This window comes from Melospiza melodia, chromosome 12 (assembly GCF_035770615.1).
Source record: "Melospiza melodia melodia isolate bMelMel2 chromosome 12, bMelMel2.pri, whole genome shotgun sequence".
NCBI lineage: Eukaryota > Metazoa > Chordata > Aves > Passeriformes > Passerellidae > Melospiza > Melospiza melodia.
The window spans coordinates 12,121,877-12,410,234 of NC_086205.1; the positions used below are offsets into that span (position 1 = coordinate 12,121,877).

General features: G+C 39.9%; 1 protein-coding gene across 4 annotated transcripts; it reads left to right on the plus strand.

Moving 5' to 3' along the window:
• The first annotated feature begins 92,903 nt into the window (after window positions 1-92,903).
• On the plus strand, window positions 92,904-227,709 carry NYAP2 (neuronal tyrosine-phosphorylated phosphoinositide-3-kinase adaptor 2). Of its 4 annotated transcripts, none has more exons than XM_063166823.1 (8): window positions 92,904-92,971; window positions 93,722-94,218; window positions 100,733-100,975; window positions 154,714-155,012; window positions 174,907-176,004; window positions 193,307-193,516; window positions 201,369-201,472; window positions 224,760-227,709. In XM_063166823.1, the coding sequence occupies exons 3-8, from the start codon at window positions 100,770-100,772 to the stop codon at window positions 224,985-224,987; spliced, it is 2,145 nt and encodes a 714-aa protein (XP_063022893.1). In that variant the 5' UTR covers window positions 92,904-92,971; window positions 93,722-94,218; window positions 100,733-100,769; the 3' UTR covers window positions 224,988-227,709. The 4 variants fall into 4 exon arrangements, with proteins under 4 accessions (XP_063022893.1, XP_063022891.1, XP_063022890.1 ...); XM_063166821.1 differs by lacking the exon at window positions 92,904-92,971 and adding an exon at window positions 93,386-93,480; XM_063166820.1 differs by lacking the exon at window positions 92,904-92,971 and adding an exon at window positions 93,390-93,622.
• Window positions 227,710-288,358: the final 60,649 nt, after the last annotated feature.

Below are 288,358 nucleotides of genomic sequence, written 5' to 3' on the forward strand. Positions count from 1 at the left end.
AGACTAGATGCTAGAGTTTATAGTCAGATTGTGGAAGAGGTTATTCAGGAAATGTATCCACCAGCTTGCACATCCCTAAATACAGCCAGGAACATCAGTGAGTGGCCTTTGCCCTTATCATTGACTTCCTCCCACCACCCTGCCTGCACAGGGGGAGGAATTGTCCTCAAATGTCACAGGAAAATCAGAGCCTTTCCTCTGCTCCCTTTCCTCTGCTCCCTCTCAGACTCTTGTTCCATTGCTGTGCTGGAAAAGGAGCCACAGCAGCAGCTCTGTGCAATCTTGTCCCTACCACAAACTCTCACACGCTAGCTACTCAAGCCTGCTCCTTGAAGTGGAAACGTGGTCACATCATGTGGCTTTAGGGTGAGCTTTGTTCTCTATTTCCACACTTGCCTCTCACACAAGGTGGTTGAAATCATTTTTGGTTTCACTTCATGAACACACACTCACAGTGAGACCTGATCTTCTCACTCTCTTCGCCACCAGAATGCAGAAAGATTTAAGATGTCTCGCACAGCCCCTCTGAAATCTTGTCTGGACACTGCAAGAACAGTATTGCCAGAGCTGATTTAGTTGTGGAAAACACTCAGATTGATGTAATCTGGCTCTTTATAAAACATCCAGAGACTTGAATTTTCCAAGTTAGAAGACTCTTGGGCCCAATCCCGCTTCTGAGTCAGAAGGGTTGAACAAAGTGCTACACCATAAACATGTGTCAGAAAAAAAATGTAAACAGGCATTCTGACATTCACTCTGCAGAGGTTAGTTTTGCTAAAATTTGCTGCTTTCTTCTTCACTTACAAGGAAACTTGTGAAATAAGAAAAAGAAGATAGTCAAGTTGTCTTATCTCTGTCCTATTCAGTGATAAACAGGTAAAATATTAAAAACCCTCAACAATGCACACGGATGCATTGGAAGGAGAAAGAGGGGAAAATGTCATCCCTGAAGTATAAACTCTCCTTAGCAGCTGATTGTAACCAATTTATGTGAGTGAAAGTCCAGAGTTTAATCTAGTTTCTGTGACTATAAGAGCTGCCACTGGGGCCAATTTGCTTGCACCACATAAAGTTTGTATGCCCTTGAGCAGTCACTTGATATTTACAAACAGCAATACTAGAATAGCAATAGGTTTACTTTTAACTTAAATTTAGATACTTAATAAATTAAAAATAATTGTATTTTAAACAAAAATCCTTTTCCCCTATCCAGAAACAAGGCCAATTTGAGGTCAAGATCAGATTGTAACTTGTATGATGTAAATGAAAGCAGCAGGTTTTATAGTATATTCCACACTGGGGAATCAAATGAGTTGTTTCTGATGGACTTCTTGAATCTTTGGAGTGTATCATAAAATCTATAAATAGAAGTTCTATTACAGAAGAGAGTACAAAAATACTAATAAACTATTAGAAAGTGATTTGTTCTTAAATGAGAGCACAGATGGGCACCATAGCTACATAACATCCAATGGAGAGAGCTACCCATGGAGACCAACTGAAAATCTGCCAGCATCGGTCAATGTAAAATAATTCTGCCCCTCTGTCTGTAACAATGACAGGTGCTAAGACATCTCTCTTTCTGTACTCATAAATAAACACATTCAACAAGATGGAATAATAAGTTACTCTGCTTAGAGTAACTCTATATACTTAATGTAACTAGAGAAGAGTGTTAAAAACTGGCCTGCAACTGTACTCTGAAGCTGTTATCAGATTCTGGCTTTTACTTGATAGTAACCATACATCATGTTATTGAGACTGACCAAATGTCATTAAAGTTCATGGGACTAAACCCACTAATTTTACTGGACTCTGACATTCTCTCCTTCATAAGCAAGAGGGACCCACAAGTAACTTACTACTGAAGTACATCTTTAACATGAGGGAAAAACTTTCTCCTGAAGTGTAAACACATATGCTCATTCAGCTTCCATAGATTAATTAATGTAGCAGAGGGGAAAGATGCATATATTGCATGTAAGGGAAGATTTTTACAGCAATTACCGCCTTCTTTTTTTCAATATGATACCTTTTATGTTACCATCTGTGCAGTGGAACACAGAGCTGCTCATTTCCCCAGGTGCAGAAAATGAAGTTTAAATAAAGCCTTCCCTCCCTGTTACTCCTACAGTGGAAACAGCCATGTAGAATATTCTTGGCCCACCTTTGCCTTCAACATGCCATGATAGTAAACCACCTGTTTTTTTTAATCTTACTCACTGCAACTGTTATGTGACAGGTCCCTGTAGCCTCCAGACCCAAATGAGGTTTCACTACAGACCCACTGTCTCTCATTAGTTTGTAAGGCAATAAAATACTGGGAATGACTCAGGGTCAGAGACAAGCAAGCAGAAATTCTTCTACCGACATTTGGAGAGTTGGTGGGACAGGAAAAATGGAAGTGCTTTGGCACTACAAGCAGCAGGTAGAGCTCAAAGCAGGTGCTATTTTCATAAGCAATGGTTCTTAAAAGAAAACTACCTTCAGAAAGCTGAATAAAGATGCAACTTGAAACGTGTCACACATAAAAGATAACTGAAAACAACAGAAAATACAAGTATTACAGGCTGCATTAGTGCACTGCCTGGGACTTGATATTGCAGATTCACAAAGGCATTTACTGTGTGCTTATCTCTCCTAGAGCAGTGGGCTCAGTAGGCAGATGTCAAGACCTGAAAATCAGTCTCTAGCCTCAGCATCTGCCTGCATGATAAACTATCCAGGTGACTTTGGCTGCAGCTCTGAGTCCACCACAATTAGACTACTGCTCTGCTTTCTGAGCTGCTTCATCTTCCTTAAAGCCATCTCTTCAACTTTGGAATAAGACATTTCTTCCCTGCTCAGCCAGGAGAGCTGTAATACTTAATAGCTCCTTTGAGGAATAATAACAAAAACATCAGGGGCTAATGTCAAGACTGCTTTTATGACTATTTAATATTTATTTATGTCTAGTGGCACATTAATAGTTATAGTTCCCTGAATTCCCAGTTTAACATGCAGGGAGTCCCTAACTGCATCCTTAAATGTTGTTTTATGTGGACCCTAACAATTTAAAATTTCTGGGCCCATCTTCTCAGTGCCTTACATTTACCCAGAAGTGCAATGATGCATGCAAATCAGACATAACACATGCCATAAACAAAAATGGGGATATTACAGTCATTTCCTCCCCATAGATGCACAGTGTAAATTCCCTTTTAAAGCTCTATCCCTACTCAGATTTCACCTAGGGGGTGACACTTGAGTTTCTGCCAGCTGATTAGTCACAGGTGGAAGATAAGCTCTGTCCTTCTAAATGGTTTCCCACCTATAGTGAAAGTTACAATTAGATGATTAAACAAGAATATTATTAATCCATTAATCCTAAAAGCCCAATTCACTTGTCATTATTTATTCCATTTTACATTCTCTCAATTTACCTCAGATTAGGTAAGGAAGCCTTTATGTAGAAAAGACATGTAAGGGCATAGGGGTCATAAGAGTTTACATCTTTTTTTGGAGGCAGGGCCAAAGATATCCTCAAGGCTTGGTGTCAGGTCTCTTTCCTCCACACACCCTTTGCCTTCTTTTCTTCCTGGACTAAACCCTCTCATTTTTCTCATCATTGAGAGATCTGCCCTCGCAGTAACATCACCATCTTGCTACTCTCATTGAGGTGTCAGACACTCCTGCATTTTGCTTCCTGTTTCATATTTGAGTACCCAATTTCTCTGAAATGCAATGTTTTGGACCTGGACTGAATGTCAAGTGGTGAATTTCAGACCATTTATTAAATGCCTGAATATTCTGGCTATCTACATCAAAGGACTGCAGCCCTTCCCTGCACAGCTTAATCTACAAATGTTAATAGACCATCTCTGTTCTACTCTTATGTCAGTAGCCAAGAGATATATTACAATTAAGCTGAGGACAGCTTCCTTTTGAAATTTCCTTCTGTTTTAGCAAACCAATTGACACCTGAACTTTGGACAGTTTTCAGCTGGTCGTGTACTCAGCTAATGATGATTTCATCTAGATTCTGTAGCCTTAGTCTGTTTATGAGAATGTCACGTGAGAATGTGTTCTCAGTGTGCCACGTATCTGATATAGCACAACCCTGCTCTGGAAGGTCAGCTGGTCTGTCAAAGAAGAAAATTTTACTGCCTGAATGCAAATGCTTTGACATATCTATTGCTAAGGCAGTTTGGGCTACAGAGTGCACAGAGAATAAACAAGATGCAAATGTCCCCACAGATATACATGCCTCTCCTCTTCTGGGTAACTGCCAGTGCCTCAAGTTTTTCATGCCTTCTCTTTCTCAATCCTTATTTGATTGCTGCCTGCACCTAAAAGGCAACAGTATTCCAGCTTTTTATTGCAGCAGGGAAATAGAGAGATGTGAGGCCATTCATTTCCAGCTTTCCCATGTGCTCTGAGCAGCCTGCAGCCATGTCCAAGCATAACTCCAGCACACTGCTGCTTTTAAGAGAAAGACACATGGTCACACAGTGATAAGGGACTGAAAAATCCTCAGGAAAACTGGAAAGGTGCTGTAGAGTGTCTGTGATGTCCTTCTACACTGCAGACACTCTGGGCTGAAGGCTGAATACCTCGACCCTACAGATGTTTATTAGGGCTTTATCCTGGGAGAGGGATTCAGATTAACTCACCTAAATAGAAAGCTGATCTGGGATTTCCAGCATTTCAGATTTGTGCCCTAGCCATGGAGCTGCTGGATAAGGCCTGCATGCTATTTCTTTTCACTGCAGTGGGATGTTCTCCACAAGATCCCTGCCCCAATGTGTCAGGCAGACCTGGAATGTGTCAGCCTGTGCCCTGCAGATGAGTAAGTCAGAAAGATTCAGACTGTGAATCCTAAAAGGGGTTAAGCATTACTTTTGTGCACTGGTACTTAATACTTACCAAAGTGAGATACTGGTGGGGGGATTTCAAGAAGCCAGAATATGATGACTTGGGACACTGGTACAAGTTTAGACAGAAGCAGGAAACTAGCAAAGTCTTCCAAATTTTGAATTTTTAATGAAGTAGCAGTCAAGTATGTCAACTTTGCATGGTATTAAATCTGACTATGGAGTCAGTCAGTGACATTTTTTATGCTATGCTCTAAAACAATCATCTAGAATGTTTCAGTGCAACATTTATCTATTCCTGTACTTGACTCCTGGAGATCAGGGATTTTAAGTCTGTGTAAAAATATAACCCCCTCCCACACACATTGTCTTTGTGTGTATATAGGACAGCAACACTCAAGAGCTGTCCTGCAGGCAACAAGAATATTGGAGATTAAAGTAGTACACAAATAAAATAAGTTTGGTATATAAATACATAAAAGTTTAAGAGCATTTCCCAGTGAAAGCTTTTCAAATAGAAGTACCATACATTTAAAATTTTGCAACTCTTCTGTTTAAAATCAGAAGGAAAAACTCAGACTGGTTAGAATTTGAAGTGTTCTGCAATTCTTTATTTCTCATTCCACTCAGCATATCATTGGGCAAATTAGTCCTGTTGATATCATCTTCACATGTCTGTGACATGCCTAGTTTTATATGAAGTACCAGCTATTAGTACAGTAGCCAACTTCCTCCCAGTCTTTTCTTGTTTACAATTAGAACTGACTTACATTTAGTCTATATTTAAGCCTCTTATTATTTATTATCATATTTAAACTTGTTACCCAACCTATGGATATAACAAATGACCTTCTCAGCTGTTCATTTGATGTTTTCAAAATTTCTCTGAAGTAATGAAGCTACATAGACATAAACACAAAAGTCACATGCACAGTCATGCAGGAGAAACACCAGTATTTAAGTGAGAAAATAACATTAAAAAGGTAAAATACAAAGGCCTCTCCTCTTAACACAAATTTACATGAAAAGGGGAGCAAGAAATGGCTTGCCAAAATGGTCAATATAGAATGCAGTATTTTCAGGCATCAAGGGAAGACTTGAAGGCAGGAAACTTTGTTTGGAATTTCAGCCCTGGCATGGATTTTTATTGCAAAAACAATGGTGAATTACTTTGGACTAGATCAGGAATCCAGTTTAAAAAGTAGCTGTACTATTTGACATACACAACTTCAGCATTCTTACATAATGCCAAAATGCAAGGACATGTTCATTCTTTTTGATGCCTCTTGTCTTTGTGTATTTCCAGAGAGCTGAACTGGTTTTGTACAACGGTATTACTTCAGCCAGGCACAGAGCAGTTTCTGCTGCTGACACCATGGCCAAAGGAATGGGAAACGTGGCTTTGAAATCTCTCAAAAAAGGGAAAAACTTTTCCAATCCACTGTTTTCTACACAACCAATCCCAATTCAAATGGTTTAAAGAGGACAATTTAGAGCAAGGAATTCCTGAACACCTTTTGCTTAGGAAATGTGTATTGAAACAAGCAGCCACAGCTGAGCCTCTTCCTATGCACCCATGTGCTCTGAGCAACTTATTTCCAGACCCATTACCAAACTGTGTTGCTCAGGTGATGTGGCAGCAGTTTGGTGGGGTTTGCAGGAGCACAACTTTGCATCCAAATCCCCCAAATTCCACCTGGCTTCATGCTGGGTAGCAAATCTAGTTTTAAATTCCTGCAGTGTTCAGCTGATGGTTAGGAGACTCCAGGAAAGCCACCAGCTCAGAGCAGCCCCCAAACACACAGAGATTTTAAACTGCTTGAGCTGCTGTTTTCAAGAGATAAAATGGGAAAGAAATAGTGGTCTGCAGTATCACAACTGCTTTTTCAGAAAGGAAAACATTAGAACACCCATCTAGAGTCCTGGCCTAGAAAAATGCCTGCATGATCTTCTGTGCCATATTTTCTGCATGTTCTTCATGGAGGTGTAAGCCATTACCAACAGTCTACCCACAAGGTCTGCATTTTGAGGACATTTTGCCTCACATGAACCATTTCTAGGCATTCTTTTCTATCAGACTTAAAGTTCTACTTACTTCCAAACTTAAATTCTATCCCTCTCTCAGCTCAAGTAGAAGTCAAAGCATAATTGTGCTAGCAAAACATGCAAATCACACTGACTAGGAAAGTGGAGCTGGGGGCAGGGTGGCACAGCGATGGAAAGAGAAGTCCCAGTGCTTCAGAAATGGGGAGGGAGAGACGCTGCAACTGTGGGCTGGCACTGCTCTGTGCCTGGCTGGGACCTGTTACGTGTTCCCATGAGAGCAGGCATTTTATAAGGAAGTGAAGAAAGGAAGAACAAAAGCATAAAAAAACCAATCTTTAAGGTTTTTCTTTAGCTTCAAAACCCCTGTGTTTCACAGAGTACATGTCTTTCTTCAGTTTTGATCCAGCCATTTTCCCCCTTCAGAGTCTTAAATGCTTTCCATATGTTTAACATTCTTCTAATGTATTTTCCATCTATATAATGTATTGTCTATTCTATTTCTATTCAGCCACTTTGTCTAATCAGCAGGACACTCTCTCTGATCCAATAACTAATTTGCCAGCATAAGGCTAGAACTCCTCTGTTATCTAGGAGTACTCCTATTACTAAGAGTAATTTGCTAATATACCATAGGTAGCACTTCAGATGCTGGTGTCCTTGCTTTTGCAATATTAATTACTAAGAATCATATTCCACAATGCTCTAGGTTACAGCTGCCCCAAAACATATGCTTATAATTTCCTCCTGGGTTGAAACTTCCCCAGCATAAATTATTTTCTTGTGATCCCAATCTGTGTAAGTGTTCTGGTGCCCAGGACAGTCTGAAGTATATTGGATTGCATTTGTTTCAATTTAGCAGTCCTTGTTGATTAATAGCTTTTAACTCATCTCCTCACACAATTTCCTCCAAGTATTCAGATAATCCATCTTCTTCTGCCAGTGTTAAATTAAAGCATCATCTGTCCTTTAGAGAATATCATGGAGAGGTTCCCCCTCCCCAGAACTAATACAGCATTTCATAACTCTCTCCTAGGTGTCCTTACCCAAACCATTCTCAGCCTAATGAACTTCTGCTCCCAGACTGTTTTCCTTCAGCAGCTTTCATCCCCCAGACCATTCTGTGCAGAATAGACACCTGGAGGTCCAAATAGGGAAATAAATTGTTTGCTCTTGTTTGGTTATTGGGACCAAAACTAGCAGAGGACAGCTCAGGCTCAGACAGAAGCAGATGGCAGGGCATGAAGGAAATGTGGGAAGAACAGGACAATTCAAGCAAGTCCTGCCACCCCTTGGCTGCCTTCCAGACCCATAGCAATTCTGCAGCTTTTGTTACATGGGCGCTCCCCTTGGAGCACATGGTCCTTGAACCACTTCCTCCATGTTTCTGTACAATTTATCTGCCTTCTACACTTCACACAATGCCAGACAGGCTTCTTAATACAAGCCTTCAGACAGCTACAGGCTGCTGGCTTTGGCTCCTTGAAGACAGTTCAGAAATGGAATAAGGTTGTGTGATGCATCTTGAGAGGCGTCAGCATGTGGGCTGAGCCAAACACCCATTGCAGCAAATCTGTCACATCAGGGGCTCTCTGGGGGGTCACTGCTGGGCTGGCAGCAAGGCCTGGGCCATGCCAGGTGACAGGGAAGTCACAGGGTGCCAGCAGCAGCTCTTGAGCTGCTGAGGTGGGACTGCATGAAATGCTGACACCCTCATCTCTGACAGAAGAGATAGAAGTAAGGATAGAGTAGGTAGAGCAGGCAAGGATCACAGGAAGGAAGTGCTCATGTCCTCTGCTGAACTGTCCTTTCAGACTAAACTGCAAAATGCTTCTCCCTTGTTTCTTTTCTGATGTCTAAGAACTACAGAAATATGCCCTCATTCTCTGACTTATTCTGTGTAGGAACATAAAACAGCTCCAGATCAGGCTCTGCTGTTCCAAAGCTCTTCACACAATGGCAGGGATTACTCAATAGCACTGTAGTGGATTTAACATGTGAAAATTAGACATGGGGAAAAGAGCTACAATTAAGATTAGTGATGTGTGGCCCTAAAGTGAGAAGTATTTTTAGGTCAAATCTGAAGAACTAAGTAAGCCAGCAGAGTACTTATGAGCTCCCTCTTGAGGTGTGGGGCTTAAACCTGAAGGTGGCTCAGTCGGCTGATGAAATCAGAACATGAGAGCAACACTTTTCTTTCCAGGTTTTTTTATGCAAGTTATTTTTCCCCTCAGCTCCTCTTCAAGTACACTGGAATAGAAAGCATGAAATGCTCTGAAATAATTTTGATGGTGTGTAATTTGGGAACTGTTTTAAATGCTAAAAATCTTAAAGAAGTACACTAGGACAGCTTCTGGGAGACTGTGAGCCATGTTCTTTGACAGTTTGCAAAGAAAGACGCAGGGCACTGCTGCTCTGGTCATTCCAAAGCACACCGTAAAGTACAGCTACTGTGGTGTCCACAGTTACCTTTTCCACTTATTTAGTCATCCTTCTTTCTGTTCATTTTTCTTAGAATCATAGGCTCTATCTCCCATCACCACCTATCAGATGGTAGAATTTGAAAGTAGAATTTGGGTATTTCCTCACCCATCTATCATCTTTGTAGAGGTATCTGTGGTAGATCTTGGCCAGAAATCTGGCTCGTTAGTCTTTTCCTAACACCAGCATGTACTTAAGCAACCAACACTTCAGCTGTGCAACCAGAGGAATGATCTTCTTGTCTCTCATGTCACCTCTGGGCTCCCCATTTCTACTAAAATTATCAGGACTTAGCAGATACTTTGTGCCTTTGAGAATTCCAGATTATCTCTGCACAGCTTATGAAGACAAAACAATAATAGGGCACATAGTAATTGTCATGCTAGAACAAGGAAAAATCCCAGCATCTAGATTTGAGGCACTTTAGAGAAAAAAACTCTGCTATATTCTCTACATATTATCATTCTCAGTAGCTTAATAGAACAAGTTGCTCCTGCAGAGCGAGTGCCTACTAACTGTTACCAAAGCTGACTTCATTAATCGTTCTGCATAAATTCAGACAAATTACTGAAGTTCTAGAAAGAATTTAGCAGTGAGAAGGAAACAATTCCTCATGTTAGTGACTCTACAATCTGTTCATCCTGCTGTGCTCATCAAACTTGACAGCCATTTTCAGAACCAGCAACTCATTTTAAGTTTGCATTTCAGGAAACTTTCCAATATAGAAACGCCAAAATAGAAGAGCATTCCCCTCCAAACAATGATGCCACGAGTGCTGAAAATGGACTGCTTAAATTATTTAAAACCCTCAGCTGGGTGGGGCTGAGGAGGGATTGCCCGATCTGTAGTTCCTCGGAGCATCAGTAGGTTGCAGCAGAGTGTTAAGTACAGCCTGGGACGAGGGTGTTCAAAGGGCAGGAGCATCACAGGACGCTGCTGTCACAAAATGTGACTGAAGCCAACACAGCGATGTCTTGGGAGATATGTGGGAGAATTTTGCTGAACAGAGTTGAACCTTAAGAAGGTGGGCTTTAAATTACCATGCAGCCAGAACTTGTGTTTTCTTAGGATGCCAGTGTTAGTCTTGGAGCCTCATCATCTGCCAGTGACATGATGGATTGACATCACTGATTTGGGAGAGGGAAGTTTCATTTCTGTGGTACCAGCTCTGCAGTTTGGTTTGGATTCAGGAAGGGAAATGCTGCCATTAGATGTTTTTCTCCATAGAACACTACAGTGAAACCCAGCAATTTATGGGAGAAAGAAAATAGGAAAAATCAAAGCAACAGATTAATATGATACAGTAGTTGTACAAAAAGTAAATTTTGGCAAAGTAAAAACAACACAGTCTAGTACTGCAATAATAAAACCACCATACAGAATTGTTTGTCTCTTGATGATGCATTTGGATATAAGAAAAAAGAGTACTTCAATCAAGGCTCCCAGCAGTTATTAGTGGGGTCTCTGTTCCCTTCAATTGTTCTTTTTCTCTAATTTGATTGTAAATAATAACTCCACAGCTGTGTCTTCTGTAACCAGTTCCATCTCTCTAGGTTCCTATATTTAGCCTACGTACAAGCATGCGCAAAATGTAACAAAGACACGAAGAATGCTGCTTAGCCTTTAGCAAAATCATACAAAAGAGCTAATGAAGCTCACTCTAATAAGCTTTACTGAATGACCAGCTGTAAACCTTCATTTGTATTCCACAACAGAAATATTCATAGAATGTTACCCTTTCTCTAAAGGTGTAGCGTTACTCCCTTTCCACAGTATCACACTTCAATGAGTAACAGAGATTGCTTGCAAACTGAAACCAATGCCATTGCCAGAAATGGCCCTGTGCAACTGGTCAAAGGATGCTTCTCCATACAAAGAAGTTTCAGGTAATAAAACTTCCACTTCTCTTTCTCTTTTTAGCTAATCAGCATGCTACCTGAAAAAATAAACATCACATAACTGTACTGGTACTGAAAATGACATCTTCTTTTTCACAATTTCTCCTTTGTCTGCATCATATCCTACACTAAACACACCATTTCTGTGCTGTTGTACTACCAATGAAGCCAGTAGCCAGTTATTCCAGTTACAGGGGAATATGACTTGGTGACTCATGTTTCTGTACTGCCAAACTATGAACACTCTGGCTAACATAATTTATAGTAACCTTGGTGCATCCCCTGCCCTAATGAACAAGTGGTATCCAGAGAAGCCACATATTGTGCTGTCACAGCACACATTGCAGTTGAGACGGCCATGATACACAGAGTAACACCATATTCAGAAAGCTTTAAGCATTTGCACATACAGAGTAACACCTTACCACAGCAGAAGGCCTCAAGCTTCTGCCCCTACAAGGAACATCACAACACTTCTGAAGGCTGCAAGCATCTGCCCTTCTTGTTCTTTAGCCCAGCCTTTTATCCCCTCCTGTTGATGCCCTGCCCCTGTGTGCCCTCTGTTCCCTTTGGTGGTTGGTCAGTGCCCCTGGGCACTCCATGGCTCAGTGCTGTCAGTGCTGCTCACCTGCTGCTCACAGCTGTGCCCACTGGGGATGAGGCTGGGCCAGCCCCATCCCAATCACTACAAACTGAGTGCCTACACTGTTATTCAAGAGTTTACAAGCACTGACACTTGCCTGAAAGCAGGGCAAGTACAGAAAGATTGAAGTTCCTCTAAGGAGCACATGAACTACAGCTGTCTACTGCCAGTATTGTCTCTGGGACCAGAGCACGCCAAAGGAGTGAAGGTAGAGCTGGTGGCTGCCCTTCTTCCAACCACCCCAGGAAGCAGCTGTCAGATCCAGGCCTCAGCTGCCAATGCCCAAATGAAAATATTAATGCACATTTGTGCTTTAGCATGGAGGGCACACACACCACAGGGAGCTACACTTGGTACCTGCAGCTGGCTGCCTGTTTGGGGTGCCAGCACAGCAAACTGAAGACAGTGATGAGATGAACTCTGTGGAGGGCCACCAAAATGCTCAGGGGGCTGGTGCATTCCCCTCCTGCATATTCTGGGACTGAATAGGGGCAGCTCTGTGGAGAAACAGGAGGCCAATAACTGCAGCGTGTTTGCACAGACCAACCTCAGTTGCTCAAGCTGGATCCTTGGTAAGGAAGTGGAGAATCTGAAGTTAATACCTTCTGTTTTCTAGTTATGGACTTGGCAGAGGACAGCACTGGCCAGGGGACACTCTGTGCTTATTAAATACTGAGGCAGTATGGGGAACATGAGGAACAAACCCTCTAAATAAGGCAGCTACATTTAGACAGTAGGAGATGTATTATTGTCCTCTACTTGGAGTTATTTCAATTGTGTATAACAAGAGTTGGAAAAGAGCCTGGACATCCAGAGCAGAGAATATAAAATCCCTCCAAAGTAACATATCTGGAAGCTTCATTAGCTTCTATAGAAAAAGGTATATGCTCTTGTCCAAAGAGGTTTAGAATAGTGGTTGCCTGGAAAGCACCAGTAAGGAAAAGTTTCCACCCACAAAAGTAACCTAGCCAGTAAATATATCTCGAGGGGAATATTGAACCACTCTCTTTTAAACCCAGAAAACACTTGCATTAGGCCTTCTGTGCTAACTGCTACGAGAAGTAAGTTTCTGTTTCTGACTGGACATTTTTCCTCTAGAAAATACAAGCTCTCCAGAGCTAGAATTTTCACCTTGAAATACTATCCTAGTGGGGAGGAACATAGGAAAGGAAGGTTCATATCCCTTTCTATTTGTGTCAGTGTGCTGACTGCGAATTTACACAGTTTCCCTTAGCATATAGAGGCTCTTGTGTCCATGGTGCAGTACTTGGCAGCAGAACACAATTAAGTTCAAGGTCAGATTAAATGGTTCATTTCCATACAGGAACAGGGCAAAAACTACTCTCCTCTGAGAAAGGTTTTTAGTGGTGAAAGCTTGCAGAGACAGAAAACGCATTCAAGAAGGAAATATCAGACCTTTGTGAGTCATGGTAAAGCACATCTGGTTACCAGAATTTTAAGTTCATTTTATTTTTTGTAAAAGGAAGCTATAATATTAACAGTAGACTTTATAGAGTCTGCCTCTTTCCTGCTGGAACTGTTTCATTTTGGGTAGATAATTAAATATTCACTGAGCCAAAGAGGACTACAAAGAAAGACAGAGTTGTGAGCAGGAAAACCAAGGCAGAAAACTTCATTTCAAAAGAACATGTTAAAGGAGTCAGTTTCACTTCCTCAAAAAACTTTTACATTATTTAATATTTTTTTTTTTACCAAAGAGTTAGCTTGGCTAGGAAGTTCTCATCTGAAAGATTTACATTCTTGAAACTCAATAACCACAAACAAGGTAAAGAAACTAGAGGAGCAGTATGAATTTAGTCTTGGTACAATACTCAGTTCTGGTTACCATAGCAGTATCTGCATTATTTTTCTGGACTTAAGGTAGATAGAGAAGGATCAGCTAGCTTCTCTTTTATTTTATATAAGTCTTTAACAAAGCTATACTTGTTAACATGATTTCATTGTGAATGCTCCATACACAACATTTCAAACTAAGAATAAAATTGTCCCCAGTCCACAGGGTAATTTGAATACAATGTAAAGCTAAAAAACCCACTGTCTTTAATTAAGAAGGGCAAAAAATAAAAATATTTTAAAAATTACTATAAGAGATTAAAAAAAATGATTCCATCTCTTTCAAAAATAAATGCTTTGTTCAATATTTTGCATATTTTCAAATTACATTGTTTCCCTTGATGAATATTCCAGTATGGGTCTCAAAGTCCTGGTGTAGTGAATATGACAAGATGTTCACACACTTTTTGTGGTAAGGAAGAATGCCAAGAATACAGCTGAAGAGGCCAGATTTGTAACATGGCAGAAACAGTCTGGGAATTCCTGATTTCTGTCTTATTTATTGGCAGCCAATACCAGATTTCCAGCAGAAAAGACCTCTCATCCAGAATTAAAAAAGCCCTCCCATAGCATCGTGCTGAGAACAATTTTGTGGCCAGTAGAGGCCATGGTAATTCCTCAAAGGCTCCTCAGTACCTACATAGATCCTTGGGAGACTTACATTCATTGATGTTTATAAATACATGAAATTAATGTTAGAAGGAAGAGAGCTTTGTCAGGGGGCCTGTCCTGGCCACAGACCTCTCAGAGAGACACAGGGCAGTAACTCCAGAGGAAATCCTGCATGTTGGCAGGCAGAAAAGGGAAGAAGAGAGTCAGATTCACAACAGTGTAGGTCAGAAGGAGAGTTCCAGAAACACAAGCCAGGTATTTGCCATTAAAATACCAGGTAGGAAGAAGGGAGTGAAAAGCAGTGAACCACATCTCGCTGTTAGCTCCCAGAATCATTTGGAGTTCCAGCAGTTCACTCTTTTTGCTCTGAAGTTTGCTCCCAGTGATAGCAATACCTGCCTTAGGATGCCCACAGTTGGAATGTGCCAGGTGCTCTGCAGAGCACAGCAATATCTCTGTAGCTGCTTTCAGAGCTGGTAAAGTACAGCCTGAGATACAGAAGAGTCTTGCCTTACACATGGGACAAGTTCCTGCAGCTGGAGCTCAAGTTTGCTGAGCCAAACCAAGGGCTCTCTCCCCTTTGCCTGCATTCCTGTGAATTGCTTTGTGTGTAGAGAAAAAAGGAAACCATTGCATACACTCCTGCCATGTATATGCAGCTTTGTGTGCACTTACAGGATGAAGTAGCACTTACTGCAGCAGGCTCTCTCCAGGTTCAAAAAGATCAACAGATGCTCCTTTGTCTGGCACCAAATCCCTTCTCTGTCCCAGGCAGGATCAGTGTAATCTAAATCACTGCACTGAGCTCCTCTGGAGTGAGGGGTTCTCCCTCAGCAACCAGACAGTTCAGAGATCCCAAAGCCCCAATCCTTGGATGGCCAAGGGACACCTTGGATTCCCTATTGTTGTTTTCCTCTTGCAAGCCTCAGGCCTCCCCACAAATCCATGTTTCAAATCAAGCTTGAGGAGAAGTAGAACAGCGATTTAAATATTACATTACAGTGTTTGGACTCTGGAACACTGAAATAAATCAGAAATGCCTTTAAGCAAAACAAAGCAAAAGAAGATGCTGAAGACTTTCAATCACAGAGAGCTTCTTACCCAGGTACTGGCACATTTTTTATTTCTCATCCTGCCTTGCCAACAGCAGCAGGTCTATGGTTTTTACATCCCCCTGCTTTCTGAGAGAAAATTATCTTTTGCCTTGACAGCTGAAAGGAAAAAACCTCTGAAAGAAATTTGATTTAATATTAAACATTTTAGATGTCAATATTATTTTGCAGTCCAATAAAAGGAAGTTAAAATAGTTAATTTAACTCAAAATTAGATGTCTTACTTATAAATTTAGAGCCTCATTTACCTACTGATATTACTTAAATCACACATTTAAATGACATTTCAAATATTAAAATAAAATCTTTTGTCAACTCCAGAATGAAATATTAAGGCTAATGTCTTAGCATTCCCATTTCCTTTTCTTAGAGAAAATATTTACCAAAATGTAGGTTTGATTTCCCAGAAATTTTCAGACCTCTAACTACTTATTTAAAAGTTAGACCTGGTATGACAAAATGAACACATTTTCATCATCTCAAAAATGTGAATAGCTACAATCAGGCCAAACAAAAGAAAACATGGTGGGAAAAAAGAATTTAATTTTACTGCTGATTTATCTCAATCCTTGAATTTCCGTCCTTCTTACAAATCAATCAAACAGCAAAATATAAAAAGCAGCAGTAATGCACCTGAAGAGAGTGAAGAGGGTGTAGAGTTTGCAGACATGTTTCATGTCTGTAGATCTCATCAACCACCTTGAAAACCTGACCTGAATTTTAAAGTGATAAGGAAATAGGGGTGATGATCTCAAAACAGTTGTGATCTGTAAACCAGTGAAGATTTTTCCAGAGTTGTCCTTGGTTTGAGAAACAACATAAATTTCAGGTGATTTTTAAGCTGACAGGAAGATGTTTTTCTCCCAGCTCTAAGCCTTTAGTTCATGACAATTCAGATACTGTCTCTAGAAAATTAAGTTTATTTAATAATTTTAATAACATAATATTGCCCAAAACAGAACAAAACTTAACATAAGAATATCTAGCGAGGGCCCATCTGTTCAAGAAAAGAATGCTAATGAAGACTGAAAAAGGCAATTGCACTTTTATTTTGTTTTTAGTTGCTCTTTTCATCTATTCATAAATTGCAAATGAGAGAACTGAAACTGTCAGTATATTACACTCATGTCCAAGATCTCCACAGTGAAGCATCCCACTTCTCCCTATGGGTCTTGACAGCTTTTAGGAAAACCCTCTTAGTATAATTCCCACACTAGCCCACTAATACTTTGCAATTTGGCTCTTGGCTCCCATCCCTGTCTCTCAGATGTCTTTGTCTGCTTGCCCACCTCAAAGACAGCACATTTTGTTACACTAATTAGGACTGGACTGTTGCAATACAAAAATTGCATCTCCTCTAGGAGCTTTTCTATACCCTAATAACCATTTGTTTAGCAGATTTTGAGTGCCCAGCAGGAACACGTGGCCTTGGTTGGGGCTGGGGCTCTGAACTGAGACACTGTGAGGCATCAGTCTCTGTACAATAGTCCTGAAAAGCCCTACTGGAGACAATTTTGTCTCTCTAGAGTGTCTTTCACTAAAAGATCTTCTTCTTTTCTCTTCTGCTCATTTAATAGAAATAAGGTTTCTACTCATTAGAAACAACATTTGCATCCAATTCATCCCCATGTTTTTTTATGTGTTGTTGCACCAAAACCAAGGGAAATACCAGAAGAATCCAGTGAGTATTTCAGTGGCATAAGAACACAGAATTAAGGGAAGATGACAAAGCAACAATTTTGTATTAACAGAGGTTCACTCTCAAGTTTTTAACATTAGTAATAATGCCAAATATCTGAGTTTAACAAAATACAGGCAGAGGAGCAACAAACAGCTGTAAAACTGTTGATTTGCAATTAAGAGGGAGAGTTCCCAACTCCAGTGGAATTGGTGGAGGCCACATGAGCTCCTGCATAATACCTGATCATCTGAAGCCATGCTGTGACCAGGTTTGGGAGCTGCCTGTTCTCCTTTATACACTTCATTTCTATTGTCCACTTAAACTACAAGCTGTGCCTGCCAGGAGCTCTCTGCCAGGAAGCTCTAAGGCCCAGCACATTGGATTCCAGTCCTGGTGAAATTTGATAGAGCTTGCTCTAACTCAGACTACAGTAATAATACACTAAGTTCACAAGGTTTTATGTTAATGAAATGGAAAAAAATTATTTGCCTGTCTTGATTTCAGCCCATGGCTTTGCCTCAAGCTAAAATACACGCTAAGTGAGCTTGAACTAATAATGTCATCTCTGTGATTGCTAATGATTTAATTAAATGACTATAGTTACATTCAAATAAATATCTGAATCTCATTTTCTGAAGTGCAAAAAACTATTTTAATTAAACCTGATTACAGAAGTCATCGAAGGAAGTATTCTCTTAGTACTTCTACAGTGAAATGGAATCCATTAATCACTTTGATCTTCACATTTGAAATACTACAAAAATAAGTGCCTGTAAAAGGAACTGTTGTCATGTTCTATAGAAATACATTGGTACAAAATCCTGTCTTAATGGGAAATTACAGATGGGAACTGAAAGGCTACTGAAGCTCAAAATTCAATAGTGCTGTTTCTTCAAAAATATATCACTCACTATGCAAGTGAAATTATTCAGATTTTTTTCCCAGACAATGGTAGATTTTCAGTTTTAGAAGAAAATTAAGAATATTGTTGTGTTCTATGGTGGGGCTACATTTGCTGTGGGAACTACCACACTAAATTTCCATACAGCTGTGTTTGTCCTCAGCCAAAAAGTGGAATTAAAATAGTTTTCAGCATTCATATTTTTGATTTTTTAATAAGTAAAAAAAATTTCCATTTCAGTAGAATCTCAGATTCAAATAAACACACACCTCAATTTCAACAATTCAAATTTTTTTCATATGTAACAGGTTTTCAAAATAAATAAATGCAACTGAAAATAAATTAATTTCTTTGACACATTGACCCAAATAGGCTTATTTCAGAAAGCAGAGGTTTCTACCTGGACTGACATGCCTCAGTGTATTAAAGTTACTAGAAAAACATAAGGCATGTGTTCAGGAACATTCAATTCTGCTGCAGCTGCTGGACTTCTTTTACTGCCATTAGAGGGTCTATGGAAAATAAGGCTTGTAAGAATTTAGTACTAAACCCTTCCAAAGTTGGCCAGTATAAATCTTTAGCTTTTATATAGTCTCCTTCCTCCAGGACAATTCCTGGAGAGGAAGGCCTAGAGAGCTGTGTAGAATTGCTATTAGTTGGGAATTTTTTTTTTATTCAGTTATATATGATGGGTAATTTCTGAACATCTTGCTCAAAGATATTTAAGTCTGGACTGCTGCAACCATGACCTGGCTGTGTCCTGAGCGTTATCATCACATCCTCCTGTGGTTTCTATTCCCCTGTCATAACCTGCTTGCCTGAATTTTGAGTGCTCTTCCTGTGCTGTACATGTTATGGTTTCCCGTCTGGAAGATTCATATTCTCCCCATGTAACTAAAGTAAAGATGCTTCTGTTTCTTGAATTTTGCTAAAATTTTCTACAAAAATGTATTTCCAGAGCTGCAGACCATGGCTAGGTGCTAGATAGTCACACTGCATCTTAAATGTCTACCTCTAGATGTACAGTCACTGTAAGCTCTTCACATTTTTAACAAGCTGTTGACAACCTTGGACAAGCTTAATTTTCTGCAGATCCAGCCAGTAGAGTAGAATATTCTTTGAGAAATAACAATAAAAATTAAGGCTTTCTTACATGCTACAAAATTGAATCTGAGTTTTCAAACTTGTGGGGCAAGATCTCAGTTGATATAAATCCCTTCTGTTCACCCCAGTCTAGACAATTCAATTTAGGCTGCCTAAGAATCCAGAGCAGTGCTTCCTTCTCTGATTAACAGCTATCAGATGATGTCCTGCAGAAGGACTGATATGTTCCTACTATCGTTCCCTTGCTTTTTGTATCTCCCATTTGCAATCTACATTGCCATATTCCTTCCAACAATAAGATTCTACTTTAATTTCCTGTACATTGCCTGCTACACCTGGATTACACATTGCAGCTATGAAAGCTAGAAAATATCTAATTAAAGAGATTGGTAAAGGAGACTTGTGATTACATCTTGAATACTGGTTTTGTGCCTTTCTAGTCTAACTGGGTGTGGTGGTGCATTCCCCCCATCCTTCTCTCTCGGGCTGCTCTATGATCTCAGAAATCCTCCTTAGGCCTGTCCTTGGCTAAGGGCACCATGGCAGTGAAACTCCCCTGGAGCTTATCAGGAGCAGTGCCTGCAGCAGGAACTTCTGTTGCCTAACCAAGGGACAAGAGATAAGCAGTCATCCCTGGGCAGCCTTGGAACATGACTTGCCTGAATCACAGCCCAAGGAGAACAATACTATTGTTACTGGACTTTTGAAAAATTCCAATAATCACTGTATTGGATTACAGCCAGGATGGACATCGATAGCTAATGCAAATCACCCTGCACCCTCACAAGCAGTGGTGCTAAGTGAGGCCTTTGGGGCTCCCTGGGGTATAGGGGGCTATGGCAGCATGTCCCCAAGTGGGACAGCTCAGCTCACCAGCACCTTTGCAATACTCAAGGGCCACCCAAAAATCTGCCAAAGGGCCTGAGCTGTGACCCCCACGGTGGAGGCTCACCCCTTGTCTGCTGAGAAAGGCAAAGACACTCCAAGCATTGCACTGAATGTGAGTGGAATTTCAGCAGGTACCTCTGCACATACACACCCTGTGCTGGTGTGTGTGCAGGTGAGAATTGACTGAAATACTCCATTGCAAGCAGGGTAGGAATGCTGCCATCTCAGATCAAGAGTTACTGCTGTGCTTATAGCAAATCCTATTGGGTCAGCCATTGATTCTGGGCTTAAATGCTTTTGATGTAAGCTGATGACCAAGTTGGAGGCTGAGTTTGGGCTCAGCCTTGCTTGGGCTCCATCAGGAGCATAGAAAGCAAGGGGGACTATTCTCAGCCTTATGACCCAGTGTGAGGGTCTCCCTCATCTGATTGCATCCTCATCCTTTGTGTCCCTACCCCTCTGCATCCTTACCCTGTTGTGCTCCCTGTCTCTGAAAATCATTCTAAACACATTCTCATCTGAATTTCCTTTGCATGCTTCATCCATGCAGTAATAGAGTGAACTGTGCTGTCAAACTTCATTATGTTATATTTCCACAAATTTCTATTAAACCCGCTTTTGCTAATAGCTTTGATGATGATGCTTTAAGCAACCTAAACCACTCATTTGTGACACTAGACCCCATTGATAACACTCTGGCAAATATTTAAACCTTTCCAAGTACCTAGTTAATATTTATATCAGACAACACATTGTAATCAGACAATTAAAATCCAAAAAGAGAAAAGACTCTGACAAACACAATCAAACCTCTCTAGACATAGATCTCCTTCTATGTCTCCTCTACTGACATCACCAAGTGAAGCTGACAGATATAATACCACACTAAAATCACATAATTTTTAATCTTATTTTAGGAATTTTATGTAATATTCTGGCTGCTGTGCATTGAAATAAGAAATGATAAGAAACAGCACAAACCAAGGCACCCTCTTACAGACAGCATCTTACTGACAAGCTATTTTAACCTTTTCCTGCACTTCTCCACTATTCTGTTGCCAGCTGTCAGAAGACATGGCAGAAAATGCATCTAAACATTCCAGGGCTCTCTGCTGACATTTCCTCTTGAATTCTCTGCTGAATCTCCTCTTGACAAAAGCTGATGAGCCACTTCACCTCCATCCAACCCAAATGTTAACTTCTGACACTGCTGGAATTCTGAAATTTTTTTCTTTTGTCCATACTGTGCCTTAACATGGAATCTTCCATTAATTAAATAATCTTAATAGAAAAAAAAATGTTTTAAAAATTGCAGGTTTGGCCCTTCCCACCACAGACTGAAAAGCCATATGATGTTTATTAGCATGCAGCACATGTTACTTTGAGTTGGCTGGGAGGTTGATGGGGTTGACTTGAATGCCATACTGGTACTCAACACTGGCAGAGCTCCAGCTCCTCTTTGCCACCTGCAAACCACATCTTCCCTCAAAGAGATTGCTCATTTCACCATTGCCTGTGGCAACACCAGCTTCTGAACAAACTCCTGTTTTCCCTTATTTTTCAGGTATGGGAAGTGCTCAAGCACAAAAGGCCTTTGTAGAGCTTTCCAGATAAATGACTGTGAGCTGTTGAAAAGTTTACCCTTCCTTTGATTCAGTGCAGCCTCTGTCTTTTTTGAACAAGTCAGTTTTGAATTTACTTTTAACTATATTTCAGTACAAGTATGGCTATGGATCTTCAGTCAGCCTACACAGGAGAGTCAGTGCTTGACCCACCTTGAATTGTGGGTTAAAGAAGATTTTTAAGAAAATGATGAATGATACAGATTCAGGTCAGCCAAAGTGATTGGAAAATTGAATTTGTTGAACTGTTTTGAAATTAATGGGGAGAAGAAATACGAAAAACATTTAGGAAATAAAATTAATGACTATATGGCAGCATAGTCTGAAAAGCTTTCACAGAGATAATAGACAATATTCCAAACCAATTCTAAGATTGATATTTTAAGGGTTTTCTGTTGTTTATCATATGATTTCAGTTCTAAAAGACATTTGTTGCAGATTACTAAAATGGCAGTTCAGCTAGAGATGTTGCTGCATTACTGCTTTGCAAGATTTTTTGTGACTGATAAATTCTTCCTCTTAGAGGACAGTGGAATAACCTCTATAACTCAATTAGCCTTTACAAAATAGGTGCCTGGAATTAGAAAGAGCTACCTGAATCTCAAGTTTAAGCAACTCTTTATAGGCTAACACTGCACTATTAGGTTAGTTTAACAAGCAATTATAATTATTGGGAGACCAGTGTCTCTATTAAAAGATCAGGGAAGAACCACTACAGCTCCAGCTATGAATAGAATTGGACATTTAATGAAATGTGTCTACCCAGTGTTCTTTTCCCCTTTTAACATAATCATTTTAGAATTAGAATGCAGGACAGCAGTGCACTCAGAGATGTTTCAGGGAGAAAGATGATTGGTTTTTGCTAAGCTTATATCTTTTTGAAATCTGAGAGTACAATTACCAACCCCTAGGAGTAAAAGTACAAAAAATTTAAAAATTATTATTACAACTATTTATGTACAGCAAAACTTGAATTTTCAAAAAATTGTGACTAAGTTGATTATTCATTCTGTATTTGAACACTCAGATAATTTGAAAAGGTGGAAAGCTCCCAGGAGTAGTAATTTACATATCTCCCTGAAATCTACTGTTTCTAATTTTAGACCCACAAATGCAGAAGTGCTATACCTTTCCAGAAATTAGGTGTGCTGCAGAAGCCTCAGCCATTTCAAATCTTTAGAGGAAGAATTCTAACACTGAGATTCCTGTCTGCAGCAAAGCAGAGTTCTGGCAAGACCCTGTAGCTGAATAACCATGATTCTTAATTAGTATTTACACAAAGGTTCTTAGAATTTCTTCTCAGATCTGAGTCTTTAATCAAATATAAAGGAAACAAGCATAAATTCTCTGAGGAAAATGAATGATTTACTGTATCTTAAATTATGTGAGAGGAAAGCTAATTCATCCCTGGAATACAGTGATATATCTTTGGTGGAATTCACCACTTCCAAATGAGCAGGCAGAAACAGAAAGGATTGAAGAATATGAGAGACAGAGGTCTGGAACCATTTGTTATCCTAAGTCAATAAAAAATAAAATTTATCTGTGGTCCATACCTAAGGCTAGGCTTAACTCCCTCGAAATGGAGAGGAAGGGATTACACATTTGGGTGCAGATTTCTGTATCCCAGATTAAAGGCAAGTTACTTTTCAATAAAGCATATTCCTATTTTCACTGTGATCCTATTGCTAATATGCATGTTAGTAAGGATGAAGAATTTTATTGGTTTCTCACTTGATGGAAAGAATTCTTTTCTTATTTGAAATAAGTAAAATATTTATGGCTTGTTTGATTGTAGTTTTCTTGGTGAAGCAGCTATAGCAGATAGTCTGCTACTACCACTTTTACACACAGATATTTTTGAAATCAGCTCTGGCTTCAGCAGGAGCTGCAGGACACGACATCTGCATGCCCATGGTGACAGCCACCAGGGGAGAGGACCCCAGGCGCCATCAGCAGACAGAGAAGGGAGCAGGGATCAGGCAGAACAGCCACAGCCTCGGCCGTGGGCTGGGAAACTGAGCTCTCTGGGGCACCAGCAGCCACCCCCAGGCTGCTGCCCTGGCGTGAGGGTCAGCTCTGACTCCAGCCCCGCTGGGAAATGACAGCCCTGCTGCAGACCTGCAGTTTGCCATGGGCATGCACATATACACAGAAGAGAAGGGAAGTTCCAGCTATAGAAATGGTAAAAAAAGAAATGGCTTTTATGTACAAGTTTGAAATGACATCTGCAAATGTTTTTAATCAGGCTAACTGAATGAACTTGCTATATATTCTCTTGGAAGGATGCTTTTAAAGTAATCTAATAGTGTAAAATAATGTTCAGCTTTCCTGAACAAAACTAATCTAAAATCTGCCAAATATGTCACTCAATAAGCACTTTGTGGAGCCTATAAATGGGCTTATTAAAAATAAAAAAATCTCTTATTTTGAGCCAGTAGTATAAACTCCAGGCTGAATTCAAGAACAAATATAAGAAACACATCAAATTTTTCTTTTAGATATCTTCATATACTTAGTGATGACAGAATAAATTGTCATTCAATCTAAATTCAGCAATTATGTAATGTGAGACAAAAAAAGCCCTCAGCAAAACCTAAAACCTGCAGTAGATCTGTGCAGACCTTGAATTAAGCCTCTGCACTTCATTCTGGAACAGATTAATAAATGTTCCCATGTTCTCATCTGCTGGTAGAACTATGGACTAAATGTTCTAGACATTAGTCCATAGACAAAAAAAAAGTTAGACAAAAAAAAAAGTTGAAATTCTCTGAATGTTTACTAAGGTAATGGATATTTATAGTTTAATGCTGCCATTAATTAATTTAAGCCCAGCCAAAGTGAAATACAAATTTTATTGAAGTGTATACTGACTTGAAGCATCAACTTGTGACAAATGCCACCTGATACTTAAAACAATGCTAGACAGAAAAGTCTCAGTATAACCCTTCCAAAGTTACACCACTGTTAAGAATTGCAGCTGATCCTAACATAAGCTTTTACACCTGTGGGCAGAATTTTTGCCACTATCAAGTCAATTTCCTAAAGAAACATTACTTTGGGGAAGACAAGCATTAAAGACTAAATCAGTCTGTGAACAATCACACTGAGCTGGACACATGGGAATGAAGTACCTGCTCACACCAGACAGGAATTACTGCGGCTGAATGGAAAAGGAGGTGGCAGAAGCAGAGGACTCCCAAGGAGTATGGCATAAATGAAAATAGAATGGCAAAGATGAAAATAGAGCACCCTGGTGTGTCCTCAGGGATGGGGCTGGGGAGAAAGGTGGAGGGCAATTCAGTTGAGCAATGTTTTTGTCTTCTGATCAAAATATGAAAAAGAACGAACCACAAAGTTTAACAGATCCCTTTTTTCCATGACTGAGTTGCAACATGCTCCTTTCTGCCTTGTCTGTCACTTCTCCCCAGTGCTTTAAATGACCTACTAACTCAGGTTTAGATCTACTGGGAAGGCTGGATAAAATAATAACTCTGCACAACAAGTTTTTTCCTCTTCTCTTGTTACAAAATGAGAAATGATAAAACCTATCTTCATATTTGAAACCATATTATAACGAAAATGCTACATAAATTAACAAGGGGGTCCTTTCATTTGTAAATAAAATCAATTAAAAATTACTGAACAACAGAATACAACTGCAAGATGCTTTTCTTGCTTGAAGTGATTGACTTGTTTGATGGATTTTTTTCTGCCTTAACTAAGGCAAAATTATGTTTGTGATGCATTGCAATATTTTGCATATTGCTTTGAAAAAAAAGAAAGCCTTAAGGAATTGCATGACATAGTGTTATCTGAGGATTTTCTTTTTGTTTCTTGTATAGGAAAAGAACAAGGCTGCCATCCAGTTATCTATCAACAGGATTCCTTGCAGATTTAACATCTGGTGTATAGAAGAATCACAATTCTGTGCATATTATGTTAAGAGCTTTTGTTTAGGATCATCTTATATTTGCAGACATAGAACTGTTCCACATGTACACCAAGAAACACACCTTACCTAACCTGTGCTTTAAAATTACTATTGTTAAATTCTATGAAAAAATATTGTCCTTTACCACCCAAAGGAATACAAGCACAGTGAACAAATTTGCATCTGCTGTTGCTCTGTGTTAGCAGAGCCAAACAAAAGAAGAAAGCATTAATATTCATTTGTTTTTATTTAGCTCAGAAAAGAGTCTGACATTGTTAAAGAAAGAGACGCTGGGCTAATGAAATCCATAAATAGATTTGATGACATGTGGAAGGAAATCAGCTGGAGCAGTAAGTGAGGAAAAAAGAATGTGGTTCTTGAATTTTTCACAGATGAGAAAATCCCATCTGATATTATGAAACAAGTCTGTGTACTTGATTTTTTCATTCAATTATTTTTTTAAAGAAAAATCTAGCATATGTTTATAATGACAAGAGATAAACTTAATTTGCTTCTGTAAAAATGGTAACAGTGTCCTGTATCTCTGCACATTAAAACTTGCAGTACCAGCATAATTAATTTGTTTTCCTCATAATTACTGCCATGATATAAAAGTCACTCTGGAAACTCACAGTAGGTTCTCTTTGTTTTTGCATGTCCAAGCATGGTCCTTTAAATGACATTGGGTGATTTAAGTTTTTTCTTTCACTTTTCTGGCTCCTACTCCAGAGCCATTCACATCCAAGATTTCATACAGGCAGAAAATGTTACAATATCCAGATTTTCTTCTTGGTCTAGACCCCATACAAATTTTCTCAATACTTTATGATTATATGCATGACATCTGGCCTTTAATGCCTTTTATTTCTAGGATTTAGTTGTCAGGCAGTTTGAATGATTATTTCCTGGTCTCTTGCAGCACTCAATTAAGTTTCATCCTTGACAACCTGTGAAGTTTCTGTTCAGGCAGAGCAGAGCAACTTTTCAAAATCTCAGGCTCCATTAGAATTCTCTTGCTGAGAGACTCAGTGGTGTCCTACACAGTTTTCACTTCAGCTTAATACAGCTGGAAAGCAGCCAATTAACTTGAAAACCACATTTCACTATTTCCGCTTCTCTACAGTCCCTGGCTTCAGGATTAGCCTCCAGCACCAAAGCAAAAGACTGCAGTGCTTTATTTCTAGCAAGACAGTAATGGTGATACTAAATTAACTTAATAATGAAAAATAACTTTAAGGTTAAAAAAATACCATGTAAGTTTTCAAATTTATGATGGGTTTTAATCTGGTTAGACACCAATTCAGTCACATCCAAGTTTTCCTTTTCTCACATTTTCCCTTCAGGTACCAGTATATATCACCAATCCTTTTAAAGTTAGAAAAAATAGGTAAAATAAGTAATAATAATGTTAAAATTGAAAGATTCACTATCATTTTTCTAGTCATTTAGAAGCATTCAGCCAACCTCCTCTCAGAATTGTTTTGGTACCAAAACCTTTCCCAAATAATACACATAGACTTTTAGAGACAATCCAGAACTTCCTCTGCTTATGCCAACCTTGCTGGATGAGAGGCAGATATCAAGTGTTAGGATTTCTGCCTCAAAATTCATGTCTCTACCACTTCAGTGCACAAATCCAGTAAGTTTGGCACTGGAAATTTTTCCAGAAGGGTCTGAGGCTTCAACCTGTGCGGTCTGAGAGTTTTGTGACCTTTGACAGATGGACAATACACTGTTTATGCTAATGAGAGCAGTTTCAAATAAAACACCAACATTTATAGAAGTCATTTACAGGACATTTGGGAGAAATTCTTTTATAAAGTTTGCCTCTACAAATTAAATTATTAAAGACTGTTTTAAAAATGGATCTGGAGGAGATTCAAAGTTTGCCAAAGTTAAACCAAAACTGCTTTTTCTGTCAGTTCTGACTCAAGTCAGTCACTGCCCAAGCAGGGGGCTGCATGTTTTGACTGCAGGGGAACAGAGCTTGCATGAGACCAGTCAGGATTAACATCAATGTGTCCCTCACAAATGGATCAGGAAGCTAAGGGGAAGAAACACTAGGAGTGACTTGGATCTGCAGACACATCAGTGAATATCATTCAGCCTTTACTAAAGGCACAGAGTACAAGATCCTGTTGCCACCAGAGTTGCAGGTAACAAATATCTTCTATTTATAATTCAGATATTTTGACTATCGCTGATATCATTTTCATTTGCCTTTGCACACATAGAAGAAAAAAACACTTGCTAGAGCAATGCTCTAAGGTTTCAATAGAGAGCTACAGGGATGCAATAAAGGAGAAAAAATTTAAGCCTTTGGAAAATTATTTTCCACAAAGGTACCTTAAAGTCCTTGGCTGAGCTAGCATACATTTTTTTTTTTCTGGAAAGTGCACATACACTATTGTAGCTGATTACTTTTCCAGATTTATTGGCTTTGCTCTACTTACAAAATTATCATTAGATCTCTAATGCCAAAAACAGGAAGAGAGTTTCTAGATTTTTCATGTCAGGGATAAGGCCTTGACTTTCGTCTAAAGCATTCCAAGTGTTTTTCCAGTATTTAGGTTTTTGTGACTGGTTCGTTCCATCAGTCTCAGAGGGAATAGTAGTGGAGTAGTGACAGTAGTAAAGAGACTTCTGAAAAAAAATCACCAGCCCCATTACTGAATTCCTGGCATACTAGTCAGCAATCCTCCCTGGGCAGAAAAGACAGCTGTATCTCCCTGTAAAACCAGGGAGCCCAAACATAAATGATCTGAATGGAAGGAATGTAAGAAACAGGCAAGGATTTCTCAGAGAAGCACTGAGTCACTGGGCTAGCACCAGAGAACAGAGGCAGGAGTACCCAAGCATTCAGGACATTCAGAATTTGGCTCAAACTTCCATTTCCTGTAGAGTTGGATCTTTTACAGGATTGCTCTGAAGGAATGAGTTTTACCATCAGTATCTTCTAGCAAGAAAAAGAGAGGTCAAGACATTTGGAATACCTCTTAGGAAATCTTATTTATAACAGCTCCACATGAAAGTTTACCAGAGAGAAGTCCAGAAGCATGAACTATCTCTTCTCATCACAGGTTGTTCCCAGAACTGGAGAACAAATGCTTGCAAGCCCACCTATCCCTTTAACAGTATTACTGAACGACCAACATACTGAGCAGGACCTGAGACAGTAAAAGAAGAAATCAGCTGAAGTTATAGGAACACAGACTTGTAACCCTGCCCAGAGGAGGGGCCTCAATTAAATATACAACCTGCATTTAACACAAGGTAGTCTGATACTTGTCAGTAGCACAAAATATCTCCTCTACTATCATAAATTCTAATTAGCTGAATTTTGCCAGTTGTCCCTAATTTATGACCTCATTTGTTCTTACACATAAATTTGTAATATACCAATTTAGATTCTCCTAGTTCTAACCCTACAGATAACATTATGCTTAATGTGCAGTAGCCACAATTCACATCTCAATCTTGAAATAGCAACATGGTAAGAAATTTCTTTTTCCTTTGATTTTAAAGCAAAATAGCCTGATTTGTCTTCTCTTGCTGTAACATTCACCCTCCCAAACTTGTGTTTTATATAATACCACAGTAACCACCACCTACTGTATGTGATATAGCAGTGCTAAACCTCCTTTCCCCCAACCCCTTGCTGCTCACAGCTAATGGAAGACGTAGCCAAGAAATAATTTTAAGGCATGTCTGCACTAAGGAAATAAGATGTACTTTAGGAAACCCAGAGGCAAGTCCTGAGACCAGAGTCAGTATGTCTATGTAGTTTAGTGATAAATGAATTTATTTACATGTGTCCAGGATGTTTTGGAATGCCTCACTAGGTCCATGCAAACATGATAAATGGCATGCAAACCCAACCTGACTTGTATCTGGTCCCTTCATAGATCTTTGCCTTATGTTTCCTTTAATTTCTGCTTTTGAGGTCAATATGAGCACATGGTCTCTTACCAACATAACCATACAAATCAGCTGTGACTGGAAAATATAATGTATTCTGCAGCTCCATTTACTTGTTCTGTTGCTGAGTGTGTGCCTTATACCTTTTTACTTGTCTCTTTATCCTGACATGCCCTTTATTTTGATTTAAGCATGTGTTTATACTTGGAAGCTATTAAGATACTAATGATAGAGTTAATCACTATTATAACAAACACAGTCTATCTCCTCACCTTTAAGTATCTCCTGTTTTATAGTATGTGAATCAATCTGAGAAGACACTTTTGATAGCTATGAAACCAAAGAAATTTGTCAAAAAAAAAACAATAATTGTGACACTTCAAACAGAATCCCTATTACTGTACTTAATAAAATTGTTTCAAAGGCTCAGGGTGTGCAATATGTTCTACACTCACTATTACTATTATTTATTATTTTGTATTTTTAAATTGTAGTTCACATGGCTTCCTCCCACTTTTTTATTTTGTATTTTAAAGTAGCAGTCCATGTGACTTCCTCATTTTTTCCCTCAATATGTCAAAATTTTTAATCGCCTTCATCCTGAAAGATTACTCAGAGTGCATGAAAATGCATAATGCCTACAGCCATACTGTCTCCAGCTGTGATCTTGTCAGAACTTATAAGAGAAGTGGGTCTGTGCTTGAGTGGCAGGGCTCTAAGAGCAGCACAAGGTAAAGTTACACTGCTAAAGCAAGGGGTGGCTCTTCCCAGGGTGCTGCACCAGGCTCTGCTGCCTTGTGTGGGTTGGGTTTGATCATACAGGTTAGCAGACAGAGCACATCCTCAAAAGAACACCAGTCCCACAAAGCTGAGCAAAGTCTGACTGAGGGGCTGGCCAAGTTCCCACCTGAGTACTGTGTGTCACTGTAGTGAGGTAGTTGTGCTTCCATGGGACTGGAAACCAACATTGCTGCACAGCTTGTAGCCACTAAAACCTCAGAAGATGCTTATCATTGTTAACTAGCTACAAAGAGTTGGTAGCCCAGAGATGCTGAATTCTTACCCAGGCAACTCTCCTTGCTAAAGCCCATTACTTTCAGATGACCTTGTTACTGTGCTTGAATACATTAATTACTAAACTTAATTTACCTCTTTGTTTTGCCCATGTTTTGTTACAGAGTGACTTCTGCATATTGCAGAGTTTGTATAAATCAAGGTTAAAACTCCAATGAATTTTGGAATACCTGTTGATAAACAATGCTGAAGAACACAAGATATTTATCATTGTTAGTATTCACTGGCTGGGCTAATCCATATTCATAAATAATTCCTTGAATATGTGAAGCACTAACATTTATAGTTTAGATTTGTAATTATCTCTAGGGTTACAGACAAAAACAACATCTCCTTTGCTCTAATACTGCTCTAACCCAAGGACAAAAGAGAGAAGGAGACAGGCAGCTGTCCCTGTGCTGTGCTTTGTTTGTAAACAGCTCAAGTGCAGCTCATCACAGATGCCACAGGAACTGTGCACACACTGCTGAACAGACCCTGTCAGCCCCTGAGCTGAGGGTCCTGGCTGGGGCTGTCCATGACAACCACATTTTGTTGATACAATGCCTAGAATAAAGTATGTGATAAGAAAGGACAATTTCATCAGGAGTAAAGTTTTTTTTTTTTTTTAAACTCAAACATCTATGATCCAGTGTTTTGTATTTGTAAAAAATATTCCATACACTAGATATTGTTTCCAATCTTATTCTGTTGCAAAACATGAGGTGAAATATGGAAAAGAAAGAAAAGGTAAATTATTAACAATTTTGATTGTTTTCTGCACACTGACAAATTATTAATTGCTGGTGAAATTATTAATTTCAGCAGTGGTGCAACTAGATGGAGAGGCTGAAACTGGCTTGTGGCTGCAAATGTTTACAGAAATGCAATTTTAGCAATACAAGTCCTGATCCCAGCCACAGTGTTAAAATTAAGTTGGTGTGCAAGTGTCCCTGCTGTCCCTGCCAGCTGAAGGCTCTTGAGCAGCTAGAATCAGCTTCCTGTGCTCATCAACTTCACAACAGCTTTTTGTCACAAAAACCATGCACACTTAACTTTAACATCACACAAAAGCAGGCCCAGAATATTTTGGTCCCATATTTTGTGACAGTAATGCATGTAATATGTCTTGAAAATGTAGTAACACTTCATGCAGCAAACCTGCTGGCAGGGGAAATGCCTTTGACACTTTAAATTCTCAGTATCATTGATTCATATTAGGGAAAAAACCCTCAAACCCCCTCTTTAAATTATATAGCAATTCTGAAATTAAAAAACCCCAAAAAACAAAAATAATATAAACAATCAACCCTCTACCCAGACCACAGATTAATTGAATAAATGCAATCTGTAGCTATGTTCTTATGCCAAGCTTCAGTCTGGAACACTTTAGAGCCAAATGACAAGCTCATGAAAACAGGAATTTTAAACAAGAGCTGCCATGACTGTTAAGGTAAGAATATGAATGGTTGCTTTGTAACACCTATTGAACCCTTTTCTGAGCCAACAGTAATGTATCATAACCAGTCTATAATAAACATTTTAGATAAGGTCTATTAGATAAACATTTAGATTTAATATTTTAAAGATTCAAAATCATTGGATCAAATTCATTCCTGGCAAAACACAAATATCCCAAATCACTCATGATAAAGCTATTCCGCACAAAGTTCTGTTTGTGAGGGTCTCATTAAAATATTTCCTTACTTTAGTCATGCTGTAAAACTTGCTGTGGCCATGATGACAAAGATTGATATGGAGAACATTGCAGCCTTTCTTTAAATTTTGCTTTTTACACTGCTGAGGGTCTTCTCTCCTTATTTCTAAAAAGGTAATGGAAAAACAGGCTCAAAAAAGCTGTTGCAGGTTCTAGAACAGTTCTGAAAGTCATAGCAAACCACTGAACTGTGCAGGCACTCCATTTGCCACGAGAAGAGTTTGGTAACTAATTAAAATACCCCAGGTATCACTCACTATAGACAGAAAAGAAAATAAAGCCTGGTCTAAATGGAAAAGAATATAGGAATCAAAACAGATTGGCTAAAGTGAAGGGTACAGAAATGATAAGGAGTTCTATGGAAATAAACCTCAAGTGAATATATAGCATTGAGAAAATGAAACATTCAGAATTATTTCCATCTCCAAATTCTGAGTGGATTGGACAACAAATGACAGACTATATCAGATTAGCTTGGATTCATCTAGATTTCTTTGATAACTGGTTTTCTAAACCAAAAGGATCTAGACTAGCTGGAGTCCAGGAGAGCAGCACATAGGAGTCCATCAGCTGAGATGAAGAAGGTGAGGACTGAAAAACTAATTGTAAGAGAGCAAGGGAGATGGATTAGTAGAAAATACTGTATCAGCAACAGAAGATTGGAAGGCCAGACAGAAACAGAGTAATTGAAACAGAATGAATTTGGTATCATAAAACATCAAGTCTTAACAGCCTAATTAAGAAACCAAACAAACCCACAACTCATGTTATAAAATACGAGTTCTTCAGTGTAAAAGTGACTGGGAAATAAAGGGACATGCAATCTGAATGTAAGATGACAACAAGCTGCCACAGTGACACCTGAAAGTAACAGAGACATCAAACACTTTATTAAAAGCAGGGAATGCTTGAGGGGAGAATACACAACATTAAACAGCTTTCACTCCAGTATTGGCTATAATTTTGCTCAAATGAAGGGGACTGGTGAAGCCTGACTTACTTCTGCTAACAAATGAAAGCAGAGAATGGATAGAAGCCCATTAGTGTCTATAAATACATCACAGGGATAAATGCCAGGAAGGGGAAAGATCTCTTTGTGTGAAAATAGAAGATACTGGCACGAGAATAAAGCAGCATGAGCTTTCCCTGAATAAACTAAAAGTTGGATGTCAACAGAAGGTTTTTAACCAAAGGAATGACTTTTTGAGTCATAACCTCCCTAGAGGCACAGCAGACCCAGTCCCTTGCTGAGCTCCCAGGAAGAAGTGAGAGGAGCCTGCTCTGACTGGGAATGTAACTTCCTCCCCTCCAGGATCCTTTCCAGTTTTCTTATTACTTCAGTGCAGGCCTGGTGAAAGCCTTGGAGTTGACATAATAAGGCAAGACATAATAAGAACCTGCAGACAGAAGCTGAATGTGTGGTCTCAGAGATTTACTCTTCTCACTGCAAAAGTATTAGCATTAATCTGCCTGGCACATGAGAAGAGTTTTGTAAGACTAATAGGAGATGTATTTGCAAGATCTGACTCCCTCAGACTACTGAAATACAGTATCACAGACACAGCATTGCTACTCAAATTCTTCCTAATACTTCTATCTCAAGTCTAATAGGCTCTGAAGCTGGGGCACATCAGGGGAACTCATTGACATTGACACAAGGCAGAAAGTTGAGAAATACTTTACAGATCTAAAAATAAAACCAAGCAGACATAAGCCAGTGAACTTTTTCCACAGACCTCTTTGTTTTGCTTTCACTGTTTTTTAATTTTTTTTTTTTTTTTTTTCTGGGGGAGGGGCAGGGGGAGCAACCTGAAACTCACATGTAAGGAAATGGGAATTTGATAAAAGGAAGGAGGAATATTTTAAGAGCCACTAAAGGACACACAGCAGTCAGACACTCTCATACCCCTTGCATTTCTACTTTTGGCTAAGTTGCTATCCAGATACTCAGTTTCATCTTTTTATTAAAAAAGAAGTCAAGTGGATCTTGATTTTTCAGACAAAAAAACACTACAGTGTTTGAACACTACAGTGCTGGATGAACAGTACAGAGCAGCTCGTTCAGTCTGGGGAGCAGCTCCTTCCAGCCTGCCTTCCCAGCCAAAGGAGGGACTTGTTTAACCCTGCAAGGGGCTTCCATCCCCATGGCAACTGCCCTACTGCCTACCCACCCACCTCTGTCCCCTCCCACCTGACTCAATCCCCCTTGGGTTTGACCCATATCCCAAAACATACCATCAGCACTGGAAATTGCACTCTCATCTTCATGAAACAAAAGGGACCCTAGTGGCTGCAATTTGAACTTTAAGAAACTGTGATTTAAAAACAAAGCACAAAGCCCAGCAGTTTCTGTTAGTAATTTGCATAATAATTAAAATTATATGATGCTCTTTACAGAAAAAGCTTCAATACAAACAATAATTAGAGGACTAAAGCATTAATTTGATATGTGATGAGGAATTAGGTGTGTCATATGTTTTCAGTTGATATACGAAAATGATTGTTTTTTGTTATGCAAATATGCAGAATTCCATTTCAGCTAGACTACCCTTCTGAGGTTTTTGCAACATGCAATCTTAACAAATAAGATATAAAGAGAATATTCAAATATATTATATTTTTATTATAAAAGAACCCTGTGTCTGTGTTACAAAGACAACACACGACAAAACTCACTTTATTTTTTCCCAGATAAGATGCAGTTGCCCTTGGGAGAGGCACACGCTTGCCTGGCACCTCCCACTGCTGCCAGGTGAGCCCCTGTCCCTCTTGGAGCCATTCCCCCAGCACCACTGAATTTACAAGTCCCTCCAATCAGCCACCTCACTGCCCTAAAGTCACTGCATGGCACCCTCTGTGGCTGCTAATCCATTCTCAGGGCTGTCCTTTAAGAACTCTCTCAAGGCAAACAGACTGCAGGCAGCATATCCTGGGCTTAATCCTCTGAACTAGTGGGAAAAACAACCACCATGCTCACCCACTCTGCATTTTGCCTGTTGTTCTTCAGGGCACAATGACAGGCAATAACACGGGGGAAAAAATGATTTTTTTGTGCACTTCTCCTTTCCATTTCTAGATGACCTTTATTTGTGGAGTGGAGCAAACTGCAGTGCAGACTGTCAGAAGAAAACCCCACCAGGGCCTTCTTTCAAGGGGACTTTTTTATTTGGTTTGTTTTTCACTTAATCAAAGAAACCTAATTCGCATAGAAAGTGTCTGTTTGCTCTTTGTGTCTGGAAAAACATGAGAATTACAATGTTAACATTTCCAAATGGCAAAAAATGAATTTCAAATAGCTGGCAATGACAATGCTTGATAAACACATGCTGGCTGAAATTCATTTCTCTTTCACACCCACTATGCCTGAACCCCATATTAACCATATGCTTTTGCAGATTAAGTCTAGTTCTGTGCCTAGTTTATAAGCTCCTTTGTTACAATGCAGATATAACAACCTAAAGTTCCTCAAAATTTAAGCTAAAGGGAAAAATAAGGCTAGCTGTGAGACTTGCAAAATCATGCAAGAGACAGAGCATTTGTCCTGTATAATAAAACCCTGCCAAAACTTCAAGTAAGCATTTAGTAGTGACAGTATTTTGCTATGAATCATACTGTCTGTTGCTGGCTTCAATTCCATTGATTATTTTGTACTTATTGTACAAATTCTGTGGTTAATATTATAGAAAGTTTAATCACACAGAAATGGAAGTATGATAACATTTCACATTCAATTTCAGCTTCAGCACATGCCAAGAATTCTGAATATGTACCTTGTTTAGAGAATCACCTTGTGAGGCTGCTGGTTCTTTTTGACTCAGGTGACACTGGCTGCTCTCACCAAGCAGATGATGGCCATATGACTCTCCTATTTGTAGCAACTTGTCAACACCAGCTTGCTGAATTTTAGTTAGAGTCCATAGCATTACACTGCATGGGTTATAATTGTAACTTGCAAACCACTGGGCCTCTAAATCACTCAATTAAAGAAAAAAACTTACACACAGTTTTAAAAAATCCTTATATCCAAATGTATTGCACAAATTTGCATGCAGCAACTAAATCTACTACCACAAGCAGGATTGTCACTGGTATTTTTCATCCTAAGCCCACTTCCACTAGGATTCCTACAAGCTCTTGGAGGGGTTCAGCTGGGTGCAGGCAGAGCTTTCCCTGAGACCTTTCCATCTCAACCTAGAAATAGGCAGCAAAACGGAAGAGACAAATCACATCTGAGAGCTCACCCCACCAAAAACCTCCATCACTCCCTTTTAAACTAATTTTCTTGATCCAATTCCCCATTACTCAATTCTTGCTTATATAATGAGAACATGTTTCTGGTCTGTTGCTTTGGAAGGCAGGAGAAAAAGAATAAACCTCTTTTCCCTTCTCCCCTTCCCCAAAGCATCCCTGTGAGTTTTCTAATAGAACAGTCTTCCTTTGAAAAATGGAGGTTTGTGAAAACTGAAAAGTTTTGAAGAGCAGTGTAATTTTGTTGACTCTTCAAACCTCAATTTCTTGCTAGTTCAGCTTCTCACAGGCTGAGAAGTGCCAGGGCCTCAGAAGCTGTGGCGGAATCTGTCTCATCAAAATCCCTTGAACTCTGAGCTGATGGTGGGCTCACCAGTCAAACAGCCAAACTGGGAGGTGCAAAATGAAGCTGCACATTGTTTTTAGACACTTCTGTTCTACTACCCCTGGATGACAATGTCTGTTTCTAGGAAATTAAGTATCACTTTGATGCAGAAGTATTTTTGTTTTTCCTCTGTACATGGGAATTTCAACTCTTCAAAGTCTTTCATCCATATAAGCAAGCATGGAAAGTCATGAAAAGGTGATCTTCTGGCTATCTACTCTGCAAGGACAAGGCAACAGGAGACCATTTTTTTGAGAAGTCTTTAAGTAGAGTCCAAGGTCTTCAAACACCCTTCCCTTCTGCCAGGACAGAAAATCTCAAAGCATCTATGAGGTCTGGGGGTGTCTATTTGCTCTGCCTTTCAACAGAGACAACTGCTGGCATATTAGCCTTCCAATAGAATACTTTTCCATTCAAGCTTTTTTTCCTCAAACATGCAGCATTCTCTGTTCTATATATAATTCACCTAGGATAACATTCAATACCCCAGCATTATTGACATCATTAGGAAAGACTTGTAAAGCCATTACTGTCACAACATAAGCTGCAGTTAAGACAGACACGATACAGAGTATCGTCATACGATTTCAGAAAGCTTCTGCCCCCACAGAGTAACACCTTACCACTTCAGAAGGCTTCAAGACTCCTCTCTTCTTGTTCTTTAGCCTAAGCTTTTATACCCTCATGTTCATGCATTACACCTGTGTGCCCTCTGTTCCCTTTGGTGGTTGGTCACTGGGCACTCCATGGTTCATTGCTGTCAGTGCTGCTCACCTGCTGCTCACAGCTGTAACTACTGGGGATGAGACTGAGTGAGCCCCACTCCCAATCACCACAAACTGTGTGCCTACAATTACAGCTCAACTTTGTTCTAAATTTGCTTTCAAATGTGACCACACACATAGCAGCCTTAGTCAGTGTTCATGAAGGCCACAGGAAACATCCCATCACACACTAACATTCATAGGCAAAACCTGGCTAAATCAGTTCTATTCCCTGTGTACCAGAAGCTGGACAAGCTAATTTGCTCAGCTAGCTTACCTGCACATTTAAAAAGGGACCTGGGCTGAGGGAAGATTCCCTGCCAAGCTCTGATTGGCCTCCCTACCAGCACAGCCATTATTTCTCACATTATTTCTGTTACAATAACATCCAAGAGCTCCAGCCCTCGATGGGAACCCCACTGTTACCCCGTACACAAACACACAGCAAAGACCAGTGCCCTTGTTGCAATGGAGCCTGGCTACTGAGCTTGAAGCAAACAGATAGAGAAATGCAGCTTTTCCCTCTTATATTGATGGTAGCTCCCTGCTGACAAACACAGAATCCTGGGAAATTGAGGTCAGGTCCTCTAGCTGTTTTTACTAAGAAAAGGAGCAAATCAATGCTGTAGTAAGGTTAAAGAGAGAATGCAAGCAAGGAAAAAGAAGTAATCTGGCTTTCCTTCTTCTGAACTTGAAGGGATTTCTGAGCACCTCCTCAAGTGTCAGGCTGGTGCTTGCAGGAAACAAATAATGTGACCTGGCGGCTTTGCTCACGAATCGCTGTGCACTGCAGCCAGTCAGCTCTGCCAAATGCAGTGCCATGCACATCCTAGTGGGAGCTTCATGCCCACCTCTCGAGTCCCAAGCTTACTGTTGGCAATAGCACAAAGCAAGACACCTAGGCAACCTTTTGATGTGATTGGAAAGGAGATGCAGGTAGAGCTGAGCATGAAAGAACGGCCAATCTCTGCACTATTTATTTAGTATTGTTACTTTGAAAAATTCTTTGGACATGTTGTCAAAGACGATCCAGGAAAATACTGTCTTGAGCACTCCTGAAACTGGCTAAGTGACCAGATCAACTGACAGCAAGGAAAAAGCTTTCAAATGACTGCAGGTATTTAGAAATAGAATAAATGAACTGTTTTCAGGACTGTTTTAAACAGTAATACTTGTATCTAGATTGGTATAAATACCCCTGTGATACAGAGTCCTTCACTGAGAGATATTTTTTTGCTTAAATAGGATTGTTAAGTTTATTTCATGTTCCATGGCTGCTTGTTACCCAAGGCTTTTGCTGCAACCACAGAGACAGTCAATATTTCTACCTGATTACAGCATTTAAGACTTGTCTAAAAGAAACCCTTCTCTGGCAACAAACTCTGTGAACATGAAGTGTTGAATCTGCATCAAACATCTGAGTTTAGTAAGAAAACCTGAACCATAGGGTCACATAAATATAGGGAAATATTGGCTACACTGTGTCTACAACAGTACAGAACCTGTTTATACTTTTAAGGCGAACCAGCATCTTCCTAAATTAGAGGAACAAGTGTCATCAGGATGGAGCAGAACATTGAAATGGGAATGACTGGGAATTGGAAGCAAAGTTGGTACTCTATTTCTGAGCTTGCAATTCAGTGGACAATACCTCCCAACATCACAGCCCATAGCATTTTGTCTTTATTTTCTCAGTTTGGATCTATCTCAGATCAGAAGTTGCCAGGAACAGTTACTTCTTTAACATGAGTCTGGATTTGCCTCTCTACTCAGCACCAGAACCACTGATCCTGTGAGCACCCCTAACTGCTGAAGAGTTTTCTAAGTAAATAGTCTTAGCAAAAATAGCCCACAAACCAAAAGTGTTTCTATTTTCCTCCTTAGAAAATACAGTTTTGTTGTAAGTTCCATAGCTTTATATCCTGACATTATTAATTTGAAATAGTTGACCTTACAGAGATGCATTTCAAACTATTAAGAAATATTATATAGATCCAAAATAATGCTTTTTATGAAATAAATATTATTCTTTCTATGGAGAAAAAAAAGCCTATGTTGAAATAAAAAACACGTGCAAATTTTAAACTTTCAGGGTATCCCATAGATATTCTGTCAGTGGCAAAAACACACAAAGAAATTTCAGCCCATCTCAGGAAGGGCAGGTTGTCTGTAACGTGACATCATTGCCAGCTGCACTTAATGTCTTGGATGCCAGTCAGGTCTGAATAAGTATGAACTGAAAATTGTACAGTCTTTCATATTCCTTCATCTCCTTACAGGTCAGAACTGAGACCTGCACTGTCACTTCACAGGCAGTTATCTGCTTTGTGACTGAAAAGGGGATTTTATTCTCTAAGATTATCAGTTGGGCACCTTCACAGGCAACAAAGAAAAAACAAAACCCAATCATACAGTCTAACCTTCTTATCAAGGGCATTCATAAAGTGGAACAAAAGCCTGACAGCTCTGCAATGGTTAGTTTTGAAGCAGGCTGGGGTAACTTAGACTTATGGGAATTTGATGCAAATTCTGAACATTTTTTTACAGTCCAGCACTACCTGAAGCAGTGGGGCTGGGGAGAGGCAGCTGAAGCTGCTCTGCTCCAGCCCTTCCCTCAGACCATGCAGTGCTGTTTCACAACCCCACAGCACCTGAATTCCCAGCCCGGACCCAGGCAAGCAGACTTGATGTGGATTTGGTGTGGCAATGGAGAGAGCTGATTGGCAGTCACAGTGACACTCGCTTCTTGTGCTGGCTGAACCACACCAGGTTCATTGGGCTGACCAGCACAGCCAACGTGGCCATTCCACACTTAAGCTACATTCCTCACCAACAGCACCCTCAGGAAGTATTAATTTCTTTTCCTTTTAGTACTGAAGACTGAAAACAATGCTAGAGGATGTCCTCTGTTCTGAAAGAACAACAAAATCTCATTCATAAATTTAAGATCCAATCATCATTTTCTCAAATAGATACAGAAGTTATTACAGCAATTTTGACACTTTCAAGTTATAGTCTAAAACTTCCTTTCTAAGGGTGGTAATTTTTTTCTTAATGTTACTACATATTTTCTTTGAAAAATATTCTGTCTTTGTTGCTGAGAGAGGAATACTAGCTGATAGTAAGCAAAATTGTTGCCTCCAGACAAATTGGCATTCACCACTCAAGCAGAAAAATAAATTAAGTGCAACATTTAGGCACTCTGCATTAGGTTGTTAAAAAAAAAATCAACAAAGGGGAAACAAATGCTATGTCAACTATTGACTGTAAAAACAAAATAAATAAGAATTTCTCCAGTACTTGTACAGCCATGTAATTCACTACATCCTTAAAAGTATGAAGCTTTTAATAGTTTTGTGGAACTGGCAGTCAACTTTACATTTTTTGGACAGAAATATGTGGCCTTGGTAAATCCTAAAAACTACACCTGTTCTTTCAATATTTCAACATGGTATTTAAAATAACTATATTATAATTATGATAGTATTGCTATTGAGAATATTAAACAAAATTATGATGTTTTGCCACAATCTGAAGGACTATATCACTTGTTTACCTTGTCTTTGTGGAAGGTCTTTCTTCCTGAAGAATTCAAGAGTGCTTACACATTTTAAGATGCAGAAAGCATCTAAGATCATTTCACGCACCAGGTGAGGCCATCTCTGAAGGAGAATGTCAATTTTACTTTCCTCCAATACTGTAGGACAGGAAAGAGAATTGAAAAATTTGAACATAATGAAGTTCACTACTGGGACAGCTGTCAGTTGGCAAAAGTCATAACAGCATTTACTATGGAGCACATGTTCCTTATCACTTGTACTCCGTGAACAACATGTATTGCTATTGTCAGACATTTTGCAGCATAAAAAGAGGTTTTGGTAAGCTTCCATCATGAAAACACTGTGAAATTTGTCAATAATTAATGTAGTTTTGTGTCTATCAGTGCTGATTTTCAATCATTATCACCCTGGTAGAGCCATTAGCAGTCTTTAAGGTTCCCTCAATCCCTTCATTTGATTAACTTTGCATCACTAGGAATTTTTTTTCACCCTTCTGCTCATCCACTTTCCCCTATTAGCAATAAAAACCTTGTCATTCCCCACACAAAATTATAGCTCATCCCACAGCTAATTTCTACCCTTCAAACTGACCATCCATCCCTTGTCAGAGCCAAGGACTTCTTTCATTACTTGACTCCTGCCCAGAGCTCTGGTCTGCAGGTGAGCAGTCACCAAGTTGAGGGTCCAACACAGCAGGGCTGGTACCACTCTGACATGGACTAAAGGTCATAACCATAATTCTCCTCCACATTCTTCCTAAATTCTGTCCTTCACAGTCCTTCCCCTGATATGTATGACCATGTATTCTCAACACACCCCTGAAATCTTGTATGTACTCCATATGGTCATATCAGTGCCTCCCCCAGAGCACATTAATTCACCACAACAGTCTGGGTGAAGCAATAGCCACATATTCCAAGGTAGTTTGCCAAGCCCTAAAAGGGCAAAACACCTGTGTGATACACTGGTAATACACAGTTCCACTGACAAACATGAGTTAGTGTCTGCAACTCTTCATGCATTTAGCAGGGCACACAGTCCCTCTTACAGAGTATAGGATAAATCAGAAAAAGAGTAGGGGCTTTAAATAAATTTCTTCTTAATAACTGCATCAGCAATTCAATCTTTGAAAGCTCAGGTTAATATTTTCTGCCTAGGATTTAGGGTGGGATGCACCCTTCTTTCCCATCAGGAAATAATTTTAAGAACAGAGAAGTGAGTACTTATATTTAAGTAGCTCCATGCACTCTTTCTACCTGCCATCAGCTCATGCACCTAGATGAAGTTTAACAAAGATGGTGATGAGGTGAGCTACAGGAGAGGGGAACAAAGAAGCAAAGGGGGTAGTAGCTGAGCCTTGTGTCTCCAGGAAAGAAAGGGCCCAGTATTAATGACTAAGGAGAGAAAATAAAATTCCAAATTTCAAGACTACTTCTCTTTTCCAATTCATTGTGGGGTCCTGAATTAATAATGATTAAAAAAAAATCTTACAAATACGATAAAAACACCTCAAACTCTGCAAGAGTAGGGATTTGATTTGTTCTCTCAACCTGCTTCCCAAGATCTGTTACAGTGTGGCTATATTTGCAAAGTCCAGTCATATTTTACCAGGTCAGAAGTACTCATTAAGCATTCAAGGTTTTTGAAAGGGAGACAACAGGTGGGAAAGCTGCACCTAGCAGAATGCAACATTAGTATGCAAGGAATTTGGATGGATGCCACTTTTTGGCTTGAAATGACAGGAAGAGACTTGCTGAACTAGTGAACCATGCTGATGCAAGGTCACTGCTGTGTTAAAAGGTTGCCCTGCCACTTTCACCAGTTTTCTTTTTTAATCTTATGTCACCATTCTTCTAGCACTCCCTTTTGCTGGAAGCCTGAGCGATTTCTCCATCACTTGGCTGATACCTGGAATACCACAGACTTCCTCTCTGTGCATAGGTATACAGTCATACTCTGCAGAAAGATTCAGGAGTCAAATGAACCCAGTTCATGTTAACTCTTTCCTCTTTTGGTCTCAGGTAATTTAACACACTCCACGCAAAACCTCCCTGTATCAGGGGAGAGAATATTTTGAACCAGAGCAGGTAGAACAAGAGTTAAGCTCACACTGCAGCTGTACTGGAAATTTGCTATGCTTTTTTAAAGAGAAGGGTCCAATAATTTCTCTGCTTCAAGGTGATTAGCCTGAAGTAATGCATGGTGAATGACAAATGTTTGGTTGATGAATAATTTGACTATTTTGCTTTGCATGTAAATCTGACCTTTATAGTGAACATTACTGCATTAAAAAGGTTCTGCATAATCAAAACACTGTACAGCCAACATCTGTTATTCAGGAGACCCGAGGGGTAGAAAAAAAATCACAGCAAATAATTTGACCTAAATATGTTTTGCTCTGTGATATAAAGTGCACTTTTAGTGTCTGACTTGCTAAATTCTTCATGCCTTAGTGTGACACTGTTTGTTAACAGAAGTAAGCAATTTGTGTAACCTTTATGTTTAATGTTGTAGCTAATTGTTATTCTTTAATAGTGTATACGTCACTTGTCACACAGTGAACTGTAGATGCTGAGGACAGATGGACCACCAGATGGACCCTGGGAAGGATTGGTTAAAATGTCAGTGATAAGCTAACAAAATGAAACACAGTAGACTGAAGAGACTATTCAGCTGAAAAGCCTGTCTACAGAAATAAGTTTTGTATTATTCACATTCATTAAAGCGCACTTCAGCCACGCTGTTTTGACATTTTTTGCTTTGTGACTTTTCAAAGTAGCCAAAGCTTTTTTTCCTTCCTGAAATACTTGTTTGATAATACAAACACGGCAGAACTGATCCTAGCTTTTAGAGATGATCTCTTTTGCCATCAAGGAACTTAACCACGGTTATGTTCAGACCCACAAGTGCCCCAGTTCAGAGCTTGAGCAAACAATACAACTGCAGGAGTTGTATTGACCAGAAAGGAATGATTGCTTGCTCCTGGTCACTTTACCATGACTTGGATTCCCTGATTCTGGCCATGCATATACTTTGCACTAATAATCACAACAGACTTCTTTGGGCCTACCCATGAAAATTGCATTAAATAAATGGAAAAATCTTCAGTGGGATCAGGATATTCAACACAATGCACAAACCTAGCAAATCAAAGAAGGGAACCAGCAAAGATTGCTTAGGAATTACTCTAGACAGAACCAATGATACAAAACAGAAACACAAAATACAGAGAATTAGGTATTTCCTCATTTCATATGGTTCCACATCCCTTGTTTGAGGAAAGCAACTTTTTCTGTGGAACAAACAAACAAACAAAAAAAAAAAACCCAAAAAGCAAGCAAACAAAAATCTCTGGCAACCCTGGCTGTGATTTTTTACCAATGCCATATGTCTGATCCATCTATGCCCTCATAAAAGATATTTTTATGGTCCTAAGCACAAATCAGTTGTCACCAGTGACACATGAAAATCTCATTTTCACTGAATTACTGGATATCTAACAGCTACTGTGAATATTGCCATATAAGTGAAACAAGAAATGAAAACAAATTATGGGAAATTTGGAAATTGTAGTAATTCTCCATTGGGTTAAACAAACATCCATTGAAGAAGAGGTTTCAACTTTTAATTTTTCTTACTTTCCATTTGGAAAATTTTGAAATTCAAACTGTTTTTACTGAAAATGTTTTAAAACCAAAAAACCCAGCAAAATTCTGCTATGTTTGTCATTTGATCTAACAAAGGTAAAGCCAATAAAATGAAAAGCCATTTCAAAGACAGTGAGATAGGCTAAACTTATGGAGTTCTTACCCAAGGAGGCACTGTTGCTTCCCATCTCTCGAGATCTTTAAGTATTTCTAAAAGGCATTCTCTGCCTATTCAAAAAAAAAAAAAAAGAGAGTTGGATAACGGGGCAAAATATGTTATGAAGTCATTTAAAGATAGTCAGAATAGCTGAAATATTCCTTTTTGTTAAAAAGCACCATTAATCAATCTGACATTTTCTACCAGCAAACAATACAGCACAGAATGAAGTCACAAGCACACATGTTCATCATCCAAATGATGGAGTGGTGCAAAAATGCTTATAGAAGACTGAGCATACTCCAGCAACATTCAATTCTCTATGTTCAAATATATTGAAGCCCAAGAGGATGAAGGGCATTTCCTTTCACTTTAACCTAATTATGACTCTAAAAATACTAGCATTTTCATGTTCTGTGTGTTGCATTTACACACCGCTCCTTTGGCTTTTTTTCTTTCAGCTGTCGCCATATGTTGACATATCTAGCTTAAGTAACGTTACAGTTACCTTATATGGCAAGAATTTTTATTACCATCCAGTAAATTAATCAACTGAGGTTAAATCCACTGACATCAGTAACGCAGCTGCATTTTGCTCAGAAATACAGAAACAGATCCAGAGGCAAAGGCTCCAATATTTGTCAAATCAGACTCAAAACACAACAAAACTATTTGGCATTACTTTGAAGGTACCATGAGCATTAACAGCACCAGCCTCGGCTCACTTGGTGACCATCACAATGATATGGGGATGTGGTCCCAATTTGTCAATATCCAGCTGAAAAGCCACCTCGGGCATTTCTCTGCTTCCATCTGCTCATTCCCACTCTCAAACCTGCAGCAAACAAGCTACACAAGCATTTTTGAAAATGCTGCTACTTCTGCTTTGTTTTGATTGTGTGGCCCAACTGAAAATCCTGACCTCTAATAGGACAGGTGAAATGTCAGTGAACTGGGACATGGGGTGAGAGCTTTTATAGCTTTACAGCATTACCACTCTAGATGATATCTCAGAATACAGAAGTTTTGTTATGGTGACACAAGAGCTGGACATTATGGTCTTCCACATGGAAAAAGGGAGGATTAAGATATTTGAGGAGGTATTCTGTAATCACGTCTCAATTTTACGCATTCATTCTTACCAAAGTGGCTTCAACCAAATCCTTATAACTGCAAAAGAACTTCTACAAGACTTACTAATTGCTACTATTCAAAGTTATCAAAGTAGACCCCCTCCCCAATTTCATTTTCCAAAGCTGGGATTAATTCAGATCTATGGGATTATGAAACAGGGTAGAGTACATTTTTCACTGAATGTACCCTGAAGTTATTGGCTTTTCCACAACAAAACTTTCTGGCATCTCATATAACTAAACAGAAAATGTGAGAAACTTCAAATCAGTAAATCAGTTATATTAGGGGAACTAACAGGATTTGAACATGACTCATGCATTACAGTTTGAAGTTCTTGATTGTTGTCTTAAGTATCAGATGTTTTTGAGGCAGAAAAGAAATTAACACCATAAAATTCTTCTAATAACAGCTTTTTCTGAAGAAATACCCTGGGAAAGTTTAGTATGGTGTGAGGATTACATTATTATATCTTAAAACACACAATGGAAGCACTCGGGAAAAAATCACAAGAAGATTGATAACAAAAACATAGTTAATGTTACTTGATAGCAATAAACAGTAATAGTACAGATTGATTCTGCAGATTCATAGCAACAATAACCTCCCTTGTTTGTCATGTGTTAAAAAACACTTGATGGTGACGAACACCGTGGTTTCTCTCTGCGTATACATCCATGGGCATGTGAAAAGCAGCTGAATAAATGTGGGTGTGCACATTTGTGCACTAATAAAAAAAATCATCCACCATGGACCCAATTCACTGTGCTGGCAATGACAGTGGGCAGCAGCTATGCATAGTCACTGACAGCATGGCACAACATAATACCTTACATCACAGAAGTTATTTCCTAGCCTTTGGAAGCCAGGAAAAGTTTGAGAGGTGCATAAACCATGTATACCCTGGTGCTATATGCCACAGCTCCTCAAAGGAGATTCTACATGAGGTAAAAATTTTGAAAATATAAACTCTTCAAAGTTTTGTCATATTTCATTAGCAAAGATGATTATAGATTCAACTTTCAGACAAGAAAAGTTACTATATTAGAAGATACTGAGATAAAAAATATTAAAATAAGCAACAATAAACAATAGTCCTCATTGTTTTCAGTGACAGCTGAAAAGGAACAACTACACTCTTTTTTTTTTTTCAAATCCTTAATAGTCTATCATATCTATAAACATAAAAGGCACAAAATCAAGTCTATGCTGGAGAAAGGCAATGCTCATTTACTCACCCATTTCTGTCAGCAAAGGTACTCTGTAAGCCACAACTGCCTTGGATCATGGTTTGCATAGCATTGATAAGAACATGGTTTTGGTGCTTTAAAGCACAGGCACAATTTGAACCCTACCTTCATTCAAACAAGAGGAGAGTTAAAAAGTCATGCTGGTTGCAGGCTGAACCCCTCAGATCATTTAAGAATGCAGTAAAGACATTCCTCTTAAAAAAACCACCACAGTAGTTTTCCTTTCTAATCCCTAGAAAATGCTGCAATGTCTGCTACTCCTAGGAAACAGCTGAAAATAAAAATTTGTAGCGTCATATTAAAACATCAAGGCTGTGCAGATCAAGGGCTTTCATTTCCATATTCAGTTTTGCACCCGGGTTCAGTTTAAACAACAAATCCCCCAAACCTTCAAGGTTTAGGATTTTTAAAGCCAGAACTACTTCTGGCTCTTAAAAGACTGACAAAGAACAGAAATTAGTTACAAAAGAACCTCCATCACTGCAATGTGGTTGTTTCCCTAATCTGAGCCACTACTGGAATCTAAAAGTCACTCACAGTCACTTGTAGGGAGGTCCATTGTTGTGCTCCCCAAAACCAGCAAGAAAAAATAAAATGTGACATTACTGTGTTCTGCTACAGACCAGGGACATGTGTAACCCTAAACTGTGGCATGAAATCAGGGCCAGGAAAGATGGGGATCCTCTACCTGATCACAAGGTTAGTAATAACAGCGAGTAGTGGGCTCTGCTTTGGGCTCCAGGTCATTACGTAAACATCTCAGTGAAGTATTGTCCATTAGTAAAATAGGTAAAATTATTAATTCCCCATTGTTTGTGAAGTAGAAAAGATGCTACAGAGAGACTGAAATCCCTGAAACAATCCTCAAAACCAGGAAGAGCCAGGGTGATACAGGAAAAACATTAAATGGCTGCTGAAGCCAGATACTTTGAGCAGTTGTCAGACTGAGTCCTAGAAATATGCTGGGAAATGAACATACCCACTAGTGTTACTTGTAGAATTCCACTGCTGTTTGATAACATCTCTAAAAATTTATAGAACTTCAGGCCATGTGCCTAAAAATAGCATCTACAGCATTGCTATCTTTTGCATTAGCTTAGATTAAATGTATTACAATTCCACAGAGAGCTCTACATTTGCAATTAGTCTAATTCTTGGAAAGGAAATTTAGTAAAGCTTTCACAAAGCCCAATAGAAAGAACATGATGAAGTTAGTGTATTGTAGTACAGCTGCTGACTGGGCTGGGAATAAAAAACTGGATAATAAGATGAGACATTGCATTTCCTTTAGAAATATCAATTATTCTCAATTTTTATTATTTATTGCACATAAATAGTAGTGCATGTAGGATTCAGCCATGAGTTACTGCACAAAAATGTAGAGGAAAAAGTGACCCTGTCCTAAAGAGTCTCCCCTGTAAGTGTACACCAAGTGGTGTTTCTCAGATGGAAGTTATTGAACATAGGTCACTCAGCACACGGCCATTGTACCATGTCCAAGCTAGTGAACTGTGTTAAAAGTTAAAAAGAAAAGAGCTGCCTTAATGCAAGCTTGTGTCTTCTAGACAGGGAATTGACAAATCTTGCCTACCCTGAATCGCCAGAGCAGGAAAAGCAAGGAAAAAAATGGGCAGTGCCAAGCTGAGTTACTCAAATTCATTCAGCAAGGGAGCAGCAGTCACAAACAGAGCCAGTCTTTGTCCTCCCCCTGTGCCAAGCTGCCACTGCTGTATAGCAAGATTAAAACAACATTAAGGAGAAGCACTTCAGAGTTTTAAAGTCCTGGCTCCTGGACATGTGGCCAGGCTGTCTCACCCCACTGAGAGGGCATTCTTGTCCTCTGAATATTTGGAAACTATCAGAGCACCACCACCAACTCTGCCTATGCACATGGGATTTCTGTGGCAGAAAAAACAAGTGTACAGAAGAACCACCACTTGCTCTGCTCCCATCACAAAGCTGAGACACAGCCCAGGTGCCCTCAGGGACTGCATGAGGTGCAAGCTCTGAAATACCTTGTTCCTTTCCTATAGGCTCTGCACCTGTTCATAGCAATGTTCTATCTTCACATGCATTGCACAGACAAACACAGGATCATCCTTAAACATAGACTGAAAAAAATTCTCTCATATCCAGGTCCCTGGGATACTTTAAGCAAGTGCTTATGGATTGTTAGACTAAAGCTTCTTCAAATTCAACATCCTACCTCCAAGAGCTGCTGGGTGTAGACTACAAATAGAGCATAAGAACCCAGTACAATCCAAGTGTGCTCTTTTCCTCCTTCAGGAGTTTTTGCCTCCACTGGAAAGGAGATTTCTGTTCTTCACCATCATGACTGAAGGCTACCGACTGCTAATTTTTTGTTCTTTTAAACTCGTTATATCTTGTCTCTACTAGCAAGCTCCAAGATTTAATTACCTGGTGTACATGAGAAGCACTTTCCTTGAGCAGTTAAATCTGATACTGAGTCTCATCATTGTTCATTACTTTGTCTTCAATTTTGTGAGAAATAGTAAATAATCATCCTCTCCTATTCACCTCTTATTCTCCTATTCACTTTCTCTGAATGCAATACCAGATCATTCACCCAGATATCCATTACTTTAAAGTTCAACAGTCATTATAACTCAGGGACAAAGCAGGGTTTTTAAAAAGTTTTCTTATGCCAGAAACATTCACAAGGATTTTTAATATCCTTTGTGAGATTGTCTCTGCATATATTTGTAATTCACACGTTTTGACTTTTAATAAAAATGGCTAAAACATCCCATCTGCATAACACAGATACAACCTAGTTTCAGCTCTCATTCATTATTAACAGATATAACTCAGTTATTTATGAGAAGTTGCTTATTCACTCTGTGCATGCTTCTTCAGCTTTTTTATGAAAAAACCCACCAACACAAAACCCCTCATTTCAGGAAAAACTATTTTAGATTTCTGTTCAAGACCTTTAATACTCTTTGGAAAAGCTTCTTTTGATAACTGTAAATACATAAAGATGTTTGTGGGTTTGTGGTTGGTTTTGTTCTTCTTTTGCATGAATCCATACTCCAAGATTAGTAAAAGATCCCATAAATTTAGGCTTCTGTTAGCACCATACCCCACTCAATACCAACAATTGTAATTTCAACAATATAAAATGTTTCATCTGCCTTGCACACTGTGTAATTCATTAGAGGACAGCATAAGCTGCTATCTGACAGAGTAATTTTTTCCCCACTTTTTTTTTAAGGGAACACCACATTGCAGCTCTCATAAATCACTAGAAACCTCTAGATATCACTAAAGCTGTGCCCTTTTATAACCCGGGACATGTTGGTTTTACAGGGTCTTTTAAGATGTTCAGTAGGTGATACTGTAATAAAGACAGCTGATTTTAGATCTTCTCCTGCATGTGCTCTGAGGAACTGTAAAAAATACATAGCTTGGTAATTCTGCTCATGCTAAAGGACAGTCGGCTGTAGTTAGGTCTCCAAAAGCATTGAGAGTTTGTTTTTTAGCTTCTCAATCCATGTCCATCCCACAGCTGAGTTCCTGGATCTTGCTCCTGAGAATTGGCTGACATGGTTATCCCCAAAATATCAGAATGTAAAACTGCCTCAGTTTCTCTGGGTAAAAGTCCTGGCTTCAGAAATAGCCAAAAGTGAACACAACATAAATAGCAAATATATATATATATATATGGAATTTTTACCAGAAACGTTCTCCCAACTTTCAATTCATTTGGAGATGCAGCAGACACTAGGATACAGCCTTTAACTGTGTGGTCAAGGCAGCTATTCAGCCTGCACACATTTATAGCAGCATAACAAAGGGGTTTTACTGATACAGATAAGAGAAGAGAATGGCATACACACCCCATTGTGAATGTCACTTTAAATGGTCATGAGAGAAGCCATTAAAACACCTAGGGCTTTTATTTGGATAAGGAGAAAGAAATCATGAGTTGCACAAAATGAAAAGAAAGCACTGATTTATTACAGTGCCCTGACCATTTCAATATCAGAACCATCACTACAAGAAAAAAAAAAAAAATCTGCCGGTCCTGTGAAAACCTAAGCAACCCAGCCATCACCTTCATTAAGCTCCAAACCCTGAACAAGCCTTACAAATTCAGCTTGATGAGCAGAACTAATGGTCAATGGTCTGACAAAGCACTTTTTCCCATGAAAAAAAGCTGATGAGTTGAAATGAAAGCATTTCATGAAGGTATTGATTTTAATAAAATTTTTAGGGGAAATCGCTCCTAAGCCCTCATAGGATATTAAATCCAGGAGCACCAATACATCTAAGCACTCAAGCATCATACAGTTTCTAATTAACCCACATTGCTCTCGCTGAGTCTGACTGGAAAACTAGACCAAAACTAGACTGTTTTGCATATCACAGTAATTATCCACTCGTCCTATTAACTACTCTTGTATGCTTTATTCTGTCTTCTGGCAGGACTCTACTACTTTACACAAATAAATACCAGCCCAGAGAAAGAGCAGCTCCAGATGCTGCTCGAGATGGGACACTGAGATTTAGCTCCATACTCAGCAAAGGCTCATTTTTATCCACTAGGAAACTCAACAAAACATCCACTGGATAGCTGGAACAGCCTTGGGATCTCAGCCCTTCATCTGGGATGCTGGCAAACAGGTTAAAGCATCAGTGTAACCAGGCCAAACAAGGGTTTGCAGTGAAGTCTCTGTAGCCCAGGGGACTGAGCTGTCCCTCAGGGCTCTCTCCATAGAAACTGAGGCAGGACGAGGATAAAAAGGGAACTGGTATCAGGGAACGTTTAGTGAGAGAGGAAGTTTGTGAAGAAAGGAAGAAAGAACAGTCTCCTGGGGGGAGTGCTGTGTTCCTCAGTGGCCCTAGAATTTGAAATCAAACATTCACTGATTGATTTGATTTCTGCTTTCTGTCCAGGCACTTATTTCATAGCATCTGTAATAAACTGGCCCCTGCAGGGCTCACACAGGTCATGTCCTGACTGCTTTCTTCTGTGGCCTACTCTGAACGTTTTCAGGTTCTGGTTCAGTGAGATCCCAAGGCAGTTCCTTGAGAATCCCCAAGCTCTTTGAACACACACTTCAACAAAAGCCAAGGCACTCAGTATCTCTCAGAAACAGGCTCTTAAACATTAAGGGCTGCAATCATTTCAAAGCATCAGGGAGTTATGCACTTAGTTCACCTGCATACTGATGCAGAACATAGACATTAAGTATAAGGCAGCTAAAGGCAATTATTCTGATCATTAAAAAAATCTAATCAGAATAACTTTGAATTTTGTAGAGACACAATCAGAGAACTAGTCACCTTCCCCTTTTTCAAGGAGACTTGTGTATTTTGAAGTATTAAACATTATTAGCTACTTTGTTCAATGCTTAAAGCACCCAGGTTTCGCTTAGAAAAAAAGCTACAATTACACATACCAGCACAAAACATTGCAAAATGTTAAAAAATATTGCGATGATATTTCTTTCTCTATTGGGCTAAAAAAAGCAAATTCCTAGAAGAAAACAACCACTTTTTGGGGTTTTTTTCAGCATAAATAATTTTAGAGAGGAAGAAAAACTTGACTTTAAAACTGATTTACCCAACTACATCCTTCCTTTGGTACTGGGATCAACCCTTTGGGCTGATTTAGAGCAAGAACCTGCAGTAGCTGCACACTGGGGAACAAAGCTGCAGTGCAGAAGGTGATCTCAGAAATCTCTAGTGAGTGACAAACCAAAGGTTAAAAACCTGTTCTACTATCAGTGAACATTAGCCAGGACAACGCTGCCCACTCAGTGATGTTATGATGACCTCCCTGAGGTTAAGTAATCTGTACTAGATGAGGATCTAAGTAGTTATTGACTTCAGACAGGGCTCATAGTACACAATTCATATCACCTTCCTGTGGCAAACTTGAGTGAGAGTGACATGCCCCAAACCTTATTTTCCTCTCTTTCACATATTAGCTTGGAGGGCAGTGGAATGAAAGGCGCAGACAAAGCATTGCTCTTGACCACTGAAACTCAGCTGAAAGCCTGGCTATCTCATGTGATGGTTATCTAAGTGATTCAAATGTCACCTTCTTATACAGAGCCTTGTAGCTTTCCCAGACAGGCTGTTGCAGTCCCCTCTCTCATTTATAATTTTCAGAGGCTTTTCTTTTAGTCTATGAAAGGAATAAAATATTATACAAATTATCTCACTAAATTATTCTCTTTAAATGTCTGCCTTCCTTTTCATGTTTGTCTCTGACCTACTGTCGATCCCATTTACATGAAAAAATTACTGGAGCACTTCTCCTATATCAGCATTCATTAGCAGCTCCAAGTGCCTGGCACACAACAGGGGTTTTGCCTACTATGCAGTTTGAGGATGCTCTTGTCACAAATAGGAGCAGATAATGAGGGAAGAACACAAATCTATACAGTTTCTGTCACCACTGCTCTGTTTACTTCAGCAAGCAGTAATGGGGAAATGTTTTCATATGCCAGCTTTTCTCCTGCAGTTTGTGTAGTCAAAGCAGTTTTAGGTCTGTTTTCTTCCTTTTTTTGCTGTTGTTTATTGCCCTTCTCCCATCCTGTACTGCACAAATCAATAAACACACATGGCTGTATACTTCTGCTTCAGGAAAACTGGGGGTGTGTGTTAGGAGTCATTGTGAAATGACTGCTCCAAGGACCCGCTTGAAAGTGTTATCCACTGGAAATGAAAGGCAATTGTACTCAGGATTCCTGGAAATCTCTACAAAAGTCAGGTTGTCTGGCTGGAAGAATGATTAAATAAATTTCTCTACCAACAGTGAGTGTCTTTCTAGCAACTGCCCTATGACCCTGCTGCAGGAACATAAACAGACAAATCTCCCCTAATTGAAACATTTGAACTTTGAAAAATTTCCAAATGAAAATCTTCTGCATTGAATATTCTATTTTCTTATTGCAGTTCCTGAGCTTGCCTCCCTTTTATGTCAGCTTTCAATGAAGGCTCACTCCACTGTGATTTTATCCTCAGTACCTAGCAAACCCTCTAGTATAATTTTTTTCTTAGCTGTCAGTATGATTTGACTATATTTTACATATCATATAGCTATAGGTTTTAAAAACCTTATCCAAAAATAGAAGAGGTATTTCTGATGAAAAAACTAGCATGGGAAATTAAAACAACACAAAAAACCCCCACCCTCATGTGGGGAAATAGAGAAGGCTGAATAAAATACATAGCTGTACTTCTGGGAAGGCTTGAAAGCAGATACACAGCCTGTTCAGCTGTCTCTGCTAGAGAGGAGACAAGGAGAAAACCAGTATCTAGGGAAGGAATTGTTCCACTTGTCTTTTAAATTTGCTTTTTATTCTCCCCAGCACATTGGGAACAAACTAAGATTCTTTCAGGCGAAAGGGCAAAGGGATTCTGTATAACTGGGTCCTGGTTTCCACCCTTCTGACGGACTTGTGTTGATACCTTTCACTGCGAAGAAACAAATCCTGACACACAAAGCTGTGTCAGGACTACCCCTGTGGCTTTTCACAGCAAGGTCAGAGCAGCAATTTAACTTACTGTTTAACAGTCAGTTCTTAATTGGAAAACTATCCACTGTGACACTGTGGAGTAAGTGAGCTAATCAGCAGGCTGGTGCAGCACAGCACACAGCAGGTCCTGCCAAGAGCCGCCAGCCTCAAACTCAGAGCAAGGGAGGGGATGGAAGGCACATCCAGGCACGGGGAGGGGATTCCTGCACCACTGCAGCCACACAGGGGATTCCTGCACCACTGCAGCAGTGCAGGCTGTGACTGCAGGTGTGGGGGACTCGCTGCAGCCATGGGAGCTGTGCATTTGTAAGGATTACACAGCAGCAGGCCTCTAAAATTTGCAGATTTCCTACAGCAGAGCCTTGGACCCTTTAGGGCTTTCATGTCAAAACAGCAGCCAGTGTTTGACCCCATTTGCCCACCCTGAGCACAATCCATACTGGTGGGTTAGCACTTCCTGACACCTTCAAGCCTTCTATTTTACAAGATGTTACATTCCTTGTGGAGCTGGCCCTCCCCTCCTTTCCTCTATTCCTCTCTTCTATTTTAGCTTTTTTTCCCCTAGAACCCAAAAAGAAAAATTAACCTTATTTACTGTGTTTTTTGCATTGCTGAAGAAAGCTGACAGGTGCATCAGCAACAAACATCCAAGGGTTTGCATGATTAAACACTCAACTTCACATCTGAGGAGATAAAAGGATTTAAAGACCTAATTTATTTTTTTTTTTTACTCCTAATGAACTAACTTTAAATATTTAATGATTCTTAGAAAGCTTTTGAGTATGTAATTTTTTTTAAATGGTACTTTCAGGGAAAAAATTCCCAAAGTAATCCACTTCTATTCCTTTTACTACCTGACTTCTTTGCTTTAGCTGAAGTGACGACTTACCAACTCAAGGAAAAGTATGGTTAAAAATTATTTCGTTTCTAAAAATAATGTGAGGTAAAATAAAACTAAAATCACAATTTCTATGTTTCCTTTTAAAAGTCCTTAATAATAAAAATAATGTAACTGCATATTGTTTATTTCTTATGAAGACAAACAAGAAATTTAAAAAAACAAAACAAAAAAGTTATTAGAAAGGATATTTTCTCATGTATATACTTGACTTCCCTAGTTACACCACATTATATAACAGACAAAATATATAATGTAGCTGTGTAGCACAAGTCATCATGCACAGCAAGCTTAGACATTTTCCTTCATCCATTCTCAATTCTAAGGCACAAAGCAATGGACTGGAAAGTGATTTCTCTTTCCCCTGTGTTAAGGTATTGCACCTGAAACCAAGATAGGATCTCATCTGAATCCTCTTAAAAACCAGTGAGATGATTCACCAATTTCAATGACAGAGCCTTCCAGTGCAGTATCACATCCCTGTTAGAATGAGAACGCTTTTTAAGACAGGTAAAAATCCTGACTCTGGTACCTTGGTGCCAGTATCAAATATGAATAATCCCTTGCTGAACAGTATTCCTACTCACCTTAAGATGATGTTTTCCTACATGGTCTTAATGCTACTGAAAAATGCCGCAGGGAACCCTATATATGCCACATCCATTTTTATGCCAAAAAGTCTCATTTAAAAACAAAAGTACATAATAAACTTGTATACATAAAAGTATATAATAAACTTGTATACTGAAACTCATGTCCAGATTTCTCTCAAACTGAAGGTCCTACACCAGGATACCCCACTACCCACATCTTTCTGCTGGGAAATGCCTCACTGAAACCAGTGGTCCCATTCTACCAATCTGAGAAGGAATTTGAGCAGTGAAAGCCAAGATTTGATAATATTGTACATCAAGATGGAATAAAAAGTAATAAATGCTGTTGCAATTGTCAACAAGCACTCCTCAGAACTGATGTGGGCACACATTAGGTTAGGAGAAGCCTGCTTTCCTTCAGGCATTCCTTCTACAAATCAAACAAGACAGGAGCCATGCACAGAACCCGCCTGGCACTGCTGGAGCTTGCACCTGGTACAGAGAGCCTGAGATAGCAAGTGCCAGGTGTCAGCTAATGGAGAAAGCAGAAGGTAGAATGAAGAATCAATGTTTGGCCCTTAGCAAATCTCCTGTGAGGACAGGGGCTGACCCACCTCCCCTCACACGGAGCACAGGCAGCAGCACATGGCACAAGATCGATGATCCCCTCCCTGCCCTGCAGCTGGCTCTCTGCAGGCTGGACAGGAGAGAGCCTTTCACATGGCGCAAGGTGGCCTGTGCCAAATGGGCTGTGCCACTAGAAAAACACAGCAGATGGGCCAGAGCATCTGCTTTGCAGCACAGCTTCATCGAGAGCACGTGAGATCTTTAGGCTTCCTTTTTGGGACTGCAGGAAGATTTGAGCCCTGCTGGTTATTGTGCACCTTGAGAACCCAGCCCCAGAGTCCGCTCAGATCTTTCCCTTTTCAGTCTTGACTCAAGTCCAGCTCAGACAGAAAGAAGAATTAGAGAAAAAAATACAGTAGGAAGAGCACCAAGGCTTTGAAAGAAGCAGCACCACTCACAAGGCACATAATTACATTACTCACATAATTACTTTTCTTTCATAGTTTTTCTTCTTTTCAATAAAAGAAAGGGTATGCATTCAGCCAGAGTAATTAGATTTCATTTAATAAAATATTAGTGTTTAATTTTGAAGGGAAAAGAATAGAAATGTGGGAAGAAAGAAACACCAGCTGTTTTTGCAAAGGTAAAATGAAACAGACAATAGCAGCTCAACATTTTTCAAAGCCCTAGCCACAAATGGCTGCAGACCCTCAGGACTCATGCCCACCATCTCCCACATACATGCAGGAGTTTTCACTGACAGCACTTATGTTTCCATCTGTTGACAGACCTGGAATGAAGTTTTGCATCCCAAAAGCAAGCTACAAATGCAAAACTAAAACTGTATGTCACAGATCATCAGCCAATCTAATTATTTGGCTTCAAGGATGCAGCATTCCAACAGGAAAACAACATTTAAGTAGGCTGGCATAAACATGGTAAGCAGAAATAAAATGGAATTCAAACAAATACCATGGGTGGGCATAATCTTTACATAACAAACAGCAATTTAAATAGTACAGGTAACTTGTCAAAATGCTATCACCTACATCAAAAATAAAGCAAGAAAAAGTAAAGTTATACTTCAGAAATGCACTCTTTCCAGGGCCCAAGCCTGGAGAAGTCTCCACAAACTGTGGATGAGTGGTCATATAATTCCAGCAGTTCTTGGAGTAAAGGAATAAGAAAGGGTCTAGAAAGACTCAAAAAAGAAGGCAGCAGGAATCATGTCCTGGAACAAATTCATGTTCACATCTAAAAACCTGTGGGAAAAAGGGTGGCAAGTGTTCCACAAGATTAACCGGGCTGGTGGCCAACTTTGGCCACAGGCTGTAGGTTAGGCAGTCTCACTCTAAACTGCAGGGAAATACAATGTGAATATTCACTTGACTTTGCTATTTTCCGACTCAAAGACTGGATTTTAACCATAACTTCAATATCTTGTGAGCTACAAAGCATTCTCCTGAGAAACCAAACCTTTCTTCAGCTTTCCTTGGGACCCCAGCCTCAAATCTCTTGCTGTAGTGATTAGGTTGAAGAGTTTGCTCTGATTCCTATCATCTAAAGCTCTTTGAGTCCTTATCCTGCTGCCCCTCCTCTCTCTCTTTTCTCAAGGTCAGAGTTGTCTCCGTAAGCAGTACACGAACAAGTTATAAACTTGAGAACAAATGAAAAACCAGGACCAAATTCAAAACTGCAAAGTAGCTTGCTCTGAGATAAAGTCAGGCTGTGAGACTACAGACAGAAATAGGTTACAGCAGACGGATAAGCTCCAAAAGGAGAGAGAGGACCTGTGAATGCAGCAGGGCATCTTTGTCTTGATTGTCTTAGCAGGTAACACCCCCATCTTCAGAGGAGTTACCCTGAATCTACACTTCTACAAAAAATAGTTGAATCCTTTAGGGACTGCCAACTTACAACAAGCAAAGATAGCTGAGCTGCTCAGGTACAACTGCATTTTCTATGTATATGGTCCAAGCAACCCAAAACAACTGTGCTGCTTTTAGTACACAAAGATTGCAAAGGCAGCTTTTCTCTCCTCCTATTCTTCTCTGTCAGAGGCACTGGACTGCCACTTGAAGCCTGAGCACACCTCAGAGGAAATGATGTAGCCAATCTGATAAAAGAACACAAGATTCAGTACCCAGTAAGAGAACTTAATTGTGAGGAGCCCAAAGAAACCCCAGAATTCACCTGATAAACAGATGGCCAGCTGCAAAAGTAAACATCCACAAAAATACAAAGGGAAGCAATCCAAACTCATTACTTGCCTACAGAACATAAGGATGTGTTTTATTGCCCATTTTTCAGCAGTACCAAGAAGGTGTTTTCTAGAAGCCAAGCACACTGAAGAGAGGAATCCACCAACTGAGAACTTGGAGATTACCCAGTCTGAAACCTCCAGGTCTGACTCCTCCCTTCCCACTATTGTGGCTACCGTTGCAGGCAGAGGACAGGCATTCCTGGGCTCAAGCTCCCTTTTCAGACTCATCTGTTCTTTTGAGTTCATAAATTTCTGTATGGATTATGGATATTTGATACAAAGCATGGGTATTTATAACAAGTACAAAAATGAGGGCTGGTTGAATTCAAGATACAAAATAACTTCTCTCAGGTACTGACTTTGTAAAAATGCCTTTAAATTCCTCATGTTAAATCAAACTTGTGCAGCCAAGTGCTTATCTAGCTTTACCACATCTTAAATACACAGTACTTTACTATTGCAGGAGTGTTTTGTCATTTCCCTTAAATCATCCTTGGCTTTTAGTGTCAATTCTCATTTTGAGCAGCTGCAAATGACTCTGGTGTCATGGAAGATGGATATAGTCATCATTTCATTTACCTATGAATTATTTCTATAAAGTACATAAAAATGATTTTGAGCGTGTATGTTTAGTATTCAAGCAGCACAGCTATGAAAATAAAGGCAAATGTCGTAATTTCTCCGAGTAATGAAAAAGAGAATTTCATTTTGTAAGAACTATTGATAAACTGTGCCCAGGCTTCCTCATATTTTTAAGGGAATCAAGTAATCTGATCATTGAAGGAGGTGGAGACAAAGTCAGGTTGGACTTGCTACCCGTTATGTCTGATGCTCCATGCAAAGCAATCAATCCTTCATCATTAATACAGAAATTTCCTATCTTCCAAAAAAGCCAAACACATCTTCAAGGCCTGCTGTATGTCTCAATGCACCAAGTCAGCTGGAAAAAATTGTGTTCTACCTTTGAAATAACAGAACTGGATCAGACTTTGGACCATTTAAAATGATGTAAACACTTTAACATCTCAGCTAGATTTTAGTACCTCATAATTGACCTATTTCCTCCTGCAATCCTCTAGTTTCCAAAGCATCAGCTTTTCAGGGTTTATCAGCAGCCACTGAACCTAAACATAGCTTGAAGACAATGCAAAATGCTATCATGTTCTGGCCTGAAAGAACTTTCACAGATATGTCAGTTTTGCTAATCCAGGAAATTTAGTTCCTGGTTTCGGATCTTTCAGGATGTCTTTTGTACCACAGACTCTGATGTCCCAACAATTACACTGAAGTGCACCTTCTTCAAATCTCCAAAACCATATTTTTTCTTCAGCGGTACACTGAAGAAAATAAGTAATTATTCATTATCTACCCTGCCAAAAGCTCATGGTGAAGGCCTGGAAAACTTCCCAGCCATGAAAACAAAAGCATTTCCCTTATAATAGGGTGCAACATTTGTCACCAAGGCTCCTCATTTCCTCTAACCAGGTTTCAGGTTGAAAGGTGTCAGTTTGACACCATATGCAGAGCTGCTAGGCACCTAGATTGGAAGTTAGCACTTCTATTCCCTACAGACACAAGAAGTACACATAAAGGTTAGAACAGATGGTAGGGAAGTCAGGAAACATATGTTTTTATCTGGACACCTCCACACTAAGAAATAAAAGAAACCACCTCTATCCTTTTTTAAAGCTGCTCTTTGCTTTTCTTGAGTTCCAATTTGACAGAGGAGAGCTCATTGTGTTCCCATCCCTGCTTTTCACCAAGTACACACTGATTCCACCTCTCGGAACAAGCAGTGTGCCCTATCCCTCCCTTGCTGATTTCCATCACCCTGGGGAAAATGTAACAAGCAATCAGGGAGGGAGCTCTGCAGTTATATGCAGTGCTGCATGAAACTCTCTGGCTGCCTTGCAAAATTGTAAACAGGAAAAAACTAAAGCAGATGAATCAGATTTTGCCAGTTGCTGCTTTGAGTTTTAACTGCTCACACACCAATTTGCAGAGAGGCCCAAAAGACACATAAGCCTTCTACTGGGATAGTAGTAATGCAGATAATGAAGGGATATTTCCATTTTTGTCAATAATAAATATTTTGCCTTGAATGAGAGGAAAAATTCAAACCCTCAAATGTTTAATTTACAAACAATTGTTCCAGAGGGACCAATTTTCATCTGCTCTTCCTGTTAAGTTTCAAGATTTTGTTGAACTATCAGTCACTGTATGACTTTGACTCAGATATCACAAAACTTCACAGAACTCACAGCAGAATTGCTCCATTTCTCTGTGCATGGGCATCTCTGCACAGATCTGGTTTTTTTTTTTAATATACCGAAGCCCATGATATTCCTCTCACTTATGGAAAATTATGGTAGTGTGATAAACATCATCATAATACATGGCTGCTAAATTTGCTCTGTCACTTTTTCCACCTCAAAAGGCAGAAAGACAAAGTGTTATATCCTAGATACACAAAGATTAAACTGCTTATTTTAGATGAAAATGAGGAAGGATAAAAGCTTCCCTAAAAAACTACAGCATTTCTTCTGACACACTAAGAATATACACCAAGAGAAAAATATTTGTCCCTGCATAAAGATTCATAGAAGGCCGATTCCATTTCCACAGACTTCTTCCCAACACACAGTAAAATGTCTTTATTTTAAAAAACTAATTCTCTTTCATGCTCCCCTGAACTTGCAAATACCTTTAATCAACAGTCAGACACTTTCCTTTGTCACTGTTTAGTTATTTTATAAGCACTTAATCTTTCTGTCCAATTTGATCCTAACACATCATTAATCATTGTCCCCAAAATTCTTCATCACAGGGATGGATCACGAATGCTTGACAAGCACACACTGCTGTGCTTCAGAAACACCATAATGACAATACTCTGTTTAACGATTAAATCCCAACCTTCTTAATGGCCATAATGGGATTTCAAAGGAAAAACTTGCTGGAAACACATCTTAACTCATCTTAATTCCCCAGGCTGACAATTGAGAGGGATGCAGGCAGTTTTCTGCTGCCTGAAGACTCTACAAAGAATTATAGGCAGCTAACTCCTGCTTCCTGGAGATGAGTGAGCCATCAAACCCTTGACATTTTCCAAACTGGAGGTTTGGTGGTGAATTCCATAATTTCAGGAATGTTCAAATGTACAAATTATGCAAAACTTGTCTCTAAGGGCAGTTTTGCATTGTAACTAGCTATGCAAAATTTGGAACCTTCCAATGGATCAGTTTCAGCTGGATGGGAGCCTCCATTCACCAGAAACATACCTGAAAATGCTCTAAAGCCTGAATACAGCAGAGTACAGTGACATTCAAGGAAAAGTACATCCCAAATCCTTGCAGCATGAACATTTGCTGGGCATTGCTGTGATATACTAAAACTGGGGAAGGCTGTCTTGGCTTTTCTTGCCGTGGATTCTAAAAAACTCATGCTTGTCAGAGACAAGCACTTCTCCAGCAGTAATCATGACACACATGTACACTACACTCATGGGACAAAGATTTAAATAGTTTCAAAGTCCCAGGATCTTTTCATTAAAACATATCTGTCCTGAAATTTAATATCTCTAAAAATCACTTAATGATTCAACAATCGCTGTTAATTTGGTTTTTCACTCTCTGAAAGAAAGAGTTAAAAAACTTAAATTACAATTGTGGATTACTCAACACTAGCTGCAGGAAAAAGATTATTGATCACATTTTGCTGTTACATGAGTAGATGTGACATTTCATTCACAGTTGTCTCTAAACACACTTAGTGATCACTTGGACTTCTACAAGCTGGTTAAGAACCTTAAAAAATGCAAGAAAAAAAGGGAATACACATTCCTTAACCAGAAATAAGTTGAAGGGTGTTCTGCCTTCATTCAAGAATATTTTGACTAACTGAACCCTTCACCATATTTTGTCAGGATTTATTCCCCAGAAAAAGTAATGGTATTCAATTTTTTATTGCTGCCTTTTGACAAACTGAAGATAAATTAAAAGTATTCCCTCTGATGCATTAAGGTAGAGTATGATTCTTTATGCTCCAGTTACTGAAAAGACCAGAGCAGTGAAAATAAATGAACTAAAAAACTCTATGAAATATACAGTTCCTTTAGCTCTGCAACCTGGGCAGCTTTTGCAAAATCACTAGCTTCAAAAGATTCTAAATATCCTAAGAATAGAAGATGATACTCAGAGAGGACAATGCAGCAGAGCTATTGTGCCCAAGTCTTTTCGCAAGCTTAGCTGTTCACTTGACAGGTAAATTGTTAATGCCTGCATTAAAAAAATCCTATTGCACAAACCCAAAATAGACACCAAACCCAAAAGTCAAAGAAATATATAGAAGATAAGATTTAAAAAAAAAAATTGTTGGTATTCCCTATGGAAGAGATGCAATCTTTGACAAACACTGGTCATGTGAACAGGTATATTATAGCAAAAAGTGGGTGGTGGGGCACTTCCTCCTCCCCCACTTATTTCTGCCTTTCATGTCAGTGCCTGTCTCTATGGTCCATTCCCACACTTATTCCTTTGTCTTGAATCCACTGCTTAGAGAATATCTACAAGGCAAAACACATATGTAAATAAGTCATTGTTCTTTCTTCAGCCTCTGAGACACTTCTAAAAATTTTCTAGAATTTGTACTTGGAGACCACACAAGAGCTGAAAATCATTCAGCAGTAAGGGGAGTAGGGGAGAAAAGGGAAGGCAGAATTTACATGGGGCACAAGCATAAACGTTATGTTTGGCAAAAAAAAAAATAAATTGTTTGGAATCCCTGGGACAAAATAATGTTATTCCACTTGAAAACTTTCCTGTCAGGATAAGAGTGGGACAAGGATTCAGGGTATTTACTGATAATAAGAATGAACAAGGGCTGAGTGCAGACACAGGCTATAAGGTAATCAAGAGCATGCAGAAACCCTCACACAAGCAAAGGCAGACAAGATTTTGGGCTGCACAGGAAAAACCCACTAACAACCACCAGGCAAACACAGGAACCCTGCTCCACATGACCCAGATCTGACACAACTGACAATGTCACATCATCACAGCCCCTGCTTCCCCAACACAGCAGTCAGACAGAGAAAGATTTCCTAGAATTAACCACAGAAATGAGTGAAGGGTTAATTTCCCTTTGAGTGGAACACAACCACAACAAGAACTAGAACTTGACAAATAAAATAAATTTATTAAGCAGCTAGAAAATGATCTCTACAGACATAATGCTGCTCAGCTCTGCTGAACTTAGAGTCTCAGTCTCTCTAAGAACTCATCAAGCTTATGCTGTGCTAGGGGAATGCTGACAGGCATCTGAAAGACATGGTTATTTCCCTGTGTAGGAAAGCACACTTCAATTTCAATGAAGAAAGATAAAGTGCAATAAATATAACAAATATATGCAGCTCGATCGAGAGAAGGCTAAAGAGTAAAAGACTGCCTTAATGAATTAAAGTAAGCATCACAAAAAAAAGAAAAGAACATAAATAGCACTAATTGAATGAGAACAAACATATTTGGAACAGCAGGTAAAATTTAGAAACTACTAAAAATATGGTTTCTGGGGAAGCAGCTAAAATACAGTCATTTCAGTCTCACTGAACTAGGCTGAGAAGAGCTCTCATATCACACACTAGCAAAGTGATGTTCTTACTAGGCATTCAGGAGAGCTTTCCTGCCTTTACCACCTCAAGTCCGCTGCTCCTTGCATTCATGATACAAAATTACAAAAGCCCCCAACCTCAAAGTCCAGAACTCATGCATGAAGTACAAAGAAGAGCCACTTTTAAAATGGACTTCAATTCCTGTTATGGGGAAAAAAATCTAATAGTTTCTTACGCTCCCAATCATGAAAAGAGCATTTTTAATGCATTTTCAGGTCACAACAGCAAACAGCTGCAGCTACTAATACTCCCTACATGATGAAAAAGAATAAAGTGTCTCCATTTCTTTTAAGATATATAAATTACAATTACAGATATTGAGGATTGTTGTAATACCGTACTTTTTCTCAGGAAGTCAAATCAACACCTCGTTTACCCATACAAATAACTAATGACCTGCACTACACAAAGCAGATTGGTGGGATCACAATGATGACTTTTTAGAAATCAAAAGGCATTTAGTACTACTGGCTTCTCACAAGTAGATTGCACAGGTTCTTCAATGCAATAGCATTTTCACCCTTTTGCAGAACAGGAAACAGAGCTAGAGACAAATGATTTCCTGAAACTCTTGGACCAGGCCTGTAGTAAAACAAAGATGCATTGTGCATAAGCAGTGCTCCTGCTGCAAGCCACAACAAAAAGGCCAAAGACGGGAAAAGAATGAAAATTATCATTGTCAATTGTAAGAAAAGCACAGAGAGGGAAAGTATGATTAAGCTGTTACAGACTAGAGCAGGTCAGAACATACTGCTCTTTTCAAGCCATGCTGTTCAGAATGCTGTCGTGAAAGAGAAAGATTTTCACATATGTCAGCCTTTTGGAGATTTGTTCTAGATCTTTAAGACCCTTAACAGCCTGACTCATTAAGAATCACACAGAGCTCAATCATCTATGCACCTAAAATTCAGAAGAGGTCTTGGCTAAGCAGACTTTTTGAAACCACAACATTGAAAACAGTGTTTATGAGTTTCTGGTTTTGTTTAATACAAAAATAAATGGATATTAAAAATAAAGAAAGCAATTTTTACTCTCAGTCCCCTATAAGACTAAAAAAAAAAAAAACCAGACCTGCTTCATGCATTTCTGGGATCCATATTTCCCTCAGCGACTTGAAAATCCCACTGTTTGTAGCTATAAACTTGCCACATTTAAAGTATTACATTCATTTTAGAAAGAAAAAATCACCAAGAATCTTCTCACAAGACAGGCAACAATATATCCCCACAAGTCATAAAACCTGATCAGCCAATTTTTAAACAGCATGGACAGACATGAGCCAAAATGTCTCATTAAAGTGTTCTACTAGTTTCACACTTCTCTGGGATAAATTACTCAACCTCAAGACCCTTTCACAAAAGATATTTTCTCCAAGAACCTGCCTTACAGAAAAGCATTGAACAGGATGCAGAGGAAGGGATTTTGCAGACTGAGATGTCCATGATCGTTTTGTATTTTAACAAAGGCAAAGTTACAGTTTAAGGGAATGAATTACAAGTCTAATAAAATAATTCATCCTGTCTGTATGGAACATGAGGGTATTCTTTTTCCTCATGTGTTTTCTAAGAGGTCTTCCTATATAAATAACAACTCAAGGCATTCCATGTAAGTGCTCTGCATTTATATACTTGCAAAAGAAACTTACTGACTACATGAATATGCAAACTCTTCAGGTAACTTACTACATAGCAAATGCTTTGACAAGCCTATTGCTGTGGTCATTTGAGGAATAGTAAATTTATACTCTTCATAACTCCAGTCAAAGAAACTCATACTTCAACAACAGAAAGTAAGTCAACTTAACCAAACTTGTCTTTGACTCTAAGAGAGAGTCTCAAATGTTGCATTTTAGGCTGCTCAAACCCCTTTGGATCAGCAGTAATTCCTGTTGTCCATAATAGCAGTGGGGGTGCGGGGTTGTTTGTTTTATTTTTGTTACCATTGTTATTTTTCTTATCTCATTGAAAACACTGTTCTTGGGCTTGCTGTTACACTGCATTTGTTATTTATACTTAATTGGTTTTGCTACAATTTCTTATTGATACATGCTTCAGACCCATAAACCCCCCTACATTTTGGACTTACACTCGTGCTCCACGTTTTCAGTTTCCCTGAGGAAGCACAGCTCAGTAAAAACATTGTTCCCTTTCATTTATGGCTACCAAACCTTTCAGCTGCATTTATTGAAGTTTCTGCATTTTTAAACACATTGAAATACTGACTCTGCAGTCCAGCCCACAGCTGCTTACAGGAAAACAGCGTTACCTCTGAAGCAGAAAACAAGGCTAATCTTCTCCATTTTGAACTCTGTGGAGAAGCCAGAGGCAAGCAGGGTTCTCAAAAGAAGGAGGTCAGAATCATCTATTATGCCACCAAAAAAGTATAAAAATACATAAAAGACCAGTTATTGTAATAGCAGGCAGAGGGAACCATGAAAACAATTGCACAGCCCTAACCACATTCTTTTGTCAATGATTATCCTCAAATGGTCCCAAGAAATGAAGCAGAAAAAAAACCCTAAGTGGAATAACACTCATTAAGCAACTCAATTTTCAGCAGCGAGAGACGGGCTGTCACAAGCGAATTGTTCTTTGAATTCCCTCTTGGGACATTCGCCACCTGTTCATTCCCCCTCCCTGGAGCCAGAGGAGGGCTTGGAGCCCTCTCCCAGCAGCAGCTGCCTGGTGTTACAGCCCGCAGCCATGCGGCTCGAGCTGCGGTGCCACGAGCGCGGGGTGAGGCCTGGCAGCGTCAGGCAGGCCTGGACACGGCATGGCAGGCTGAGCTACGCTACGGCAGGCCAATCGCATTATGGCAGGCCAGGCCGCGCTATGGCGGGCTGGACCAGGGAACCCTCCATCACAGCACATGGGGCAGCACAAGAGTCACACCACACCAGGCCTTGGGGCTGGGCACCCCACAGCAGCCCCAAGAGCAGGACACGGCCAGCCAGCGCCTCACTGCCACCATGGTGATGTGGTGCAGCCGACCAAGGCCGATGGGCCCACACAAAGGCTCGCCTCACAAATTGCCCACAGCAATCCCAGTTTTCAGGTATCTTCTATCAATTGCTTTCCTTGTTTCCCAGGTTTTCTTTCTCCTTATCTCTGATTCTGATGGGCAGACTACTGACTACAAAGAGAATTTCTTTTATCATGTGAATCAAGCTAGATAATCAAGTTTTAATGTGAGCTTGGATTAGAAACTTAGAGGTTATCAAACTTAGAGGTTTGGACTAGAAACTTAGGGAATATCAAACTTGGGGGCTTGACATTCTTAGAAATATCATAATCAAAGACCACAATGTCTACATCTCCTGATTTGGAATCAATTTCCTTACACAAAGGTCTCTGTAAGGGAACATGCATACCCAACCTCTTACGAGCACAAACTCTTGCACTGCAACAGCATACCTGATGGTGACTGGCCTGGGAAGGATCCAAGATAGCTGTTCCTATGCTCTAATTCAGCTAAGCACTTAAACTACTTCCAGTCCTGATACTCACTGAGGCCTTCATGGAGATGCTTAATGAAAAGATTGCTTCTTTTTCAGTAGTTGTGAACATCACGCTGTGAGTCCCTTACCTCAGGTCTGTGAATTACCATTGTAAACACCATTTTTACTGTCAGTTTTTTCTCCTTCTGATGCCCTACACTACTTTCCAGTGTTTCTCAAAGACTGTGCTGCTATGTGTTATTGCATTTTATAAAAAAAACCCCAAAGCACAGTAGAGGTTGCTGGCTGCAATACCATGTAAACCTTGATAGAAAGGGAGCAGAAATCCAGACTGCAGTAAGACACCCCACTGTAGGCTATGCAGGTTCAATGAGGAAGTTTTCTTTCCAATAGAAAAAGTTAAAGCAGACTCGTGCCATCTGGAGAGTGCCGTGCTGGCGAGCGTGCATTAGTGCATTGCATTTCAGTGGGAGCAGGAGGGAAATGCCTGGATGAGCTATTTGGGGAGCAGCAGGGGGCCCAGCAGCCCCATCTCTCTAGATGCAGAGCTCCCTCTGGAAGCTGACGCAGGAGCATCTTAGAGAACAGATCCTAAACTGTGTGAATTCCTTTTTCTTGCCTTTTCTCTGACTTCACCATTAGGAAATTTCTGTTGCTGCTTTTCATGCTGTGTCAGAGACTTAATACTTCACATTGAGGCCAAAGTCTCAGGGTTGGGAGGCTACATCAAAAATGAGTGTGAAAAGAAGGTGAAAAGCTGCAGAGGGTGAGAACAGCAGAGGTTTCTTCTGTGGCTGGTTTAGCAGTGTCACCTTTGTAATTATGACCACATCCTTAGGTTTCTTTGTATCTTAGCAGGAGGCAGGCAGGCTTTGTGCAGAAGTAAGACTGCAGTTTTGCAGTTAAAAAAGAGGAAGCCTGACTCCCCAGAGGAGGCTGCTTCCAAGCAACAGCTGTGTAAGCTTGATATCTATGATATACTTTCTGGAGGTAAGCACCAGGAACCTTGTCGATTCTTGTTGCTCTTGAAATCAATTCTAATTACACCTAAAAAACTCCAAAAACATAAAGCAAGAATAAACTGGATGGTGTCATTACATTGCAAGAGTTCTACTGTCATTACAGAGCAAGGGTTCTACATTATTAGAGTTTTGTACCTCCTTGATACTTTCTTGTAGGCAGCTCCTCCAGGCACTGACTCTTCCTTGTCCTCACAGCAGCCAACAGACTCCAGTCCCCTCAACCAACCAATCCACTCTTTTATAACACTCTTCTGATTGGCTACAGCTGTGGCCTGTTAACATCAGGCCTGCTCCTAATCCTTAGTAATTGGCTCAGCTGCAACTCTTTAGGGGGTAAGATTGCATTCTACACCACCTTCATTTACCCATACTGTATCCCCCTACAACTAGACACTGTTAGTTATTGGAAAAACATCAGGAGTAAAAAAGAGTAAGATAGTGGTTGATAGGATTGTTCCATGGCTTCCCAGAATATTGCATGTCATTACAGAGGATCTATAGATTAATGCTCTAAAGGTGTAGCTTGTGACATGGAATGAAAAATCACCATATTAGTTTAAGGTGGGTTTTAAACCTTTTTTTTTTTTTTTTTTTGTGTGTGTGTCTGCTGTTTGTGCATGGTGGCATTAGTGTTGGCACAATTCCCTTGTTCAGCAGTTCAGCAGTTCATGTTGAGATGCATTATGGATAAATGTAGATGAAGATCTGGAGCTCAGAATTGAAAACATCTTTGATTCCTCAGAGACCACGATTTAATTGTTGATGAGGTTGGAGCCAAAGGCAAGACATAGGTAGGAGCTGAGAAGCCAATACAGCTGTCAGCTGATGCAGGAACAGGAAGAGAATTATTTTTACTAGGTGAAATTGGCAATTGTTGTCTCTAGTAAATTGCATGTCACTGAAATATTTTGGTAGTGCAGCCAAATTTAATTTCAGGATAACTTGCATATTTCTTCTGCAGGTTTTATTTTCCTTTCATGTTTGTATTGAGTTTCAAATGAGAAAAGTAGAGTTCATTCTGAAGGAATAAAAATATTTAACATGTCATCTAATTAATAAATGACAAACTATACTCTATTAACCTTAAAATATACTTTATGTGGTTGACGTTCTAATGCAATGTACTGTAATTGTTAATATATGGATTCATCAGACTGTACTGACCCTAACAAGATATCTACCCATTTCTTTCAGTAGAAAATTAAAACTAAATCATCAAGAGGAACTCCTTTTCAGAGTTCAAGTATAGAGCATGCTGTAGAATTATACAGTTGCACCAGGGATGGTTTAGAATTGATACTAGGAAAAATTTTTCGTGGGAAGGGTAGTCAAGTATTGGAAAAACCATCCTGGAAATATTTAAAACATGTAGGTGTGGCACCTGGGGACATGTTTAGTTGTGGGCTTGGTAGTGCCAGGTTAATGGTTGTATTTGATGATCTTATTGGGCTTTCTCAACTTGAATGATTCTATGATTGTATATATCTTTTTAAAAAGCCTTGCAACGCTAAATTGTTTTCCTCCTTATAGAATGTGTCCTCCCAAAAAATGTACCTGTTTTATGTTGGAATCTCTTGTAGCTGTCTGATTGTTTGAAACACTTGATTCTTGTCAAGTACTGATAAATGGTGAAATGAAACTCAACAATCTTTTGGACTCTGGAGTTTCATTCTGGCTTTTTAAAGTCTGGAGGGTTGGAATGGATCTATCTGCCCTGTGCTACTTTGAATCTTTTTCTCTGCCTGTGGGTTGGCATCCTAAAGTTTGATTGCTTCTCATTTGAAGAGAATCTTATTTTCCCTGCATCCATTGTGAGTGATCCTCCCTAAATTTCAGTGTCTGGAAGGTTGGAATTTGTTTGTGGACACTTAACAGCTCATAGTAAACAGTGTAGCATTCTAGATCTGCATTTTTAACCTTTTCCTTGTTAGACAGATGTCATGGACTGTTATATTTAGTTTCAAAATAGTCAAATCCTCATTTCCCACTTCACTCACTCTGATCCTTTACTGGATCCTTTTCAAGGTTATTCAGCCTTCCCTGGGGTTTTGCTGCCCAGTTAACCTCTCTGTTTCCAGCTGCAGTTTCCAAACTCTGCTGTGGGACTTTTTATGAAAACTACAAGATGTTCTATCCTTGAAGGCTGTGTGAACTAGGATTAACAGGGTGGTGTTAAGAGTTCTACAAGCACTGTTTTTCCTCCAGAGATGTAAATGATTCCTGTGCAATAGCTGATCTCTACCAGTGCAGGAAATAACATCATGTACTGTCTTCTTGCATTTCCAAGAAATAGTAAGAGTTTGAGACAGTTTTTGTTTGACAGGTGCAATTTTCTTAAATCTGGCACTGGAAATACAATTTCTTACAATGGGAGAGATATAGCAAGAATATCAAGCCAGGATATTTCCATGTATCTGTGCACATTATTTAAAATTACATCTTGTTGTAAAGCCTTGTTTAAGGACATATCAAAGTGTAATTTTTTAAGGTGTTCACTGTTCTATATTACACAGCTGGTAAATTTAGGGGAGAAGCATTCTTGTCCTCATCAGAGACATCAGGTTGGTTTGGGAAGACAGGAGTCATATTCTGAGCAAATGTGCAGTGCTTTTGAAATCATGTATGCAGGCATTCTGCTTGCAACGTGGAGGGAATGTGTTCATCTCTAATGAATATGGCTCTAAGGCTGCAATTAAAACTGTGACTTGTGCTCATTTCTATTAACTGCTTCAGCTGTGCTGTTGTTGCTCCTAATAGGCAATAATACTTAAACTGACATTAGGAGAACCAAAGCGTGCTGAATTTGCAATTGTTTGCTTTAAAGTAAATTTTACTTCATTGCAACTGTCCAGCATGATTATTTGGGAATCACTGCTGATAACTGAATGCTTAGAGCCATTATGAAGTAGAAGTTAATCAGCTTTCAGGAACTGACTCATTGTGAGATAGTAAAATGTTTTCCCATTCTGGCCAACTAAAGAAGTTTCACTTAGCAATAATGATTAAAAAAAAAAGGTATTTTTAAAAGATTTTAAAACCACATGAAATTGGAAAACAGCTGCTGAGAAGAATTTCCAGTAAACTCTTTCATCTGTATGGTTCAGAGCAACCTCTAGGTCAATTACTTTGCAGTAATATGTGGAAATATAAATGCCTTAATTAAGCAAGTTTTAAATAGCAAAAGGGGAGCTAGAAATTGTTGGCTTTAATGTATTTATACATCTGTGCTTTTCAGCAGTTGGGGGAGAAGTGTGCTAATCTCAAGTCAAAATGAAATATCTATTATATGCTCAAAATTTCTGTAGAACTTCATCTGCTTGGTAAGTACTGCCACATGGTGTTAACTAACTAACCTGATGGAAGAAGATACTCTTATCTGAGGCAGTTTAATCAATCCTTATGATGGTTATCAAATATAATGTCTTCAAGGGGCCCTGTGTTAGATTGTATACTGATGGGCAGGCAATTGCCTAATGGAGTACATTCCATGCATTTAGTGAGTGAAAGCAATGATCTTGGCTAGAAACAAGATGTAACTCTTAGATGTTTCAGATGACTGCTTTGTCTGCTAAAAGAAGAAGAAATAGTATTTCAAATAATACAACTCGTTACTATTTACAAATTCTTTTTTACTTTAAAAGAGAGATATTTAAAAGTACTGTTCTGTGCTGATTTCTTTTATTGTTAGAGAATTTGAAAAGCCCCCCTTCTTGGTCCTACACCATAAGTGAATAAAGTTCCTGGGATAACTGTGGAGGATGTTTGAGTCTAAACCATGATTGTAAATCTAGTTATAAAAGTTCACAGAGCAGCAAGATAACCAAAAACCTGACTATTGCTATGTTGGTGTTTGTGAGAATAGAAATGAACTTGAGTATTTTGGGTCAGCATATTCTTGTAAAACAAACAATTAAATACACAATTAAGAAGCAGTATTTAACTGCAGGTTAAACTGCAGTAATTGGGACAGCTGTGAGCAGCAGGTGAGCAGCACTGACAGCACTGAGCCATGGAGTGCCCAGGGGCACTGACCAACCACCAAAGGGAACAGAGGGCACACAGGGGCAGGGCATCAACAGGAGGGGATAAAAGGCTGGGCTAAAGAACAAGAAGGGCAGATGCTTGCAGCCTTCTGAAGTGATGTGATGTCTGTGTATGGCCTGTAACTAGGAGAAGTGAGTGAAGCATCATTTTCAGTAACTTTCGAGTTTCTGTCTTGAAAGGCCTTCCTTGGGTTGAAAGGAGAAGGATTTTAGTGTGAGGTTTCAGCTCTCATCTCTGGGCTGTTACTTTCATCCCCTTGCAGTTTGTGGTCTTCAGGACGCCACTGCAGCAGTATCAAGGCAGTGTGAATGAGGCAAGTTTTTTCTCATGTATTATGCTTCTGGGTCTTGCCCAGTGGATAAATAAAAGTCCTTAATATGTTTGAGGCATCTGCATGGATGCCAGTTTGTTGACTTAGCTAGTCTTGTTGTATATACAAATGCAATTGATTGACTCCAAAGGTCTTTCATCTCAATTGGAACAGTGAATACGCAGGGCTACTTCCTTCTGATGAGCAGAAATGATAAAAAAAATGAATGTACTATTTCCTTTTTAGTGATTATCCCAGGATATGGTTTGTAGTTTTAGAACTGCCAGCTTTGGCCTTATCACTGTAATGTGTCCTCACCATCTGTTCAGGGTTTTGTTGGTGAAGAACTGAGGCATAATTGGTGCTTAATATTAATCAAACAGTGATAACAAAGGAAAAGTCATTACTAAGACTAAAGTGAATTAGTAGTAAAGATACTGTGGCAACAGCTATCATTGCTCTTGTTGTCTGGAGCACTGGCTTCTGACAGAAGTTAGGCTATTTGTATAAAAGACCTATTTACAAGAATGGCAATTTCCCACACAATACTTAAAGGGAACCAGTGAGTAATGATGACACATCCTCCAGATTCACCCAAGTTCACCCAGGTGATGCTGTGTAAGAAGGAAATGGCAGATTAATCATCAAATATAAAATGAGGAAAAAGTGGGTAGGCAGCAGTACCACTGAAAATACTTGCTAGAAGACCACAAACTGAGCATAAAGCTTCTGCTGCTGCTTGAAAAAAGCAATGAACTTGCTCTTGGGTGAATGAATAGACTCATACCATGTAAGACATTATTACAGCTCTGGAGGTTCTCTTTTAGGGGCCATGTTTTGAGAATGATATAGACAAAACGTGCAGCTCTGAGGAGAATTTCAGATGATTAATTTAGAGCATGTGGAAGTTTGTTGTGAACAGAAAGGTGAGCTGATGTTCTCTGTCTCCCACTGAGGGCAGAGTAAGGGGTTGTTAGCTGCATTTTCAGGCTGGAAAAGGTTTCACAAGAAGATGGTCTGTTTTCCATCACTGGAAGCCTTTATTGACAGGTTAATTGCACCTGTGTGGGTTGGATTATGTATCTCTCTTGACTTGGAGCAGGGCAGTGGATGACACAGCTTTTCTAGGTTTATTTTCAGTGAATCATGTAGCATATGGAATATTTTAAAGTGATGATATCAATGTCTAGTTGAATTGTTTATGCAGGCTTTCAAAGTTATAGGTATAACTATAAAGTTATAGGTATAACTTTATTAAAGAAGACTGGAAAATCAAGAAACACTCCGGGTTTTGTCCCAAAGTTTGGATCCTTGATTTCAACTTTGATTTCTGGCTTTTTTGGGTGAGCAGATGGGATCAGTCCCATCCCAGTGTGCTGCAAGGAGAGTAATGATGATTGCAACTCCTGTTGAGGTACTTGGAATATTTATAATCCAGAGATTAAATTAGTTTCAAATTGTTTGTAAAATTAGTGCATGCTGTTGATCCTACATATTTGTTGTTATCTTTATGGCAGGTTTTTTTTTCAACTTAGCAAATATGAGCATAAACCCTGTCTTGCTATAATCTGGAAAGCAAGGACACTGACTTGGGACATTCCAGAATTTCAAAGTCCCTTCCCCTACATAAATGCTGAAATCTTGAAAGCTAAATTTAGCCCAAGGCATTTTTTTATTTTTTTCAAGCTGAAAAGAGATCTATGAACTCCTAAAATAGCAAATTTTTCTGGCATTGATGACACAGTAGTTGCACTAATATTGTTGCTGTGTAGTCTAAGGGGGTTTTTTAGGATAAAATTTACAGAAAATAAAAATATGCAAATTCCAGAAAATGTTTAAATAGAAATAAAGGGAGTTTGTTGCTTTCAGCATAATAACTGAAATATAGAAGGTCTGTTCCCTTTTAAAACACAACTCTGCCATAACATTCAGAAATACTTCCTATTAATAATTTTTTTCAGGCTTTGCCAGCTTATAAATAGTGCCACACTATTTACACTGGAAAAAGTTAGTCCCCAAAATAAAATGGAAATCAGAAACACCACAATAGCTATATATGATGTGTTGAGCATTCATAATGCTGAGCTATTGTTAAAGGTCTAAAAAGCAGATTGGCCAGCAAATGAGGTGGTGTGCCAGGCTGCTGCTAAGAGCCCTGACAGAAGTAGCTTGCTGCTTGATTAAACTGGTGCAGCACAAAAATGGGTGGAGAGGAGAGAGCAAGGTTTTGTGGCTGCCTGCAGAGCCCAGATGCTCTGTGCCTTTGTCACAGAGTGCTGCCAGCACATTTTTGTACAGGCTGGAGATGGGGCAGGGCCACAGCACAGGAGTGCTGCAGCTTCTGCTGCTCTGTGGAGTAGGAGGAGGTGTGATGACCAAGCCCCTTCAAAAGCATGCCTTGATTTGGATGGATTTTCCCCTTGGGTATACTGAACACTGCACAACCAGCAGAACACCTTCTGGGTCAATGATTTGGTTTTAAGGATCAGGGATCTAGCAGAGCAAAATACTTGAGTTCTTCCCTTGTATCCCAATTTTTTCTAAGTCATCAAAGCCTTAGATATTTGTAGAGAGTCATTTTAAATCTGAACAAAAAGAAATCCTGTTTGAGTGTTCATCTAGTTTTTCATGCAATGAGTTTTGTCTTGCTGTGTTGCAGATTATTTCAGTCCTTTCTAAACACTCAAGGTCCACTGTGACTTTGGGTTTCTGCAGCACCAAGCACCATGCAGACACTTTATATAATACCTCACCAGTGTTTTTAATTTTTTACCAGTACATATTAAAACTTATACTTGCTTTAATGTCTTAGACGTAACCTCATTGCGAAGTCCTGTATGGAATTATCTACTGAAAGACTATTTCTATTCTTTGTCCTACATGGTACCTTTTTGAGAAGAAGTGCAGTCCTGGTGCTTAAATTACTGTGAAAGATCAGGTGCCTTGTAAGACTTCTCTGCTATTACAATGCTGCTGTTTGAAAGAGTTAATTAAATCTTTAAGTATCTAAATTTTCACTTGGTGTTTCTTAGTAACTTTCTAAGATGTTGGTTAGTAAAATAGGACAATCTGCAGAGCTAAAAAAATCTGAACAACACTAATTTTAAAAAATGACAAAAACTGAAAAAGAAAAATCCCAAACCATCTCATATCTGTTTTTCTAGAAAATGCAAAAAACTGCTCAGGACTTCTTTTGCACTTGACCAGAACTGAAAGGGAAGTAACAGCTTGGTTTGGAAACTATTTATATCTGATTACTTGTCCCTTGAGTTGTGTGGTTCTGCCATGAGGGTTTCACAGAAGCAAACCTTCCAAAGCAAATAAATAAATAAAATCCCAGCTGACAAGCTAATATAAATGGTATGAAACAGAAGGGTAAATGGGGAGGGGGGTGGGGGGAACTGATTTGACATAAACAAATTAGAGCTGTTGACAGTGTGGGTGATTTTGAGAAATGCAGTTCCATTAAATTCACAGATATGAATCCTGACAAATAACAAGCCATGGCAATTTATATAAACAAGGAAAGGAAATAATTAGTGGATGTGGAAGTCTAACAAGAATTTGGTTGTTAGTACAGCACAAAACATTGTGGCAGTATGGACAGAAAAAATTGAGAGCCCCTGCCATGATGAGGCAGCACTAACATGCACTGTCCCACTGGAAACAACCACAATACTGTGCCAGGATGAGAAGTTTGGAGGAATTCATGTAATTCTTTGCCTTTCACACTTCTTATAGAAAAACCAGAAAGCACGTGATTAGATTGTAAAGTCAGAAAAAAACTGAGGTCTCTCAGTGCTGTGCTGTATAGGAAAGTTCTGGTGCAAGGCTAATCCAAGCTATCAGACCCTTTGCACTGTACAAGCTGTGTGTTTGTGGCTTTTTGGCCCCCAGACCTCCTTTTAATTAATCTGGTGTTTTATCTGCTTCACACTGAAGTTTCTGTGCAGGCATGTGGTGGTTGTTTAGTGGAAATGGTCAATACCACACTTGATGTGCTGCTTCCTGCCTGCAGGAACCTCATGGGGGTTTATATCCTTCTCTTCGTTTTTGTGAGAAGAGCCTTTTCCACCTTTTGTTGAGGGTTCTTAATGAACAAATCTTTTAAATATTCAAAGCACTGTATTTATTTAGATAAAAGCTGTTAATTATAAATGACTGGCCATATGGCCATTAAGACTAACATGTAGTTGGATATAGAGGGAATGAATATTTTAGATAATAAAGGACTGTTTTAGAAAATAGCAACTTCCTTGATATTATTTTTCATGTAGGTTTAACAATGTAGTGGTGATTGGTAGCCTGCAGTGGTTTTCACTAAAGAACTTGATTTTCTTTTCTTTTATGTTTTTAATCCTCACTATTGAAAATTGGCCATTAAAAAAAAAAAAAAAAAAAAAGCCACAAATGAAAAGCCTCAAGGAAAGCCAGATGGCTGAATATTGGCATTTGAAATAAAAATAAAATATTCAGCTATACATATGTCTCTTAAATACACTTAGCTGTAATCCTTTGTTTGTTAGCCAGACTGTCTTCTCTATTGCTTTTGCAGTGGTAAATTTGAACTTGCTTTGCATATTTTTCAGTAGATCAAAGTTGAGCAAAAATGTGGTTAAGGAAATTTTAGTGCTTATTGGTCCTAGCCCCAAATCAGATACAAGGTCAGGTTTTTGCCAGATGTCCTAACCTGAAGTCTGGCAGGTTTGTTTGGTTTCTTTGAAGCTCTGCCCATGGACTGGGATATTATTAGCAACCTTTTGAACACGTCTCAGCTTTTCCTGATAACGCTGCTGTTGTATGAAATTGTGCTGATACTGAAAATCTTTAAACTTTGTCTGTAGTGATGATGTCCTTGTTGCCTGGAATCCTGTTGTGAAAAATGAGCAACAGTTTAGGAAAACTTGTGTGTAGATAAGCAGATATCACCAAAAACTGACAAGTATGGTGGAGGCATATGAAAGCCCTACAGAAGCCCAGCCAGTTCCTGGAGCAATCTAAGAAATTCCCTGCAGTTATTCAGTGTTTTTCATCTGATACATAAAAGAGCAACCATTGTATTGTTACTGCATTGACACCCTCCTGCTCTGGTGGAAAAATTTCCTTTTAATATTTCCTGTGCTTTCTAGTTTTAATAGTCAGGACACACATTTGAAGACAGTGATTGATGCTACCCTAGTCTTCAGTTGGTGCCACTGATAATGCAACTTTGGAAAATGTGTCTGTCAGGTATCCAGTGATGTGGATAGTGCCTAAATGGAACCTGCTGTTTTCTTTCTACCATCTTGGTTCAAAAGACCCTTGATGGAAATGGGCATGTTTGAGTTTCTCTCAGCTATGTGAGAAAGCTGAAGCGGTTACAGTTCACTCCAGTCAGGCCTGTTTCCCTTTTCCTATCTCTGTCTCAGTTTGGAGATGAAGTTGAGCTGGGTTTTGTGTGTTCCTAGCCTGGACTTGCTTTCAGGGTGACTTTGCTACTGACAGAAACTTGTCACTCCTTCCTGTCTTGAGACTAATAATGCAATCTGAAGGACCAAACTGCTGGCGTTTGAAATTCAAAATGTGGTAAGAAAACTCCATGATGTAAATTAAAATTGCCATGGATTATTGATTGGTGTACCCCTGTGAAGTCTTTCAGGTTTTTTTACAACCTTCATCTTTTGCCCTATTTGCCTAGGAGTGCTATGAACTTTTGTGACATGTGAGACTAAATACCATTTTGGCAAGTCCCTGTGTATCTAGGGAAGGCTGTGGGTGGCTGTAGCTCTACCTACCTTACTCTCATTGCTGTAGGGAGCAAAGGAGGCATGAGCAGAAATGAGACGTGGTGGGGGCTGGACTGGTGGCGTTCCATCAGGTCTTCACTGTCAAAGTTGCTGCCTACAGCACTACATTTTTAGAGCAGTTATATATTACAGTAATGCCAGATGCTCTGAAGGAAGATTTGGAGAGTGAAAAACGGATTAAGGTTTATTGTAAAATTTCTAAATCTGTGTGAAGACATGCAAGATCTGATTCCTGTTCTTCAGTACAGGGATGATTCACCACCCTGAGAAATATTAGGAAAGAAATAGGCCTAACTGCTATAGATTTCTGCTTCAAGTAGATAAAAGGTTATTTAAAATAGTTCAATTTTGAAATAACTTTTAAGTAAGCACAGAGTTTTCACTTTTTCTTAGTTCTTAACTTATCCCAGTTGTCTCACACAGCAGCAATAGCCAGCAGAGATTTCCAGCACTTTTCTGTACTCACAGATGCTACTTGCCCAATAAATGAATAAAAAGTTCAGTCTAAGTTTGTGTCTGACACCTGACTGGCAGAAACACTTAGTACAAAGTCAGATATCTGACCTTCAGAAAACCCAAGTAATGTTTGAAATATTAATGAATAGCAGAATTATAGATGAGTAGACACAAAATATTTTGACTGTTCAAATATTGGTAGTGTTTAATATTTGTAAATTAATTCAGCCACCAGACATTTTGATCTATTCTGGTTACTCAAAAACTGCAGCTGCAGAAGCCATGTACAATTCCTGAATATATAAAAATGAAATGGAAAATACTGGGTTCTGCTGCTGAGACAACAGAAGATGACTTAAACAAAAGCTGCCATTGCAGATGTTATCACAGGTTAGGGACTCTGTGCTGCATATACTTGAAGTTCCACGGATAATTAGACTAGATGCCCTCTGAACAACCCTATTCCAAATAATGAAATCCTGTTCGTCCAAGGAATCTAAAACCCCTTGGGTGCAGACAGGGATTTGGGATAATTTTGTCCCACAGCTAAGGTCTTGTTTCTGCAATGGCAAGTTGTCATTCTGAAGGGCCTTTCTTGAATCCACTAAAGCAGCTGTCTGGTGTGACAAACTCAGAGCAGATGAAGTTCTACAGGAATTGTTGTAGTCCTAGTGTTAACAGTGACCATTCTACCCTTCACTGCGAGTGTTTGTACTCTGCACAAGGTGTAGCACTGTGTTCAACAGCCTCATCTTTTTTGATGTCAGTTTCCTTGATTGTGTTCTTCCTACACAGTCTTTCACGAGAAACGTGACCAAAACCTGAGTCCAGCAGACATGCTCCCCTCTTCACTTTCCTTTACTTCTAAGACTGTGTGATCTCTTCCACAGCAAGGATGAGAAATCTCCAGGAAGTTTGTCATTGCTAGGAATGTCTCACTGTTCCTGAGATTTTGGTTTACTGTGTATATAAAGGAGAAACTCAAGAGGTTTCCTGGAAGATCAGCAGTGGAGGGTCACATACAGACTTATATTCCATTATACACAGTGCTGCTCCTTATGGAACATGTAGTTGCTACTCCTTATGGAATAGGCAGTTAAGGCAGGGATTGAGCCTTTCTGAGTGCTGGACAAGGTGGTCAGGCTGATCAGAAACAAAAATCTCTTGAGGCGTGGTTCCCAGGAATTTGCACATAATAAAAGTCTTTGCTGTGTGCTTGAGTGTGAGGTGGTACATCACATCCCTGTCAGGATCCTGCAGGATGATTTTATAAGCCTGTATGTCTGTAAGGGAGTTCAATAGGTTAAAATGAATGTCCAAATTGTACATTATTGTTCAGAGAGGTGCAAGCTTTGTGGGAAATCCATATCAGGGAAGGAGTTTCTGTGCTCTTCAGTGAGCCAGTGGTATCATCATCTATATGAGCTGATTTGGGCCAGTCCTGCTAGACTGCAGACTGCTTCCTGTGCTTATAGGGCAGAGAGTGGCAGTAACTTCAGCTCAAACACCACTGTCTGGGTCTCATCCAATGCACTGCTTTTTAAGAGGCCAAGAGTAGTATTTGAGTGCATCATACTGACCAGTGGTACAAAAGAAGGGACTTTCTTGAGTTGACTGCTAGAATTTCTGTATGAACTTCTGTATGAATTTCTGTATGGAACTTCCCGATAATTCCCACTGCTCAAGTTCAATCTAGATATTTTACTGTGTTCCTCCCTTCATTTGTTGAGACCATTGTTGAGGAACCCTCTTACATTCTCATTTGTGTTTATAAAACCCTTCCACTTTACCAGATGGAAATGTATTCACTGGCTCTATCTTATTTAATGTGAAAGTCAGTCTGTCTGTTCCATGTATATCCCTACAGTCAGGTCTGTTTTCAATCCTTTGTGTCACCCTCCCAGTTAATTTGTCTAAATTGTACAGTGACAACATTTACTCTTTAAGCCAAAATCCCTTAGCTCATGTCTGTCTTTATTGCCTTTCTTCCTCCTTGAAGCTATTTGCAATTAAACCTCAGTGAAATGTGAAGCACCAGAAATGTTAGACTATCTTGGCAATGAAGAGGCATGAAACAGATGAATAATGAGAAGCACAAGATAAGAAGCAGTAATGCCACTTCATTCTGGAGTGCCTATTCTGGCAAGGAGTTCACAGCACCTTTTACAGTTTTGTATCCTATTTATGAGTCATAGCAATGATTAAGGGGGGAAAAAATCCTGCCAGAGAAGAGTCCTCAGATTTGTTTAAATTATGGAAATGAAAAACTTCAAGGCCTTTTTTGCTGAAGATTAAGAATTAGCTATCTGAGATTGCTAATGCACTTCAGCTTAGAGAAGTGTGTGGATGAAGGAAAGAGGAGACATGCTTGTGCTTTTTTTCTTGGATTTGCCCATTTTGAGCAGTGTGTGAACAGAGCTGACACAACATTATAAGCTGTCTTCCTTTTTTTTTCTTGCCAGATATTAGCCTGGGACAATTCTGTGTTCATGGATAATGCACTTTTGTAAAAAAGATAAAAAATAAAGTTTAGTGAACAATGAGCATGAGATTGCAGAGATCTGAAGACTTTCCTTGAAGCTTTCTTAGCTTGTGTATTTTTCCACCTGCAAAGAACATCTCAGAGCTGTGGAATTCGGTGGATCTCTTTCTCTGCTTTTGTATGGATCTCTCTCCATTTTGTCACTGAAAATTGTCAATACTGTGAATATGCAACATGAATATGCAATACTGTGAATAGTACATTAATTTTGTGCTATTTACTTAGCATTGCTTTTAACAATCTGGAGAGCAGGAATAAAAATTCTATTGAATATTTGTGTAGTGTGCTGAAGGGGCAAGTTTGTGTAAGTCACAGTGGACAGGGATGCAGTGAGAGAAATACAGAGGTATTAGTCTGCTCAACACTAAGGGCAGCTTGGGTAGGGCACAGAAACTCAGACAAAGGCAAATTTAGTGCCTGCTGCCACTTTTTGAGTAACTGGAATATAGGACACCTATGTAATGGAATGTTTTTGGAGATATGCCATTGTTGCTGTTCTTGGGTTAGAGTAGAAGCAAATTTTCTGCTTTCCCCTCTTCCCTCCTCCTTTTTTTCTTTGTTACTGGCAGAAAAAGCTTTTACTCAAGCTTTTGCCACTAGTAAGTCTTGAAATATCAGTGATATGGAATTCTCCTGATAATGAAGGAAAAAGAAGTATCATTACATTTCTTTAACTTCTGCCCACTGGTCCCCAGTAATTGGCTTTATTGATAGAGAAGGATGTTCCTTGGACAAGACCAAGACATCTCGTGCTCAAGAGATATTCCTGACCTCCTATGCCTCATTTAAGTTGGATCTGGTTGTCATTTTAATTGAATGCTTTTTCAATCAGAAAATGTTGATCCATGGAAGCCAAAACATCTTGGGGAAATGAGCTGATTTGTAATTTCTTTCATTGTGGTGGCTGTCTGGCTTTCAAAAAAGATTCTATTTTATATCTCAGAAATTTGAAATAAGTTCAGGCAAACCACAAGTTTACTCCAAATGTTTCCTTTTGATCCTCTTTCCCAGGGATTAATTCAGAAAGGATTAATTATTTCAAGTTAATATGTGTTCTTTAAAATGTTGCCAGGTGACAAGATCTCTTTTGCAATGGGGTCTGTTCTTTCTCAAGTCAACAAATACTCCCAATTGTCCTTTCTCAGCCCTCTCCTCTCCCCTTTAGCGAAGAAGCTTAATTTTCTCTTTCCTGTTTTAATTTTAATATCAAGAAAGAATGGGAAACTGAGTCAAGCCTGCATTTCATTTTCTGTCTGCTAACACACTCTTTCTGGAAATGTTGATGTCTGTCTTTTTTTTTTTTTAAATTTAGAAATAAAGGGTTGAGACCGTTTCCCACTGAAGAACTTTCTCACATGGAATTTCTCACTGGTTCTGATTGGTGCACCCTTAACAATCACCTACCCTTGGCATTGTTCTCAGCAGGAAGGTGGAGCTGCAGTTTCTTCATACCAGTGTAGGTAACAGCACTTGCATCAAAGTTTTATTCTTAATACCACCTGTGGTTTATTCATCCACTCTCACAGAAAATAAAATTACACTGATAGCAGGAGAAAAAGTCTCAATCACCTTCAGAGTTTATTGCTGGCTATGTGCATGATTGTGCCAAGACAAATATTTTTCTGTTTTAGTTCTTCTGCCCATCCTTCCATCTTCCCCAGCCTGTGTTTTAGTTGCTTGGTAGGTTTTTACTTCTAGATATTTACAATGACAGAGTAACTGGCCCTTAAACATATAAACTTAAGGCAGTCAAGGCGATTCCTGTTTATTTCTTTCATTTACCCTGCACCAATCAGAACACATCACTCTTGATATTATGTGTAATGCTGAGTATTTATGGAAAAAAAAGCATTTATTTTTCTCATCCATATGACCAGGCAAAAAAGTTGGTTTCAGGGCTGTTCTACAGACAGGTAATTTTGTCACAGAAAGATGTAATTCTGTGCTTGGCCTTCAGCAGTGCCAGGCCCATTTTCCAGGAATGAGGGCATTGTTTTACAGTAGTTTTACACTGAAGATGTGAACTGCAACGTTGATTGCACGTTTGCTTATTGTTTTCTGGATGAGATTAGTTTAGCAAATACTTGGTCCAGTTTAGAGGATAAAAAATTTAATGTTCCATATATGTTGCAAGAAATTGATTTTTTTTTAAAATATAGATTAAACAAAATTGGTATTACATTTGTACAAATGGTCTGATCTTAAGTAGCCTCATGAATCCAGGGTATTGTAAATTCAAATAGTCTCTAAAATAAAGGATCTCTTTCCCTGGCTGCCAGGGATCAGTATTTCTGGCACTTGTGTGTGGTGGCATTGGTTTGCATGCTTATACACACAGTTTTTTCAACCAGTATTTTATCAGCTGTAATATATAAAATATGAGTCATTTTCATTTAGTCTAATTAGAGTTTGCAAACAGTAATTCCAAACAAAACCAGTCACACTGTATTAAACACTTAACTGTGGTGAGCAAGAGTGCAGGTTTTGTTTCTGAAGGGTAGTCTGTATACAAGAGGTATTTAATTAGTTTTCATCAGAGCTATGGATCCTCTATTTGGGGATTAAAAACAAGCCAGGAAAATCTGGCAGAGCTGAATTGCTGTGTGCAAGCTCATGACTAAAAATAGTGCCAAGATGCATATAGACACCAAACAATACCTTCATAAATGTACTGAGAAATCTCATGTGAAAACAAGGGTTAAACTCTAGCTTTGGATTCACACTGTATACCTCTCCCTTCTTCCATCTGCCTATCAGGCACAGAGTTCTTATTCTCTCCAGTATGCCAGCTCTTGAACTGAGTATGGTTGATCATGAGCACACTATAAAATGCTTCAGTGTATTGTGAGAGTTGAAAGGACTAACAAATGCAATATATATGAACGTGATACTTTTGTAATTAATTTGACACACACACAGAGAAATACATTACAGAAGTGTGGAGAATGTGGTTTGACCATAAGGATGCCAGGGGATCTTAAGCTATTAAGGCTGGAGCTTTGTCCTTAATTCACCCTGTCATTTCTAGGTATTACAGTGTGTGGCACCAAATGTAACACACTGTCTCACATCTAGTGCAAAAAAAACCATGCTATAATGTGAAGTATACTGGGCAAAACTAGTCTGCTGTGAACTGAGCTTCAGTCCACAATTTTCATGGTGTATATTTAGTACAGGTCTGTGCAATTACTTTGAGCTTTTGGCACATAAAGTGTTTGTAACACTGGAAAAAAAAAATCCTGCAAAATTATTCAGTGTATTTGGAGTACAGAGTATTAAGCATGATACATTAGAAAACAGGTACTTGGGAGAATCTAATGGCTCAAGATAACAGTGAAATCTATATTTTGCCTCGTTGCAGCCATGTCTATGTATTGTGTAAATCCATAGAGGTATAGTCAAGGTGATTAGCCAGGATTTAGTTCTGTGTGGGAGCAGGGGGAAAAGGTCTAATGGAAATGTCGACAGACCATTAACTAGAGTATCACTAATGGGTGATATAATAGAGAGAGATATTTTTAATTGTAAAGGGGTTAATTGGTATTCCTCATTTACATTCCTATCTTCCTGAGTGGTGGCAATTTGAGCTCATCCAGTGATAGGAATGGTTTTCATACTGAGAGAATATGAAGGATCATAATATTTTCTCTAAGAAAATATGCAGGAGGGAAAACAAGAAATATATTAGCTGACATATGATGATTATCCAGCCATAGCTGAGGAAAAAACTGATTTTCCTAAGAATTTATTAAGGGAGTCCCAACATTACTCTTTCATTAGTAGTTAGAAGAATTTGATTTTTTAAAATTTTGTTTTATATCTGGGCATGAAAAAATAGCTCATATTGGTCAAAGTGTTTACTGTGACTTACCTGTTGCAAACCTCAGCCTTTTTCTCTGGAGATAGGACTTTCTGAATGTAAGAGAATAGTTACTGTTAACATAGCCCTTGTCTAGTCCCTCAGACACCTAAAGTGAGGCTTATCTCCCTGAGCTGATGGGAACAAAATTGGGCTTTTGCTCCCTGTTGACCTCAAAGGATCTTGGTTGGTCAATGACCAGGGGAACTGGTCAGCTGATGGCAACAGGCTACCCCATTACCTCTCACCTTGTCACCAGCCTGTTCTGGCAATAAGATCTTCCCCTGGTGCTGGTTAAGCTTGGATCATTGTGCAGGGTTTAGGTCAGGAACAACTGAGGAGGGCTGGGGGAGCCTGGCCATGAGCCACCAGGGCAAACTGCCAGCAGTGCCTTCTGCCTGCACGACGGCCCATCTCCATCACCCGCCTGCAGCTCTCCATGCTTGGGTTGGGCTCCAGGGCCTGAGCACCTCCCCACCCTGCTGCCCACAGACCCTCAGGAAGCTCTGAGCCTGTGCAGCTCCTTACACTGCTGCTGCCTCTCCGAGTGGGACTCGCTGGTTTGGGCAATGTGAGCAGGGTGAGGTACCCAGCCCTCCTCACCACTTACAGCCCCTCTATGAAGCCTTCCTGCCTGAAAACCTCTTTGAGGCCATTTTCTTCATCTCAGGAGTTACTGAGACCATCTTTGTCTCATTAGGAAAAGCAAACAAAGAAACATGCACATGCCCTCTGTCTCTTCTGCTGTGGCCATTTCTTCTTTGGCTCAAAGTCATCGTCTTCCCAATGTTCTCTAATTTCTCTCTCTCTTTTTTTTTTTTTTTTTTTTTTAATCATATCTCCTCAGTTCTGATTTCCCTACTGCTCACCGAGCTGTGCATGTTTTCTCTAGAGGTCTAACAGCTTTTTCATTCATATTTCACTTGCCCTCCTGTCTTGCTCTGAAGTATATAGCAAGAAACCTTTCATGTGGATTTTTATTAAGTACTGAAGGAAAACACATTTAAAAATACATTATATAGTTGCGTGTCTTATAGGTACAAAGTATATTTCATTGAACAAATAGCATCTTTCAGTTTCTTTGCAGTTAGCGCCTTAAAGAATTTAACCAACAGCAGCAATTTACTCATAAATACCATCTTAATGTACATAGCAAATCTATGTTCTAATAGATGACTTTGCCACTTTGTCAGTCCTAAAGTATAAACTGCAATTTCTTCTTTGAGTCTTTCCAGTCTTCAGATCTTTACTGGGATTTTATTTAGTGCTCCAGATGCCTTTTTTGTGAACGTGAATAAAGCTGACTTTCCCCATCTTTGCCCATTTCTTAATGGATTTATGGGACTGCTTTTTCTGTAGTACTGGGAAAAAACCCTGCAGATTATATCAATAAGTGCAGATAGGAGACTTCAAGTTTCTGGAGAATTTCTCATCTCTGATTCCAAGACCTCTTGCTCTAGATTTCATCATCAGTTTTTTCAGAGTTCAGGACGTTTTGTAGCTCACTAGAGCTCCTTGCTCACAGCTGAGTGTCTTCCCAGCTTGGATGAAAGCAAGAAGTTGGATGTTCCTGAATGAGACCCAACTGGTCTGCCTTCCATCTGCTGGTAAGTACTGAGTCTCTGTTGCCCACTGATTGCATAGGCAGGGTGGTCCTCTCACAAATAACAACATCCATGCAGTGCCAAAATCCCAGGCTAGTTCTCAGCTTGATCAGCTTCCCAATCTGCTTCACCACACGGCCAAGTGACATTTGTGCCAGAATAAGGCCAAAGGAAGAGCTGAGGGTGGCAGGGAAGCAGAGCTCCATTCTTGGTTCTGTTTTTTAGGCTGCAGTGCTGGTTTATACAGATTTGGAATTCCCAGAAATTGTCAAGTGTCTGGTACGGCACTGTGAAACTTACATGCAGGATCACATTTGTGTGCTGTGTACATACCCTTTTCTGCCTTAAGGCAGCTGGGTGGTTGCATAAACTCACCAGAGTTGTGGTTTCTGGGACAGGGAGCATTACCTGGCTGCCTGCAGGATTATCTTCAGCAGGCTGAGTCCCAGTGCACCAGTGCCTGGCCACTGGACTCATTCCCAGCAAAGCAGTGTTTGTAGCATGGGGAATTTTCACTCCAGTAAAAGTCACGAATCACCTTGGCAGGGGTACCATTCTCACGCTGCGAAGTGCCCTCTGCATTGTGGAGTGCAAGGAAGTGATTTGGTTGAAAGGAACACCATCCTTTTGTTTTTTTCAGATTCTCCCTCGTTCTCACCCAAAATTAGGTCTGTTCTGGATCATTTCCATGACCCAGTTCCCTGCAAGCCCTCACAAGTGGGAATGAACAGCAGGGTGGGGAGGTGACAAACAAGCTTAAACTGCCTGGCCTTTGTACTCCATAGGAAAAAGAATGCTTCTTTGGGGCTAGAAAACTGAGGCTACCAGAGCAGAAATAGAGCATCATGTGAGTACAGCTCTACTGGCACAGCTGGGATTATCCTGGAGTAATAAACCTACCTACTGCCCCCTGTATGAGCTGAACAGTGAAAGCACAGTTTTGCCAGTGCAACTGCATCTCTGTTGGGGGATTTTAGCAGCAACCACTGTGCTATAAATACAGATGTCTGTATTTGGGACCTGACCATAGAATGTATCTTTACCAGCTTTAATTGATTTTAGCTAGGAGCTAACTGGCTCCAGAAGAACTACTTATAGCTTAACATTTCTGTGGAAAATGTACCATTTAGTAATTAAGGGGTTTGGAAAGCAGCCAGAATCTTTCCATCTAATCCAGTTTAAGAAAAAAGAATCAATTGACTCTTTTTTGAATGGTAAATATCATGAAATATTTTACAAAAAATCATGGTTAAAAATAGCCTAGTTGTGCTAGCTGTCATGTAGGATAAATCACTTGCATCAGGATGTGATCTTTGTGATTTGTGGTCTATGCAAATAAGCACAAGGTTTTGCTCCATATTTTGTATTCAGGCAAAGTTCCCTGTGGACTTCAATGGGAATTTTGCCTAAGCAATAACAGCAAAATTGGTCCCATGTGAAAAAACCTGATCACTGGGGAAAATTAAGAGATTTTTCTTAAAGGCACAGATGGCAGTTAAGCATTTAACTTTAATTGGCTTTTTACATGAGTAGGGACCCCTCTACTGTTTTACCTTTAGAAGAATCCTCTAAGAACTCTGAGGAGAGAAATGTGCATGGTGGTGGTGGATAGTCTGGTGCTGGGAGGGATAGAGCTAGTGTGCTCCAGGGAAGTGAAAGAATGCTACAGAGGGATGGGAAATAGCTGAAACAAATGCTGCAATGGAGCACTGAGAGCTTCCATTTCTCTCATTGTGTGAGTAGTTTTACTTGCCATGGCAGCAGTGTGTGTGTGAGGAGTGAGAGAAGGGCAAAAGGGTGGGAGAGGGAGCAACTGCAGAACTTCAATGGTTTATGAGAATGCTTGAGGGGGAAAAGCATGAATGTTAAAGCTTATCTGGGGCATAGAATGAAACAATTTGGGAAAAGCAGCCTTGAAGGCTCCATTTAGTATTTCAGCGTGTCAGGTTGAAAACTAATTGCAAATAGATCTTTAAGTTTTCCCTTTGCTTAGCATGATGGTAGGTGGGTACTGAGAGCATGAACAAACAAAAGAGATGGTTGCTTAAGGTCCAAGTTATGGTAAGCTCTGGGCTTACCAAATTAACCCATTTCCATTCAAAAATATTTATTAACTCTGTTTTAATCCAAATAAAAATCTAAGCACCTTTTGACCCTCCTAAATGTAAATAATTACATAACAGTCTGTGTATCAACTCAGGTGTTATCAGGTTTAGGCTTGGAAACAGCCCTGGGATTTGCTTTTTTTGGAGAACCTTTCTCCTCCATTCACCAGTCAAGCAGAGACTGAATCAGTGGCACTGATGCTAATCCATTTGTCCTCAAGCTTCTCTTACTTCAGGGACAGGCAGACTGTCTCTCTCAGTCACTAAGTGGTAGTTAGGATCTTAAATGAGTATACTCCTCCTCCTGAAAGCCCTTTGTCTCTGTGCTGCCTGCAATCTTCAGGCCTTGCAAATCCTCAACCTGTCACTGAGGCTGAAAGGACTTGTCATGCCCTGGACAAAGGAGCCTCCTGCAGAGGTTTCTGTCTCCTCATTACATATTCTGTGCTCCAGCCCACTGTCAGCATGGCCAGGCAGAGACTGGGGTGTCCCACAACAATTTTGAGTAGTTGCCAATGAGCAGTTCCACAGCACGTTTTGCATGTTCTCTTTTCCTGGTTTGCAAATGTCAACCACAGGTCAAGCCACATCTCTCTCTATGTGTATTTGTTATATATGTGTGAGAATGTGCATACACATACAGAAATAAAATGGGTCAATCTTTCAGGTATGTAATGAAGCCTTGCACATGTTCTTCAGAAATTTAAAGAAAATGCAAGTGGAATCTGCTGGAATTGAGTGGTTGTAAACTCTGGGAAGGATGTGGAGCAAAGGAGATAGGAAGAGAGGATTGGCAGTTACTGTGGGGAATGCATGGTTCTCCACTGCTGGCTTTTGGAGCTCAGGAAGGCAGGTGTTGGCCTCTGCAGCATGAGAACACAGGCAGTAATTTGTGGAGGTGCATATATTTGTGCTGACTAGACTTCTTTTATAACCAAGGAGTAAAAGTCATTTGTGGGTTCATTAGGATTGTTGTTAAAGATGTTTAAAGGTGAGTAGCACTGTTCTGCAGAAACCTGTGGAAAAATCAATGATCAACACAAAACATGTTACCTGAACTTTGATCCAGCCCCTCTGTCATTGATGCAGGAAATGCCATGTTCAAGTCTGTAGGTGCTTTTTTTCATGGATTGTGCACTAAATCATAAACTTTTATGTGCAATACCAGGAATGGAACTGCCAGCCTTGCAGATGTTGTAACGCCAGTGCCCTTCCCACAATTCTACTGGAAAGAAAAAAGGATGTTTCTTTCCACAGCAGATGGACGCATGATTCCTAGGAACCCATGATTCCTAGATGCAAGAATGAGAAGATATGGAAATTGCCAAAAGATGCAATAACATAGGTAGTCAGGATTGTATCTGAGGGAATCCAGTTACTGGGATGAACCATGCAGTGAAGACATAGGCAAGTGTTTCACACTTTAAGAGTAGTAGTGCTTCAAGTTGCTTATGAAATTGTAATGACTTTAGTGATAGCCTTTTTAAAGTAACTTGGAAAGAAGTTTGACTGTGCAATTTCTCTGTTTTCAGTGCATGACTTAGGGCAGAGATAGAGAAGGTCTTTAATTCTGGAAAAGTATTGGGAATAAGAGGCTATTATGTGACAGGAATCTCCAGCTGATGAAAATTAAAAAGTTTCCCAATTACCATATGGCCACAGCTGCTCTTAAGGTATCCTTGAAGGAAGTAAAAAATCAGAAGCAGAGCTGGGGGCTAGCCTCTGGGCTAGGGAAGGAGCTCTCTTATGAGGACTGCCTCCAGTTCTACACTGTAGGTACTTCCCTTCCAGATCTTTTTCCTTAACAGAAAGAAATGCGCTCCATATTTTCAAACCCTGCTCTTCTGGCTTTCTAACCCTTTCTTTTGAAATGGTCTCTTGGGATGTCATGAGGAAAATTCACTTCCCTGTTTCATGGGGTTGCAAGAGGTGTACTGGGACATGCACTATTATTGCAGTGAAACATATGGAATGAAACAGCAGTGAATATGAGAGACAGTTTTAGCATCAGGCTTTCTTCAGGCTGTGATTCCAATGCATGGTGCTCACTGTGTTTTTCAATGTGTCTAGTCGGCTATCTTGAATGCTGTTGAATGTGGGGTAATGTTGATATTCCAGTTTTGGGGTAGTAAATCTGCAGAGTTCTCCTGTGCTCTGAAGGTGAGGTCTTATTTATGTACCAGCAGAGTTTTTCATGTGAACATGCATTACTTTGAAAGGATTTCATTCCATGACCATAATTTCTATTATTAGTTTTAGGAATAAATTCAACTGTTACTGTAACATCAGAATCAAGATTTATGCTAGAGAAAAATATGCCTGTAACTCAAAGAAGAAAGAATGAAATGTCATTTGACAATGGGATAATGCAGTCTCTGCACATTCAGCCATCGCTCCTTTCCCTGGCTTTGGCGCAGGGAGTGAACGCTTTTGCTTTGTGTCCAGGCTGCAGGTTTGGGGGAGAGAAAGCAAAACTGCACATACTCTGCAAGGAGGAGCTATAACACAGATTGATCCGTTTCAGAAGAAAGGAAATGTTTTCTTCCAAACCATTACACAAATTCTGGATGAGCATAAAACTGTGTAGTTTCACCCTGAATGCTTTTCAAACAGAATCCTTCTTTCCAGAGTGTGCATGTCGATATAAGGCAAATGGCATAAATGTCACGCTCAGTCTGTCCGAGCTGCGTAGTTTTGTTCTCGTGCAATGGGAGCAGGTGGTGGGAGGTTGTTTTGATGGGCTGAGAAGCTCCTCCCCTCCTTCCCCAAGCAGCATTCTCATCTGCGTCAGCAGTAATTGTGTGCCTTGCACTGCTTTTCAGTGAGGGTGAGTGCAAAAGATACATCAATGTGAGGTATCAAACCGAGGCTTAGGTGTTGCTTTTAAGTGGCTACTCGTTTCCTTGAGCCATAATATGGGCTAAAGGTTAACTAATACATTCTCCGTGGAAGAACAATTTCTCTTTTTTTGGGGGGGAAGGGAGAAGGAGGGGGAAAGGGCGTTGTTTCATATTCTTTCCTACCTATAGACTCCATGTGATGTACGGTGCTGCTCATGCAGATTCCTCCCCTCTCCCCCCCACCGGATTATTTGCTAATCAGACTTCAGTGCAGTGGCGATAAGGGCGAGACTGTTGCCTAGCTAGGAGGCTGTGCCGGCGCCCGAGCCTCGGCTGCGGGAGCGACGCGGCTGCCGCGCCGGCTCCGGCGCGCCCCAGCTCCGGCGTGCCGCGTGTCCATGGGCCCGGCGCGGCGGAGCTGTCCGAGGTGCTAGGATGCTGGTTGCAGCCGGATTGCAGCGGGAGAGGAGCCCCACAGTCCTGCTGGCACCCGAAGGTAGGCTTGCTCTTTGTTTGAGAATCCCTGATTAATCAGCAGCAGCATCCACGGACCCGGGCAGCTGGAGAGAGCAAGCCTGCCTGTAGTCACGGGGGAGAGACAGAGACGATGCCACGAGCCAGACTGTTTCAGACCTTCTGTAAGTGGCAATGAGCGAGCAAGCATCTTTCCTGCTGCAAGAAGCCATTTGGATAGGATATTTGCTGTTCCTTATATTCCTTTCTTTTTGTCTCCACAGAACATATTCAAATGAGGCACCTTAGAAATCTCTGTGTTAGTGCATATGATGGTGCTGTAATCGTCTGTGTTGTAAAGTGGGTAAAAATCATCCAGTTTCTTCTCTGCTGGACCTCAACGCAGGGTGTTGTTTATACCCTCCCATTATTCGTACCCTCTCCTCTCTGAATGTGGATTTAAAGAAGCAAGCACCTGTCTTTTCTTTCCACTTCATTTTTAAAGCCAAACTTTCCATGCCATTTTAATCGTATGTTAAGAAGATCTGTAACATAATACATTGACTTATAGTAATGTCGAGTTCTACAATCTGGGCAATTCTGCCAACAAGATTTAATGCACTTTAACTGAAGAAAAAAACTGAGCCTAACTGAAAATCTGTTTCTTATGGTGCTGAAATATCCCTTCCGACTGCACTGAGATAACCACAGGAAAGGGCTTTTACAGGCAAAAGTCACCTTTGATTATTGCACTTAGCGGTCCCCGTGGACTTGAATTTTGGTACGTACTTGTTTTAATACATCATATGAGCATGCTAATAAAATATGGTGCTAATTAGAATGAAAAAAATAACATTACAAAATGAAATAATGAGTTGTCAGAATGCATAGTGATGAGGTTGCATGTATTTTTAGAAGGTATTAATGAAGCCATTGCTAAACTAAAAGCTGAAGTCTATTTGACTGGTTTTGTGTACTTCACGTGTTGATTGTGCTTGCAATAAAGACATTGTGCAGCTGATTTTTTTTTTTTTTTTTGTAAAAAGCACTGTTAAACAATTAAAACCATTCTTTTTGTATTTTCTGATGAATTAATTGAAATAATTTCTAACATCTATGATAGTCACTTATCAGAGCCACTGCAACATTAATATTTTACAGCATCTTAACATGATGCTGCTGGTAGTGAAATCTCCATTTCATTTTCTTAAAGAGGAGGAAAAAAAATAAGTCCATCAGCAACAAGCTCATGATTTCTTCTGAGTCCAAATGCACTCCTATTTGCATAGACAATGTGTGTATATGTCTGCTTATTGTGTGGTTTTATTTCTTGTTGTCATTTATAAGTAGTCTGCATAATAATGGGATGATAAAAAGTCATAATTGCACTTTAGTGCTGGCCGTTCTGAATCTAGGTTTGCAATTGTCCAGCATCCACACGTTTAGGAGGAAGCCTTATTTTCCTCTGGGAATAAAAGTGATAGAAGTGCTTTATTGCAAAGTAAACAACAGCTTTTACATCCTGGAGTCATAGAGGAGTCATTGTTAACAAAGACCTTTTTCCTTTTCAGAAGGCACCCTGAAAGAGGGCCAAAGTTCAAGGCCCAGGCTAATTTTTTTAGTTCTTAAAACTATGGGGAACACAGCTTCCCCTATGAAGGGTAGGACATCTGCAGAAATTGACTATTCCTTTAAACCCATGCAGTAGCAATTTCAGTCTACTGAAGGAGACACTTTTAACCTCTTTAAGTGAAGGGCTCAGCACCACTTAGCTGTAATGATTTCACCCAGGTGCTAGAGCTCATGCTGTGCAATACAATGAGCACCAGGTATATAATCTACAATCCTAGCCAGAATATGAAGTGTATTTTTTACTTTCAAATGACAGTAGTGATTCCTTGATTGTTTTTCTTTAAATAGCTGCATATGTAGTTATCAAATGATATGAAGTAGGAAAGTTGCAACCTATTTCAGAAGGTCTTCCTCTTTGACATTATAGTTTCTGGCATCACTGTATCTGAAAACAAAAATGTCATTTTATTGTTAAGAATGAGCAGGGAATACATCTCTAAAAAGCATTTCTTAGCAACTTGTCTCATCACATTCACTTGTTTGGGTATTTAAAATATCACTTGATATAAAGCACAGTTATAATAGGAGACAGAGTTCTGCAAAGTACTCTCTTGTATATTTTTCTCTCATTAATTTTTTCTTGATTCACTGAAAGTATTTTTTTTTTACACCCAATACCATTAGGTCCTTATTGGTGCTGCTGTGGTCAGCAGTTTGTAAAAACTGGATACTGCTGGCCTGTCTGCTTTTATTCTTGCAAGAAGCTAGACTACAACAGCTCAGACTCGAGGGTTGAAAGGCTGGTTATCCCTGTTTGTGCAGAATCCTTCTGATGTAATGAATTTAGTGGAGGGAGTTAAAAGGTAATGAGAAAGCAGATGTTCTTTCAAAGAGAGGAGGCAGTGTTTGGGAGGGAATCAGGCAGTACTGGAGAGGTGTGTAGTAGGCCTTTATACATTTGAGATTGGACTCAGGACTTTGGGCAAGCCCACGCTTGTTTTTCCATGGTCTCTTCTTCTATGCTAAATTTTTTTTTTAAAAATCTCTCTGGTTTGGAAGAAGGCAATCAGTGCCTTTGTCATTACTTTAAAAAGCTCCTTCAGTTAAATGTCAGCATTGCCAATTTTCAATGCAGCACAGCTGCAGCTTATGGCTGTCAAGCAAGCTGAAAAGCAACGATATTTTGGGGATCCTGATGTGAATAAGAGAGAATGGCATGTCAGAATCTTCACATGTAGCACTGCTTGGATACTGTGATATTCAGCTGATTACTCATATTCTGAAATCAATATTTTTGCACACTGATCATGTGAAAAGGAGGTGGTTTGATCCAAAATGCTGTGTGTGAGGCATCAGAGCAAAGGGTTAGATTAGAAGTAAGGTATGCAAATGTCCTGTGAAACACAATGCACTCTGCTCTCACAGAAATTGTACCTGAATCAATACAATGATCTTGAATTTAGTTATGCAAATATTTTTAGGCAAACCAGGAAGGGGACTGCTTGCCCTTGCCAGTAAACCAGATGCATTGGCAGGGAAGGAAAAGAAAATAAATCTTTCTTGCTTTACTCCTCCCATGCTGACAGCTGAATGTACGAGCTGTGCCAGTGCGAGCTCTGGTCCGGGCGTACCGAAGGGGCAGGTGTCAGTGAGCAAGATGGGTGTGATTGTGGCTTTTTCTCAGTGAGGTTTCACAGAGTGCTAGTCTTTAAGAAGCAAAGTGTACCTGATGGAAAACTCCTTCTTTGTGTCCTTGTGCTCAGATGGATTTTCAAAGATGCTCAGTGAACAGTCAGAATCAAGTTCCTCCAAACAATTTTTGTTGACCTCTCAGTATGTTAGCTTCAATAGCTGAACTCCAAGGCTTTTCCTCTGCCCTGTTGTCTCCTTTTGTTCCTTCACAATGAGATGGGGAAAAGAAAGGAGTGTCTAAAGAATTTCTCAAGTGCCACAACTGTCAGTTAGAATTTTCCAAGACTGCTTGATTTCAGAAAATAAAATGCATTGAAATCAGCTTTGATTACAAATACATAGGTGACTGCATATAGTCCTTGTTACTGGCTAACAATGTCCCTGATTACAGTGTGCATGTTAGGGATACCAGGACTATGGGGCCTCAGCTTACATGACTTATTTAGCCATTTTCGTTTGCACAGTTTTAATAAAATATGAATGTACTCAAATAGAACCCTTGCTTGTGCCTGTATCTGCCCTGGCAAATGGTTAGGAATTGCTCACTGCCTGAGTTTACTGTTTATCAGAACCTTTGCTCAAAAGCTGATCAGTGCTGTCCAGCCATTTTCCAAGGAGGGGACAGGCAGACGCTGCATGGGACTCCAGGGGCCATATGTGTTGATTGCAGCCTGTTGTAGCTACTGAACACTTTTATCAAGGTAACATATTTTCTGAAGTGGCATTAATACCTGTAAGTAAAATTGGTCCTGGCGTGCTGCCCAAGGAATACTAAGACTATAAAAATGTTTACAGTAATTAGTTAAGCTTTTTGCTCCTGCTGTTTGCATTTTTAATCCCTGCTTAAGTGTAGCATGCACAACTGCTCACTATTAGTAAACATAGTGAGACTAAAATACCACATATACAGGAGGTACGAGGTGTTTGAATCAGAAGATGCTTGCTGCTTGCACAGAAGCTTTTTAGAGTTAGTGCCATAAGAGCAGGTTCAAGGTTCTGAAATATCAGTGTGTCCCCTGCTATCCCCAGGAGTACCCCAAACTGAATTTGCTGTCACAAGCACACGAGGATCAACAGTCACAGGAGGAGTTCAGTTGCTCAGTACTGCTGTGAGATTGGGCCCCTGCTAAGACAAAGAAGAGATCTTGATCTGTTTAGTAAATAGTAAATTTTTGCATGTTTAGTAATAAAAAAGATCTGTAGCAAACCAGAATATAAAGTCTCTCCTCAGTTCATGAAGCAGAAAAACGGGTTTTTATTTAATTCTTTTGCAACTGGACTGACCTCATCCTCCTGTTTAAAAAATAAACATCATAACACAAGGAGAATCAGCACATCCTTAATTCTCAGCTAATTTCTGACCTCTAAAAATAAAGGAAAAAATGAGGGGAAGAAATGCAGTATAGTCACAAAAGGCAATGTAAAGCATATCATGTGTCTTGGGGAAAAATGGATGAGAACTGCATTTATTGAGACCCTATTAAAGTTATCTTCAGTATAAAATTTCCTGTTATATTTCAGAAATAAACCATGGTCACTGCAGAAATTAATGACAATACTGGCATTCAGGTCACTAGGGTGAGATTTCTCTGTTGTGCAGGTTTATTTGAATTTAATTCAACATATACTGAAAAAAGGTTTTACCAGAAGTCAAAAATGAAATACACAATAAAATAACTATCTACTGGGGAAACAACCCATATTTTAACCATCAAAAAGCAGATCTAATTTGAGGAGTTTAGAGAAAGGAGAGTTAGAGCTGTCTGTGCTGTTAGCATTGCTTTTAATCTTGTGGCCTTCATGCTGTAGAGAGAGACTCAGGAAGGGGCTTTGATATCTGGCCTTACTTTTCTTGATCACCAGGGTTAGGAATTCGTCTGAAATTATGTCTGCTGAAGAATCATAACATTCATGGAGTCTATTCAGCTCACTGCCAGCCTTCTAACATCCTCCTGTGCAGACAGTGTGCTACTTATGGTGAACATATAGAATGGCTGAATGCATATTCCAGCCCAGCAGAATTCCAGCCAGCTCCGGTGTCAGAGCTGTGTGAAATGGCATGCAGGCACATTGGGCTGCACTAAGACCTCCTTCACTGCATTTACCCTGCAGGGATTTGTAGGAGATGCTTATATCCATGCTTGAAAATGCTTAAAGATCACTTCAGTGACCCTCAACATCAGCCTTATTTTCATGTTCAGGCTTAGTTGATAGAAAAGGTTGTTCTTGGAAGGCAGGAGAGGTAATAGGAGAAGACCCTTTGCATCCTCTGAGTCTTTATGATTTTAAAAGTTGTGTTACCATTGTACAGAAATAACTTTGATATGCAGGCACGATAGAAAAAAGGGAAATTATCAGTGTGCTTTTAAAGTATTTAGTGCCTGAAACTAGCTGCTTGTTCTTGCCATTGTCACTTCAAAAGTTCCCCCCGATCAAAACAGGGGGAAAACATTCAAGGGCAGAAATATATTTCTCTACTCTTTTCATCCCTTGTATTTTCAGAGTCAGAGCCCAGATCTGAAGGCCCCGAGTGGATTTATAGAATCCTTAACATTGTTTAATATTTTTTTTTAACCAGTGCCAGCCTAGATCAGAATTTTACTTCTCCAGTTATGTAATGATTATTAGAAATATAACCTTGTACTAAGAAATAAGGGAAAGATTTTTGTCACTGATTCCACAGGAACCCTGCCCCTAAAATCTGTGTGCAGACAGGATTCTTATTGCCTATTCAATAAGATCCTTTCTAGCTGTAGTGTTGGCATGTTCTGAGGCTGATTCTGAGAAGCCACGCCATCCTTCTTCAGGGAAGGGAGGGATGCTGTAGCAGTGAATAAGCAAAGGTGCCTTAGAGAGCTGAGCTCAGCTGCCAGCTCTGCCAGCAAGGCTCTCAGAGACTCCTGCACCAACTCCCTGCCTGGGGGATGAGGGCTTCTCAAGGGGCTGTGTGCAGGTAATGCCACTCAAGCTTGTAATGCTTCTGGACCTTACAATAATCAGTATTTAAAATAAGATGGAACAGCCCTATTTTTTTAACTTCTATTTTACTTGTTTAATAAGTTTTATCCAGTCCTATCCAGCACAGACTTTAGAGATAGTCTGTCTCTTGAAATTCTACCTTGCCTTTAGTCTCCTGTAGTATTTACTGATGTGTCTATACATTAGAGCTCTTGCAACTCCCAGGAGTTCTGTTGATGAATGGAAAACCTTTGGGGCCTTTCTGAAGAGTTTTTAGGCTGCCTGCCACAGACCCAGGAATGACCCAAGGGTCTAAAGTATTTCTGCTCCAAGGTGTTTAGCCGGGGATGCTACACCCCAGTGTCTCTCATACCTCTGGAATACAGATTCTGGGTCTGTTCTGAAGGTCCCAGCTCAGCTGGGCATTCATGTCCATTCTTAGAGCTTCAAGATGTTGGGCAACAAATGACCACGGCTCATGGGTTCATGTTACATTAATAAGAAATACAGGAAAATATTTCACAATATTTCTTTCTGAATTTTGAGCCTGAAGAATGCTTTTAACTTTTTTGTTTCAAAAAATGGAAGAATGCTTTTCACCTGAACTTTAGAATATCCTGCAGATATTAGGAACTTTTTCTGGTAGTCAGAATAGGATTTTATTTTCCGGTAATCTGCTCTGTTGCAGCCTTATCTAAACTGTAAAAGAGGACCTCTTGTCCTGTGATGGAACCTTCTCAGTTCAATTCAAACGGAGATTCAGGATGGCAGTGTTTATGCAACTGTTGGGTACTAGGAAATGGGAAGGGGTGGAAGGAAATGTTTTTGGGATTTAAACAGTGTAATTTTTTGGATCTTCATTGCCTGAAAGAAGAGATTCTTGGTTTTGTCTCCTCTTGTCTCAAGTAATGTTGTTCTGTCCTCTGAATTGCTTTGTTTATTACCCTTTAAATGGGAAAGTCTGAAAAATTGTCTCTTATGGAGATGTTAATTACAACTGACATGATCTTGCTGTCATAAACCATAAGCTATTTTCCTACTGATTAAGGTATTATGTGTTTTTCAACCTGCAGGAAACATTGCTTTCCTTTGTTCATTATCTCCTGCAAGATGATGAGTTCTAATCAGGAGGAGGTCACTTTGGGCGCTTTTCTCCAGTATATTGAAGATATGGGGATGAAGGCCTATGATGGCTTGGTTATACAGAATGCATCAGACATTGCTCGAGAGAATGATCGCATGAGGAATGAAACAAACCTGGCTTACTTGAAAGAAAAGAGTGAAAAACGCCGAAAACAAGAAGAAGCAATAAAACGGTAAATATTTTGATAAAAAGATGAGTAGTCTGGCAGAGTAATGAAAAACAAGAGATTCAGATATGGTAAATAAGTGTAGAGCAGTTGATTTCAAAGAAGCTTGCTGGCAAAAGCAGTACAGAGCATTGGCCTCTGTCAGGCCTCTAACACATGTGATTTACATTGTGTAGACATAGCTTGAGCAGCATGTGCGGCGTCTTGAGCAGGTGTGATTTGTAACAAAAATTTTGGGAGCTTGGAATAGATGTAGATCAAGTGACAAATGGGTTGTCATCCTCTTAGTGTTTTAAGATGAACAGTTTATAATTTGTGCAAAAATATATTTGTGTGTGAGCAAGACCGGGGCAGTCTCACAGGTCAAAATAGACTCTTCTTGAGCTGATGTTTTAAATCTGGTAAATTTTCAAAGCCTTCTAACTGGTGTCTGAGGTTTGTTTCAAAAAACTGTCTATTATTTACATTTCCCTTTCAATTCTGTGATCTCTGAAGTCAGTAACAATATTGCAATCACTTACAGGAAAATGGATCAAGCCCCTGATGGGCAGAACCCTATAACAGCTCTTCTTGAACAATTCCATTGATTTTAATTGACAGTTAATGAGAGGAGCACTTGCATGACCTGGCCGCTTGTGCCAACGGATATCAATGAAATCTCTGTAGCCTCTTGGAGAGGAAATTAGGTTGAATGGAATAGATATAAATATTTATTGCATACACATTTGCCAGTACAAAAAATTGTTTTAATAGAGGTGAAGGTAAAATTCTGTAATAGCAGTAAATCCTCCATCCAAATCCTTAACATTTATATGTGAATGGATGGCTTGAGCATAAACTCATAGGAGGTCCTTTGAATTTTTTCCCCCAGCATGAATCTTCTGTATTTCAGTTTAAGTGATTAAATTTTATGCTATGTCTTGGGTACTGTACACCCAGGTATAACAGACATGCTGTGCTGTGAATGCTTGAGCAACGCCTCGGTAGTCTGATAATTTTGATGGAACATTAAAAGGAAAAGAGCAGCACACACAGTTTGAGAGAGAAGGGAGATGAAGGAATTTAAAGCAAAAATATGGCTACTTTATGTTCCAGGAAGTGGAACTATTTGGATTGTCAGTAATTTCATTGGAGTTATAAGAATAATGTGAAATTAAGTTGAATACAGCCAATTAGGCTGTACTCTGGCTAATCTGCTTCCATGTACTTTTATATGTGTGACCATAAAGGTTACTAAGTACCAGAACAGATTTTGTTATGAATAGGTTTCTTGGGACATGAGAGAGTAACTTGTGGACCAACCTGTTTCTTTATAGTCCTCTAGCTGAGCTTCTCTGCATCATTTGAATAGTAGTGACAGTATTTCCTACAATGTGGCTGGTTTGTGTGGTTTTTTTCATTGACCCTGGCAAAGCGATTTGATGAAGAGCTCTGGAGAAGTACAGATGATTTAGGGCTGAACCAAACCATCAAATTCTTGCCCACACTCAACTGAGATCAATGAGAACAGAATATTTATCCTCAGTCACAGAGCCAGAAGACAGGAGGTAGAGGACCTACCAACAGAGTGGGCTTATTAGAGGAACAGCATGCATTTGTATGTGGTTTGGAGATAACATTTCCTCAGTACAGTGCTCTTCTGTGGGAAACTGTTTGCAGTGATCCCCTCTGATCCCTCCCTGTAGGCACACAGTTTGTGGTGATTGGGATGGGACTGGGCTGAGCCTCATCCCCAGTGGGTGCAGCTGTGAGCAGCAGGTGAGCAGCACTGACAGCACTGAGCCATGGAGTGCCCAGGGGCACTGAGCAACCACCAAAGGGAGCAGAGGGCACACGGGGGCAGTGCATGAACCATGAGGGACACACAGGTGCAGTGCATTAACAGTGAGGGGCACACAGGTGCAGGGCATGAACCATGAGGGGCACACAGGTGCAGTGCATTAACAGTGAGGAGCACACAGGTGCAGGGCATGAACCATGAGGGGCACACAGGGGCAGTGCATTAACAGTGAGGGGCACACAGGTGCGGTGCATCAACAGGAGGGGATAAAAGGCTGGGCTAAAGAATGAGAAGGGCAGTTGCTTGCAGCCTTCTGAAGTGGCCTGATGTTGCTCTGTGTGGGCAGAAGCCTGAAGCCTTCTGATGAGGTATGGTGTTACTGTGTATGGGAGAATGCTTAAAGCTTTCTTAAATTGTGTGATGATGCTCTGTGTCATGGCCATCTCCACGGGGGCATTATCTCAATAATGCTGAAGGGGGGAATAAGGTCTGCTTGAGGAAACAATGTAGGAAAACACCTCAGGAAATCTAGAAAAGCACTTTCTTTAAGTCTTTTTTCTTTCTTCCTTGTAAACTTGGAGAGGTAAAAAATGATACTTGAGATCAACCTTTGGTTGGAAAAACGAAAAGCAGTGGCAAACCATGGTTCCTTTAGTCAAATCAGGTATTGTCCCTTCAGGTCTGAAGTCACTTAGGCTGATTGCAATTGAGTTGGCTCCCTCTAGTAACCTTCAGGGATTCATCCAAGACCATGTTGTCTATTGAAATGCAGCAGTTAGGAAAGGGAAAGTAGGATCACTGATTTCTTCTTTGTTCTGTACTATATTCTTTATGTCTTTATCTTGTCTTGGTGGGTATTTATATTATCCCTAATTCGTGAGAGCGTGGCCTAGATAGCAAGTGGTGCACATGTGCAGTGGTAACTGCTACCAGTCTGGAGACTCCCAGTAGCTGAAAACAATCTCCTTAGCAACAAGGGAGCCATCCCCTGTGATTAACTGCAGGTAGATTTTTGGGAAGGAGAGGGGCTTCCCACAAATACTCTTCTTTTACATGTGAGAATCAAAATAAAGAAGCCAGAAGCCTTTGGCACCTGCCGAGAATTACCTACTTGTCCAATTATTGAATTATTTAGAAGCTATTCAATTTTAGTGTTCAGATGGCCTCTATTAGAAGAAGGCTGTTTGTGTATATTAACAAGATAATAATGAGTAATACTTTGTCTAATAAAGTGGTGGTATTCACACACAACACTATTTAGAAGCAGCTGTTATTTACCTAAATCATCTCATAACTATGCTGAATGACTAAAGTTCATTGAAGTGCATTAGTCTGAGCAGTTTGAAACAAGAACTGAAAAATGACCTTAAAAAATTGCTTGATTGTACACTTTGCTTCCCAAAGGATGCATTGGGCTGTATTTCTTCAGTAGCACTGATATACCTTCAGTGTGTTTGCTGTCTCATGGTGTCTGGCTCTAATAGGTTAATTGTGGGGAAAAATGTATGGATCCATTGTACATTGCGGGATAAACACAGCGTATTGGATTGGGAAAAATAACAGCAACTAGTCTTTGTCTAATCTTGCTGGGCTGAGTCAGCTGATCTGATCTGAATTTCTGACCTAATTTTAGTATGGTTCTTAGCGCTCATGCGGAGAAAACAAGGTTAATGTGCTGATTAGTAGCTGAGAGTAAGGCACAATAAATATGTAGGTATATAGGACCTAACGTATAGATGATTTTTCTTCCATCTTTTATTCATCTGGTCTAATTACATGATCATTGTCTATTCAGGGAGCTGTGTCCAGATTAAGAGAAGGTACTGGCATATTGCCCACAGAGCCTATAAATTGCAAATAAAGTTATGGAGCAGTATCATTTTCACTGGCACGGGACATACATTTGACATGATACAGTATCAGCTGTAGGCAGCATTTCTGGCAACAGAAGGTAGATTTGCCTCAGCTATCATGGATGCCAGAAAAAAGGTGAGTATTTGGAGTTTATACAGGGCATCTGTTGGAATTAGCAGTTGCTTTCTGACTCATCCATAACTGACATGCACATATTTAGATACGTTATTAATGTTTTGTGTGGATACTTCATCAATGTTTTCCCTTTTTACTTGCACAAATACAAAAGCTTGGTAAGAAACAAATAATGAACCCTCCTTCTCTGAAGGCTTGGACATGTTGAATAAATCAGAGTGCATGCTTTCAAAGGTCTGGCTTCTATTTTTTGTGCATCATTCAAGTTATTGTCAGGGAAGTAATTCTCACTTGTAACACTGTGAAGATGTGACTTCTCTACTATAAAGCTGGTGGTAACAGTGGGCATGAATTTCTGCCTGCCAAATCCTGGACTTAGTCATCAAAATATTTACTTCTAATGGTTTCCCTTACTTGTAGCTTGTTCCCAGGACCTAAATGGCTCTATGGAAAGCCTTGCTTGTGCTTGTATCCAGACAGATGCTGTCAAGAGGAGGAGCTTTTAGGGGCACTGTTGTGTGCTAAAGCTAGCAGAAATGGGCCAGCCAGCCAGTGGCAGAGTTAAGCTCTTGTAGTAAAGAAGGAATTGTAATGAACAGCTGTCAACATAACCTCTCCTTTCTTTGGGAAACCGAGTACTGAAGACTGACCCATGAGCAAAAGTAAGATCATATTTTTCTCTTGCTTTTTTTCTGCTTTGAAATGATCATGGAAGTAATTGAATTCAGGTATTATCTTTCTGTAGTTTTCTGTCATTCCTATCCTTAGTTTCCCTTGTGAACAAGATGTAAATTATGTGTCCTTTAGCTAAAAGTTGTGTTATCAAGTGTGGGTGACAGCAAGAAAATATAAAAAGATGCATGGGATTATTCACTGCCAAAAGCTCTGTTCAGCTGAGAAAATGTGTGTAATCTTAGACTATATGGACATGCTGAAGAGCTTTTACCAAAGTATTTTTACCAGAATAAAAAATAACCTAAAATAATTTCATTATGGAATTAATTTTTATTATTTTGTTTTGAAATCAGAACAATACTTTAGTTTAAAGTATTTTCTTTTTTTCTGAACATCTGTCTGTAGTTGAAATTCTGGGTAGTAAACTGCGCCTTTCTAAATTTGCAGGAATAATTATGCTTGCTATATTACAGTATGCTTATAGCCTGACCTCAAAAAAAATGATGAAGGAAGTGCATTAAATATTATGGGTCATGGTGAGAGCCTCAGCTGAAATACCTGTAAACAAATTGTTGAGATATTATACATTACAAACTTGTTAACCCATTGTTTTTGTCTCAGTGTGTTGATGTAAATTGTGGAGGGGTTTTTTTTTGAGTTTTTTGTTTGTTTGGGTTTGTTTGTTTTGAGGCTTTTCTATTTGTTTTTGTTTTAAATTCAAATCTGAGTTCACTTGGTGAATGTCATTTCTGGAGATGAGGTCAGTGGTACGTGCTCCTTTGATCAAAAGGTTTGTGCTATGAGGAAGCTTAACTGGGGCACTGTTGTTTTCTTTATCTTCCTCCTGGACATGTTGCATGCTCATTTCATCCTAGATTAAGTTATTGCTCTGATATCACTTTTATGGTGGAAATGGCTGATGAGGTGTGATAGAGACTAATTTTTCTATGATTTTAAAACCTTTTTCTTGTGAAAATATCCTGGGGTATCTTTTGTAATTGGTTCAATGTAGAAAGGGTAACATTAATAGTTTTTTTTTCATGAAGAGTAAGAAAAATGGTTGTGAAATGAGTGACCTCCAAATGTATTTTTGTTGCTTTTATAAGTAAACAGATGTGATGATCTAGCCAACAAATCCTCCCTTCCAAATGCTCATATCCATATGGCTGCCTGTGTTATTGCCACACAAAATAAACAACAGACACAATGCAAACTATTTTATATTGCTGTTATTCTGAGAAGTTTTATTTTAGAACAGTCATGTGATTAATGTCATTTAAAATTTACCACAGAGGCTGATATCCAGCCTCACAATCCAAAAGACCAAGGAAATAAAGCAGAAATCATTATCAGTTTCCTAAATCTTGATGTTATTTTCACAAACTCTTCCCTTTTAGGGCTTCTTCCTACAACTTTTACTTCTCAGGAAGTTTACATGGTCTCCTTCCCTTCACTGTTCCACTAATTGCTCAAACTGATCCACTATGGTGGGTGCATTTTTTTTCTCTCAGGATTCATCTGCTCTGTTTAAAAAGCACGTTAGGAGTGTGGGGTCATGGACAGCCTGGAAGGCTTCTAAAGGGATTCCAGTCCCCTATTCTTGTTAAAACCCAGTGGAAGTGTCTGGAAGCTGTGGGTACTCACAGGGCTGCCTGAGCACCTGTGTCAGTGGGTGAGCTGGCCTGGCTCTGAGCCCACCTGGGTGTGTGCTCCCATCAGGCTGAGTCACCCGGGAGGTGTGCTGTACTGCTGGACACAGCCCTTGGCTCACTGCTGCTGAGAGAGCCTGGGACTCTGTGGATATTAATGGACAGCTTGTAGCCATTTGTTCCCACTTCTATTTCCAGTCTCTTCTCTCAATATCTTTTGATTACTCATCAACTACAGGATGTAGTTAAAATTATCCTGCATTTCCGCTAACCCGAAAGCCCTCTCAGCAGGAGAGATGCATGTAGAGCTGTAGAAATAGACATATTTTGCATGATCCTGTAGAGTTCTGGGGGTGCCATTATATGGAATCAAAGGTTTGCATTTGTTTGGAAAATATCTTCAAGTATGTTACAAAATTGCAGAGTGAAGCAGAATTTAATTAAAACTGTTGTTATGAAGACTGGATAAAAAATAGGGAAGACTGTTTTCAAGCATGCCCGGATGAATTTTTTCTAACTGTTTCAGGACGGACTTCATTAATAGAGGAATACATTCAGTAATACAGCACAATTCATATGCAAATTAAAAGCATAGATCTGTCTCAAGTTTTCCAGTTACAAAAAGTGCTCCATGTTGAAGTTCATTAACCCCTGACAAAGTTTGTAATTGCCTGTGACCCAAATTTGGAGCACATGTTGCAACCTGGAGGACAGATACTTGAACAAAAAACATGTAAAAAGAAATCTTACAGCCCATTGTAGCGAAATTGGAGCTAGCTATGGTCCTAGACACGGGGAACACACACCCCCAGTCTGAGAACCCAGCAGAGCTGATGCCTTGTGCCAGCATTAGAAGAGTAAGAGTGAATCTTTCTGCATCTTCAGGAAAATCCATCATTAAACAATAACTGTTCATAAAGTTGAAGAAAAACAAATGTTTCCTTTGAGCAAAATAGCTCAGTTCATTGCTCTTTTCAGGGCTGTGAATCACAGCTGTATTTGGCTGGATTTAATATTAATAAAGATTGCTTTAAGCCCCATCCAGCTGGCAGGCATCTGTGCCCTTTGCATGTTCTCCTCAGCACCCTCCTGACAGGCTAGGCAGACTTTTATTTATTTATTTATTTCTATGCTTTCAGAGGGAAATATGCCTGATACTTGATTATTTAATTGGGATGTTTATTTCCTTAGCCAGAAGTAGAGTCTGTTCTTGGGTGTGTCCCTGGAAAAAGAGAATGTAACAGAAGCATCAGATGAAGGGCATCTTGTTGTCAAGTTATGCTGTATCAGTGGCTAAAATTTATATGAAAGGAGGAATATGTATGTGCCCTATTAGAGTTTTGTGTGATTGGATTAAAATAGGAGCAAGAAGAGATTAGAGAAGAAATGGATTGCAGAGACATCATTAGCTGTGAGTTTTATAGTTAATTTGAGAATGCTTTTATTTTTCCTTCTGGCTTTCTACCCTAATTTAAGTTGCAATCATAAGTAAAGTCAGTTAAAAAAATATATAAAAGCAAATAAATGCACAAAGCCCTCAATACAAAAAGTCCCCCATGACACCAACCAATTAAAAAAGGCTTTTGTGTGGTGTGTCCTGAGCTCAGGGCTCCCTTCAGGAAGAGTAGAGCCCTGCTGGGCTGGGGCAGGTGCTGCAGCCCCCTGTGAGCTGCCAGGAGCCTGGGAATGAGCAGAGAGAGCTGCTGTGGTCCCACAGAAGCTGAGTGTCAGTGGAATTTGTTTTCATTTCCCTTTTTATTGCACAGTACCCAAGGACCCCACATGGAAATTGCTCTGAAACACTACCCAGTGCATGCAGAGCAAAGACAGCTCACAGCATGAGCTGAAATTGCACCCAACAGGTGACTAAAGGGGAACCTGAGGAGTTAGGGGACTGCTCATTTCCTTCCTTATATTAGTGGAGCGCAGAATAAACTGCAGTGTGTCCCCAGTGGTTGTGATGAATTACATCCAGCACTTCTCTCTGAAAGCTGCAGAGGGGCAAATGCTTCCAATGGACTCCAGCAGATGTTTCTGGAATGTGTCAGGATTGAGAAGGCCAAAGCCAGCTAAAACCCACAGAAATATTCCTGCCAACAAGTGTGTTTCTTGACAAAATAGTAACATTTTAAAAGATCAAAAATGAGAGTAACTGCATGGTTTTCCATAAATTAATAAGATTTACCTGGGTTTAATCCATTTCTCTTTTTGGTGGATTATACAGGGTGCATCTCACCAGTAGATCCTCTGTGAGCTGAGGGCACTTTAGTTATTAAGTTGAGATCACATGTTGGAGCCATTAAGTGAATTGCTTTGAACAGCCTTCCCCTGAATGCCAGGGCAAATGCCGTATTTCATACCCTTAGCTAATTTCATGCTGTAATTTAATTTTGGAAACATACTTTTAATTGAATCTTTAAAGACAAAAGGCAACTGCTGAGGCCTTTACTACTGCAGAAAGGGATTGTTTAAAAATGTAGCCCATCTAGAGAATAATCTTCTATAATTAAACACAAAGTTTGTTTTGCTTCTCTGTGTGCAGCTATAGGGTAGCAAATTCCTGCTGTTTGCAGAATGCTCAGGGCTGAAGGAGAGGTATTGAGGAGTGTGAGAAGTTATTTATCTTATGCTCAGTTTTGTGACTCTGATGTGAGACAATCCTGCAGGCATCCACAATAAGTAAACCAAGAGAGGCTAATTAAGAACAGTCTGCTAACACCAAAAGCACATTAGTAGGAGTCTGACTGGTGATCTCATTTTTCTAATTTTTGGTGATGAGATGAATTTGAGTGAGATATTAACAATTTTGTCATTAAGAAAACTCAGTAGCACAACAAAATCAATTATTTTCATCCTGAGACTACATCCAGTATTTTAGTAGTTAGATTTTTATATTCATCTGCTGTAGGCAGAGAGAATCAAGGTAGATTCAGTAAAAAATCATGTCATCTGTTATGTAATTTTGTTGTGGGAGAAGCATCTTGATTGGATCAGTAGTGATGTAGATCTTCAGTTTTTCGGACATCCGATTAAAAATAATAGCAATTGATGCTAAATGCTCTTCACTCTAATGGAGAGGAAATCCTGGAGCATCACTTTGTGCTTTAGTAGTCTGATTCCTTTAAATCAGCAAGTGATTTGCAATGGATTTTATTGCTATTGGAAAAAAACCCTATAGTATCTGCTGGAAGCGAGATGTGTAAGGGTGCAGTAAAAAGCATAAGGTTAAAAAAGAGAAGAATCTGAAATTAACCCATGAAGCCCCAACAGAATATCTTCTAATGAGGGGAAAGAACAAAGACAACACCATGATCTTCCTGTGCTGAAAGAGCTCTGCATTTCCATGTGCCCTGAGCTGGTAGCAATGGTGAATGGTGCTGAATGGTGCTGTAAGGCTTAAGAGCAGCCCCTTATAAGTGATGGGCAGAGTTAGGGGTATGGTGAGTCTATCTGGCTTTAAATAAAATGGAATTTTTATTTGGTCTTCTTGTGGGAAGGAAATACTGAGATAATGAATTCTTTTTCAATACAAGTTATCCCTTTTCAGGCACTTCTACAAACATGGAGACAAAGGGCTGACTTTCATTAAAAATTTCAATTACTTTGAGGTTGTCTGCTTTTACAGAATTTCTCAGTGGCTTGGGCACTCACTTTTTATGGTTAGGCTCCTTATAAATTATTGTGTAGAGTCTCTATCTCAGATTATTTCAAGACTTGAATATCTTTTCTCTGAAACCAGTAGCACACAGGAATATCCCCTGTATGCGTATTAAACACTCACGGCCATGGTATGCCAGAGGTCTCTGAACACTTTATGTTAGATCCTTGTGTTATAGTGAGGTTCCTGAAAGGGCCTTGCTGGAATTCACCTCAAGCTGGCAGTCCTATGGCTGCCCCCACAGAAACAGAATGCCTCAATAAACTTGCCTTTGGGTTGCAAGTAGCTCCAGCTGCATTCCATCACCAAGTCAGCAATGGCAGCCCATATGATGCAGGTCTTCATTAGCCTGCTGTATTAGCAAGCTGCTTAATTTTGGTAGCAGATGTTAGGACTGATGATAAAACGCTACCTCAGTGTCAGGAACATCTTTCACAGAAATTTCCTGTGTTGAATGTCAGCCTGCGTGTGGATTACCACATTAAGAAATGCAAAGTGAATTTCAGAGTTGATTTGCCATGATTTTTATTTCACTGGAACAGCCATCTCCACTTCTTTTCTGAAGAAATTCAACATTCTTGGTATTTAAATGGAAAAATATTCTGAAATTCATGTACTGCAGTTTATGCCAAAATGCAGCTGCTATCGAAGATTGAACTGCTAGTGTTTGTTACATAGCTATTGTTCTGAAATTAAAAGGTTTTTCAGCAGTTTATCATAAATACAATTTCAGAGATAATTTTAATTGTTTCAGCTTTATATCCAAACTGTTAGGCAAAGCAAAGTGCAGGTTTTTTTCCCCTAGGAAATCACATTTGTGCATTGCTGATCTGAATTGCGCTGCCTCGGCGCTGTAGCGGATGGGAGCCGCATTCGAGCTCGTCATGGCAACCCCTGGCTCACATGACACACTTGGCTGGTGCAGCCAAGAGCTGCATGGCTTACTGAGCACAGAGCCACACACACCAGTGCCCATGTGACTGCTCCAGCCCAGGCAGCTCCTTAAAGGGACCCTGGCTCTGAGCATCGCTGCTTTCACCTGCATCATCTTGCCTGTGTTGCTTCTCCTCTTAGATGCTGTTTTGAGCTTTTAAAAAAATGGATGAAGGTTGAAAAGGCTTAGCTCATAGCTTTTTCTTTTTCCTTCCTTCTGTCTTTCAATGGGGAAAAAAAAAAAAATCTATGTGGGAAGATAAAGCAGTGGGGTTTTTAAGTATGACTTTTTAAATTAGATATTAAGGAGCCCATTGCAGTTGAGTGAACTACACTGAATATATTTTTTTCCTGCAAACCTTTGTTGCTGTCACCTCCTAGATTCTGTTAGATTTCAGAAGAGTAAATGAGGACAGAGCAAAAAAAATCAAAATCAACACAGGTCCATTCCATTATCAACAAAGCATTCCAAAACCACCTTTCTTTAGACTTCCTCTAAGACCTGGTGATGATGACAATGGCATTGATCTGACTCCTTCCCCAGCAAAACATAGACTGATACAAGTTTTCCCTGACTTAGCTTGTTTAAAAGGAGTTATGTGTGGCATTTGATCAGGAAATCTGGAGGGTTGCAGTCTCCCAGGAGTGGGTGGTGGTGGGCAAGGCAGAGCTGCCCTGGTTCCTTTGCTGTAGGGCAGGTGCAGCATATGCTGCTGTCAGTGTCTGCCCACTGGCACAGCTTGTACTTGGAAAGGAGCTCCTGAAAAACTGATCTTTACTAAAAAAATGGAAAGGAATCACTTTCCTCTTCTCTTTGCCTCTCCTCTGTCAGATGCCTGACTAAAGTGATGCGGTTTTTGTTTCTCATCTAGTTGGAAGCTGAGATTTTTGTGTCAAGAACTTTGTGGTGAGCCCAGCTACACCACCAGGTGCCTGAATGAAATGGAGAACACTGCACAGCAACAAAACACTGTGAAATACTTCATTTGTCTTAGTTATTGCCAAAACCCCCAAAAGTTATTTAGGCTCCTGTCTGCTATGCAGATGTAATTTATCAAGCATTATAGAGAGACCAGCTCCTAAGTCCCTGTGCTGAAGTTAATTTTTGTGATTTATGGTGTTGCTCTTGCACTTGAGGAAAATCTATTTTCAGTGTCCAGTTCCAGACTGTCAGATTTTCATCTTCATTTCCTAAGTAATCAGTTAGGGTGCAAATACTGATAATTAACACTATTCAGTGAGAGACTGCTTTTTCTTCCTGCTTCAGATGAGTTTATTATTTGGTTACCATTTTGGGGAAGATCTTTGGTAAGGGAACAATAACATGCTTTGGGAATTAATTTAGAGAGATACTTGTACCTAAATCAGCCACTAAACAGAGAGGCAATATTATCTTTGTTACTAGGGACACAGTGACAAATTGTGTATCCATGCATCTCTGCCAGTGCTTGTACATAGATTCTAATACAAAATCAACCTTTAAATAAGGAGACATGTAAGGGAATGTGTAGTAAAACTCTTTTGGCAGAATAAGGTATTCTAGGTTACTGTTTTTATTGTATTTATATGACAGTACTGATTTTACAGCATCTTATTTTTTGTTATTGATATGTGTTCTGATGTATTATTAGGAGGGAAAGGAAACTTAGAGATTGTCTTTCCAGGGAAGGCACTGAACAAAGGCCCTCTCCACTCCACTAAAATGTAGTAAAGATTTTGACAACCGCTCCCAGCAGTCTGCTGCTGCTCTGTTGTGCTGTGTCTGCAGAAGGGGAGGAGTGGCAGCAATATTTCCCCTTTCATGAACTGGCTTTTTAGAATTCCTTCATACCTACAAGTATGATTGCATTTTCAGAAAAGATTACCACATTCAATTCTTTTCCTGAGAAACTGGCCCAAACCTCTCTTCTATTGTAAAATTTCAAATTTCATTAATTCAGTAAATTAATGAACTTTGCTGTCTAAAGGTTTGAGTTTAAACCACAGGTTTCTGTATTGTTTGTTTGCAGTTATGGCAGTGGAGAAGGCTATTTAGGCTCATGACAAAATATTTTGACTAGCCTCTTCCTACTTAGTCATTTGTTTGTTCTCAGTATGTATTTATTGTGAATTGTCTTCCCAAGAGATTACAAACAAGATGGTAGCTTTCACTAGCTGATCTTTGCTACCATTAAACTGAACGCTGATATAGGAGGTTCTGTATGAAGTGGGTTTGTTGGAATGGGTCTAAAATTTGTGGAAATAATGTCATTACAACCACACATCAGAAAAAAAGCCCAACAACTTCATTGCAAGACATTTAGGGTTGCTAAGAGACGGAATGTAATTATCTGCCAATTTGTTTACCATTTCCAAACACTTGGAAGGGGGAGAGCTGTGGGCTGCCCTGAATTCTAAGCTATGCACAAAATAAGCTGAATGCATTTTCTTGTCAAATGCAGTTTTAAGGGCATTTGGAAGTGACAGGAGAGCTTTGACCTCTGGTTTCTTCCTAAATGTCTAATATCCGTTATTGTCATTTCCCTCTCACTCTCCAAATATTCATTTTAACTGATATTACAAAAAAAAAACCTGAAAAAAGAAATGTATAGAAATATGTGGTTTTTCTAGTAAGGGAATTAACAACTGTGCTTGCTTGAAAATGATCCATTCTTTAAAAGTAGCAGCATTCAGTGTTCCTGTGTTATGATGCCATTATTAATGTATGCTGATGTTAATGTAAGGTTGACCAGCATGTGTTGTTTACTCTTCTTAGGTCTTTTTCTCTAAAATGTTTTGTGTTGGTTTGCACTTTGAGATAAATACTGCAATTAACATTGGGTGAAAACGTAGTTTGTGCCACAATTAAGTTTTTATTTCTTGGTGTCACAATGGCTATATAAGATTTATGCCATCCTAAGCTATTAAATTTCTTGTTTTTTAAGGCATGCATCTGGTAAATTAAATATGGCAGTAAACAGAGAGAAGCAGAGGTTTCTCCCCTGTATTCAGAATAGTAACTTCTTCCATTGCTCTTTCTTTAATGGAAAAAAATATTTTTAGCCAATGTGAAACCCTAACTGTAAAATTGAGGAATAAGCAGTTCTCATCAGCCCAATAGTGAGCTCAAATCAGGATCTCTGAGAGTGTAGTGCTGAAGTCCATACAGGTGCATTAATGTTTTTGTGGGATGTTACTCTGGAAAGGTTGAGACAGGCTGTCCTGGATTGTGGTCTTTGGCCTCTGCACCTCACCCCAGCAAGAGCTGGGAATCTTCCTGTTTGCTGAAATTCATTGGGATGTATGAATGTAGATGGTTTTACCAAGCTTAGCAAAGCCAAACTGCAGGTCGCTGCCCCAGTAAAATTGTCCCAGAGCAACTTTATCTGGCCCTTCCTTGTGGAGGCTGATGGCCTCTACCTTCTGAGCCAGCTCTTTTGGGAAGCACAGGAGTTTTAGGGAGACAGCTTTGGCCCCTCAGTGTCACTTTGGCTCATTCTCTGATCCTTGTGGCTGCAGTAGTAGTTTTGGTTTAGTTCTGATGAAATCCATGTTTTAAAGTCTGCATCAGAAGCAAGAAGACTGCAGGCACACTGGCCTGGGTTATAGGCTATTTTAATTTCCAGAGGTGGAAATTCAGCAGCAGAAGACTTTATTGAGTAGCTAAAGGATGAAGTCCCAGTTTTCCTTCTGCCACCTTCTGACTGCTCTGGAAGGCTGTCTCAGGCCATGGGAGCTCAGCAAGGGCTTTCTGGAGGTTGCTTCTTCTCTTCACGGGGTCCCAGGGATCTGCAATTGGCTCCCACGTGTGACACCAAGGTACTGCCTAAAGAGAGGGGGTGAAGTCTGTGATCCCCTGTGATCTCTTGTGACCACACTGACACCTCAAGGGATCTGTCTTGCTGCAGAAGTCCTTAATGTAAGGAAATGCCATGCCATGAAGGGGTTTGCTGCAAACTTTCTGGTTTGTTTTCATTTGACAACTTTTGCTCTACTTCAAAATAAATGAATAGTCAGGAAAAATAGGGTAAGAAAAACTATATTCCTTTATACATTTTAATTTCTGGGTGCCCAACGGTTGAGATGGAAAATAATTGAATCAGTAAATTTCTCCCTCCTCTTTGTACAGAATCTCATAACTTTTTTCTATATTGTTTTTCCTTTAATTTTTCAGAATTACTTTGGGGTGTTCTTTGAGAGCAAGTGAAATGCTTGAGCATATGGGAGCAAGTGAAATTCAGTGACAGCAAAATAGAAAGGGAGGTTGGTTATTTCTAACCTTTTTTTGTCCATTTCATGTAAATAATGGGATGGAAAAAGCTATTTTCAGTCTTTAATGGCAAGGCCATCAGAACTGCATATTTATTGTAGACCTTCTATCATCAAGTGCCTTGTGAATGACTGGAATGCACACTCTAGTGCTGTTATTGACACAAGGTGATGCTGTTTACTGGTTTTAATTGATACTACTTGCAAAAGAGACCTTACAATTTGTTTTAATGAAATATATGGCTGTTTGTGTTTTTTTATTAATTAAAGAAATTGTTCAGAGCCTGTGTGTAACAGCTAGTTTACACACGCACACACACGCACATTAACCACAGTAGTCCAGTTCCTGAGGTAGTGCATAGCAAGCATTGTTTTTTCTAGCACATCTCCTGCTGTACAGTCTCACTAAACCTCCAACTGCAAGGTCAATTCCGTGATTAAATGGCTTATAGTTCAGCCTCTGTGTGAAAATAAACAACACTTTGCCATTATTTTTTGAATAATTTTTAGGAAGTATTTTATCATTCCATATGTTGGCTTATAAAATTATGTCTTGCATTAAGACAGAATAAAATTCTTCTGCTTTTGGTGGAAAAATCTGTCAGTATGCCTGCTGGCCTTTAGTATGCTTGACACATTTGTTGTGTTTTTTTGGTACTTGAGTGTGTCTGTTTGATTTCACAGAGCTGTAGTAAACCTGCCTGGAGGGTTTCTATGGTGCGAGGTCAAATTCCACATGACCAGCAGAGATGTTCACCTGAGCTCCAGCCTCAGTGCTCTGTCCCTGTCAGTCATTGTCCTGGATGTGTTTTATGGGGCAGAATAACCAGCAGTTGCTCAGAACTGGGGTTTACTGCCATGCAGGGGCTGGTGTGCATGTAAATAGGGCTGTGGTGCTTTCTGCTCCCTGAGCCACACAGCGAGACTGCAGAGGCTGGGGGACAGTGACCCAGAGGTGGCCTGGGTGGAAAGCTCCAGAGCTGGGGTCCTCTGGCAGCTGCAGGTCCCATCACAGCACGAGCCTGGGGCACAAGGCAGAGTGGCTTTTCTCAGTGTCAGAGCCGAGCTTTGCCCCGTGCTCCAGGAGAGAGCTGCTGCCACCTGGCATGGGCCTGCAGCTCTTGAGGAAAGGCATTTGTACAAATAAAAATACAACTACAGGAGCATTCTTTCAATCCTTATTCACTCTGTATAGAACAAGCATTGCAGATGAGCTCAGGTGTCTGTTGGAGGCTACTAGGTTCTGTTTAAACTAAGGGAATATACTTGGTACAAGAATCAGAAGGCTTTTGGGTGATTGGAGCACAGCTTTGACTACTTACAGTAGTGTTTGTGCAATGATCTTTACTATATAAAATATGATAGCTCTCAGCATATTAGCCTTCAAAACTTTGGAGCTGCCATGTAAAAGGAAAGGAGATTCATATTTGCCTTTTTAGTAAAGAGCTGGTACACCCATATTAGCATCTGGAGATTATTTTATTTCCTCCTATTGATAGAGGATGAAATATCAGGGAAAAATTTAAGGCTGGAATAATTTTTCTCTTTCCATCTTAGTTTCTTGTTTGTTCAAACAATTACCTTCCCTAGAAATTTCTGTCAGTCTATCTCCTGCTTTCTTATAACACCTAAAGAGCATATTAGGCCTGTGTGTACTCTAGCAGAAATATTGCATAATGTTGCTTTTTCCATTTCTAATCTGAGCAGCAGGCAAGAACATGCTGAGAGTGAGAAGCTGCCTGCTTTGAAATCTGTGGGTAGAGATCCCCACAATTTTCCCTGTTTACTGAACTCAAGAATGGTGGTCAGAAGATGAGATTAAAGCAAGGCACAGAAGATAAATCATGCAAAAGTAAAAATATTCCAAGTGTTTAGAATTCTCCTGATTTAATACCTCCAAATGCATCAAATAATAACGCAGCACCTATTGCCTTTGTGCCTTTTTGCTCTACAGATCATTAAGTAATAACTATGTATGCCATGAGAAATTTTTTTCTCTGCTTCCCACTTATGTTTTCCTCCTACAAAATAATTTTGAGGAACTGAAAAAGCATTATGTAGACTTTTAAAATTCTGTTTTGTTGGAAATTCTGCATTTTTTTGAATTTTACTTTCCAACTAAAACCAGAATCACAGTTGGTTGGTTGTTTTGTTTTTTTTTCCTGTGAAATGAATTTAAAAGGCCAAGTCCAAATTTTTTCTTTTGATATATATTTTTAAAATACTGAAATTAAAGGTCACTTCATGTTGAAACATGTACATATTAAAAACTTCAAATGTGACCGCTGAATATGGATTCAATGGATATTCTCACTTCTAAGTTGTTTCTTGACCTAAAACACTACCAAAAGTGGCACAGGCTGCAGATGGCCTGGCTTTCAGCAACATCTTTCATCTTCTTCTCACATAAGGTGAGATTCCAGATTAAATATGGTAAAATGTAGGAGTGGGATGGAAAAAAAAAACCAAAACCCAACCAAACCAACCAACCTACTGGAAACATTAGGCCTGCTTCCTTAAAATACTCACCCATGTCTGGTGTCTCTGCAAGGCTGTGACCTCCAGATCCTTTGTGTGTGTTCTGTCCTGTGGCTTTGCTGTGCTTTCTGTGCTGATGACAGCAGGAAAATGTGCCAGTGTTGGCTTTCCGTGAAGTGCATGAGGAGCAGTCTCAGGGCAGTAAAAGGGGGCCTGAGTGAAGAGACACCTCACAGACTGAGATCATCTGAAGGCCAAAGTGGTTGATCCATGTTTATTTCAATGTGCTTTGTGAACCATCAGTGATTTAAGGTGCCGTTTGTTCCACAGTGCTTGTCAACCTGCTAGAAGAATCTCTCCATGACCAGAGGCAGTGAAGCAGAAATAGGAGAACAGAGAGAGGCAGCAGAGGAATTGGAATTCTCAGTTGTTTTCTGCCAAAACAAAAGGAACAAGGTGATTAGTTGTAAGTGTGTGTTGTTAGCAAGTTGCAGTCCCAAAATTCAGCCTTTCCACTTCTTGGTTTGGGAACTGGAAATCATTTCTCCTGTGTACTCTGTAGCATACGAGAACCTTCTGTCAATTATCAGGAAAACAAAAAAAAAAATAGAAGCGTAAGATCTCTAAGAAGATCTAAGATTACTCTTTCTTTAGCAAGTTATAGTGCTGAGCTGTGCATTGAGGAAGGCCTTTTAATTTCATTGAAAGAGAAAATTGAACTTGGTTTTATTAAAACATTTAATTTTTGGTTCTTTGCCTTGATTTCTGACCTAAGTCCAGGACTGTTAACATAACTGTTTGCATACCTGAATTTATATTTTTCTCATTTTTTAATCATGTAGATCAACACAGGAGAGCAGATGTACGCATGAAAAAAAATTGAGATGCTTGTTTGCTAAAGTAGCCTTTCCAAGAAAGACTGGTTTTGTACAATCCCAGTGCTTCAGGAGACTTGCAGGCTGCAATGTTTAGATGAATTGGTTGTTGTGTTGGCAGTTTTGTGTGTGTATTGAGCACTGCAGTTCTGGTGAGGACAAGGTTTCACAGCACACAACAGTCACCTTTGGGTTCATTGAGTTGGGGATCTTTTAGCTTTGCAAACTACAGCTGTGTCCATGAGCAGATGGGGCTCAGATTCAGCCATTTTCAGATCAAATTTTGCACTATGCCCCAATGTGGATGTCTCTACCAATATGACCCAGGTGTTAAAGTTGTAGCAGAAGGTGCCTGGATGAGCAGGATTGCCTGAATATTTACTGTATGGCTGTAAGTAACTTAGAATTTACAAGGGGGTGCAGTGCCCATATGGTGCAGACCTGCCAAAGCTGTTGGTTTAAAAGTCTGCAATAGCCCTAAGGTAGCTGAGGTGAGTGGAACTGGTTTAGAAGGGTGAACATGAAATGGCAGCTTGACAAAGAAATGCATTGCCTGCTATTTTTCTCCTCTTCTCTGTGAAGTCAAAGCATTGATCAATTTTTAGTTTGAACTAAAATAAATTTCAGGTTGTTTAATCAAAATTGATTCTTAGCCTTCTCAGTGGCATCTTCAATTTGCAAGAATTTCCACTTTCTTCATTGTGTTTGTGAGACCACATGATAAAAAGATATATAATCTTGCTGGTTTACTACTGTGCTTTTTAAAGCTTGGGATATTTAAACCAGTCAAAGAGCAGCAGATGTAATTTGATGAATAATTTGTTTGACAAGCAGTGGCAAAGTTCCTCAGATGATTCATACTCTGATTGTCTCACCTAAAGCTTTGTAGTTGCTTTGCTTTCACTGCTGTGTCCTCGTTTGTCTCTTTGCAATATTTTCTGCTGAAAGAGATGCAAATCTCTTTTCCCAGTCCTTTTCATCTTTTTCTCTGTGTGGATAGGAAACAGTGGAACACCCTAATCCAAGCATTTTGAGCCTGTGGTGGGTAAGGCTTTTACAGGATGCACTCAGAGCCCACTCACCTGAGCACAGAAGGGGAACAGGAGATGCAGTGGTGCATTTTTTAGAACAAATGTCTCTCATAATCTGGTGAAGCATCCAGGAGCAAATTTATCCTAATCCTAAAATTAGCCAGTTTTCTCCCACTGCAGTTTTAGAATCTTATTGCATACATGATTAAATATTTAATTTTCAGCCTAAAGGAAGTAATTTTGGAAGTAGACTTCTCAGTTCTCAGCCTCTGAATTTTTATTAAAATTTTATTTTCTTTTTATTTATGAAGTGTCACAAAGCATCAGAAGGAGAGAGGTCTTCTCAACAAGGGACAGGTAGTGACTGTTTTTCATAAAATGGGATTTCCACTTGTATCATCTGTGTTGCTATTGTTTTAGGGCCTTTATGCCTATTCATGGAGGAAACTGTTAAGACAGTTTAGTCTTTATCCTCTTTCTTGGAGACTGATGCTTTTGATTTGTTTTTTGTTGATTTTTAATGGGAATGTGTGGTGACTCTGTGGTCAGGTCACACTATATCCACACAGGAAAAAAGCCTGTGTGGTCATAAACCCTCCCAGTTTTGTAATTGTAATGAAGGCTTGTATGTCAGTTCTAATTGCCTCAAGTGAACCATTTCCTGGCCATGCTGATAACACATCCTATGGCAATAACCACATCTCAGCTATGGTAGAATACTTGTTGAATTGTCATAGTGGCTATAAAGAAAAAGAGAATGAAGCACCCACAACTGCAGAAAATGGTACATTTTCTTCATTCTTTTATTTCATTGTATTTGTCCAGATGAGAAACTAGAAATAGATTCCAATTGGGTCTATTAATAAATAGATCTTTAATTAGCATGTTTTCCCACTTTTCCCAAGTTCACAATTTGTCCTGAGGCAGTGAAAGCTGACATAAATCTAGCTCAACTTCCTTTATTTACCAGAATAACATTTGGGATGAACTCATTCCTGAACTGGATTTGCAATAAACCACTGGGGAAATGCTATTTTTTTCATCTCTGCATGTTTTTTTTTGTGAGTAGCCTGTTGCATTTTGACATTTTTAGGGTAAGAATGGGGTCCTGGTTCATCTCCTGTTCATTATTCATTTGTACCCCGAACAAATACTTGAGTAGCTGCTGCTTGCCATGAGCCATCGCGCTGCTGAAGCTGCCAGAGACCGCAGCAAGCACAACAAAAGGTCACGAGCACCCCAGGATTTTTGGCACTGCTGCAGCAATCCTTCCTTACAATTGCTTAAGCCAGCAACAATTACGGCGCAATCAGCGCCTTCCCCAGCCCGGTACCGCCATCATTAGCGACTTTCTGCTGTGTGGGGCTGCTCCAGCCCAGGGGGGATGGAATCCCGTCTGAGCTGCTCCTTCGGCTGATGCAGGCGGCAGCTGCACTCTGTGGCTGTCCTGGAAGGTGTGACAGGCCGGGGACGGGCAGCCCCGGCTGTCCTGGAAGGTGTGACAGGCCGGGGACGGGCAGCCCCGGCTGTCCTGGAAGGTGTGACAGGCCGGGGACGGGCAGCCCCGGCTGTCCTGGAAGGTGTGACAGGCCGGGGACGGGCAGCCCCGGCTGTCCTGGAAGGTGTGACAGGCCGGGGACGGGCAGCCCCGGCCGGCGCTGCTGCCATCGCGTGCGACGGTGGAGCGGCGCCTGCACGGCGAGGAGCGCTCGGCACGGCAGGGCTGTGTCACACGCTGGCCTTGCAGAGGTCACCTGTAACAGCACCGAGCTGTTCGAGAGGATGGTCCCTCCTTCACGCTCGGTCAAGTTTCATCTGGCGCTGGGATGCTCGGGAAATGAGGGCACGGAGAGGAGCTTCCTTGTGCCTCGTGAGTGCTGCGGGAGGAACAGGGATGCGCGGTGCCTGCATCTGGAGGGATGCAGTGATAACGCCTCCCTGTGCCTCTGGCACCAAGCAGGAATTGGGTCAAGAGCAGCAGCTTGCTCTTGTGATGTTTGTCAGCGTGATGGAGAGCTGGCTGCTTGCTGCAGGTTTCTTGCAAGATTCTGTAAAGTTTGGGTGCCATCAAAGAGACTTCAGGTCCAACCCAGTAGGACGATTTCCAGGTACCAATAGTACCTCCCATGTGGAAGATTTTTACACATACTGATAAATTACTTTCAGAGTCCTTGGTTAAATAGGCTATAGAGCAACACCTTCACGAAAAGAGGCTATGTTATAAAATGTCAAGTTTGAATTAATTTCCCAAGCATTTTAAAACATTTCAAAATTAAATATTTTAAATTTCTGGTCATGTTCATTCACTTACTGGGGTGTTTTAGTTATTTTCTCTCCCAGACAACTCAAAAATAATGACTCCTTTTAAAGGCACTGTGATTGGCAGGACTATTCCTAAAGTATTATGTGGTAGGTAATTTCCACCCATATTCTCTTTTCAGACTTGGGATTGATAGGATAGGTGCCAAGCTGTCACATTATAGCCTTTGGTAATTAAAATATAGGATGGCATTAATATTGGTTCTGGATAATTACTTGTTTTTTGAGCAAAGCTTTGACAGACAATATTATGGAAGGTCTCCAGAAATTTGATTTTAAAAGCTCCTCTCCTGCCACAGAAAACAAAGATTATATTTTGCAGGTAGGGCTATTTGGAGACCAGTTGGTACCATTTAATGTAGGAGATGGTTGAATGATTTGTGGAAAATAAGGTTATCTGACAAATTCAGCCCATATTTCAGTTAATAAATAATTCATAAGCTAGTCGTGGCTTCCACAATGCATTCATTATTCATAAGGGCTCACTGAATAATTTGTGCAAACAAATTTCAGCCTATAGAGTACCCGTGAGTTGTTTTGTGCTTGTTATTCTTTGTGTGTGAGCGTGGTGTTTGGTTTTATTTTCATACTATACAAAACTTTTAAGTTGGATGGTAGTAGATAACATTGAGTTGTTCCCAAAGCAAATGGAATCCTTTCCTGTGTGAGACAAAAAATATTTGATATGCTTTGCCAGTGCTGATTTTTACACAAAAGCATTGTTGGGGCTGGAGCTGTTTACATCTTCAAGCAGAAGGCCACAGAGAGATGGTTCAGTTGGGCTTAAAACTGAAAGTCCAAACACCAAGTGTTGTCTGGTTCTGCACGGGTTTTCTTGGAAAATGTTTTTCTTCCTAACTCTGTCTTTTCTTCCTCCTGTTTGTGATTTTTGTTTGCTTGCTTTTTTATTTTCTCCCTGCAACAGAATTTTTGCATGTGCTTCTTTGCTGCTTTCCTTTTTGTGAAAATTGCAAATCTGATTTGCAGGAGAGGTGGATATTGAGGAAGGGAGAAAGGGTGAGGAGTAGGAGATGCAAGCAGTAAAAAAGATCTGAAAATTATATATATGTTTCAAAAGTCTCCAGCAAGAGGACTTGAACTGATGTAAATAAATTCTCAGCTCCTCATAAGTCAGACAAGAGCTTAAAGGGGGATATCCTGTTGTCCAGAGGAAGAAGGCTGGAGAGACTCATTTGAACTTTGGAGGACAAAAAGTTACCAAAGTCGGGCTTTGGAGAGAACAATTTTCTTTTCTCTCTGCTGTTAGAAAATGAAACCTGAACCAAGTCACTAAGCCTGTTTTCCTTTGCTTCCCCCCTTGCTTTGCCTGCTTCTTATCTCCAGACTATGAGCTCCTAGCAGGAGTGACCGTGTCTCATTGTGGTTGTGCCATGATGGGGCCATGGAGGTGGGTGAGGGATGCTGGGGCAGCAGCACTGGAGTGTCCTGCCTGCAGACCTTCCCTCAGCCTCCTTGGGAGCAGTGGGGTGTATCCTCTGCACCTCCTGATGAGGCTGCTTGCTTCTATTCTTCATCACCTTAAGCTGAAAGCTGCTGGGTCAGAGGTTGCTGATCCTTTTAGGAGTCTCAGACTGATTTTCAATTTTTAATAATGGAAAAATCTCTATGTATAAAATGAAGGTAGCATTCCTTAATTGCAGATTCTCAGACAGGCTAAAGTTCAGAAGCCATATAATTTTATTACCTGTAGGGAAACAACAGGAACCAAGTTTTCAGTTTTCATTAGAGACAGAGAGATGAGCTATGAAAAGAGTTAATAAGGTACTCCTTAAGCAGCTGTGGAGATGTAAATTTTGATGCAAAAGGCCTTTTTGTCAGTGGCTTGGGTTGACAGCTTGTTAATTCTAGTGTGATTCAAAGTGGTTTGTTTGGAGGGGCAGTAGAATATGGTTTAAAACTGCTACTTACATCTGCATGTTTAATGTCCCAGGTCTTTGGTTGTTGTTGGGATCAGATGTCTTTTGCACCAGACATCTGGAGTGATAAGCCAACTCCACTTTTTGTGTATGCACAAAGGTAAATGTGGTGGAGTCCCAGAATTACTAATGTGCATCTTGATGAGAAAAACACACACATCCTAATTATTCCTGTTTGGAAAACAATAAATAATAATGTTGTCTGATATTTGTACAACTGCACCATCCAGAAGCTCTGAGGAAGATTAAACCAACCTTGTGCTTCACACTTGAATGCCATTTCTGAAGGCCTGGGTATTGAGTGCAGCTGCAGAGAAAATATGAGGAACAGACTGTTTGAGCTTTTGTTTGGTTGCTAGAATTAAGCTGAAGATCACACATGAGATATGTGATGTTCAAGCTGCAATCCCCAGGCAGGGTCTGTTTCTGGGTGGATTTTTGGTGTTGGGAGGAGAGTCTGGATGATTTGGTCAGCGGGTCTGGATGCCTCTGACCTGCTAGGATGAGAGCTGGAGACTCAGCTATCAAGTAAAGCTGTAATTTTGGGATGAAAATCCCTACTTGTTATCAGACACAAGCTGGTGACCTCTTACCATCATTGCATCAGACAGCAATTGTTGTAGTACAAACAGTTCCCTCATTTACACCCACTGGTTCTTCCCTGGGAAGGAGAGTAGAACTGAGTGTCCTCGCTGCCATCATTGGATGTTGGCCCAGTTTCTAAATTAAAAGCATATTCCATATGTGAGTTTAGGCACTGAACCTTGATGTTTGGCCTACAGTCATAACTCTCTGGATCCAGACAGCTCTCAAGAATTTGGAAAAATTGAACTGAAGCTCTAATTCTGGATTCAATTTTCACTGCCTGTTACATGCTTTGCCTGTCTCTCAGCCACAGAAATAAAGCTGTGTTTTCCAAATAGAAGGTAACCAGTTGTTCTGCTGGAATGGAATGAGATAGTTCCAAAAGCAAACCTTCCAAGGTAGGAACAGAGCACACTTGTCTGTGTATGTTTACAGAGAAGAAATTTCTGTTGTACCTCCAAATAAAAGAGTTGTTTTTAACCCAAACTGTAACATGAGCCCAACTGAAAGGCTTTTTGTCTGAAAGGAAAAGCAAATGTCTGTATTGAACAGCTGATCTTTGACAAGCCCTCAGTTCACCTTTAATACTTTAATATGTACCAGTAATAATGATTACAGTTGAAGAGATGCCATTAAGCCATATGTCCTTTTATTGGTCTCTAGGGAGTATTTGCAAGTACACAGAGAGAGAAGTGGAAGTTATTGCTATGATAATCAAACCATGTGTGTCATATGCCATATGGAAATTATATATTATTTAATAAAAAAGCTTATTTTAGATTAAGCAACAGTTAATTTTAAAATATGTATGGGCTTACCTGTATATCATACATCTGGTATGTAAGATTAAATAAATATATGTGTCATGGAGAGGGCCAAAATTCTCTAAGAAATAGCAGGAGATTATGTGATCAGATCTGGAGCCCTCAAAAAGGGAACCAGTTTATATGTCTTCTCACACACTATGCTTAAATTACCATACTTCCCCTCTCCCTCTGCTTTAATGGGTACTAATCAACTGTGTAATTTAACTGGCAACACTTTCATTGCCTAGGTTATCAGTCTGTCTTTTTTTATTAAAGTCTGCTGTCCTTATGTCTAAAAAATTATGAGTTTTTGAACAGAGAAATTCACAGCTGGACACTTCTGATCCCTCAGTAAATAACAGAGAATGGAAATAATTTTATTTTGTCTTTGTTTTCTTGGTATAGATTTTCTCTTTGCTAAAGTTTTATTTTAGATTTTATAGTCTACCTACTAAGAGTACCCATTTATAAAGGATGGTGGTGGAAGGAGAAACTTTCATTGTAGTGTGCCTTCCCTGTTCAATAATCTAAAATCTAAAATTATTAATCTAAAATCTATCCCTTTTTATTTTGCCAGATTTGATCAGTTCAAGGCACTTACAGAATTTTCCCTCTTGATTACTCCTACTCTTTTGGTAGCTGAAAATAGAATATTTCTGCAGGTAGCGCAAAGGTATCCTTGCCTATTCCTGACCAGAATATCCTCCTTGAAACAAGAAATCCCTCAAAAAAGGACTTCAGACCTAATCCTGGATAGAGATGAATCGCTCTGTGGCTTAAATCCAGATTTTAATTGTGTATAAGCTGAATAAAGTAGGAATTGGTTAATTGATACCGACCTAAAGAACTGCAGAAAACAACCCATGGCTCACTCCTGCTGCATCCAGTTGATGGAAAGATTCTCACCCACACAAATAGAAACAGAATCGAGCTCCAAATAGCTCCACTATTTTAGCACCTGTTTGGGTTTTGTGATCTTCCTTCTCTTTCTTTTCTCTCCTCCTGACAACCTACCTGTCAGGAAACTAACCTGCTATTTAATCTAATGATGTGTTTACATTTATTAATCAATTTGAATATATATTTTCCTTAGTGTGACTTTCTTCCTCCTTGTCTCCTCCCCCACATCCAAGCTGGCATCATTCAAAGTGATAAGTATCTTCCTTCCTTTTGCACTTGAGAAAGTGGCACAGAAGTTAAAGCACTTCAAAGAGATTGTTATCTCTCCATAGCTATTGTATAATTAAACACCAGGCTCCCCATACCGATGTACATTCTCCTTGATCTCTAAGTAGGAAAACAAAAGGAAGAGGCATCTCCTGCGTTTGTCTCCTCCAACAGATGAGCATTAGCTTTTCACATTTCTGCTGTAAACTGACTTGCTTTGTTGGAAAGAAGCTGAACTAAGGCAAAAAGCTTTTCATGCTGCTACAGAAAGCTAACAGTATAATCTATCTACCAATTGATTAAATTGTGAGGATGTATGATTAATTATAGCTTGGTCAAATGTGACCTTTTAAATATAGGACAGGATGTGTGCAGTGACTTGCAAGATTTAAAGTGGAGTTTTGAGCTGTGACAAGGGGATGCTTTGCTTGTCTGTTTTGCTCAGCATGTCTCAAATAGGTTTTAGCTGTAGCAAATTAGGTAGAGCTAGATGAAATGAAAGCCACCTCTGGCTGAATTATCCAACTTAAAACAGCTTTAGTATACTATTTTTAGATTTAAATATTCTGGTTTCATGGTGGGAGATGCCAAAGTTAATCTACTTATGAAAATTCAGATTTCTGAAGTTTCCACATGGGGTCTGTTCAAGAAAATAAATTTTCTGCTTTTATGTTTTAAACAAATTTGATTTTGGATTTTTAATTTAGCTAGAGGAAGCAAATTGCTATCCAGGACCACATTTTGCTATGGTAGGTGAATCCTTACTGAGTTAAATTTTTGAGCGTGTAAACTCAGATTGTGCCACCAGCTTTGATGAAGTGACAGGATTTCTGCCATCAGCCAAGGAATTTCTTCTCTGGAATCAGTCAGTGCAAGTGGTAGGTGAGGGGAAAGGATGACATGGCACCTAGACACTCCTTATTTTCAGCTATTTCTGCAAAAAGTAAAAAAAAAAAGCCTGATCAAAGGTGTTCAAAAATATCTCTCCTATTATTGAAATGACAGCAGACTGTACAGAACTGCAGCAGGCAGCTCAGCATTTTGCTTGGGTTCAGACTCACTGCAGCAGGGTCTAATGAATGCATCTGCTAAAAGCTCGTTAATGTTTGAGCTCTAATTCATTGTTATATATAACATAGCCATAACTATTAGTGCTGCTGATCTACAGCAGGGGGCTGAACGTGCAAAGAGCTTTTCCTCCAGTCTGGAACTAAATGTTGCTGGCCTGGCTGCAATCCCAGCTGGCTGGTTAAAGAAACCTGTCAAGGGATCACAGGAATATAGACATCAGTGATGCATTTGGAATTAAAGCTTGCTCTGAGCTCTTGATTCTTTTATTCTCCTTAAAGATTTCCAGCACAGTGCAGTGTGGATAACTCTTTGTAGCACAAAGAACCTGTCCAAGCAAGTGTCTGAAGTATGGTTTCAGATGGGTTTTCTCTAAGGAAAATATTTGTCTTTAAATCTTTTTAGCTCTAATTAAGCCTGCATACCTACATTTCATGTCTGTGTGAGCTGTAATTGCTAACATTTGCACAGAGGAGCACATGAGGAGCTGCCATGGCTGCTTTGTAAAATGCAAGCAAGCAGAATCCAGCAGCCAGGACCAGTCAGTTTTAACAACTGACTGGATCTTGCAAAAAAAGGATGGAGCTCTGCAGTGTTTGGAGCCTGCTCAAAATAAATGTGCCTTTGCTTCAGAGCTGGGGATTGGAAGCTCTTCTTCCCTTCAGGGATTAAGCTGCTTTGTGCAGCACTGCCAGGGGAAGCTTGGGGAAGGGCTCTGCTTGGGGGAGAAATGCATCTCACAAGGCTGAGATGCCTTCACTTCCCTCCTAATCCATGATGGAGTTACCAAAACACAAGCCTGGGCTAGCAGCTTAGATAACAGCTACAGAAATAAGTCAGGGGAAGGAGAAGTAGTTTAGCTGGGGGATAGAGCAGAACCAATTCATGTCTTGGCTCCAGTCCTGCTGTGCCCTGGTCCTGCCTGTCCTGCTGGTGCAGCAGGTAGGTGAGGGTGTGGTGGAGCTGTCTTAGCCCCACTTTCCCTATTCCCCTGAGGCAGTAGGAGCTTCTTGCTGATAGGTCCATGGCAGAGGGGATGCACCTTAGCTCAGCTATGCTGTGGATCCAAGCCTGAAGCAGAATGCTTAATTTCTTCGATTTGTGGGTTTGCTTGTTCTGGGTGAATGGATGAAAGGAATCTCTCTGTGGAGCACAGATATGTGGGAGGTATGTGCCTTTCTCTCTCCAGGCAATAGCAACCTTGCTTCTGGAATTGTCTTTTTGGCCTGATTTTTCACCTTGGCTGGCTATCTGTGTAAGTGAAGGCATAGTTTGTGATTGAATTATACTACTGAAATGTTACTGATGTGTTAAACTGGTGTGAAATCAGACTCTGGCTACTCATGTCAGCTCTCTGGGAATAAGGAAGGAACTGAATTGCTTTAATCCAACAGAATCAGCCACTGCATGTAAATCTGGTACCCTTTCTGACACTTCAGCAGGGAGTTTACTGTCCTCAGGTGAGATACCAGGTGAGGTATCTCTACTAGTGAACCAAAACCACAAGTTTATTGCATCAGCTTTTATCTAACAGGGTTAAAATGGAATTTATTCTCTGGGGTTATTACTGTCACTCATTATTAAAGGTCCAATTAATGCTGTTGATTCTTTATTATTTGTTTAGAATCTATTTTTTATTTCCCACTTCATGAATGATAGCAATGTAAAAACACAGGCTTTAATTAATTGAATGACTTTATTTTTCCAGTATATATCAGACCTTCTTTTTCCACATGTGTATCCAAAGGGCCAGAATAAAAGTGACATATGGTAAAAGGAAGCAGAATGTGTAAGCTCAGGTCATTAAAGTGGTAATAATAAAGGCTTCACTAAATGGAAAATACCACCAAGTCTACTCCAAACTGTCTTGATCCATACTCAATTCATTTTTATTGTTTATAGTGTTAATTATTTTGGGGGGGGGGAAGTTTATATCCATTAAATTCATAGCATGGTTGTTAAATTGTAAATAACTAAAACTGCTGAAGCTTTTCCTCTAATAAAATTGTAATTGGCCTTTTAAAGTAACTGCACTAATAAATTTTCCTTTTCCTCCTCCTCATACTTAACAGAGCAGTAATCCTTAGCTGCCATAAGTCAGCATCATTCTTTTAGTCCTGTGAAGTTCTCTAGCCTACATCTGCTGGGAATCTGGCACAAAGCAGGGCTGGGAGCAGGGAAAAGAAACCTCCAAGGTATTCACATGTTGGATTGTTACTCTAGCTGAAGTCAGTGCACTGCAACTTACAGAGGAGCAAAACAAGACATTACAATTGTGTGTACTCATTGAGATGGTTTATACACAGTGATAGAAAGTTGGAGTAAAAAATATGGTTCCATTTTGCAGCAGCTGCTGGTTACCTGTTACACTGGTTTTGTTAGCAAACAGGACCAATGGAAACCACAGTGCCCCTCTCTCCTGAGGATGTATAAGTACCAGAATGCTGCTGCTTGGAGCAACTTCTGATCCACAGTGCCCCTGATGCCAACACTGTAGCTGCAAAAGGGGGCAGCCCCTCCATGACCCATCGCATTTTAGTCCCATGGCTTGAATGTCCAGAACTACACATTTGAATGGCCTGGGCACCTGCTGTGGAAGGACAGGAGCCAAAGGATGAATGCTTTTGTAAAGATGATATGAAGGATTAAGTCAATCTTAGGCAGTGTGTGTGGTGAAGCAAAGAGATGAAGGATGGTCTTCCATATTTTGAATAGCCTGTCCCCTCCTTCATAGCAATCTTACACTATTCTGATGTTTTATTTTTTTTCTCTGTTCCATTTCTGATACCAGCCATGCCTAGAGATCGTTTCTTTCTTAAAATGACCTTAGATGTAGTAACTCTTTTGTGCACGAGTGTGATTTAGGATTCCCTGCCTCCTACTGTCAATATATTTCTGAGGTTTAGCTGTGAAGTGTCTCTCTCTGTGGTTAATGTACTTCCAGGCTGCTTCACCTACAGATTCTGCATTGAATATTAAGGCTTGTACGTGTAACCTTTACAGTTTTGCATGTGTACAGAAGATTTTGGACGTGAAAATATCCATTTCCAAACACAGTGATCCTATTTTGTTGTGTTTCTACCTGAAAATTCCATGTATCTTTGCAGTCTTACAGCAGGTGTGGGGTATTCTGGCAGCAAAATTCCCTGCATGGTAGCATGGCAGAATCCCCAGGGTGGAGCACAGCCCTGGCACTTGACTCTGGTTTTGGGTGCTGGATTGTGCAAGTGCATCACCCTGTTCTCCCACAGGATATGGGGCAGGGCTCTCCCCCATACTGCCAGCAGAACCTCCTCTCCCTGTAAGAGAGTTTTGGGCTAGGCTGCCACCCAAATATGTCACATTATGCCACAGTTGTAGCTGCAGTCTCCCAGCTGTACACAGAGTGCTTGCAGGCGTGGGAGTGTGTGGACACAGTAGAAATTGGCCTTTACATGTCAGGTTGCAAGGAACCTGCTCTGGTGTCTAATTATTCCCAGTCTGCAGGGCAGCTGATTCCCTGTAAATAGCACTTAGTCTAGTCTCAACCTGTTCAAACTGGATGACAATTAACATGTATTTTTTTTTTCCCAAGTATTTCATTTTGACAGCACTATAAACAAAAGCACTTCTATGCATCTTTCTTTGCTGAATTATTTATTTGAATGTAGGTATGAATCATCGTTATTGCAGAACACAGTGCAGTCAGGTCCTAGTACTAAAACATCAGTGCTAATTAGCTGGAAATAAAATTGTCAAAAAAACTTGATTCTAATTAGGGTCTTTTTAATGTTTATACACTGTGGACTTGATCTTCCTCTCAATGGCTGTGTAAATCTGGAATGCTTTCATTTCCTCTGGTATGGTATTCATGCACATAAGATGATAACTTTATGGCACGTTCTAATGGTTATTATATGCTGTTAGCTAAATGAGAAAGCAGTTCAAACTTTAAATTGTTTGATTAAGTAAAATCAGTCCACATGTTTTCTGCTGCATATCTAAAGCATAGAAATATTATCAGCTATTCAATTCCAGAACCATAGATCTGACCATATTCTGAAAAATAACTACATATTCTTACCTTTTTTACATACAAATATGCATGTATAATAAACTGATTCATTTTTATAGCTGGAATTGTTCAGTTTGTAAGGCAAAAGTAGTAGAGCTGATCTGTCCAATAGGAATACCATGTCACAAGTGTTGAAAGTTATCAAGCTTCTCTCAGGTTTGCCCACATAGCTCATTTTGCTGTTATTTTTCTCTTTGAAATCAGCTGTTTTTTCTTAAGTGAAGCTCGGCTACTTCTTGATGTAATTCCTCATTGCTTCCTATCTATTTTCACAATTTTTCTGTTTATCAGAGCACCCAGTCCTGCATTATTGCCTCTGCTTTGTACTTCTGTCCCAAGAGGTTTCTTTTGATGGGCGGGCCCAAAACTTACATTTAACCAGATGTGAAATGAGTTTGGGTTTAGTATTTTATTCTGTTTTCACAATTGAGACAAAGTTTGGATTTGTATCTGAACCTTGCTGAACTTTGAAATAGGTCACATCCAATGAACATCTCATCCTTGATAGGCAGTAGTTTTTGAATCCTGAGCTGACTCTCACTGATTCCCAGTGATCAGCCTGGGACTACTGGGCCATTTCTGCAAATTCCTCAGTCCAGATCTGCATGCTGTAGGCTGTTCTTTGTAAGGTCCATGCCCTCTACTTTATAAATGTAAAGACAGGAAAAAAAGTATATTCTTTTGTTTTTCTGAAATGAAAGTGAATCTAAATCATGAATTCTTTTTGTTAAGAGTTATATTTAAATGCTGTTGTGCCAAACTAACATGGTTGGAGGCTGTTAAGCTACTTATTTTTGCAGCTACTTAAGTAGAAGCTAAAGTAGAAAACAGTTTTTGCAGCAAATAATTGACATGTTGTTTTTCTGCTTTATAAATTGCTTAAGGGGGGCTTATGATTTTATTCATAGATTTATAAATTTGTTATAACTGTTTGGATAATTCTGTGGCTAATCTTTGAGCTGCTAAATAGTTCATAAGCTATTTACTTTTAATTTTGAGATTTTTGATTTAGAATTCAGAGGCTCTCAGTAGGCGGTTTGCTGTGTTCTTGACTAGTTCTGGGTTCTTGCTTTTTCATGGCCTGTAGGATGGGTGTCAGAACCTTTAAGAGTAATTGCAGCAGTATAGAAATAAAAGTGACTTTAGCTTGCTTGATTTAGCAACACAATGTATTGGATGTCTGGTATGACCATCCCAGCTGGAATCTTGCTGTCTGGGAGTATTTTCTAATGTTTAGCCCTGAACCAGGTCTGAACCAATACCAGACCGGGGTGAGTTACCGCTGATATTGATTCAGGGATTTGCTCACTCCAGGATCTCTGAGATCAGAAAAGAATAGAAACTGCTCTCCTGTTTAGCTGAGAATTAAATTAGAGAGGTCTTCTGAAGTGGATCATTTATCTTTCTGCATAGACCCTGAATTAAATGCCAGATTAAACTGTTTCCCTGTGTCAGCATGCCTTGCTGTCCCAAGTTGTGCTTAACAGAGAGGCTTGAGCAGGTTCTGTTGTGCTGCAGCCCCATTAGCACAGTCTGGAGAGGCCATGCAGGGCACTCACAGATGTACAGTGACACACACATTTGTGTTTGATGAAATATGACCCAATAAATGGAGAGATTGCATTTATCACCTGTCTGAGGAGGCTGAGTAGGAAATGGGAGATGCTTAGGAAAGGGCTGTTCAGCATGCTTTAGGTTGTATCTCATTTCATTCCAGGAACTCCAAGTCAGTCAGTTCTGCTGCATTTAAGATGACTGTAATGAGGGATGTAATGTCTCTATGAATTACCTGAAAATCTTTAAAAAGCTCTGTCACTATTCTTTTCCTTGAGATTAAAGATAAATCTTGGGCATTTGTCATCTAGGAATCTACCTAATAACCCGAGGTTATACATCGGTCAGTCAGAGATATTTTATGAAGGACAAGGGAGTTAAAGTGTTTAAAAAATCAGAAATTAGGCACATAATTTCACTGCAGGTTGGTTTGGGGAGACAAAACTAGGAAATTCCTGACAGGAAGCTCCTATTTCATGAGAAGATCCAACTCCTCAAGTAGGTCATCACCTCACCTGTGGGGCTTGATTGCCCAAGGACCTCAGACTGGGCAGGAGGCAAGGCTCAGAGCTGCATTGCTGCACCCCAGAAAGCTGGTGGCAGTTGGCAGTTCACAGATACAGAGGGATTTCCTTCCATCATAAAGCAAAATTCCCATTCTAGGGGGACATTTCTACACCTGAGTAAAAAGGGTAAGGATGCTATCAGCCTTTCCCTTCCCAGCGACAGCCTCATGCACTACTGCACCAGTTTTGCAGGCCCTTTAGTTTCATCACTTTCCCTGCCTTTCCCAGGCTGCACTGAACTCCACTCCCTGACCAGCTCCCCTTCCTTCAGGCCACTTAAACTAGCAAAATAGAGTTGCTCATATGGAACAAGTGCTTTTGTTATTCTGTGAAGATCTGTGCTCTATTTGGCTTGTCTCACTGACATTTCCCCCTGGCCATTTATTTCTTCTGGGGTTTGTATGGTGCAGACTGGCAGGAAAGGGTCTCGATTGTCCAAAAACAAGGTGAGAGCTTGTGGGTTATGTTTGGAGGCTTGAGTGAGTTATTTCACCCATCCTCCTCACCTTCCTGTTGGAGATGGCTAAATGAGATGTATCCCCTTGCTAAATGCTGCAGTGTGCAATCAGGCCTCGTTGATATGCTAGGCTTTACAACAGTTTGCTATAATTTTACAAAGGCAATGGAATGGCTTATTGTGCTGTAATCTATCCTAAAATAACATATCTGGAAATTATTTTCAAATACTTTCAAAAAATATTATGACACTTTGTTGACAAGGTAACTCCATCTAGGAGCAACACAAGAAAAAACTGAAAAGACAGGGATTACTTGACTTTGAAAAAAGAGTAAACATGTTTTATCATGATTCCATGACACTTTTTTGAGCTGAAATTAATGGATAAAAAGTTATTAAGGCCATGGATTTTGATGCTTATTACACTATCCTAAGACCATAAGTTCCAATAATGATGTTAATGCTAAATATGCCATTTTATGTATTGTGCACAAAAGTGCTTTATATAACATCGGGGAAATAGACAGTTGTTTGATGGTTTCTGCTAAGTAATACTTTACATCATGCTTTCACAAGTAGTTTTCTCCTTAGAAAACAAGTAATTTTCTCCTTTTGGTAAGACACAGTTTATCAAGCCTTGATTTTATTTTTAAATTATGCAAATCTATTTTTAAAGCATAGTTATTATCCAAAACCTTACCATCTTGGCCTGGGGAGTATGTGTAGCAAAAGTGATTTGATTTTCAGACTGAGTTGCCTGAACTGTATTTCATACATTATAAGATGCATTAACACATACTAGTAGAAAAAACTTGACCTTGAAAATGCTCTGCTTAAACATATAGAAATCCACAGGCTGAGGTTTTTCACTTAGCATATATGATGGCCAACACAGAATTGGAGAAATTTCTTTGCAACAATTAATTAAATTACCTGAGAGATAACACAGGCATTATTTTAACCTTTCATTTAATACTTCCTTGGGCTTTTTACAGCAGGGTAAACCTGAACTGTGATTTGTGTTTGGATCAATGAAGCACGTCCATAAATAATAAACCTGCTTATTTTCAGTGGTAGTATCTCACTCCTTTCCCATGGTATTACAGTGAAATAGAACCTTCAAGATAATGATAATGCTTTTATTGCTACCACAGAAAATGATGACTTATTTGGCTCTGGCCACCTTGTAAATATCCTAGTGCATAGGAATTGAGCAGAGAAATTTGTAAGACATCTTTATTGTTTATACATATAGTGATATTTCCTATATGTGGTTGCCCAATCTAGCAAGACACAATTTGATCTAAGCACGGATATAAGTTCTCAGGCTCAGCCTAAGAATAAACAAAATGGTAAAACAGAGACTCAAGGGAATGATCACAGACTGAATATTCTGAAGTAGTTCAAACTGGTTTTACTTGCTGTCTGGCTTAAATTTTCAGATCATCTTTCTCTATCAGAATGGCAATTTTAGTTTTGGAGAACTGCTTGTTGCAGATAAGTTTTGTGAGGGAATGGCCGTCGCTACAAAAAAAGTCAGCAGTTTCATGATGTGGTATCTAGAATGCTGGAATTATTTCCAAACAAAGAAATTTTGAATACCATTGTTGTGCCAGCATTGAGACCTGTCACAGACATCTTTTATGAAAAATCCTTTCCTTAGGATTTTTCCTCCTGAGAAACTGACAGGCCTCAGGAGCAACATTTTAACCATGGTTATCTGCTGCTGTAGAGTGCAACAGGTGGATCTTTGATTGGCCCATGTTGGATGTTTCTAATTTAGGGCCAATCACAGTGAGCTGGCTTGGACAAAGAGTCTGAGCCACAAGCCTTTGTTATCATTCTTTCTTTTTCTATTCTTAGCTAGCCTTCTGATTAAATCTCTTCTTCTATTCTTTTAGTATAGTTTTAATGTAATATATAACATAAAATAATAACTCAAGCCTTCTGACACATGGAGTCAGATCCTCATCTCTTCCCTCATCCTAAGACCCCTGTGAACACGGTCACAGAGACCCATGTCAGCAGATCTAAATACAAACTTTGGATTTGTTTGTGAACTTAAGGTTCTGATCAAGTCATGTACTAAGGTGGGCCTGTATCAGAACACAGTGAGTGAGGATATTTGATCCTAGTGTGGGTCAAACATGTTGCACGCTCCTGTACCATTGCTGGGCTTTGTGAAACACAATGCAAAGTCATATCTGAGCGTTACACCTCCCCAAATAGTGTCATTGCCTTGTCACTGCACTTGTGGTCACTCTGAGACACACAGAAGGCAAAAAAGGCTTTATGCCTTTCCTCAGAAGTGGAGTTGGGAGTAGAATAGAAGAAAGTTTGCTCTCTAGAACAGAAAAATTTTATATCCAGTCCAGAGAGAGAACAAATGTCTTCCTATATGGAATACTGCCAGTTTGAATCCTGATGAAAGGATTAGTATCTTTGGACCTGAGCCCTGCAAATGCCTGATTTAATACTATGTCTTTTACAGTTTATCCTGCCAGCTGATGTTTTACCACTGGCACCATGTGTTTACATACAGGGTTATCCAAAGGGACACCCACAACTTGTGTAGGTCATGTTGTAGTGATGTATTCCCAGTGCCAAACTGGACAGCCACTTCCCCTAGAACCTGTGTCTGTCATCGGCTTGTATCAGAGTTCCTCCAGTGTGTTTGGACTGTGCTTTAGCCTACATATCTTTTAAGTAGCTGTTAGTTATTCCAAGACAGACCTACAATCTCCAACCAGGCTTTGATTCCAAGGCCTCTGTGCTGTCTGGAAGCCATATCCAGCATGGACAGTGACTTCTGGAGGGAATGTGCTGCCTTTTAAAAGGCCACATGGTTAATCTCTGACAAGTGCTATTTGAGAAAGAGAGGACTCTGACTGTCACATCTCAGGGTATGACTTTTGATTGCTCTGCTCTTCATTTCCAGCCAAGGAGTTTCTGTTGTTTAGCCCTTTCTCAAAGATATTCAAGTGGACTGGAAACAGGCTGAGGATGGGCACTGAGAGTCTCTTCTTGTATAGCCTCTCCTCACCTGTCATGATGAGGTGAAAGGTGCTGCTGCTACCAGCTCACCTCTGTGTTTTTAGTTCCCCACAAATGACACCTGTAACATGTAAGGGCTGCTGGGAAAATATTACAAAGTTCAGTCCCAAGAGCTGCTTCTTAGTTTAAGCTATGCTAAATTTGGTTTTGGGGAGGTTTTTGGGGTTTTGTTCATTTTTGTTTGCTTTTTGTGTACCTCCTCACTGGCAGAGCATGAGATAAGAAAAAAGTCCTTGAATTAGGTTAAACACAACTTAGCAAATAACCAAAACATCACTGTATTATTAACACCATTATAATTCCAAATCCAAAACACAGCTTTGCAGTAGCTACTGAGAAGAAATTAGCTCCATCCCACCTGGAACCGGGGCAGTGTTACAGCAAAACAGATTTTGCATTGCTTTATTAGAAAGCATTGGACTATTCCCACTGAATGCACTCTACTAGAGATTTTACTGTTAACTGTGCATTGACACAGTATCTTGTGTGAGTGATCCAAATTTTAATGATTTTATTCTCTCCATCAACGTGATGTATAATAATTGCTTTTTTGGATGAGTTACAAGCTGAGTGTAAATATTTAGTATTAATGAATTCAGGTTTATTATGTGGAAGTGTACCTGCAGTGCAGCAAATATGCAGCCATCCATGAAGAATCTGCTATGATCAGGGCAGGACTTCTCCCTTTCTTCCTCATCTTCCTCTTCCTGTTTCTCTGGCTTGTGGAAAACAAAATAACTTGTTTTTCTCCATTTGTTACTGATCCCCTTAGCCTTGGCACTTCACCATGTTTACTGGACACACTCCTGCATTCCTGTCTGTCATGTCTTTTGTTATGAACAGATTGTCCAATTACTCAAATCTGTTCACAGGTTGCTGGCCAAGGGCTAAATCGCATTGACAACATGAGGTATTTTATCATTTTTTGTATTTATATTCTATTTTACAGACTTGCTTCTCCTGCTAGTGTGCTGGGGAACTTTGGACAGCAAGGTGGGAAATAATGAGATAGCAGCTGTAGATAAGCCAAGAACATATTCTGCTTTGCTTTCCAGGTCTGTGGCCTCACTGCAAACCCCTTTTGTGCTCTCTGGCCAAAGACTTGGTCGTCTTCTGAGAAACCACCATTTTCACTTGTGTAAATAAGAGTGTATTGGAGGGGTCATCATAGCCTCAACATTTCCTTCCTGAGTTGATGTGTGGTACCTTGTGGTTCCCCTCTCTCTGAGGGCTCTGAAGCTCTGTTCAGACCAGTGTTTCTGTGTATTTCAGAGGTGAAACTCAAAGCACACAGAGAAATGCAGAAGCGTGCAAAGGGTGGTTCTGGGTTTGAGGTTGCCCCTTGGGAACCATGGCATGTGAATTCAGGTGTTGGCTCAGCTGATTGTTCTGCATCATCTATCAAATTTTGAAATGGAGCAACAGCAGCTATCCAAGAGGAAATGATCAGGAAAGGCCAAAGTAGAGCAAGTCCCTGAGACTATATCACTGTACAGGATTGCCCATAGCTGGATCCTGTGTACTCAGTGGGGTTTCTGAAGTCCTTGCCCTCCTGCTGACCTGCAGCTCCACTTGTGGGCCCAGTTCTGCTTTGTCACAACAAGCTTTGTAGGGTGGCTTCTGCTTTCCCCTGTGCACCTCATGCCATCCTTTGCCTTCGTCCCTAGATTAAGAGCAAGTGGTGTAAAATGTCAGAGCCTGCACACAGTGGTGCTGGTGCTGAACATTTGCACAGAAGCTCTCTCAGTGTCTAACATGGAGCACCCAGGGTGACTAGTGGCCCTGCTGGAGCAGGGGGCATGCAGAAAGGAGGACAAAGAACTGTGAAAAGATGAGGCTAAAATCAAAGGCTGAGAGAAATGACAAAGAGAGCAGTGGATGTTTCTCTCCAAGAACTCCTCATGAATCCTTAGGTTTCCTGCTGCCTTCCCACATTTTATAAATGGACTGAACAGATGACAGTTTATATATATAAACCTAACGAGATGCTGCTAGTCTTCTGTGAAATTGGTTGGATACCTAGTGATAAGCTAATATCTAGTAGCAGTTTTCCCTCTCGTGACAGTATGAGTCCTCAATATCCAGTTTTATTTGGTGTCTTTTGTAATAGGGGAGATGATATTCTCATTAAGGCATGACTGGGCTAGAGCCAGGCTCCCTCTGCTCAGGCTGGCTGGTCTGACAAATGCTCCTGGGCTGTTACAGCTCTTGTGGAGAGCAGAGCCTCCTGGGGGTGGCTGTGATGCCTGCTGGGTGTGTGCACACTGGGCTTGCCTCAGGAAATGAGAAAAAAATCAGTGCAGGGGAACAGGAAAGAGGCTGTTAACACCACCTTGTTCTGGCAGCAGTGGCTGGCCAGTGGCTTAGTGTGCGTCTCTCAATCAGGAGCCTCTGCTGGCCTGTGGCTTTAAAGTTTTCCAGGGCTCTGCACCAGTCTGTAATTGCTCTGTGTCTGAGCTGACCTGGCCTGTGGTTAATCATTTACACATATTCCACAGACTTGCTCAGAAAGTGGTAGGCATTTTCAGAGAGTAGGATAACTACTTCTCTAATGCCAGCAATAAAATTGCCATTTATATGAAAAGGCCCAGAGTGCTTAAAATTGAGTTGGAAGTAGTAGATGAGGTATTGCTTAATTTTCTCTTGCCCTTTCAATACCACAGTCAATTTTTGCTGCTTTTTTTAAATAATAAATTGAAGAAAATGTGCATGCTGTAAGCCTTTTAGCTATGATTAAACTCTTAGAATTTATTTTTCCTTTTCCTTTAAATTAAGTCTTAGTATATAAATGATTTTAAAATAAGTTGGAGACAAGTAATGAGGCCTGTACTGAATAGTTTGGAGGCCCAGATGTTACCTGGTGGAAGGCCTTTCTCATATAATATATTGTAATTTACTTAACACTGCTAATATTTTATAGCCATTACTGCAGTGCAGTAAGAGCTCTGTGGTCATTCTGTAGGGAGCTCAGCCCTAAAATTGCACATAAAAATTTTGTGCTGCTGGACCTTGTTGTAAGTTCAACTCACTGATCCACTCAGTGGTTTTATTAGCAATTTAAACTAAAAACACCTGTTTGGAAATTTCCAAGCTATTTTGGAGAATTCCAAAGTAGGTTTGCATGGTGAAAGTGTCATCAGAACACGCTTGTATCGCTAATTGCCATATATCCTTCTCACACAGCTGACAAAGAAATGCCTTGAATTGTTTTGCCCATTGATCTCCTAGTCACTTTTAAGCCCCAGTGGATGCAGGCTTCTTTGAGGATCTAGATTTGCTTATTTTTTCGTTTAGCTTTATAAGTATAAAGTTAAAACTCTATAGATGAATTTCCCTTTGCCCAAACACAACAAAACACAGTCTATCAAATACATCACTGCAAACTCACCTTAATAATTTGAGTTTTCAGACTCACTCAGCTTGAAAATAAATTGGAATGCACTAGAATTAGGTTCCTGCAGGAACATTTTCTACCACAGGAGTTCTAATGAGCAGGTAACAGACTGGGCAAGGACCTGCATAATAATATAACACATTAGGGATGGAAGCTAGCAAAATGACAAAAAGTGCAGCAAAACAAAAAGGAACAAGAACAGTCATTCTCAAAGAATACCAATGGAACTATTAAACCACATATTGGAACATTGTCATTAGGAGCAGCACTAGCTGAGATTGAAGCTTTCTGCATGAGATTGTGTGAGTGGTACATGTGTGTATAACTGTCTCTAAAGGAAGTTTTGGGGAGCTTTAATCTCAAGAACTTTGGTTTATGGGTGATTTAGGCTCTGTTTTGACTCTCAATTGCCTTGCACTTTGCAGTTAAAAAGCAGGACAGAGACATGTCTGGCTCACATTCTTCCTGGCCACAGGAAGCACAGGGCACAGAGAGCTCCTCTGCAGGGACACTCTGAGACACTCGTCCAGCCATCCACATTCACTGTGGTTACTGAGTGACTTCACTTGGGAGGAAAAAGCTGACCTTGTTATATTTGCATAGGAAACAGAGCAGTTTGTTTATAATCTCTCTGGCTCTGTAGTCCTGACAGAGCACAGAGGGACAGATCTGAGCCTGGCTTTGACAAAGGATGTGAGGAGACTGTCCATGGAAATGGGACAGAAGGGACTGGGGGTCCTGCTCAGGTTTCTCAATTTTGTAGTGCCTTCTTTCAAACCATCATATATTATGGTTTGAGTCTCTGGTTTCAAAAACAAAATGCAACCCATTTGCTAAGCTTAGCTGTCTTCTTTCTACTAGTCTGCATTTTAACAGTTATGGCTTTGCAATCAGACTCTTCTAAGCTGAAATAGCTTCAGTTCATATTCTAACGAGCAATGTAAACCTTTTTTACATTGGAAGTGATATTGATGCCTTTTTAAAAGGGATCTTTAGCTGCTCTAATTGTACATCAGTATTAATACAGGAATACAGCCTTTAATTTCCTGCCTGTATTCCTGTTTCATTTAATAATTTAAAAAATAGCAATCCATAGACTTTTTTTTCTTTCCAGTTCATTAGCTGAATTTAATGTTTATCTCATGAGACTGAAAAATGTAGTGAAATAGTTAATTTCTAGTTATGTGCTTCTGGTGGAAATATATAACAGACTTAGGAATGCATCTGGCTTTTCTTTTTCTGCTATGCACTACTCAGTTTTGCTGAAAGTGAGGAATAAAATCTGTGCTGTTCATTTTCCTATAATTTGAAGCAATCCATTTTCTCCTAGCCTGAAATTCAGAATATTTCCCAATCTCACTGTGTTCAGAACATGAAGGAAACACTCATCTGTTCAGTCCTAAAAAAGAAAATTTAAATGTGGCTTTAACATGTCTCTTTGCTGATGTGGGCTTCCTCTGACATACACTGACTGCCTGTCATACTCTTTAAATCAAAGCTATAGATCTGCATGCTCCATACTACCCCTTCTGCAAAGGCATCTAATTGTTTCTGTATGCAGCTTGAAGGGCAGTAAACACAGATTGGTAAGTATATGCATAAATAACTCCAGTGTATTGTGAAAGTTTATACTTTGTATGTGTTTTTATCTGCATTTTAAGAATTATAGATGCTAACATCTAGGAGATGACCCAGTTTTGTCACTGTCACAGAATGGAATCTCTCCTTAGGAGATATTTCTTTCCTTGATACTATCATTTTGTGAGCCCTTTTGATGCTGTTCTGGGTCTTGAATCAAAGCTATCCTAATTTTACTGGATACACCTATGAAATATCCCTTTTCTAATATCTGAGTGTGGATTAAAAGTGTCAGCTTGGATCACTCACAAACATCTGTGAAACTCCATAGTTTTGACTTCCCAAGCTTTATGTCTACAACCTTAGATTGCATTTAGTTTTCCATTCCAGAATCCAACAGCAGGACTATGAAACAGCCTTGGCTCTCATTTTAAATATGTTGTGGATATAAGGCAAAACTTGAAAATATGACAAGTCATATTTAGCTCTTTAACTCAAAGCCCACCATGGGAAATATGTTGATTTTACCCTTTCCCTCCACAAAGTTTCTAGAAGGCACTTTCAAGCTGCAATAATGTAGTTGTGCTGCATCTCTTTTCTTACCTGTAATCATCTACTTTTGTTGTAAAGCAATGTATCCACTGGTTAAATAACTAGGTGCTGCTAGCTCTTATTTAACAATTGTTATATTTCACTTTCTACTGAGGTAAAAATAAAATGGAGATTCTAGAAACCAGGATAATGAGCTGCTCACCACCAGGAACATTAACATTTCTGTATGCAATTCTAGGTAGGGTACAAAATCATTTCACATGCCAATTCACAGAAGTGTGTGTGCAAAGCCCAGTAAGGTTCATCCTTCTAGCACTGAGGACATGGTTTAGTGGTGAACATGGTGGTGGTGCTGGATTGATGGTTGTATTTGATGATCTTTAAAATATTTTCCAACTTCCATGATTCAGAGATGCTATTTCTTAAAGCTCAGTAGGGCATCACCATTTAATAAGTGGGTGAAAGTGCCTATTAAAAGATACGTTGTCACGACTTCTCTATAGGATTTGAAAGTCTACTGTTCCAGTCTTACATATAATGACCCAAAATGTTTGAGTTGAGGCTGCTCTGGTTTCAGATTTTTATCATGAGACCACCTTGAAGGAATTTTTTTGTCTTAGCATGTGAGAATTGCAAACTCTGGGCTGGCTGGTGCAGTAACGACAGGACAACAGGCTGCTGTGTCCTGTGTGGGCACTGTGACACAGGGCAGGGAAAGGGGTATCACATATTCTGGAGCAGAGAACACTATTTTCTTGGGTTTAAAAATACATAAACAATTAAAAAGCCTAGCTGAATTGCTCTTCTGAGTGACAGAAACAGCCCCTGTGTGAAGCCTGGTGTGCAGATAACTGATTTGGACTTTAGTGCTGGGACCTCACACAAATATTGTCTCTGAGCTTCTTCCCCTTTCAGTTGTTTTAAAGTGGGCTGCTGCCTGCAATGTACCTTTGGGAGAGGCAAATCCACTTCATATGATGTCAGGGTTATTGTTCCTAGATAGAAGATTTTCAAAGGGGTTTAAGCAACCTGGAAATGTATATTCCCTACAACTTATTACCAGCAGCTTTGCAGATTTTAACTATAATTCTTAGAGCAAAGGAAAGCGACAGCACACTATTTGTGGTTTGTCATCTTTACATAAAATCAGGTCCAGACTTAGTGTGACCCTGGCTGCCACAGCTCACAACCTCAGTGCGCACACAGCATTATTTCTTCAAGCTGAGACACTTGAAACATAACATTCAGTAAATGACAGCTCTGAAGAGTTGCCTGAGGAATAAAGGGAATTTACATGCTTTCAGTGTGAACAGCACAGAGCTGATCACCTCTTATGCAGGGAACTAAACTAGTACATCCCCCACTTAATTTACCATTACACCATTAAATGCAGGTTACAAGGGTGTTGCTCTTTGTTTTAATGTTTTAGCTCCCTAACAAATCCTCACACAGACTTTCACAGCTTGGAAAACAAGCTGTTGCTTCAGCAAAATTGCATTTCACTGCAGCTTCATAGGTTGTAGTGATGACCCTTTGGGCAATGTAAGTACATGTCCCTAAAGGAGCATTTAAGCACTATCTTCCTTTGCTGTCAGAGCCTGTTGGACATAGATTTTTGCTCAAAAATTTGGCAAAAAGCTACTCTTGAAGGGAAAAAAAAACACAACACAGCAGTTCCCAAAATTATCTGATCATCCCATTTGCAAAAGTAATTCTGTGAGTGATGAAAATCAGCATGTGCCAATTTCTGGCAGCTTTGGAGGTTTATTGGCAGCTTTTATTGTAGCCAGTTGTCTCTGGTGTTAAATTCCTGTGTACATAAAGACCTTTTAATAGTCTGCTGGAGTTCCTGGGTCTGGCCCATTAGATCTGTTCATGGATACAGAGGAGAAAAGAGTTTCTGTGCTTGGCATTTGGACAATTCACCTTGATTTCTAAAGGGAATGGAGATGCAATGAATGTTTTGGAAAACCTCAGTGTGGAAAGGGTTCAGGGTTGTGCTGAGTATGTGCATGAGTGGGACAGACATGTGTTTGCTGGCTGGCCTCTGTCAGTGTCCTGACTCAAATCACTGGGTCCTGACCACCTCTGTGCCCGCTACACTTGCTTGTCACATGCTCTGATGTGCAATATTAAATTAACTGTGTTTCTGAAAATAAAATGTCCTTTTAAATTTATTTCTATGAACAAATAAGTAGCTTCTGACAAGCCTGGCTAAGAAACTGACATCCATCAAGACAAGGAAAGAGTTTTTTATAGTATTATTTCTAAATTTAGATGTGAAGCACATTAATATTCTGTTGTGGCAATAATGATCACTTTGTTACACATAGAGAAGTGACATAAGCAGGGAGATCTTCATGAGAATTTTGTATCTTAGTGAAAAAACCTCTCCAGGCTCTGAGGGGAACAGTTGATACTGATGTACAGGATTTAATGTAGTTTTATTTAGCAGATTGAGACTGTCCTGGGAGGAAGGAGGGAGGGACACCAATGTACACATCTGTGGAATGATTCCCTTTCCTGTTTCCTGGGTTTATTACACTTATCAAAAACATTTCACTTAGTTTTTTGAGTCTGTTTCATTTTGCAAAGCAGAGATTGTCACTGCTGTCCACTTAAAATACAGAGTAGTGATTGACAAAAGAGCTGAAACCTTTCCTTCAGACATCAGAAGGAAAAGAGATAGTGATACCTAATAGCACAAGGATAGTTAATTCTAGCTGTGAAGTCAAGGTGATGGGCCCAGGCAGGGCTCTTCCAGGTAAAAAAGGATTTTCTGATGAAGACTTCTATGGGTTCCACAACCTATGATAGCAGAGTGAAGTATCCAGCAGCACATTTATGTAGCTAGGCTGGGTAAACTGCAGTAAAATGTTTTTTTGGGGTTTTTTTGGTTTTTTTTGTTTTGTTTTCTGTACAAAGACCAGTCCAGCACGCAGAGTCCTTGTAAGTGTGCATTCCCCTAAAATGAAAATTTTAACATACAATCTGTAGGTTAAATTTAATTTATATTGCTAATGTCTAGATGCTTTTTTATTAACTACCAACAGACCCTGAATGTCAATAAAAACAGTGCCTGAAATTGTAATCAGATAAATGCCTGATCAAGAGAATGTAAACTTCCAAATTTTGTCGTGTGCTGAGATGTCTGGAGGCAAAATTGCCCCATATGAATATGACAGATCTGGAGTGGTGGCTGTTGCATAAAACTGTCCTTTCAGTGTGACCTGGATCCCTGTCACATCCCTGCTGTACCTGTGCTACTGAGACCTTCTCCCAGTGTGCCAGGAAGTGCCTCTCCCCTTCCTACCTACTCACAGGGCATTTAGAAAAGGAAATGAAGAGCCAGATAAGCTCAGGAAATGCATTTTGAACTGCAAATTGTGAATGACTATACTACCAGAAGAATGTTGGAATAACTAGACCATCAGGTGACCAGGTGTGTAAAAAATAATCTGTATGTTTTGCTATAGATTATGTTAAAGTGCAGTGTTTCAGGGATTGTCCTCTGAATTGAAATGCTGCTCCTCCTGTTCACTGCCACTCAGGATTGAAGAGTACTTTCAGAGTCCTTTCTCTTTGGAACTGGATACCATAGGAAGTATTTTTAAAAACTATAATTTCCTTGTCAACTTAATGTAAGCTCAGATTAAAAAAAAAAAAAAAAAAAAAAGTAGTGCCACATTTGCTTGAGGGACTGAGAAGAGCATCTGTACAATTAATGTTTGAAATAAGCCTGAATTGGGAAAGGTTAGACCCAGTGTAACATCTCAGCCCACACAGAGCATTTGCTTTACAGGTCTCTGTCTTAGAGTTTCACCACGTTTCATTAATTTCTTCAGGTTTTAACTTTTCACAGCATCTGATCCGCAAAAAGGGTTTTTTACTCTGCAAAGATTTCTTTTTTCCATTGAAACTTTGAGTCAAAACTGAAGAAACATTTTCTTCCAGAAATGCCCAAGTATTATTCTGCATTTTAATTTATTCCCATATCTCATTGAAATATTTACTTAGCTGCAGTTGCTCAGGCAGAATGGAGTCTGAGCCATGTGGTTTTCCAGTGAATGTGATAAAAACACAGCCTTGGTCGAGCTCCACCTGTTTTTGACAGGATGCAAAACCCCACTCCATTAATGTGAACATGCATTTGCACTCAGTTTAAACATTGCATATGCTCCATGTCTAATTCTAGGTGACTCTGAACATATGAGCTTTCATTTGCTGGCTTTTAGCTGTGCATCCCCCAATGCAAAATTAAAAATAACTGTATCCATAAAGCAGCAGAGCACTTTTCACTCCAGCCTCTCCAGTGTTGTGTATTCAGAGCCCACAGATGTCCCCACGTGCATCAGCTGGTCACCAGGCACAGGTGGGCTGCAGCACTGGGGTCCCTGTACCCAGGTACAACAGGGACAGTTGTTCCTGCTGAGAGAGCAGTGCCAGGCCTTTGGGGATGCTCAGCCCAATGCAGGCATCCTTAGTTTGCTATAAATAGCAGCAGTGCCAGTGGAAAATAGAACTCGTACCTGCACTTCTGTTCAGACTCATGAAATAATTTTGTTGAGCTCTCTGTGGATCTGAAAGGTCCTTACTCCTCAGTTACTCCTTTCCAAACTGTCCAGCTTATGTTAGATTTGTTCTAAAAATAGCAAACAAAGTTATAAATTTATCAGAGTTTCTCATAAAGTGTTTTGGGATTGTTTTGATTTTGCTCTTTTTTTTTTTTCTTTTTCCCTGAAATTCCAACTCTTGCTAGAATTTTTGATGTTTTGTGTTATAAAAGTAGTTCACTGCAGAGCATACCAGATCATCATTTGAAATCAGATTTTCTGGCATCATGTGGAAAACCTGCTGTGGACAGTCTTGGTTAGTTCTGCTTTTATTATCCACTGTGCACTGCAGAGGGATTACAGCTGTCTTTTGGTTGCTCCCCAGGGATTCAGTTAATCTTACAGTGCAACCACAACATGTGGTGTGGCAGTTCAGTTTCTTCTGGAGAATCTTCTGTGAGTCCTGTTGGGGATGGCAGACTGTCAAGAAGAGCACAAAGGGCTTAAAGAAATAACCCAGTGTCAAAATAGGCAGTGGATACACATCTGTGAGTGGTGTTGCTTACAAGAGATTCATGAGGCACAAGCAATTTCCACAAAGCTTCCTGGGTGTTTCAGTGCAATAATTTGGGTACTCAGAGCAGGATTGTCATTGCATGTCTGCAGGATCAAACCCTGGGCCTGTGGGTTTGACAGGTGGGATAAAAGAATAAATTTTTTGTAGCAGTAATGTATTCTGTATATCCTGAGAGGACTGACTTCTTAAGCAGCACCTGATCTCCTACCTCAAAAGCAGAGGCATATGGTAGAGGGAAGAAATTTGATGTGCATAGACATATTGGCTGCTCATTTTAGGCAGTCCTCCAGGTGCACAAAACGGCTCTAAATCTGACCTTTGTCACAACTCATTTGTGCTTTAGCCTATATCTAAAAGGATGGTAGTATTACCTTCTGGATCTTGATTTGAGATCATGGTGAGTCGTTTGAGTATTTCAGAAAAGTAATGCAGAAAAAAAGTGTATATGTTCTTTGGGAATAAGAAGGGGGAACTCTGAAGTGTTATAAAAAATTAGAGATAAATGTGTGTAATTTGCATGTTTAATTTTTGTGATTAAAATGCTATAGATTTGTGCAAAACCATACCTAAGTGTAGTTCCTGAATCCATGATTGTGATCCTGTCCTTATTTCTTCAGTATTACATTTCATGGTCTGTTGAAATCATGTTTAGGGGGATAAAAATAGTATATCTTCTGTTGTTTTGGCATCCAACCTCTAATTTACAAATATAATTTATGCTAATCTTGAAAGTGCTTCTCAGATACAAAGTAAAATGTGTCATCCTTAGTATATGTGTGCATAATTTATTCTGATGGGGAATAGACATTTCAAAGCCATTTTAGCCCTTCATATGCAGAACATTTGATATGAGCAGGGCAGCTGGGTGTTCTCTGCTGGAAGAGCAAGGAAATGGTTAAAACAGCAGTAGCTACTGTCTTAACCCAGAAAATATAAATACACCATGGGATAAACTGTTGTTTGCACAGTCAAGCCAGCTTGAACAAGATCCTTGAGTTAGGTATTTTTATTCCTTTTGTTTTGCTGATGATTAGTCATTTCTGCAGAAAATTCTTCCTATGTTATCAGTTAATTTTTTAGTGACTTCTGTCTCTGACTCAGATGGCTTCCCTGGTGGATTAGAAGCGTGTCAGGGGGGATTAGCTCAGCGTGGGCTTGCAGCTCCCCGGAGGGAAGGAGCCTGGCCATCCATGTGCTTCACTTGCCCTGGAACTCCCAGCTCTCCCCATTCCACAGAGGAGCCTGCAGAGACTCCCAGCTCAGCTTCTGCCAGCAAATGAACCAGTGTCTGTGGTGAATCTTCAAGTACAAGAGGAGAAGCAGCTGCTCTTGAAATGGTTTCTCTTGGCTACCTGGAATTCCAACACTTAGAAGGATGGTGACCTTCTGTGGTCCCTGACTGGAATGCATCACAGCAAAGAAATTAAAATGCCTTCAAAGATGATACATACCCAGCAGAGCAAATCCCCCTTCTTCCTGCTTTGGAGGTCAAATCTCCTAATCAGGTGTAGCTCCCTTTTTGAACTTGTGCCAAAAAAGCAGAAAATCCAATGTAAAGCAGCCCAGGAAGAAAAAAGGAAACCATGCAAAGATGAGGAGAACTATGAAATGGTTCTTAGTGCCTGAGGGATGAAAATAATCCAGTGTAAATTTAAACTGATAGGAGAATTTTTGCATGAAAACCAAGAACAGGAGTTGATAGATAGCTAGGAAGAAAATCCATCTCCAGGGTATTCTGACTTTATGGTCTCAGTCCAAGATTTCTACTCCTTACAGCTGCACTGAGGAATTTAATAATTTAATTCTATTTTGTTTATAGTTAAACAGTGACACCAAGTAAAACAAAAGTTTTCATACAACTATTAATTTTTTTTCCAGGAAATAATTCTGTTTCTATCTGGACCAAGTAATGAAACAGCACAGCAAATTAAAATTGTTCTTTGCAATAATAAATAGGAACAATGCAAATTAAAAAGACCACACTGATTGATGCAGACAGCCTCTGGATACTTATTGTTTGCCATATATTTTTCATCAATGTGATGAAAATTTATTTGCCATAGTTTTCTAACTTAACAACTTGAAAAAATGTTCAGAGACAGCAGGAACATTATGACTCATGGCAAAGCAAGGTGGACATGACCTTCCCCATGCTGTTTACATTTAGACTGCTTTCTGTGTTCATTTCTAATGTTTAGTCTTTCTCTGTAACTTTCACTCTTGTGATATGTAGTGAAATTAATAATATAAAAGACTTTCTCCTCTGTAGTTCTTCAAAGGTGTTATTCCATTATTCTCTGCTGTAGTTACATCAGTACTCCAGTATCTGCCCTGTGGAAAAGAGCAGGCAGAGCACCAGAAGTGAGCTGTGAAGTGTGCAGCCTTGCCATGACCACAGCCTATGTGCCAGCAGGCTGACACTGCTGCAGGAGCAGCCAGGCCAGTGTGGTTTGATGCTAGCCCAGTTCTGACCTCAAAAATCTCAGCTGACAGACAAAACCTGTGTGGAGATGTAATGAGACTCATTGGCTCCATCAGTCAGATCTCTTGTTCATATTTTAGAAATGAAAGCTGAAATCTGCTGTTGCTGGTTTAAGACTGATCTGACAGTTTTGGTGTTTTCTGTAATGATTTAATTCCATCACTGTGTGGGAGAGGGATGGGATGGGGTCTTGCTTCCCTTGCAGTGCCCCCAAAGAGAGAGTGTGTAACCTGGTAGCACTCAATGGTTTGCATGGGCCTGCTGAGCTGGGATTGGAGCTGTAATGTGGTTCTGAAGGAAAAGATGGTAAACAACAATCTTCTTAAAGGTGTCTGACACTTGGCATTGCCCTTTTCTCCACCTGTGGCACATCATTCACTAGACCTGGGCAAACACTGAAGTGCATTTTCAGCACCAAGTCAGCTTTGATGTGTTTAACGCAAGCTATCATGTGATTGATTTTGTTGTTATATAATCATGGCTCTCTTTGCAGACAAATGTCTTGCATTTTTAACAGTTATTTAATGCTGTATATAATTGTTTGTCAGAGAAGCATTTGATCCTGGCCAAGTTCAAATTTAAACTTCTCAGAAGAATAATCCAAATCTGCATTTCCATATATATTAATAAACTATGTAATACTGGCAGCAACTCACATAATACAGTTTTGAAATGAGATAGAACTCATTATCAGTTCAATGAAGAGCACAGAGTCTTACCTGTCAGAAATAATGGAGTGAGACCTACACAGTTCCTTTCTCTCTCACTGTCTTTGTAGTCACTGCTGCACAGCAAGTTGTGTGTAACTCTTTGTCAGCTTGTGGTGCTGAAGTGGGACACGTGCTAGCCCCAGCCAATTCCTGTGGCTGTGAGCAGGAGGAGTGCATAAATAAATCCTTTCATTCTGTCTGGGTTCATGATGTAACAACAGCAAGACTGTGCATTGCACAAGTCTAAATGGACCTTCAGGATGCTGCTACCTGAGGGCAGGGGATGCTACATTTGAAATCTGACATCTTGCTTTTGATTTTGTGCTCTTGATGCAAGTCTGGAGTTCTTCCTTTCTCTTTACACACAGGAGATTTTGGTCTGCATTGCTGAGGTGTGAACTTGGCATCCCACTGTGTGTGGTGGTGGTGTGAACTGGTCAGAGCCAGCTGGGAAACACCCACTGCCCTATCCTGGGAATTGCTACCAGTGTAGGGAACAAACCTAAGTCTATTGTGATCCTGGTTAATGACCAGGGCCCAGGACCAAAGATTGGAGGGCAGTCTTCTTCAGTTTTTGGCTTACAGAGCTTCACCACCAGCTGAGTGTTGGCTCCTGCATTCAAATACAAATGAATACTCCTTTGAATGTGGCTGAAAACAGGAAAATGGTGCTCTGCTGGTTTTCTGTGGTAGCTGAGCAGAGGATGTAGGAAAGCAAGACCAGATCTATTCCAGCTGTGATGCTGCACAGCAGCAAGTTCTGTTCCCATCTGTAGCCACAACCTCTCTCTCACCTGGCTCTAGGCTCTTTGCTCTGGAGAAAGTGTAGGAAGCAGGTGAGGGTTTCATCTATGTTGCAATTAAGTAAAGAAAGAAAAATTAAGGTGGGGGGAAGGATTTGATTTAATTATTTAATGATACAATGCATTTAGACACCAGGAGTACATTTTGTAAGTTTTAATTTCTGAAATACAAGATGCAGCAGTTTGGCAAAAAAACACCCCCACACTTCATATAAATGCAGTTCTGTGTATTCTTAGGAAAAGGGTGAATTATATCACCTTAGAGGGATTGGTGCAAGTCCACCCAGCTTGGCATAAAACCTGGTTTTTGTGGATGGTTCAAACACCTTCTCACAGCAGTGAAGTAAATGCAGTAATTAAATAATGTAAGCTATTAAGAATTGTAATATTGGAGACATGGCAAACTGAAATTTTCTTTGCTAAACATGATTATCCAATGGATTTAAGAAAGGAAGCAGACTCCCCACCTGCATTCTTCATCATGTTTGGATAGTAATCTTCTTTAAATAATATGACAGGTTCTTTCTGTAGTCCAGTGTCAGAGAATTATATTATTTTCAGAACAATTTATGAAAGATTAGTGGAGGCATAGTTAATCATTCAAACTAACTACAGGTTTTTTAGAATATTCAAATGAATGAGTTCTACCTCTTGATCTTTCTGGCTGCAAATCCCTTCAGAATTGATGCCAATTAGGATTTAGCAACAACTTGGCTATGAGCATGGACCAGTGTGTGCATATGTGTGGCAGGCATGTGTGCACACATGGGTAGGTGTCAGTGTCCCTGGAAAGTGGCACACGGTCAGTTAGACCTGTTCTGTTGTTAACCAGTTTTGAAAGTGGAGAGGAAATGGGATAAAAATGCAGGGAGAGTAATAAGCAAACAAAGGTTCTGCTTTATCAGGTACAAAGCTTATATATATATATATATATATATATATATATATTTAAGCTGTATATATACAGACTTGCTCATTGCCAGTCTGATGCCTTTAGGACAATTAGATACAGCTTGTGTTTTACCTACAGTGAAGATGGGGTGGAAATGAGGTGTCCTTGCTTACTCTTCACACTTCTGAGACATGCTCTTCTCTTTTAAAAAAGGAAATGTGTACCAGCACCAAATAAACTTCACCAGACCAAGGCAAGATCAAGTAAGAAACTTTCAGAGAAGGATTTACCCAAATTAGAGCTTTACTCTGTGTGAAGGGGAAACAGGAGCTAATTAGAGCTCTCTGATGCTTCACAGTTCCTGTGCTGACATTTCTGTGTGCCCACAGTGGTACCATTTCAAACCTCCTTGCAAACAGGCCCACATTGACCTGTGTGTGTTGCTGAGTTTCTTTGCATAGTCACTGACTTGCCTGAATTGAAATGTGCTGTTGGTTTGCAGTATAAACACCAGTAAGAGCTGTTTTTCAGAACTGATAAGCATGAGTGGAACAGGAATAATATCAAGTTCTCAGTCATGCCACCCTCAGAAAAATGCAGTGATTGGTATGGTAGCACTTGTTTCAACTTAACTTTCCTTCTTCTTTACCTGTGTTTCTAAATGGCTGGAGGTTATTTTCTTCCTGGTGTCCCACCTGGTGTCCATGGCCTTTTCATCTCCTACACTTGTAATTTACTAGTCTGAAGCTGCTTGTGTTGCAGATTTACGTGGATTTGATGTGATGTTGAGTTTCCTATAGACTAGTAATTTTTAGAATATTTCTTCTCTACCATTCTTTTGTCTCAAGGGAAAAGATTGATTGGATGCCATGAGCCTTGTTTCCCAAGCTACATGAGCATCTGTAGTCAAAGATGTGTCAGAGGGTGTGGATCAATACCCCCTGTTGTATTTCTAAAGTGTTATTCTTTGCCCTACTCACAGTCTCCTGTTTTCCTGAAAACTCAGTTCTGACTTTCAATGTTTGAAATTTGTTCTGTAGAAAATTTCTAGTTAGAATACTATGAAACCTGACAAAAGCTTGTCTTGATTTGTTTTTGTAAAATTCTGAGGGCTTAGCAGTGTATCTATATCTCAGTTGTTGGCAGCTTATACTGAAAAATAGACTTTTCTAGTAGTCATTTTCTTTCCAGAGAAGAGCATTTCTTGTTTTCAAATTCAAAAACATGGTCTGCTTGTCACAGGCAGAACTGAGACCCTCGTTCCAGATATGGTTCAGGCAAAGGAGGACCTTTTGCTTATATTTGTATTTTCTCTTACAGCATAGGTGGAGAAGTAGCAAGAGGAAATGAAGGTAGCTACGTGGGGAAACATTTCCGCATGGGATTTATGACAATGCCTGCTCCTCAGGACAGACTGCCACACCCCTGCTCCAGTGGCTTCACTGTCAGATCCCAGTCTCTTCATTCAGTTGGAGGAACTGATGATGAAAGCAGCAGCTCTCGAAAGCAGCCGCCTCCAAAACCGAAGCGAGACCCCAACACCAAACTGAGCACCTCGTCTGAAACTGTCAACACTGGAACAACAAGCAAAAGTGGGAAACTACCAGACAGGACTGAAGGTAACACTGAAATTCTTTGAGAAAAAGGGGGTTGATGAGCCAGTCTTAAGATTATCCTGTTGCATTTAAGAATTAGCTGTATGTTTCTGTATTTGTGTAACAGTGTCAACACAGGTATCCTAGACCGCTCATGTCTAAATGTTGGACCAACTATCCAACTGTTCTGGATAGTTTTGCCTTTGACATTTATCACAGAACTACACCACTTACATGGTCTGTATGTATACTGGAGAATGAGTTGAATTTATTCCAAATGAAGGGGGAAGAGATTGCTGTCAGTTAGAATGTTAGGCCAATGTTATCTGCCCTCCAGCCAAGGACCACTGACCATACAATTAGCATGGTGCAAACCACAGCTCTGGAAAGGGCTCTTGTCAACAAAGGAGTGAAGAACAGAAATTAATAAAAAGAATACTTCATGGCTCTGAAACTCCTCAGCAAGGAAATATCATCCAACAGTAAAAATTGTAGCCAGGATGATATTATGGATAGCCCAAAGCTTCTGTTTGTGTCCGAGCGTACATTTTCTCTTCCCATTCCTCCCAGTTACATTTCAGCCAGAGAATTAACAAATAGTTTTAGTAAAGACATTGCTTCCTTACTCTGCACTGCTAAAGATGAGCTAACACTGTAGGGGTCATCTCCTTCCTTTATTCCATGCTGTAAATACATTCTGTGCAGCAGTAGGACCAGCTGTACTCTCTCCTAGAGAGATCAGGATGACTCTGCTTCACAGTGTGAACTATAGGAAGGAACCCATAAGAACAAATGGTTTTGATCAGTGCTGGTGTCTCCCACTGCTGTGTTACATATCAGTTTGACATCTGATGCAGCACGTTGTCCTCCTAGTGTGTATCCCTTTGCTTGGTGCTGTGGCCAGAAATACTTGTTAGCTACATTCATGCTATGACTCCCTTTAAGCAAATCTGATTTTAAAAAGTTGTCACTGATAACAAAGATGCCAATGAATGTGTAAATCATGGTGGCACATATGTCTATGATCGTGAAGTTGAACACAAGTGCTGAGCAAAGCTGTGGATTTATTTATGGTCTTGGTAGTTATTGTGCTTATGACATTTTTCATGACTTCCATATCTTGTCTTATTCAGCAACCATGACATCAACTCCATGCAGACTAACATGACAAATGCAAGCATTAAGTGACTGTCCTTAACAAAAGCAGTTTTCCACAATTTTACTGGATCAAAGCCTACACAGAAACCATTTAACTTTGATATTTAAATTTTCTCATCAGAAAGTCTTTCAAATTTTAGTTTACTATCAAAAGAGGCAAAAACTTGGTCTGATATGCTCTGAGGTGAAAGGCAGGAGCTCTTACATTACTCTAAACCTCTTTTTAAAAATACAACATTTTAAAGTATTTTTATAATTCTTCAATATGTCTCTTAGCACTCTTTTTCCCTGAATCTGTCCAACCAGAATCACCAAGACTAGATGAAGTTTGTTCTGCAGACAGGGTAGTAGGAAAGGGTTTAATGTATTATAATTTGTATAATGACTCTTCCTGCAAGTGTGAATTGAGTCACACAGTACATGGTGCTGTTCAGAGCAGCCAACCTCAGCACCATCTCTAGGATGGTTAGGAATGGAGTCTGTTTTACATCCATATCCCAGCCCTTTTTCTCATTTGCTGAGAACCAAGAGAACTTGACGGATTTGAAGTAGCAATAATAACAGTGATAACTGAAATGCATCCAAGTATTCTGCCAGCCTCACAGAAGTCATGGCAGACCCCTTATACAGATTTTGTCCTCACAGAACTAGATTTTTTTCAGCATTATTGTCATTCTGGAAGGTTCTGACAATTTTGTTTCCTTTCCCTCATCATCATCTGCCATCTGAAATTTGAATTGAAGAAAGGAATGTGTAGTCATGTCCCTTCTGACAGATTTCAAAGTTCAAACTTGGTTGACATTTCTGTTTCCAAAGACACTTTTCCTCCTCCACTCTGTGCAGGTTGAGCTTGATCTATCCCATCACACGAGTTATGAGTGACATGTGTGGTGCTGCAGCCTTGTTCACTCTGGTTCCTCTGCATGACAATGGTGCCATACCAGAGTCCAAGGATTGCAGAGCACCTTGATTCTCACTGTTGTCAGAAAGAGCTGAATATTCATAGCAAATCTCTGGAAAAAACTGATGAATGAGTAATACTCCATCACCAGCATAAAAGATAATACCTAAATGTTAATTTTCAGTGTGAATAAATGCCTTCGTGGAACATTAAGAATCTTTCTGATGTTTAATTTATGACATGTATTATGCTCATTCTGCCGCTTTGCAAGTAGAGCAGCATTGGACACTTTCAGGCTAAAATGAAGTTGGTCCTGGAGGTTTTCAATTGACAGAACCCTTTAAACTTAGTTGGTTTTGTGTGTTCAGGATGCTTGCACTGCTTCTATGTATACTGGGGTTTCACCAAAGAATTTAATACATAGAAATATCAGATTGTAGGTTTTTTGGTTTGGATTGGGTTTTTTATAAGGCAGCAGTCAATTTTTTAGCACAGATATATTCAAGGATGGTACAATATGGTGTTTAGATGAACAGACTGGATTTCTAAGATGTTTTACTGTCACTAGGAGAGGCTTTGTTATCAGCTGTGCACTCCAAGGTAACTTTTTTGGATGAATTTTCACAGTAATCTGGCTAATATAGGAATGTTTATATAAAATCTATGGCCATACATTGATTAGAGCCTCTAAAGAGGTGCAGAACAGATGGAAGCCAAAGTTCGTTACCTGCAGTATTGATTGATACAAACATTAGACAAGCTTTGTCACTGAATATGAAAATATGATTGTTGCTCAAAAATAAATTCCCATAAATTTAGTGTATGAAATTTTACTCAGAGAATCCTGGGAAATTCTGATTCTACTAGTCTTATTTTTTGTAGGTCATTACTTATGTCTTTACCTATGTAACAATTCTCATTCTAGTAGCAAACTTTGAATTTGAGATTTTGTAAGCCTGCCTCTTCCTAATTTCAGGTGAGAAATTCTGTAGGATACAATATTCATGTTTTCTTTTGGATGTCTTTGAAAGCTCAGGTCCAAGAACAGGCAGGTTTAACTTTCAGTCACTGTTGTCTATATTGTACCCAAATGTTTTTATATGCATGTGTCTCACACATTTGCATGTACTTGTGGTATTGGCAGGCTAAATGACTAGAGCCTTTTCCAGGAACTATGGGAGATAATGATGAAAACCCCTCTTGTTTCTCCATCAACTACCATGGAATCTCTACAAAGGATTAGTCAAAATCGTTCTCAGCCTAAATTTTTATGGCTGTGCAGAATAATTCAGACTATAATGTCTATTGTCTGACCTGGTGGCTACTCCTGAAAAGGAATTTGCTACATTTTCTAGACAACCAGGGACTCATTTTTATTAAACATGTTTACTTTTTGCTTTTGATAGTGATCCTGTTTGTACAAACAAAAGCAGTAACTGATAGTAACTTTGATACTCTTTTTGATCATGGTGAAATCAAATATTGAATATTATCCCGTGGTAATATCTGCCATGACAATAGATTGGTTTGAATATGTCTGACTTCACTGCAGAAGGGGCAGAATAAATTTGGTCATGAGCTTGAAGGACCTTTTCCTCCTGAGCACAAATAGCAGCAATAACACCCCCACTGGTTCTGTGCACTTCTCCTGTAAGTGCTCTGGCTCCCATATTTGTGGGAGTGTGAGAATCTTCCCTGAAGTTGCAGTGACACACATTGGCCCCGTCTTGTGCAGCAGCACTGGGTTTGTTTTGTTCATCCCAGCCTACCTTGGCTCTGCCTGGAAGAGCCCTCTCCGGCCTGAAGGCATACTTCTCTTTGACTTTAACTTTGTTGCTGTGTTTCCACACTTTATATCCTCTCTTGTGCTTTAATATTCCATTTTTCACTCTTCAGGCTGCCTCTCATATGCACCCACTGAACGCCTTCCACCCAATGCATTTCTCTTCTGTGACAGATTTCTAGAAAGTTTTTTTAAAAATGTGGGTTGTCTTTTCTTCAGGGTTTTCAAACTCTGGTAGGAACAGCAAACAAATGGAGCTGTGCCCCATGCATCACACATTGGAAGTGAGAAGTGAACTGAAAAGGGTAATTTAAAATAACATTTCAGCATAGAAGGCATATCTAATCTTCATCCTGAAAGCCTCTTTATTGCAGAAATACAGGAGTATAATTAATTGATTTGTTTTCAGTGCCCAGTCTCACAGAAAAAGGAAGTAATAAAGCAGTATAATTGGCTGATGTAACCAGCCTCAAGCAGGGTTTTTGATATGATCACTGCATGTCTACAGAAAAGGTTTACAGATCTGCTGCAGTGCAAATAAGAATAAAAAGATATAAGTAAACTGCATTTTGAAAGTTCATTTTTTGTTATTAAATTCTGCTTAGTCATATGGAGTACTACATTATATAAAAATACACATGAAATACATAATTTGATTATAAAATTTAATTTATGTCTGCATAATACATGTGTAATGAGAAAGCAGGCTCTATATACTTGGATGTACATCCAAACATGCACACAGATACCTGTTAAAACTCAGAATAACATTTTCACGATGCTATTCATGGTTGTAATTCTGCTGCTGCTGCTAGAGCAAAGGAAAATTTACCACTGATGTGATAAAATGCTTGCAGGAGACCCACCTCTTGAACCCACTCAATTTGTTTAGTGTTTTCCTTCCAAGTGTCTTGGGAAAGAAGATATCCTCCTTGCTGCTGCCTTCTAAGCCCTTGCAGTGAGCTCAGCAATTTCTAAGGTGGGCAGCTTGTAAGGAAAATTTTTCTCAGGAGCAAAGCAATTACAGTAACTGTAACTGGGCTTGCAGTCCGGTTGGTCTCTCTCATAAATCCAGTTTTCTGTCAGCTAGACTGGTGGCTCTTCATTGTAAATTTGAACTTTTGCTGCTCTCATTAAGCAGAGTTTGGGTTAAAGGGATTTAGCACTTTTGCTGGTTTTGCATAGAGCTGGTTTCCTTTTATTTCCTACTTTAGTGAATAATGTATTTAACCTGAACTTAGAAATAGTGTCCTCTGTGGTAACCATGACATGTCATTCCTTATAGTCAGATCTTATTCCCAGATGTTTTCATCCATGCCTACCAAAGGAAGAAATGTCTTTAATGAGCCCTAGTCAGGCCTAACCAGTCTAAAGGGACTGACAGATGGGTTCTGGTGAGTTGACCTGTGGGCAGTTTAAGATGCTCCTGCTGACACAGCACAGTGCAGCGTTTTAGGGACGGTTTTGAGGAGTGCTGCTGCACCCTGTGACAGGAGCTGTGGGAGAGGAGTGAGCAGGCAGGCCTGGGGAGCAGCATCCTGCAGTGCAGCCTGTCAGAGCCCTGTGCAGGGAGCACCAGATTTGTGCCATGGCTCCTGCCATCAGCTCCCTCACAGCCTGGGCCACTTGTCACTGTGGCTGCAGTGCTGCTGCAGTGCTGGGATGTGGCCTGGGAGCAGAAAGGGCAGCATGGCAGAGCAGCACAAGGGTGCGCTGCCTCCTGAACTCCAGCCCCAGGGCATCCTCCCTGGGCAGGGGCTCCTCAGCCAGGTGCTGTCTGAGCTGCAGTGGGTCATTGTGCTGAGAGGCCTCAGTGCTTGCATACTGTGCACTGTATATTTTACAGCTCATTTCCTCTTTTCTACAGCCTGCACAATTTGAGCACAGTTTTTCCCTGTGGGAAGCTGCAGCTTGGTTCACATTAGCTATATAGGTATAACGTGAGCTGCTGTTGAGCAGCCATGTGTAGAGCAAGGTGTTTTCCTTCACATACCTTAATCTGATTCTTGATCTCAGTGCTGTCTTACCCATAATTGTTTGTATGCTGCACTGTATCTCTTGCAGCCTGTGAGGCTTGAGAGAGCTTAACGTCAATCTGTGCACACTGGGAGAAGGGCTGGCACTGACGAAGGGGAAAGTCAAGGGCAGAAAAGTCAGAAATCACAGGCCTTGTTGTCAGTAGAGTGAGGTGGAGTTGGCTTTCAGCTGCCATGCCTGACTCCAGAGAAGTGTGTGCCCTGTGTTTCCAGCTGGCATGGGGATGAGTATGGTGCCTTGGGCAGTGTTAGAGCCATGCAGCCCCTAATGGAACCCTGGCATGTCTTTCCCTTTGCTCTGCCCTGCCCCTCCCAGCCTCCTTGCTGCCCCAGGGATTGGAAGGGTGGAGGGCAGCACTGGCCTGACTGTGTTGGGATTCTGCCCAGGAGCTTGTTCCCACTGACCTGCATTCAAGCAGCTAGAACATGGCAAATATTTTATTCTGTTCTCTAGTATTTAATAGCTTAGAGACTTTCAAAGGCTTTGCTTTTTGGGTGGTGGTGGTGGGAGTAGTTTTACAGTGCTTTGGGATTTGGTTTGCTCTGCTTTTGCTGAGACTTCAGTTTGCCCCTCCCTGCAGCAAGTCAGTTTTCAGATTGCAGTTTCCAGAGCTGCTTTGCCTCCCTGCATCACCTTCTTCAGCCCTTCATCTTTCCAGGTCTGTTTCCTCATCCCTCAGAGAAGCAAGGGCAAGGGGAAAGAAGGGAATGAACATAGCAGCTCTCATAGCTGTTATAATAGCTTTCTGTGCAGAGCAATGAACACAATGTGATTTTGGGAGGGATTTATAAACAAGTTTTGAAGCCACAGAGGGAATATGTTCTTACCCTCAAGGCACATATGCAGGCTCATTAATGTTAATGGAAGCTGCAAGCATTGAACAGAAAATAGACCAGGCAGTGGTAAAAGACACAAAACTCTGTTACCCACTTGGGAATCACACAGTGCCCAGGACTTGGCAGCTGGTACTTTAGCTCTGTTCTGCTAGTCTAGCCTGTGTACTTAGTGATGTTTTTTTAATTCTTCTTAATTTAACAAAGTTGCTTTATGAATTCCTCCTTGCTCTTTTCATGATAGGATGTTGCTCATTTGCTGAGACTCTGCACCAGAGTTAAAGAATCCCAAAATGAAGTGTGCAGCTCCCCTGCAGTACAGCTATTGCTCTGCTCTCAAGAGTGATGGAAGCTCTGATGTTCTTGATAATGGAAAAGCCTTAATAATGTGAGTTCAGGGAGTGTTGTGCTGATTTACCAGATTAACTGCAAATGCAGCCAGTCCAGGAGGAGCTGCCGGCCCTCAGCTGAGGCCAGCAAGCTCTGCTAAACATTTGTGATTCCTGCTGTGAGCATGTGGGCTTTTCTAAACTCTCAGTGCAGAGCCCCAGTGCTCCAGGGCTCAGGGGAGTTTATAAGCCTGGTCACAAGCCCAGGTCCAAACTGCTGGTGAATTCAAATCATTTTGCCCTGAAATTAACTGGACCACCTCAGACCTAAGAGCAGTGTTGGGCGTAATGCAGGCATAGTGTATGGGAGATTTTCTCAGGCTGCTCTCCTCTGACTGTACAGGTCACTGTAGGCCCTGGACATGCCAACAAGGCAAGGAAATGTGAGCCACTCATTCATGCAGTTATCTGGGATCTAGGACAGAGTATTAGCGTGGGTTTCACATCATATGAAAGTCACTGGGCTGTTTTTAGAGCCAACCCACTCCTGGAAGTACTTCACATGTGCTCTTTGAGGTGTCCAAATCAATAATCTCTGCCAGGAGGTGCAGACTGAAGAGGGAGTCTCTGAAGAAAGCTAAAGTGTGGGTGGTCTTGTTCACTGCATGGTTAATTTGCAGCCTCAATAGACAGACCCTATGTAACTGTAAGGTTAAAATATCGATAAACCTATTCATTGTCAGCAGGTCACTGTAAGTCATCATATTTGTAACTTTATTTCATTTTTTGTTTTGTTTATACCTCAGGGGACCATAATACTGAAATATTATGAGCTGAAATACTATGAAATGCTAGATTCTTGCATTATTTTGCTTCACTGAATAGCTCTGAAGTCAAGGCCAGGAGAGGAGGGGAGGAGAAATCCAGGTTAATTCTCTTGCCTTGTTTTGACAGCACATCACAAATTGTTAAGTAAAATGAAATGCCTCTGAAACTGCAAAAATAACAATCTGAGAATACTCCTACTACACTTCTGTTTTGCATAGTGGTTTTGGCATGTTTTCTGTTAAAGGCATTGTGGACAAATAAGTAAGGGTTTGAGGGATCAGACTGAAATCCTAAAGCCCCTGTTTACTCTCAGAGCTGGTCTTTGGTAATAGATGTGTCTAGCAAAATTAATTTGGAACTAAAGACAAATGCCACAAAACAGCTGCACTTTTTATTATACAGCAATTACATTGTATTTCCACCTCTGTCTTACCTTATTTTTAACTGGTGCCCTAATTCTCTTCTCACTTTAACACCAAATGAGACAAATCCTTATGGAGTGAAGCATGACTGAGCTCTTAAAACATTTTGTGTCTCCTGCACTCACATTGGCTTTACTGGGAATGCACAGTGCTTACAGAATCACATCCCAAGAGATTAAAGTCTAGCTCCAGGTGAGATCCTGTCATGGCCAGCCTCTGTTCCATTGGTGCTTTCTTTCTAATGCCTGTTTGAATATAGGAGTCCTGATTGGTGCACTGCTTTGCTGCTTTCATCCTTTCCACTTGCCTTAATGCTGGATGACATCAGGCAACATATGCCTGACATGCTGCAAGTGTGTTTGGCACGTCATGCTTGTCCGTCTGTCTGTCTGTGTGTGAACGCTGCTGTGCTGGGGTAATGTGCATGGCCCTGACAGCTCCACAGAGCACAGCTCCCTCCTTGCACTGCCATCAGCTTGCCTGGAGGTCACAGTGTACCAGCCTGGGCTTCTCACAGATGCAGTAGGGGAAAATATAAAATGATGCACACATAACTTTAGTGCTGATTTTAGTGGCTGTAACTTTAAACTGCTGGCATGCCAAATGAGAAGTGCATATCCCAAAGTCTGAGATGGTTTGTAGCTGGCTGCTAGTTCAGGGTGGGGAAAGGCTTAGAAGCAGGCAGTAAAAAGCTGCAGCAGGGTGTACTTGACATCAGCAAGAGCTTAATATCCATTTCCAGTACAGTGGTATAATATTTGCCATGGCTCCTATAATTTCTCTGAGATCTTCATAAAGAGTACTCTACCTTCAAATTCACAACCCTCCTGCACATAATGATTGAAGACTTACAGCTCCCCTTATTCTTAGTGGTAAAACCAATACTACAAGTACAGGACTCTCAGAGTAAAACATGCCTGGAAAGCCAGCAGTATTGCCTTTGGGTTGTTGGCCCTACTAGTGCCTTGTGGGATTAAGGAGACTTCTGGCATTCTCCCCTTCATGCATGACTGCAAATGGAGCTCTCTCCTATTTCCTCTGGGCAGAATACCAAAGGATGGACTGGCTATAAACCTTGCCTTAGAATCATTGAGGTGGTGCCAGAAGTCTCAGTTTCAATAGGGTTAGGATTTTGTTTATAACAATGCAAGTCTCTTAACATTTGAATTTTGGTGAATAGGGTGGTAAGCAATCTTTTGATTAAAAAAAAAAAATCCACAACCACAAAAGCAAAGATACCAAAGTATGCCAAGCACAAACTTGAAGCTAAAGGACTAGTGTGGATGCAAAAGCTTGATAATATGTCTAGCCTACTTATTTTCTTAATTATGAGTGTTTGCAAGCAAAGGCATGAAAACTCAAAATGTTCTATGATTCTGAATTTATTTTCTGTTAAAGGTGAAATAATTTATACTGGTGGTGTGGCCAAATATCTGCAGTGACTCATTGCCATATGATCCCAGTTCTGCAAATGCATGCTTGCATGTCAGTAAGTGTTAAGCCAAATGGAGACTTCTGTAAAATAATACTAAGCATTGTCTCCCAGGGGTGTAAGTGGAGGAACAGCCACTGGCTCACATGACCTTGAGCATTTCACTTGTCCCTCAGTGTCACAGATTCTTTCCTCGTAACACACAGATAGTGATAAAAGCTTTGTTTAGAGAGGTAATTTGCAATCAGTTTATGATGAGAATGTTTGTTCTCACATTGAAAGCTTGAGCTGATGGGACACTGCTTTTGTGAGCAGCACTGTAGAAAGAAGACTTTGAGTGAAGGGAATATGTGAAAAACACTGTCCTTGCTAATGTGGAATGCCACACACCTGGCAGGGTTTAGTTTGTGAACTCAGGACAGTCACTGTGGAAGGCAAGAGTCCAAGCAGCCACTCAGTGTAGGAACTGCTCCAGTTCCCTTTCCCAGCCTCCTGTGGGTATCACTGATGCTGCAGAGTGTGAATAAGGATGGGAAAATCTGAGCTGCCTTTATGGTGCAGCTCAGAAATGCTGAATGCCAGGGGTTTACAGAACAGGCAGTCCCAGGAGATAGTGTGTAACAACCCCCACAGAGCTCAGGCTGTTCTGAGCTGTGCTCTGCCATAGACTGTGCCTTGGTGGTGGGGGTGAATTCCTGCAAAGAGCTTCACTTCTGATAAACAACACAATGAAACAGGCTGTGAACACTAGGTTATAGCAGTAATTTCTGCTTTCCCCTTCCTTTTTCTGCTCCATCTTTGTCTTTTTATCCTCCATCTTGCTTCTCAGCTGGAACAATGAGGTCAAGCCTGACATTTGAAACAGGAGATGCTTCTCCTAAAGCTTGTTTGGAACTGCCCAAAACTCTGTCAGAATGACACTGTCCACTGCAGTCATACCAGCTGAATTTATGGGGATTAGGGCCAGCTGCTTGACCCGTGTAGATCAACACTATTACAGGCTCTACTAATTTCACTACACTATTTTCAAATAAATGCAGGATGGAATGATAGATGCCAGTCACACAGAGAAGCCCTGAGTGTGAGGCAGCTGATAACGTGTGACCTGTCTGTAATTTTGTCAACACTTTATTTAGAGCTGAGGAGAGAGGAGTCACCCCTATGGAGATGGAAGTAAAATTAATAGCTGGGAGGCATTTTTCCTCAAGCAGATTACCGTGGGTATTTCATACCACTCAGCCTCTGACCATAGTGCTCTTGCTGTTACATTTCCAGGCACTGCTGCCTGCCTATGAGCTGCTCAGTGTTCTTCCACTTCAGCTGTCATCATATTCACCCAAAAATGTTCAGTGACAACTTACAGGAACTGCTTCTGCAGGGTCACCTTGTGGCCTTTTGATAAAGGAAAGAGTGCCCCTTTCACTGACCTCTTGTTCATTGTGGCTCATTTGCTTTCTGCTGCTCCTGCTGTGGTGACTCATCTGACCCTGGCCATCAACCTTGTGCTTTGTTTTGAGATGTGAGCTCAGTGGTGGCAGAAGGACCTGCTGGATGTGTCAGTCAGTGCAGCTTTGTACAAGTGCCTCAAGGAAAGAACTGTGCAGAGTCCACTGGACTTCTGGGTGACAGGGGGTTGCTGAAATCTGCTGGTTCCTTGTCCCTGGTGCAGGAACCAAGGAAGCACAGGAGCCTCTGTGGGGCTGCTGTGCCTGTGGAATAGTTGGACACAGCACATCTCATGTTGAAGTCCCCAAGAGCCCAGTATTCTGTACAATACCACCTTGGTAGGCCTGCCAGTTTGATTTAATGGACTGCAATTATTTTAGAAGCTCGGCAAACAGATTGTTACTTATATAAGCAAATAATGCATTTGACCTACTTATGTTAGCTGTAAATAGAAGATAGGCATTGCTGTGGATCTGAAAAATGAGGAGTCTCATATCTCTGGATAAATTATTCAAGTCATTGCATATAGTAATTGCTAGACTTCTGGTCTGGTTGTTTGTGAACCAAAACAACAAATCAAGTGAGCGAATAAGGCTATTTTTCTAGATAAATAGAGTAGGTGAGTAAAACTTCCTGTTTCATTTAGAATTTATCTAAATCTAGCTTGATTTTCTTTTTTACCATTTTTCATTAAATAATGTTGGAGTCCACTATTTGGGTGCGTGTCCTGGTTTTAGAAATCCCCCAGAGCCAGGAAGTTTTGCAGAGATTTGTTTCATTCAGTGTCTCAGTGAGCACTGGGTCATTGAGCCTGTGTGCAGTTACCTTCTCCAAGAAGTTCATGAAAGTTCAGCAAATTATTTCCTACATTGTTGCCCTCAGCTGTCACAGGCAGCAATGGATAGCAGTGTTGTTCCTGGGAAGCTGCAATCAGCCTGGGGTCTGCCTCTGTTACCAGGAGCACCAACAGATAATTCCACAGAGGCTTCAGTGCCTTTGGGCAGCAGGGAGCAGGAGGAAGCAGCTCAGCCCTCAAAGGGTCACTGCTGTTGTGGTGTCCTCTACACACCAAGCTCATGTGACATAAGGTATATCCTGATGGGACTTAGCTCTTCACACACCACCAGAAACTTCCCTTTATGGACAGAGGAGAGATCTTTTCTTTCTAAGGCAAACAGAAGTGCTGCTGCACTTGAGCCAACCCATGGCTCAGCCTGTAGAAGCTCAGAGCATCACCATCTTTGGTGTGGTAGTCAGGGAATCTGATACTTAAGGAATAAGATAATTAAGGATACAGGGTAGTTGCAGAGAGAGAGAAGGGGCAGCTAGTGCAGGGTGACAGCTCCATGAGAACTGTACCACAATAAAAATGCTGATTTGGGGGCTGGGGAAGGCTGGTGTCACCCATTGTTCTCCGTGTGAAGTGCAGTCAGTTTGTGGGGAGCTATAAGAATAGAGCAGTAGCAGTTAATTCACAGTAAACCAGCAAACTCTTCAGGTTTCATTTTCACAATGACAGTCATGACTCCATAAATAGTGCTATAAACTTAGAAGGACTTTACTAATGTTTCTGCTCTGTGGCTGTTTTACTGTCTTGCTGTACTCTGCTGTGAACATGCTTAACCCTTCAGTACTCCAGCTCTGTACAGGCTCCTGCATGAGAGACACCAACTAACAGGCACATAGACTTTGTAAATTAATTTGTCTGCATGCATGATTCACTAGTTCTGTTTCCACATTCTTCACTAATGATGCTTGTGATAGAGAAATTTCAATACCAATTGCCTTTCTCTAGAGTTCCTCCAGACTATATAGAGTTACAGAAATTTTTATTGTCACTGTAACACTGGTTGCAAAACCTGTTTTGCATATTGCAGAGTTCAGAATGAACCAGAACTTCGAAAATACTCATTGCATGTGTGGGCAGCGTGAGGATCTTTCCCCAGTAATCCTCCCACCTCTCTGTCCTCAGAGCCTCTTCTGGAACTTCTATAACATAAACCCATGCATTTCCAAGATCTGGCCTTTTGTGTCTGGTCATATTAGTTGAAGGATATTTTTCTATATGGGTACCCAGAGTGTATCTGTCAGAGGGTACTCAGAGAGTCACCTGAAAGAAGTTACTGTGAGATTTTCATTTGCATCCACTTGCACTCAGCACATCAGTTTTCCTGTAAAAGGAGAGTGATTCAAATTGACTGTTCTTTCCTTAATCATCCAAAGTCTGAGTTTTTCTGCCTTACCAGCCTGTGCCATCTGACAATAACTTATAGCCTCAGTGAATAGTACAGAACAGCTTGATTGCAAATAATTTGTCATTATTTCCCAAATACCAGTTTCTTTTTTTCTTTGCCTATTCAATGTCATCTGGAAAAACAGAGGACATCAATTACTCATTATTTTAAAAGACAAGATTGTGAAATTCAAAATATAGGAGAGCAGAAGTCTGGGCATTCAGGAGGAAGACATTCACTTTGTAATTTTTCATAAGTTTTTGGAGACCTTTGCACTCTAGGAAAGGCTAATTGGCCAGGTGGAGGTACAGAGAAGTGAGAGCTGTGAAGGGGAAAACCAGTCTGCTCTGGAATGTGGCAATTTAGGTAGGGAATCTCTGCACCATGCTGCCACTACAAAGGTTTTGGCATATCCTGGCACCTCTGGGTCTGCCCTTGTCCTGATGCTGCAGAGCAAAGGGCAGGCAGGCCCTGCTGTGCTGGGAGGAACTCTGGCAGCAAGGCACTGGTGCCCTGGGCTGGCTTTTGTGAGCCCCAGGAAGGTATGGCAGCCTGGGCATGGGCACAGTCTGTGGTGCTGGGGCTGGTCAGTTCTGTGGCCCTGAGCTGTCCCTGAGAGCAGAATGACAGGCACCAAGGCTGGAGACTGCTGCAACAGGGATTGTAGTGCTGGAGCAGTGCAGGACTGGCTTTAGCTGCAGGCCCTGATTCTGCTCTCTTTTGTACAGATGTTTAATTCTGGACTCTCACTCCCAGAGCCACAGGCTCTCCACGACTTTCAATTAGAGCAGAAATCAATCATTTTAAAAGCCAAAAGAAGTTGTAGCCAAAATAAAGGGACCTGAATACTTTTGAGGAAATGTCCTTAATCATAGCCTTGAGACATACAAGTAGCACATCAGCATTATTTTATGACACTGACTTTTAGTCCTTCCATTTTCAGTATAGTTTTGTTCTCTTTAAATGCCCAAATAATTTCCAGTAAGAGCTAATAAATTCAGGAGGGGGAAGAAGTAGGTGCTGTTTGAAACTATTGTGCTGAAACCACCTATTGTCTGTTTGAATTAATCAGATGGTTCTTTTATTCCTCCCATGTGCTTCCCTTCTTTTAGAGCATCTTTTAGGAAAAGAGGAGGTAACCTGCAGGGAAGGGCCTTGTGTCCATGAGGACAATGCTATTTTGAGAACCAGATCTTTTTCTTGAGAGAAATGCATTCTCTGATGTTACTTCAAACTGTTGATGATGTTTCAATAATCACTTGCTAAGATGCATCGTTGTGAGTGTATTTTATGGCTGTTCATGGTGTAGGAATATTTGCCTTCAAATATTTCTTGGAGAAGAAAAGATGCATGTTCATCACTACATGTCTCCAATAACTACATTAAATTTTTTTGCTTTCTACTGTTGTTTTCCAATGATAGGAATTGCTGTGCAAGTTTTGATATAAACAAATACATTAAAATAAAAACCTTGTGTAAAATACCTTAGAGCCTAACATAAGAGAAGTATAAGAAGGCAGAAGAGAAATATTGAAAGGTGGCATTAGGAGGTAAAATGATAGGTGAAAAGAGATGATTTAGACTTAGGTCTCCTGAGTGTCAATCTTTTGCACAGTTCAGACAACTGTGTCTTTTAAAAATCAGTTTCACTAAGACTATTCAAACTTCATCTACAGAGATGATGAAATCTAAACCAATAGAAGCACTTTTAGGCTCCAAATCATTCCTTCATTGAATCTATAACTTCCTGGAGAAATTAAAAGGGAACAATTTTCCTGTTTTTTGGTTTTATTGTTTGTTACAGTGAACAGAAAAATTCACTGGAGTGGTCTGTGGAATGCAAAAGCTGGAAAATACACAAAAGACAATATAAAATGACAAATTTTAAATTTTAGATGTTTTCACTCATTCCTTATACAGTGAGCAAATAATAAACAACAATCTAACAACATATTTTCATATTTCAGTATCTCCTTAAAGAATAAAAATATACTTTAGAAGGATAATAAGAGAATCATTCTGTATTTCTAAAATTAACTATGAAAGGGAGATTATCTGTGTATGTCTGAAAGTTATGCATAACCTTTGCACTACAAATATCTCATTTCAAAAATGTCATGTTCTCCTTATACAGTAGGGCTTCCATGAGGCTATTTTAAGCACTGTGCTTCTTGCTTCCAGATGAGACCTGGAGTTACCAGAGTTGCATCTCTTGTTTCCCTTAAAGCTTGTTGGAGCCAGATAGCTGCTTGGATAGTGCCCTACAGAGCACACAGAGTTCCTGCTCAAGCAGCAGGATTGTTTGCAAGGGTTGTTGTACCTCCAGGTTATCAGCTGTGGTATTTTGGGTGGCTCTGATGCAAACAAGGAGGTGCTGGCACAGCATTCAGAGCTCCCAGGGTGGCTCCAGTGGGGACAGAGGCCTGTGGAACAGGTGCTGAGCATCACCCCCTGAGCACATCCCCTGTGCTCAACCTCCCCACAGGCCTGGTGCTCTCTTGTGCTTGTGTGTCTGTGATAGAAGCACGCACAAGAGGTTTGTGGTACCCACTGAGATGGATGTTTGAGGAAAGCTGCACCTGGTGGGGAAAGAAACAATTCTCACTTTGATTTCTTCCACTTGGCTTTGGATCAGGACTCGTGTGCTCTGACACATACAAGTGGCAGAGTCTCAACACAAGTTACAGGCAACAGGTTCATCAAGGATATAGTAATTCATGTTGGAAAGCACTTAATTACTCCATGTTTAGAGCAGACAACATGGCAGCATGTGTATCACCAACATGCCAGCATGGTTCACTTTTCATAGAAGTTTATGTTCCCAGCAGGCGCTGAATGCTTCTTCTGCCTGATAAATGTCAAGTACTTTAAGCAACCCTGCCTGTTCCTCTCTGGAGATTGCCAAATAATTTCCTTTCATTGGGTTTGGGATCCTGCCAGGGCTTCTGCATTCATGAACATCTATCCCTGCCAAATGTTGGTAACACCGGAAACTCCTGTTCCTTTCATTGGCTTTGCACAGCTCTGTTTAGCTGCAGGATTGCTGCTACTTTTCTCTGTTGTTCTGGGCTGGAGCAGTAGTTCATGGTTCATATTCCATTAACAGGTGTGCTATAGAGTTCAGCCCTTGCCAGGGAGCTGTGTTTCAGAGTAGAAACCATTATTAAATAAATTTAAGTGTCTTGCACCACAGATTTCTTAAAGATAATTCAGTTTGCCTCCTGAATGTCCTCCTGCACCTGAAGGAGTTTCTAGTGGGTTTGAACAATTCCTCCGTTCCTAGTAATGATAAAAAAGCTTTCTTTGTTATTAAGTCTATCCATTTACCTGTGTACTTTCTCTAGTGAGTCTTATAGCAACAGATGTTCATGCTCTGAGGACCATATAGGAGGTAACTTTTAAGGTTTGTAAAATATTTAAACAATTTAGTTTAAAATTTTAGTTTGAAAAGCCCAATTTCTTGAAGGGGGAAAGATCTCAGTAACACACCCTGGAAATAGATGGTTTAGTAAAAACACTACAGCAGAAGAAAAATGCTTTAAATAGCAAATGGAAAGTAAATCACCTTGTCATGTTTTACCCTGTCTCATACAGCAGAACTGGGTCATTTGACCTTTTTGTTGATAATGTCACCGATATATTCTAGGCTAGTGCTACATATCATGCAATGGCAGATGAGGCTCTGTGTGTCATTGTGGTACTTAATTTCAACCCATGCAAAAATACAAGACTGGATGGCAGAATGACAATCGTTTTTCCTTGACATTTCTCATTTCCTCATTTGTAATGTAATAAGCTGTGGATGTTGTATCCAACATCCAAGGACTCCAACATGAACTCCAACAGCCAAGGACAGGTTTAGACAGTGTAGTAGAACCTCTTAAGCTGGATAAAAATTGTGAAAATGGAATAAGGGAAGAGGAGAATACGTTTTTTTTCTATCAATTTAAAACCACAGTACTTTTGACGACTTTTAACAGGTTTTAGAAAAAATATCAGTTAGCCTTGAATGACCACAGCACAAGAGTAACTCAGCTTTTGATTATTTTGTGATCATTAACATCCATCCTGATAAAGACATCAAAGAGTGGGGTTGTGGCTGTATGACAGAGCCATTCTCAGCATGACACCTGTGGCGCAGAAAATGTAAAAGGCAGCACTGGGAACAGGGATCTGAGGAAGCAGAGGAGCAGGAAATGTTCCTTTCTCAGGTACCCGTTGGTGATGGCAGTGTGATGCACAGGGAACTGAAGACTGTTAGAAGCCTGTGTTTACAAAACAGAATTTTCAAATGTAGCTGAAGTAGAGTTCAGGTCATGTACAACATGTTCACAAATGATCAGGGCAGTTTGTGCCAGTTTCATTGGCTGTCTCTTCATTTTAATGACAGCAATCTGAATAAGATTGCTTTTGACAGGGTTGTAAATCAGATTAGCAGAGGTTGGAGAGAGGACTGAGATCAAGTTTATGCTAGTAGAATATATAAAAACATAATATACAAATAAGACACTAAATAGAAATGAAATAGTGATTTAGCTGGAAGCAGGCAAGAAAAATCTGCCAGTATTGTCAAATACATCACAAGTAATATTTTCTGCAAAGCCCAAATGATTCTGGTAGCCTACATCTTATTCCCAAAAGTCTAGCCTAATACATTCAAGAAAATTAATTTGGGTTAATTAAAAAGACAAATTTAAAATGCATTAGGATATATCCACATGGTGAAAAACTATCAAGCTACCAAACACTCTTATCTGTGGTAGCTTTTGCATGTCCCTAGCCTGCTGCAAAGTGGAACACATTAATTGGAACCATCATGAAAGTATAATATAATTTTTTGAGTCTTTTTTGTTCCTTTTAGTTCTGGCAAAATTTCATTTCCTTTTTGCTTTGTTGTACCTTAGTTATGTGTTAAGCTAAAACAAATGCAACTAACAAAGACTAGTCTCATTACTTTGTACATGTACACATTCACAGCTCCTTATTCCTGAACAAAACTTGTTTATCATCTGCCTTTACTGCTACACCTTGTGAGAATTTAACAGAAGTTATTTAGCAGATCAAAGCATGAGTTTGACAAAGTGATAACACTGTTTGAATCCTCCTCTGATAGTGACCAAACCACGATAGTAAGGTGCTTTAATGCAGGTGCTTTAATCCAGCTCTGAGCCAGCATCCTGCAGACTCAAAATTCGGTCTTTGAGCTGGCAGAGCATCGCCTCACTGCTGGCTTTAGGAATGTGTTCATGGCTGTTTCAAAAGGAGAGGTTTCAGCTCTGTGAGTGCTGCCTGCCTGGGTTAGCATCGACATTTGCTGGCTGTTTGCTGATGGGTCAGCAGAAGGTGTCTGGAGATTTCTCTGAGCATTGAGCTCAAACTGGCAGATATGCAGTAGTGAATTACAAGGAGCAGCAAAATTTGGAAAGGCAGGAAAGCTGCCATTCTAACCTGGCCACAAGTTTAGGTCTCTGTGTTTGTTTGAACTGGGGAACTTAGCAGTGAGGTATCAATTGCCTTCTAGAAACATAAGCTAGGTTTAGTGTATGTGATAAATTCGTTTCTGAACAAGTTTGTTGAGTCTGCTTAGGATAAAAGCTGACTCCACTTAAACATTTAATGAGGCATTTTATTAACCCTAACATTTAATGAGATGTTTTATTAGCTCTTTATGCAAAGTGAACAAAATGCAGTTTGCATGAGTTTTCTTATTGTTTAATTCATAAAGGATAATTTCCAAGAAACCCTTGACCTCTCATTTCAAATGAATTTCATCAGAATGTTTTGATTTATAATTTCAAAGACAAGGTTTTTCTGTAAGTAACCAGTGTAGAAAGGATCCAAATCTGTGAGATACTTTGTTATTCCTTGACTTCACAGAAATCTCATGAAGAGATTCATGAGATTCTAACATAATAGAGTCCAGATAAATCACTAGAATTATCCCAACAGCAGATTTTACAGTTTGTGTATGAGTATTTTGCTTCTCTGTTAATACTGAGACAATTGTGGTGCTTTATGCAAGAAGTTACTATGAATAAAAAGGCCTTGATTCATCACTTTGTCACTGCAGAGTTACCTCCCTGTCATTCCAGTATGACTGTCCAGGACCTTAAGTGTTCTCTCGGAGTCAAAAGGAGTTCACTTTGATATTTAGAGTTATGTTGTTTGCAGCTCTTTGGGTCTTTAAAATCCCACAGTGATATTTGAAAAGCAGAATATTTAAAAATGGAAAGTCCCCTGTCCCAAAGAGTTTGGGAAAGAACAGATGTCTCGGAGGAAGGGAAGTGCTCACTAGTTACTTAATCCTGGAGTGTCAAAGCATTCTGGGGGAAGTCTAAGAGTGTTTTGAATTGAGCGTTATTTTTATAGTATTCTATTGATGTAATACCAGAGATAACCAGCAATAAGCTGGTCCCAGGAAATCCATTCCAGAATTATGGCACTGTAACAGAGACCCTATGGTTGACAAGGTGTGTTACAGCTTCTGATGAGTTTGTGTTCTTTTCTGTTTTCAGTGTCAGCCAAACCAAGACCTCACAGTGATGAGTACACAAAGAAGATTCCACCTCCTAAGCCGAAACGAAACCCAAACACTCAGCTAAGCACATCTTTTGATGAAACGTATATCAAAAAGCATGGCCCTATGAAGGCAACCCTCACTAGGGATGCCTCGCTCTCGCAGGTCAGCAGTCCTGCTCCAGACACAGAGGAAGAGGAGCCTGTTTATATTGAAATGGTTGGGAATATTCTCAGAGACTTCAAAAAAGATGAGGATGACCAAAGCGAAGCAGTCTATGAGGAGATGAAATACCCTATATTTGATGATGTAGGCCAAGACTCAAAATGTCAATGTGAATATGACCATCACACTTGTTCTTCTCAGTGTGCTACTCCCACAGTGCCTGACCTAGATTTCACCAAGTCTCCAGTGCCATCTACTCCCAAGGGCTTGCTTTGTGACATACCCCCGCCATTTCCAAACCTGCTCTCTCACAGACCTCCACTGCTGGTGTTCCCACCAGCGCCCGTGCAGTGTTCCCCGAATTCTGACGAGTCTCCTCTAACTCCACTAGAGGTCACAAAGCTTCCCGTCCTAGAAAATGTGTCTTACATCAAACAGCAAGCTGGAGCTTCTCCATCTTCACTGCCACCTCATACACCAGGCCATCAAAAACTGGAGAAAGAGCAGACAGTATCTCATGGAACTAGCACCCCTGGGCACACCTCCTCACCTCCTCATCCTTCTACCTTATACAGAACGCAGTCTCCACATGGTTATCCTAAAAGTCACTCTGCCTCACCTTCTCCTGTCAGTATGGGTAGGTCTCTTACCCCCTTAAGCCTCAAAAGACCTCCACCTTATGACTCTGTACATTCAGGAAGTCTCTCAAGAAGCTCTCCATCAGTGCCTCATTCTACAGCCAGAAACACATTGCAAGAAGGAGGGAAGATGGTCAGTGTGTCAGTCAGCACCTACGGGTCATCATCTCAGAGCAGCTCCCGCTCCCGGACACCCACCAGTCCTCTGGAGGAGCTAACCAGCCTCTTCACCTCAGGAAGAAGTCTCCTGAGGAAATCCTCCAGTGGCAGAAGATCTAAGGAACCTGCAGAAAGTAAGTCCTTGATGTCATTTTTGCTCATTTTTGTGTAATAATATCTGCTACTCTACTTTTCTAAATCAAATGCTTGGAAAAATTAAATAACTCAGAATTCTGAATTCCTTAGGGAAATTTCCTGTAATGAAAAGAAAAATTATTATTGCTTTAGTCTTCATATTCTTATATTTCTAAGGTTTTTAAGTATCCATACTGCACTTAGAAGTACAATTCATGGCTTGGTCTTGCAAAAAGAGTCAGTTCTCATTAATTTTTCTACACCTGTAAAGGTACCATGTGAATTGGGAATCTTCCACCCTTGTCACATCCTTCCTTTCTTGATGGATGCTAAGCAGCTTGTAGCAAAATAACCAAACAATAACTGTTGAGGGTTACTTGCAGAGATCCACTGACTGCCCTTAACTTGGCCAGAAATCCTAGAAAATATGATGACAACAAAAGGTACCAGCTTAACCTTGATTAAGCCTGGGGCAAAGGTTAAGTCTGATGATATTGGAGGGCTTTTCCAACCTGAATGATTCTGTGATTCTGTGTAAACCATTCCTGTCCTTCCATGCTGTGCTGTGGACTATCTCTTTCAGCTGGGCTGGTGTGACTGGTTGGAAGGTTGTGCTGTGAATTGATCTGAAAACCATCAAACCTGTAATGCACATAACCTATAAACCCACACAGGAAGGAATGCACAGAAGGAGGCTGTGCAGGAAAACCTTAAGCCAATATTCACTTGTCATATGCTGTGTCATAAAATCAATGTTCTGTATGCATTCAGGTTTGCACCATGTACACCATGTACTTCTGAGCTAGTGAAATATGGAAACTCCTTTTGAAATCAACGGGAGTCACATGTGTGAAAGCAGAACCAGGCACCAGTATTTCTGTTGCAAAAATGTTCCTGTTCAGTGGGTGTCCTGCAGTAGAAGGTCGTTCTAACACCTCCTGTCTCAGTGCAAAGCAGACTTGGGACGCTTTCTCCTCCACTTCAGTAAAATCTGTTTATGACTTTGAATTGTTGACACCTGCCTAATGAAAAAGCTGTCTTTGGAGAGCAGCTGATCTCATGTTTGTGTAGGTACTATTTTATAGCTATTGACAGCTCTATGTATGATAAACTGCACTGGTTTATTCCTGATAAAAGAGAGTGTTCTGGTTTCCAGGCTACTGTATCACTGTGGAAGAGAAGTGAATACCACGCTGTGTTTCTGGTTGTGTTTGTGCCACTCTGTTGTGTCGCCCATCACAGCGTGGTCACAGCACTTTGGGGCATGCTCAGGGTGCTCAGCAGGACACCCCCTCTGGGTTTCCACGGGCAGAGTTGTCTGCCTCACCACTGAAGCTGAGTGAGAACATGCCTGTCCGTAAGAATGGAGAAGCTTGGTAGCAATGGGTTAGGCTGGCCTACAACTCATCCCTCCTGACTCACTGGCTCCACTTCTCCAGCCTCAGTGTTATTCTTATTTATCTCTGTGCACATCAGGAATAAGAACTCTGCAATCAGAAGGTGAAGGTGAGAATAGAGTTAGCAAGAGGATACTAGTTGGTGCAGCAGTTTGCTTAATTTGCCTTTAGTATTTTCATGGCCTGTAGTCATTAATCCTGTTTTATGGAAGTCTCAGCTTCATGTTTTAGTAGGGTTTCATTAATTGATTGCAGTAGTAAAACTACAGTAACACCGGATTTGTGTGCTGGATGGAAGCAAGTTTGTATCTAAAAGGCAAGATGATTCTTGTAATTGGGAACAATTATGAAGGATGTGATGTGACATTTATAAATAATTTCAGTGAAATGCTAGGAAGATTTTGGCAGGTAATACCAAACATTATTAAATATACTTCCTTTTCATAAGCGAGCAGAAATCCCCTGTAAATCCCAAGCTACACTAGTTCTACTCAGTGAGGTTTGTATTCTCACCAGTGTAAGCAAGTTTGGAACCTGGAGAAATTCCTGCCGTGAATATTGCAAATCTGGGTAATTTCAGCATGTCTGTGCTGCTGTCTCAAACCTATCTCCAGAATATATTTGCTATATTCTGAAATTCTGCTTGACTGAAATTGAATGCAAAATTTTCAAAAGACTTTTCACTGATAAATTTAAACTAAATCTTGTCCTGCAGATCTGTACCACGAGCAGCCTTGTTGGCCTCTCAAGGAGCACTCTCTCATTGCTCCTTAGGAAATAGAAATCTGTTCCTTATTGGCCACAAATAGTAAGAACAATAGAGATATGAAATTGAACTTGTGTTCATTTATTTAAGAAAAACACATTCATGTTATAAATAGACACCAGTGGTGAAATGACTGGAGTACAGCTGTGTTGAGTAAATGAACAGACTGCCCATCTAATCCGATTGTAATTTGTCTGGTATTTACAGTATGACTTAATCCTGTGGGATTACTGCCCTGAGCAAGAATCAGGTTTGTGTTCAGATATTACAGAGGTAGAAGACACTCTAAGATTTATAGAAAACACATACAGGTCTGGCATTTTATGTCTTTCAATTCTACATTGAAATGATCCACCATAAAGAATCTAAATGGGGAGATTTGAACATGACATTTGACCAGACTGCCACATTTACGTGTCATGATTTACATGGTGATAGACGGGGGAGGCTGGGCTACTCATCTGATATGGTAAGGAAACCTTGGTCCTTATTGTCCTGTTTTCTAAAAACCCTTTTGCATGCTTTTAACATTGTAAATATGAATTACAGACGATTATGAAAGTGGGGAGGAAATAACAAAGAAAATTAAATTGTAAGGCCAAATCAGAAATGAAAAAAATATTGGTAGAACATTATGAAAAAAAAAAAAAAACCACCTGCAAAAAAATGGAGACAGCCCTACAGAAAACTGAAGAAAGATGTAGAACGTGAAGAATGTGAAACAGTGGAAAAGATAAACATTACTAATTGTCACTGACTGTTCCTTAATCCTTTCTGTGTTTGTGTGGGATAACATGGCAGTGTGCCTTAACACTTGGCAGACCCCTGTGAAATACAATGTCAATCCTCAGAGGTTAGAGGGAAACTGTTTAAAGGGTACCAGCACTTGGGCTGCCACACTGTGCCCTTTTCTGAAGGAGCTGGAAGGTGTTGAAGGACAGCCACTCGATCCAGCTGTATGGAACCACACAGTCCCTTCATTGTCACTATGCACCCTGTGTGTCTGTGTCACCTGCGTCCTTCAGTAAAGAGGGATTTATGGAGGGAGAGGAAGGGAATGCTCTGAAGCTTTTCTGGAGCTGTATTTGCTGCTTCTGTCATTTCTGCACCACAGAAACAGTCTGTACTCCATGAAGAACTAGCACTGGAGTCATGTGCCTGAAGGCATCCCCACATCCTACAGAACAGGGCAGAGGCTGCTGTGCTTCTGCACTGGCTTTCAGGCTGTGTGTGGCTCCAAGGCTTTCTTTGTGAGATGGTCCTGTAAATCCTTGTCAGGACTAGCCTTTCTCTATATTGATTGTTCCCATTTGTTAAGGGTTCTGTTTCCTCATAGTTTCCTGGGAGCTTCGTGCCAGTTTGGAGTGGTTATTGCAAACATTCACCCTAATGAACTGCACAGGAGAGCAGTGACCTCAGCTGTGTGCTCTGACTCTGGATGAGCACGAGGTGTGAGATCAGAGCAAGTGATGCAGCTCAGGTTTTTGTTTTCCTAAGCTGCTCTGCAGGGCTTCAGAGCTGCTTTGGTGTTTGCCCACGTGGAGTTTCACTCTTCAGCTTCTAGTCACACAAAGGGAGGAAATTCCTGAACGTGCTACTTTGAAAAATCAGGTATAGTGATTGAAAATTGGGGTAATTATTAACATTTCCTGTTCCTGGCTGGTACTGAATTAAGAATCTAAACATATCAAATAGTGTGAGGAGAGGAGGGAGTCTGAAGTAGCTCAGTTGTTGAAAATGACTTTAGGCTGACTTCAGGCAGCTGAGACTTAGAGTAGAATATTTTTTTTTAAGCTGCTGCTTTCCAGGAAGCTAGAAATCCCAGAGAAGTATTGGATGTCCCATCCCTGGAAGTGTCCAAGGCCAGATTGGATGGGGCCCTGAGCAACGTGATCTAGTGAATGGCATCCCTGCCTGTGGCAGGGAGGTTGAAACTAAATGATTTTTAAGGTCCCTTAAATCCAGGTCATTCTGTGTTTCTCAGTCAGCTTTGAGTTCCTTGTTAGATAGAACAGTGTGATGGAGAACAGAGTTTGGGAGATGCAGCAAGTGAAAATTCACCCCACATGGGTGAATTAACCTCTATCTTCATACATTAAGTCTGGAATGAGGGGCACAGGGCAGGTTTTCAGTTGATGTATTTCTAACAGAGTTAGGATGAGAAACACTGGCCAAAGCAAGGTGGAATTGGGATAGAATTGTGTGCATGCCTTCTCATTTGTATGCCTGCTCAGCCTCTGTTGTCCTGAAGAGGAAAGTTTGCCTGCAAGATGAGGCTGGCCATAAAAAACATTATAGATACTTCATTACATCCATTGCTCAACTACTGCACAGCTGCACTGCTACGCTACTTTTAGCATTAGAGACTATTTGAATGCCTACCTCATTTCTAACCTCTAGGTTAATATTTTTCCATACCTTTATCCAAAGGGATATCAGCCTAATTCTCTGTTCTTTTTTCTGCAATGTAGCAATTGATTCCATGCAGTATGAATGCTACATTCAGTCTAATGAGACAGCTACAGCTTTTCAGCTATTCCTGAACCTTTGAGCCAGAGGTGTACTCATTTCTCCATCACTGAAGAAGCATCCATTTCCATAATAGTAAGATTTTGTAATCTGATGAGCCATGATATGTGTGGGATTAAATGAGGTGATCAAAACAGTCACTTCTCATTTGACAGTCCTGAAAGTAGGTCTGAAAGCAAACACTTCATGGGAAAGTGCCAGAGGAAAAGGCAAAGAGAACACCAGCTCTGAAGAGAATGACATTTGACCACCCCTGGAAGGGTATGATCTTACTTCAGTTTAGTCATTTAGTCAAACCCCAAGAGACCTACCTTGCTACATCTATTCCAACCTACCAAAATATCAGCAAGCCAAGGAGTTGCAGCATCAGAAACACTTTCTGAAGGTGCTCCTTGTGAGTGCACATTTGGGGCAAGACCCCTGCACCCACAAAGGTGATGATCTGCCAGGGTCACCTGGGGGAGCTCTGTCCTCCCCTGAGGGACAGGTCTGTTGGGGGCTGTGCTGCCAGGCTGTGGGACAGCACTGAAAATGCCTGAAGTGTACACATGGGGATGACCAGATACGGGGTAAAACAATATTCACTTTGCAGTTCAGTGGTCTTGAGTGCTGCTTCAGCCATGACTGCTGTTCTGCTTCCACAGTAGTCCTGAGATCCCCAGCAAAGGAAGTAGTGCACTGGACTAAGTATTTTGGGCTTGATCAGCTAATCCAGCCATCTGGATACTCTTGCTGAAGCTAACATGTTAGCTGTTACTCTTGTTGAAGCTAACAATTAGCAATCACAGATAATAATTGGAAAGAAAAATCTTGATGTATCAGTAAGGTCTTTCAGCTAAGCCCACAAAAGGCAGGAAAACATCATTTCACCTGGGCTTGTTTAGTCTAAAGAGGAAGCAGTGAGATGCAAAGCAAAGGTGCAAAGGGCAAATGTGTGGAGGCACCCATGGCAGCCCTGAGGCACCTTGCACATCCCAGCATGATAATTCCATCCAACAGCTCCACCATCGCTGCCCCATTTTGCATTGCAGGATAGTGATTCTATTCTTCCTCAGCACCAAGGGTAATGTCAGGTTCAAGAACTTGTTTCTAATGGATAAATCAATGGACACCCATTCCTTGATTGAAATACATGCCATGTGTTTACTGTCTTGCTGCTCTCACACAAAAGTGAGTATGGCCATTTTAAGGGCATTTAATCATCCAAGTCATTGATGGTGGGATGTTCCTCCATGCTTAGGATGAAGGAATGTCTTTGTTAGATGCAATTATTAAAACAGAAAACAAACATTTTGAGACAATATGCAATACTTTTGTTAATTCGTACCATGGCATTGTCTCATCTTCTAATTCAGCAATTTAGGCTCATCAGGAAATCAGGCCCTCCCGGGATTCTGAGAGTATGCAGAAGCATTCAAGAAGACATAATTTCATAAATAATTGCTTAGGTTTTTCTGGAAACAGCTGCTGTCTCTGATTGATGCATACAGATTTATTTATTCCTTCTGTTTACATTACTTGACTGCTTGATAAAATTTATTTTTCTGAAGAAGAAATAAACTTGTAAGGGGTGAAAAAGAGATAAAGTTATTCTCTCTATGTTATATTTCAAGTAAAAGATGGTTTCAGGTAAAGAAATGAAAAACACTTTCTCTTTAGGTTTAATGTACAGTAAGATGTGAGATGTCTGAAAGTTGTCAAAAATAGAGGGTGAAAAATGCCTTGAATTCACTTACTGGCACCCAGTTCACTATATTGTAAATAAGCAGAGGAACACGTGCTGCACTTAAGGATGTGGATAATGATAATAGGTTCTCAGTTTTAAGTGCCATTGATTTTCCCCACTCCCCTGAACAGAGCTTTCTAAGCCAGAGAAATATCTTGACCTTTAGACCAAATCCTCAGCACTTATAAATCACTGCTTTTTATTTGAAATCGGGAGAGGTACTCCAGTTTATACCATCTGTGTCTCTGGCTTCAAGAAAATAAATGTGTCCTTTGTGACTAGAACAGCTTGTATTCAAAATGGTGCAGTGGTACAGCAGGATGCTGAATTGGAGAGTTTATTGCCTTTCTGTTTCAAGCAGGACCACACAATTTATGACCAATGTATGGGTGCTCAATCTTAATTGCAAGAAATGCTTAATCTGGTCATGTTTTCCATAAGCATATATGGGCTTCAACAAAACTGCTAAATATGTTTTGTTAAAATTTCCTGCTGCAGTTTTTTCAGGGGATGGTGTGTCAGTGCAGGGTATCAGGTCCTATTGTGAAAGAACTAAAGCAAAAAAAAAGGAGGATAGGAATGGAAGTGCTTTGATTGAATAGAATGGTGCAGGGTTATTTATATTTCCTCCACTCAGGAAGTTGGCTAAGACACATCGGATGGGCTGGCAGTGCCAGTGACCTGAGAACACGAGCTGCCAGCTATTTCAGAACTTCTCTTTACAACCAAACATTGGGCCTGGAAATCTTTTTCTGAATTAAGAGTCAGATTTTCTTTGCATTAGGATTCAAGTGCATTTTTGGTTGTTAAGTCCTAAAAGTAAAACTAGAGATTATTAGTAGGAAGGTCTGTGTTTAGTGTAAAGCACAGTGTTCATAAAGCACTTTGAACCCTATTTGACATTTTCCACAGGCAAGTGTAGAGAGAAGTTACAAAAAAAGCAAATTACAGGGAAAGAGATCGCAGTGTTGTTTAGGAAAAGTAATCAAAACCACCCAAACCACACCACCATCAACAAACCAAAGGCTGTCAACTTTAGGATGGTGAAATACTGTACAAGTTTCAAAGAGCAGATCATAACACTTTCCTCAAAATTAATCCCAAGAGAAAAAAACAGTTTTGCAAACAAAACTTGCATTATTTTTTTCTTCATTAACTGGAATATCTGCATCATAGCTGCTTGAGGTCACTGTTAAATTAAATACTCTTGCACACCAGCATATTATCTGAAAACTGATTCAATGGTTTCTTGAGCTGCTGTTATTGCATCTTTACAAGGGAAAAGGTTTAATTAAATGCTTTATCTGTTCTTACAGTGACACAGCTGTAGAACTTCTGTGATTTAAGAGAAGATGGTGGGAACTTTGTGGGGAGTAAAATCTGATATTTCTGACTGTTATTTCTCCTCTCTATATTTCTTAAAATTATTTTACCTTACTAAACTGTGTAACAAACACTGGCAATATCTGGGCCTGAGTGGTTTTATATCCATTTTAAAAGGACACACTTTTTTGGCACGACTGATTTGGTTCCTGCTTGAAAAAGTTCATTTTTTAAACCCCATCCTTAAAGACCCAATCCAAAGGTCCCTGAAGATCTACTTCAGGGGATCCCATTATAAATTATGACAAGAGAGTCCTCTCTTTGTCCCAGGCTGCTGTTCCTTGCAAGACCACTCTGTACTTTGGCTTCTAGAATATTGCAGTGAATAATATAAACATTGAGTAGTGAATGAGCACGTTATGTTGCGCATTTTTGTCAGTGTATTCTCTGATCTACCCATAGAATCACTGAGGTTGGGAAAGACCCTCAAGATGGGGTCCAACCTGTGACCAAACACCACCTTGCTATACAAACCATAGACTGTCATTTATTGAGCTCTTCCAGGGATGGTGACTCCCTCACTTCTCTGGGCAGTCTGTTCCAATGTTTGACAACTCTCTCAATGAAAAAGTTCTTCGTGATGTCCACCCAAAGTTCCCCTGGTCCAGTTTGAGGCCATTTCCTCATTTGCTTTCATTAGTTGCCCAGGAGAAGAGATAATATTCTGATAAAGGGTCTTGGGCTCTTAATGAGGAGAGGTAGATGTGCTTCCCCTGAAATTTTCTCTCAACCTTCCAAGACTATCAGTAATAAGAAAAATGTAAGTGTTAGAAATGGTTTTATTTAGGTTATACATGTAAGTGATTCAAATATCAAACGATGAAATTGCTGGGGTGTACAAACATGCTAGGTATAGATAAGGTGCAAAGTACAGGAACACTGAGGAAATAATTGTGAGGATAATCATGCATATTAAAGAATCAGGTTCCTTTACATTCAATTTGATGTGAAGGTTCACGTTCCTTTCACTCTTTTGAATAGAATTATCCATTCCTAATAATTATTTTATTGTTAAAACAGTAACATGCAATTAGCACTTTATCTGGCATTGAAGAATGAGTAAGGAGAACCATTGTTCTTGTAACTACTCATCTGAAAGAGAGAAGCTGTGTGTTTAATTTTACTGAAGATGGCAATTACTTTATTTTTGTGTGTGAATTTGAATTCATTACTCAAAAAGTACCTTCTTCCAGGAAATCTGTAGCTAGTTTACTGCTCCAGCAATGTTTGTGTGATTTGTGTGTAGTTTGCATGTGCTGTAACACAGACACAGCATTGTGCCAGCCACAGTAGCTGCTCTGCACAGTTGTGAAGGCAATAATTGTGAGGCCTTGCAAGCACAGACATCAGCCAGAGCTGTTACAAGACCATCTGCAATTCTACTTATTTCCTCAATATCGGAAGTCTGTGCTGGCATGGCTCCACAGTTGCTTTTCTAGCAAGAATAAAACCAGGTTCACAAAATCAAACCTCTAATTAGAAAGTGGGGAGGGCCTAAAATAATTAATTCTGATAAAATACATAGAAAGCCAGAATGACACAAAGGTTTCATTCTGAAACTGAGAGGAATCTTAAGCATTTACTTGTAGAGCAAAAATTGCTTGGGATCCTGACCTAGAGCCAGGCACAGAGGCTGCACAGCAGCATTAGGTGCTTGTGCCTGGCTCTGTAAGAGAGAGCAAAATTCAGATGAAGTCAGTGTTCAGGAAGTGTCAAGATCCTCTCCTATAGGTAACATAATAGATGAAAGAAGAGCTCTGCAATTGGCATGTCTGCTCTAATAATGAAAGGCAAATTTTTAAATTCATCAATGAAGAAAATAAAGAGAAATGCATTAATGAAAATATTTTTCATACAGCTAGTTAAACCCTAGACAAAATAGCCAGGAAACAATTCATTTTCACTTCAACTTTGAAATTGATATCTTTATGTGCACATACAAAAGGAGTTTCTGTCCCCAGTTTCCACAATCTATATCCTTTACTATATCTTCATTTTCTGACTAACATTTACTACTGAACCTGGATAAAAACATACTCTTTAGAAGACATTAAAGTGTTCAGAAAATGGAAAAACCTTACATTCAAACTCCTGAAAGAGTTCAAAGGCTGTTTTTCAGCATAAAAGTTGACAGAAGAGTGTTGACAAGTTTCATATAGTCAGGACTTCCTTGAAAGATTGATGTTTTTGAAGTGAAGCTTTGAAACATAAGGTCATGAACTTTCTACAGAACATTTTTCTTGAAATGTCTCTATACTTCAGCTCTTTTGGCTCACTCTTGCCTTATGATTTCTTGCCATACTGTGCTGGGTTGTGTGCAGGACCCATAAAACCATTGTGTCCTCATTCAAAGATCAAGGGTGTATTTCAATAACTTGAATAACAGAATGAGTGAGAGGGGAAATGAATGGGGCTGAGAAGGAAAGCCTTTAAGTGAGAGTAGGCACCATCCTTTCAAATCAAGTGCCAGGTAACTGTTGGGCCACCTTTCATTACAGGTTTCATTAACAGAGTTTTCTTTGATCATTATGGAGTTTAGGGTGGGCATGACAGTCTGTGCTTATGTGCAATGTGTGTTGCTAATTAGCCCAAGGCTCATGGCAGTGAAACCAAAGTTTCACAAGCCTGCCACACTCAGACTCTTCAGCCTCCTTCCTTCTCCTAATTAAATCCTATCTGCTGCAAACAGTCATAGACCTTGTTCATACCAAACTGTGGGTATGAAATGTTTGTGCACACATTTATTTTTTTAATTGAAAGCACAGCCTGGATTATCAGCAGATCTGAGTTCACAAACTTGTAAGAGAAATGTTTGCAGCTCTCCATAATCAGCTATTCCATACATTCACATGAATCAGCTAATAACTGGTGCAAGGAAAACCCTTGCTCTGTTGAAGGCAATAACAGAATTCCCTTTGACTTGTTGTAATTAGGTTTTTTGCCCAAAAAGGTACCAGAAGACAAAGGCTTCTGTTAAGGTTTTCCTAGATCCAAGTCAGCAATTTCCAGCATTCTAAGGTCAGAAAGGAAAATTATAAAAAAAATTAGAGCAGTGATTTTGTGAGTAGTGTGAATTAAGTAGAAAACTTGTTAATAGACTGCCATTTGATGTAATGTTGAGTCCCAGGACACAGCTTTTATTTGCTTTAGTAGCACATCTCTACAGTGCATATCTTCCAGATGTGGCCTCTTTGGTCACATGATGGAGCTGTGATATGATTTGCAGCAGAACAGGCACAATTAAAAGATCAAGCACAGAGTGAATAATTAAGAAATAATGATGGCCTTGTTTGAAACAGGTGATTGTCATCATTTCTGTAATAAATGCCAAAATATGATCACCTTGGATCAATCATAGAATCACAGAATTAAGGGTGGAAGAGACCTCTAAGAGAGTTACAGCTGTCAGCCCAGCACCACCACCACCACCATATTCAACATTCAGTCATGTCCTCAAGTGCCATATCCACACATTTTTTGAACACTTCTAGGGATAAAAAATGTCTCTCCTTATTTAATAGTAAAAACAAGTTTACAAGTTTTCCTTTATTTCAATCAATATACATGAGGATTTTTCCTCTAACTATATGGCATCAAATAATGTTGAATGGGTCTTATAATGGTGAATTTTTAAAAATTTGTCTTTAAAGGGACTAATGCCAACAGCTGAAGTTTATTGGAACTTAAGGGATTCCATTCTATTTTTTCAACCAGATTATAAATTCCATTGTTTTCATTGAATATTTTTATTCTGAAGCCTTGATTGATAAATCTATGCTATAAATGTTTTTCTATAAATCTATCCCTTCTTTCATTAGTCTTCAGTTAGTTGTATTGTTACTTTTTCTTTTCCTGTCTTGTTTTCCTAAGCAGGATTGCACACTTAGCAGGTTTGGGACAGCCACAGAAAATCAACTAAATGCATTTTCCTCATCAATCCCTCTTCCCCTCCCTTGGCTGTCTGTAGCAGACCACTGTGATCTTCTGTGGATTTCACCACATTAAAAAAAGAAAAAAGCCCTAAACTGTTCACAGAAACATGCTCCATGAACACTGAGAAGAAGTTCAGCCATGTCTTCCCTAAATATTAGATGTTTTGTGAGAATTTCAGGCTTTCTATTGATTTTGCATGGAACTAGGTCAGAGCTGCTTTTAATTGAACAAGCTGGCTGCTGCAACTCTCACTTAACTGTAAAAAGGGGTATTAAAAATTGATATGCAAAGCAAACTTCTGCTTAATTAGCAAGCAGATGAAGTCAGAATTGACAAACCACTATAGTTAATAAAGATGAGGATATGGGTTTCATTGACAGTATAAGATGCTCTTTCTTTTTTTTTTTTTTAATGGTTGAAACACTGAGCATTATCCATGCTTCTTGCATGTGGTATTAATAGCTGGTTATTTTTCTTTGGGAGAGGTTGGGATAAATTTACACCGGTGCAGATCAGACAAAGCACTGGACATCAGGAAATCCATTAAAAGGCAGCTCTAATTTTTAAATGTGCAGTAAAGGTAAATAAAAAGCCCTGGGGTGCAGACAGAAGAAACTCTGGGGCTCTCTGGAAGGCCCAGTATTGCTGTACTTGCAGTGCCTGTGGAAGGGGTCAGTCAGGCACAGGCTGCCCTGGTGCCAGCTGTGACAGGAGGGACACTGTGCCTGGCCATGTCTCAGGCAGCACTGACCCTCACACAGGCGCTAGCTGCAGTCCCATCCTGCACCTGCCCCCCTCCAGCTGTGCCCTTGGGGTGCTCTGTGCTGCTGCTCCCTCAGCCAGGGCCGTGCCTGCCCTGTGGCCAGACAAGGTGAGCGCTGCTCTGTTGAGGCTGGAGGAGATCAGGAGCTCTGGCTCACATCTAAACCCCATCCTGAATGACTTTGTTTGCACCTGCATGTGACTGCTGAATTTTAGACCATTTGCTCCCCCAGTATGTCAGTTCTGCCTAGAGTGATATATTATTTATTTAGGTTTATAACAAACACAAAGGAAAAAAAGGAATAAATTAATAATGTATGGATTAGCTTATACATTTCAGCTCACGGCTGAGAGAGATGGCAGAGAGCAATCCTCATTTTAAGTTCCTTAAGACAATGGCTTTTCTTTCTTCCCCCAAACCCCAAGCAATAATAAAGGTTCTGCCATTTACCACTTAGCATTGCACTAAGAGGCCACCTGGACCTGAAATTAATTTGTATTTAAGAACAGAGTGGCAGACTGGCCATAGAGTCATACTTATTTGAATGATAGCTTTTTTATTAAGATGTTTTCTGTAGCTGTAATTTCAGTTTTCTTAGATGCAAGTTACAACTGACTCTGTTTTTCACTTCCTGTAGCATTTCCAAGTTTTCTTGTACCGCAGCTCACGTGCCAGCCTCGCCTAGCGCACAGCTATTAGGGCACTTTTCCTAAAGGGGAGATTGTACATGCCAATTATCTGTAAAATATATAGTTTATAGGAGATTTTAAGCATCTCATACTTTAAATGGAAAAGTCTGAGATTCAGGTGAAATAAATACAAAAATGCATATCTTTACATATTGAAATACCATGACAGCTGAAAGTGCTTGAAACATTTGAGTGCCTTTATGGCAGTTTAACCAACTGTGTCCATAAATATTTAAAGCAGTGAATTATTTCTTGAAATTTACATTTTTATGTACCACTTTGGTGGAAGAATTATTGAACAATAAAGATGCTTTCCATAATAATTTCAGCTTTTCAAAAAGCAGTACTTGACTGCAAAAGGATTTTCTGGTGGTCACCATATAACTCAGTGAGCTCCCAGCATAATACTGAGCTTTGGTATTTCCCACCATTCAGGTTTTAACAGCACAAGATAACCTAGATCCAACCTATGTTTCTGCCCTTCCCAAATAAAAAAATATTTTAAAGAGCTGTGCAGCAGCTGCTGTTACCTTTCAGCTGTGTCTCTGTACACACAGATAAATCTGACTGGTAAGAGTTCCTGTTTTCAGGATGGGATCAATAGGGATAAAGTGGCCGTTTAAGTCCTGCTGAAGCTTTTATAAAGGGTTACTCTGTGTAAAATGTCCTGGTTTGCTTTTCAGGGGATGATAAGATCCCCACCCCACAGGTAACTGCAGGCGTGCTCTGCCCTCTGCCAGTGCCTTGTGCCAGGCTGCAGGAGCCAAAGCATGGAGCAGGGAATGTGCTCCTGTGAGACACAATCATTTGTGCCACTTGGCTTGCTCTGTGGAGCTACATTTGCAGCAAGGAGTAGGTGACAAGATAAAAAACATCCAAGTGGCTGGCACAGTCAACAAATGGGCCAGGGATGGGCTGAGAGCTGGCATGGGAGCATTCTGCATTTCTGGAGCTGTCCTGGGCACATTGGAACTGAAGTGCTCTTTTAATTGTCCAAGAAGTAGCAGAGTGATTTTTTAATTTATTTTAATTGAGTTTCAGTATGATTCCCATTGACATTTATTAAAGAAACTGAAATTATTCTAAACTTCTCCCCAAAATATTTGAGTAAAAGTGAGGCAATAATTTCCTTTTTCATTTTTTTTTCTGTATTTGCAAGTGACCTGGAAAGTAATATTACAGAAAACTACAGAAAATACTGACATGTTGTTTTCTGTCTGTGTATCATTGTTACTGATAAGAATCACCAAATAATAATGACTCAGGCCCTGTGATGGGCTACACGACATTATAATCTGTTTCAATCTGCTTTTCATTTTTAGGATTTATTACTTTTGAGATAAACTGTGAACTGAAAATCCCTAAGAAAGGATAGTGGAATGTAAATTTACAAAGTCTAGACAGCCAGCTGAAAACTGATTTTCTACACCTTATAAAAATTAGACTATAAACCAAATCTTTATTTAGTCTGAATAGTTCCATAGTTTCCAGCTGGTTGCAAAAGCTGTGCTTTGTTTCAGCTGACAGTAAAAACTAAGAATGCACAGATCTTTTTTATCAGGCTACAAGTACAAATGTTTCTCTGTTAAGTAAACTGAAGTAGATAAATCCTTAGCTACACACTCTTAGCATTTCCACTGTGACAAGGGCTGACTGCATGTGTGTGAAATTTCAAGGGGAGGTGTTCAAGTAGTGTCAGTGAGGCACACACAGAGAAGGTTCTCACTAAGGTAGTCACAGCATTTCCAGGAGCAGCTGGATGACATAGTAAATCAACTCTATTGAATGATGCATTAATTTGGTAGGGCACTTGGAGGGCCCAATTCTTACTTTATAAAAACATGTTCTAGTCTTCTGGCTTTCTCTTCATTTTACTGTGAAGAATAAACGGCAATCTAGGCACAGTCCTGTACTAGTGGGAAAGAAGATTGTGTGCATTTCCAAAGAATTTTGAAACTTGTTTCTTTTTCATTCCTTTTCTCAAATAAGTAGTATCTTAAAGAAGTGAATGTTATTGGTGTGAAGAAAAAAAATCACATATGATTGCATGCATCTGTTATGTGAGAAAACACATCAGTATTTTTGATAGCTCGATGCTGTCAACTGAAACAGTTCTAATCCTGGTAATAATTTGGGCTCTCCCTCTCTTTGCACAGCTCTTTGTATTAGCAGGTCTCTCTGTGCAGTCCCAGACAGATCTGTGTCACAGACACCTCCTAGCAAAGGTCCCTGAAAGGCAGATGTCATGTTACATTGATATAGACTGTTATTTAACCTTGTACCCCACTGGGGTTACCAACTGGGAAAAACAAACACTGGATTTTCACTGCAGTGTCTTTTTGCGTAGACTAAAGCAAGTAGATGACTTAAAAGTTCATGGAAGAAGTTTGAGTTTTGAAGGTCTTTGCCTCATGAATTTTACAGAATCCGTAAATTTTATGGTTCACCCCAGCCCGGGGTTGTTTAATCATTTTTTCATGCAGTGTTACTACTTGCAGGCTGTGGTAAGATATCTTCAATATTTAATTTTACTATTAACCAATTGTAATTAACAAAATACACTAATGAGTACATCTTGCACCACATATCCAGTTAGATATTTTTACATGCCTTCTGTATGATGTTTCATTGAGGAAACCCCAGGCTGGCAGGGTTGTTGCTCATTAAGGTCATCTGCACACTGGAATGGCAAAGAACCCAAAACAAGGAGAGATTTTGATACTGTTATGCATAGGAGGGGTCTCTGCCCATCACAGCTGTCTAGCAGTGCATCTTCCCCTGTGTGCTGTGCCGCAGGAAACAGTCTGTGGGGCAGACTGGAAAAACCAAAGTGCTTTGAATGTAGTCCTTTTCTGGGACTTTATCATCTGAGTGGTTGAACAGTCCCAGTTCCTGGCCATGAGGGTGACTGGGAGAGGAAGTGGCAGCTCAGACTATAAATCCTGTCCTGCCATTCAGCACAGCCTCTCAGGGAACTGCTGGCATCGCCTGCCTCTCAATGGCTCCTGGCATTTTCTCTTTGCTTGGCTCCCTCAAATCTTCCAAAGGCCCTTGAAGCCACTAAAAGTTTTTGACATAGAGTTCAAGGGAAGATTGTTATCTCTGTCAAATATGGATTCCAAGACTGTAGATACATACAGAAATTAAAGTACAGCAGGGAGTGGATTAATAAATCTCTGTGACTAGAACTGGTGTAAGAATCTCTTTTGGTTTGAGATCTAAAATTCCAAACTGATCTTTTTTTTCAAAATGAGGTGAACAGCAGCTTTGAATAACTGAGTAGCACAGTAATTAGCTCCTACAACTAAAGAGCAATCTAATGTTTCTTCTGTATCTAGTTTTCCATGTGAATTTTTCATAGCTACAGATGGGAAAGAGCAGGAATTGATTCTTTCTCCATGCATTGCTCAACCTGCAAGACAAGAAATTGAGGTCTTGAGAAAAGAACAGAAAATCACCAGCCATGAAGAAAGCAGACATCACTGCGTCACTTGAAAAAGTCATTCAACTGTGTTTAGAATTGCTCCTCTTTTCACTGACTTGTGGTGTTTCAAACAGAAAGTAATTTTCTGGCTCCAAGGCTTTTCCAACCAACTGCAATTTCATTCCATAGGTTATGGTGCTGGGCACACCCAAAATGGATTTGTGCTGTTTTGTTCTGTGGATTGTGTGCTTTTATTAGAGCTTATGAGAAGTACAGATATGTTGCTTGCACAATATTGCCTTAGGAGAGAGCTTCCTTAGAAAGTGCCTGAAGAAGAACTTGTTCCTGATGAAATGACAGCTGAAAAGATTTCAAATATTTGTATAAATTTTTAATAAACCACAATTTGGTAGGGAACCATTTTCCAAATTATTTTCCTGGCATATGAAAGTTGTAACAGAAATGTTACATTTTATCCATCTGCTTCATGGTGTGTGCTTTTAAATAATTAAAAAGTATACTGAAACCTATGTAAACTACAGGGTTTTGGCCTAGATGGTAAAACCATGCTATAAACTGCCCTTAAAGGATTTATCATTGATATATATGGAGTATTTTGCAAAATATTATTGCATTATGTGGATGATTAGCAGTTACTCTATAATGAAATGTGCATTTATGTATTTTGTAGAACCACTAGATGAGCTGAAGATCAGAAGCCACAGCACTGAACCACTACCAAAGCTGGAAAACAAAGAGAGAGGACATCATGGGACAGCTTCCTGCAGGGAGCCAGGGAAAGCTCAGGAATGGGATGGAACACCAGGCCCCCCCATGGTGTCCAGCAGGCTGGGGAGATCCTCTGTCAGCCCAACCATGCTGGCTGGAGGCAACAGCTCAGGTACGTCAAGCACGGCACAGGGAGATCTCATCAATCTCCTTGTGAGCTGAAGAGTCTCTAAAGGTACACTGATGTAGTAAGCATCCAGATTCTTTAGATTTCCAAATATCTTCTAGATTTGGCCCTGCCCATTGAGTGGTGCACTAAAAAGGCTTGTGCTGTGCTTGTGCTGGAACAGCTGGAATGGTGGCATGGAATAGCAACACGTAAGCACGTTAGCCATCTACTTCAAAAGAAGTAAAGGATTCCACCTGACATTGAAAAGGCAAAGACACTCCTAGGATGGCACCTCAGGAAGTTCATAAGTTCATATATCACATGAAGTAACAAAAATACACTTTGCAAAAGCAAGGCCGTCTTACTGAGGGGCACAGTGACAGGACACAGGCAGCCTTTGTTTTCTGCTTGTACATAAATTTCTAGAAAAGTGACTATGGATTTCAGAAGTCTCAGATAAACACCTATTCATTTTATTATTCAAAAACATTTACATATTAAATAGTAAATTGCCATAAACCATGGCATTATAATGCAGTCTTGTTTACAAATTGACCAAGACAAATGGAACTGATAAATGAATAGACATATATAAAGAGATATTTATGGCCCTTCCACCAGTACTGTATTGGTGCTTTTGAGATCTGACAGCTCTCATAAAAGAGTAACTTCATTGCTTATTAGTTGGACTGTGAGAAATATCCCCTTTAAGGACAGCTGGCATGTCTAGTGCTGATGCCTCATGGTCAGTGTTCAGTAAGTATAAGAGCAGGAATGAGCTGCTCAGACAAGAAATCATTCCTGCCTGAGAGATCTGCTGGGCAGTGAGTGGCAGCAAGGAGTGTTTACACTGCTGAGTGAGCAGAGATGCTCACAGCTCACCCAGAACATCGCTTCCCTGGGTGAAAATGGGACTCATATTGTCCCTGAATTGCTGAAAATGACACCTGAAACTCAGTGTATAAGTTGAAGAGTCTTTGCTGATATGAAATGTCATTTGCAGCAATCATGTAGTCCAGCTTTGCTTGCTACAGACCCCCCAAACAGTCCTTCCTGGTGCAGTGAAAGTGACTTTTCTGCAAAAACTTATGACTCTAGCACAGGTCTTTTTTGTGCTACTGCCATTTCCTTACTTTTCTCTTCTTACAAAGCTTCCTGGAAGGTGAGAATTTTCCAGATAAGGTCATAGCTTTTGGTAAAAAATTCTGTCCCCAGTGTCTTAGACCATCATCTGTGCTAATGCAGGTTAAAGGATGGGTTTGAGCTACCACATCAAAGTACTGGGACATATGAAAATTAGACCAAAGATGTGTACCAACCTTTTCAGTTCTGCAAGATGACACTATGGACCAGAGTAGTAAAGAAGTTAAAACTGAAGAGTAAGCTCTTAGCAAAATATAACACTGCTGTCCAACATTTCTGCAGCAGTTTTATTTTAAAGAGTTGGCTGATCTCCAAAAGCAGACAAAACATGTTGGCCTCAGTCTCCATTTGGCATCAGCAAACTGCAATAGTTGTTGAATCATGCCTTGATTTAGTTAACTATGACTTTGTCTTACACTGCTAGGACTGTCAAAGGAAAATTTTATTTTCTTGGCTGAATTTTGATTCCTTTCAATGATTAAAATATGAGAGCTGATTATAACTTTTCTTTCCCTGCAGATTTATGATATTTCATTTGATGAATATTGCCTCTCATCTGCCCTGAATATTTTTTCCCCCCGTGTCTCTTGCTGTTGCCTGAGCAACATGTTTTACCTTTGCTTGGTGGGGCACTGCATTGAGAATGCTGTACACAGCTCTCCTCAATGAACTTGTACATGAACTGTAACAGCTCATTCTCTGCAATTAAATTAAAACTGTAACAGAATGCAAGAAGAGAGATTTAATACTTTCATATGAATACAAATGCTTTCTGGAGTCAAGGAGATAAAGTAATTCTGCACTAGGAAATAGAACTTAGATTTGCCTCAAATAAAATCTAGCCAGTCCCCAGTACAGTCATCACTGCTGCTACTCTCTTTGCAACATCATAGATAACAGGAAAAAAAAAAAATCTACTTTTTTTTTTTTTTTTTTTGGTGTAGACATGTCCTTGAAACACTGCAGCTTGGTACCTGCCTCCTAGTTCACACTGGTACAGGCATTTATTAGGGCAATATTGAAATAATTTTTTTAAATGGAGTTGAATTGCTCTGCTGCAAAAGAGAAAGGGTGTGAATGGATTTCCCACAGGCACTCATCAGGCAGCTCTGCTCCAGCTGGGAACTGAGGTGGCCTGGCCAAATACCTGAGTGAGAACCATGGCTTTTGGTGGATTCTCCCCAACTCTGAAACTGCCAGTAAGATCCAAGGGAGAATGAGCCATCTCCAAACAGAATTTTGAACTTTCTGTCCATTGTGTTCAAAGAGCCTGGGCTGTCAGCTGCACACAGTTATCACTGTCTCTAGTGCCTGATTGTTCTATGACAGAATTTGTCAAGGGCACTTTCTGTTTCTTGGCATCCTATAATTTCTTATGGAAAGCAGTGTGATTTGAGGGCATGCTGACTTTTAGGAAAGTCAGTGCAATTATCATGAACAGCCAAACACAATCTGTAATACAGAATCTGTATAACTTCACTCCAGGAGACTTGAAGAGTATTTTCTGGAATGTTGCTGCTTTTTTCCTAACAGCAACAAAGAAGCATTTTGCATTGCCACCTGCTGCTGGAGACAGGCACTGCCCTGCCTTTAAAATCTCAGAAACTCTCTTGCATCCTGGTTTTGAATTGCCACCAGCTTGTCACTCAGCCAGCCATACATATTCCATCTGAAAAGATTGTAGGTAATCAGAAAGGGAGGAAATACCCACCCTTCATTGCAATTACTGGACATCATCGTCGATTTCCAAAAGCAATGAATATTTTAAGTTCATCTATTTGGGAATGGGACAAAGCCTGAAAAGCCCAAGGCACAAGATGCTTCCATTGTTGTAAGAAGGGAATAGCAGCAAAAAGTCAGTTCATGCCAGCCAGGTCTGTGCCACAAACCCCTACATTTTCTCCTCACAGGCAGTATCACTGTGCTCCTAAACCACAAGGATTCTTCACATGAAAGGAACTTAATGCTGGAGTTTTATATTACTGCCCAGGAGGCTCAGATCTTGCCTGCACCTGTCATTCATGTTCTCTGCTCACAGGCTCTCCTAAGCAGAGCCTGTCACCTGTAATGAGATGAACAGTATGGGAGCTGCACACTGAGGACATCCCACCAATGCCCATGGTCCTGCTGTGAGACCTCCAGGATGTGGGATCACACCAATTCTGCTGGAGTAAAAATATTGCCTAGGTGTAAGAAAAACACACACAAAAAACCTGAACAAAGAGACAAAACATTTACTTGTATTTCAAAGAAGCTAGGAAATAGCAAACAAACACAGCCAACTCCTACAACAAAAGCTTTACAAAGAAAATAAATACTCATATTTCAGGACACAAAGTATATTCCACTATCAGCTTTTCCTTTTGGGCAAAATATCCCCTAAACCCAAACAGGGGGTTCCTTTTCAGACATGGTTTTGATCATTACCTGACCTGGGTTTGAGACTTGCTAAACTTTTGACCTATGGATGTCTGGTTACATTGAGTTCTAAAGGTTCAGTGCTCCCCTTGTGAAAACAGTTCAGTTTGATGTGCTGCTGTGATATTTTAGCACTAACTGGATTCTGCCAATAGCAAAATACTAAATGCTTTTTTTAGATAGCATAATACTATATAGTTTATTGCACCATAATGTTTCATAACTTCAAGTTGTATTTCAGCTTACTCATCTCTTTTTAGGCCACTACGAAGACACTTGGTGTGATGTATTTTTCCAGCATACATGCTTTCTTTTTCTTCTTCTTCTTTTTTTTTTTTTTTATGTGATTGCTCCCGGCCTGTCACATTGCCTTGTTTAATTCAAAATGCATTTCTTGGCAGCTGTAGCAAATAAGCAATATTTCTCTTTTCATGTGCAGAGAAGAGACTGTGACAGGATAAGAAGCTTCTCCAACGTAAGTGACAACCAGAGCATTTTTTTGAATTAAGATTAGGATAGGCAGAATGAAGGCTTCCTTGGATGGATAAAGAACTCTTCCCATTAAGATCCAAAAATAAAAATTGTGAAGGGTTTTTGTACTTCTGGAGAATATAGAAAGCCATAGCACGTTGGTAAAAACTGATTGAAAATATTTCCATAAAATCTTGTGGCATTTCAGCACTGTGCATTATTGAAGAAAATCCTACAACACCCCATGTCCCAAATACAATCAGCCAAGCCTCTACATCTTTAGTCATGCTGGCAGCCCCTGCAGTTTTGGAAAACCAGCCATTTATATGAGTGCTTAGACACATAATTAAATACACAACTTTAAGGCAATCCTATTTGTGCTTGGAAAGCCTGTATTTCTGTGTTGCACAGTCTCTCTTAAAATTCTCATCCTTAATGCTGCCCTTTGGAGCTAAATGCTTGTGTGGTTCCACGTGTAACCCTCCTGGTGCTGTCAAGACTGAGTTTAAACCCAAGAGTGCAGTGGTGCTCAGCCCACTGCAGCTGATTTTGTCTGTGGGTTTGGTGTCAGGGGGCTGTGGTCCCACTCCAGAGTGTTGTGGCCACTGTGGTTGCCATGAGAGGAGACTGAGACCCACTGTGCCCCCCTAACAATGCACCTGGCTCCCAGAGACCTGCAGTGCATTTTTCAAACCATGTCACTGTGAGAGATGTGACATTGGAAGCTGTGCAAAATAACACCGCTAAATTTCCACATACACCAGGTGAATTTTATGAATATTTTTGTGCATAATATTTCACAGCCTCCTGGCTACCCCCAAGAATCTGCTGAATTCAGACCTCATGCTGCCCATTGATTGCAAAGAGCATTTCTAAAGGCTGCTCACATGCCCTGCATCCCCTGGCCTACAGAGCCTTCCCTGTGTGCCTCTCAGGATGGCTGATAGAACTCAGCTCCACACCATGAAATTCTGTAACTGAGGGACTTCTCAAGATGTCCAAGACTATTCATTTCAGATGTTAATACTGAGCTGTCTCAGTATCATCCACAAGAGATAAACATTAATTTCTAAATGCTAGAAAGCATCCCTGATATTTATTAGCAGTAGTTTTTCCTTTAAGATTCTTGGCATTGAATAGGAAAACCCAGATAGCCCCAGCAGAGTGAATAAACTGCCCATAGCTGAAAAATAACACGCTGCAGAATACAGAGCAGTGAGTTGTGCAGCAATTAAAGAATAGACCTTTTATGGACTATTTTTCCCCCAAGTGGTGTGCTGTTACTGAGACCACTAATTACAGTAGAATACAGTATTTATTTGGTCCAAAAATATAGCCACTGAGACAAAAAAAGCTGGATGGAGCCATGTTTGAAGCACCTTTTGGTGAGGATCACCATGGAAATCACAATAGTTTCCTTAATACTGGAACATATATTACGGGGAGATAAAGGAACTAATACTTCATCTGTGTGTGATAGGTTTTATTTCTTTGATGCTAGATGAAAGGAGCCTCTTTGGCAAGGAAATGGTAATCTCTTGCTCATAGATCCAAATTGGAAATTATGACACTTCTTTCTGCTTTCCTAAAGCAAAGAAAATAATTCAGAAGCATACTCAGACAGTGTCTTGGAGTTTTTTATGCGCTGAATGTCTGATTCTGCTTGTCACAGCAGAAACAGAATCTTTACTTAGCAGTAAAGAAAAACAACTGAAAAAAGCACAATTCTTGTCCTTTCTGAAACCCCCGCAGAATTCCAGGAGATGAGAGATGAGATATAATAACGAGATCCATTATTGTATCTATATTTCTGAAAGGAACAGTCAGAAATCTGGCACACAGACAGTGTGAAATCAGAACAAAAACAAACCTAATCAACCTTCAGAGTAACTGCCCAAGTCCAAAAAAAGCAAACCAGCAGACTGTGTACAAAAGCAAGGTTATGGAGGAGGCCAGTCTGCTCCTTTCTGTGTGCCTGTGGCTGTGTTGACTCGTGGTGTGTTTACAGACTGACTTGGAGAGTGAATTGAATAATGCATTCGGCAAGCAGCATAAATATTTTTGCTGCTCAGCCAGCTGGATGTTAACTAACCTATTAATATTTAGTTGATGAATATTCACCCATACAGATGCTTTCATTGGTCTAAGTGCTCCAGCATAAGTGGATAGCTCTTCTCCATGCCCTATTGAATTCTGAAATATCTGAAGAAAATAAGCATTGAAGGTGACAATGAGAAAGCATCAGTGAGAGTGGAAGAATCCATTTCAGCCGTGTTGTTGGTATGTGGAGTAATGTGCCAGCTGTCCTTAAGTTTCCAAAGTGTGCCAAGTGACTTTAAGGTCATGCTGGCAATAGGCATCTTCTTCCTTTCAAGCTGTGGCCCAACCAGTGGCCAGTGGTGATACTAGAGATCCACACAGGAAATAGAGAAATCAGTGTAAAACAAACACAGACAAAGCAGCTGTATACATGAGGCATGACAAAATAAATTTCAGACAGACACAGGCAAAAGATGTGCTTCAGAGACAAACTTGCTAAACCACAACTGTACGAGGCATAGGCCCTTCCTTTCTTCTTGAAAACATAGAATTGAATAGGAGGAATTCTTCAAACCTTTTAAAAAAACCTCAAAATTCTTTAAACTGTAATGAAGCATGGTGTTGAAGCTACTTGTTATTCATGGTAAAGGAGCACTGTCAGTGTGAAAAGTGAGACTCTATTATTATACCAAATCTGTCTGGTGAGTCCAATGTTTTCAGTGCTTTCCCACTAAATACAAAAAAGCAGGTGCAGGGTTGGGAAGAAGGTTTATGAAACATGAGGAGAATGAATTGATCTGAGCAGAGTCATAGGCTGAGAGGTGCTTCCTCAGCCATATAAAGGAAATGTAAGGACAAAAAAATTTCTTGGGCAGAAACAGGCAGATCTCTTTTTCAGGAAAGGGCAGTTTCCCCCAGACCAGCTGAACATTGGGGTAGTACATGGGTGTCAGCATGGCTTAGATATAAAAACTTTCATCCAGGCCTCCTGAACTGCATGGTCACTGTGTGTCAGTGTGTACAATAGTAACCTGGATGGAAATCAATGGGGAACCTTCTCAGAAATAACTCCATATAAAGCAGTAGAAAGAAAATCAAATAACTGCATCATTTTTGTGAAGTTCTTCTCTGAAATGGAGCTTTCTCTCAAGGCAACCATTGCTTCTGTTATCATCTTGATTCTGGGCAACTGACTTTGCCACTGCCAATGTTTTGATTTGTCTCTTCTTCCTACTTTATATCTCTCAATTCATTGCTACTGACATGAGATTCCCAAGTATTTTTGGTGTCATTCCAAATCCCCAAGTGTGACAGTATCCTCACCACTTTTACATACCTTCTCCTTTATTTTTTGGCATTTCATGCTTTCCTTCAGCACACCCAGTCTTCGGGCTGTCATGTCCCTCAGCTCTGGGATGGAGAGGTAAAACCAGAAGCCTCTGTAACTCCCTTAATCACTGCTGTATTACATGAAGAGTAGAAAAGGTGCTAGGGAGCAGGGGAGTGGGGAAACAGGAATGCTTCTTTTTCATTCTTCCTGTCTGCTGTTTTATGCTCTGTCCTTCAGAGATGCCAGAGCAAAGAGGCCAGGACATGGCATGAGTCCTGCCTGAATCCCTCTTCTGATCTCAACTTCTGCTCATGATTCAGCCGGATGTCCAAGACTTTAACTCGTTACCGAGGCTAGAGTCTCCATTTCAAGGGAATCCTGGATGCACAGCGTTCAGCTGGCTGCAGCAGTCCCCTGCTCCTGCTCACGGGTGTTTCTCTCTCTCCCTTGCAGAGTCCAAGTCGAGTTGCCGGCTGGGCCGCTCCGCATCCACGTCAGGAGTGCCTCCAGCGTCGGTGGCGCCGCTCCGGCAGCCCGGCGAGCTCCAGCCGAGCCAGGTACCATCGTTAGCCAATCGGGAATGACTCCATGTGCTGCAACATGCCAAATGTCCCACCTCTCTGTCTGTCATTTGTTACAGTAAATGGTTGTTTTGCTTTGTGTCTTTGTTTTCTGTGCGTGTGCGTGCATCTGTGTGTGCGCATCTCTCATCGGCAGTGAAATTCCGCTGGCCACAGCCAGCAGAATTTTCTTTGCTCTTAATTCCTTGTATCTTTTTCTGTCTTCATTCTGTAATATAAATGTAGTAAAACTGTACAGTATGAACTGACTGGGTTTTTTATTTTTTCATGCTTTCTGTACTTTTTTACTGTCTTAAAATTTATCAAACTTTGATAAATTTAATCTATGTTTTTATGTAAATTTCTTTTAAATGTCTTGTCTAGAGCACTTACACCAATGTTGTCAATGACTTGTACATACTTGACTTCTGCCCAGTTGTACTTTAATATTTGTGCCAGTCACATCTGGTTGAAGCTTAATGCATGATTGTATTACACTGTGATTTATCACTGTCCTAAAAACTGCTCTTACAGCAAGTGATTTTGTTTAGTTGAGGCAGCTAGACTCTCTTCAGCTATAGACCATGTAATGCTTACAGGACTATTAAATAGTCCACTGTAGTTATACTTATTGTACATTTTTAGGAATAAAAAAAAAAACCAAATCAAAGGAGCAACATCTCCTTTTATCTTTAACAGAGATACTTTTTTTATCATCATCAGAAACAAAACTGCCACATAGGAAAAAAATGAAAGTGTTTGGGTTGGCAAATTTCTCCAATAGGGAGAAAATGGAAAAGAAATAAAGACATGGGAAACCTATACTTACCTTTATTTTATATGCTAATACTGATATTGTAACATTTTGTTGCACAGACCTGTATTATTAGTTTGACAGAACTAGCTGAGAGTAGCAATTGAAAGAACAGGTTTTGCTTAAACATCATGTGAATGGCTTCTGTCAAAGCACTGTGGCACTGCATCACTGGTGTGTACGTGTGGGGTGTGTGTGCACAAGGAGACAGGAGCACAGATGGATTTAGGTGCACATGCATATGTGTATGCACACACAGACACCCTTATTTTGATGGAGAATTTTTGTCTGGCTTTCAGGGAATTAGTCCCCAAAATACTATTGAATGTCACTGAAGTTTGAGTGGAAATCTCCCTGAGGACTGCTTTGCAATAATCACATATTTGTGTTTCTATCTTGGTGAGTTGCTCCAATAATGTCTTGACCAAAGCAAAGACCACAAGACTAAGTTGATTTACTCACTCCAGACAGCCAGCAACTTGTTAGGAAGGTCATATTGGGGTAGCCAAGTCTGTACAGGTTACAGCTCTGTAACCTGTATGAACTGATATGATTGTATTACTTCTGAGTGCTGCCAGACATGAAGACTGAGAGAACCCTGCACATTTCTAAAGCATATTTTACATAAGCAAATCAAATCTATAATGGAGATTCAAAATGACGGCCCATTTAAATAACACATCAAGTGTTCCTTCATGTAAGGAAGAAATTAGGGTAATTGTACTTCCAAAGGTTTTCAGTGTCCCAGTGTTCATGTAGTATATATTTTTGATTAAATGGGTTTTACAGCACTCCTGATGCTTTGCTGTTTACTCAGTGGCAAAGGCACCTTGGGTGTTTTGAAGGGATTTTAGCCTGTCAGTTTATACTAAGAACTAAACAATAAGCCTTGAAAGCAGAAGCTGATGTGATAGAAGAGATAATGAGCCTCTTAGAAGCTGTAGCCAGGGTTCACTGAAACTGTGGAGGGAAAAATCCACCTCAATTCATACAGAAGAAAGGAACAAAGATGATAAGAGGAATTTCCAAGTGACTGTAGAAGGGTGATCTTGTTAATTGAATAATGTATGGTACGGTCGTGACTTCATGAAAAACAAGAAAATCTAGTACAAGCTTTCTCTCCCTAAGTCTTCCCTTCCAGCTGACAATCTCTTACTGTCCATCTATTATGTTGCCATTTGCTATGATAGCATAACTTTTAAAGGTGTGGATTTGACCCTGATTTCAGAGGAATGACAAAAATCTTATCTCCGTGGCAGATACAAACATTGATTGTTCTTTCAACACCTGTTCTATCTTAATGTGCAAATAATGGATGATGGGTGAAATGTGTTTCCAACAGCTGGGCTGTTAGCCCATTCTCAATCTGCTGGGTTGTGGCATACAGGGTATCTATTTTTGTGTGCTGTGGCTATTGATTGTATTGATACTGCTTTCCTTAACAATATCATAATGAGCAAATTAGACTTTCCAAAAGATTAAGATGTATTGTGTTATTCCCCTCTTTGTTGATCAGATAGGCACAGCTAACATTCAAACAGGAATATAAGATCTGTGAAAGGACAGATTACTGTTAATTGGTTTTCTCAAATCTTCATGGATCCCAGACTTGTGATTTTCAAAATGCTTAATTTGGGAAAAAAAAGACTAATTTGCAACTGAGTTCTCAAAACCCATAATTTTTAATGCAATTGTTCAAAGAAGTGGTGACTATGCTTAGTAATTCAAAATTGATCTGCTCTAAGGAAACCTAAATTATTATTCCAATCATATATTAGATAATTATGTAACTATTGTAATTTAACTCCCCTATGCCTTATTTTCTTATTTCTTGTTTGGTTATTGATGTAGGAATGGTGAGGATTAATCAGCTAGTATTCACAGAATATATCTATAGTACATTGATGGGAAGCAGTGGAGAGACCACCTAAAAATAAGAAGAAATGGCTTATGAGAAGAAATTAATTATATGGCTGGTCTCTGATGGAGAATACTAAAAATTCTGTAGTGTAGGGACAGCCAGCATTTACCAAAATGCTGAGCCAGGTTGAGAGCCTGCCTTCTGTCCTTAGTTCTGGGAAATGATGAGGGCATTTGGAAAGTGTTGGTTGCACAAAGCAACCTTGGATAAAGTAATTAATTATCTCAATTTAAACTGAAAGATAAACATAAGTTTATCCTGGAACTGAATTTATTGATTGTGAAAGGACAAAATTTAAAAAATTAAGGAAGTAGCAGAGGAGGTAGGTGGGGGGCTTGGAACTGTAATAATGGCAGGAGCGTAGAATATTTTTGAGCAACAAAAGTGCCCCATAGCTGTATTTCCTAAATGCATATCTAAATAAATATATCCTACAGAGATGGGTATAAATAGCAGAGAAGTATTCTAGATAGGATGAATTGTCTTGTAAAGAAAGGAAAGAAGGAAATGTTAAGCATGCAGAAGCAGGCCATCCTCAAGTGCCAAAACACAAACCAGCAGAGAAGACGACCAGATTGTCTGAATAGAGTTTTTGCTGGGACTCAGGAAAAGAGAGAATTTCTGAAAGTTGTAAGAAGGGACAAGCAACTCAGGAGGACAAGGGAGTCATGAGATTATGGAAGGAGAAAATTAGAAGGGCCAAATCCTGACTAGCACTTAATCTGTCTACTGTAATAAAAGACAATAAAAAATGTTTCTGTGCAAAAGGAAATCTAAGAAGAATCTCCATCCTCTTTTTGGATGGCAGAGAGAACATAACGACAAAGGGTGGGGAAAAGGCTGAGGTACTTAATGCCTTCTTTGCCTCGGTGTTCAAAAGCGGGACCAGCTGTTCTCCAGGTACCACCCCTGAGCTGGAAGATGGACACAGGGAGCAGAATGAAGGCCCCATAATCCACAGGGTAATGGTCAGTGACCTGCTTTAACACTCAGACACACACTGTAGGATATAATCTGTTTATATTAGAAAAAATTTCTTCACAGAAAGAGTTGTCAAGCAAGAGGCTGCCGTGGGAGGTGGAGGAGTCCATTCTACCATCCTTGGAGATGTTTAAAAGACGTGTAGATGTGGCATCTGGGGACATGTTTTTCAGTGCTGGGTTAAAGGCATTTTTCAGCCTAAGTGATTCTCATTCTATAAAGGTATGACATTGTTCACAAAATGTTACAGGGAATGGAGAAATGTTGTAGAAATTAAAGCAAGTTGTATCTTAGAGAAAAGAAGTGTGTGAATAATTTTAGAGATAGTAAAAGTCCGTGTTTGGCCTTTATGTGGAAATGAAAACAAGTAACTGTCTTTTGTAGCCATCTAAGTGGACTGAGAACAGTGGAATTTAACCACTTTGAGAGGTTTATAAAGTACAATAAACAGGGTCCACAGTTGCCCCAGTAAATAACTCCTCACCCATTTTGCTGGAACCTCTGTGCTGGCACCTGAGATTTCTGCAGCAGGCATGGTCAGGGGTTTCACCCTGCAGTGGAAAATGCTCAGTCCTGCCACAGCACAGCCACAGTGAACAAAGCTGTTCATTTGTGTAAAGCAAGCAGGATTTGGAGTCACAGGTATCACTGCTGTGCAATGATGCTTCCCTGCCATCCCATCGTTCTCCACATCTTCACCTCGGGGTAACAAAGGATTACATTCCATCGATGAGCTCAGATATCCCTGTGGCATACAGGCTAGGTGTGCACTGAGCATATCTGGCACAAAAGAAGAAAACGTTTCAAGCAGACTGTGGAAGTCCCTCTGCTGGAGAGCAGAACATCTTGCACCCAGAGTTTTAATGTACATAAAATCCTCTCTGTATCACTGCCATGCCTCTCTGAAACAGTCTTCAGCACAGAAAAATCCCACTAATTTCCATTTTAAGAAAAAAAGAGATCATATGAACACCTTGGGATTTTTTTTTTTGCTAATGACCTTTGCAAAGTGAGATTTGTTTTCATTAATTTGGAGACAGTGATTGGAAAATCCCACGTACTAGGCTGCATAGCAGCACAGCAGCACATGTTTTTAAGATAGATGGTCTGAAGAAAACCACACTCTTTGAAAACAAAACTACTGATAGCTAGAGTTTCATATTTTAGCTTTCCTGCAAAGCAGAGCCTATTTTCAGATAGATTTTCACAAAAGTGTGTTCCTTATCTGCAAATGTGCAGCCTCTCTTCATGGTGCCTGTTAGTTTCTTGCTTTTCAGTGGCCAGACAGCACTGTCCTTTCCTGTTGCCACCTCAAGGTATGTTATCTTAATTCTAAGGGTTTGTATGCCTCTTAAGGTTTGGGGCATTTTTGTGGGGGACCAGGCAGTGATATCTAGCTCCAATTTAAGCAAGGAAAGAAGATTTAAACTTTACAGAGATGATCAAAGTAAAATTCAGAAGCCATGCTGAGATTAGAAGGAATAACTCAGAGGAGGGAATGAAAATCCATCGACGGTTATGAATTTAGGAGTCTCAACATGCATGGAAGGAATGAAGAAAAAGCTAGAAAATATATCAGCATCAACACTGAAACTTTTTGTGTCTGATTTTAGAAAAATTGCAGCTCACTTCATCGCTTGCCTGGTATCTGCCTGAGTCCTCTGCAAGCTGAGGCAACATTTTACTTTCCCCACATGACCACATTGGTAAACACAACAGCAGGCACAAGATGGACAAACAACCATTACCCTCCAGAATTCAGGACAGCTCTCACTTATTTTATAATACAGCAAAGGGAAAGGGACTCCCAAGAGTGGACTTGACCATTGTCTTGCACCAAATGAAGTGAAGCCATCAATGAGAATGTGTCTTTGATAGACAGGAATTTTAGATACAAGTTGGCTCCTGAAATTCATATCTAGGTAGGAAAATAAAAAAGACTTGTAGAATAACCAAGTACTGGGGGAGGCTCGTGCCTGGCGCTGGCAGGCTGAGGGAGCTGTGGTACAGACATGGAAATCCAAGGCTCACAGAGCCAGGGAGCAGAGACCAGGAGTGGTCCAGCACAGTTTTCCAACATAGCAATGTGGGTAGAGAAGTAAGAAGCAGATTTTCTACTTTGAATACGCAGGGTTTTTCCTTGTGTTCATGGGATTAGGAAAAGCTAAAAAATCCCAAACACCTATTCTAATGGTTCCACTTTAAAACAAAATCATGATGGAAGGGAAGTACCACAAAGAAGCTGAAACATATTTGAGTAGAGCAATATGCATGAGTAGAGCAATACCTTGCTATTTAAGTGCAGTAAAAGCCCATCATAAAAATACAAAAAACTTTAAGCTAATTATTTCGAATTGAATTTTGACAAGTGCTGAGTACTCTTCAGCAGCACAGCTACATATTTGTCTCATGCCTAAGTTCCCTCTGTACTGGGTCAGTTAAAAATCATAAGCCCAGCTTGTAAAATCTCTAGCTTTAGTTGTGAATACAAAACATGTTATAGTCTTTGTATGCCTTGTAAACATTGTGGTCACCCTGTAATTAGTGAATGCTGGGAATGCAAATTGTTACCATTATGGCTATAATTGTTTTTGAAGGCACCTAGACACAGTACTTCCCCAATGAATTGACATTATCATGCTTTAGTTGGTAAATGTGCATCTGAAAGTGAATACTCTGTGACCATAAACAAAGCATCTGTGCTCTTCTATTATTCTCAGCTTAAAGTTGCCATTTTTTCCCAGCAGTAGTGTGCAAGAGTTCAAGGAGTCAGCAAACACCCTGCAGTTGTGGGGCACAGTAGCAGAGCTGGGTTCCTGATTCTGCAGTTGGTGAATTGTGCTGTTGAGAAATGAGCACCTATAAATCAAGATCCACTGTAACATATCTGATCACAGCAGTCTTTCTTTTACCTTCCACTATATGAAAGAAATGGAGTCATTGCAGGTAGATGGAGAACTCTGTGGACTGAAGTAGTCCTTCATCCACTTTGATTACTAGGGAAATGTTAGGAAAAAAATAAATTGTGCTAACAAGGGAATTTGTGTGTGTTACACAGCACAGACCCATGTGAGCTCTCAGTACTGTCAATCTGTGCTACATGCACTCCTTGATGAATCTCAACCTAGAGCTAGCATCAGACTCTAGTGATTCTGCTGTTTTGGCTCTTATCATGAGCAAGGGTTTGCAAAGAAAAAATCAACTTCTGTCATCCTTGCCCTCTGGACCCAAGGGAAAAATTATCCCCATGAGCTGCTGGTTAAAGATCTCAGGGGACACGCACTCCCAGATTTCTATTCAAAAGGAATATCTAACTACTGTGCTAATTGCCACTCTTAGAATTTTCTCTGTCCCTCTTTTCTCCTCTAATTTTCAAAAGTTCTGAAAGTCCGTTGTGTATTTTGGACATAGAATAGTAAAACATACTAAACAATTCATGGGATAGTGGCAACCCTTTTCCTCCCCATCTATGTACATGCCAAGTGTTCCTCTTGAGCCAGTGCAGTGCCTCTGAGATGTCTGTCTCTGTGCTCCTGGAGCCAAGGTTACGGTTGCTCCTTTTTGATACTTGATCTTTTTCTTCATCCAAAATATGTGTCCACAGTGTGGGAACAGTCCCATGCTGCTTGCTCTGTAATCAGAACCCCATGGGGCTTTGGTCTGAACTTTCTATACACTATTTATTACTTTGGATGGTAGCTTCTATTTTTGCCTGAGAAGATATTCACTTAAAGGAACTTAATTACTCCTTATGTTTAGCCATCACATTTATTAAGGCTTGGGATTGTCACTGGATACAGAACCTGTTTAATGTTGGCTACTAGGATCCACCACAATATTGACTGTGGTGGTGTCCAAGGGTCACAGTTATTGGCTGGTAGACAGTATGCATGGAACAAAGGCTGTCCTGCCCCAAGGATTTATAAATTCAGTGTAATAGGTGAGAAAGTAAGAGGTTGCAGATGGAAGTAGATTAGTAAGGGTATGACTCTCAATTAAGGAATTGCTTAAGGTCTGGTTTTTGTGAAATTAGAAAGTACAAAAAAACTATTTGGGGTGCAATCTGCTGTATCTGTGACAGTGACTTTACATTGTTTATGTGTCAATGATAAAATTAAATGCATTTGAATGTCTAAAAGTGGAAAACCAGGTATATTTTACTCAGAACACTTTAAAAAATATGTCTCTCTCTCAAATGGACATGTCATGGAGAAATATTTAGTGTCTGTGTAGGCAAAGAAAAAGGAACGTAGGTGTAGACCAAATCTTGTGGATGCTGGTTTTGCAAATGGCAGGCAGAAAGGAAATCCTCTGGTTGCTACCTGGGAGGATGGACAGGCATGGAAGAACCCACAACGGGGTACAGAGAGAAGCCTGTGGCACAGACACTCCACTGATGGGACAGGGGCCAATTTTACCTTGAGATGATGTCTGGATTTGACCAGTGTGTGTGTCCTGGGAGTATTTAGAAGCCTGAATCCAGAGCCACAGGATTTTACTTTCTTGTTCAGACAGAATGTTGATGAGAGTCAGGGATCTGTCACCCTGACTGCTGCCACCTTGAAGGAAGTGCCAGGGCATGAGGCATGAACTGTGTCCGGCAGTGTCACACAATGTCACACAGCCCTCTGGGGACTTTGCACTGTAAGAATCTGTCGGATTCTGGATTTATGCGATTTGTGCCTTTCTAAACTGCAGCAGAACCCTGTGCCCACAAGAGGGAGTGCTTGGATTACTTTCCACAGTTCCGGGTTTTTCCTGCTAAGACAAATCTGTTGCACACATGAAAGCAAAATTCTGCTGTCGACAGTGCAGCAAAATATGCTGTCAACATTTTGGATGAGAGCAACAACAAGAATGTTAATGCTTTGGGAAGGCTGCACATTGCATTGTGTTGAGTTTCAGCTTGAATCTGGCCTTACCTAATCAGTGCATGGGTCCAGAGCAGTGCAAATGGTTTCTAAATATGCAAATTGCAAATGGAGAAGGCTTATTTAAAAAGTAAAATAAAATTTCTGAAAAAGGAAAATAAAATGCAAACTTTGAAGTAGATGGAATTGTCACATCCATTATCCCTCACCTCCAAGGCACACCTGACTGATTGGCATGAGAAGCAAATGTCTCCAAGCTGTCCTTTGCTGGCAGACCAGCCTGCTACTGCTGTCCCAACATCTTTTCTTCCTCACTCCGCTGGGTTGTTCATGCAGCAGGAGCAGGCCAGTGCATGGCTTTGCCAGGACTCTGGTTTAAGTGTGGCCCCACATTGCTGGAGCAGCCCCTGTCCCGCGGCCGAGGGGACAGCAGGTACAGGTGGCTCTGAGCACGCCCTGCTGTCACCGTAGGTGCTGAACCCAACATGGCTTTGGTGACTCTCCCTCTCCATAAGGGTCATAGCATGGGGTTTAGGCATAAAATAAGTGTGTCAGGGGAGGAAGTAATGGGTGAAAGCAGGTCAGCTGTAGAAAAAGTAACCCCACAGCAAGAGGGTGTCAGGTGTGGGAACAGAGTCACTGGTGTGAGCAGCACACCTCTAGTCTGTCATCCTGCCTTGCTGTCAAGTGCCTGCATGGCTGCCACTATTCCAGGTGGGATGGAAGAGAGAAGAAAGAGTATTTCATTCCTTTACCCTGATATCTTATTCCTGCACGAACTTGGTAAGCTTGTCAGCAGAAAACAGAAAGAGGTGAGCTAAGTGACAGAAATTGTTGAAACCTTTCAAATGCAATGATATTCTGACAAAGGATGAAATAACACGGCATTTATGAGGTTTTCACATTCATGCTCAACACTTTTTTACTCTCCTTACCTATTTGCTTCTCAGATTGGGAGTTACAGTTTCTTGAACAGGCACAGGACAGACATGAGAAGATCTCACCTGTGTGGTCAGAGGTTTCAGGGGGTTGCTATGTTGTGCCTGGCTTTGGTAGAGTTGAGATGGTTTCAACACTTTGAAAAACAGTCAGCTCAACAGAGAGATTTATGGGGACAGATGTTGCAGCCAATGCAGCACAATGCAGGTGGTTGTTCCCTGGAATTTGAGGGCCCATCCAGAGCCCCTGGAAGTTGATGCCAAGTGTGTCTCTGGAGTCTGAGTGTTTGAATGTGGGGGCAACAGCCAAGCATGGCCTCTGCACCCTTTCTTTTGAGAGTCAGATTTGGGCATGGATGTACAGAGTGGGATCCACAGGAACTAGTAACTAATATTTCCAGTAAGACACTCATGCAGGTCAGTGACGGAGAGAGATACAGCCTTGAAAGTCTCATGCCACCCTTGATCAGCTGTGCCTGAGCTATGATTCTTGCAGCTTGCTGAATCAGTGAGACCACTGTGTGTACTGCCTAACACAGAAACTGAAAATTATCTGGAAGTTCTTAATCTCATTTTTAGCTGCTCTTACAGCACTGTACATGGTTCTACTAAAAATAGGTAATAGCCAATGCTAAACAAATATATAATGTTGTTTGTGTGAAATAATTTCAGTCCAAACATCAGTAAGTTGCCTATAAAATAATTTAATTTGGTAGCACTGGTAGCATTCCTTCCTCTTCAGGGAATCTCTCTTTAAGGCATATGTAATAAATTTACTTGTTCTCTTCTAAAACTTGTAAATTCACTTCAAAACTTGTTCTGAGACTTTTGTATGCAAACAATTAGTTTTGCCACAGTTCCAGAACAATAGCACTTGCTAAGTTTATTTCAAATGGTCTTGCAACCACTCTTGAAGACATTGTGCCTTGGTTAAAATTTTATTTATAAAAACCCAGAAGCATGCAATTTCCTTTTTCCCCACCCCCTTTTCTGTGTGTATTTATGTTTAACTCAGGGCAAGAATTTTGTAATATTCTTAAAGGAAAAGATAGAAATAAAAAATGGCATGAATTCATGAAAGCATGGGTTTATATATAGGCATTCTCTGTAAATGAACCAAACATCCTGTATCCTAGGTAGAACAACCTTATTTGTCCGCTCATACGCATTTCAGTTTCCTCCACACACTCCCACTTGTCCTCCTTTCTGAGCTGAGTGTATTGTACCATGTTTCTGTTGGAACTGTGTGTGCCTGATGCATAGAACACCCCACAGCAGCCAGGCTGTCCCCACGTCTGCATTGAGTCACAACCATCCAGGCTTTGTTCCCATGGCTGTCACCACCCCACCAGCCTCTCTCGGTGTTTGTGTAGCCTTATTCAGTCTATTGCACTGACTGTACCTGTATAGTATCTTGTCTGTATACTGTATGCACATAAATATGAATATTCACTCATGTATGTATGTATAGGACCTTTCTCTATCTCTGTATATGTACGTGTGTTTGTTCATAGTCTTTCACTAGAAATGTGTGGCTATTCATATACATTATGTGTATGTCAATTAAAAAAAAATATGAATGCCAGCATCCATTTTTGATAACCTACTTTTATTCTCATTTTGTCTTGTTAAAACAATGAAAATAAAAACATCATGTATTTTAAATGAGAACTTTAAAAGATTATTCTTTTTACTAATTTTTAAGGTTTCCAGTTTTTCAGATCCAAAATGGGAAATATATTGGTGTTTCTTCTGACAGTTTTCTGTAGGTGAATAATATTTGGAAACAGCTCAGTCTGTGTAGTTTTTGCTGTCTGTATCTTATGCAGATCAAGTGTTCCAAGGTTTAGAAATGCCCTAAATCAGCTGGACTCTAGTGCTGCAGATCCCAGCTCTATTCACCTGAGGGAATTGCTGTCAGTGCAGGGGTGACTCACATGCATAACACCTTACATGAATAGATACTGGATATAGAAGGGCCTTAGGCTGAAAAGTTTCTCCAGTTCAGGTGAGCATTAGGAATGGATAAAAATACCCAACCTTATAAGTGGATTTTATGGGAGCATTGCAGACTATTTGTCAGACCTCTTACCCTTTGCAGTTCACAGTAACATATAATTGCCAATTGATTAGGCATTTATTAAAGCAGCAAACTATCATTTATTAGCCCTTTGTCAAATAAATCACCACATAACTGTATGTAGGCTCAGTTATCTCACCTTGAGGCAGCAAAGCACTGGCTTATCTTAAACAGCAAAATATTTCTTTTAGTCAGGAGGATGACTGATATACTTTTTCCAGTTGAGCATGTGTTTAGGTTATCCATTGAATTGAAGCTTAAATAAGCAGATAATCATCTGTGTTTCTCTATGAGACCTATGAGTGATAAATTTTCTCCCTTTACAGTTAGTTTTTTCATTGTACTAACTTGTCCAGCTGGACCAGTCCCTGTGTGCAATAAGTTGCTGCAGCAGCCTGGCAGCAGCTACTCAGAATAATCTCAGAAAATGGATCTTTATGCAGGAAATACTGAGAACCTAGTAGGTGATGGATACACTGTAAGGAAAACCCTTCACCCCTATGAAAATTGTATAATAGGAAATCCTTTTCATTGTTAATTCAAAGTTAGAGGGTTAAATTCTGACATCACACACATCAACAGAAATTCCTGTTTTACTCCTAAACTGTAACTAGAATGTCCAAGGAATGCTTTTCCTCAACAAAACAAAGGGTGGAGAAAGGACATATTCCACTAATTGAGACAGGAGTTTATGGGCTAGTGGCCTGATCTTAAGCCTTTACAAGTCAGTGGCAGTTAGTGGACTCTTGGATTCGCTTGGCCTTCTCTTTTTTTACAGTCTGGAAAAGCACATTTGCTATCTGGTGTTTCTGATCACAGTTGTATAATTCACAACAGGAAAAAATAAAAATGAGAAAAGACAACAGCAATATGCACTTTTAAAATTAGCATTGGTCAGATCATGGTCCTTGGCACCAAACTTTAAAACACAATCAGAGAAAAGCAGCACTTTTTTTACTGTTTGAGTTTGCTTATGCTACAGGTGATATGTACCTATAGGTTAACAGGAAGCTCAATGTTTCTTTGTTCTGCACTGTCATTAGCCATTCTTTTTAAGCTGGATATTTAAATTTCCTTCCTGCTCTGGAGACCTGAATTTGAGCACAGCCATGCTGCTGGCACAGGCTAGGCTGAGTTTGCCAGGTCACTCCATGGTTGAGGAGCTGCTGCTCTGGTTTATTGTGTTAGTACTGATTCACACACTCTGTCAGCCAGCACCATCCCTTCAGAGATTCATTCCTTTTAAACAGAAAACAGAAGCAAGGTTCAGGGAATCTCTGAACCCAATGAATCCCATTTTCTAAAGCACACAGATACCAGGCTGAGTCTCTTGCTGTATCTCAGCCATTCTGTGTGCCAGGAAATCCTGTCTATATTAGATTTGGCTACTGTATAGTTCAGCCATTCCTGATATAAATCAAACTGCGTGATGTTGCTGCAAGGTAACATCAGATGTGGTATCTCATACTGAGGCAGGCTCTTACATCTTTGTGTTCTTCAGCAACTCTCAGTGTGGTTTATAACTTCAGCAGCTGTTGTTTAACTGCACTTCAAATTGGAGTTAGAAATAAATTATTAATGAAGATACAGGTCTTTTAATAATGTTTTTACACATTTTTAAAAGGAACTTGTGACCACCTACAAGAGTATGATCATCTCTGAACATTTGGTGTTGGTTTTTAGTCATGTTTTCCTGAACATTTTTCCCTCCATACAATCAGTACAATATTTGAGAAATGGCATTTACTCTAAGAAAATGATCCTTGACTCCGTTTCACTATCAAAAATGGAGAAATGTAAGAGCATACTTCAAAATTTCTTGTAAGTAAAGGAAATTTAAAGTAAAGCAGCTTTCAGTGCTGAGGCATTTCCCTACATACATTATTTTGCTAATTTTATATTTCTTTAATTTTAAAATTCTTTTTTGGCCATTTTCCTGAAAGTGCTAGAGAAATATAAGGACTTAAGATCTTTGCTGGTAAATTGGTGTGGTGAAGTTCTTAATCTGTTGCAGCAACAAAGGTTAGCTAAATCTTGGGTTCAAGTACTGACTTCAGTAAAAATAGTGCTGAAGGTCATGTGCTTTTTTATAGTTTGGAAAAAATGAGGTCCAATAAAATGGGGAAACTAATGGAATTTTAGACATTTTTGTCACATTTTTACATGTCACATTTTTTATAACTTTAGGACAGGTTTCAACGTCCTCTTTCTTGCAGTTCCTAGGTCTTCCAAAGCTATGGTCTTGTTTCCATTCACTTTCATTCTTCCTTTCTCATTTATTGGGCCCTTCTTGGTCCAAGCAGTATGCAGAGCATGCACCCTGCTGCCTTTAGCTCCTTGTGCATGAGAGCTTTTGCAGTCCACAGGGACTCTGTGGATGCAGAGGAGGACAGGACCTTGCCTGCAGCAGCTCTCAGTGCTCCACACCACCTCTCAGTGCAGTGGGGGTCTGTTCATCTCTGCATGGGATTTAGAATCTGTCAGCTTTTCAAAGCTGCCATGACTGAGAGTAAGAAACTCTACCTGCAGCTGGGTTGTGCTGTGGGCATGGCCACCCAGCCATGGGCAGGGCCAGCTGCAGAGGCCACTGGGGTCACAGCTCAAACCAGCCTGCTGTGTGAAGTCTGGTTCAGGAGCTGTTGTGGCGCACATGCCCCAGAGCAGCACCTTCCAGCAAGGGGAAATGCTGGAGAGAATGGGTTAGTAACCCCCAATGAAATCTGGGACATGAGAGTGTCACCCTGCAGCTGCTGCACTGCAAAATGCAGTACACAGGAGATCTCTTCATCACTGAACTCTAGCAAAGTGTCCTTTGTCCCTCCTGTGACTGACCTAATACCATATTGTATTTTCCTTTCTATTTTACAGTGATTAACAGGAAGTGTAATGGTGGGTTGCTTGAGTTCTGCATTTATTCCTTAGCAAAGGCATAGATGAAGTTTTGATTTTTAATGAGTGATCTCAATAGGAATGCACTTTGTGATGATCCACTGAGATGCATGAAATTACTTTCCACAGTACCCCCAATATCATTAGTTTACAGGCTCTTCTTTTGAAAGCATTTACAGAGTGTGATCAAGCAGTACATTTTGGGCAGTTGTTTGGTGTGAAAAAAATAACTTAGATGAAAAGATTATTTTTCCAAATGAGATAATAATGCAGGGTCAGAAAGATCTGTAGCTAGACTGACTGCCAGTATGAAAATGGAAAGCAGAACAGTGAATTTGTCACCTAAAATTTCCTTTATTAGTAGCCTCAGCAATAATCTAAGGGCTACTGGAAAACTTGAGGGATAGGAGTATGTGCAGGGCTGGTTCTGAGTAAAGTAACTGTGACATTTAGTAATTGAAAGCAATGAATCATGAAACTGGAGGTCTGGAACCAGAAGTGCTGAAGATTTACTAATAGTTTGTTAATTTAATTTTAGGATCAGTATTAATTGCTCATAATCTTGAATCTTTGGGAGTTCCTGGAATTCCAAATAATCTTGTCAGTCATTTTGAAGTGGTGGATTAGTCAGGCCATAGAGCGCAACACAATGTAGTCAAGTCTTTTTAGTGATTTGTAAGTTTGAAAAAGGTGCCCAGAGTTTTTTTACAGTACTGCATCATGTAATTACATTGAGTGATCGTGCAGTTCTTCCAGGGACTCTAGTTTTACAGTTTTTGCAGGGACTCATTTTCATTTTTTTCCTGTAGTAGTATCATTTGAAATAAATCATATTTCCAGGAGTTTAGAAATTCAGAATAATGTAAATCAAAACCTTAAACACAGCAATACAAATGTTATAAGAACCCTAAAATGTGTTGCTTATGCTGTTTCATAGGTTGAAATAGCAGGTGCCAGTGAATGCTTTTAATGTTAAATATATACAGGGTAAGATTACAAAGTGTTCACTCCTACACATTTTGTTGAAATAAAAATTAGTGTGATGGGGAAATTCTTTCCCATGTTCTTAGAGGGAAAATAGAGATTGGTCCTGTGTCCCTTGAAAAGAAGAATTTGTGGAAGGTTAGAAAGAGCAGATTGTGTAATGCTTAACACCTTGTGTGCACACTTGTGATGCGACTGCATAAATGCACAGGATCCTTCTAATGTGGCTGCTGGCATCAGAGGAAAGGTTCTAGAAAGCACTTGAGGCACTCCTAGGGAGGAGTTTGCAGTTCTGGTGCCCACTGTCCCCAGGGAGCCTTCCCAGGCACTCCCAGCTGCATGAGAGTGTCTGCTTTCACAGCCCACCTTGCACATCCTGCGTGCTCCTGAACAGATTGGTACTTTTAATCACCTTTGTATTAATAATCAACTGTTGTTTTGAATTTGACAGTAACAGGAGAATGAGTTAGCAGGACAGAGCTGTATGAACAAGTAACTATCCTGGGCCAAATTATGCTGTCTTTCATGGCAATATTCCTCCAGAATGCCTCTCTCAGAGAGAGGGGAGTGACTGCAAATTTAGCCTGTAGTTCCATGCTGACTTATGGACTTTTGCAGGCATTGGAAGTAACATTCAACAGCAATGCAATGGTTATAGCTCACAGTTAGCAAAGGAAATTTTGTCCTACGTAATTTTCCTAGTGCTCTTCTGAAGTATTTAAAAATGGTTTTTATTGAGGTTATTTTTACTGTCTGTTTAAGCAAACTATAGTCAAATTCTTGGACCCATGAGGTCAGACAGTAAATTCCTGTTGGCTTCAAATGGGTGAGGATCTCTCTGCTCAGACTTTCTGAAACCTGATTCTGGCTGAACTCCTTCCTGCTTTGGACAACTCCCCTTTTGTGAACATGTGCTAAGAGGACCTGCACGTCAAGCCGAGTATCAGATAGCGAAGTCACTGTTGCTGCCTAACATAGCCCTCCAGCGCTTGCCCCGGGGCACGGGACTGCCTTCTAGGAGTGGGATTTCACACCTTCCCAGAGGAATTGCCTTCCCGGCCAGAGGGCTGGGAGCCATCTGCACCAGAGCAAGTGCCGTCAAGAGTTCAGTGGGAAACAGAGTTTGGAAACCCCTGTCTGAGAACAGGCATGAGGGAGGGAGTACCTTTTCCTCCCAGAGGATGGTAAGTGGCTTTCAGAAAGCCTTTCTTCTTCACTTTCTGCAGCCTGCCAGAACAAACCAGCATGCTTGGCTCTGCTGAATGATGTGTAGCACTGCACACAGATTGCACTGTTAGAGACCACTTTGCTTACAGATCCAGGAGACTCCTCCTGCTTCCTTTTTTTATTTAATTGTATTTTGTGTTAGCTTAAGATCACTTTGCTATAGCCTCACTTCAGCTATTGGGCTTTTATTTTATCTATTTTATGCAGTTCTAACAAAGAAAAGGATATTTTTATACAACAGCCATGATGTGTAATGCAGTTTTCCCCCATTCTTCAAGAGTCAGCCCCTCTTCTCATCCCTCCTTGTGAGGGAGATGCTCACAAGGGCCAGAGGCAAACATCATCTTCCTGAGGCCCATAACCTATGGAATTTCAGCACAAGAACTGGGAACCTACACTACTAGGAAAAAATTATGAAAACCCAACAGAATCATGGGGCTCTCTTATTGCCCAGAGCCTCTGATTTCACATCAAATAAGCCAACGGCATTAAAACAAGGCAAGCAAAGAATTTACCAGGCAGGATGTCATGAGGAGAAACAGCTGAAGGGTATATGCTGTTGTCTAAAGCCCTCATGTAAACTATAGTGGAAGAAATTTTTTTAGGTCATTAAAAGTTCATACACTATAAAATAACACCCTGCTCACAGATGTGTCCAGAGCATGATCATGTGGTCACGTCTAATATTTGAAAGGATTCCTTTAAAATGAATGAAAATTGTCAACAATTTCAAACTTAGTGACTACTAACAGACCTGTGTACAATATTTCAGGAACTTCTTCTCCCACGTGGCATTTTTAGCAGCACATATTTTCACGGACGCTCGTGAAAAATTATAATCACCTTCAATGGCAGGATTCCTGAATCACCTCTTAGCACTGGGAATTAGCATGGCTTTATCCTCCTACCACACCTCACCCCAGTGGCCTGACTTTGGAGCAGCAGAGTTGCTCCTGGCACTTGCTCTCCTCTTGTCTCCTGCCTGCCCAGTGCTCAGGGCTAAGGTTACCTAGGGCTTGGCTTGAGACAAGGGGGATACGTGTGGGACTTGGGTAGCACAAAATGTCTTTTTACTAAGAGAGAGCATTATCCATCCATGTATTTATGTAGCTATTTATGTAACACATGAATAAGAAAATTTTTCACAGCTAAGGGAGTTCCAGGCCTGGTGCTGAGGATGTTTCACTCTATACTTTTAGTTCTGCTCATGGATTTTTCTTTCCACAGCCATCATGTTTTTCATTTGGAAAGGCTATGGTACGTGGGATCATTTGGTTTGTATGTAACTTACAGGTATCACAATGTCTTTTTTCAGTGCCCTTTTCATGTGCTCAGGAACTTGCACAGCCCTGCTTGGGGTCTGTCCTGATGCACTTTGCCCAGTCCCCTTTATAGCAATAGTCCAGCTCCTGAAGAGCCCGAGAGTCTGATCTCATAGTGTGGATATTCATCACAAAAAATACAAGATGTTTTCTACAGCTGGTGAACACAGCTAACCTGTGTGTAAAGTTGTGTCCATCAGTAGCTGCTTAATTGTATCATTGGATAATTATTATTCTTTTTCTATTTATGACTCTTTCTGCCTAACCAAACTATCCTGCTTGGTTACGAAGAAAGAACCATGTTCATTTACATTTTTCTTTCCTGCTGCAAACACCCATGTTTTGAACCCTTTAGTGGAAGTGCTGGTGCAGTGTGTCATGACACAGTGAGGGCCAGCAGTGTGCAGCAGTAAGGGGTGGGGGTCCCCAGGGCTGGGCAATAGAAAACAGAAATAGTCCTCTGTGACACCAGGGGCTTCCTGGCAGTGTGAGTCACTGTCTGTTCCCCAAAGCCTGTTCTGTTTTCCCTGGGATCATGTGCTTTTCCTGGTGAATTCTGATGTGGCAGAGAGCTGTGACATGTACTGACCTTGGCGTCTAATCCTGGTCTCTGAGAGCGATTGAACTGGACACGTTCTGCCCATCAAACCTCTGCTCCAAGACAGCTCTGTGGTCTAGCTCAGGGCAATCTAATTTAAGCAATACTTGTATTTGGAAACCATTGGGACTGCTAATTATCTTTCTGGAATAATATGAAATTTCAAACTGATGAGATACAAGATCAGGCCCACTGTTAATGTAGGCACACACAAAAATGTACCATTTTCAATTTGCAGAGAAGAGAACTTCTTTGTCTAGCTTGTTTCTTTGACCTTCATAAAGCATTAAAACACCCACCAGAAGGGATCTTTTTTTTACTTTGAAGGATTTTAATTTTGCATTGTTTTGAGGATATGTAAAGTTGTTTTATCTTAGTTGAAGATGGGTTTATTACTCCTTGTTCCATGGCACTACCAACACAGAACCCAAGAGTACATAAAAGACCTTAATAGCATTTACTTCCAATGTTTTGGGAATAAAAAATAGCAGAAAACTGAGAGAAAATAGTACAAGTAAGGTAAGGCAACCTTAGACTGGTTTCTTCTAAAGATGGCGAAGTTGGTAATTAAAACTGTATAGAAAAGCTCAGCTTTGTATAGTGGAAGGAGTTTCTTACTTTTTGTTGTTGCTGTTCAAGTTTGGTACAAGGATTTGCTTTGAAGAAGATTTTTGAAGGAAAACTAGAGACTAATGACTAATCTAAGGGTGAGTGTGTTTACCAAGAACTTGTCAGACATCCTGGTTTACTCTTGCACTCAGTCAAATTCAGGTGAGAGAGTTTATCCAACCACCCTTTATTCCTGTATGCTTCCTACACATCCAGTCATCGCACAGCTTTTACTGCCTGCTTAGGAGCAAGGAGCTGAGCCTACCTCCAACACCTTCCTGGTGAATGTTCTGGGCCTTTGCCTGGTGTTTTTCTTCACTACCTTGCTCTGATTTAAAAAAAAAAAAAAAAACTATAAAAGGTGTCCTATACCTTGAATAATCTAATGAGTAAAAATTCCATCAAATTAAAAATTGATTTGCAATCAGCAAATTTTGTAATCCAAAGGATATTATGGGATGTAGTACCTGATTCACATCCTGGAATCTCCAGGAGGTCCCTTCTTGCAATCCTAACTTTTGTTTCTAGCTCTTTCTTCCCACTTCAATAAGAACAGGCTTTGGGCCAAGACTCTTTGGTCAGAACCAAGTTTTCCTCTCCTGTGCTCTGTCTTGCTGGCTGTTACCTCCAGTGCTGATGCATTTTGTGCCTGTCTGTGTACATCCACATGTGCAGCCAAGCTCTGACAGGCTGCAGTATGTGCACCATTCCTCAAGCACGCTGGGATCTTTCCCAGGAGCGCTGTATAGCTGTAAAATGTTTTGAATGCTCTACTTTTTCCATAAATCAGGTTGTAACATCATTATTTTTTGTGCCTCTCACACTAAACAAATGCCGTGTTATGATGTAGCAGGGATATTAACAGCCTGGTGCACGGCCAGAGGAGCAGGCTAAAGCCAGAAAGGAGGGAGGAGGTGAGAAAAATTAGTGCTAGAACTAAGTGTGAGTGCCATCATTTCAGTCACTGGGAGGATTAGGCCTAAGACTGCAGTGTTAAACACATTGGCTTTAAACACCTTAGCAGCCCTACTGAAGTCATTGCGGGTTTTTACTGTGATTAACAGCTCGGTTGAGTTCTGGCCTGTGAGCTTCAGTGCCTGTTTTTTGTCAAGGAAACACTGAAAATTTACTTAACACTCTGGGCCTTCATATCAACATGGTTACTGTCATTTCTGTAGTTTGTTGATTCGCAGTGGGGATTTCCTCTCAGGTCTGTCCTGCAGCTCCCAGTGGCCGTGAAACTTTGTTCCTAATATTTTTTATTTTGTTGCACTTATAAACTAAACAACTGGGCAAAAATATAAAAAAAAAACCCAAAAACTTTAGCATTTAGGCTTATTTTAATATAAAGCTTTCCCCCCCCCCCAGGGCTTTCACCATAGTATGTGTTAACTAGGTATATTTTAGCAAATGACTTTGCCCATCCCAGTTCTACATGTTCTCCCTGAACACACCATTATTCAGTGCAGTTCCAGGGGAGGATTGTGCCCAGTGGAGAGTATACCTAAGATGCTGACAGGAAGGACTTAGCCATCAAACAAAAATAACATTTAAAAAATCCCTAGCAGACTTGAAAATCTGCATCTGGGAAAGTGGGAAAATTCAAATTCTTCACAGTAAATGATTCACAAACCATAGGAAAATACAATGGCCAGTATGAAAAAAGGATTTTGGAGCTGCCTACTCTTGGGTATATTTTAGGTGCTGTTTTGCAGGGAGTGGTAAAGTGTCTGTGTAACTGATACTTTCTACAACTCCATTTCTATCTTTGGGAAGCTGCAACTGGCATTTTAGAGCTCAGCATGTCAAAATGCTGCTTGTGTCCCCTCGAGTGCCTCCTGGAGAGCAGGAGATCAGTCCAGGAGGCACGGTGTTGGCACGGCTCTGTGTGTGCACGGCGGGGAGCAGGGTGGCGCGGCTGTGACACTGTCACGGGCTCTCACGGGCGCTGCTTGGTGACACTTGGTGGCTGGAGCACACGCGTGCTGCGGGTTGGCACTGGCACACGCTCTGCCTGTGACGTGATGGGCTGTAAAAGAGAAGGTATTTCCCACTGCCCACAAGAGGAAATCCGTGCTCAAGCGCTGGTGTCGTCAAGCCTGGCGCAGAAGCCGCTGTGCTGGTGAATATTTGTGTAATGAATTGTGTGCAGAATGTGTCCCTGTCCTTCCCCACGGAGGTGGACCCAGCCAAGCTGAAGACACTGCTGTGTAAGTACTGACCCGCCGCTGGTGAGCAGAGTGGCACAAATCTGGGCCAGGCAGAGCCTCTCCAAAGATCTGTGGAGAGGAGCCAAGGGGTGGGAGGGGAGCATCTCCAGTTCAGACAGGGAGCTTTGGACCAAGCCTGGGCACTCAAAGAGAGAAAGTCTCGGCCATGGCAGATGCTGAGCCTCATGCCCACCTGCACCACAGTAAACATTGGATCATGCCTGAAATGAAAGATAAGTATCCAATTAAAAGAGCAGGCACAGCAGAATTCCTGAAAAAAATGGCTCAGCCACTCAGGAGGACACATTGCAGATAAGTTACTGGTGTAATTCAAAATTCAGAAGAACATTCAAGGACAAAATCCATATTATGGCTTAAACTTGTTTTTCTCACAGTAATATCTAGTGTATAAGGTAAGAGTGGTTTTGTGATAAAAGTATTTTAGCCTCTTCTGCCCCTTTTTTTTTAATAAAAAATATTGGTATTTCTGTATTCTAATAATTTTTCTGTTTGAGTACATAATTTTTTATCATTTTTCTGGTAGGCTTTCCTAAATTTATTCCTTTTGCTTTGTTTTCTACTATGAATCTGAACATTTCCTTAATCTATTATCAATAAAGGCTAAATAGGCTTCAAGCTAAACACAAAAACGACTGAGATCCAAGGAAGTTGGATCTATAAGGGATTCTATAGGGGATTTTAGGCAAACCAGGGCCCAGTTCTAGAGTCTTGGTGTATGCCCATGCTTGGCATTCTAAGACTTGTGAATGAAAGGCATATGCATTATTAAATGTATTAAAATACCATAATAATAAAGATACAATTCCTTCATGAACCTCAAATTCTCCCAAAGTATTGCTGTAGATGTTCATTTTCATGTCAAAGGCACAGATGTACCTGCACAGCCCCTGTGAAGGTACCGTGTGCATTTACTTACACACAAATCCTTAACTCTTGGGTAAAAAATGTGGGGACAGTCAAGACATCACTTCACATTGGCAAAGTAAGTGTCCAGAGGAAGTTTTCTGAGCTGCAGGTATACAGTGATGTCCAAAACCAATGAGCCCTTTCAGAGGAATTTACTATTAGTGATTTCTGTTCCAGTCTAAAGCCTCTGAAGACACATTTTCAATTGTGAACTCCCCACTGAACTCAAATGAAATCACATTCTCAGCTTCAGAGGGGCTGTGACACATACTTACAGCTAAACATATGCTAACCTCCCCTTTTGGATCAGGATCACGTTCTCCAGTATTCCACATGCATGAAAACATGGAGTTTCTTAACTCTTGTGCCTTCCAGTTAATGAAATATCACAGAGTAGGATAGGTTAATCCATATAATTTGCAGGGAGTTCATTAAATCATTTTAACAAAATTTAACAGTTATATTTAGCTTGATACTCAGAAATGTTAACACCCTGCTTTTAATGTGACAGATTGGATTTGGAAAGCAATATAAAACGTGGGTTTCAGTGTGTAGAATTTTTTATTTCCACAACTTAAGGATGCTGTTAAGATCCATGTGCCTTTTTAAGATCTATTGTACCATTTAAAATCCAACCAGTGTTAGATTGCCAAAACCATTTATCTTAGATTTTAGTGCTCTGGAGAAGTTAAAACTGTGATCTTCTATTACCCTTTCTTTTCTTAAGGAAGTATTTAGAAGTAAAGACTAGCTCTGTTTCTGTTGTTGGCATAGAGATTTTTATTCATAAAATTAGACTGTTTCGAATAAGAGTAAGCTAACTTTGCAAAGAAAAAGCATATTTAATCTATGACCAAGACAGTTATGTTTTTTCCCTCTTTTCTTTTCTTTCTCCATCCACCTCCCCCAATAGGTGACGTGCATGCAGTGGTTGCAAGGGGACCATACGATGCTGGACATGATTGAAAAAAAGCGTTGCCTCTGCAAAGAAATCAAAGCTCGACAGAAATCGGAGAAAGGACTCTGCAAACAGGACAGCATGCCTATCTTGCCGAGTTGGAAAAAGAATGCTGGGACCAAGAAATACAGCCCTCCTCCTTATTCCAAACAGCAAACTGTTTTCTGGGACACTGCAATTTGACAGGCCTGTGGAGGATGCCCTCTCTGCTGTGTGGCACCAAGCACAGGTAGCCTGCTTTCTTTAAAAGGCAAAGGCTCTAATCTAAGACTTATCTGCAGGTGGTGGACTTCCTAGGAAAAAAATGCACCAGTACAGTGCTCACCTGTCAATCAAGAGAGAGATTTAAGTTTCTGACTGGATTAAGGCATACATATTCATCCAGGATTTTTTTGGATCCAGAAGATATCAAAATGTAAATATTTCACCAATATATTGAAAACACCCAAACTAATACACTGTTTAAATATATAAATATATATATATAAATTCAAAAATTTATGGAGAATTTTACTATATAATGTTACTGTTATACTGTTTTATTACCTATTTTCTATGTTCTATTCTACTGTTCACCCCCGCCGCCACCATTTTATTTCTCTGACCTGCCTAGATGTGGCCTCTGTACAAAAGCATGTGGTTGTACGTGTTGTTGGAGAGGACAATGTACAAAACAACTCGGTGCTAGGGCTGTAGAGGATAACTAGAGTCGTACTTGTTAGATGTCCTTAGCTAGGGGGGTGGGATGGACAAAGGAGAGAGTTCTGGGGGGAAACAGCAAACCTGCAAGCACTGAAAGTACAGGTGCTCAGTGCAGGTGCCCAAGTTGCATTTAAAATATTAATTGTTCTGCATCTGTTTTCCCATAATGGTAACCAGATTAATTGTCCTTGGTTTTATATGAACCATTCACTAAAATGATTTGGCCAAGGAACTAAATTTTCTGCAGCACGGCCTGCGGCAGAATCTCTTCCCTGAAGACGTTCCATTGATTAGCAGAGACCATGGTTCACTGTGACTAAGCATTGTGCAGCCCTTGGCGGAGAGAGCCGGCGGCTCAGCGGGGTAAGGCAGTGCCACTGCAGCCGCTGTCCCCATCCACATTTACCGACGGTCCAGAAAATAAAGGCGACAAAATATGTTTACATGTTTATTATTTTTAAATCCAGCAGCACATCCTTACTTATGCTGTGTCAGATTTCCTCGTGTTGTTTCTGTGGGCTGGATTTCAGACCCCTTGAAAGGCTGTTGGGAAATCCCTCTTGGTTTCATGCCGTTTTGAAGCAGAAGCCCATGTAACGCATTCTCCCGGCTATGCCATTTCTTCTTCCTGGCTGCTTCTGGAATTGGATTGCAATCCTGTATTATATTACATCCATTTTAACAGAATATTATGTCATGACCAAAGAATTATGACCTCCTGGTTTTAACGGGAGAAAGGGATGGCTTATACTGATTATGAGGGTGAAATCTGTGCGGTGAAATATCTTCCAAAAGGATCTGTTGAGGACGAGGGAAAATTGTACTGCGGTGGAATAGGGGGGGAGAAAAGATCTATGGCATATATTTTGTATATTAAAATTTCTATCTATGTGTCTGAAGTTTGGTAGTACAAAATTCCCTCTTTAAAACAATCATTTTAATGTTATATTCACCAAGAAGAAAAGGTGTGTTGTTTGAAACTTCTTGTTATATTGGCTTTTCTTTAAAATTATATTGACAGCATTGCCACAGCTGTAATTGCTGATCAAAAAAGACCAAAAATAACAAATTTTAGAAGGTTTTTGTAATCTATATTGCTAAAGTTTGAGTTTCAGTAATGTTTTATCAGTAGTAGTTTCTTTTCAGCCTCTGAAATAAAGTTTTTAAATATTTTATAACTAATTAACTAATGTATATTTTGATGTCCAAACTGAGATTTCTGTAAAAGATGAAGTGTGTGTTTATATGTGTGTATGTATATTAGCATTACTGTATATGTATATATGCATATGTGTACACACATATACATGTATATATGCATGTATCTATATATACCCATAATGTGTGCATACGTATATCTGCATATGTTAAATATTGGTGTGTTAGGAATATACAAAGGCTGGAATAGGTACAGAGTTGAAATTCAGATTTGAAGACCCCCTCACAGCCAAAATGACAGAAGACATGAAAAAACCCGGAGGCTGTCAGGGAATCTTTGAACACCTTGCATCTGAAAGACACCATCTGTTTATTCTGCTTATTCTCTCTTTTTTAAAGAAAGAAAATTGCAGAAGAAAAACTCCAGAAATCTCGCAAAGTTCTGCTGGAAAGAAGAAGACTTGTTGGTCATAAGAAATCTGTTGAGATAACAGGTTCATTATTCAGCAAGTGTTCGTGGTTTGTCTTCCTTGTAATGTGGCAAGAGAAGAATTTCCCATATCCATGTGTGAAACACTTAGCTCAGCCCTTTCCCCCAGCTGCACAAAGTCACTGGTGACAGAACACAAGCAGGCGTTCAGTCAGCTCTGCCAGTCCTTGTCCTCACTGGTTTCCTCCTGGAGCTCCAGGAACGTTGCTGGCAGCGCAGACCCTGGGCACACCTGCCGGGGGAAGGCAGTGTCAGTGTGAACGATTCTGTCCTTGCTGATGTTTGTTCATATCGTGTCCTTTCCATATCGACATGTAACAGGAATAATGATCAGGGAATTGAAGCGTTCTTGTCCTAGAGCAGACTTGCTTGTACACTTAGCCCGCTGCAAACTCCTTGTTTTGCTTTTATTGCTCAACACTGTTTATGTTGTCCTTCCTAAATAACTGCCCATGTGCTTCCAGACCTCCATTGTATCCCATGGAAACAATGGCTTTTTGTTTTAAAGTACAACAACATGAAAAAGTAAAATATAACTTAGCACTTACCTTCAAAGCACTTTAGAAATGTGAAGTAAACCTCATGCTTGCGAGAGCCGTTTTACTGAGGAGGGACGTGAGGCTCAGGCAGAGTAGTTTCCCAAGGTCAGGGACAGAGCCACTGCCCTGTCCCCTGACCCACCTGGCCCACCCCATGGCTCGAGTAAAAGGCACATGGTCCTGCCGAGAGATGCCATCACAATGCTGTCACACATTTCCTACATCACCTCTTGTCTCAGCAGCTTCTGTGTCACAGGGTGAATGACAGTGCTTAGTTACACACGGTCATTAAAGCTGTAGTCTGTATAAATATGCAATCTGTATATACATACAGATCACATATATACACACACTTATGGAGACTGTATATATGAAATTGTTTGGTATGCACTTATTTTGCTTTAAACTCCTGAAGTTAAACATTATAGTGTAGCAATTTGTGTAAGGTGCACTGTGATTTCAAGAAAGCACAGTAAAGTCACAGGTCTTGTTATTCTTGCACTAAAAATGTGTTTACGTATATTAGCCAATGTATGTCTACTTTATCGCTCCTTTTGACAAATTAAAGCAAATGGTATAAAATAGTATGGGATTTTTTGGTTTGGGTTGTTTATTTTTAAGTGGACAATGGCACTATGTTTTTAAATGACAGGGTTTTTAAATAAAATGAAATCATTCTGTGTTCATTCCAATGTAATACATTTACCAATATCTTGAAACTGAATGTCATGTTGCTTTTTTTTATATTTCATTAGAAATTGTCAGGTATGTGCCTGAGATTGTGTAGGATTAAGGAGTAGCTAGAGGCTAACTGTAATCATATATTATTAGCCGTTTCTATATACACAGTATAAATACATATTAATTTTCTTTTCATTTTTGTACTTGATTTTTTTAGGTAAGATGTAATTAAATGTACTTTGATACTTCTGAAGTAATAAGATGTTGTTTGAAGATCAATTCTGCTTTCTTTAGTGCATTGACAATATTTTACAATAATTTAGTGCTTATTTATTTGTGCTCCAGTGTAATTATAATAAAAAGCAATAGTTTAAAATATTTGGCTTTTCATTTTTATTTGATAGTTTCAGTTTAGAGACAGGTTATTCACTAGGGATTAGCCAGAGATTCCTGGGAAGAAAAGTCAAGTCATAGATGTATATTTATAGCATTCCCTAGGCACATTTTTAATCGTACCATTTGTTGGAGGAAATGAATTAATTGCTTTAATAGTTTAGTATTTGCAAGTCATGCCTCGTTGCATCTAATGCCATGAGTGCCATCCTCAACTAAATCCTTAGGATAAGATTTCTCTGAAGAGCCGATAAATTTTTGTCTAAGCACCTTTCAGTTTGGAATGGCAGATGCTCACTTCAAAGAATCCCCCCTTCAAAGATCTCCATTTGCAGAATATCCTCAAATGTGAGAGGGAGCCATCACACTCTCCATAAAGCTCTCAAAACTCTGCTCAAAAGTAAGCATAATCTTCCTGTTTCCAGACAAAAGCTTTAGTCCCATTAGGATGTAAAACCCAGCCCTTACAGAGGAATTCCACAACTTTTTTAAGACCTCCCCCCCTAATATTTTTAAGAAGGCATTTTGTAATTTTAAAAGGTTTCCAAGAACAAGTAAGCAAGCAAGTAGTTAATAAAGAAGCCAGTAAGAAATAGTAAAGCTCTTGCTGTGGCACTGAGACCATATTTCTCTCTTTCCATGACAAAAAAGCTGCCTCCAATATACAAAAAAGGTCTTATCCTTGTCCGTACAAATCTGCATGCAGGAGTGCACTGGGAGGGTGAAGCTTTTGGTTGTCTTCAGCAGTACCTGCTTCTGGGACAGGCTGCAAATGATCCAGAAGGTGCATCCCAAGTGCTTTCCTGCCCCAGGGGTCACCTGCTTTCCCCAAGACACAGCCTCTCTCCTGAGCAGCAATCCCACTGACAGGGCCCATATATAGCACGAGGAGCTTTGCTACCCCTTCATGCTCCTTTTCCCCTCCCCAGCCCCTGACACAGATGTTCTGAGTGACCCATCCTCTGAAGCAAAGTCCAGCCTTTTCTCACTGGCTCTATGTTCTGTATGAAGACCCCATATGGGTGACTAGAAATTAACAGTGTTTTACAGGGATTTCTCCAGCCCTAAAAGAGAAAATATAATTTGTCCATTTGTCAGATTCATGTCTGCGTTCTTCACTGGTACAGTTCACAAAGTCCCGTGTCTTAGCTCATTTCTAAATGATTGCCATGGTGACTTCTAGCATTCACCACATGACATGCCTGACCACTTCTGGACACAACAGCACCTGAATGGAGAAGGAATTAAATGGAAGCATTGCCAAATGCATCAGGGAGCATAAGTATGGGGCAAAATCAGACATTTTCCTCTTTGAAATATGTGCATTCTCTTTCTTTGCCACTGCAAAAACACTTTTTATATACCATTGTTTTTTAAACAGAAGAGGTTTAAATTAAAAGGAGACAAGACCATAAAAAGGAACAGTTGAGTTTTACACTTGCATTTTCTCTAAGTTTATTTAGAAGTGGAAAGGTGCCTGCAGTCCTCTATCTTGGGTCTCTGCTCCTTTTGCATTTTGAAAGCCATCACAATACCACTGGCTGGAGTTGCTGCTGTTTCTCCCCTGCAGTCACTCGGAGTGACCTCAGCTGGTGCCGGAGTGGCTGAGAAGCAATTAAAGCACAGAGGGCCTTGTCTTGCTGGGGAACAAGTAACCTGCCCTGAGCACAGCGGGGAAGTCAAGCAGCCCTTAGAGGGAAGATGGGCCAAAATCTCTCAGATCTATGGCCAGCCCTCACAGAGCTGGCAAGGGAACTGCAGGAAACCAAATAAAATTTACAAAACCAGAAGACAACTGAAAAGAAACACTGCTCAAAGGCAAGACTGAACACATTTGGCATTTATTTTCTAAACCTGCCAACATCTCTTTTATGGTGCTTTTTCTTTTCCTTTAAAACAAGGTTACACATCTGTCACATTTTAATTGAGATTTTTGGAACCAGGGTGGTTGGTGGTTTCAGTGTTTTTCCCACCTATCGTATATTTTCATCTTCTTTTGCCTCCTTCTCTCTTTTTGTCTCATCCTCCCTTTCATGATGTGCTTTGGGAAATATATTTGTAGGTACAAGAGTTCCCATAATCTTTTTTTTCCCATTAATATTCTCTACCTCGTCTGTTCTCAGCCAGCTCTGTGCTCTCTTAGCCCTCATGAAAACATACGAGGAAAGCAGGAGGATGAACCACCACTGATTTTATTTTAGAAGGTAGGATTTATCAACGCTGTTCTTGGCTTATCCACTGCAAGTTTCAGAGAGGGCTGGGGAAAGAGGAACGTGGGGAGACACGGAGCTTCAGCCTCGGGCACAAGGGTGTCCCTGGGGCAGCAGGGCCAGTCACAGCGACCCTGCAGGGAGCCGGGCAGGGTCCCTTTCCCTCGCACAAGTGACACCACCAGGAGGAACCTCCCGTGGCAGGATCTTGGTGACCATCGCAGTGTGCCGTGTTCGGGAAGCAGGGAAAGCAGCCCGAGCGCCAGCCCCGGGGGACAGAGCAGCCTGCACTTCCTCAGCAGCGCTCCCGATTGAATCCTGCTCTCCATGACCTCCTTATACTTTCTTTGGACGTTAACACCTCTGCAAAGTGGGTGTTAAATGGTGTTGTTAGTGTCTGTAGCGTGGTTTTATATCCACTTGAGAAGTGTAAATGATTCTACAAGGTGCAGGGCAATGGAAAATCAGCTTTCCCCAGGCTCCAGCTGGCTGGGGAAATTCAAATTAACTCCTGTGGAATCCATCTCCTACCAAAGAGCTCTATTCTTTCCCAGGTTGTCCAGGGTTTTTTTACTGTTCTTGCAAACACAACAACTGAATGGCTGGTGTGTTTATTTATTAAGTTTAGAGAGGCTAAGTTATCCTTGGCCAAGCAGGCAAAGACATTCAATTTCTGCCTGGCTTTTACGCTCGTTTGAGAATTTTGTCTCAGTTTCTGCTGAACTATGAGGCCCATCCAAGAAGCCCACACCTTCTTTCCCTGGCTCTTACTCAGTGTGTGGGATGTGATGGCACATGTTGTAGATGGAATCAGCTGACAGGATGAGTTATTCCCTGGGGTAAGTGTTTCAATGACTCGGCACTATCTGAGAGTGTTCCTTCATCCTCTGAACTGTGTCGCTTACAGTTTCCACACTCACCATGCGTAAGGCTTCTCCCCCAGGCTTTGGCCATCTCTGTCCCTGGCCATGGTGACAGAACAGCTGGCCTAGCTTCCTAAAAGGCATCTTATTTGGTGATACATCCAAATAAGAGGAAAAATTTTGAAATTAACTAGGATCCAACCTATTCAGGGTACTCAAGGTTGCAAGCAATGCCATTGACCTCAATAAAAACCAGACTTCTACTCTGTGCAGCAGCAATCAGCAGGGGAAAACCTGCAGCACTGCACACAGGGTCAAAGGGTTAAAAATCAGCAGCTGAAAGGGTCATTTAAGCTCACCTGTGCCACTCAATGCCCCTTGCAGTGCTCCTGGCAGCCCTCCCTTGGGTTTGCAGCCCTGCAGAAAGGTGGTGGCCTTTGAGGGAAAGCCCAGGCAGGCCTCTCATCCGAGCAGCAGCTCGGGGCAGCCCGGGCACTGCCCACCCCTGTGGTGTGGGTGAGCCCTCAGGTGTGACCAGGGCACCGCTGAGAGCCCTGGCAAACAGGTACTGCACAGTCAGCACTGACAATGCTGGAATGATCCTGCCAGCATTTGTGCCAGGGATTTACTGCTGTGGACTGACAGGAACTGTCAATTTCACCAGTTATCAGGAGTTTTTCCTTGTACTTTTGCTGCTTTTCATTTATCCTGGGAAGCTCCCCTCTGTTTCATCATTTATGTCTATTTTTGTAGACACAGACAGAAGTACAAATCTCCAGTGCACTGTCTGAATTAATACTTTGAATCTATGGCTGAGAGAAATGCTAAAAGCCCTTCATAATAGCAGGATTTGAAATGAGCTAAGTAAGATGTCTGATTCTTATTTTTATTTTTGCCAAATTTTAATATTCCTTGATTTTCCATCTGTTTCAGGAATTCAAGCACAAATAATCTCTTGAAAATCAGTACCAGAAGAAATTTTCAATTCTGACAAGTTTTAATCCAATAGAAAAGCAAATTTGAGTTCACGCTTTGTTTACTTCCCTAAGAAAGTTTTCTTACTGCCTATTTAATTTCCACAGAGAAACTATTGCTTATGTTAACAGGATTCTAAAACATATAAATCACCTTTCAGTCCTTCTTGCTCTGAGAAAGAATGAATACATAGTGCTTTTCACTCAGGTTTTTCTTTCTCAGTATGTCCACAAGATAAATGGGAGATCTGCCAAGTGAGGTTAGTGGGTTAAGGGAGGGAAAGATTGTTGAGTCTCAGTGTGGTGAAATATAGCACTTAATGTACATATTTTGCTAGTTCAAGGCGTGTATTAGGGAAGTTTTATACTTTTTCCATGACAAATTATTAGGAAATTGGAAAAAATGCTGACTTTAGATTTTTGCTTGTGGCAAAGTTCTTTGTCCTTCAAACTTTATCTTGACTGAAGAACACTAGATAATACAGTCAAGAAGAATAATTCATGGTACATTTAGTGCTGTTGTAGCATAGGCAAATAGACTCTTAGTATTACTCTGGACCAAAAATACTTTATACACCTTTGATTTATCTTTGGGTAGACTGTTAGTGGCTGTCTGATACCGTCAAAGGTAAATCAAAGCTTTAATGAAAGATCGGTGTCAACCTATTCCCCTATTTCAGAGAACATTTAAAAATTCTGGAGACCTCAATCTCCATTAATTAATTTAGTTCCATTTTCTACAGTGTGCACCTTACAGATGCTCTCCACATTCCTGCTATTAGCTAGTTTGCTGTGGGTCTTTTGTGCTGGGTTTTGGGGTTGTAAGTCTTGTTTTTATTCTCCTGAGACTCTCCCGTAAACCTTTGAAATAAAGGATAAATTAGTTTTCTGTGACAAGGAACGGGCATATCACACATCTATTCATGTATGTATGTACACTTTGAAACCAAAATGGGTGCCTGGTTCCCAGTGCTCCTATAGAAGAACAAGAAAACAGGGTCACGTGCCAATTTGGCATTCAGGGCCTTCACATTAAGGAAGTCTCATACTATGTTATGACAGCTCCAGGTTGGAATCCCAATCTGAAGATGTCATTTACTTTACCATAGATTTTGGCACTTATTTACTTAGACATGTGAGTGACTTTTCTCTAGAGAGTCAAGAAATGACATTACATGCTCCCACAGAATTCAAACAGCAGTAGCTTTAGCTTAACAAATTATTATTGTTTTAAAAGAAAATAGTTTTCAATGTCACAGTTGTCAAGTGCTATTTGATGGATGTAATTCTGCAATGAAATGTGAAACTTTAAGATGGTGTCTTCTTTTAAAAACTCTTCTGAGAGGCATTAAGCTCTAGTGTATCTAATTAATGCTTTAAATATTCTTTCCTATCAGTCAATCTTTATCTATATCTGTGCTGCCTTGTTACCCAGTATGAGCTGCTCATTGAAATCGATTGTTCCTGGTCTTTTCAACCGTTGATTGTTCTTTCATGGCTGAACACTTTAAAATAACAATATTGATTTTTCTTACATTATAGCCCTCCTCATAAGTCCTAACTAGAGACTGTCACTGTTTCCAAAGAACAGGTGGGGACACTTAACAGTTCTGAATTCAGAGTGAAAAAGGTATGCTTAGTGAAGTATTCGTCCAAGCATGGACCTTAAAACAGTCAGCCCAAGGATTCTATATTAAACCTGTGCTTTAGTTTATTTTTCTTTTAAATTGGTGAAAATATTTACTTGTAAATATGAAATAGTGTGACACAGATCCTAGAATGTGCTAAATGGAATATCTTGTGTCTTCACAAGCCTTCAGTTTCCTGAGTTTCCAAATTTCATGGGATCAGAGTAGGACTAGGGAATAATTTCTGTTCTCTCTTCTTCTGCTCAGCGTGTGGAGAGTGTAGGAATCAACTCCATCTCTTGGACCTCTGGTGGCCCAGAGCACTCACTGTGTGCTTGAGGGTGACTTTCAGGCTGGTAGTCTCTGATGGCTGTGCAGGGAAGGATCTTCACATCTGTCTGGTCTGGCAGGATTAGCAGTAGCACGGCAAATTGTGGTCTCATATTACTGCAACACTCAGGCCTGGTTGGGGAAAACATTAATTGGGTCACTTTCCATTTTCCCAGGAGAAAGAGGACGAAACCTTTTGTGTATTATAAATGACAGGACATATCAGGAAGATAAATGAAAGAACAGGAAGTACAGTTCATTAGAAAATTTGAAATGGGAGTCTTTTTTTCTAGAGACTTTGATTTTAATAGAAAAAGATGTTAAAATTCTTGTTTTCACTAAAAATATGAAGACATTTTTGAATGTTGGAGTCCCCTAGTATTAATTTTGCAAGTGGAATGTCTTTTTTTTTCCATTTTGAAATGGATTTTTGCCATTAAGCAAGTTTAGCATATTGATAAAAACCTCAAGGAAAAAAAAATCACCATTTTTGGTACTGTTACTCCAGTTTAGGACCTTGGAATAGGAAACACTAGAAACTTTGTTTCTTTTGGAAACAAGTTGAAAAATTATTACATGATCCACACAACCAAAATATCTGATAGGATTTTGAAGCAGCAATCCATGGCATTGGCCATAAACACCAGGACAGCCACAGTGTGGCCTTTCAGAAGAGCTGCCTGTGGGCATAGTGTCAAGGACAACATGTATATCAAGAAAACCCTAAAACAAGCCCTCAGATTCATGAGAAGGGGTTGTCTCTGTGACCACACAAAATGATGTGACTAAAAACTGAGGCAGGAAAAAAAATACTGTGTGTCATGGTCTGTTCTGTAAGGTTGAAATTAATTTTCTTCAAGAGAAAGCTCTGTTGCTTTGGACTTTGCTGGTGATTGGAATTGTTACCTGCACCCCTCCTGTTCTGCTTTTACTCACCATATCATGGGAAACTTAATTTTTGAGGTGATTAACAGGAATATTTAGAAAAGGACAAAATCAGTAGAAGAAAAGCTGATGCAGCAATTTGAACCACCATAGAAGAGAGAAGACATGATACTGAGAAGTTTGTAGCTTGACCCAAAAAATGTGAAATAATGAACAGACTGAATATGCTTTAGTGGAGGAAGTAAAAGTAGAAGGGAGAAGATAAACATTTACTACTGTTGAACTTAATGGGGTACAGGAAAACGGCCAAAGACATTGTTAAAGTTTAATGCTCACCCAAGGATATTCAGAATAATTAGTAAAAAATGAAACCCAGTAGGGATTAACTAAGTGAGAAAGAATTTTTAGCCCCTCCATCACTCACATTGGTGCCATGGGCCTTATGAAACTGTACTCAATATTGTGATATTGTGGAGTTAAGGGATAGTGTGGATACAAATATTTTTAATCTGAAAACAATATAGAGTTTTGGGAAAGTTTTTTCTGGTTTTGGAAACTTGGTCCATTATTGCCAGTGCAAACATGGTGCAGGGGATGATTGCACAAGGACAATGGTGTTAACACACAGGATGAGACATGATCTCTGGGTCTTGGGTCCCAGACAGAGACATTTTGCATAAGATGCTCCTCACTCTCTTCGGAGGGTTGGAAATGGTCGTGGGAGATGCCAGGCTGTGTCCCAGCTGTTAGGAGGGAGCTGTTGTGTGAGGCTGTGCCGTGGTCACAGTGGTGCAGGGCGCTGTCACACGCTGCCCTCACGGGCTCGCCTCAGGGGGAACGGCCTCGGCCGCCACCACAGGGGCACACGGCTCAAGGGCCCAGCACCAAAGAACACTGAGAAAACATCAGAATCAAGGGTTAGCTCTGGGAAAAGGTTCCTTTGGGGTCCAGGGAAGACTTCTCAGCATCATCTGAGAAAGTCTTTAACCCTTTTTCGTAACAGTTGTCCAAGTTAACAAGGTACCGTGGAATACACACATCAGTTACCGGAGAGGCCTCACGACTTCGGCCTGTATTTTCTGCCAACTGTGACTCTCTGGCCCTTCTTTCTAAAGGGGTAAACTTATATTATTTTTATTTATTTTTTTTAATTTCAACATTATGCACTGTGGCAAGGCCTTTGGTCATGAGCAGGGCTCCTGGTCAGATCGATTTTGGGCAGGGTACCGAGGCAGGCCTGGAAATGGCCATTGGCCCTGGGCTGCCACCATCAAATCAAATCAAATCAAACTCCCTGTACACCCATGACAGCAGCAGCAGCAGGGGAGCCTGGCACAGGACAGGAGCTGAGGCTGGGTGCCTGCTGCAGGCACTGGCCAAAGGACCTCTGTGCTCACTGAAGCTGGACCAGGGTGGCCACAACTGTGGTGGTGGTGGGCAGATGCTCATGAGCACTTCCACGGTAATCTCTGAAATACCCTGGATTTAATTTTTGTGTCAGGCTGTTTGCTTCTGCAGAGAACAGTTTATGGTGGAGTTTTGTGTTTACTGAGAACTGTTAGGCTGCCCTTTAAAGTGTTTAAATAATATTGTATCAACATGGTGCAGACTGATATGTATCTTAGCAACTGTGTCAAGTTCACGATGGGCTAAAAATCCAAATGGGAATCAAACAATCTGGAGCCTTTGAGCTTAGAAAGCTGAGAATAAGGAGAAAATTACTAGAGAAAATTTTGGACCCAACCAAGGCAGCCCTTCAGCTTAACACCATGCTCATTGTAGGTTAACAAGTACCTTAAAACTATAATTAAAATGCAATATACACACAGTATCTCCAAAAATTATAACAAAAAAATTATGTTTCATGGCAAGAAAAAAAAAGAATTGAAATAACAAAAGTACAATTGAAGTTCAAAAGGAGTGAAGTCTATAACAAAGAAAAATACTGCTGGTTTTATTTACATTTTACATACCCATTGCTTCTTAAGTCTGGAAAACTCTGTATTTGAGTACCAGGTTGAATGTTGTAGATTTACCCTAAGTGTATGTGAATGAGAATATGGATGAAGGTCCTGCTGTAAACATGAGCAAACGCTCATCACCCACTCTGCTGTTGCAAAAAGTCATACAGAAACCAGCATTACAGGGAGTTTACAGGCCTCTGGGTCTGAGACAGGTTAAGTGTGTCATACATTGTCCCAGAACTAGCAACAGTCACTTGGCATCACATTCCAATGATCTACATTCATGGTCACTCCATTTATTGTGTGACTATCTCAAGTAATTCCTGAACATACTGTGGGAGCAATTATTTTTGACTTTGGGAGCAATTATTTTTGACTTGAACAGACTGAATTGGTCCTGTCTGCAGTACCTGAGCTGGGTCTGCAATGCCCCTTACCTTAGAGAATGAAGTTTCCTCCTCAAAGCAAATTTCAGCTTCAAAATGCATCTTGTAAGGGTTGTTCAGATTTTCCAGGTACACATTTATCCAGAGATCTGTTGCTCAATTGATGGTTTGTATGAAGATGATATTTAAAGGCATTGTTAGCTAAGCCTTCTATGTACCTTGAGGATCCTTATGGGTGTGAGAGTTTCTAGTTATCAGGACTTTAACCCACCCCTTGTTGGGAAATTTAGCTGCTAGAGACTGGAAAAGTACAAAGCTGTGGTTAATTCCAAGTTTTGCACCTGCTAGATAGTGTGTCTTTGGGCCTAGCTGTAGTATGATAACAAGTGGTGAAAGAGACACGAGAAAAGAGAGATGTAACACCTAAGGAGTGAGGAAGAGTTAATGGTATAGTTTAACCAATAGATTGCTTGGCTTACAGAATATTCATAAGCTTATTATTTGCTGTATAAGTTTTTGATGCTTTCTTCAATAAACTGGACCTGTGATGAACCATCTGGTGTCCTGGTCCCCTTCCTATGACAACACCTCTCTGCCAGAATTCTTACAAGGCAGCACTGGACTTCTTATGTTCATGTTTTTCCTCTTCAAAAACAGATCTAAGAGAGAATGAAGTAATACTAATGGCCCAAACCAACACTGACACAAAGCTTGTTTTAGGTGTCAATGGTTATGGCCTTGTAGTTCTTGAATGTGCTGGACAAATCACTGCAGTGAATACCAGGGAGTCTCAAAGAATAGCCAGGGCCCCTGAGGTTGCAGCCAGGTTTTGGGAAGGGATGCACTGTGTGAGAACAAAGCCTTTGGTTTGGCACATGGAGATTAAAGGATCAGTTTGGTGAGATGGAGCAAGAAGGCAGTTATTAAAGTTAAAAGGATCTTGAACTTGATTCACCACGTGATGTGAGGAGGGCACAAGGGGTTTATGTGGCTATGCTGCTTCTTGTACCATGTGAACCTCTGAAGAGTGGAGGTCCCATCTAATCTTAAATTACTTTGTCCTTCCCCGTTCTTGTGTCATGCCTGAGATGTGAGATTTCACTGACTCTGTGCTCAGTAACTGAATCTGCCAGCTGATGGCTTGAACCTTTCCCAGGAATCACAAGGGACAATCAAAACATCTCTGCATTTTAAGACACTGAGAGCATTTCACCATATGAACTGGAGGATTTTTTTTACTATCCCTATGTACTGGGGTATTGGAAGAAGCATTAGAGATGGGAAACACTAACTTAGAAAAAAGAGGAAATTTATTTTTAAGAGTTATTCCTTTGGAAGAGGATAGATTTATTAAAAATGTAAATTTTGAAGATCTGAATAGAAAAGCAATGGAGTGATTTCTCAAGAGCTAATAATCTGTTCCCAGGAAATATTTTAAAATAATTTACTGTGAAATCGATTTCATCAGATGATAAAATCATATGGGTCTCTTCTGTCATGGAAATTCTCTGAAATGAAATGCCTTTTTGGGTGAAATAACCTATTTTTCCATGCAAAAAATATGGTTTTGCAGGAAAGAAAATATTTTTCCCTCAGGAAAACTTTGTCTGAAGAGGGAAAATGAAACTGAGAAGCTCTTTTCCTGTGAATATCTTACAGGGGGATGAAGATGCTGAGTACTCTGCTGTCTCACTGCCATTGAAGCTGTCAGCTAAGGGAGGCAAAAATTTCTGGGAGCTTGGATTCCTTCTGTCAGCCTAGGCTGTGTTCAGGTCAATTTCATTCTTGTGAAATTCCCAAGATCCTTTCATGTAGACAGCAGGAAAATTCATTATTGTTCTTCCAAAACAATTTTTTTCCTAGAATTCCTTGTCAATAAAGGAGAAAACGCCACATTTCTAAGTTTTGCCCCTATTAGAAGGAAGAAATCTTTCAGAACTCTTTACTCTTTTGAAAGAATGGATGTTATTTTCTCAGCTATTCTACTGAAGACATTCACTGGATTTTTGTCCAACATCCTGTGGGGATTTTGAAGCAACACACAGGGAGTGAGATGTAGCATTGTACCGAGTGCAGGTGCAACCCTGAGTTTCCAGTGGCCCTGGACACAGGATTGTCAATGGTTCAGGGTGAAGGAGGCTGGCTACAAGGGCTCTAATCTCTAGTGAAACTTCACAATCAGTATTGTTTTCAAATCTGACAGCTGTCTAGTCAAACCACTTTTGTTAATCAATCCCGGTTTTTTCCACTTGTTCTCCCCTGCTTATCTTTCCCCTGGTTCATCTTCCCGTGACTTCTGTCACCTTTCTCATTATGTATCACCCCCCTACTTTTCTTTCCATAGAAATTTCCGTCTCAGAGGTGGGAGGACAAGAAATTTGTTATATTCAATCCCATTTCCTCCTGATAACAGTATTTTTAACATTCATTATATCTAAAGATTCTGTCAAGATAGGAGAGAAAAAATGAACTAGACAGTGACACCAGCATTCCATCTGGTACATTAAAAATAAGTAAATTAAATGGAACAACCTGAATGTTTCTGCCAATGATAGTTACAACAACAGCATGCACCATCTTAATAAAAATGCTCTTCTCTCCATGAATGGCAAGGTATTAATATAAATATGTGTACTTTTTTAAAATCTAAAATACTTTGATTGCAGGGTCTTGATCCTTTTTGGTCTTTTTCATTTTCTCCCTGTTCTGGGATGAATTTTATTGATTCATTGGAACTGATACTTACCTGATACTTTCCAAATGAATAATAAGTCCTCGGACCTCAAATAACAGTTCAAACTTTGCTTGAGAAATTCAGGAAAAATCATGGCACGTACACATTTGTCTAAGTCTGCCTGCTTTCCTGCCCAGCAGGTATGAGCTTGATCTGCCTGCAATTTTAAATGAAAATTTTTGGTGATTGACTAAAATAATGATTTCCTGAGCAGTATTTCTATTTCAGTAGATTTTATTGGTATTTTGTAGCGATAACTTTTTCCATCAGGAGAAAAAGGAAACACATCTATTTCCATCCAGGTTGTACAAGAGGAAAAAAAAAAACCTGTGTAGCTGACAATCCTTTATTCTGCTTTTAGACACTTTTAGAGAGAGTATTACAGTTTATGTAGCCCGTGATGCACTAAGGTGACATCAAGAGTTTGAAAGAAACATTAATTCTCATTTCAACATTTGTATCTGACTGTAGATCAACAGCTCTAAAGGGGATTTTGTCTCTTGCCCCTCACTTGCAGTATTTGACACACCAGGTAAATACAGGTAAATACATTAGTTTATCTTGCCTAGCTAGTCTCCTTTAGAAAAACTGCTTCTTTAAATGACTGTTCTGCTGCCAGATGTTGTTTAACATTCAGCTTTCCTCCTTGGCTTGACCCATATTGCAATGTTCTCATTTGTTTTGAGATTTGCTATGGTTACAATATTTGACTTCAGCATTTTGAACACTTTGGAGTTAAATAACATTTAAATTCAAGATTAATCATGTTGGGTTTTGCTATCAAATAGAGTTCCATCTGCTAAAAGTACTTTGAATTGAGTAGTTTCAAGTATTAACAATGAGGCATTTAAAGTTGAGCTTGCTTAAATTCTATTTTTGAATCAAAACCCTTTCACTTCCTTTATACTTGCTGTCAGATTACAATACAATATTTAGCAGAATGTTTTGTCCAATTTTATTAGGCACAAAGATATAACAAGATGGCATTCTACTTTTTCATTCAGCACCTGGAAAACTTTCATTTAAACTTACCAAAATAAATTATTTTTCATTCTTCCTGAAATGTTTCAAATGCAAACAAACACTCTAAACCAACCCAGTGTTGCTGTCCTGTTGGTTTTCACTTTGTCCATGCCTGGTGACTGGACAGTCTGTGCTTGAGTCATGGGAATTCTGTGCTCAGAAAACACCCCTGCACCTTTCTCTGTAGTAGCACTTGGGCTGATGCTTCCAAACAGAAATGACAATCAGAACATTTCTGATTGTCTCATTTCATGGAGACTTAAGATATGACTATTGTTCTCATCTCTTATCTCTAGGCTGTGGACAAAGCCACTGGGTTCTACTCTCTGGGGAGCACTGCAAGGATGTCAGGAGCTACTCTGGATCTGGTGAGCATCTTGGGAAGGCAGAATGCAATTGTCATGATTTTATTTTTTTGAGTGGAATTTGGATTGGAGATTCACATCAAGCAGTTATTTTACATTGAATTTTGTCAATATTTTTCTCTGGAAAGAGCAAATTCTGCCCTAAGCAAATTTATGTAAATCTTGACTATGTATTTATTGGGAAAGATTTCCCAGTGTTCTTGGAGAACTGGAAAACCTCGTCTTGAGTGAAGTCTGGTGACCAACCAATGTCTTCTCTGAGAATACCTGTGGAAGGCACTGTTTCAGAGGGGACAAAATATGTGATACAATGCCACCACCTTTTCTTTGTCAATATCAACCTCTTTCATGTTCTCTCTTTCACTTAGGGGGTTTTATGTCCCTGCAGTGAAAGATATCCCGTACTAGTAGTGCTCTCCTCATTTTTATTCTTCTCTTATTATAAGGGTATTTTTTCCATTATATCTCATTTTCAGATTTGTGATTTCACCTCCCCTCCTCTCTTTCTTTTTAACAAACTGAAGCATTAAGAAAGGGAGGGTAATAGATGAATTCCTGAGAGCAGAGATTTGAAGATTTCATTCCTATAATGCAGAGTACTTTCATCTCCAATTAAAAGGAATAATGAATGAATCTCTTTTAAAAAGAAATTCAGTCACCAAATTATTTCCTTTTACCTATGCTACTGTGGTTTAAAATTTTCATACAGCCCTGGATCTAATGGAAAACTCTCCTCTGAATGACTAGGAGCAGAGTCTTAGGATACTGCAATTTAAAATTAAAAAAATAATTTAAAAATTCAATTTTGAGCTAAGACATGGCTCATGTAAAATTTTCTGCTTCATTTTAGAAGCTTCTAGTTAATTAGGAAAAAGGTGAAGAACTTCATGCTCTATTGCATAACTATTTCTGTATCTTTTTAATGAATTTTCAACGTCTAATATATAAACAGGTAATCAAGTATTGCATCACTCTAAACAATACTTTAAGTTCAAGAATCAGTCAAAAATAATTCTTATCTTTGTAGGCTTTAAGGCACATAAATATATATATTTATTTTTTATGCAACACAGCAAATGTGAGGACATGTGGATGTAAACTAAGGCAAGTTGAGTGAACTATATGCATCCTCAGGAAAAAAAAAAACAAGTTTAACAGTGTAATTAAAAAAAAAAATCAATATAAAAACTTAATCTACCAATCCCTTTCCTTAAGCTCATTGAGTTTTACAGAAAACACAAGGCTGTAGTTACAATTATATTTTTATATAAAATGCATTAAATAATTACAGTAAAACAATTTTAAGGTTGTAAGGCAGATATTATTACTCAATGAAGGTACATTTTAGAGAAAAATAGAAAGCTACATAATGATTTTTAAATAGTGATCTGTTTTGTCTGCCTTCACAAAGTGGATAAATAGTCTTTGAGTTTTATTATTTTTCTGTTAAAGTTGAACATAAACACATAAAAAAGAGAGACAAAAATTATATGCAGTGACATATACTGTGTGGGGTCACAGAACAGTTTACTTCCTCAAAATCTTCCAGATCACTCTAAGTCTAACACCTATTAAATGACTCAGGAATATCAAAAATACAAATGGAATTACGAAAATGAGATATGTGTCAAATTTAACAGTTAACAAAAACTGGGAGACATTTTCTTATTTGATTTTCAGTCCTCAGCAATATGTAGCCTGACCATCAGAAATTTTAGTTGGTGAAACAGAACCAGTGCCTAAATCCTAGTAATCCAAAAAGGCTGAGGGTAGGAGAAGGCTTGCTGATCTGGAGGCTTTTCCAGGCAGTTTAGTCTGGTCATTGCTATTTATGGATGGCTGAGTCCTGACTTGCTTCAGAAACTGAAGTTTTCTTAAATTATCTCAGACTCATAAAACCAGTTGTGTATATATTTATATATACATGTATAATTGTGATGGGTATGTGTTTGTGTAAAGATGGTGAAGAACTGCCTTTGCTTACACTTCCCCCTTAGCAGTTTTGTTAACCTGCTCTGCAAAAAGTGGAACTACAAAGTCTCAATTTCTGAGAAATGGTGGCATTGCACCTGTTGCTTAAGCTTTAGTATGCACTCAATTGCACAGATTAAATGTTGAGATGGATTTGATATCACAGTTTTGTAGAAGCTGCATAAAGATGATGGGTACAGAGCTGAAATCTGGTCCAAGCAAACTCTGTAGCAACTGAAGCCTGTCTTGGATGCCTTCCACAGGTTGCTTTTCATTCTACCATCCCAGGGTACAGAGGATTCCTCAGCACCAGAGGTTAGTTGAATACCAATATTACCCTGGCATCCTATCTCAAAATAATCAGCAGTTTAGTTTCTGAATCTTTTTTTCTGAGTAGTCTTTTTCCTAGGGTTTGTGATAATCCATCTGCCAGGCCCTTATTGTTTTGTGGTTTATCTGCGAAATCTGATTTTCGCATCTTTATGTACCACTGGCACACAGGACGAAAACTGAATATGAACTGCAACAAGAAAATAGAGTTAGTTTTTTCCTGAAAAATTTTTATTGTAGATGAAACTATTCAGTTCCTAGGGGACTAACTGAATGTTTCCTCTTGTGCTGCACTTATCTTTTATCGAGGCTGGGTTTTATTACTATTATAAATGCCTATTCTTATATGTGCTGTTAATAACGTATTTGAAGAGTACATGAGGGAAGAGAAAAAGTGAGGAGCTAGTCTTTTCTTTACCTATGTAAGCCTGAATAGTTATAAATTCAAATAATTTAAATATTATCAGTGTTAGGCTGGAATAACTTCACATCCATAGAATACTAAGGCATAAAAAGATGCTACTAAAAATTCTGCATTAAGAAAATTTCAATGCATTGTTATGCAGTCAAAAATCAGGAATTGATAGCATTAAGATTTTGTGTTTAACCAAATGTGCTGCCTTCATACTGTCATGACAATACAATCTTTAGATTGTAATAACAGACTGCATGTAGTGCTGTTATTATATCTTATGGGCTCATATCTGACAGCCTAATACACATGTAGAATAGAAAACAACTCTGTTTTGTTGAGTTTTTTTTTTTTAATAATTTGACATTTTCATGTTTTGACTTGCATACTCTGAGAGTTTTCAAATCCAGGGGAAAAATCTGAGCATAGCAGAGAAGCCCCTCCCTGGCAAGGTTGGTTACCTGGCACTTTTCCTATCAGCCCTTGACAAACACTTACATCATGGAGCTAAAAGCGAAGTGTTGCAGTCACCTGTGCACTTCAGGATAAAAAAAGGTGCTCGTAGAAAAATATGTGAGAAAGTTTTTCAGAATTGTGAGTGCAGTTTATGGAACCTGCTATTAGAACTGTAGCATTTACCAGGGTTAGCCACAAAATATCCAATGTAACCACGGGTTCTGCCTGCACTTGGAAATGAAAATGCGGGGGATAAATTGTTTACTTAGAAAAATATTTTTCCTTATCTTCTGATTTTTATGCTAGCAAAGGATCTGCAGAGTTATGCTGTGATAAAGGTTGGGCTTTGTATTTGGAGATGACAAATGTTTAAGGCATTATCAGTATTTTGGACCAGTTCTTTTTGGTTACATCTTCTGTCTCTTGTATTGTTCAAGGGCAATCATGAACTGAAAAATTTCTCCAAGTCACTTCTGCACAATTTTGGCCCAGGACAAGATGCTGTGTTTAAATTGCATTTAAACCCTGGCCGTTAGTGCTGTTCCGCTGCTGTGCCCAGCACAGAGTCCTGGGCTTCTTTCCTTTCCTGTGCTACATGAATTTTACCTTCCAGGAGTTTTATTTACCAGCCCTTGGAATCAGCTACATCCACCTGCTTGAGAGTAGCTTTACCCAGCCATGAAGTGTCTATCCATGTGCACTCTAAGATCCGAATATGCAGTGAGAACATGCTACTAAATAAATAAACCTGGCTTGTTCTTTTGCACAGGCTCTAACTCCCTCTTTCACTGACCACAGATCAGAAGGAAGTGACTTAAATCCAGCAAAACCCATACTCCCAAATGAAATGAAATAGACTTGGGATAAGCCTTGCAGAGTAAAAAAATATAGCTTTTTACCATGTACCCTTGAGGGCTGTAGTAAATATGTTACATTTAATGTAGTGTTTTTATGAGCTGAGAATACAGCCTGCTGATTTTTTTTTCTCTGATTATTTAAGACTGTATCAATATCTGAACTTCTACTGGCAGTAAGATCTGCTATGATTACTCTGGGGATGCAAAAGCCAAAAGCATAGCTTTATCACAGGGTTGTTTTAAATAAATATTTAGTTTGATTTGGTGGTTTTCTTTTGCCTGACTATCACCGGGCAAAAGCATCTTCTCCCATAATAAACCAATTAGTGCCAAGAAGTTAATGAGGGGATGCTGAGTTTTGGGGCAGACTGGTAAAAATTGCTGGGGGAAGGGAGAAATTCCTGCTCATGGAGAAAAGCAGGATCTTCATTCTTGTTTGGCAAACACAATGAAATACCTGGTGAGTCTATTGGACATTCTTCCCACACCAGTGGCATTTTTCTGTCTTGTGTTGACACAAACAGGAAGTAACAGGGTCTACCTGATTTGCATGGGATGACTAGGCAGTATTGGTAAGCAGAAGTGGAACACAATTAAAAGTGCTCTTCTCATAGGGGGTTTATTTGGCAGACTTTCTGCCTCTCCACCTTACTCCAACCCATTTTCATTTCCTTTGACTTTGTCTTAACTTCTTAACTTTGTCTTAACTTCCCAGTCTTGCTCTCTTGTGTCTGTTCTTCCTTCCCATATGAACAATCAGCCAGGGAATCCTCCTCTCAAGGAGAGCCTGCAATTGAGGAGCTGAGGTGTGCAGGAAGCAGCCTGTTGTCCAGATCACTCTCTGATGGGAAGAGTCTAACAACTGGTAAAATATTTCTGCATTGCCCATGACTGTGTTTAGACTCTCCTTGCACACATTTTTTAGTCCTTTCTCATCTCTAGCTTCCAGAGAACTCCCTGTACAGTTTCAAGCTTTGGGAATATACCTGGTCTCCAACCATGGATGGTTGTGCAGCAGCCAAAGCATGTCCAAATCACTCTCCAGACAGTGTGGTGGGAGCTTTCTGGAGGATAAGTCAGCTGTGGCAAAGTAGAATGACTCAGCCATAGTTTTAACCACTAAGAATTGTACAGCTACGTTTTTCAGACAAGAAAAGCTAGACAGTAAATCAGATGCATTTTTAAACCACAGAACAGAATGAAAGTGCTGGTTATGATACAAGCTGTTTTATCACCTAGCAATTTTCCAGTGGTCTCAACTATAATTTTAGTAAATCCAGCTGTGGTGTTTAGTAAAAAAAAAAAAAAAAAAAAAAAGTGGGGTTTTGGGGTTTTTTTGCCTTTTAATTTTTTTTTCTTTAATTGACTGACTTTTCACACACTGTAAAAGATCGGGTGAATGGGAAAGGTTGATTCATTTCTCTGAACGCTTTACCTGCCTCTTTAAACACAATATTTTGTTGTCCCTTTGTCCTGAAGTTGGCAATTTTTCTGTAACAATCTGTATCTTGTGGTCTAAACAGCCTTATTCCAGCAAAGGGAGGCAGATTGGCATCTTTGAACTAGAGACATAGATGTAGCAAGGTTGTTTTTTTATAATCCCAGAGCATACTTTTTACAAGCCTGCTCTTTAATTGTGGTGAACATGGTGGCCAGCCTCCCTTCAGAGTACTCTTCCAGGGAGCACATCTTTTATTTTTGGCTGGGAAATGAGAGGGTGGCCTGGCAGGGAACAGCATTGCTGGAACTCACCCTTCCCTGCCAGCAGTGGCTCCCAGACATTGGTAGGATTTTTTCTGAAGCCATGATAGCCTAAGAGAATAAGACAGGCAGGATCTGTGGGCAGAATTAATCATTTTTATTAGATTGATATTCTTGGAAAAAGATATATTTTCCAGGCACTCAGCCCCATCTTCATGTATGACGTTGTGTTCTGCATGGTCTGCCATGGGTTGAGTGCCTGCCATTTACTTTGCTTTTCCCAGCTTTCTTTTTTTCCCTGTTCTTCTAATAAAGGCTATTACCTCTTCCTGCAAATGCTGACTCTATAATATTGAGCCTTCAGCCAGTGGCAGAAACTGAACTGATTGGGATTGCTTCATCACAAACCTGAGGTGGAACAAGTCAGAGGTGGCCCATCCTGAAATGAGGAAGAGTGTGTTTCTATCCTCCTAAGTCCAGGATTGAATTCTCACTGTATGCTCTGCCCATGCCAAAGGCCCTGCAGGGTAACAGAGGCTGTATTGAAAGAATGAGGTTATTGGGCAATATGGACCTAGAGAGGTTTGCTAGAACAGTCCTTAGCTGCTTGAAAACCTTTTAGACAGATTTGGGAGTTTTTTCCCCTTTTCCTTGACACTAGTTGTTGTTTTACAACAGGTCCTCCATCAATTTCTTGCACATTCATACTGAGCTGAACAATGACAGAATGCTATAGAAGTAATGACTTGAAGTACCTTTTTCTTAAAACTCCTAACAGTTTAACCAATACCTACTAGAAACACCAACGTGTATATTACAATGATTTCTTTAACTTCTCAATATGACTATATGAATATCCAAAGTATGCCTGGAAAGTACAAATAGTATTATTTTTATAATTTGCCTCTTCTTAATTCAGTACATTTTCCCATATGATTCTTTCCTGAACAACAAAATCTAATGAAATGAACTTTAATTGTGTATGTCTAATTTGGCTCTGCAGAAACCTTGCAATGCAGTTGCCAGGTGTTTCTGCTCATGGTCAGCACTCCTCACTCTGGTATATAATCCTTAGGAGATTAATAAGAAGTTTCTTGAAAGGTATTCCTTTCCTGGGTCCCTTGTTTGGGCCTGCTAAAAGACCTCTCACTAATTATCAAAGAGTCATGCAATCCTGCTGATTACAGTGTAAAATGTTTACACCTGTGAAATGTTCTGCCAGATAAAAGTCCTCCCAAGTATAACTGAATGTATCAGTGTCAAAGTCCAGCTTTGTCTATGATGAAGTAAAAAGCTTTGTGTCATGTGCCATATTTCTTTAAGTGTGTCCACAGCTTGCCACTTAAATTAACCACACCCAGCTGTGTGTGCCAACCTCAGCACCTGCGGCCACTTAGGAGCCCTGGAGTTAGGCTTGTAGGGGTGATGAGGTTCAGCTGTTCTGGGAGTGTTCCCCTCACCCGGGCACTGCACAAAAGGAGCTCAGGGAGTACCTGGGGCTGCTTTTGGCTTGGAGTGACAGTGCAGCCAACATGGGTGCCTTGGAGGTGAGGGGGGCTGGCAAAGTTTTGTGGTGTAGCTTAGAAGAATATCACAGGTGTGTTTCTCTTAAATGTGGTAAGCTAAAAATCTCCATTACTAAGGCATCTTTCTTTCCTCTTTTAGAGAGAGCAGCAGTTGTGGACTGAGAACCAAGTAACTATTTCCAGAACAAAGGAGACATGTCTTAAAGTACCTGGAAAGCTGTGAGTAAAGGTAAGTCAGAGACCTTTCAAGGTGTCTTCCTATCTAAAAGCCAGTATTACATGTATCCATACTTTAGATTTAGTATTCATTGAGGGGCGTATGTAGTAAACGTCTTAATGTCTTTTGCTTGGAGTATCAGTAACAAGGAGGTCTCCTAGGGAAACAAATTTTATCATTACTGTCTGTACTTGTCAGAAGGACACAGAGTTGGGTTTTTTTGGTATATTTCTTGTGTTTCTGGCTTATTTTGCTTTGGATCCCTCCCTACTTAGTTCAGAACTCAAAGGATTTTAAAGCTATCAGTTCTCAGTTGTGGTGTGTCCATTTAACAAAATACATTACAGGTGTAAAAAAAAGTTAAAAATACTGTTCTTGAAAAGGAAAAAAGTTTAAAAAATAGTATTGAAAAACAAGCTTACTCTAAGGTCATTCTGATAGTCTTTCAAAAATAAGAGAATCTCTGAAACCTTAAAATTATTTATTATTAATAGAAATAAGCTCTGCAATTCTAAGTCTCAAATAGAACCAGACTTGCTACAGGTTAGCTGAGGGCAGCATATCTGTGTCTGTGGGAGAATGTCCAAAGAAAAGTGAGGGAGCAGGGGAAGGGTCTAGAGCATGAGCCTGATGAGGATCAGCTGAGGGATCTGGAGAAATAAAGGGTGGAAGAGAACCATGGAGCTGTCTACAGCTACCAGAGAGGTGAGATGGAGTTTGGTCTGTTCTCCTCCTTAACAAGTGGTAGAGCAACAGGAAATGGCCTCAGATTGCACCAGGGGAGGTTTAGATTGGATATTAGGAAACCTTTCCTTTTGGGAAGGGTTGTTAAGCCCTAGAATAGGCTGCCCAGGGATGTGGTGGAGTCCCTATCCCTGGAGGTATTTAAGACATGTAGCTGTGGAACTTTGGGATGTGGTTTAGTGGTGGACTTGGCAATCCTATGTTAACAGTTAGGCTTGATGATGCTAAAATTTTTTCCAACCTAAATAATTCTATGAATCTAATGAAACATTCATTATTTGACCATGTAAGTATTATATGGTAATTCACAAAAGTGGTGCTCTTATTCAGTTGATCAAGTTGAAGGGAATTGCTAATGTTATGGCTGTTTATACCATCAAATATCTCTCAGCTGTGTAGGCTGTTCCATGGCTCCTTTCATCAAGACTTAATCTGTGATTTATAACTCACAGTAATGACTCAGATTTCTGGTGGTTTCCCCATTGCATCTGGAGGAAGCATTACTTTAAGGTAAAGCCTTAATTATTTATAGCAGTAGAAAGTCCTAAAAGTGACTTAATTTTTTCCAGCTTAGCATAATACTGCATCTTTCTAGATGCTTCAGTATAGCTTCTCCCTGTACATATTAATGAGGCAAGCTTTTTTGTGAAAAAGAAATTTCACAGAAATTTTGGAAGAAGAAATCAAGTTACAAATTTGCTCTTGCTAACAGGTTTAGGGCTCTTCTAGTCACAAGAACAAGATTGTACTGATGAGTTTGGCCTTTTTATTTCAAAATGTGTGGAAATTCTCATACAAGCATTGGGGTTTGAATGGCTTCAGTACTTTATTTATTTTTGCACATGAATAAATAAGAGACTGAGAAATGTGAATGCTAAATGAAGCTCAAAATTATAGGGGACAAATTAACAGTATAGCAGAAAAAAAGTGGAAAGGAGATCTCTAACAGCTAATGATGTAGCTGTTATCACAGTTCCTAGTACTCTGCTGGCCTTCAGGGTAACTTTTATGCTTATGTTTTTACACCCAGAGTTGAGAGAGTCTGCTCAGCAGGGGAGGAGAGTCAGGTCTCTTTTGTTCTGGTCCATCACAGCCTCACCTAGATGTCTAATGGGCTGCCAGTAGCACTGCTGAAACTGTATTTGAGAAAGGCAGAGACACCTACTAGAGCAGGTGTTTTCCCTGTGCCCTGTACACAGCAGAAACCCAAAACCTGTGATAGTTATGCAATGCATCAAATATGAAGAAGTGCCTTGCCAACTCTGGTGCCTGAGGCATGGGTTTCATTAGGCATACCATCTTCATAGAGTGCCTAGCTTCTAACTGTAAATGCTAGTAATTAAATCATCCAGATTTTTAATGACAGCCTTGAACTTAGTTGCCCTGGATCTTGATCTCATATTGTTTCAGTTTTAGAACAGAAATCCCCTAACCCCATTTGCTCTAGTAATTGCCTTATCAATAGGAGCAGTAACCATCTTGGGTGGCCATGCATCTGACATGTAATGAAGACTGTAAAACAGTTAAAAAGATGGAGCTCTTCAATGCATAGTTGGAATCTGCATAGCCAAGGTATTCAGAAAGTGTGTCACATCTGTAAGATGTCTTTGTCTTCAGTGATTCTCTAGTGCTAGTTGTTTTGGTCTTTTTCTCAAATGCAATGCAGTCACCTTGGATCCTGAAGTCAACGTTACAAACTGCAAAAAAGAGCTAAGTCTCAAATAGTTATTAATCAGTCAGAATAAATATTTTATGAAATTTGAGTTGATTTGTCTCCCTACTTCTATGAAATGATTTATGCATGCAACTAATTTTCAGTGGTCCCTGAGCCTCGTGCAGTGTTGCTGTGTGTAATAACTGCCTTGGCCTAGGCAGTGAACTGATGCACAGGCCAGAGGAAAACTTTGCATAGCCAATCCTCTCCACTTAAAACAGCAAAAGCCAGCTCAGCTGGAATACATCCACATATATGTGTGTATATAAATAACTGCAAGTATAGCACACACTGTATAAACAGCTGAAGAGAAATCACTGAGCTCCCCAACAGAACCAGAGAGAAGAAAAAGTAGGGTACACAAATCTGTGGGGAGTTGAGAAGGGACTGCTTTCTTCAGTTTCCTGGGAGACAATTTGACATAGAAACAGAAGAAACCCTGGCTCCAGCAAAGGAATGGGTTAGTGGGTGCTCTTTGGAGTCCTTGTTCCCACGCATAAGCTTTCACAAGTTTTAGGGCTTATTTAACTGTATGCCACTTCTAAACAGCATCAAGTAGAACTAATTACTTGTTTATATTTATTTATTTTCCAACAATACAGACTTAACTGGCAAACAACTTCTTTCCTCTCAAAACTGACTTTGTAAGAGTGGATTAAAAAAATTACAAAAGTTCATGGTTTTGTTTTTAAGGGGATTTTTCTAATGTTCTCAGGCCTAAAAGGCAGAATTAAGCTAAAAATGACACACCCAGATATGAAGTTTAGATAAAATTGGATGTTCTAAAAATACTTGAAGTCGGTCTTGCTCCTTTTAACTTAATGGTAGTTACAAGAAATTTTTGTTTGATAACAAACTGAATTCTGAGTCACATCCACTATTAAATTTGTATTGCATCAGGTATTTTCATCTCATCAGTGGGAATTATGTTCTAAGATTTCTATAGTCATCTTAAATTGCCTATGTGTTTTCAATTATTCTGTTATGAAACTTCTCTATAAGTAATTTTTAATGGTTTCATGTGGATGCATGGTTCTGAGGGTTTGCTCACTAAATACAAAAGTAAGAAAGACTCTTGGTGTTGTAAAAATTATATGGCCCCTTTCAGTATGAAGTTTCAGAAAGGATGCATTAAAAATGAGAGTAAATGCAGAGAACTACAAAATTAATTAGGCTATAAGGACATGCTGTGTATTGAAAGATGTCTACTTGGTTCATTAACTTCTCCAAGTAAAGGTTAAGATGCTACTTAACAGTGGTCAAGTGTCTTTGTAGGGAGAAATTATAGAGTGCTCTTATATTCAGCTGTTAAAGATAGAGGAATCTAATAGTGAAAAGTGAAGTTATGTAAATTCAGACCAGAGATAAGGCAGTCTCTTATCAGTAAGGGTTATTCATCACTGGAACAGCTTACCTAGACATGTAATAATTTCACCTCCATTTAGTGTATGAATGAACATCTTTCTAAAAGAGATGCTATAACTCAAAAGCAAATTATGGTCTTGAAGCATAAATTATTGGGTGACGTTCACTGGCCTGTGTTATGCAGGAGACCAGACTGTGTTTCTTAACAGTACTTTTTTGCCTTACACTTTGTGACAAAGTAGCTGCCAGCAGGATTATTTGGAGGTATAAATCCATCTTAAGTGTACATCCCTATTGAGCTTGGTGAGTTTTGTAAGCACACTTTATGGATCAGGCAAAGAAATTATTGTCCACAAGCACTTGACTGGCACTGTGAGTAGGAAAAACTTAGTGTTGTGGATTTTCTAAATGCCTCCTTGTAGTCAATCCCAGTCCATTAGAACAGTAATGGTAGGAAAATCTCTGTTGTTATCAGCCTTGTTTTCTTAATTCCACTGAACTATCTAGTGAAATCCTAGTAAGGCTGCTGGCATATTTACAGCTAGCTGCAAAACTATTACAGGCTGATGGAATCTGAAGGACAGCTTGTGATATCAGAAGAAAACACCAGATGTTACAGGCAGGCAAATGTAATAAATTAACTGACATAGTTACAATTGATGGAGTAATAGCCCAAATTCACAGACACTTTAATAATGGTTGATATATAAATATGCTTACTGCAATCAATTGGGTTATTCACATTGTCTAGTTACTTGCAGAAGCCTTGTTTCTTATCCTGCCTAAATAAGTAAGAGATCAGACCTTATATAAGCTTGTACAGGTCTGCTGTATGTTTAACACCCTATCTCAGCAGACTCTTAATGCTGGCACAAAGGTCCCTGTACTGGTGGTGAACAGTTCTGGAATCAGAGCTCAGTTGTAGCTGTATTTTTTGTAAACAAAGAGGACAAGGGGTACTGCCTCTCCGTGGTAGACGAGCAGCTTTCACCAGCTAAAGATACAGAGGTCTCTTTAGGGAAAAATTGTTGGCCCTGAGTGTGACTTTTCCCTTAAAAAAGGACCTCAAAGGACACCATGTTCTCTTCAAGGTCAAACTGACATAAGGAAAAAAAGTCTAGATGAGTTACAGGAAAAAAAACTATTGTGCTCTTTGTACAGACTCCTTTTAGGAGCATGCCAGGTTTGACATCATGGAATTCAAAACAAAATCTGACTCTTATTAACTGTAATTAAAATATGCTATTTGTGTCAGCTAAGTACATAATGCCCTTAAAAGATTATTATCTTGGGATCTGTCAAGGTTGAACTGTCTCTACGGTAAAATCTGAGAACATATTTCAAAACTGACTAGATTCTTATGAAAATCCATTAAATCTTAGTAATTCAACACATCCTTGTTGTCAACTTCCACTGAAAATACATATGTATTTCACTAAAATTATTGTAGTCTATCTGGCAGGAGTCATATGCTCTGGTTTAATTTGTGACTACCTTAGCTGTGTATTTAATAGCTACCTGTAGGACGGTCATACAGAACAGCCTCAGTTCATGTTTTTGTAAAGGTAGATTTGAACTGACTTTCCTGGAAAGCTGGTGTGGGGCCAGCTGTCCCTTCTCAACTGGGTGATTTTAGTGAGTGCTCTGGACCCTGTCAGGGTTTGCTCCTTTTTTTCTGTGGTGTCTGCAAGGTGGAGCCCAGGGCTGGGCAGTAAAGGAGGCAGGAATGGGGTTGCCAGGCCCATTTGTAACTGCTGCTCTCCCTGCTTGCCCCATTCCTGAGGGCTGGCTGTGAGTCCTTCTGCAGCATGTAGTAGGGACAGGCCTTGGTACCTTGGGCCATGGCTGGGAACAAATAAAGTTAGGAGTGAGGCAGGGCTTTTTTTGTGGCTCAAGGACTTCCCTTGCTGCTGGAGCTCTGCACAGGCTGGATGAGTCCCTGCCAATGCCTGCATTGTGCTCAGCTTGCACTGCTGAGCGGGGAAAGCTTTATCCTATCCTGGACAAACCCAGAAGGGCAGCACCAGTACCATGGGTGGGAAGGTGTGGTTGTGTGTGGTAGTTTTTGACCAGTACATTGTGGCTGTGAGAGCCCAAGGGTGTGTTTGAACTGCTCTTGCCTTGACTGTTGTAGGTGTAAGTAGCCTCTAATATGGTTCCCTTTCTTACTTGACTTGGTTTTATAAAAAACGGTAAAAATTTACTTCTAAATGAATCCTCAGGATAATCTGTAGTCTGAAGCTGATATCATTCAAAGCTGAGAACAATTTACATCTATTCAAAGCCAATTCTGAGTGCATTCCTACTACAGTTTTCTTTCACTTCCTTTAAGAACCATTGTGGGAGTTTCTGTAACTAATTTAGAAGCAATAACTGCATTGATAGATGGTGTTCAAATGTTCTTGAAATGCTTAGGAACGGGGATCAATTCCTGCAGCAGTGTTAGAATGTTGGCCAGGGCATTTTTATTGAAAAGCATAGAATATTCCTGGACTGGCCTGCAGTTGACTCATTTATTCCATGATGGAAAGTGGCCTTTTGAGAATGGAAACCAGAGTTGCAAAAGACAGATTTCCTAATTAGCTCTTTTACTAAACCCTACATTAGGCTACAAGTCATGGCTTGCAGCAGCATTCTAAGGTGTAGTTTGACTTGCTAAAATTGCCTATAGGGACAGTCGGAAAAGGAATTTTACTGTGGATGAGCTCCTTTGTCCTAGGAAGGAAATTATCAGTTATCAGTGAGTTAGAAGAATGTCCAGGTGGCTGTGTGCTCTTAAAATACTCTCATGGCACCCTTAAAGTTTTCATTGACAACATCTTTAATAGTGCAGTTTCTCTCCTACTTCCTTTTTAAATCCTGGTAAAGCATTGCAAAAATTTTAACAACTCAAAGGATTGAAATGGTGTTTGAAAAGCTGGCTAATGTGGGTTTGATATTATTTCACGTAACCAAAATAGTTACCTGCACATAGTGGCAAGTGCTCAGAAACACAAACCAGACTGAGGCAAGCAAAGCATTGCTGTGGAATTTGATGTAAATAGGATGTAAATAGAACATTTGGAATAAGTGTGCTCTTTCTAGACCAAGCAATTGTTCAGCTTTTTTTTTTCTAATAACTTTTTTATTAAACTCATTCTTATAAATGGAAAAAAATCTGTGTGTAATGTACAATAGTTCTCAGAAGATATTCTATCCCAAGTGTGTTTAATAATGCTGATTGTTGCATTACACATTTGAGGGACAAATGACTCCTTGCAGTGAGTTTCTACAACATCCAGTGCAGCCATACAGGGCAGGTTTGCAATGTTAGAGTGAATGAAGGTGCAAAGCATTATTAAAGAAAAAATAGCATCACAAATAACTAATGATGATTAGTTATTAAAGAAGAAATTGTGCTTAGTGGGTATATGATCCTATTGGTGCCATAAGTGTGTTCACAGTCACTTCCTTACCTGCTTTCTGGAGAGATGGGGGGAGAGGAACAGTTAGAATTATCTGCTTGACAGCCATGTGGGAGGAGGAAAATCTATTACCTTTTGTTACTGTCATCATTCTGTTATAATGGGGATCAGTGCCCACTTTAAAGAAAAAAATCTAAATTCATGAGTTTGCTTAGCATCTTAAAAGACCTAATTCATGGGTTATTTTAGCATCTGACAAAATGAGGTTTGAAGTGAAAAGAAAGGCAATCTAGTTTAAGAAACAATTTCTAGAAACACAGCCTTGCAGTCACTAAAGCCAAGGGCAGCATGTTAGTTTTATCTCTGCAGAAGGAGAATGAGGCAGCTGGTTTTTGACAGAGAAGGATAGGGGGTTTTATTATTATGTAGAAATTTGGTGAGAATTAGATAAAGTTTTGAGCTGTCACTTTAAACAGTTGTCACTTTAAAAATATAATTATAATAACACAGTTCTTTAGATTAATTGAGAGTTGAACAGGTATACACTATGAACTGAAAAAAATTGTCATTGAAAATTCTGAAAAGGTGAAGGGGTAAACTTTTGACTCTTTGGGATGGGATGTAAATATTGTCTGAAAACCAAGAACCATTTCTTTCCCCCACTCCAGCTGATCATTCTTATAATCTGGTGGCCACAGAGGAGGTAACCCTTACCCTGTGACACATAAAAGATCAATAGAGAAAGTGACTATTTTGTGGAATTTGTGCTTGCAATTGGCTGCAATTCCCTGATCCTGCTTTATGGATAAGCTACGTCCACAATCCTATACTGTTAAATTTTTTTTTTTTGGAAGAAAAATACTCTTTACCTACTGACTTGTATCTATGGGTTTACTTTTTTTTTTTTTTCTTGTCTAGAATTCAAGTTAACTTTGACCACCCAACATCCATAGTGAGTGGTATCAGATCTAGTGCAGAACTCTTCTTTGAGACACCCTTCTCTCCTGACAGAGAGCAGCTGTCAGCTGCTCTCTGGATATGATTTTCAAACCATTTCAAAATCCTTACTAAAGTCAGGGCATGACATCTACTGCTTCTCCTCTGCCCACAGCACCTGTTATCTGAAAGAAATAATGTCAAATCAACCCATTCCCTTCTGTTACATTGTAACGTCCATTGTGGACGTGTCAAATGTCATGTTATCATCTAAGTATTTCTAAGGAGTCCAAGTATTTTTCTGCATGTTGAAGTTAAGCCAGCTGGGATATTTTCTTTCAGCATCCTGTCTCTGCTAAAACATCTGTTGATATAACTGAGTACAGCTGCAATAGCATTCATGTTACAAGGTATCTACAAGTTTCACAGCCAACTATGGGAATCTTTAGACACAGTGATGGATGGTTGTGACAGCAGCAGTAACTCACTGTGACTGACTCATTCTCAAGTCCTTACAGCTACTTCATGTCTAAAACTTACTGCAAGGGCCTGAACTTACAGGCTCTGAGATTCAACCTTGCTCTGAAGCAGCAGGTGCTTGCTATAACTAGGTGTGGAACAAAGCCTAAGCAAAAGCTTGGTGCTGGTAGAACATGGTAGGCTTTGCTGAAAGCCTACTGTAAGTTTTTAATTGCATATATAAATCATCTGAACTAAGAAATGTTTCTTTAAGACTATCTTCTCCCTTAACCTCTGGTTTAGTGTGTGAAAACTTAAAATACTCTGTTTTCTGAATTAATTATTGTCAACTTCTAAAATAAATGGTAAAATAATGGCAAAGTTGCCTGTCATGTTAAAGTAAAAATACTTTCCTATTAAGATTCAAAATTCTGTGTTTCATTAAATAGCAGCTGTATCTTATGTTATATACAGGCAAGCTAACTCCATGCTTGCCTAAAAGATTTCCATCTTTTGTTTATATAGAGGTGCTAGAAATGCCTGGAAATATATTACAAAGCTGTGAGAGGAGGGGAATTTAATAATACCATCTATATGCTATAATACTTGTCAAATAAGTATTGTATCAGATAAGGTTTCTAACCAATTTAATCTATAGCTCATGTGATCTGGCTTCCTAATTGAAGTGATATTTAAGATTGCACCAATTTGTGAGTAGAACTGGATTCTGTTCAACTGTCAGGAGTAGTGTGTTAAAATAACCTGCTTCATACTAATTTTTAAAACACAATATCTGGGTAATTTAAAATTCAGTGAAGGTGCTGTTAGTTATACACACTTGTCTGTTAAAATCTAAGCCTCAGTAAAATGGCTTAGATCATTTAAGAAAAATGAAACAGTTATAGTAAAAAAATACTGAAAATATGACAGGCTGTGGGTGAATATCTAGAGCCAATTCCAGCTCTTGGATATGCTTGTGACTTCCGATCATGCACATTAGGGAGCAGAATTTGGGCCAAACTGTAAGTATTTAACTAGAAAGTTGGATAGAGAGAGGTATGAAAACAATAAAAGAACAGCTGGCAAACATATTCTGTAAAACAGATTGAAAATCAATTTAAAGACAATACACTTAAAGAAAAAACCTTAATTCTTGCATTCATTTTTTGAGTCTGTTTTTAAAGGAAATTTGAACACAGGGGAAAAATTAAATACCATTAAACACTTTGAGAAGGAGGGTGTTGTCATGTTCCAATTCATCTACATCAGTATAGCTGGTTCAAATATCAGGCTTCCAGCTCATAAAGTACACTCTGAGAATAGGCCCACAGGAGAGGAAGCAGTTGAGAAGAAACTGGAAATGGAAAGAAAAAGTCTGATATGTAAATTGCTTGTACAGGTGACTTACTATAATAGAAGGCATTTGTTGCTTAGCAGCAAAAACTATAAAAAACAGTGGCATTCTTAAAAATTGTTATAGAACTTGAGGGTAGGATGAAAAAGATTGGTCAGCTGACAATGATTGCAGGAAAGGTCAATTATTCTGAAATCATTAAAAAATGAAGAGCCCAGAAGTGAAAAATATTGAGAAGATAGCCTATTTTTGTTAATCAATGAAGCTACATAAATCATATACTTTCAGTCACTTTCATGGAGGATGTAGCAGTCAGTACTTCAGGACAAAATCAGACAGTGTTACTCTTGATTGGATTCCTTGCATTCAAAACCCCTGTGAAAATCAGTGTTTTGATCAGTTATGTTTTGGTTGTTCTCTCTATTCCTTAATGAAGGGGACATAGATTAACAGAGCAATGCAATGGCATTTTCTGTTTAGGTTCATTACACTTCTCATTGTGCTTTCACATCTTTTTGCCTTCATGAGTGCTGCTGAGCATCAAGATGCACTTTCCACATAACTATTTATATAGAATCCAATGTAATTTTCATGTTATATCTAATTAAGCAACAATGAATTAGGGTTATTTTCCTTACATATACAATCCTACTTTGAATTTTTCTTACTGCTTTCTTGCTTATATGATATAATGAAATTGTATACATTTCTCAGTCAGTTTGATACCTCCACTTTTATTATGTAACTTTCCTTACTCTTGAATATTTCAGTTTCTGAGAGGATTTTGCATAGATCCTCTAGCAGTTGTTTCTTTTAGAGCCCTTAATGCTTCTTGCAGTTTCAAGAATACCATTAGATGAGGCTTTGATCTCTCAGTGACTCTTAGACTTGAGCAGTGTAATAACCCTTTTTAAAAAACACCCTCAACTCTTACACATGACATTAGTATGTAAACTAATTTTGTTACTTACTGTTGTTTCAACCACTTGGACATGTAACAAAGATTAAATCTCCTGTTCTAAATATTTCTGGGTCCTTCTTGGAACATTCATGAAAACTGATGTCCTACTACTTGTTTTGGCTGTAGTGTGGATTTAGGTAACAGGTGAGGAAAAACAGGTTGGTGTCATATCATTGATGTTACTTAAACATTAAATCTTGCCTCAGTAATTCAGCAAAAAGGAATCTACCCTTCTGTGTTTTACAACATAACTAAGAGTCTTGAGGACTTCCATCTTTCTTACCTAACTTTTGTTGCCCCCCCTCTCTCTTCAGCTGTGGGCTTTGCTACAGCTTTGGCACACTAACTCTTGTTTAAGGTGAGGGGGAGCACTTTAAAAACACCTCTTACCCAAGCCACACAGGAGAACATTGTCTGTCTGAGAACCAATACCCTGTGCAGACAAAGGGACAAGCAGTGTGTCAGCAGGCCTTGGTGTTCAGAGTGGCAACTAGAAGGAAGGAACATGGAGTCTAGTGATGACTCTTTGTATAGGAATGATTGTTTCTATTAATCTCCTGAATATGAGTTGTCATGCTTTGACAGCACGTGTAATTACAGTTTCTTACATATAGAACTAAAAAATTATATGATAGGTTTTTAGTGTTAGGAACAGTTTATCTTTTCCTTGGATTTTTTAGCAGTTTCCCATTCAACATGTTCAACTTCACCCTTAAGTAACTCTTCCTTTGGCTTGCTAAGAGATATCTCTGCTTTATTTCTTTCATGGCATAAGTTTGCTAATGTTGAAGTCTAACTGGCAAACTCAGATGTTGTGTCAAAGCACTGTAAAAAGGCTCGCTAAAATGATCATGGCATTTTAAGTGTTATGTCCAGCAGCAAAATAATATTTCCGCTGTGATCACTTGGAATTTGTGATTTTGCTCCTAGGAAGTGAATTTTCAGCAGATGGAGCTCTGTTTGTTTCTTACCTCCATGAAGACTGAAATTAGAAAGTTATCACCTTTATCAAGGTCTAATTTCTTTAGTTTGTCTGCCAGCATATACATCTGCATTGTATTACCCACTGTCAGTTTTCCATGGTTTCTGCACACAGCTTAAGCAGTTAAATTAATTGGCAAGTAATCAAAGTCTTACCCATGTTAACGTTTTCTTGTAACTATCTTATCTTATTTGGTAGTGAAACAAGAAATCTAACGGCTAATCATCTTGATTTGTGAAGGTGAAAACATAGCAGTATCTGCTTTTAATCCTAGATTTTGCAATGGGAAAAACTTTATTTGAGCTATGGCTTTAGGCAGGGGAAGATACCTCCCTAACAAAGCTGTAGTCAATGCAATTGAACTCGAGGGAAAATAGTTGCATTTGTGAGTGGGCGATGGCTCTTTGCTGCCAGGCTGCACAGCATTGCTGCAGGGCTGGGTGCAGACACCAACTGCTGGCATTTGTGGCCCAAAAACACCCTTCTTTTCCTTGTTGCTCTCTTTTCTGAGCCACAAGCACTTGGCAGCAGGTCAGAGGCTGGTGGCACACAGTCCCCTGAGCACTAGCAAGGTGTGATGCAGCAAGCAGCTTTGCCAAAGGACTGAGCCAGGACAGTGCCCTGGCATGTGCTGCTCTCCTTATGAACGTTTGTCCAGAGCATGGAATGATGTGAAAGAACCCAGCTCTGGGTTTGGGATATGCCTCTACCCCAGCTGAATTCTCTCCTCTCAGGATGATCTGTGCACTGTGAAAAACAAACGTCATAGTACTGAATGCCTAGTCAATGTCCATGATAGAGTGGACTCTTGGTTAGGTTTTATTAAATCTGATTAAGCAAATAAAAATATCTATAGCTGCTATGTATTTTCCTGCTAATGCAATCCTGTTGGAAGGAATGTTTATGAGCCAGGAGACTTTTTGTATGTTGCTTTAAGGATGTAAGTTGATCTACTTGAATTCGGCCATCAAAATGGCTGCAAGTGACTTTAGGTTAAGAACAAGAATGCTTATTGAAGAGCAGAGCTGTGACATGCATACAGCTCTTCTTGAGAAGTGATTCTGACTTGCTTAAGAAACACAGACATGGTGGATTCATCCTTTCATAAAAGCTGAAAAACACCAGTTTCTTTGTGTTAACTTTGATTGTCCAGCTCTAAATAGAAACTGATGCTCTCTGTAACCTGGATTTTTCTGCAGCCTCAGTGGACCAGGTCCTTCAGCAAGATACTTAGCCTAGTAACCAGAACTAGATTTACTCTCTTATCTGTGCAGCTTTGCAAATGTTAGTGAGGAATGTTTGCAGTAGCTCTTGTTGCCTGGTACTAGTGATGCTGCTCACTTCACAGGTCTGGAGTATTCCGGAACAGGCGCTATAAAATACAAAGTACATAAAAATGAGTCCCTAAACAAGTACATTAAAAAATCTCCCTAGAAGAGATTAAAATAATGGAAGGATTCATTAAAAGATGTGATTAGCTTTAATAGTTAAAAGACAGTATGATGTCTTCAACATATAAGATACCAGCTGAAGCCTGCCTTGTGAAGTTGATGTGTTGGTACTTGGGAACTAAATGATTTTCAATAAAGCCAACTCAAACTTTTTTAATCTCAGCTGAGGTCTATTATTGAACATTCAACTGGAAAGAAGGCACACAGAGCCCTTCTCTTCTCCTTCCATTCTCCAACTCTAAAGGATTAAAGTAATCTCTCCTATGATAGTGAGTGTAGAGAAAGCATTTTCCTGGCTGGCCCTTCTCAGGGTCCCAAGGGAAAGCATGCTCTTTGCAGGAATAAGACACTTCCCTTCTGGCAGTCTCCCCCTGCCTCTCTTTTGACCACTTAAGCCTCTATGAGCCATACTTGGTCCCTTAATGAATTCAAAGGTAAAGTCTAAGCTTCTCAGGCATAACATTTCCTCTAATGTACTTGAAAATGCCTATCTTCATGTACTGCAGTCAGCATCCCTACTCTTGCTTTATACTTGTGCAGCTGAGACAATTGTGCATTTTCCTCTTTTGGTGTTGTTTTATGTAAGCTGTAAAAGTTCAAGAAAGTGTTAAGTGAAAATTCCTGTCTGAGATGCTGAGAAAACCAAAGAGGTCCTTACTATGAAGATTTTTAAATAACTACATTACAACAAAGTACACTCTGGGTTTTTTTAATCAAACATGTTTTACAAAAAATGAAAAGGTATTTTGGAAAACCCCTGACCTAATAGCTCATCAGCACCAAATTTTCAGTTGCATAGTCCATTTTGTTTGGGCCATATTACAGCCGTTTAACTATCAAGCAATCTAGGTTTAAAAATTAGTTCCAGTTTCAGCCCATGCTTACTTATAACTCTGTCAGCAGCTGCTTGTAAATCAGGCAAGACTGAAGTGAATTTTGATGCTAAGATGAAAACACTCCCTTTTAAATAGAAAAATTAACCTCTGTCAGCAAAATTATAACTTCTAAAGCCATACTATTTTGGGGAAAATATTTTGGAGCATTGTCTTCTTGAGACTTATAAATCAGTGCTTAATATATACTCTATGTAATAAATATTTGAGCTGAATAATGTTTTATTTTATTTCTTAAGCTAACGGTCTAATTTCTAAGGTTTAGTAGAACCAATTAATCAGGAAAAGTATAGGAAGATGAATGGCCATGCTGAAGGTGAACACTGCCATTCAAACAGAAATTTCTTACATGCACAGAGATGTAAGATACTCCTTCATTGTTTATATATCCATAACGTTACTCCCCTGCTTTTCCAAATGAAGTCTCTAGCTCTTTGTAGACAGCAGTTACAAGTTAAAAGCAGCAATGATTGCTTTGAAAGTAGCACTTGGCATATGAAAACTGTCTGCTAGGTCTGCTCTTAAATGTTACAAGCTCTCAGGGCAGCTCCCACAGGAAATAGTACAAGGCTAAGAGAGTGAACAAGCTGCCCTAGAGTACCTGAGCAGAAAATATACTCTGGTAAAATGTTAACCGTCTTTATAATGGCTGTATTTAGCACTGTTTAGTTTTTTCCCTTCTGATGACAAGTGAAAGATTTTATTTCAGTCTGAATTGCACTCTTACACATATTTTGGTTTTCCTGGATGATATTTGGCTCTTTAACTTACAAACAGTTGCCTGATTGAAGATGCATTTTATACTAAAATCCCTCAAATTTTCTGGGGGCACACCCCAAACATGAGTGGAAGTAGAATTTCATAAGTAAAATAACTGTTATTCTATCTAGAATTTACAAATTCATTTTACCTATTCTGCTATGTGCCAGTAAAACAAAAATATAGTCTGGAGTGATGCAGAAGATTTTGTGCCCACTTGTGCAAGGCAACCAGTTAATCACTATTAGTTGTGCAAGAACAAATCCCATGTGCTTCAACAGGAAAAGCAGAGCTTGGTTTTGTGTTCTTCAGTGAAGACAGCCTAGACCTACCATGATTGAAGCCCAAAGCAAGAGGTTTTTTATTCATTGTTTTGTTGGGGTTTTGGTTTTCATATTTTTAATTGGAGTAATGCAAATTCAAAGCCCCAGAATTACAGCTGTGTTTCTATGTAAAATGCTTTCATGGCAAAGGTCTGAAAACTAATTAAAAAAAAAAAAAAAACACTCACGTGAATAAAGTAAAAAGGCATCTTGCAACCACAATTTATACATTGCCAAATTGTCCCTGTGCACATGATGCAAAAATTACATGTGAAATCATTGAGGGGAGCTTAGAGCCTTCTGTGTTCACAAGCAGTTAACAGTGTGCAATGCAGTTCTAGGGCCAACTTTACCTTTGAGTCTTAAACATATTGTCATACATCACACATTTATACATGTGAGAACAGAGCTCTTGATCCTGTTTTTGGCATATGAATCCTGATTGTTGCATAAGGCCACAAGGGTCCACTCTGGCCATCTAGAGTAGCCTCTGACATACAGCATGACACAACATGACAGAAATCACTGCTACTGCTCTTGCCTGTGGTTGAGGCTGCATGTTTATTTTAGAGTAAGAGGTGGTGTGGAACTCTGGCCCTGCTGAAATCTTTAGAAATAACCTAACAGCCCCAGCCTTTAGAAAGGAAGAGCTTTTTCAGCTCTGTATTGTGTTAAGAAACATGATAAAAGTCAGACATAGAAGACTCTCAGTTCTTTGAAACTTTAATCTTCCAGTGTTATGTGTGGGATCTACATGGTCGCATCATCTATGTAATGGTTCCTGCAATAATTTCCCTGTAGAATTTTTTTTCCAGTAGAAAAAAAATCAAGTTGTATTTTTATAAGCTTAGGTTGGAGCCCTTGACTGTTAGATACTTTTGCTGAGGACAAGGGTTTGGAAGCAACTGACCAAGCTGTCTTGCTATGCTTGGACCATCCACCTGGAAATTTGGGTGCCAAGACATTGTTCAAGAGAGCTGAACATTTTCTTATGCTTTCTTACAACTATCAATAATTTCTATATGATACAAAACTCTATATACACACAAAGTCAAGTATTTTATAATAATTGTACTCTATGCTTATGTGGTTTATAACTACTTACTATAATTTAAAAAGTATATAATCACATTGTTCATAATAAGTAGGCATGAAGAACTATCAGGGTATAAGGGAAAAAAAGTTAAATAACATAAAAATCTTGGTTGTTGTAATAATTTAAGATCTGGAATTCATTTAAACTCCAAGTTGGCTACAGTGTACTTGTGAATCCCTGTTGGTGTATTATGATAAGGGACCCTGAGTATCCCCTCTGAACCCATGAGCACTGCAAGCCTCCTTGATCAGCTATTGCAGTGCTGTTAAAATATTTCAGCTACAAGGTTGAAAATCCTTCTTGTGGGAATCTTGTGTCTTGCTACATCTGTCATATGACCCAGATCTCTTCTGTTTCACTGTTATCCTTCCTCACAGTGAACATGGAGAGTGTTTAGGACTGGCAGTTGCAATCAATATAAATTGTCTCTGGAAGGCTGAGAAACAGTGATGCTCTGTTGGTAGCATTTTAACTTGTTACAGAACTTTCCCTAATAACCCTGGTTGATCATGTTATGATATCAGCAACTTCTCACTTAAGATTATTAGAATTACATGGCTTAAATTACTATATATATATGCTGTAATCACAATTTTTCTTCCCAGAGTAAGATTAAAATCTAGCTTCAAGTCTTTAATGACAAACTCTGCTCATAATATATTTTCTACATCCTTTTTTCTTGCTTTCTCTGGCATCTGGCAGGAAATAGCTGTTCCATTTTTGAAAGTAATATTGTTCTCAAATACTGGATTACTTTATACAATCCAGTAAGAAAACTGCTTGCTTCACAATAATAGAAGACACCTTTATAGATATTAAGGATATAACTCTTGTTGAGACTAGCAACTGCTTAATGTTTGTCAGAAGTAGAGCACTGGATCGTAGAAGAAATAAGGGAAAACTGCCTTTAGATTTAAAAGTGAATCCTTAAAGAGGAAAGACATCTCAAAGCAACTGGAGATAAAACAAAAATCTTCAGACTGTAATGCAGTAAAGACTTCAAAGCTGTATATGTGCAGGTGTGCACACTCAAATACATATGTGCATGTACATTGATTTACGTATAAATTCACCTGAAGTCAGTGGAAGTTGTCAACATGAGGTAGTATCTTCAAGAAACTGTGCCATAGTACAAAACAATCAGAATTTTTAATGTTACTGAAGAACTTAATTGTTTTATCTGGGCTCACTCATTCAGAGATATTTCTTATATTTATTGGATTAGGCACACTAACAAAGATTCATTCTCAATATGCAAGTGTCCTAGAACTATAGTATAGCCTGAAAAAACCCACCAATTCTGACATAAAGAAATTATTCTGAAAACACTCCTATCACATGTACAATCCAGAATAAATTATCCATTTGTCTGAAAAATACCATCTCCTTTATTCAGAAAAGTGTGTGTGGCATAATTTTTCAGTGAAAAATAGGCTTTTTAGTGATTTATTAGTATCTATGAATTTAAATGAACACTTTTAGAATACTCTTTTTCTAATAAAATCACAAGTATAGCCCAGAAGAGGCCATTTGCATGAACACAGATTATGGACTCTTAGAGTGTGAGTGATGCACAGCAGAAAATAAAGTAAAAGTCAGAGACCTTTCTGCTTTAGGGTAGTCATAATTCATCTGGGTCTTACACAATTCTAGTCTATCAAAAAAATAATAGATTTAAATTTTCCTTGGCACTGAATTCCTAAGTTACATGAGATTTTTAACCATGGTAAGTTTGGCCCAAGGAGACAAAAAGAAGCCCCATAGTTATCTCAGCCTAAAAGAAAACTGCTGAAAACCTACAGTCATGGCTATAATCTGGCAAGTCTTCCCCTAGGAATATGTCTTTATCACTGGAATACAGCTGAAGCTGGCTACTGTGTTTATCTAAAAAATATCCATAAGACAGTATTTAAGAAGGAAATTCTTCTTGACTTATCATGGAAAATCCCTGAGATGCAAATATGAGAATGATTTAATGTAATGGATTGTGACTACACAAGAATCAGAGAGGAGATAAAGGCAGGATTATTCAGCTTTTGCAGTACCCTGCTCATCAAGGTGTTCTTTCAAATCACTTTCCTCTTATTTCTGCAGGTAGGATATTTGAGAGTCTGATGGTGTCATGGAAGGAATGGTGTTTGATCACTGCTTACTCTTGTTACCTCTGCTCATTGTGCAGCCACTGGCATGCTCTATATTCTGATGAAATAAAAACCACACAAAAAGAACTCCAACCTGGAATTACCTTAATCCTGAATCTTGAGCTTAGACTCTCAAAAAAGCAACAAAATTGAGCTGCTCCAGGGGTTGCAGGACTAAAGTCTGATGTTTTATATTTGCCTTCTGTGTGAATTATCTTATCTCAGATGGAAAGATTTGTGAGCTGTTTTGTCACATGGCCTTTCCTGAGCACTGAGAGGGTCTTTCTCTGCCACCCATTTTCTTATTCTCATTGAATTAATAGAAACTTGATGTCTTTGGACTGTCTCTTGAAATTTTCCAGTAGGTACAAAGTTACTGGGGTAGACTGATATGCTTTATACACAAAACAAGATTGCATAAAGTTCATTCTCCTAGGAAAACAAAATAAAAAAACTGCAGTCCTAACAATCCCTCTAAAGCAAGGTCCTGGCTTGCTGCAGTCTAGTGGCAGTCTTATCACTTGATTTCAGTGGGATCCATGTTTGATTGCAGAACTTTATACCTAGTTGGAGCAGTAGTGTGCTGTGGAATTGATAGATGTGGAACACGTTTAATAACATGACACAAGCTGGCTCAATGCTTAATTGAGTTCTTATGTGAAATCAGTGGTTTTCCTTTTCTTATGCCCACAAAGACAGTATTAATGATGTGCAGTCAGACCCTGTTTTTTTTGTTGTACTCCTGTCTCACAATGTGGACCACAATGTAGAGCAGAAGTGAGAACCTCTTGGACTAAGGTGACCTGGGTTTAGATGTACTTTGTGACTGTACATGTGAAAAACTTGTTCTGAACAATGTTAAATATGAGTCTGTGTTGCATATTTACCTATACTGTGGCTTGGAAATTAAAAATATTGGAAGTAGCAGCAAGAGGCTTGATTTAGGTCTCTTGAACAAAGGAAAACACCAAGTGCAGTTTGAAACATTTGAGTGTTAAGGATGGGGATCATAGAGAAGGTGTAGTGAAGGACCTCAGACAGAGCTGCAGCTTTCAGGAATAGTTGTGTGGAGCCCAGCAGGCTACTCTGCATAGGTGGCTGGCATCAGATGCTTGTAGACAGGCAAATAAGCCAGGAACTCATGATTCATACTTTTGTATACAGAGGTCTCAAGATTATATTTGCAGCTCTCCTCACTCCCTTTGCTCATAGCCAATTCAAGAGTAAAGGAAAGAACTTGGAACATAAAAGAGGAGTACAAAGGCAACATAGTGATATATTATTTTCATTTAGAAATAATAGCCCTCCTTTATTCATACAAAAGGTAGGAACAAATAAAATTTACTATCTTTTGTTGTATTTGGAAAGGAAAAGAGTCTTTTCTCTTGAAATAGAATTGAAGTGGGAAGCAAGAGCCCTTCTCTGTTTCTGAAATTTGAATACTGAAGCAGTCTGAATTCAAGAGTTTTAATAAGGGCTATTGATAGCTCACCTGTCTTTGCAGGCTATTTCCCTGTTTAAACTCAGAAAGTCTTGTGTTTCTCAGCCATAAAAACATAAATAGTGGCTCCTGGTCCTGCATTCACGTCAGCAAAAGTGGCTTCCCCCAAGACTGCACTGTGGCAAGCTTGCAGGGTCCCCTCATTCACTGGCTTTACACAGGGACTTGCAGAAGACATTCTGTAGTCAATTTTAGTGAAAATAGAAGCAGTTCCTCCTGGGCATAGCTGCTGACTGTCAGCAGACTTATCATCTGTACAAATGATGGTAGTGCTTTACTTGATTTATGAGTGCAAGAAATCCCATGTAAACTTGGCCTGTTTGTCCCAAATGGAGAGAAAGAGAATGGATGGCCTTTAGTTTACAGCACTTTTACCAGAGTCCTGTACTTTAACTCAGCCTCGAGTGAAGCTTTGGTCAGCCTTTTGACTTTCTGCTCTAGCAAATCCCTGAAAACCTCTCTACTGCAGGATGTCTTCCTGTGGTGAGGCTGAGTAAGTGTCTTTGGCAAGAGCACTCAGGTCTGAGAACTAAGCACAGATCCATGAAGGGACCCAGAGGGGTGCGTGTGTCCCAGAGCAAATAGATAAGCTTGATATTTTGATGTCTGCAGGGCTACTGATAATTAAACAGAAAATGCATCTTGCAAAGGCAGCATCAACACACTGGCGACACAGAAATATCAAGGCAGCTTAGCACAGGGTTATTAAAGGACTTGTGGCAGCAGAGCAGCTAGGGCCATATGAACTCCACAGGGAACAGGCTTCCTGCAAAATGGATTAATGTCTGCTCTAAGGAGGGCTGCTTAGTGTAGCCTGAGGTACTAAATCACTTTGGAAACCAGTCTGATGTACGCACCAGCTACCTTAATGTAAGCTAACCATGGTTAAAGTGGTACAACTACCCAATGTAGACATGGCCTAAAGCAGTGCAATAAAATTCCCTTCTTTTCCAAGCCATTTGGGGTTGTGTTGGCAGGTAATATAATCCTGGAGGTGGAAAAATTACAGTATTACCAACTGAAACTGGGAGGGGAAAGTCAGTTAACAATATTGCAGAATCAGCAATTACCATAAAATTCTCTCTGGTTCTGAAAAAAAATTAAAGTGAGAACACGCATCCTAAATCTCGGGAATATGTCATCCCTAAGAGCAAAGAATTTATTGTTAGCATGTGAGATATTTTTGCATAATTTATTTTGCAGTGGGTTATTCAGACCTCTGAAGTGAAGCCTGTATCCCTTGTTTCTCACTATATACCTTATTTTTCAACATGTTTCTGTGCTAGGAATCTGCATTTGGGAGAAAAAACTTAATGTACTTCACTATATATTTATAGGTTCATAAGAATTCTAAGTGGAAGTTTAATAACTTATTTCATTTTATGGTATCAGTTTCATGATGCTTTCTGCAGGATTGTATTTTTAATTGCTTGTGCAGTTCCCTGATGGGTTGGATGTCAGGGTTGCTTGTCATTATAATAAATCAATTAAATGATTGCTATTAATGATTATATAATGTAAGGGGGAAAAGGTATTTCTAGTCCTGGGGCACGTGTGTCTAGGGATGGAGAGGTTGTTGGTGTGGTTGCTGAAGACTCCCTCCTTTGCCAAGATAGTGTCAGTATATTCTCCTCTATCTTCAAACAGTAAAAGGGAGTAATAGGTTTTGGCAATATTACAGAGTGCATGGGATGTTTGCTCAGCTCCATGAGAACAGGAAGATAATTGTGAATATCATAAAAAATAAAAATTTGGCCTAGGAAAAAGTAATTCATGTCCTGCCAAAGTGTGATTTGCCATTTTGAAGCAAACATGGAGTGTTTTTTTCTTATTTTCACACTTCAGAGTTAAAATTAGGACACTATGGTTCATGTGAGTGTAACAACCATGTTCTGCCTGTATAATGTTCTGTATTATCAGCAAACTGTACTTATAGCAGACTCCAATGTTTATCTATTATTTTTCATTTCATAGTTCAGTTATAACTGAATTAAAAAGCCTACACACCAGCAAGTCCAGCAGAGTACCTGCTCTGAGGTGGTCCTAGAAGCACAGATAGCTCATTGTATTGAACTATCCATGCCAAAAAGGCTTGATGTCTCTGTGAACATGGAGCCAGAGAACAGTGTCTATTCTTTTCTTATGAAAAATATTGATACTGAGCTTGAAGCATCTAAATCCCACTATTTTCCTTGAGAGATGTGAAAGCCTGGCTCAGTGAACTCTCAACAAAGTAAGGGCTGTTTGGGTAATACCACTGGTCATTAAAGTATAATTTTTCTTAATAGTGGGCTTTGCAGTAGACCATGAGGAACGGAGTAGAAGAGAAGCACAGTCACCTTAAAAAAGTGGTGCCAACTGCCTGTCATTCCTGCAAAGTTAAAGGGTGTGCTGAAGTGAGAAATAAGGGCACATTTTGGTTTAGCTATGCAGTGGGTAATTGAGCTTCTCTGTATTTGTGACCAGTCTTATATCAGTCAGGAAAAACTTCAGTGAGTAAACCTAAGGAAACCATCTTTCATGTAGTTTTATATGAATATTCTACAAGAAATAGCTCTAAAATAACGAAGGAACAACTGAGCTGATGGCTGCCTGCCAGTTGCACCACCCCTCTATTGATCCATCACTGCAAGACTTTGTGATCACATAAGCTCATCTGCTATTAACATTTCTAACCTGAGGTGTTTTGTATTAAGTGGTTTCCATAATAAAAAAAACAGTAATTGAAATGATTTCTTAAGAGTCTAAATTAAAAAGAAAACAACACTGATAATTACAGTATTTGAGGTTAATTACTTGGGGCTTGCTTCCTTTCATATGGTGTACATTTTGTGCTCTCTATGTGCATAAAAGGTGCAGCTTATGAACTTAACAAAGCTAAACTCCTTCCTTCTGATTTATATTTTCAATTCACTGTCAGACTTCATAGAAAAAATTCTGCTAGATTAGAACAGAGCCAGGAGAGAATGATGGAAAAAAATTAACAAGCAACCAAAAGCAAGAGGACAAAAATCCTGTCAGGTTCACAGATCTGATAGAGAGTATGAATGAACCTTAATTCCTTATATGCTTTTTGACTCTGCATTGAGCTTGATGTTATAATACATCCTGATGTACTAAAGACAGTAGAGTGTATACAATATGGGAAACATCTTCCTCTGCAAGTGGTGTGTATTAGTTAAAGGGAGAGGTTGGGTTAAGCTGCCTTTGATCCTTCCATCAGCTCTTTTGGATAGTAGTGAGCTTCTTTGGTTTGGATTTCTTCAAACAAGGGTTGCTCTCAGTATGAATCCTGAGATAGGAGCAGTCTGGTGGAAGTTGGAGGCAGTTGGTTGTGCTGCAGTGTAACATTAATTACAGCTGTGCGAGAAATAAGGTTAAGTGGAAAATAAACACCAAGTCATGGATATGCTTCATTTTGTACCCTGTAAGCTGTATGCAGTTTGCATTACAAAATTTGGTGGGTATATGTAGCTCTACTTGTGATCGTGGCCTTATCTCTGTTCTAAAGCTTAGCTCTGGTACAGCTTTCTCATACATTTAGCAGTGTGTTCCAATAAAGTGGATGAGCAAGCTCATCAGGCAGTATTAATAGATTCTGCTCTTGGAGTTCATTATCAGCATGGCACTGACTCTGACTCCTCAGGGCTCTCTTGTCTGTTTTTACATTCCCTTTTGTATTTGCACATTCAGACTATCTAGATTTAGTAATTCACTGATGTATTAATTCTGCAGGTTGCTTTTGAGCTCTTTGTAAGTAAGACTGTCCAGCAGGAAGAAGCAAAACTGAAGTCAGAGGCAGATTTCCATGTGGAGATCATCTGCACTATCCTGGCAGGCTGCAGCTTTCTGTTCACATCAGGTATTCTCTATGGCAAATGACATTCTATTCAGGAGATGCATCCCTAGCCTTTTAACCAGTCAGAGTAACTCTAACACCCTTGCATCTGCAGTGCCAGGGCAACAGGTAGCAGCAGGCTGTGTCCTGGTGCCTGGCCAGCTATGTCAAAAGAGAAAGCACCAAACTCCTGTGATTTGTGTGCCTAGCCTGGCCCTCAAGCACTTCCCTGTTACCCAGGGGAAAACTGAACTGGCTGGGCTGCAAAATCCTGGACCTGCTGTGCTTACTAAAGAGCTTCACCCCAGGAGACTGTTGTGTCTAGCTACGTGATATATGGGAACATCAGGGTTTTACTGCCTGATGTATTCACAGAAGCTGGAAAGGTTATGACTTGCAGCCAATGAAATGATATGATCCTATTCTTAGTTTTATGTAGGTGATCAAATTTTAAAATAGGTACGTTCAGGCAAGGGACTACAGCAGCTAAATGCCTTCTTGCTTGACAAATGTGTGTGGCTTTGAAACAGAATCTCTGAATTTTGATGATAAAGTGTGCTTGCTGTTCAGTTTTAATTCTTGCTTCTAACCAGCCAACTAACAGGAAAAGTAAGCTTTTTTCCAGTCATCTAAGGGTGTTCTGTTTGAAGTACAGGTGAAAAATTGTTTTCTTTGGTTTACTGGGAGCTGTACATGAACAGTTACTATCGCAAGTCCTCTTTGCTAGTGAACAGCAAAAGGGCAGATTAAGCAATTTTTAGAGTTGTTGAGCTGAAATGGGAAGCAAAGAAGATGGGAACTTGTTTCCCTGCAGATAAAGAATTTGCATATGGAAGTGAAATGGACCAGAACCACTGAACCCATATCATCAGGATTTGACTCTGCTTCACAGCTGCAGGGATGGATAGAGCTGTGGGTGATCTAACTCCAGCTACACTTACATAGGCATACATTAACAGTTCATCCCCTGAAGTCAATAGACTTTAATATAACACATTCAAATCACTGCTGAAGAGATAAACTCTGGCCCTATGGGTTCTATACACCCCTACAAGGACTGTCTGAGTCCATTTTTGTATGGACTTTGACCTCATATAGCCCCACTGCCTTCATTAGGACCCCACAAATGTAATTCAGCAAAAAACCATGTTTCCTGAAGTCCAAGTTTCTGGGTGAGGTGGATAGGCACATGCTCTAACTCCTTTTCCAAAAATTGCATTTAACTCATCATGAAAACAGAAGACTTTGCTTTTGCCCACTGGTATTTATTATTTTCTGATCCTTTTACAGAGGAATTGGAGTTTGTCTTTGGTGTTGCTCCTTAAAGAGTTTCCTTCCCCAAACTGGCATGCACATTTTGCATCTTTTAAAAAAATAGATTTAAGAGAACTGAGGGAGTTATTATTTTTATTTTATTTTTTGCATTAAAATTACTACATTTGTCGATTTTTCAGAGTATTTCATACTTCCTTAAGAGATTAAAACTAGATCACCTCAGTTCTAATGATTATCAAATATATTTGCTCTTCAGTGATCCTAGAGCCAACAAAACAGTTCAGTTAAATATTTATCAGGCTGTTGTCATTAGAGTGATATTTTGAGTGATTCTCATCCACAAAAATGTGCTAATTCATAATGCAAAAATACTGTTCCATAGCTTTTTGTAAAAAGGGAAATACCTCTGCAAAGTTGTACCTGTCGCTCTCCCTGACAAACAGTGTGGGTGTTTAGTTTTGTTGGGGTTTTTTTGCCCTTCTAACTCATGGACAAAATAAGGCAGAACAGGGCTTCAGAGCATCTGATTGCATTTTCCTGCAGCATATCTGTGGTATGCAGTTTCTCTAAGGAGCAATTTTACTCACATTTTGCTGTGTGATGCTCACACTTTGCAAGGTGGTACCATCCACTGGGACTTTCTGCCTTGTTAATGGTAGGGAGCCCTTAGATTGCTGGAAGACACCAGAAATTTCAGCAGTCCCTTGTGCAGGGCTGACTTCCTCTCAGCTTGCATATTAAGCCTATTTGCCTAAGATGATGGGATTTCAGGTTTGAAAAACACAACCACAAAATTTCTGGTGACTGCTCCCTGCAGCTTCCAGAGGTTTTGGGCACTGGCAGAAATCCAATGATAGATAAGATTGTTCTGGCTGGTTTAGAGAAGTGATATATTGCAGGACTCTCAGAATTGCATGTTTTGGCTATATGAGAGTAGGTGCATATTTTCCAGTTACATATTTCATTTTTGAAACATTTACATTGTATTTGCAGTCCCACAAAATCAAAAGTTTGGAGACAGAAAGAAATGCTGCATTTTGTTTTTTCAACTCTAAGCTGCGCACAGTCTGTATCTGTAGTTCTGATTCAGTTACCTAGGAAACAGCTGTAGGATGGAATTTATTTATTCTGTCTGAATAAGTGTCTGTGATATATACATGAGGCTTATCCTGTTCATACCTGTGGAAAATCAGTGAGTTCTTTTATTATTATGAAGCTGATAACAGGCAATTATTGTCACTATTTAAATGGTTAACAAAATCCTCTGTAATTCCCGAAAGAGAGAGGTGAAAGAACTGTTCAATTATGGTGTTGGGTCAGAGAGGAAAGCCCCAGGAGACCACAGCTGTCTGCAGCAAATGTGGACTGGAGTCCAACCCTTGCATAAAAGAGAGCAGCACACACATGGAGCATGGTGTGAACCAGGGCATGGGCTGCCCACAGCTCACCAAATCCAGAGGTACAGAGAAGCTCAGGCATGGGGTCAATCTCCTCATACAGATCACACCCCAATAGCCAAGATACCGAGGTTGTGAACTTGGTCAGTTCTGTCTCTAGAGGGCCCTGTAAAACACCAGCTCTTGCAGGAAAAAAATCAGGCAGAAGTCCATGTGCTCTCACAAAATGACTTTCACCTTTGTCTATGCATCCTCACCATTCCCTTCCATGCCTAGTGTCATACCACGTGAAAAGCTTGTGTTTCCAGAGTATAGGACATTGTCTGATTCATTCTAGCTCCCAGTGGGAGTCATTACTCTGGCTCCTTGCCTCTATCTGCTTTGTTTATTGTTTTGACAAGAACACAGTGTGTTCCTGGAGTGGCTATCCCACTATGCCCTGAGAACTTGGGGAAGGAAGAGATCACCAGCCTGTTCCTTATTGTCATCCTTCCTTGCTTCCCAAAGCTCCTAGCCACGATAACCTGTACCCTTGGGAGACCAGTCTCACACAGCAGCACTCAAGGCAGTGTGTGTCCAGTCTGACATATACTGCAGGTTTCATGTTTTGTACTACCAGGAAAAGTTCAATGATAGACAGATTACATCCCAGGCTTCATACAGATTTTTTAACACAGTCATTGAGGCCTTGTTGGTAGCCCAAAGAGGACTCTTCCAGACCCCAAGGGTGACTCTGGGTAGTGGAGATACCCATGTGTGGGCTTGGAATAAAGCCGCTAAGTGAGGTTTTTCACTTCTGCTTCCCATTGCAATTGCTGTACAAAGGCAGAGCACGTGTGTCTACTTTTAGTATCTGGTGTAGTAGTGGCTGCACTGGACACCAGCGATTTCTAAATCAGGGTAGTTTCAGTTTGATTTGGGACTCTGAGTCCCTGGGGCTGAAGCTGCACCTCCCACTCAATAGTCTGGCCAGCCCTGCTGAGCCTGCACCCTGTAATCAGCTTGAGTGCTGGTCCTGTGGTGGAGGTCAGGCTCTTGGCTGCACTGCTTTGGCCAGAGCATTGTCAAAAACATCTCATATTTTAGTTGAGTTAGATGGTACTGGGAACATTTCTGTGAATTGAAACGTTTTCAAAATAATTTAGCAATTTTAATAGTAAATCAGCCTTTGATTACTACCCACTCTAAACTCTCCCACAGGGTGCACCAGGTGCACCCCTATTCTAAGATAAGCCCAGCTGTGTTTTAGATTGGTGACTTTTATCCCCGTTTCATAAGCTGTGTTGTGATGCTGCTACTGCTAAGTGCAAAGAAGGCTGCTTGCTCTGCTCTGATTTATGCACCATGCAGTTCTGGTTTTAATAGGATTAAGCAAGAGGGAAGTAAAGGCAGAATGTGGCCATGCATTGTATTTACTGTGCATGTATCTCTATTGTAGTGTTTTAGTATTTCAGTCAAAGATGATAAAGTGCTTTACAAAGCTGGTAAAATCATGAGCTGTACATTATGGGTGGTAAAACTGACTCCAGTTAAGAGAATTTTCCAGTGTCACACTGAGTCAAGAGCAAGAAGAGTTTTCAAGTTATTTGAACTCTACAATCCCTCCTTTAATTGGTATATTATTTATTATAATTAATAGGCTTTTCTTGATACTACATTAGCATAAAGCAATCCAAACCACTCTCAGAAATTATTTTTAAAAGCACAGGAAACTGTTAAACTCATGGTATGAGCATGCAGGAAATTAAAGCATGTAAGAGGTTTATGAATTTAACAGATGGCAATCTTAGCCCTTGGTACATGTGATGCTTCAAGCTTTTGAGGACATTTATTTGAGAGGAATTCATTACACTGCTAGTCTGGAGAATTCCTAAGAAAATCTTGCTTTTGCCTCTAGATGGCTCACCTGGAGCTGCCATTGCAAAAATGTTATCCAGAAAGGAATTCCTACACTGTACTCTCATGATATAATGGCTTGCTTTTCCAGCAGCAATGGAGAGTCAATCATGCAAATGTATTATATCTGTGTAAAAACATTCTGCTAAATTGTTTTGTCTTTTGTAAGAACAAGAATAACAGATGGATTAAGGACAAGGCAGATTTATGAGTAAAGTAACTTTCTATTAGTCATTATCATGACTCACATCTAAAATATCTACAGGGAGGGCTGTCTTTCTGGCTATAATAAACATTTTCCAGGTGCAGTCATGGCTGTGGGGTAGGTGATGTGTTATGCAGCAATCACATTGCTGTCTGTCTATTGTATTTCTGCCCCATGAATAGAAAATGGCATTTTTCTAGGGGCAATAGGCTATGATTACTGTATGTAGTCCTAAAACTCCAAAGCATATAAAATAATAATGGATAATTTGTGTTTAATTTAGCAGCAATTAAAAATATAAATTAACTTGGGGAAGGAGCTAACAAGTTTTACTTCTCTAACTAAACAATGTAGATCATAAAGACTTGTCAAAATCCAGATTAAAGTAGATATTTCTTATTTTGTCCATAATAATTCACAAAGAAATGGAAAAGGATAGCTGGTGGCTGAGATTACAGTGAAACCCACCCAGCTTTCATGAGCAGAATTCAGAAAGGGCTGTTTGCACATTGAAGCTTGCAGGTTTTGTGTAGTGAGAACTGCAGTGTTCAGGGGAGTCCCGTCCCAGCCTGCAGACACTGCAAATTGTATCTACAGTGCTCAGGAGATAGAAACCACACACCCAACACAAGTTGCTGGGCTGTTCTGGGGCTCTAGTGTACCTCACTGGAGTCTCAAGCAAATTCCCCAATATCTTTATTCTGTATGCTGAGCATTTGAGGATTTTTTCCAAAGGTTTCTTTGGGGTAGGATGAAAATCAGCAGGAAAACCACTTACATCACTCCATTCTTCTGCCTGCAATGGAGACTGGATTTATCTTTCATCTGCCGCACAGGAGCAGCCCCCGTTTCTCGGCGGTGCCCCGGCCGCTCCCGCCTGCGCATTCCACCTTTGTTCTGCAGGAGGAGCTCCCCTTGGCGTGGATATGTATTCCACACAGCAGGCCAGTGCGGGGCTGCTGAGCGCAGCCCTGCGCTGCAGCCTGGGGAGGAGAGCACTGCTCCACATCCTTCCTTGCATTTTAATCGTCCCGAGAAAGTTGAAATCTCCATTTTCTGAAATGGTGAGAGTAAAGAAAGGAAGAAAAAATAAAGGTCAGGTAATGAAGTGAGGATTAAATTAATTACTTTTTTTTTTTTTTTTGTAATTGTGCTGTTTAGTCACACTACTGTCTGTGTGGTAGATTAAGAGTGTAATCTCAGATTGCAGAGATGAGACTGGGAGATTCACCAGATGCTTCTCGTGAATAACACGAGACATACAAGGCTCATAACATATGCCCAGACTTACTGAACAGGACTGAAATGTCTTCCAAAGTCTCCTGCCTCTCTGGAGCATGATTTTTGGGGAAAAGCTTCCTAATATATGGTCAAAACTGGAAAGAAACATGAGAACAATATTCCTCACTGAAACGTTACTCCATCTCAGACAAATTGCTTACTTTTTGTAAGCAACAAATCAATTATCTCAAAAATTACATCTTGAGAAGATATTAAAAATAGGTTGTGGCCAAATAGCTATTATGTACTTTGATAAATGTGTCCTTAGAAACAACACAAGTTTCTCAGGACAGTGTACAGCTGTGTGCCTCTGTCGTGCCTCCTCGTCCCAAGCCTTTTTCCACATATGCAGAAATCTCACTGCCTTTTCTTGGATCCTGCACAGCCAAGCTCATTTGCTCCTTGGTATTCACCTCAAAAAAACTTAACTGTCTTCCTTGACTCCACAAAAGGACATTACATGCATTGCCCCCTGCACACATGATATGAAAGAGACTGAGAATTTGTGCCACCCAAATAAGATGCTGAGAAATACCACACAAAAGTGATTCTGCTCTTGTGGATTTTTTCTGCTGGGAACTCCACTGAGATGTGAACTTCAGAGCTTACTTTTGTGGTCTTTTCTGTGTGCCCAGTTCTGTAAATTACAGTAATACTTAGGTGCACTCTAGCTGGAAGGACAACATGTTTAGGAGAGGCCATTATTAGAAGAAATTCTACTTCTTCCCCCATTTCCCCAGCACACATCAAGCCTGAAATCAACCCAACCCTACTGCTCTGTGAAGAATTTGTCACAGTTCAGCACAATGAGCAAGCCCAGCTCAAGAAAACCCCAGAGCTACATTAACACAGAAACCAAATATGTGCTGCTGGGTGGTTGTGTGGAAAGGAGGGTCCCTTTAGGTCAAGGGCAAGGGCAGCAGCTGAGCAGAGATGTGACTGCCTGCACTGTCACTACTGTGCCTTTTGTATGTACATAAAACTTTGGTTTCCAGGGGTTTTCAGGCATAAAAGTCCCCCTGACACCCAAACAAATAATCAGAAATAAAAAACTCGTGGAGCTGTAGATAATAAAGCCAGAGAATGGCCATTCATAGAAATATGCACTACATCACTGCTCCTGACTGCGTGGTGATTCATCACCATTTCCCTTCTCTCGCCTTTTATTCTTTAGATTATTTTTGCTCAGGGATCCCTTAAACTCTTCCCAGCTAATTGTAGGTATGTTTTTGTTTGAAACGCTAGATCTTGGAAAAAGCCCCTTTCAATAGGAGTATTTCCTATAAGTAGGTCACTGCAGTAAAGGGGTTAGATGTGCAGCCTTTGCTTACAAGATGCTTTGCTTTCTAAAGCCCTTAATGCAGCTTTACAAAAAAAGAAAGGAAGGGGGAAAAAAAGATACCCATTTGTTGACCTTTGTCTGGTGCTGCGTAAAGTGTCTTTCTGACCAGTGGAAGAGAGACATTAAACCAGTGATGTACAGAACTATATTTGTACTCTGAATAAATAGACTAAAAATATCCCTTCAAACAGGGTAAGCTATAATTTTCAATTGTAGCACTTCTAAAGAGCTTTCACTGATATCAGACACTCCCAGGCTCCAAGCAGAACAGCCCTGCAGTTTAATCAAATAACTGTGAAACCATTGCCACAAAATTGTAACCAAAATGTTTGTGCAATGTTATGTAGCTACGGAAACAAACTTGGGCTTCTAGAATTACCTTCTTAACTGGTTCATAGCAATGGGCCTGTTGCAGAGTTTTGATGAAGTTATCTGTAAGGCTGGGAGATTTCTCCCCTAGCCTCAAAGGCAAGTAAACCTCATGTACAAGAAAGGGCTGGTGTGAAGTGTGGTTGGGGCTGGGACTGGTAAAGCAAAGGTTCTTTTGTGCATGCAAATACCACATGTTGCTTATAATGGTATTTCTCAATTATTTTATTACATAACCTTTCTTTTCAAACCCACTTCATTCCAATTTTAGCTAGCTGGGGTGCAGATAAACATACAATTTTTTGGTCACTATGTACTGTGCATCTCAGAAAGCATGACATTGAAGTTACTAGATTTCTTATTTTTCTTTTTTTTTAATCTGAATTACACTTATTTACAGAGGCTTTTTTGTGTTCTTCCCTACTGAGCTCCATTTAGGGTTTGTCAGGAACTTCTGGTATCTAGGAATGCTTGAGGATCGGGAGGCTCCTCCACCCTTTTCCTTCTCCTCCACCCCTCAAATTTTTGGTGACAAAACACCAAAACTATTTCTGCAGACTGCGCTGTCCTGCTTTACAGTCTCCCTAAAACAGAAAAGTTTAGTGCAGATTTTTCATTTTCTCCATGAAAAAAAAAAAAGTGACTATTAGATGGGATATTAGTTTTCTGCTGGGGATAAAACAGGGCTATATTTTGCATGAAAGCCACTTTTTATGTACTAATAAGCAGTTACAAAAAGTTAAATATTCTACCATTCAGTCATGCTGGAGATGAGTTTCAACAGTATGCTGCCATTTCTTTCTCTTTTCTTAATCTGACAAAATGTCATTAGTATCTATTGAAATATTTCTGTGTGTATGGGGGAGGTCAGAAAAAGACTTGCGTACTGGTGTGAGAATAATTTTGGATTGTGTCTATTAAAGAATCTGTGTTTGGGATGAAGAATATGCAGGTTCTAGAGTTGTGGCCATGGTGGTGCTCCTGTGGGCAGGTGGGGAAGGGCAGCACAGTCCCTGCTCTGCCTGGCCAGCTTCCAGGGGTTGTGGTGGCTCAGAGCTGGAGCTGGTGGCATGCAGTGATCAGGAACTGCCTCTTGTTACTCACTTCCAAGAGAGGCACCAAGCATGGGTGACTCCTTCTGGTCACAGCTCAAGCTGTAAAACACAACACTCAGGTTTATTTTCAGTCTTCTTTATTATTCTCTCTTTGGAGGCTGTATTTCTGTTACCTGCAAAAAGTATGGATGCAGCTGCTTAAACTCTACAACCAAATCCCCTGTGACAGAGCTTTGCATGCCATCTGCTTTCAACAGACAGAGAAAACAACATGCAGCATCGTTTCCAGAGACAATTTTTCAGGTAAATGAGATACCTGAGGGTCACCAGGCTTCACTCTCCTTTCCTGTCCTCAGAGGATCATATTCATGTCATCCCTTCTGCTGTAGCCTTAAGCAAGTGTCAAAGAAAAAGTGCTTGGTTATACTTACTTCTTACCTCAAGAAAGCAGGTCATGGAATTTTTCTCTTTCTCTCCCAGCAATACAAATACTAAACATCACAGCCTCTGGAAGGCAGGGCAAGGTGGGGAGCTCCAGGGAAAGCAAGTTTCTGCAGGAGTTCTGCAGATGGGGAGGCAGAAGAAACTCTTAGCAGAGCATCAAAAAGTGAGCCAACAAACTTCTGTCTGTACTCTGAACTCAGTGGTGACTACTGGGCAGACCCTGCAGTACTTGTCTCTCTCCACCTGCCAATCCTGCCAAGGAATGCAGACTTGAGAGGACTATGAATCAATCCAACCCAGGAGATCAGGCAAGCCTGGCTTGGGACAGAGGCTCCTGATGTTATTCAATGCCAGAGACCTGTCAGGAAGGTGCATGACCTGGGACAGCTTCGCCACTTGTCCATAGCTAGCTGAGAAGGAGCCACGGAGTGAAAGCTGAAAGCAAACATCAGGGCAGCTGCAGTAAAACCTGAGATAGCAACTACTCAGCAAGGTTTAAATCTCTCTATTCTCCCTTCTAAATCCATTTTTCTCATTTCTGCCAGCAAGGGTCAACCACAGTTTATTTCAATCTGGAAGAAACCAAACCTTTCCTTCTCAGTTAGAGAAGCTGTAGATGCAGCTCTGGACCCAATGCCAGAGCTCTCAATGCAGTGCTGATACAAAAGTCCAGCAATGCTGATAGAGGCCCATCAGTTTCAGCATGCTCTGAATATGAATGTGCTCTAAATATAAATGTTTGTCTCCTTCACTTCAGATGTGGAAATCCAACAACTAGGGCATAATCCAGAAAAAGTGTGTGAGGAAAGAATTGTGTTTATGGCCTCTGCAAACTCATTTTGATCAGTCATGAAATTAAAGCTCCTAAACTATGTGTAAGCCTGCCAATTTCATATGGTAAACTTCAAGATTTAGATATTAACATGACTGTTTTGCAAAGCTGAAGTTAAGCATTAATTCCCAACCAAAGCATTCAATTTCTGAATCAGGTTCCCAGACAGTATATAGTAGGGTTTTTTTCCTTTTTTTTTCTTTTTTTTTTTTTTTTTTTTTTTTCCGAAAGATTTCAGAAGTGGCTGTCTTGTGATTATGGAGTTTAAAAGTCAGATTTTCAAGCTTTCTCTGCAGACAGAACCAGAAGCTTGCCTTTTCAAACATCTAATCTGTAATTCTCATAATAAATCTAGGATTTTAGACATTGAAGAGAACATGAAATACTGTCAGGTTTGTGATAACATCACAAGAGCTGCCGGTGCTACTTAAGCCTGCATTTACTTAGCTTTCCTATGAACACAAATTATGGGATATTCCTAAGGTGCTCTTAGAAAGTGGAACTTTGCCAGGAGAATGCAGTGCCATATACGGTGTTAATATTCACGATGGTTGCTAATTTCAAAATTGGTTGTTAGTCTCAATAAATAAAGTACTTAGAACTGGGTTTTTTTGTTGATATGAACACCCAGATTGCCACTGATTTTAGACAGTTTTGATGATTTTTGCTTCTAAAACCATACTTAAATCGGCTTTTTTATAACAAGAACGTCAGAATAACTGTACTGAATCAGACAAAAGTTATCTCCTAGCTCATTTGCTGTTTCTGACAGTGGTCAACAACTACACTAAGAGCAAGGCAGGCACACTTCAATGACGCCTTCTGCCAGCCTCCAGAAACAGACTGGGAACTTCGTGAGCCACAGCAGCACCAATTAATTTTATGGCCCATGGTGGATTATTCTCATACTGGAATCCTTGTGAACTTCACCTATGTTCTGTTGCACACTGTGAGAAGAACTTGCTTTGGTGTTCTGAGCAGGCAAAGGTGTGACCTGTCACTATCACAGAAGGCATGTCCAGGATCATGGATTCCTCTACTCTTCTGGAGCATTATAATGAAGATTACTTAGGCAGATACTAATTTTTCATACAGGGGTTGGAATCCCTTTGGATCAGCTGTCTTCAGCTTTAGGCCTTCTTCTCTTGACAGCTTTCACTTAAGTCAAAGACAAGCTGGAATCATCTGGCACCATGGGTGTGGGTAGACCGGGACACTCAGATGAAGCACTGATTGTCCTTCAAGGTCAAGGATACATCTGCAGTAGCCATGGCTCCTTGGTGTCAGAAATCCACATTTTGCTTACTCTTGGCAGGAAAAAGCACAGTTAATCCTGTCGATTAAAAGTAAGACATCTTACAGTGGAAACATCATTAACAGGCTGTGAGCCCAGTGCTGCTGTGACCCACTACAACCCCAGCCTGTGCAAGTTACAGCCGCTTCAGGTGGACTTGCTTTAAGAGCAGAGCCTGTAGGATGTAGGTTGAAGATGAGGGCCCTGGCATTCCCAGATGACAATACAGCAAGTGGTGTAAGGTTTCAAAATAATTTTTCAATGACTGAAGAGACTAATTTCTGTGAATAATTTGAGTTCCAGATTTCATAGTGCCTGTGAATGTAAGGGAGGGGTCTGAGTATTTAACAGATTCCTGGTAGCATTTACAGAAGGTAAGGATTTGTAATGTAGACAGACAATACCATCTAACATAATCACTCTGGGCCAACTGATTATGTTGTTCTCAGTGTTTCTTTATCACTTGTTCCTAGAGGCTGGATTTATTTTAAGTGTAGGTAAGAGAAATTGTTGTTTGCAATAAAAGCTTGATTACTTAGGACTAGAAACCAGGATTGTCATGGATTTGCATGACAGACATGCAAATTTTCAGCTTCTCTTTTGTTCTTTTGTAATAGGATTGCTGCTTCTCTTTCTAGGGTTGTTGAAACTACCAAGTTACCTAAGTTATTACCCTCCTCTTACTCCTGCAACATTGTGTTTCCATCTGCCACACTGTGATTATCTCCTTTGGAGGACTTGAATGAAGAAAATCTTCCAAATGACTCTACTTGTAGATACATTTCTGCTCTAGGCTTTAGGAAGCATCCTGTAGCTACTCTCTCAGGCTGATATATTTTTAGTATAACGTGCTGTTTTCAGCAGCCACCACCACCAGGCAGTGCAGCAGGCAGCAAAATGTAATTACTTAGTCTGTGAATCCTGCACAGGAGGCAGACACTGTGAAGAAACTGGCATTTCTTGTACTGCACAGGATCCAAGTCCTATGTGTGAACAGAAAATGTCACCAGAGAAGTTGTGTCTACTGTCTCTAACCTATGGTCTACATAGGTTGCATGAGATTATTTGAATTCTTTTGTCAATTTATGTACCCATGCTGTCTCCTTTGGAGTGAAATGTTAATCTTGGTTGTGATTCTTAGCTTGAAATTACAGAGGGTTGCACTCTTAAAACCTGGAAAACACACTGAACGTTTGGTTATATGGTTGTTGATTCCTCAGTAAACCTACACCAGAGAGCAGCCCTGTAGGTCAGAGTCAGTGATTCAGCTCAAGAGACTGGAGTGGGGAAACCTTTTTATTCTCTTCTGGATGAGCTACAACACCATGTAGTATTATACATCAGCTATGAGGACTTGTAGTAAACCTGGAGTTCATGGTTTATTAAAGACTGCCAAAGAAAATGCTTGAAGTGCTGTTTATTTGCCATAAATTATTTCAAGCACTATTACCAGTGCTGTAGTATTAATGTTCCATGAGATATTTTTATATGAATATTATGTTTATTTCTAGTTGCTTGAATACAAGCAATCCTTCTCAAAAAGAAAAGTCAAAAATTCTAGAACGCTTACAAATGTAATTTTTATTTAAGGAATCTATTTAATTGATTAAGTTGTGTGCTATAAATATGTTTGACTTAGATGTCTGTAAATGGCTGACAAAGAAGCAAAGTCTGCTATTTTTTTTCAATATAACAGCCTTCAACAATCTTTTTACAGCACTTATTCCTCCTCATCAAGCCTCTGTGAAAATGACAAAAAATACACGGGGAGAAATTCCCAGTTCTAGCAATTTCATAGGGAAAAAAAGGATAAAAAATAGTATAAAACATCAGAAGAATGATGATTGATTTTATTAATAACAAAACTGAGTTTTCCATTCCTTCAATTTGCAGCAAAAGATAAGATAAAAAATGGTATCATTCTTAGGGAAAAAAGAAAATAGAAAAGCTGATGTGTATTAACCACTTTTTTTTCTTTCAATATTGACGTCTGCCTTAGGCACAGATCCTCTAAACACTTACTGCAATTCTAACTTCAAGCATAAAACCAGTCACAAAATCTCTCTAATGGGATTATTCTCGTGCTTACAGTTAGGAACACAAATATGTTTCCAGGCCCATGCGTCTTCTGAAAAAGAGAATTCCAGGCCTTCAATCAAGACTATATTTCCTCTTGTATGGCTGAGGCAATTAGTGCTAGATGGCTGTTCTGGGGAAACCATCTATAGAGTTATTTCCAACATCATTCAAATTGTAGGTCTTATTTTGCTCATTTTCTGGTCCTTCATGAATATTACCATATGATAAGTGTTGCACACGGATGTTGGTTATAAAATGGCATGGCCATAAAAATTAGCTTTGCTTGTCTGTAGCTGTGTGCTGCACAAAAAGCACGTACATCTCATTAGTGCCTAAGGAATCAGTAACTTAGGCATTGTCCAAAAGCAATCCTAAATGCCATTTTTCAGTTTGTGCCAATCAGGTGGTTAATAGCGTGAAAGCTGTAAAACAGCACAAAATGCCATCTTCCAGTGAGAAATACTGAGGAAGTCCCTTGGTTATTACTGTTTCGAGACTGCTCACAAGAGTGTGTAAACACAGGGAAATTAAAGAGAGATGGAATTGAAAAGGGAGGCTTTAGCTCTCACTTGAGAACCAGCACTAACTTGGGGAGAAGCTTTTTATTGGTATTTCAATCTAGAGACCCCAAAGCCCAGGTTTAAGACCCACATGCTGCCATCATGCAGGATGAAGTTCTTAGACAAACAATTCAGCGGTTCCTGAGTTTCTACATAGGGTGTGGTGTCTTCCAAAACAATTTCTGCTTCAGAAAGGCAAAAAACAGAGACTGCTAGAAGCTGATGTTTTACACTAACTTGCAAAAATTGGAAAGTTATGGGTTGACAGTGATATAAGAAGAGAACAACATGGTCTAAAGAATATTTTTATTTGTCTGTCACAGCTTGTTTCAAGAAATCACCATCAAAAAAGGGAAAGCTGAAGTTGCCACTGATTTTTACTGGAGATCATTGTCCTGTAAATGACTTGAAAGGCAGTTTAGCACAAATTTTCCCCAGTCTCTTTGCTTATGTTTCTTCTTTCTGGCTGTGAAGGCAGCTCCCTGCCAGGCATCCTGCATCCCAATCCCCCTGGAGTTGCCTGAACTCCCACACTCACTGTGGGGATCCCAGAAGTCAGGCATGGGGTCTGCTCCCTGTGGAGAGGAAGGAACCTGAAGGGCTCTTTAATGATGGTTCCTGCACATTTTGATGAGACTTTTTACGTATTTTCTTCTTTACTTTTTTGTTATATGGCAGATTTAAACTCATTAGAAAATGTGTTCCCTGGGAAAAAATTCTAATGGCTTGAGTTTTCATTATAAATGAAAAAGAAATTTCTTATCTCTTACCAATCTGAAGTATTCAGAGATCTTAAATATTTTACTTTG

Excerpts from the sequence above, each read along its gene's own strand:
- NYAP2 (XM_063166823.1), top strand. The coding sequence starts at position 100,770 with ATGATGAGTTCTAATCAGGAGGAGGTCACTTTGGGCGCTTTTCTCCAG. Across the intron at positions 155,013-174,906 it reads ACTACCAGACAGGACTGAAG|TGTCAGCCAAACCAAGACCT; the intron begins GTAACACTGAAA and ends TTCTGTTTTCAG. Across the intron at positions 193,517-201,368 it reads GGCTGGAGGCAACAGCTCAG|AGTCCAAGTCGAGTTGCCGG; the intron begins GTACGTCAAGCA and ends TCTCCCTTGCAG.